Source organism: Phocoena phocoena, chromosome 1 (genome assembly GCF_963924675.1).
Source record: "Phocoena phocoena chromosome 1, mPhoPho1.1, whole genome shotgun sequence".
NCBI classification, from domain to species: domain Eukaryota; kingdom Metazoa; phylum Chordata; class Mammalia; order Artiodactyla; family Phocoenidae; genus Phocoena; species Phocoena phocoena.
Window position 1 is genome coordinate 149,771,918 of NC_089219.1, and position 288,358 is coordinate 150,060,275.

The following is a 288,358-nucleotide window of genomic DNA, read 5'->3' on the forward strand; positions in this document are numbered from 1 at the left end:
AAACTTTAGAAACACCTATTCAATATTCAAAAAACCCACAAAACCATTAAAATTTTAATTGGAACTGCTCTAACTCTAAAATCCCTCTATTTTTTTCTGGTTTTCTTTGGTATTGTTCAGTATCTTCTTTTTTTAGTTTTTAAAATGTTTTTTCCTTAGGTTTTATGGATTTCTTAAGGTTTATTTATAATATAGATTTTTCCATGATATATTGCAATTGATTTTTCTGGTATATTGGAAAGTTCGTTGAGTTTTTAATATTTATCTTGGGTCTAGTCATTTTCTTTAACTTGTTTATTAATTCCAGGAGCTTTTTAGCTGATTATTTTTCATTTTTAACAGAAGCTATTGTGTTATTTCTCATAATATGTTGCTTTTCTCCTTCTGTTTATTAGTTATGCCTCTTCTTTCAGTTTCATGTCTTATTGCATTGGTGAACTGTACAGCATGGTGTTAATTTTTAATGATGATAGCAGACCTCCTTGCTTTGTTTCAGTAAATCCAATTTCCTGACAGTAACAATTTCCTGGATGAAGGATAAGATGACAGGAAGAGTGGTATTTACTCATAGGAAAAAAAAAAAGTTTTCTTACAAGGTGGGAATCCATTTAAGGGAACCATATATATGATGTGTGACATGCATAGATTGGAAAGAGCCTGAGCAAATACTGTAGTCTGTAGAGGGCATTAAGTTACTTATTTTGTCCACTCTGACTATTGGTATCTTATTCATGATTATCAGTTGGGTCATTGTGGCTCATAGGTCTTTTAAAATAATACCTAAGAAAATTATTTAACTTAACAATTTTAAAAAACAACACAAATTTTGAAGACATAGGTTCACACAATGGAATAACTAAGTGCAATCTGCAAAACGTACAAGTAACATTCTGTGTGTTTCTGACACTGATTTTCAACGCTAGTCATTTAAAAAAATTCTTTTGCCCAACACTTTGCTAATTATAGCCAAGAAAAATGACCATCTTCTCTCTCTCTTTTTGGATCATCTTGGTTGAGCACTTATTTTCTTGTGCATCACAGTGGTCTGTGCCAGAATGCTAATTCCTTGTACGAACGATTTAGAGCTAACTGCAGAGGATTCATTCTAAATGTCTGTCCACCGCTCTTCAAAGTTCACATTTAAGGAGGGTCATCGTACAAGACAAGTGCCAGAAACTTACTGCTACTCCAGAAATAACTCCTCTTTCTGTGCTGCAGTCTGTTTCTCGCTGAGGTCTTTACTGTCTACTCTATTCTGTGCCACAGCTAAGGTCTGCACTCTACTCAGTTTGGAGAGGATCTGCAAGTAGGATGTGAAAAGATAGCAATTCCTCCAGTATCCTAAAGAAGGCTTCTGCACTGCCCATGATGAATCAGCTCTATGGCAGCACCCGTGTAGTGCTATTGTTTTCCTTTTCCTTCCACCACCGTCGATACCCCTGTCTTCTAAGGGTTCCTCTTCCCCAGCCCCCAAGCAGCATTGCCTCCCAAGGTAATTTTCTTCAGTCAGCAATCCTTGTTCCAGAATTTTGGGCCACAGCTCCTGATTGTGTCCCAGATTCCTTTTCCTTGAGTCCTACTACATGCTTGTCTGATAATCAATCTGTTCCAAAGTGGTGTAGTGTCTCCTAATTTTCCTTAGGCTGCATTTGTACCTTTGGTGTCAGAGAGCCTTACCACACCGGTTCTAATCAAGGGAAACTCAGGCCTAATGAGAAGCATGAAAGACATGGGTTCCTCTAACATCACATCCTTGAGTACTTATGTAATGTTCTTATGCTCTTCCATCTAGTATATTCCCATAACAGAAGTATGCATGCATTGTTCTCAGCTATCCAGACACTCATTTTGCACTGGTACATAGTGAGTATCCTACCTGTTAGCTCTTGCTATGGGGATTATTTAGGCCTGTCTTCTGTACATGCATTCTGTAGACATTTCTATCCCAACTACTCTCCTTTTGCTCCTCATACTTCACCTCTAGGCAGAAATCACCTATTTCAGCCAGAGGGAGGGAAGGCAATCCCACTCTCCTGTCAGGCACCTGTTACCACATCTCAGAATCTTCATTAGCAGAACGTGCCACCCTATGTCTGACTTTCATTCTCTCCACTGCAATATCAGGTTAATTTAGTTTTTGTGGTTGTGGTTTCCCATATAATTTCCAAAACGTGAGATTACTTTATTCTCTTATGCTATAGCTATTGGTCCAGGGGAATCTACCAAGGAATCATTTTAATGGTGGTAAAATACACATCATATAAAAATTTACCATTTTAAGTGTACAGTTCAGTAGTGTTAAGTACATTCACATTGTTGTACGATCAATCTTCAGAACTCTTTTCATCTTCCAGAACTGAAACTCTCCACCCATTAAACAGCTCCCCATTCCACCCCTGCTCCCAGCCCCTGGAAACCATGATTCTACTTTCTGTCTCTATGAATTTGACTACTCTAGGTACCTCATATGAGTAAAATCATATAGTATTTATCTTTTTGTGACTGCCTTGTATCACTTAGCCTAATGTCCTCAAGGTTCATCCATGTTGTAGCATGTGTCAGAATTTTCTTTTTTAAGGCTGAGTAATATTCCATTGTATGTTCATACCCCATTTTGCTTATCCATTCATTCACCTATGGACACCTGGGTTGCTTCCACCTTTTGGCTATTGTTAATAATGCTGCTATGAACATGTCTGTTCAAATAGCTCTTCAACACTCTTATTTCATTTCTTTTGGGTATATACCCAGAAATGGAATTGCTGAATCATATGGTAGCTCTATTTTTAAAATTTTGAGGAATCGCCATACTGTTTTCCACAATAGCTACACCATTTTATACTCCCAGCAACAGGGCACAAGAGTTCCAGTTTCTCCACATGCTCACCAATATTTGTTATTTTCTGCTTTTGTGATAGTAGCCATCTTAATGGGCATGATGTGTGTTTGATTGGCATTTCCTAACGATTAGTGATGTTGAGCATCCTTTCATGTGCTCACTAACCATTTATGTATCTTCTTTGGAGAAATCTCTATTCAAGTCCTTTGCCCTCCAGTTTGTTTTTCAGAACTACCTTTCTTCAGAAACACATATGTTTATATGCAGAAGTTGTATTTTCTCCGCTAGCTCACATCACCCTTGTTCTGTCACATTTACTTCATTGGAGGCAGGTTGCCTCCAGCCTCCAGATAATATCCCCAGCCCTCGCTTTCCTTGCCCTCTGCCCCAACACTAAAGGTCAGTTTCCATGCAGAAAAAATAACTTACAGACGGAGGACTGATGAAGACAGTGTGTCTTCTGGAAAGAGCCTGAGATCTGGGACAGCCTAACTTTTGGTCAGCTGCCCATTTGTGTGACTTGTAACAGGTCCTTTCATTACTCCAGTCTCTATATGCAAATAGGTGTTTTAGCTGCATTGTCAAATTCACACCACAGTCAACACATTTATTGAAAGAGAGGGTGGGAAGGACAGAGAGACGCGATTTAGCCTAGAATCTTAACATTGGGAAATATCTTAACGTTCATTTAGAAAAATACCTGTCCCTCTCTCTCCCAACTCCCATACTTAATATGCTTCTTTAACATGTTAAGAGTCTTTGCAAAGTTTGAGAATGCTACTCTAGAAAGGTTAGGTGGTTTTATTATGATTATTATTTTTACAAAGTAACATGTGCAAGCAGATGTAGTTAGGGGTCCACCAATCTGATTCTCATGAGCAAAATGGCAAGGCTGTGGCTTCCTCCTGCCTACTCTCCCATGGTGTCGGCCCACAGCCTCCCTTGGGGGAGGATGTTTATTTCAAGCATCCGGAGGAGCATTGTGCTTTGTTCAGGATCCACCTGCTCCTCTCCAGGCCCAAACACAATTCACTGATGCTGTTGGCTTGCAGAGTGGGAGGGAGGCTGGGCACTCAATTCCCTTGAATTGAGTCCAAGAAACTAAACAAGGGGTGGAGGGACCCTGTGTAGAAGCCAAACCACTTGGGATGTTAACACGAACAACAATTCACTGAGTTCTTATTTGTTCGGTGTTATGCTCCGTGCAGTCTGGGTTCAAAATTATGTAATGTACACCCGCTCCACCCGCTAAGAAGTCTTATGGTCTAGTCACAGAGAAATGACAGTAGCGGTGAGGCAGAATGTGATTAAACATCGAAGTGTGGACAGTATAGTCTACGAGGTGTTGCTCTTAGTAATAGTAATAGTAACAGCTGCCATTTATCCAGTGCCGATTTGGTTCCAAGCACCTTGCCAGGCACTCTTCATACAGCAGCTCTTCAGTCACCACCCCTACTGAGTCTTCAGCTGAGGAGCCTGACACTCAGACGAGTTGCATGACTTGCAAAGAATCTAGTTAATAGCAGAACAGGGGCTGATACCCAGTCTAAGGGAAGATAGGACTGGCTTCCCTGAGTAGGTGAGTTGGAATTGAGTCTTGAAGGATGGGAATCCAAGGGGGAAAGCCATGTTCTTCATTGCAACCAGGCTTGTGAAGGTCGCAGGCTCACACACTCCTGGGCTTCCTTGTGGTGCTACCCCCACTCCCAAGGCCCTTCCCTGCCAGCTTCTCCTGCATACATGCTACCCATTCTTCAGGATGTTTCTGATAACCCCAAACCAGATGTATGCTCACCCTCCTTTGAATGTCCATAGCAGTTGTCTGTGCCTTTCTTAGGGTTCTTACCACGTAACTAGCTCTGTTGCCTCTTAGTCTCTTTGTGCCTCAGTTTCCTCATCTATAAAATGGGCAGAATAACAGTATCCATCTCATAGGGTTGTGTGAGGCCTAAATGAGTCACCATGCATGAAGCACTTAAAATAAGGCCTGAGACATAGGAAGCATCGTTTATCTTCATGGCCATGCATATAGAGTGAGAGCTCTGATCACGTGGAATTCATTGCCACGCCTGTACCCCCCGCCCCCATACCTGACACACGCGCAGAGGGTTTCACACAGTGTCTCATATTCGGGTCGTGATCACTGTCAGAACAGCTGAATCTGGTTGAGGAATAGCTTCCTAGGACTCAGCAGACTGAGGAGGTGCCGCCTTGTTCGGCCTGTTTAGATTATGCAGGAGCCCTGTCCCTCTGCCTCTCTCAGGAACAAGACCCATTTCAACCAGAGACACTTCAGAAGCCCAGAATCATCCAGGCAGGTGTTTCCCTCCACCTCATCCAGAAGGCGCGGTGCTGGGGAGGGTGAGGTGCTCACGGAGAGGCAAGGCAAGGCTCTCCAAAGGGACACGAGCCCAGAAAGGAAGAAGACTGCTGATCACATCAAATGTAGAGCCCAGACTCCCCACAGCAAATGCTGTTGTGAAGAGCCTCTATCCAAGGACTTCCTTGGACACCTGCATCGTCTATCCTTTTCCTGAGGGGGAAGCAGCCGTGGCCTGAGAATTCATTTCTCTGTAACTTTGGCTCTTGGGGACCTTCTGAGGCTACCATTGGATTCTTCTTTCTGTGATCTGGAGGTTAGGTAGCCCTGATCTCTGGCCTCCCCAAAGCCTCGATTTCCAGCTGGCAGGAGAAAGCTGGATGTGAGGCCAATGTTTTGTTTTGTTTGCAGTACGCGGGCCTCTCACTGTTGTGGCCTCTCCCGTTGCGGAGCTCAGGCTCCGGACGCGCAGGCTCAGCGGCCATGGCTCACGGGCGCAGCTGCTCCGCGGCATGTGGGATCTTCCCAGACCAGGGCACGAACCCGTGTCCCCTGCATTGGCAGGCCGACTCTCAACCACTGCGCCACCAGGGAAGCCCCGTGAGGCCAATCTTGACCTTGTCTTGTGCAGGAGCAAAGGAGCCTGGGTTTTCCTGCCTCGGGCCATAGCAGTAGGAAAATCCCAGGCTGCTTTCCAAGCTGGGAGGGCCCTCTGGCCTTGCCCTGAGGAACAGTCTTGTTCCACAAACAGGAAGCTTTCTTCTCCACGGAGGCTCAGTTCTGATGCCCCCCACACGCCCCAGCAGTTTTCCCCTAACAGGAAAGCTGTCAGAGCCGTTCAGGCATTTCCTCCCCTGCCATCTGCCATCTGGACAGAGGAGAAAGTCTTGGTTTTGATCCCTTTTCTGTGCAGGGGAGGCCACTCCCTTTGGAGGCTATTGAAATAAATCCTGGAGGTCTGAGCACAGGGTGCTGGAGGGGCACGGTCAGTGATTCCAATTCATCCCTTTTCTGGGATTCAACTGTTGAAGAATAATCAAGAGTTTGTCTTCTGAGTCTGAGCGCCCGAGTCCTATGTCAGCAACCTGGAGCAATCTGTCGCCCTCATGTAAAACTGGGTTCCATGTTTCTAATGGGAAAGGGGAATGGAAGACTAGACAAGAACACCACTTGGGTTTGAGCCATGCTCTTTGTGAGACCCCTTGGAGAGTAAGAGGGAAGGGACCGAGGATCCTGCTGCGTCTATAGTCATAAATTTGTTCTCTATTCCTCACCTCCCTTAGCTTTTCCTTCAATATTTGGGGCTGTTGTAACCTTGAAACAGAGGATTTTCCCTTCATTCGTATTGCATTATTAATGTTTTCTGGTTTTGGTAATTTCCTTTGACTTTAATTTGAATAGTATGTTTCCATGGACGATCCTTCAGCAAGGTGATATTTCCTAAATTCATCCTCTGGCTTCTTACAGTACCACCTAAGACCACCTTTTGGTCCTGGAAGATTTTGGAGTTTTTATCTTATTATGTTTTTGCACGTAAGAAGTTTGTGAGATTTTTTTCTTCGGTTGGAATTTTAGAAAAAAAGGATTCTTCTTGTTTTGAGGGTAACAGTGTGACTTTAATCAGACTTACTGCCTGAGACTCCGGATGCAGTTCAGAGTATACTAGTAACCTCCTCTCCTTCTCACCGTTTTTCCCTGTCATCCCAGGAGGAGTTTAAGAAGGACAATGGAGAGGAACTGACCCGAGTCCTGTGTGGGAAGCAGCAGGGTGAGGCCAGGGCCGGGGTGTGCTCCTTGCTCTTGGCCCAGTCTGAGGTGAGGCCTCACTGCTTGCTGCTGGTCTTGGCCAACAGAACAGGTAAGGGGCACATCTGTCTTGAAGTCTAGGGAGGAAGAGGGGCTGAGGTTAGAGGATCCTGGGTAGAAATCAGGCCTCTTCACTCAGAGAGCACAGATGCTAGGGAGCAGGGCTATGCTGACTTTGGGAAAGACCCCCCTGAGATGGACCCTGACCCTCACCATCAGAGCATCTTCTAGAATAGTACAGGATGAGCTGTTCCAGCTTCTAGATCCAGCAACCTCTGTTTCTAATTCTAGAACTTTCCAGCAAGCTCCAACTTCTGAAAAAGCACCAGTCTGACCTGAAAGAGGTAAGCTCTGTGAGATGAGGGGTCTCAGGGGAATTCACTGGAGCAGGGGAGAAAGTAATTACCTTCTCCAGACCTGCCCTGCCTGCCTCTCCACCCTTCTCCAACAGTCCTTTCCCTTCTATGTTTGAAACAAAACGTTACAGCGCAGCTTAATTCAGAGATTCCAGTCTTAAGTCCTGTTTAGAAAATCCCTGAGGTCCATGTCTTCTTGGGTTTATTCACTGTTGAGTCACACACAGGGTCTAGCATGGTCTGGGCTCCTTGTCTAGAACCCACGTTCCACAAATGACAGGCTCTCTTTTTTTGCCTCTTCTCTTCAAGCTGGGCATCCAAGGCTTCACTGAACAAGATGTCGGGAGCCACCAGAGCTATTCCCGAAAGACCTTGATTGCACTGGTCACCTCGGGGATCCTGCTGGCTGTCTTGGGCACCACGGGCTATTTCCTGATGAACCGCCGCAGTTGGAGCCCCGCAGGAGAAAGGCTGGTCAGTTCTAGGGTCCAGGGCAAAGAAAATGGGAAACTAGGTCTCCTGGGGAGGTCCATGAATGCCACGGAGGGGGAGGAGAAATACCAGAAAAGGCACTTCTGTGCCCTCACAAGGGAATATGCGTGTATGCACATTACTGTATCCGTGGACGAGTCAAAACAATATATAGCAGATTGGGGAGGGGGCGCTAACTGGGGCCCTGGTCCCTGTGGTAGCAGATGGTTCGTGTCATCTATTTATTATTTTCCCTGGGATAGTTTAGCTGGATACAAACCAGAACAGGCTGCTAAATCAGCCACTTATTTGCAAGCATGTTAAAAGCCCACGGGCACCAAGTGGCTCACATGGAGGGAAAATCTACTCTTGACGTGTTCCGGATGAGAGAGGACAAGGCCAGGGTTTGACTTTTGGCCTCTGGCCCTTTACCTCCTCTGGGGAGGTTATTGCACCCTGGGGACTGCCTAGTTTCTGGCGGGAGCTGGCTCTTGAACTGCCGTGGCACGGTGTGGTGCCTCTCCTCTGTCCTTTCTCCTCTAGGAGCTGGAACCCTGATCGCTCTTCAGGAAGAAAGGAGTCTGCACGTGCAACCTCCATCCTCCCCTCCCACTCCCTTCCTCTTCCTCCCACCCCCCTTCCTGCTGCCCTGCTTACGAGATAATGCTCCTTTATTTATACACCATCTAGGGCGAAGACCCTTATTACACGGAGAACGGTGGAGGCCAGGGCTATAGCTCAGGCCCTGGGGCCTCCCCCGAGGCTCAGGGAAAGGCCAGTGTGAATCAAGGGGCTCAGGAGAACGGCACCGGCCAGGCCACCTCCAGAAACGGCCATTCAGCGAGACAACACGTGGTGGCTGATACCGAACTGTGACAGGGGGCGAGCGGGCGGGGCGAGACTGGGCAAAGTCTGGGGAAGGAGCCCCTCCCTGCACCTGAGCACGTGCTGTCTCCCTGCTGGGGGAGCCTCCCTTATCCTCCACCCTTTCCCACTGCACACCCCGTCGGAGGACGTTCCTGGGACCCTGCCCTGTTCCAGGCCAAGGGGTTCTCGCCACCTTGGGGAGAGACAGGTAGCTCCTGCCCTTTCCACATTCAGCTCCCTGCACCCAGCCTCTGGGCTGCTCTGCGTAAAGGTGTGATAGGGAAAGCCAAGGTGCAGGGAAACTCCTTGGGGGGGTCGAGGGCTTGCAGCTTCCACACAGGGGCCCCTTCCCTCCCCATCCTCTCTGCCTCATTATAGGAACTCCCAGGGGAAAGCACAGGCTTTTCTGGGTTGTAATTTCCTCCCAGGAGACTTTGCCTTTTACTCTTTCTTCCTTATATTTTCTTTCTCTACTTTAGGGAAACCAAAGCAATCCCTTTCACCTGCTCCTTTGTAATGATATAGCCAGAAAATCATGTTGTCTTAAACCATCTCCCTCATTCCCCCTCTAAGGCACTGTGGATTCTGTCACCAGCTCCCCTCTTGCTCTCCAAGTTCCCTGAGCTCGCTCCACCGGCCCTGCCCGCGCCCCCCCACCCCGCCCAAGTTTTAGAACAATGTCCTGTGTCTGTGTGTTTGGGGTACATGGACACAAATGGGTGAGGGCACATAGCTTGGCCCTTATCTCTGCGGGGCCATGCAGAGCTTCTGCTTGGGCTGCTACTTCTCCTGTAGCTCAGAGTGGACAGGACCGTGGGACCAGATCTCTGAGCTGTGCCTCTTGACCTGTGTGCTTCTGAGGAAGACTCTTGCACGGAGGCTAGGTTCTGACCTTAACCTCTGTCTCAACGGCTTCCTCCCTCCTCTCCCTGACTCCTGGGTTGAGCTGTGGCCTCAGCCTTCCAGCAGACTCCTTTCTGTCTCTGCCTTCCCAACCCTTAATCCTTTTACTGCTCTGCAACCCATGTGGTCAGGGCCCCAGCACGTCTCCAGAGGACCCTCACCACAAGCCACCTTTTCTGTGAGTGACCCAGGTCCTGTTTTTGTTTCTGTTTTATTCCAGAGGGGTGAAAAGGGATCCTGGTTTCAATGACGGTTGGAAATAGAATTTTCCAGAGATAGGAAGATGGGGTGGATTTTTTTTTTTCCTGAATAAAAAATGGTGTGTGTAAATACTGTAATTAAAGTGATACTGAAACATATCTGTTCTGTGGTTCTGTCCCAGCCGGGTGTGCCTGAAGACCAGAGCAGCGGTTTCCCCATGAGACCTGGCCAGACTACGCAGGGACCCAGTAGGGAGGGGCTAGCCAGGGAAGAGGTGGGACCAGCTCAGGGGACACAGGTACCAACCAGGATGCTGCTTTTTGTCTAAGCCTACTAACTACTCCCCTCTCTGGGGGGGGAGACAGGGATGCCCTCAGGGAAGCTGATGTTTCTAGTCGCAGAAAGAAAAGCAGGCAGAATGCAGCGGGGTCTTCAGATTGGAGGGCGCTGAGGACTTAGGAGCTGTACCCTTCATGAACACCTTTCTGAAATAGAGGCACATTTTGGTCACCATATGCAAAAGATGCCAAACAAAGAGAAGGAGCCAGGGCCTGTGCACCCTCTATTATAGTCACACCATCCCCATCCCCAGCTGGGGGCAGAACAGTGAAGGAGAGTATGGGAACTTCTCTTTAGAGATCTGGCTGCCAACTCCTGGAGGGGATGCTTTCCACCTCTGCCTTAAGATAGCAGCCTAACTGCAAAACCATCTGTAAGCCCCCCTACCCGCAGAGCCCAGACACCCCACCCCCAGCCCCTACCATAGGAAGTGGGGGAGGGAGAGCTGTTGGACAATCAGAAGCTTCAGGAAACGATCCTAAGTGGTGGCAGCAGTTGGGGCCAAACAAAGGATCCTCCGATTCTTATCTGGCCAAAGCCAGACCTTTTCCCTCAGCAGCCCTACCCCCATTTCCCCCTCTCTTTTCTCCAACTGCTCTAACCAGAGGTTCCTCCCCAGCACTCGGGAGGCAAAGGGAGGAAATCTTGAGGTTTCCCTAGAAGGTGATGGCTGGGGGTTGGTCAAAGGGAAGATGGTAATCAGAAAGAGAAGTCAGGTTGGCCTCTGTCTGGTCACACATCCGGCCGTGAGAGGGACGGGAGGAGAGTCTGGCCAGGTCAGGCTGGTGGTACAGGGTACAGACTCCCAGGAAACAAGGGAGGAGGAGAAAAGGCAGCTGGGTCTTTGAAACGCTTTCAGCCTCAGGCCCAGAGGCTGGGTATATTGCCCCGAGTTTGTCAGAGTGTGTAGGCTCTGGGAGGAAGGGGTGTGTGTGTGTGTGTGTGTGTGTGTTAGGGGGGAGGGTTGGGTGGCGACTGGTTCTTTTTCATGCTGGACAGCTTGCCCTGAAGGACTCATTGCTTTCTAGAAAAGCAAACTTTCCCACCTTTGGTGTGAGCATCCTAGTGTGGCAATGGCTCCACCTGCTGGCCATGCTGGGGTCCTACCACTCAGCTTCAGTTCAACTGCCTCCATGTTGGGTTTCTCTCCACTACTGCCCTGCCCTTAAGCAGCCCCACACCTGAAGCTCATTTAAATATACACGGTCACTGCTGGAGGAGACTTGAAAGATACTTTCAACTAGACTCCCTATGGTACAGTTAAAGACAAACTAAGGCCCTGAGAGGGGCTGTAGCTGGCCCAAATCATGTAGAATTCAGGTGTCCTGATCCGAAGCTTTTCGCACTCTTCTGCTGGGACCTCAGGGTTCCTCCAGTTGGATGTCCTGAAGCTGGAGAGGACAGTGTCAGGATAGGTCTGGGGCTTCACCTCTGGAGCATTTCATCAATGGGTGCCCTCCCTGGCCTGGGCAGCCAAGCAGGTCCCGGGACCTTAGTTCACTCCGCTGTACCTGAAGTCAGCTCTGGAGAATTGACCCTGGACTCTTAAGTAGTTCATTATGGAAAAGCATACCTAGACGTATCTTCTGCTAGATTTTCATTTAATGGATAAAGAGGAGGATCCCCTAAGCCTGGATAAAAAGGTCGGTGATGGAGTGGCCCTTTTTTTTTTTTTTTTTTTTGCTGAAAATGCTTTATAATAATGCAGAACAGTTATATATAGCAAACACCTTTAAAATTTAAACCTTTGAAACATTTAATTTTCCGGCACGAATACACACAAATGCTACTACGGGGGTGGGCTGAGAGTGGGGACAGGGTGGGAAGGGCAGATTACAGCCTCCATAGGGATCAGAGTTTCAACAGTGTTACTTATAAATTATAGTACATCGATTTTATTTCCTGACCTAGGCAGCCAGAGGATGGAAGGATATGCTATGTGGAGTAAACACATTCATACCGGGGTGAGGAATGCTAGAGGAGACACAGCTTTTTACACAGCTTTTTAGCATTAAAAATGTATAAAGTATTTAGCAAAAGTTACAGAAAACAGACCAAACAAGCAAGTGTCTTTTGGTTAGGAAATTCCACTTCCGTGGGGTTTGCCACTGTGCTCCTGTCTGTGAAAGGTCGGCCCCCACCCCCTCCCCCATCAACTCCTCTAAGGGAACAATCCTGCCTTTCCTCTTCACGTAAACCCAGTAGCAGTTGAGCAATTTAATGCAACGGGATGCTGCTTCTAATTCCTACAGCCCTCACCCAAGAAGCCCACAGCCAGCATTCAGTCATTCAGCAAGTCTGAACACTTAACCATGTGCCAGATACCATTCTAGAGTCTGGGGACAGAGCAGTGAACAAATCCTCAGGGACCTTACAATTCCAGTGCAGGAGAGACAAACACATTTATCTAAGCAAATCTATCCATGTGCTTTCAGGTTGTATTAAGAGCTATGGAAAGTATAAAATAGATTGAGAGTAACGGTTGATATCTACATGTGGTTGTTACCCTCCAGGAGGTAAGAATTGAAAACACAGTTCATTAGAATGAAGTGGGGGAGAGATCAGGCCATGCAGAGGGAAGGGCAAGTGCAGGTGCCTGTGATGCAAACTCCGGCAAGTGCAAGAAGCTCTAGGTGAAGGAGGACGAGAAGACGGCTGAGGCTGTGTCAGAGGGAGTGAGGGGAAGAGTGGTGACAGGCCGGATCGCATCAGGCCTTTGAGGCCTCAGGAGTTTGGGCTTTATTAGCAGATGGGGAAAACCATTGGAGGATTTTGAGCAGAGAGGTAACATGATCTGATTTATATTTTAAAGGGATTGTGCTGGCTGCTAAGTAGAGAATAGAGGTAGACAGGCAAGAGAGGGGAAGCAGGGAGACCAAGTAGACTATAGTGATGGTATCAAGAGGAATGGTCATGGCTGGGAGCAGGGCGATAATAGTGGAAGTGGGGAGATGAAGTGGAATTCAAAAGATGTTTCAAGGTAGAGCCAATAGGACTTGCTCCATCATTTATTGTTTCAAATCTTCATCATCATTATCATGGCTAACCCTTACTGAGTACTGACTGTACCAAGATTGAGATGCTGTATCAAAAATTAAATTAAATCCTATGAAGTAGGTACCATGATCTCAGAAAAAGAAATGGAAACTCAGAGAGTAACAGGGGACTGTGCTCGGGGCTCAGTGGCAGAGGCAAAGACGTACAAAATATGAGTTCACTTGAACCCACAGATTTTTTTTTTTTTTTTGGCTGTGCCGCACGCGAGATCCTAGTTCCCCACCAGGGATCAAACCCACACCTCAGTGGAAGAGGAAAGTCTTAATCACTGGATTGCCAGGGAAGTCCCAACCCCACAGATTTTTGAATCTTGGAGAGAATACTACAAGTGCATTCAAACCAACAAAAATGAATGCAAGGCAGAAAGTGAGAACACAAGAAGAGACTAAATGAGGTGCCTAATATCCAGAGGTGGGCAGGACCCCTTCTAGTGGGGGAGATCAGGGGCTGGGTCATGGAGAGGTGATATCTGAGTGGGGTTGTAAACATGGATAAGAATTTGATGGCAAAAATGGGTGAGGATATTTGAGGCTGACAGAAGTACATACATATGTGTATGTGGAGATAGGGATACAGATATGTAAAAAGTACTTTCAAAACACTGTGTTTTCCAGTGTGGCAGAAAAGTAGGATATATGAAAGCTGGGTACCAGAAAGATATGTATCACTGTTTGTGTAAAGTGTTTAATGCCAGACCACAGAGTTTAGATTTATTCATTAGAAGAGAGAGGGCCACTGCAGAGTTTCCATTTATTCATTGATTTATTCATTTATTCAACAAAAATTTTTTGAGTGCTTATTTTAAGCCAGGTACTATGCAAGGCCTGGGATAAGACACAGTCCCTCTGTCAAGCCTTTAAACTTGGTGGGTGTGGAGGGACAGATGACAGAATAATTAGCGTTGAGTGTGAGTGCTGTGGTGTAGGGAGCCTTGAGGAGGAAGGGCATGGAAGTCATGCAAGGCTACCCAGAGGAGGTGACATCTCAGCTGACCCTGAGGGACAAGAAGGACTTAAAAAGGAGAAGAGGAGATATGGATGCTCCAGGGAGAGGTAGGCGCCTTGGCCCAGGCACAAAGTGAGACTGGTCATTCCAGAAATGTGAGTGGTTCTTTTAAGGCCCAAGCAAAGGATATGATTCTTCTTTGCATCTTTATTTCTATACTGAGACTTTCTATTTGTTCCTTTATTTTAAGCATATTATGATTGCTCATTGAAGCATGTTTATAATGGTTGTTTTTAAATCCTTGTCAGATAATTCCAACATCTCTGTCGTCTCAGTGTTGGCATCTGCTAATTATTTTTCCTCATTCAAGTTGAGATTTTCCTGGTTCTTGGCATTACGGGTGATTTTAAATTGTGTCCTGGACACTTTGGGTATTGTGTTAGGAAACTCTGGATCTGTTTCAGCAGGGCCCCTTTCATACTGCACTGGGCGAGGGGTACCTCCTGGTTACCACCAGGTGCGGGTAAAAGTCCAGGATCCCCATTCAACTGTTGACACTTGTGGAGTGCTGGGTGCCTCATTATTGCTGGACCAGAGTGGAAGTTCAGCATCCCCCCTAGGTCTCTGCTGATACTACCTTGATGACATGTCACTCCTTGAGTCCTGAGGTCCCTAACCTTCTTCTCTTTACCTTTCAGATTTTTATTTTATATATGATGTTCAGTGTTTTTAGAAGTATTTAGCCAGAGGAATAGGGAGAAGTGTGTCTGCTTCATCTTGTCTGGAACTGGACATTCATGCAAGAAATATGAGGGAGGAGAGGAAATCACTAGCCATGAGGCTGGAGAGTTAGGCCTGCTCAAGACCAGTTGTTCTCAAAGCCCTCTTACACCATCGAGAGGTGTAATCAAAAGTTCAAAGACTTTTGATTTTGAGAATTATATCTATCAATAATTACTGTATCAGAAAGTAAAACTGAGACCATTTCAAATTATTCATTAACTCATTTAAAAATAAGAATTACCTCTTTAAGTGAATGTATGTCACCCATTTTAATGAAAAATAATTATATTTTCCAAAAAAAAAAAAATTAGGGGCTTCCCTGGTGGCGCAGTGGTTGAGAGTCCGCCTGCCGATGCAGGGGACACGGGTTTGTGCCCTGGTCCGGGAATATCCCACATGCCGCGGAGCGGCTGCGCCTGTGAGCCATGGCCGCTGAGCCTGCACGTCTGGAGCCTGTGCTCCGCAATGGGAGAGGCCACAACAGTGAGAGGCCTGCGTACCGCAAAAAAAAAAAAAAAAAATTTGGGAGAAATGAGGCATTGTTTCACATTTTGGTAAATTTCTTCAATATCTGGCTTAATAGAAAACTGCTGATACTCTCATATGTTTCTTTATTCAATCTGTTGTCATATTACATGTCTTGTGGCCTCTGGAACACTCCACTGTACTACACTTGTGGGAGAATGAAAGTGAAAGAGGGCAAATAACATTTAATATTATTATGAAAATAATTTTGACCTTAGTTACCCCTCGGGAATGTCTTGGGGACCCCCAGGAGATCCTGGACGACACTGCTGCTTTAGAATTCACTCTTTCAGGAGCCACTAGCCTATGTGGTTACTGAGCACTTGAGATGTGGCCAGTGTGAATGAGGAACAGAACTTCCCACTTTATTTAATTTTAATTAATTCATATTTTAAGACTGGAACAATATAGTTTTTTTTGTTAAATATAATCTTGTTATTTTTGTAGGAATACATTTCACTTTAACTCTTAAAGTAAGACATCTCATTAATAACTTTTTATATTGGGTTTATGATAAGATTTTGAATATATTGGATTAAATCAAATGCATTTTTAAAATTCATTTCACCTTTTTTTTTTAACTTTTTAAAATGTGGCTACTTTTAAAATGTAAATTTGAAGTTACTTATGTAACTCATATTTCTACTGGGCAGTACTGCTCTAAATGAATCTAGATGATGAAAACTCTATATGCCATGTGAGGTCTATTCTTTATTTTGAAGGTAATGTGGAACTATTGACAAGTCTGAAGAAGGGAAGTGACTCAATCAGATTTGTATTTTAGAAAGCTCACTTTGGCAGAAGTATGGGGCATGGATCAGAGGAGGAACTAGTTAGGAGGTGACTGTACTAGTGAAGATAAGGGAAACATGTGGCCTGAAGGAAAGTGGCTAAACTGGAGACAGAATGGGAGGATGTAATCTTAGGTGTAATATTGGCATCGTGGTTATGTAGGGAAATGAATGTCCTTATTCTTAGGAGATGCATGCAGAACTCTTTAGGGATGAAGTGTCATAATATCTGCAACTTTCTTTTATTATCTACACTTTTCTTTCTTTAGTTTAATTTTTAATTTTTATTGGCATATAGTTGATTTATAAAGATGTGTTAGTTTCAGGTGTACAGCAAAGTGATTCAGTTATACATATACATATATACACTCTTTTTCAGATTCTTTTCCCTGCAACTTACTTTCAAATCCACTGTATTTACATGGAAACTTTCACACACACACACACACACACACACAGTACATCTGTGAGAGAATAAGAGTGATAGGGTAAATAGCATCTTTGTATTATTATGAAAAAATATATATCTATGGAGAGAGGAGGAGGGGAGAGAAAGCAAATGTGGCATGAAATATTAGCAATTGTGAACCTATATGAAGTAATCTAGTAAATAGGGGATCATTTTACTCTTAAATTTTCTAGAGGGTTGACATTTTTCGAAGCCAAAAGATGGGGAAAATAATGAAAAACAAAGAATGCAGCAATTGGATATGAGAGATAGGGAAAAGGGCAGTGAAGAAAGATTTTCTGTTTCTCTTTTGGCAACAGAGTGGACCACATTGCCATCCTCAAGATGGAAACACGGGAGGAGAAACAGGCTCATGGGGCGAGGATGAGTTCAGTATGGATCTGTGGGCTCAGCAGTGCCTTTGGGATCCAATAGGTAGTGTACAAGCTGAAGTTTCTGAGAGGGAACTTGGCTAGAGATGCAGACTTGGGTGACTTTAAAATCTAGATAGTACTTGAAGGAGAGCACCACGGTGTCAAGGGTGTGTGTGGAGACTGAGAAGAGGGGGGTGTGAGGATAGAACCCTGGGGAGCACTGACTTTTTAGGGTCAGCCAAGAGGGCTACCATGGTAGACAGCCTCCAGGATGGCCCCCAGTGCTGCCTCCTCAGCTTCATGCTGGTGTGTGGTCCTCCCCGACATTGGACTAGTATTGGTCTGTGTGACAAGTGATGGTATGGCAAGCCTGAGATCTTGGCCACGTGTGCTTATTCTTCTTGGATCACTCACTCTGGGGAAGCCATCTCCATGTCACGGGCAACCCTGCGCAGAGGTCCATGCGTGAAGAACTGAAACTTCCTGCCCATAGCCATGCGAGGGAGCTTGGAAGAGCTTGGGAGAGAATCTTCATGAATGAAAGAATGAATGAATGAGACTGCAATCTCATGAGAAATCTTGAGCCAGAACAACTCAGCAAAAGTGCTCCCAAATTCCTGACCCTAAGAAGCTATGTAAGATAATCAATGCTATTTTATGCTGCTAAATTTAGAGGTAATTTGTTACGTAGCAACAGATAACTGATACAGATGTCTCAAATGGAGACTTAGAAGGGTGGTCAAGGAGACATGAAAACTTTGAGACTGGCATCATAAGGAACCGGGGAAGAGAATAGTTCACGGAGGAAGGTCTGTTATACAGTGTCAAATGCTGCCAAGTGGTAGAGAAATGGAATTTTCAACAAAGGGGTGATTGGTAACCTTGGTGAAAGCAATCAGTGGAGTGTGGGAGGGTAGAAACCAGATTATAATAGACTGAAGAATAAGTAAGGATAAAAGCTAGAATTTTTCCATTATCACACTTAATTGGGGGGAAAATCCCTTGTGATAAACACCAAATCCCCACTTTGGGGATGAGAAAGCCAGGGTCACATTGCTGCTACGTGGTAAAATCTGTACGCCCCCGCCTGCAGTGGCTTGTTAGAGAATTCTAACTACATTCATTACTCTTTCTGGGAAGAGTTCCGATAAATCCATTTTGTAACCTCACCCCACTTCCAGCGATGTTCTTGCAACATTACAATTTTGGTGTCTCAGCCCGCTGCCCAGCTGGGATTGATGCTCCTTCCTCTGGTTCTGCCTGACTCACCCCTCCTGCCTTGGGAAGAGAACTGACAAATTAAAGTTAGTGAAGAGCCATTCTTGCATTCATTTCAAAGCTATTTATTGAACTCTTTGTAAGAGCCTCAGCTACTGGCCAGACTTCTCAGACAAGAATGGGCTACCAACGTGATGTTTTACATATGGAGTCAGCACTCCACAAGCAGAAGAAAATCTTCTTTATCTTCCTGGAGTGAGAGCCCCTACCCAAGGTTGAATAAAGCACAGCAAAATTCAGCAAATGCAGCATCAACAAATTGAAGCAATCATAGTAATCATTCAGCGGTGATTAATAGCAACAACTCCTCCTGGGTCTCATACATGAACCTATAGATAGGTAGCTATTTCTAGCTCTAAATCTGTTTTCATGTCTTTGGCCTCCAGTCAATCAATTCACCTTCCCATGACACACACGGCCTCCCTCACAGAAAGATTTCCTGAGAAAGCTTTGCCCTAGGAGTAGAACCACTTCAAGACCTGCTTGAGCTACATTAAGTGACCACATGGTGTCGTGGTCCACCTCCTGGCTTTAGAATCAGATAGGCCTGACCTGGGAGTCCAGCCCTGATACAAGGTATGTGACTTTGAGTGGTTTTTTTTTTTTTTTTTTTTAACCTCTTTCATTCCTAGGCTCCTTATCTGGAAAAAAAAAAAAAGGGGTTTAGTCATATCTACCTCATAGCATGACCACAAGTTTAACAGGAAGAAACAATTTTTATGTAAAAATATTACTGCCGTATTTCTTCATTCTAAGTGAGGCAGGATTCACCTCAGAGGCGCTCGGCTCATTTGCTGGGGAGAACACTGGGATAAACTTTTGCGGCTGAGAAAACCAGCTGAGCAACTCTATACACACCCATCTCCTTAGCTCCTCCTTTGACCCCAGATTGAGAATAGCCCAGATTGGAGACATTTGTTCACAAAGAGCTAAATTTCTTCGTGTGATAAAGTTATAGAAAGCTGACATTTTCAGAGGAAGGTGGGGAACGGTACAGAAATGGAGGAGAATACTCTCAGGAAGGAAAAATGGCTGCAGGCAGGGTTCTGGGTAGCAAAACAGCCAGGACGGAGGGCGGGGCAACAGGGAGGGCGGGGCAGTTGAGGAGCTTTACAGTGGTGTTTCCCAGCTATTGCTTGCTCTAAGTGGTGCTATAACTGTCCTATCGTGCCTCTGACCTGCAGTAAAAGTCTTCCACACAAAATGATCCTGTGTTCTGGGACCTTTAAGGACAGAAGGAAGGAAAGAGTTTAACTTGCTGTGAGAATAATAGGACGAGAGGATGCACTATCACGAGGCAGGAAAATGACCTTGAATTCAGCTGGAGCAGGAATTCATAAGAAAAAGGGAACATGAAAATGTCAGCCCATCCCCCAAGAATCCTTGCGGGGAACAGGGACATCCCACAGAATTTGGTACGGGGACTTGGGCTGTTTAAGGAAAACATGTTCTAAGAAGGCTGGTAAAAATCAGGTTACATAAGGATTTTTTTTTTCTTTTTTTTCCCGCGGTACGTGGGCCTCTCACTGCTGTGGCCTCTCCCGTCGCGGAGCACAGGCTCCGGACGCGCAGGCTCAGCGGCCATGGTTCACGGGCCCAGCCGCTCCGCGGCACGTGTGATCTTCCGGGATCGGGGCAAGAACCCGTGTCCCCTGCATCGGCAGGTGGACTCTCAACCACTGCACCACCAGGGAAGCCCTACATAAGGATTAAATGAGAGAATGTACAGAAAGCAATTAGCTCAGAGCCCAAGCTGTGATCAGCACTCTAAACTAAAGGTAGCTTCTTATTACGGTTTAATGGACAATTTCCTCTTTTCTTCACCCTTTTGAACTTCAAGGACTCACAATCTATTTGAAAATTATGATATAGTCATTCATTTATTCTACAAACATTGATCACATTCCTTCTATGTAGCAGGTAATTTGAATAATTTCAGGCAGTAGGAGTGATGATCATATTTCACGTATGCGGGCTTAGCGTGTGCCAGGTAGTGGGCTAAGTGCTTTACCCGGCTTGTTTCATTTAATCCTTGTGACAATCCTAGGGAGGAACGATTATCTTCCCACTTTATAAACGAGGAGGCTGAGGCACAGTGAGGTTAAGCGACTTGCCTAGACCACATAGCTAGCCAGTGGGAGAGCCAAGGTTTGAAACCAGGCAGTCGGATTTCAGAACATTCTCTAAAAAATCCATACTGCACTGTTTTTGAATGCAACTGACAGGTGTGTGAGTTATGGCCTATGAGGGGGAGGGGTCATGAGGGAGGGGTCATGGGGAGGTAAACCTACAAGTATGGCTAGGATTTTCTTGCCTTCTTTTTCCTCCTACCTCCCATTCCCATTCTAGCTTGCACTGTCAAGATGAGGGTGGCACTAGCATGCCAACACTTACATCTGTTCAGAGCTGCTCATCACCTGGTTTGAGGTCTCCCGTTCTACCTGTGCCCACCATTAGCAAGGGGAGACACAAAAAGGGAGAGAAGGAAAAGACCTGTTGAACTAACCGATAGATACTTAGAAGCTGACTATTTTGCCATAATGCAGCACAAGGGCAATAAATAAATCAATCACTTGGGGGGGTGGGGAACGACTTTCCTATAATCAGCATTTAAAGGCTTATACCACTTAATTAGTCTGTTAATTAAAACTGTTCTCCTCCTTCCACATGTTATCAGCCTGCAAGGCAGAGAAAACTCAAGCCCCTGGGGGGCAGGAGATAAGAGAAGAAAGACTGAAGTGCAGAGCAGATTCAAATAGCTGGGCATGTGTGTGTTTTAAAAGCACAACGCTTAGTGCCCGGGGCAAATCTACCTGCTAGTAGGAAGGGAACGTTTATCAAAAACCCAAAGGCTGTTGTCTTTGTTGAACAGAAAGGGGAAAAATATGATTTAATCTTTAAAGAGAAAAACCCCCATAACCACACACACGGATCTGTGAAGGGCAGATGCACTGCGTGTTCCCTGGGGCACTGGATACAGTGAGAAACAAACATGCTCAGTGCAGACACTGCCTTATCAGAAGACTGGAGCACGGGGACTAAGCCCTGATGCTGACGTGTGTACTTCTTAGGGAACTAACACACATGGAGTCCCTACTATGTGCCAGGCACCACCTCCATTCTTTATGTCTGTAACATCGTGTTTGGTGATTTCGTCGACATTCTTAGAGTGCACTCGAGTTATTTCTGGGAATTCCCACAAAAGGAGCCTCATACGAGCCTTCACAGCTGTGGTCACCAAAGAATGGCTGCTCTGCTCTTCTCCTTCTATTCTGGCTTTCAGTGGTCCTTGCCTCCTGCCCACCAAGAGCTGGGGAAAGCCTCTCATCGCTGTGGCTGACTGTGTCATGCAAATTCATAGGGCCATGAAACTCACAAGTCATTCTTGAGCAGTTCAAATACACTCCGGGCCCCACAGCTCTCTCCGTGCTCCTGGGAGGACTGTGGCCTTCATACTGCTTTCCTCTCTTTTCCAGCCCCTCCGCTGGCCTCTGTCCTCCCCACCCTGGTTACCAAATACACACTCTGGTGCACTCGAATGAAGACGAGCAGACACAGAGTCTTCACCAGCATCAGACCACCAGCAGCGGTTAGGTTACCTTGTTAATACAACCCTCACAACAGCCGTGTGACAGACCACTAGCAATCCCATTTTACAAAATAGGGAAACCGTGGCTCAGAGAGGGTAAATCATTTGTCTAGGACTCCACAGGTAGTGACAAAACATTTAAATGAGCTCAGTAAATATATGCTGACAGACAGAATTGGAAATATGGAGGCAAGAGAAGATCTCCAGCTTCTGGGAACTATGGGGCCTGCAGGGGTCCGACTATGTGGTAAAAGGGAAGTGTCTGTTGAGGCCACCCTTCTACGGTGAGAGAAGGGGCAGAGATGGGGAGTATAGGGTCAGCTCCAAGGTCAACTGCTCGTGAACCCAATTCCCCTGCTGGACACCTGTTGTTATATAATCTACTTTCTACCAACAACCCATCACATTCCAACCCCCCCGCTAGCCCCCCCCAAAAAAAAACCCTTTAGAAATAGTAAGTGGTGACATTTGTTAGCTGCATGAGCCTCTGTATGTCAACATGTACAAACATTCCCACTTGGGGATGGAATGGAGGGGCAGTGGTAATGTGATGGAGAGAGCCTGGGCTTGGAACCCAGTGACAAGCTTCTGTTCCCCGGTAACTAGCTAGGTGACCTTAGGCAAATTACTTCCATTGTCCACCTTCAGTTTCCTCATATGCAAGATGGGAAATGTCAGCCACCTTCCTCAAAATGTTACTGTGGGGATTAAGCGAAGTTAATACAATACTATTATTATATAGAGAGAACTTCAAAATTACAAAGTGCTTCCACATATACCTCTGGCAACCCTCAGAGCACCCTGAGTATTATTATCCCCATTTTTCAGTTGAGGAAATCGAAGACCCAGAAAGATTGGAATTCACTAGAGAACAGTGAGTGGTGCTATTATTCAAAAGCAGTGGGCCTGGCCCCAGCACATCTGACCTTCAGACCCTGCAGCACCACAGTATCTGTCCCAGAGTCCCTGTGTGTGTCATGTTCAAAGCTTTCATTCCTCTCGTAAGCAGTAAACATTTGTGTTCCTATCAGGTATCGTGCCCGGCATTGAGGATACTACTGCAGCGCTCCTATTGTGGCGGGGTAAGTGGACATCATCTAAGTGAGGAACAATCTCCGTGATGAATGTTACAGCTGGGGAAGGGCAAGGTGACATACGCGGAGACAGAGACAGAAGGGAAACCAGAAGAATGAGTAGGGCATAGCCTCACAAATCAGGGAAGGGGGTTCTCACCTCATAGCGGGAAAGAGCTTGTTGTTTGGTACAAGTGAAGCACAAAGGGTGAGAGCGAAGGGGCAAGAGAGGAGGCCAGAGGGTTAGCTGAGGGCCAGAGCTTGGAGGCTGAGAGAACTGGGTGAAGGAGTTGGGACCTCATTCTTAGTAAAAGCAGAGCTGCCTACACATTTTCAGCAGAGAAGTGGTTGATATTTTTGGAAGATCCTTCTGGCTGGGATGTGGAGACTGGATCAGAGCCTGGTGAGACTGGAGGCAGGTAGGCCAGCTAGGATGGAGACAGATGCAGAAATTCAAGCAAGAAATAATGGTGGTCTGAGCTTGGGATGGGGCCATGGGGATGGAGAGAAGGGCAATCTCTGAAATAAATTTAGGTCATGATGATGGATGGGGAATGTGTATGGAGGAAAGGAAGGGAGGGGGGAGGAGTCAAGGATGACGCTAGCTTGTTTCTGGCATGTGCAACTGGTGGGTGGTGATGTCCCTTATTCAACAAGGGGACACTTGGGGTAGAATGTCTGCTATTTGTCAGGGGTATCCTGTATGAGCTTGTAACCCAATTTCACCTAGGGACCTCTAAATTATGTTTGCCTTGCCCAGAGGAGAAGAAATGGATGAAAAGATCCTGCCAACTTGAGAATTCTGCTTGCCAGGTGCCAAGGTGCGGATGTGTGTTGATGGTGAAACATCTAGTATGAGGGGCATCTGGTTCCTCTGGAGCAAGGGCATTCATCTTCCTGGGTCTCCAGTGGGCCTCCTGTTCCCTCATCCCAGCTTCCCTTTGATTATTTAAGAGCTATTTGTCAAGGGCATACCATGTAAGCCACCTCAGCTTTGTAGTTGCAGAGCAGAAACTCTTCTTAAAAGAGTTTATAATCTAGAAGCAGCGATAGGACAACCAACCACAAAAATAACTACAGGTCCACATGAATAGTGTTAATAGCCATAAATGGCATAAAGAACATGCTCCCAGAAGACCAAGGTCACTTCTGAATGGGAAAACCAGGGAGGAAGTGGTATTCAAGCTGGTCTTAAAGGAGATGTGGAACTTCTATAGGCATAAATGTGGGACTGTGGTAGGAGTAGGTATTCCTGAAGGAAGAAACAGCATGAGCAAAGATGGCAGCGGGCACAGGGAATCACCAGCTCCATCTCTTGCTATCTTGGGTACGGCAGAGAGGGATTCCTTAAGCTGGGGTCCATGGAGCTTTGAGAAGTCTGAGAATTCCCTGACCGTGCAAAATTATGTTTATGCATGAATGTGCACTTTTCTGGAGAGGGGCCCAGCTCTCTTTCAATTCTCTGAAGGATCTAGGGCCGAGAAAATGTTAAAAAACAGTACTCCAAATCTCCCGAATTAGAATTTACAGGTGGGTTGAGGCATCTGTCGTTTATTTTATTTATTTTATTTTTTTATTTCTTTCAAGAACTGTCCGGTGCACACACCTCGGATCTCTAGACAGGCCCAAGGAGACCTTGAAATGCTAGCTAGCTCACAGGGCTTCCCTCCCTTTGCCCACCCTTGATCCCACCACCTCCATTTTATGAGTAGTCACCACCCTCACCAGTCTCCACTGCCCTGAGAGAAATAAGGGAGGCAAGGTCAGAGAAGCAGAGGGGAAACTCAGGGACTTATGCAAAGACTCTGGAATCTCCCTCAGAGATGGGGTGGGTGGGAGCCTTTCCGCCCTAAGGCCGGAGGTCAGAACGGCCTGCGGGGTCCTCCGCCCCACTGCAAACCCACGGTCAAATTCTGGGAATTTCCAAACCAGTCGGCGGTGCTGCGGCAGATCTTCCCGGACGTCAGCGTGCGGTGCCGGCCGCGGCCGCTGGGTGGCGCGGCGCCGGGCGCCGAGCGTGGGAAGCGCGGGCGCGCGGGCGGGCTGAGCTCACACACCCGGGAAGCGGCCACGGCAGAGCCGGAGTCAGCAGCGGCTGCGCATCTCGCGCCTCCCGTGGGGCGCTCAGGGGGCGCCGAGGAGGTTGTGCGGTCCCCTGGGAGGGATGCGGACGCCGGAGGTAAGAGCGGGGCCCCGGGCGGGTGTGTGTGTGTGTGGTGGGGGGCGCCGCGGCCGGGCCTGCGGGAAGTCTCCGAGAGCCCCGGGCAGGGGTGGGCCCCCTGGGGACGATGCCCGGGGCCCGCCGGGCTCGGGTCGTCCCCCACCCCCGCTGCGGCGCGGCCTTCCCGCGCAGCTGCCCTCGCCGCGTGGGTGGGAGCGGATCCGGGCCGGGAGCAGCCCGGGCCGGTCCCTGGGCTCTGGGGCCGGGGCCAGCAGGGCGGGGGAGGTGGATTAGCAGCCCCCTGGGCCCGGCCCAGGAGCCCCTGCCCGCTCCTCACCTTCCGTTTCACAGCTCCGCAGTGGGCGTGGTGCCCCTCTGCTGCAGAGGGGGTGCCCGGAGTTGAGGAAGGCAGTGGGGGAGGAGAGCGCAGAGACAGGTGGTTGAGGGGGCGAGCGATGGTGCGCGGAGGCTCGTGATATTAATGCGTATTTCTTTCTCCCCCCTTCTTCAGGGGGCGCGGAGGTGCGCGTGGAGGAGGAGGCGGGAAGGCCAGAGGCTTAGCTCGGGCGAGGCAGGCGCAGCCGGAGATGCCACTGGGCAATGTCTCTGTTCAGTCACCCCCCCACCCAAAATTAATAAAGTGGGTGTGGAGGTGCGGGTGGGGGAGTTTGTTGAACTGCCCCAGGCCTGCCGCCTGGCTCTCTCGTGCATATCTGGGAGCCGCTTGCATTGAGCGCTCTGCAGAGGTTGGGGGTGGGGGCTGCCGTCGAATTGCAGAAGCTTCAGCAGCAGAGACAGTTGCAGAGATAGGGGCTGGGAGAAGGTCTTGGGGGTGGAGGGTCGGTGTCCGGAGGTGAAAGGGAGTCTCCAGGCCTGCAGACTAAGTTCATAGGTGCTGGGTTGGACAGGATACGGTGGGAGGTGGGAGCGGTAGGGAAAGAGGGTGATGTCCTTAGGACCCCCTCCTTCCAGCTTTGTTTGTAGCCATAGACCAAAATGTGGGATTCGGCATTTGCCAAATGTGCTTAATTTTTTTTTTTCTTTCCCTTTCTGTTTGTTTTGTTTTTTAGAGGAACGGCAAATGACAGAGCAGAGGCAAGGCTGGCCCAGCCAATCCTGGAGCCGCTGCAGCACTGGTTCCCCAAACAAACACATTCTGGTGCAAGGACAGAGAGCAGGGGGCTGCTGGCCCACACCCCTCCCCTGCCCTTGGCCCCCTTGCTGCTCCCCTGTGAGAAGGGCAGCTGGACAGAGGCTGCCTTGGGCCAGGGTGGTGATGGTGCTGTGGCCCCTCCCTGCTGCCCGGCGTGGGAAGAAGAATGCAGAGCCAGGCAAGTCTCCCTCTGTGTCCTCTGGGGTGGAAAGAGCAGGTAGAGACAGGGCTGGGGCAGCCAGGGCCTGGCTGGCATTGCTTTGGCATCGGTGGCGAGAGGGCTGTACCTCCGGCCCCTTGGGTTTGGTTCTCTCGGCCTGTCCCTGGCACTCAACAACTGCGTCTATGTGCTCATTGGTGCCACCATGTTATATAACGCTTATATAATCTCCCAGGGCGAGTGCTGTGTCTCCACTCTCAGGTCACACAGACACTGTGTCCGTGCGGAAGTCAGGATCTGTGGACGCTTCTACGCCCTCAGCTTCAACCTGGCTCCTTCTCCTGATTCCGACTGCAGGAGGGGGAAATGGGAGAGCAGGGGCCCACTCTACCCCAGCTGTCTGGGGCTGAGAAAGAGGGGTTGGCTGGGCAGCCTTCCTCATGTTCTTGCCCAGTGCACCTTCTGGTGGAGTGGATGCCATTCTTGTGCTCTGAGGCCAGTTTTTTGTTCTTGAGGTCCCCTGGCGCGGCAAATGGGTGTGGTGAGATGACCCCCAGAACGTTGCAGTGGAAGGATACATGGTACATAGGGTTGGATAAAGAGAGTGAGAAATTAACTCTGCCTTTGAGGTTTTGGGCAAGAGTGGCTGGAAGGATGGGATGGCGGTGGCATTCTAAGAAATTTGGAGCAGGCCTAAGGGCTAGAGGATGGTCAGGGAAGGGTGTACAGGGAAGTGGATCAGACAGCAAAGATAAACATGGTGTTCTTTTACTGTACTCTCCACTGGGCTGTCCCTGGTTGCCAGGGCAACAGAAGCAGTGATGAAAATCATGCCTTTCCTTCAGTGGAAAAATCTGGCTCCTCCTCCCGCCTCTTCCTTCTCTAATTGTCTGCAACCTATTGGGAGGGTGATGGCTCTAGGGATCAGAGACCCCAGCGTGTTCATATCAGGCACCCCCCTTCCCCATTTTTTGTCATCTTCCGCCTTCCTGCATCCCCTGTCTCCCCCAGAGCTCAGTAATTGGCAGTTGCGTAGGAGTTGGACTGGATGGAGGGGGAAGGGCATGGACGTCACTGCAGGGCAGGGTGAGCAGAGCGTGGGCAGAGCTGTGGATACAGGAATGACTGGCACACGAGGAGGGTCAGGCATTGATTAGCTGGGTGGAGGCTTGTTCCTGGGATGGTAAGACCTGGGGTGGGAAGGGTGGGTGAGATGATGGAAGGCCTGCAGAACCCGGCAGTCTGGGCTTGCAGTGGTGGTAGGAAATAGGAAGGCCCTGAGGTTTCTGGTGTGGCCGTGGGTCCTGAGGAAAGTTAGAACTCATTCATTCAGCACTTTTTGGGTGCCTACCATGTTAGGTAAGGTTCTGGGAGCTGGGAAGACACAAGTAAGTAGGACTGGGCTTTGACCTTGAAGAGATCATGGTAGATGAGAGGAGGATGGGTATATGGGGGAAGATCAGCTGGCATTGTTACAAGCCCAGAATCTGGGACTCCAGGCAGGAGATTGGCAATATTCCAGACTGGAGGTGATGGATTAGGGTGGAGCGTGTGAGAATGGAGAATGCAGAGGAAGAAGTAGTTCAGAGAGCCCCTTTGGCTTGGGGACAGAACATGGCGAAGAGAAGGCGCTGACGTTTTGAGCCTTAATGACTGACAGAAATAGAAGAATCAGGGTTCATACTTATTTGGGGTAGTCATGTTTGATTTGCTTTTAGACATATTGCCCAAGACAGTGGCAGAGTGTCTTGATGGAAATGTTTATGCTCAGGCAAATAAAATTTGCGATGGAAGTCAGTTCTGGGAAGAGGTTTGGAGGAAATTGTATTATGAAGCCTTGAAGGTATGAGGTTGTTGAGAAGGTAGTGTAGAGAGAGATCCCAGGGCCTGGGGCATAGGCCTAGAATTGGGTGAGGCTGTATGCCTTGTACTTGTTTATTACCCCAGGGCCCGCCCAGACTGCTGGACCAGTTTCTGCTGATGAGCGCCCACGTCCTCTACCAAACCACACCCCATTCTGAAGTTCAGGTTTCTGTTTAAGTTTTCTTCTCGCTAGTGGCTATGTCCAGGAGGATATGTACTGGAAAGACAGATATATACATTTACCTCTCCAAGCTCTCTCCTTGACCTTTGCTATACCATTCACTTATAAATTACTGAGAGGCCCTGGGATGTGCTAAAGAGATGTGCCATAGGTCCTTAGCCTCCGCCAGCAAGGCTGTTTGTTCTGGTTCCTTTCCAGTCATCACTCTAGAGGAATAAGAGCCCTGGACAGAGTCAGGAGGCCTTTGCCAACTACCTGATCTTGGACAAGTCACTTCCTTTTCCAGGCCTTAGCGTCTAGTCTAAGGGTCTAGTTTCTTCCAGATCTAAAGCCTTCACATATGATTTCCAAAGTTTTTTCCACTTTTGCTCAGGTTTCCGATGCAGGTGGGGCTTTTGAAACCAGCAGCCCAGATTTCTTTGGAGTCTTGTGGGAGGGAGTAGGGGGAATGGAGGCCTGGTTCCTAGAGCAGGCCCCTGTCTCCAGAGGGGGCGGGAGCCCTCCAAGTAGAGGGTGGCCCCTGTTCCTTTTGGGAGCTTGGGAGTGCTAGAAGAGCTGGTTTTCCCAGTGACCAGGAGTTGGAAAACTACAGCCCATGGGCTGATGCCTGCTTTTGTAAATAAAGTTTTATTGGAACACAGACATGCTCACTGTTTACATCTATGGCTGCTTTCATGCTACATTGATATAGTTGGGTAGTTGCAACAGAGACTGTATGACTACAAGGCTAAAGTCTTTACTGTCTTGCCCTTCAGGGAAAAAAATTGCTAATCTCTGTCCTAGACCACCAGAAAAGTGCTTGGATCACCACTGGGGATGCTTACTATGGCCAGATTCCTAGGGTTCTTGAAGATTCTGCCTTGGGCCTTCCTTTGTGATCCTATGACAGGATGATGTGGCAATTGAGATGGTAGATTGTTAGAGTCAGCCCGAAGATAGTGATCCTGGATCTGGGAAACCCCTTTCATTTTCATCTGTTTTCCTGAAGCCTGGAGGGTGCCTGTCCCCGCAGTCCCTCACACGTATACTTCTTTGAGCCCGGAGACCTACATTCCTCATCAGGGAAGGCTTGTGGCCTTGGTGTGACAAGCCACCCTCCCTCTCATTTCCCAGGCCTATGCAGAGGAGAACGGACCAACCCAAACCCAGTGTCTGGTGAGGAGAAGGAGAGGCTCATTGGTTCTGCCAAGTCCTGCAGCATATTTCCCCTTGATACCTTTGCCTTGTCACCTCCGGCCTCACTATGCCCTTTAGTTCCAAGGCCCTGGAGATGCATCTGCAGAGAGAGCCTGCAACCCAGCCTGGTTTGTCTGCCTGAACTTGGCACTCATCCGCTGTCGGAATAAGGCCCCGCAGCCTGGGGTTTGTGGGGTGTGTGTCTGCGTTGGCTTGAGGCTGGAATCAGTACTCAGGATTCTTGCAGCCAACCTTACAGAGTCCCCTTGTGTCCTAGTCTCCACCTTTTTTGACTCGGGCCTCATGCTGGAGTCTCGGTGAAACTCCTGGGTAGGAACAGGATGAATTTCAAGCTCTCGCTTTTATAAAACAGTAGCAGAAGAGCAGTTGGGCCACTTCTGCTGAGGGCTGAGGTAGGAAGTAGCAAGAGGAAACCGTGTGCTCAGAGCCATGCAGGAGGGGGGCAGGGGGTTGGTAACTGAGGTTTATTCCCATTGCAGCTGGAAGGGAGGAGGCTGGCAGCGAGAGGAGGGAGCAGACGACCCCGAATAGCAAAGGAGACGGAAGCTAAGCACACCCAGAGCTGCTTTTAGCTGGTAATGGTAAGCCTGGCTCTAGGGGCCTTACTTCTCACCTCCCCTACACACATTCCCCCCAGAGGCCGGGCCTGTGACTGTCCTCATCAAAGAAAAAAGTAAAAAGGTCTTCATCAGAAATCCTTTCTAAATACCTTTCAGTTTAGGGTGACCCCAGACTGCACGGGTTTACACGAATGTTTAGACAAGTACACTGACTTGGAGAAACATTCATTTACTACAGACTTATTGCGGATCTCTTCTGGGTTGGGCATTGTGTGAAGCTTGGAGGATACAGAGGTAAATAAAGGATTCACAGTGTGGTCTGGAAGGTGTATGGGCAGTTGAACCAATTTTAGTAGAACCTGTGCTAGATCATAAGCTTCGGGTGAGCACATCTGTGTGTGTCGTGTTCACCGCTGTGGCCCCGTGTGGGGTCCTGTGCTCGGCACATGGCAGGCACACACATGTTTAACTGGCTGACGCATCCCTGTTTGGTGCGTGTCCTGGAAATGTGCAGGAGGGATCTGAGGAGGTAAGTGGAGCAAGAGAGGAGCTCACGGCAGCCTGTGTGACAAATCTGGGCAAAGGATGGACATACCCGGACGGACTGGTTATGCGAGTGCTGTTAAGGAGAAAGGATGTAGAACGGTTGACCGTGTGGGAATGAGAGACACCGTTGGCCTTAGGACAATGAGAAAGGAGGAGAATGACCTGGTACAAAGAGGTGGGTAACCAGCCCCACATCACTGGATAAAGCCAGGGGCTGGGGAAGAAAGAAGCCAGCCAGTAGCAGGGAAGGTAAGATTGAGTCGGGAGAGCAGAAACCAGCATGAGAGGAAGCCTGGAGGCGTCTCAGGCCCAGGGTGGAAGCAGAGCTGAAGCAGGTGAGTCCCAGGTGAAGGTGATGACAGTGACTGTCAGCTCTGTCCTGCAGGTCTCCTCCGAAATGACCATGTCCAGGTATGACCCAGAATACCACATTTCCCCGCACTGGGGCAGACACAAGGAAATTAAGTGGAGTTTGAGATTATGGTTATTCTCCTTTCTAAAATTCTTACTATGGAACTTTTCACATATCTATGACGGTAGAGAGAGTAGAAGAAACTTCAGTGTTCCCGTCACTCAGTTTTATCTTGTAATCAACACATGGCCCCTTTTGTTTCATTTGTACATTCATCGACCTTATTCCTTACTCCCTTCTTGGATTATTTTACAGCAGATCCAAGACATCATATTTCATCCCTAAATACTTCATGATGAATCGCTAAAAACGTAATACATTTTAAAAAACATAATCCCAGTAGTAGTATCACCCCCTGCAAAAGCACCGTTATTCTTCATGTCACCAATCATCCATTCAGTTACGTTTCCCTTGCTTGTTGCCATTTTTTTTTTTTAAAGAGTTGGTTTTGTTTGAATCAGCCTCCAAACAAGATCCCCATGTTTCATTTAGTTCATGATTGATCTCAACGTCTCTGTTCATAAAGGTTATGTTCATCCTGAAAAGAATGATGCTTTGCAATTCTACCTTTTAGATTGACTTAGCTGCCGCTGCTCTGTCTCCACTCAGCTGCCATCGAAAGCTTTCCTGAGTTTTGTTGAACCATTTGGTGATTTTTGAGCATTCTTCATTATTCCTCATCTTTGTGGTTTAACGTAACTAGTCGTTTTTACCTTCCTTCAATAAATACTTCTCGGGAGCCTCCCATGTGTCAGGCACTGTACCAGGCACTGGGCATACTTCTGTGAAAAGACAGGCTGGGCCCTGCTCTCAAGGAGCTTACAGTCGGACCACGGGAGAGCTGTTGTGGGTCTGCTTGTTGTCCCCCACCCCATGTTCATCCCAGCCAAGTCGGGTGACCATGACCATCACTTCTGTGCTGACACGTTTGCCACGTCCTAGGGCTCAGTATTCATGTTCTCATGCTGTCCTTTCATGTGGTTGATAAGTGGTGTCCCCAGTACTGACGGCGAAGCCAGGTGTGGTTTCTGTGGCATGTCCCTGTTTCATAGCCGTGCCCATGGATTCTAGCAGTGTCACCAAGTGACTGCGTGTGTCCATGTGACACTCTTGGGCTTGAGCCTTTATAACTAGGCGAGTTCACGTGGAGAGCTTGCTTAACTGGCAGACTGTAGAGGGGTTGAGTAAAAACATCTGGAAGGTGCTCAGAACTGTTAAAGAGCTCAGCGCATGCCATGGTGCTGGCATGTGCTTTGAGCAGGTCGGATGTTTCTGTGTCTTTGTGGACTTCCGGTTGCTTTGGGGCTTTGGCCCATAATGATTAGGCTACCTGCCTAATTAGGCCTGCTTTCTCGACCTGCTGTATTTTTGCCAAGCAGTACGGTATTGGGTGACTGCCGCCTCAGTAGCAGAATCTAATGGTACAATTCAGGCCTGTCTTGTTAATAAGGCATTTCACTGATTTGCATTTCTCTGTGAATAAATAATCAGACTTGTTTGGACACTGTGACTTTTGATTTTGAGAGTGGTCTGTGATGCTTCTTGTATTTTTCCAGTTCAAATGCAGCTATATTGCAGTTCCTGGATTATAGTGTCTGAGCCTTTTAACAGAAAATCTTAGTTAATAAAAATGAGTATATTCCCAGATACAAAGACTAGTATTCTTTCACCTTTCCTAGGTCTTTTATTCTATAGTTAAGATAATAATACAGAATATATGAATATGCCATGATATACATGTCCTGTTACTGAAGGCTACATAGTTTAGAGTTTGGTGTTATGTTTTTATTTTCTTCTAATTACGTAATCTTTAATTATTTTGATTATGCACCGGTGTTGGTTAAAACTTTCGAACAAGTTTCCTTGCGTGTTTGTGTGCGCGCGTGTATGTATACAGCATCGCCGTGCTAATACATTATATACGTTACAAAACACAAAAAGTTAAAAATGGCTGGATATATTGTATTTCTGTCTGCACTACTTATGGTCCTGTGGGAGCCCCTCTTGTTTGCACTAAATTTCACCCTGAGATGTATTCAGGATGTCGCTCCAGCACCTCCCTCTCCTTCTTGCATCACCATTTCTCCCCTCTCTCCTGGATCATTTCCATATGCTGCTGTTTTTCTCATCTTAAAAAAGGCCTTCTTTGACCTCACCTCTTCTAGCTGCTGCCCGTTTCTCTGCCCCAAAGAGTTTCCAGTCCTTGCTCCCTTCACTTCCTCTGTCAGACCCCTCCAGTCAGGCTAGTCCCAGCCACTCAGGACAGCAGCGCTCTTGCCAAGGCCAGCGGTGACCTCCATATTACTAAGTCTAGTGGCCCCTCCCTGGTCTTCATCGAAGTAGCTTCAGCGATATTGGCACAGCTGGTCATACCCTTTTTCTTGAAGCTCTTTCTTCACTTGACTTCCAGGATATATATTTCTGGTTTTCCACCTGTCTCATTGGCCATCCCTCCTCAGCATCTCGTCTCCCTGACTTCTGAATGTTAGAAGGCCTGGAGCACCTGCTGTCTACCTTCTTTGTCTTCGTGATCCTCTCCCAACTCATGACTTTACATACCACCTGTACGGATGTTGTCTAGAATTCACTTCAGAGTAATCCCGCGAGATAAACAAGACTGACCATGAGTTGATAATGGTTGAAGCTGGCTGGTGGGTACCTGGGGGTTTATTCTGCTGTTCTCTCTAGTTGTGTTTATGTTTGAAATTTTCCATAATGGAAAGTTAGAAAAAAATCTACATGCTGATGACCCCCAATTATTTTTCTCAAGCCCAGCTCAAGCTCCTGAAGTACAGTCCTATGTGTCTGTCTGCCTACTTAACATTTCAACTTGAATGTTAATAGACGTTTCATACTTAACATGCCCAAAACTGAACTTCTGATTTTTCGATGCAAATATATTCTTCCTTCCGTCTCCCATCTTGGTTATGAGAATACCAGCCTTCCCGTTGCTCATCCAAAATGCCTATGGTCATGTTTCACTTCTCTCTTTTATGTCCTTCATTCAGTCCATCAAAGAAATCTTGTTGACTCTACCTGCAAAATATACGTAGACTATGACCAGTCAGAACTGCTTCCACTGCCATCACCACGGTCCAAGCCACCATCATCTCTCGCCTGCTTCTCCTTTGCCCCTTACAGGCTGTGGTCCTCACAGTAGTCAGAAGGATCCCACGAGACATAAGTCACATCATGCCTGCCACGCTCAAAACCCTGCTGTGGCTTCTTTCCGCACTCAGTGAAAGCCATGGTTGGAGTGGTCTGCAAAGACCCTGCAGCTTATGAACACTGTCCAATAGAAATATAATGAATTACACAGGACCACCACATGTGTAATTTAACAATTTCTGGTAGCTAAATTTAAGAGGAAAAGGAAGTAGGTGAAATTAATTTTAATAATCTAACCCAGTACGTCAAAACTGTTTTCATTTTTGATGTGTATTTTGTTGTTCTTTTTGTACTACGTCACACCCATAGCACGTGGCAGTTGGGACCAGCTACATTTCATGTGCTCAGCAACCTCATGTGCCCAGTGGCTGCCTTATTGGGATTGCAGGCCTACCTAGTCTGGCCCCACTTGGCTTCTGTGTCCTTCCCTCCTACTACTCTTCCCTTCCTTCACTCTGCTCCAGCCACACTGGCCTCCTTGCTGTTCCTCAGATAAACCAGGCATTTCCTGTGTTAGGGCCTTTACACCTCCTGTTCCCTCTGTTTGGAATACTTTCCCCCAGGGAGACCCGTAGCTGACTCTCGCTTCCTTTGGGTCTGTGCTCAGATACTACCTTCTCAGTGTCCTGCCTACCCACACACGCTTGCTAGCATTTCCTGCGTCTCTTCCCTGCAATGTTTTTTTCTCCATAGCACCATCACCGTTTAACGTAACTGTGCACTTCTGTTACTTCATAGATTTTCTCTCTCTCCCCACTGGAATGTGAGCTCCATGAGGCCAGGGGTTTTTGTCTGTGTTCCCTGCTGTATTTCCAGAGCATGGAACAGCGCCTGGCACATATAAGAGGTGGATTGATGTTGCTGAGGAATTAAATGAAACGTATTATTAAGAATGATTCTTTTTTAGTAAGAACCATGCAATTGAGTGTATTTTATTGTTTCAGAATATCATGGGTCATATTTTGCAATGTGGCAGTTTGAAGGTCTGGTTCATGTCACGGTGTTTTGAAAGAGTCCTCTCTATAAAGATGTTATTGTGGCTTCAACTTATAATTTAAATGGGTTTAAGACCCCTGAAATACTGTATTTCGTTCACTTCATTGAGAGATTTGAAAACAAGTTAGTGTATCCTGTCTTATGGGCGTCCACGGATACAAGGTTTTAGAGACAACGTCTTTCTGTCAAATTTGGTAATATCATCATGTAATGGTGGAAATGATTTCCAAATGCCAGTTTTTGAAATGCTCTTTCCGTGACATAAGTCTCTTTCAAAAAGTAAAGGCTTTCTTACCCATTTTTAAAATGTCACTTTACCTTAAAGGGACAGATTAAATACTTATTTGTTTGTTTAAAAAATAGTCATTAATCGGCATTCTCCTGATAGGCACTCATTACAGAAGAAGTCAGCAAATTTTGCAACCTTGTTTTCCAGTTTAAAAAGAAATATAATTTCTGTTTAAGTTGAGCCACTCTTTCAGGTCTTCCACCATGAGATGATCATGACAGTGTGGTCCAGTGCTTTGCAGATCCCACCCTCTCATTGCAAAGGAGTCATTTATTGTATTGAAGAGGATATCCTTAAAGTTGCTTGTCTGGGCACGTGTAAACCGCACTCAGGTACGCAGACAGCTGGGCTGCCCTTGTCCCTCCTTTGGCGTTTTGTGTCTCCTACCTGGACCCAGGATGCGAAGGTGGTGGCACCAGCGTGTTGTGAGTTAGGAGGTAGGTGGTTGTGCTCAGAAGCTGCTCTGGAGGTGAGCATAGCAGGGATTGCTGGAAGAGATGGCCAAGGTAGCTAGGGCAGCCAGCTGTCTTCTTCTTCTTTTTTTTTTTTTAAATTGAAGTATAGTTGATTTACAGTGTTGTGTTAATTTCTGCTGTACAGCAAAGTGATTCAGTTATACATACATTCTTTTTTATATTCTTTTCCATTATGGTTCATCTCAGGATATTGAATATAGTTCCCTGTGCTATACAGGAGGACCTTGTTGTTTATCCATTCTATATGTAATAGTTTGCATCTGCTAGTCCCAAACTCCCAGTCCATCCCTCCCACACCCCCTTTCCCCATTGGCAACCACAAGTCTGTTCTCTATGTCTGTGAGTCTGTTTCTCTTTTATAGATAGGTTCATTTGCATCATATTTTAGATTCCATGTATAAGTAATATTATATGGTATTTGTCTTTCTCTTTCTGACTTAACTTCCCTTAGTATGATAATCTCTAGTTGCATCCATGTGGCTGCAAATGGCATTATTTCCTTCTTTTTTGTGGCTGAGTAGTATTCCATTGTACATATGTACCACATCTTCATTATCCATTCATCTGTTGAGCACATTTAGGTTGTTTCCATACCTGGGCTATTGTGAATGGGGCCAGCTCTCTTCTTGGAGAGAGAGGTGGTATGCCCTTGAAGCGTTGTGCCATGTCTTCCGTCTATTCACCTATATATGGAAAATGCTTGTGCAGTACGCTTTCCTTCCATTTTGACAGTCCAGGAGGTATGTCAGCTGGATATGTGCACGTGGACTTGTTTTTCCAACTGCCGTGACCAGAAGTGTGATTTAAAAGATGAGCAGCTGGATTGAGAACTGCAGCTCCGGCTGGGAACAGAGGCCCTGATTACTTTCTGCTGCAGTAGAGATCATCTCCTGCGTGCCCTGGACCCGGCATCGATGAGCAAGGCTTGTCTCCAGTGGGCCAGTCTTTGCTACTTAGACCACCGGCCAACCCGTCAGCTTCTCTTCTTGCCACACATTTGTACAGGGCCTCCTGTGGAAAAGCCTCTGTGTTTCTGGATGGAGTGGGGTGGGCACAGGAAAGGAAGGAATGTGCCAGTGTGAATGGGACCTGGTCTCTGTCCTCAGGGAGTTAATGCTTAATGAGGGAGACAGACACCCATGCTAAATACAAGACAAAGCGTAAAAGGGACACGGATGGAGTGTGATAAAGTGTTATATTAGCCAGAAGTGGGAATTGGAGAGGTGGTGAACACGAGCAAGGAGATCTCATCCATCTGTTCATGGCTGAATCCTCAGAGCCTAGCACAGTACTCCATCCCTCTCGGGTGCTCAGTAAATGTGTATTTGTTAATAGCTGGGTGTTGAAGGAATGGGGCTTCACCCCCAGGGACGAAGGAGGAAATGTCTTGTTGGGAGGAGGTGGTCATGTGCCCTGAGTGGGTGTGTGTGGCAGGAGAGGGGCTGTGTTCTGGGAGGGCCAGCCTCAGGGCAGGGCACCCTGACCAGCTTTTTCCAAGAATTTGATTTTGGTGATTCTTAACCTCTTTTTGTGCCAGTTCTCATTAGGAATTGCATGGAAACTGTAGTCTCTTGCTTGAAGAAAAAAAATAAAATCATGACGGCACATGATTTGACATATACCATCAGAGGACTCACAGATCCCAAGGTATAAAACCCTGCCATAGGCTGGGGAGCCGTCAGTGCTTATGGAGCTCTTTAAACAGGGATAAGACACTTGTTTTTCCTGGAGTCTTTGGGAATTGACTCAGATGAGTATATACTGTGTAGGCATTCTGGGTTTTAAGGTCATTGGTAAGTGACAACCACAATAGTGGCCCTGATGAGCTTAAGGAAGCAGTGGAGAATTGGAGGGGGGTGGCCGTTGGTGGGCTCTGTGCACTGTTACGGAAAGATCCAGTGTTTGCTCCACTGAGCAGGGGATGAAAAAATTTACCTGAGAGAAGATAGAAAAAAATTGACTTTCAAAACGTACTAATTCAGGGACTTCTTTGGTGGTCCAGTGGTTAAGACTCTGTGCTTCCAGTGCAGGGGGCATGGGTTCTATCCCGGGTCCGGGAACTAAGATCCCATATGCCGCTGCATGGTGTGGCAAAAAAGAAAAAAAAAAGAAAAAAAGAAAAAATTTAAGATTAAAAAAGAAAATTAAACGTACTAATTCAGAATATGGAATGCTTATGCTAGCTTTTTTCTGTGACATGTTTCCCAGCTCAGATACCCAGCCAAGCAGTAATTACAGACACAGAGAGGCCAGTGTGTTGCATTTCTGGGAACAGGGAGAGTGGAAGGGAGTTATTAGAGTTTTATATCACCGAGGTATTGGGTTCAGAGAACACTAGCAATTCTGACCCATCAGGGAAGGCTGCTTGGAGGAGGAATGTGGCAGGATTTCATGGGCCACTTGGAAAAGCAGAAAGACTGGGCTTATTTTTAAATTATATGGTTTTTGTTTCTGTTGTCATAAAAATTCCTATAGAGTATCTGTATACCTTCAGTTAAAAAATAAATTAAAAGAACAAACTTTCTGTCCTCTAGGAGTTTGTCGTGTATCTGCTGTACAGATAGGCTGTCTGGAGAGTTAAAAAACCCAGTATGGGCAGTACAGTGTTGTCATTTCTGCCTTTGTGTGTCATAGGTAAGTTCATTCATGGAGGGGTGAGGTTGCGGGGTGGTGAGGCCATGCCTTGTCCCAGGGGACAATGTTGATTGAACATTGGCCCTGTGCCAGGCCGGGTTAGATGCTGGCCAGCACCGGAAGGCACCGCTGGAGTGGGAGGGGAGAGCCCTTGCGCTCCTGCACCCGAGTGTAGCAGGGGACAGACTCGGGGGTCTTGGGAGTAGCATTGTCCGAAGCATATGGCGGGGAAGGGCTTGGTGGTTGCTGTGCAGGCTCTTCCACCCCTCTGCTGACGTCCCCCACTCATGGGATTTGGCTTTGTGGGAAGGTTAGTCTGTGACTGAGTTTTAAAAGGTCTTTCGAAAAGAAGAACCCCTCCTGTTTTCCCCAGAGAGGTGTTCAGACTGCAAGACCAGACACCTTAATGGGTGGTGAAATCAATCAATTTAGTGGGTTGGGACCAATGTGGAAAAAAAAAAAAAGACTGTAACAGAAAATATTAGATTGCATAGTATGTAGTAAAGATGAGTATGATTTCCTGAAAGTCTCAGTCATATATATATATCTACAGATATATGTATCTGTATACACACAAGTGCACATGTATGTAAGTACCAGGCCACCAGGCCACCTTGTAAACTTTTTTTTTTCCTTAAATTTTATTTATTTATTTTTGGCTGTGTTGGGTCTTCGTTTCTGTGCGAGCGCTTTCTCTAGTTGTGGCGAGCGGGGGCCATTCTTCATCGCGGTGCGCGGGCCTCTCACTGTCGCGGCCTCTCTTGTTGCAGAGCACAGGCTCCGGACGCGCAGGCTCAGTAGTTGCGGCTCACGGGCCTAGTTGCTCTGCGGCATGTGGGATCTTTACAGACCAGGGCTCGAACCCGTGTCCCCTGCACTGGCAGGCAGATTCTCAACCACTGCGCCACCAGGGAAGCCCCTAAACTTTCTTTCTTACTGTGGGTTAGGGTCCAGAAAGTTTGAGAAACAAGCACTGGAAGGATTTGTTTGCTCTAAGTGTAGAGCATGGGTTCCAGCCGCTTCCCCAGAGGCCATCTCTATGGAGACTTTTTTTTTAAGAGCAGCAGAGTCAGGCTGTCACAGCATGATCTGAGGTTTGTCTGTGGCTGCTTACCCACTCCTGCCCGCACTTCCCTGTGCCTGGTGTTTCCTGCTGTGGCGAGCTGGGGAGAGAGGCCAGGCAGACCTCACCAGGGGTGGGAGCAGAGGTCGCCTCCCCTCCCAAGTCACCAGGTGTGACCCCCTGGAGTGCAGCATCTCCAGCCCCTTGCCTCTTCTCTGGCTTCTTGACTTGATTAGCTATTTCCATACCAAGGGCAGGGAGAGGAAGGCCATCCTGACTTATTACTTTGCCCCGTTGTTCTCTGTTTCTCAGGGGCATTGGGTGGGGAGGTTAAGAGTTCACACTGTCTGGGGGCGTGGATCCCTGGTAGGCTGAAGTGAGCCAGCTCCCCCCTCAGAATGACCACTTAGCTCGGTAATTCTCTGGCTCCGTCTTTCCCACAGAGGAGAGGAGCCTTTCTCGGATCGTAGTTGCTTCTTCCATCAACTGTGCTGACCGGCCTGCAGAGCGCTGACCCACTTGTGGTACCTCAAATAGAGGTTTAAATTAGGACCTTTAATCTGTAAGAGGCTTACAGCCTGTTGGGTGGCCAGCTGCCCTGGACTTCTCTGTGGGCAGAGCTGAGCTTGGCCAGGCTGTTGTTGGGTTGAGGGAATCATGGGGGTCGGTGGCTTCCTTGGAGGAGTGACCATACGTGTGGCCTCACTCATGGAGGCCTGGGAACAGCAGGAGTCCCAGGGAAGCAGAGTTGTTTGCCCAACACTCCTTTCGCTGTTGGCACTTACACACACAGTCCCTGGGAGTGGGTGGCTACCACCTCTGGCTATGGGATAGGGTGGTGGTCTGTCCTTGTAGTGATGGAGTGGAAAGCCCAGAATTCCATGGGCCTTGGGTGCTGGTGCTGCTTCTTCTGGGCACTGAGCCTGGCTCCTTGCCGATGTGCAGTTAGCTCTGCTGGCTTGGTGTGTGTTTCCATCCCACAGATGCCTATTAACCAAGAGCTGTGTGTCCAATATGGTGCTGGGTGCCATAGGGGCACACAGAAACATGAGACTTGGGGCCTCCCCCAAATCGCTCCTTGTCTTTTTGAGGAGACCCGACTAGTACATAGCAAAGCATTCATTTGTCCCACAGACACATACTTACTTGGCTGGTAGCTGTTCACAGTAGCAAATTATAAAGTTCCAAAGTAATAGGCATGGGGGGGAAGTTCTTTGGGAGGCCTGGGAAGGGAGAGAGCTATGGGGTAGTGAGAGCTGGGCCTGAGCGGTGGGATTTAGCAGGATGGGGAGAGGGGAGGTCGTTGAAGGTGGAACAGTGTGCGCAGAGGCCAGGAGAGTGCGTGGTCTTCCTCTAAGTGCAGGTTGCTGGAGCCTCTTCCTCCCCTCCCGCTTCTTGAAATAGTCCCAGTTTCAGTCCTAGAAACGTACTCCTTCAATAAAGTAGAGACAGATCTCAGGTTCCCTCTTTTTTCTCCTGTTTATCATTATAACAACAGTAATGACTCCTGACTTTTATTGAGCGCTTACTGCATACCACTGTTCTGTGTGCTTTAGGTGGATTGTCTCGTTAAGTCTTCCCAGCAATGCTGATATCACTGTTACATATTATTATGTGCATTTTACAGTTGATGAAACTGAGGCGTAGAAAGGCTAAATGACTTGCCCACGGTCACATAGCAAGTTGGGTCAGAAGTCCACCTGAGGCAACCTGAAAGCAGAGGCCATGCTCTTAACCCTCTGGTTCCCAAACTTGTCTGAACATTGAAATCACCAGGGAATCTTATAAAATTTCCAAAGCCCCAACCAATTACGTTACATGCAGACCAGTTACATCACGGTCTGGGGGGCGGGGGGGGGGTGGGATGGGGAACTCTGATATGAGTAGGTTTTGAAGTTTCCCAGGTGATTGCAATGTGCCGGGTTTAGAAACCACTGTCTTAACCTCTGAGTTTTAGGGCCTGTGAGTATTTGATTGAATACATTTTTATACTCAAGGCAGAGGGGCCTTCCCCCAGGCCTGTATCACCCACCATTTCATAGGGAGTAACTCCAGCTTCTCGTCTGAGGGAGCAGGACCCCTGTCACCCCACAGCATCTGGGACTCCCCAAGAGTGAAGCCTGGGTGGGCTGGAGTGGGCAGAGGGAGGATGGGTCGCTTGGCATCAGTGCCCCCTTCCCCCTCTGAGTGCCGCCTTGGGGCAGAGACTGCTTTCAGAGCCCTGGAGACCTCCGACCGTGGTTTCTCACGCCTTCTGCTCCCCTGGGCCCCTGAGTTCATTGGGGAAGGGAGAGGGTCACATGAGGGCACATCGCTTCTCGACAAGTCTCGCTCCTCTCTGCCTGTCCCCGGGTGAACCTGAAATGGACACGAAGTGCAGAGTCCTTTGGGTGACTGGGAACAGCACTAAATTTAGCAAAACTAGCTGGTGGGTGGCCGGCCTGTAGTGAGCCAAACCCAGCCCCAAGTGGACTAGATTTTATAGTCGGCAACGCAGCCAGTGTAGTCTGTGCTTGGGCAAGTCTGTGGTTAACACGGGGGGATCTTTCCGTTTCTAAGGCCCGGCAGCTTGTCTGCCATCCTGCAGGATCCCAGGCTCTGTCTCTGCGAGACTTGGGTCCACCCCCACCCCCACTTGGGACTGGTCTTCCATCCTTCCCTCCCTCATGTGTCTGGAAGCTCCACTCCAGTACCTTGGCCTTGGCCCACACGCTCTTCTAGGCCTCTTGGTCTGCGTTGCCAGCCTTCATTCCCAAGGCCCTGGAGACCAAGACCTGAGCTTCGGTCAATTTTTCATAGGGTATCTGGCATCTTAGGACACTTTTCGGTCATGGTTGTTGAGTGGAGGTAAGGAAAGAGCTGGGCTGGTTCGTTGAACAAGGTTGCGAGGGACTGAGATGTATGTTCCTTCCTCCCAGAAGCTAAGTCAAGTACGTGACACCAGAGTGAATCACGATGTGGAGTGACTGTGGGTGGGCTTTGATGCTCTTTGATGCTTGGGGCTCTCTTTGCTGGGCTCAGTCTTCTGCCCTGTTGTGGAGTACATCTGGGAGGACGTGGGTTTTGCGGAATTGGGGAGTGGAGGTCTGCTGGTGACAGAACATCTTCCCCTTCTGGGCCTCCTCCTCCCCCGTCTCAGATCTGACAGTGGCAGCTTGCCTGGCGGTGCCTCTGTTGCCTTAATGTCCTGAGAAATAATGAGCAGGCTACATTTTCTCAGCCCTTTCCAAGGCGGACCATTACACTTTGGCCAGGGCTGGGGTCTTGTCTTTGTGACATGATTCGTTAGTATAAGGCGGCGGTTCTCAGCCAGGGGCAGTCTTGCCTCCAGAGGACATTTGGCAGCGTCCAGAGGCCAGGGATACAGCGAAATACTGTATAACGTACAGGGCAGCCCTCCCCTCCCACAGCAAAGAATTATCCGGTCCTAAATGTTGATAGGGCCGAGGTTGAAAAACCCTGGTGTAGGGGGACAGTCTTTTACAAATGGCCCTAAGAGGTCATATCATCCAGATCCCTGCTTCCATTGGAAATGACTTGAGACCAGGAGCTATGTAGAATTGCCTTCCCCCTTTGCCCCCGTCTGCCTCCCTCCTCAGCATGTACAGTGCCCTCTAACAATCGTGTTCAGGAGGTTGTTTCCAGGGAGTCGCTTAAACCGCGTAATGGCCCAGTTTCCCATAGAATCCCACCGTGAAGCACCCACGTGCTGCAGGTGGTCATCTGGGAGGCTTGGTGCAGCTGTATCCTTGGTGCGCTTGCACGAGCTCTGAGATGAACTTCAAGCACACCAGGGAAGCCGTTCCCTGCAGACGTCCCGTGTGAGTGGTAGGAGTCTATCCTGGAGCTGTTTTCCTTCGCTCTTCTATCGCTCTCCTTCGCTCTCTGCCTTGCAGAACCGAGTTCCACTTGCTAAAGTTCTCTTAAATGCAAGAAACACATACTCATTGCCCCGGAGAACGTGATGTCGCTTCCCAGATAAAACATCCAATCTGTTGCCAGATACCTCAGCAGCCCAGTGATGGCTCATCTGCCAACACCATCCTCCTGTAGCTGGCAAGGCTGCCTTAAGGCCAGAACGGGGAAATGAGACATCCCCCAACGTGAGGACCTTAGCTCACTCTACAGGATGCGGAGAGGGCAGCTGTGGGCGTATTCTAGAATACGCTGGCTTTTTTACATTTCAGGACAAGCCTCAAGGTTCTTCCCATGTGACTTCACTGCTTGGACTCTTTAGTTGTGACGCCAGAGAGTGAAGGTATGATGTGGGGGAAGAAGTGGCGGAGGAGATGGGAAGGGCAGAAGCCAAGGTAAGGCCAAGCAACCAGGGAGATGTACAGATGCTCTCCTGAGTGCATTTGACATTCTTGCCCCAGGTCGCTTCTCAGTGTTGTTCCCCTGCCCCTGACACAGTCCCTCAGTTTCCATGAGTTCGAGGGAGACCAGCATATTTTTGGATGGGCTCAAGCCAAACGGTGAGGAAAGTAATGCTACTTAGTGGACTAAATACCAGTGATGTTGGAGTTACCTGCTTTTGGTTGTTGTTTTTTTGTTTGTTTAGAGTTTTCTGTCTCCTTTTGTTCATAGAAGTCACTTGGGGGATGGATTATCTGATAAATCCTGGTGTTCTCGGAGTTCACGTTCACTGCTTCCCTTATCCTCATGTGAAGGACTAAGATGATGATTGTGGGCTCCGGAACCATGTTTTAGATTATTGCTGTCTGATCCAGCAGCCAGGACAGCCGAAACCAAAAGCCTCTGAAGTCCTGTTCAGCGATGGTAAACATTTGAAGTGGATTGAACGGATGACTGTGTGTATATTTAGAGGGTCACACCCCGTAGAGAAAGAACCTCTGGGTAAGCCCGGCTTGCTCATCCCAGCTGCAGGTCTGAGCACACCCAGGGTCACATCCTTTTATTCCATGATGGGCTGAGGTCACTTCCTTATGTACTCAGGGCTGCCCACACCCAGCCACCGTTTCCTGCACTGGGTCAGGGCGTGCACTTCATTCTCTTCATAACCTCTTTGGTGGCTTATCGTCACCTACCAGCCTCCTTTGGCCTCAGTCCTGAGTGTCCTTTCAGCTTAGTTACCATCTTGCTCTAGGTCCCGAGCATGGCTTTGAGTCTCTGGCTTCTGTGTGGACTTCCTGGCTCCTGGGCCCAGAGCTACCTCAGTGCTCTGGCAGCCACTGGACACATAAGCCGTGGGTTGCTGATTTGGAGCCCAGCTCCAAAAATCAGTCTCAAAATCAAAATCCTCAGTCGTCTTGGTCTTCACTCCGTCAGCCCTGGGCTCCACCACTTCTGTCTCATTAAAAATTCTTGTTTCTCATAAAAATTACTCCATATTTCAATATGCATCTGAAAAACCCAAATGCATTTTCAGACTCAAGTCTCAGAACATGAAGCCTGACAAATTAGTTTGGAGTTTTGAAAACGTGTTTATTTAGTATGGCTTTGAAGTGCTGTAATGTTTCTGCCGTTTATTAAAAGGCACTCGGAAAGTGATCAGAAACGTATATGTGTCTTTTAGATTTCATGAGCAGAGACGGCAGGCACTGAAATCTGTTGGTGTTGGGGTGACCACCCATTTGGATAAAAGTCCATTGTTCTTAATTTTTTTTCTCATTAGCTGTTTTTTAAGGAGATTTTTAATTGACATGTAACACACATACAGAAAAGTGAGCGCATCCTAAGTATTCGGTACAAAGCGCCCCCAGCCTGTAACCAGCACCCACGTCAAGCAAAGGAGCAGAACGTACCACACCCCATTCCAGAATATGCCTTGTGCTCCTTTCCAGCTGCTGACCATGCTTCTGAGGGTAACCACTATTTTGACTGCTAAAATTACAGATGAGTTTTGCCTGCTTTTCAGCTTTATATATATATGGAATCACAGTGTGTTCTCTCTTGTATTTGGCCTCTTTCACTCGTCATTTTATCTGTGACGTTCATCCTTGCAGTGTGCCGTTTTAGTTTCCTATTCTTGTGGCTGTATAGTATTCCGTTTTATTAATAGAACACAGTTTATTATATGTTGTATGGTTGGTGCATGTTTGGGCTGTGTGCAGAGTTTGGCTGTTTCAAACAGCGCTACTATGAATATGTTCGAATATGTCTTTTGGTGAATGAATGTGTGCACGGACGCACATATGTCTGAGTGTATGTATGCATAATTTATGTGTGTGTGTTTCTGTTGGGTATGTACCTAGGAGTGGAACTGCTAGATCATAGTTTTAGCAGATAGTGCCAAACATTGATGCCAGTTATACTTCCACTAGCAAAGTTCTGGTTGCTCCATGCCCTTGCCAGTATTTGGCATTATCTCCTTTCTTCATTGTACTCATTCTAGTGGGTATGAAGTAATATTGTACCGGGGTCTGAATTTGCCCTTCCACGATGCTGACCATTTGGGTATGCTCTTCTGTGAAGTGCCTGTTCAGGTCTTTTACTCGTTTTTCTATTGAATTGCCTCTCTTTTTCTTACTGGTTTGCAGGAAGCTGTTCATACATTGTTGAATATATGCATTGCACATATTTTCTCCCTTCCATAGCTTTTGATGTCCATACCTTTAGTGATATCCCCGAGGTTAATCCACATGAAAGCAGTAGGATTATATGTAATACTTTGCATGGGGATCTTCTATTCTTTGTCAGTGATATTGAAGTTGGGGCTGCATTCTTTCAGTACTTGTCTACAAAGGCACTATTGCGATATTGGCTGTGTAGAATGGGACAGGGACTCTTGAAGTTCTCGGTGTATGTAGGTGTTGGCACCTTTGAGATCACATAAAAATTGTTCATATCCAAGTGCTTGCTGTGCTCCATATACTGTTCTAAGCTTTTACGTGGACAATCTCACGTATTCCTCATACATGCTTATCAGTTGTCTCTCTTATTAGCCCCATTTTCAAGTGAGGAAACTGAGGCTCAGAGAGGTTTTGTAATTCCTGAAGGTCACATAACTGGGATTTTGGCTGCAAAACTCATGCTCTGTAATCAATTGTATTGCATAGAAAATTGCGGTTCCTAAAATTGGTGTTTTATTAGAATGCCTGGCATAGTGCCTGGCACATAATAAGTGCTCAGTAAATACCTGTTGAGTGAAAGGATTTGACAGTGGTGAGTTGGATGGTGTCTTCATTGAGTAGGGAAGTTTGTTCTGGCAGTGGGATATGTTGGTATGAGAAGCGGTTGTTTTCCATCCTGATGTGTCATCTCGTGATGATGTCACAAGGAGACATCATAGTGGACATCTGTGGAGTGAATGACTCAATCTCAGACAGGTTGTAAACCCTGCTTAGCGGAAGGGGTACATTCAGAGGACGCTGCAGGGAGGGCCCAGGGCCAAGACAGGCATATGAGTAGGGGCCATGGTCACGGACCAGGGAGAATGCAGAGTCCAGCTCGCAGCATCCTGGTTGTACAGCCACAGGGTAGCCCAGTTTGTGGAAGCAGAACAGGGTCCAGCATCAGCAGGCAAGGCTGTCCCAGTTACAGGCCGTCGGGTCAGAAGAGGTCCCAGCAGCAGTGCAGGGCTGGCAGGCTCCAAAATCAGGTAATCCAGAGTCACAAGGTGGCAAGCAGTAGAAGTTCAGGCAGGCAGGAAAGAGAGCCAAGGAGCGCTTGCAGGGAGCCATTTCCCCGGTCGACAGGTATTTATTGCAGGGAGCCATTTCCTCCTGAATGAGGCCTTTCTTCTCAGGCCACTGAAGGCCTGTGAGGAATACATCAGACCTCAGGCCGGGCCGGGTGGGGTGACCCAGAGACCAGCCTGTGCTGGAGCCAGAAGGAGCTGTCCTGAACGTCTTGTCAAACTCTTCATTTAACGGGCGAGGACATGAAAGCCTAAGCGTGAGATTACTCAGAGCCAGGGGGAGAGCCAGCCTTGGAACCAGGCACTGCAGAGTGTTTCCTGCTTCCTCATGTTTTCCATCAAAAATTAAGAGGTGGAAGGAAGAAGGACCATGGTGAAAGCCTTAAAGAAGAAAGATGGAGAGTCCTTGGATATGGGGGGAGAAGGAGGAATCAAGTGACTACAGCACAGAGCCTGGGCGAATGGCAGTTCCAGTGATGGGAAAGTGGGAAGGAAGCTGGCTGGATGATGATTGGGATCTCAAGTCTAGAATGTAAGTTCCAGGAAGACAGAGGTTTTTGCATTGTTATTGAAGGGTAACATACAGAAAAGTACACAGAGAGCAAGGACCTTTTTTTTTCTGTTTTTTTTTGTTGTGGAAAACACATATAAAATTTACCATCATAACCATCTTTTTTTTTTTTCATCATAACCATTTTTAAGTGTACAGTTCATTGGTATTAAGTACATTCATATTCTTGTGCAACCGTCACCACCATCAGAATTCTTTTCATCTTGCAAAATTGAAACTGTACCCGATAAAGAGTAACTCTCTATTCCCCCTCCCCCCAACCCCTGGCAGACACCCATCTACTTTCTACTACTCTAGGCACCTTATAAAGTGAAATCATACAGTATTTGCCTTTTTGTGACTGGCGTATTTCACTTAACATAATGTCTTTAGGTTTATCCGTGCTATGGCATGTGTCAGAATTTCCTTCCTTTTAAAGGCTGAATAATATCCCATTGTATGGGTATACCACATTTCATTTATCCATTCATCTGTTGATGGACACCTGGGGCAAGAACTTTTATATGGGCTGCTTACCAGTGAATGGAGTAGATCCTGGCCTTAGTATGTGCTCAACAAATAATTGCTGAATGAATTTTAGTTATGTTGAACGTGAACTGACAGTGGGATACCCAGGTGGGCTGTCCAGCAGGTGTTCCAAGATGACTCCGGACCAAAGGTGAGGTGAGAGATGAGGCCAGCGGTGAGAAGGTGCTCCCAGGGCACCGGGGCCGAGATGGGAGCAGGGGCCTGGGCTCAGCACAGGAGCACAGGGAGCAGAGCAATGAAAGATGCAGGCAAGGTGGTCTCAGAGAAATGCCAGGTACTTTAAAACAGGAGAGAGGTTTTAAGAAGGGGCTGCTGAGCACCGTCCGAGTCAAGAAGGATGGGGTCTGAGGAAGGAACGTTAGAGCTGGCAAATAGTGATGGAGCCAAGATGAACTCGGCTCCTTGTTGGCCTTGGAACGAAGTTTCTGTAGCGTGGCGGTGGAGGTACAGGCCAGAACATGAGGTAGGGGGAAACACATGTGAAATAGCCAGAGCTATTAAATGCTGGGCACTAGGAAAGGCACCAGGACTAGCGGCAGGTGAAGCAGCAGCAGAGAAAGATGCATGAAGCACACACCGTTCTTAGGCTTCATGGAAGTCTTGAACTTGAGTGTGCCCTTGGAGTTGGCCTCTCTGCAATAAAGAGGAGAGAGGAGGGCATGCCAAGTAGATAAGCAATGAGAAAAAGAGCTTGGTGGAAAGAATGGGGACGTGCATGGGGACAACAAGGAAGCCGGATCGATGAGGCAGAGGATATGTGGGGGAACGTGGGAAATACGGTTGGCACTTCTATCCTTTCCTCCCTTTTAAAGTTAATTAAGAGATGGCCATTGGAAGCTTGAGTAATCTACATCTAAACACTACATCTAGCGTAATTTAGCAGTCACACTTATAATTACTGGACACCAATCCCCAGGGCAACCCCGTTACCCTGTAAACGTAATGGAAGATTTTATCATGGACACTGGTAGTTGTAAAGAATTGGTTGCATGTGACAGATACACCTGGCTCAGGTATGAGTGTAGCTGTTTCTGAGTTGTGTACTGGAGAATCAGAGCCTCCATTCAGTGTAACTACTATTCACTAAGCTCCAGCTGACAGCCGTGCCTGATACTAGATGCTCAGATGTAAAGACAAAAAGGTCGAGATCTAAAAAGTAAGACTTGAGCCTGAACTGTTGCTAGACTTAACCTGAGTCCTAAAGGCTTTCCTTTCCACAGAGCCTGGGGAGATGTTGAGCTGAAGACTGAGAAAGTAGATGCCGCGTCTGCCGCCATCTCACTCTTCAGCAGCTCCACACAAACGCTGAGCTGCCACTGCTCTACCCTGGGGCCGGGCAAAAGCCTGTACTCTCATACAGAGCCCCCTCTGAAAATGCAGTTTGGTAAATTCTTAGGTACACCCAAAAGGTTGCCCCAGATCTCAAGGAAACATTTAGAAATGCTTTTTAAAGGTAATATCCAGCTAACTCCCCCAAATCCAGGATCCCTGGAAGGTATTTATCTCAAGGAAAATGCCTAGAGCATTCCCATAGGATATAAATGAAGGATCCAAGTGTGGGGCAACACCTATCATCCGTACAGGGTACCAGTCAGATGCCACCCCCGCCCCCCGCCCCCAGCGCAGGAGCCAAGGCAGAAGGCTTGAGGCAGGAGAGGCCAGAGTCCTTACCTCTTTCTGAGTACCAGAGTTTTCCTGGCAGAGCTGGGAAGCACGAAGTATTCTCCCTACCTGCCTCCAGCTCTGAGTTGCTGAAAGGGAAACCAGGACCCTAAAGGAGGTTTTCGGATCTCTGCACGCTTGGCCTGCATTATCTGTGGCACCACGGCTTACTCCAGCCCCATAGCAGGTTCCCTCAGCACCCAGCCTAGTCTGGCCTGACATGGGTTTTAGGGAGCCTTATGTACAAACAATAAAATAATAATGATAGCTAAATTTACTGTGCCCAGATGTGGTTCTCTTTTCTATGTATTAGCTCATTTAAACCTTATAGTGACTCTGTGGGACAATTGCTATGTTTGACAGATGAGGAAACTGAGTCACAGAGAGGCATGGTCTCTTTCCTGAAATCACTCAGCTAGTAACAGGTGGAGGTCTAAATTGAACCCGTGTGCCTCCAGAGCCTGTGCTCCTCAGGGAAGATGGCCCCTGTGGGATGTGTAGGAGCCACCGGAGGTCAGAGCAGAGAGGTCAGCTGCTGACCAGTCAGACTCCGAGATCCGGTTTCTCCCTGTTGGAGCCGGCTGCCCCCGCTGCTTCAGGGACGGGACTGCCCTGTTGTATTACCCAAGTTTGCCAGGAGGATTAGCCTCTTCCTCGTGTCAAAACAAGCCAAGCAGGAAAAAAATCAACAAACAACTCATGACTTCCAGCAGAAAAAGCTCTGCAGCTTCTCCAGCAGGAGAGAGATCTCTGCTGCGGAGGCTCAAACGTCCCAGGTTACGTCCTAGCTGTAGGCGTGTGCCGAGAGGGACTGAGACCCTTGGTTTTACAGGTCGGTGCCCCGAGGCCCGGCCCACTTGGTGCTCAGTCCCTGCCAGCAGCTCTCCTCCTTGGCTCCCCGTCACGCTGCGTGAGATTTGCTGGTGTCCTGTCGCTGAGCCTGACTGGTTCTGTTTCCATGCTTTTCTGCACATCATTCCTTGCCCCTTGGGTTGCCTTTGTTCCTTCCATTTTTATTGGAAGTTTTGGATTCTTCAGAGCCCCCTTTAGCTTCTGTCACCTCCGTGGAGCCTCTTTGCCTCCAGTGAATCCTGCCCCCTCCAGGTTCCTGTTGCATTTATTAACTCTTTTAATCACTGGGCTCCCCAATACTGCCTAGCGGTGGCTTCAAAAAATTTATGTGTTATGACATTTGCATATTTGTGTATGCACACATCATATATTTGCATATACACATTTGCATGTATGTATATATATGCATATTTCTTATTTATAAGGTGGGGGATGGTAATGCATGCCTTCCACAAGTAATATTTATTGAATGCCTGCTATACTGCAGGCACTATTCTAGGCTCCAGGGATTTAGCAGTTTACAAAGCAGACAGAAGTCCCCTGTTCTTGTGGAGCTGACACTCCAGCCAGTTTCAGGAAGAGCCCCCGCCCCCTCCAGAGTTGCTGGGAGAAGAGGAGGAGGCAGAGGGTCCCTGCTGATTGATCAGAGGTGGAACCACAACCTGGGTGGGACTGCAGCAGGATGGAGGCTGCTCTGGTGGCCTGCATGGGGCACAGGGACTCCCAGGGTGAGATTTCTGCCGTGAAAGAGGAGGAGGAGGAAAGGCCACCTGGGTTGCCCTGAAGGGGCAGCATATCTCTTTCCCCCTCCCCAGTCATAACCCGTGCCTGACCCTGAGGCTAAACCCACCCCCAGCCCCTCACACAACCCCAGTGGGCAGGAGGGGCAGCACCAGGTGGAGGCACCCCGGTCTCGGCTGCAGCCCCAGAGCCCTGTGCCTCACAGCTGCGCCACCTCCCCCGCCCCAGCCCTCCCATGTGCTGGTGAAGGCTTACCTGGCACAGAGGCAGCCTGGCTGGCAGGGGCACATGGAGTCTTCCTGGCCACGCAAGGCCACTGAAAGAAGAGGTCATTCGACAGACCCCAGAGATCCCCCTCCCCAGCTTGTACCAGAGGCAGGACTCTGGAGTCACTGAGCCCCCAGCAGATCTGGGGTCAAGTTCCCCCACCTAGTGGCCTGGGTTAAATGTAGATGTTGAGTGGATTTGCCGTGCATTTGGGCTTCTCATCACCTCACGCTGTGACCATGGGCTATTGCTCATACATAACATCCCTTCCTGCTTTCTGCTTTCTTCCTAGGATGAGGGAGGGCAACCTTGAGTGATGTTTTATCCCTCCATGCATCTCTTTTCCATGTGGGAAGTACCCGTTTCCAAGGTATCTCTTTGGGAAGTAGAGAGAGGGGGCCATGGCTGTGGCCATCCCTGCATTTGGCTCTACCCGTGGCTCTGGTCACCTCTGACTGCCCTGCTGGGCCTCAGAGCCCACACTAGCCTCTCTGCGAGGGGCAGGGTGATTTTGAGTAAGTTTTACTTGACCTTTGCTTTGATTCAATTCCCTCATCTATGATATGGGACTGGTAATAATTACACCTACCTCATGGAGATATCGAAAGGATTAAATGAGCCTATAAATGAGCTTAAAATAGAGCCTGGCTCACGGTAAGTGCTCTCTATGTCTGTTAATCCTAGATTACTCGCCACGTTTGTGAAGTGGTGGTGGGCTTGTTTGCTTAGCTCTGTGACCACGAGCTCACTGTGGGCAGGACATGTCTTATGTGTTCCTGTAGTCTCAGTGCCTAGCCCACCCAGTGCCTGGCACATGGTAGGCATTCAGCAAACGTGTTAAGAGAACAGTGACCTCTGGATTTGGGCCAAGGTGAAGGGCAGACTCAGCATATGTGGAGGCATACAGGAGGGAGGCCTATGGAAGGGCAATTAAGCAGGATCAGAGATTGCAGAATGGGAGAGTGTGGAAACAGGTTGGAGGGGTGGATTGGGACCAGATGCGAGGGGGCCTGGAACGCTAGCAGAAAGCCCCGGCAAGGCACTGGGGAACTGTGGAAGGTTTCAGAACAGGAGAGGGACATGCAGGTCCAGGATTTCAGGGAAGATCCTGGTAGAAGAATCTAGACTACACTGGAGAAGAGAGAGCCTGGAGCTAGCAGGGCGACCAGTTAGGAGGTGCTGGGGACACACGGCTGAGAGTCAACAAGCCATGTGGGCAGGCGGCATGCTATCTGCTCCCCTGCCCCGCCTGGCCCCCGGCGCCACGAGGAACCAGGCCAGCCTGTTGTGACCTTCGCCATCCAGCCCTGACTGTTCCAGCCCTGGTGCTTGTCTATTTGCAGCCTCCTCTCTCTGACACCTTGCGCAGGTTGCCAGGTTACGGCAGCCCGTGCTGCGCAAGTCCTTGTGCCCCAGCTCCGATGCCACTTGCTTCCCCCTCACTCTCCAGCCTCTGGATGTCGGTGTTTATTGTTTTAATCTTAAAGTGAGAAACAGTGAGGTTGCTGGAAATAGGCCATGTGCTTTTATTTGTTCTTCTAACCAAGGACAGGCATGTCTCCCAATCCCAGGAGCAGGACCTGGAGCCCAGGATGGAGATGCAGGCAGGGTGCAGAGGATTCACCAGGGAGGGCCGAGTGCTCTGGGGGTCTGGACCAGAAAGTGACTGTTTGATCCTGTGGCGGGAGCCTGTGTCTGCCTGCTTGCTGGTCCCGGAACAGGTCCATCAGGGCAGATACTGCTGTTCAGAGCCACCATGGCAGGGCTGGGTCCCAGCCTGGCCGGCGGGAGGGCGCAGGTCTTGGCCATTAAGGACACTGGCTTATCCTTGCGACCTGTGCCCTTGAATCTGGGCCACACTCTTATGAGGTGCTGGCTTGTGTAAGGAAGTTGCTTGTAGCCAACCTGTCTTAATAAGCATGTGCTGCATATCTGGTCTCCGCTGTAACAGCCACCTGGGAAGCCAGGGGACACCGCAGGCCTGCCTGGGCAGTGGAGTGCGGCGACAGTCCCCGCCATTTAATGAGCGTTTGCTATGTGTTGGCCATTGCGCTGAGCACTCCGCATACGTTATCTCATTTAATCCTGAGGATAACCACATGTCGCAGTTGTTATTAGCACTGTTTTTTGGATGAAGCAACTGAGACAAGAGGAGGTTAATTAACTTGCCCTGGGTCACACAGCCAGTAAATTCAAGTTTCCCTGAGTCAGAGCCCCTGCGGTCAGTCCTGATGCTCACGCGATGGGCACCTAGAACTCGGGACTTGTCGTTGGGAAGACCTAGGGTCAGTTTTTTGCTCTGCCTCGCCGTTACTGGCTGGACGATCTTGGCCAGCTCCCCTCACTTTTCTCATTTGCCCATCTGTAAGATGGGAATAACTATGTATACTTCACAAGGCTTCGAGGGGGGATAAAATGGCACAGTTTGTCATAAAACTTGTTTGTGCACAAGAAGGAGTTATACATACATTACACCTCACTTAAATGAGTCGATAGTAAAAACTTAAAACTACTTACAGAAAAAGGTACATGTTCACGTGCCTTTTTTTTTTTTTTTTTTTTTTTTTAAGGAAATGTGGTTGGTCCCACCTTTGTCCCTGGAGTTGTCAAGCATGAAAATGGGGAGGAGTTCATCAGGGAAGGACAGAGTTCGGAGGAAGTCTCCTAAGAGGAGGATGTCACTAGCTTGCCTAGCACAGTGGTTGGGAGTCTGGTACTGGCTGCATACCCTGCACAGGCTCCTCAGCCCCTAACCTGTAAAGTGGAGGTGATGGCCATCCCAGCTTCCAAGTGCCGTGGTGAGGACCGACTGAGCTGTGATACACGCATGGGGCCGGCACCAGGCCTGATGCGTGGTGAGTGATTAGTGGATATTGAGGTCCACGTTCATGATGAGGCGGATGCTGTTTGGACAGGTAAGGGGGAAGGGACGTCCTGGTTTGGGGGCTTAGCCTTATTTGAAGGCTCTCTCGAAGGGGCATGGGGAGCACACATGTCTGGTGGGAATGAGGACCTAGGCCCCAGAGCAACCTTGGGAGGAGGCCAGACCCTTGATAAGGGCTCTAAGCCAAATGGAGGCTCTACTTCTCCTACCCTTCATGGCCCAAAGCTGGGGTCAGTGGGGGTCAGAGCTGTGGGGGAGGAGGTCGCAGTCCTCCTGCAGGTGGTGGGGAGATGGCCATGTCCTAGAGGTCCGCTGGCCGGGTTCCAGCTTGGGCCTGAGCAGGTTACAAATCAGTGGGAGGAGGGATGCATTCCGCGGTGTAGCTTGGCTTTGTCATCTTGGCCGAGGAACAAAGTTTATTCACAAAGGGTTCCTGCCATTTTTAAACTTGTTACTTGGTTCTGTGTGTGAGAGAGTGAAAGGAGACGGGAGGGTAAGAGTTGGGGTCGGGGTGAGAGGGAGGTTAACGTTGGAAGTGACCCGCTGAGGCCCCTTTATCTCTGTCTTGCATGAAGGTGATGTAGTAACTTTGGGTATAGCCTGAAGGTACGTAGTGGTCAGTCAGTATCTGGGCATTTTATGATTTAGAAAATGAGAGGTAAACACGGATATTTCAGGTATTTAGAAGTAGGCCCCAAAGAAGTTGTACTGTGTTTCCACTCTTGCGTTCACTTGTTTGTTCGGCCGGCAGACGGTTACTGGAAGTGGGTGTGCCATCCATGGTGGCGTGAAGAGCTGTGAGAGGCAGTCCAGGTCCACAAGAAGCTTCCTTGCAGTCAGGCTGTTTTATAACTGTTCCCAAATCATGTTAGCTCTGGAATCTATTTTAGGAACTCCTTTGGTTATGAACCATATCTTATATTTAATTTTGATTCTCTTTCTCCTCCTGTCCTGGATTCAGTAGCCTCATCCACAAACACTGTGTGCCTGGCGTTATCATAGGTATTGGAAGTATTTAGAAGAATCAGAGATACTTGGTAGGAACGTGTTAACTAACTAGAGCTGCTGCCTAGAACGGCCTCCCAAGAACTTTAGGCCTTCTCTGTGCAGTCACCACTTCCGTGTCGCAGAGGACCCTGGAGCCCACCGGTATCTGTGAGATGCCTGGAGCTGGGCATCAAGGCAGAGGGCGTTGCTCCCCTTTTCTTTGGTTGGTGAGTGTTCATGATAATAGTAGGAATTCCAGCCCACCCCAGGGGGTGCCTGAAGGTAGGTGAGGCTCTTGAGATCTTTCTGCCTACCTCTGAGGGCTGTGATGGCACGCCTTTGCTTCTTTCTCTTCATTTGTTCCTGTATCTGGTGAGGATGGCGTTCTGCTCAGATCTACAGTGAGTAGCCATGGGGAGCTGTTAGAGTCTCTGGTCTTTGATTCTCTGGGAGAGGGTGGGTTTGACAGTGCCTTCCCACCTCTGAGATGAGGACAGCTGGATTCTGTCTCCTCAGTCCTCAGCATCGCGTGGGGCCACACCGAAAAGAAAACCTCATGACTGATCCCAAGGTCCAGGGTTGACACTGCACTGATTTCAGCCCAGGGCAAGCCACCGTTAGCATCTTCCGGCCAGAGGGTGTTTGTGAAAGCACAGGTCGGGTGTCCCTTTGACATTTGCTTGGGGATCCTTTCCAGAAGCTGGAGGAAGAGGAGTAGGTTCATGTTTGACAAGTCTAGATCAAGGGAAGGACAGAGAAGCAGGAGCCTCGCAGGACCAGTGTGTGCAGGGAAGGGACTCGGACCAAGTGAACCCGTTTCTGGTGTGTTTGTCAGGGACTTAGGGTGGTAATGTTGACAGGGAGCAAGCATGATCAGCCAGTCAACAAGCGTAGATTGGGTGCCTCTGGGAGTTTCACATTGGAGAGAATGAAAGAGAATTCTAAACCTGGCACAGGCCTTTGAAAAGTTCAGACTCTAGTGAGAGGCATAGATGAGCACACGTGACAAGACATGACAGTGTATTATGAGGCCCCGGACTGTAACACAGGGTTACACGTGCTGTTGGCATTTGGAGAAGGGAGGACCATCATGGCCATCTATCCTGCCTGGGAAAGACTGGAGAATGACCACATCAGCAGTGTCAGCACGCAGGGAGCAGTCAGGACAGGGGCAGGGAGCTCCGGGGTCAGAGAACAGGGTTCTGTTCCCAGCTAAGGAAAGTTGAGCAGATGAGCGGACATAATATACGTGAAAGCATCTGGCTGAGTGTTTTTCGTGTAGAAATAATTCAGCAGAGGTTTGTTGCTATACTCCTAAGATCACGACTGAGAGAGTCCCAAGGAAGATACCACAGCAAGGTTTAAAAACAGTGTAGGGGGTGAGGGTGGGAGTGGAGGGGCGGGGCAGCTGCACTGGTGGAGAAAGCAGGAGGGAGGGAGGGAGAGCTCCTGGGGGAAGAAGGTTCTGCTGGAGGTCAGTCTGCTGTCCCTCCTCCTCAGGCCACTTTTGGAGGGTTGTTCAGATCCCAATGAGAAGGAAAATGTCAAAGTAGAATGAGTGCAGAGGAGGGCTGCTGGCATATGAGGAATGGTTAAAGCACGGGCAGATATACCCCAGAGAGGGGAAGGTTTCAGCAGAACGAGTTTGCTGGGCAGAGTTTTGTGTATTGAAAGGACTGTGATGTGATGTGGGTGTCGGGCTTATTACTCTGCGGCAGTGACAGGGCGGCCGCTGTTGGTGCAGGGAGCTGGGTCATTGTCCCTCCCTTTGAGCTGCGAAGGACTCGAGGGAGGAAAGATGGGTGGCCCTCTGAGATAGTGAGCCCCTTCAGCGGTGCTCTTGGTGTTCACAGGTAAGCTGAATGGCCATGACGCAGGGAATGCTAATAATAAAAAGTCATAATAGTTGCCACTTCCTGAATGCTTGTTGTGTAGCAGGCAGTGTGACCCAGGGCTTTACTTGTATGGACTCACTTAATCTCCTACAACACTGGGCAGGGGTATGAGTAGCTCCTTGGCCCTACTTTATAGATGAGAAAACTTAGCCTGAGAAATGAAGTAACCCACCCAAGGTCCCATACATTGGCCTCCAGCCCAAGGCCAGTCTCCTTGTATTGGTGAAAGGTGAGGCCGGATGACCTGTAGGGTGTCTTACAACACCAGGTTTCTAAGTCTCTATCTGGTGGGTCATCCCAGCCATTTGGATGGGGTTGGGCAGCTCTCTTGGGTCCAGGGCAGGAGTGGCGGTTACTGCTCTCCTGGTGACCTCACTGGGACTGGGAAGTCAGCAGGGGTATTCCGTTGGCTGTTAGGAACTGGCCTTGCCGGGGAAGTGGCTGGGGAGCCCCCAGGCTTATCTGAGCATCCCAGATCCTTGCATCCGATGTCCTCTAACCCTCTGGTGACTCTGGGGTCTTGGAAGCACCAGTGGTCCTTTTTTGTGTCAGCTTCCACAGAAGCTTCTTGACTGTGTCGTCAGCGCACTCAGCCTGCAGGTGTCCCCCCACCCCCTTGGCTCTGTCACTGCAGAAGGGCACAGAGTGATGTCCAGGGGCCACGACCTGCCTTGTTTTGGGGGGCCAGAGTGGGATTAAGGAGCCAGCTGTCCTCCTACTGTCCTAGTTCTCCAGGCTCTGGCAACCGGGAAAGTCCTTGCTTCCATGGGCAGAGTTCCCCGAAGAGGGCCTAACACCAAGCCTGACACATAGTCAGCCCCAGGCATGTTTTCTTGGAATAACAAATGTGTAGGACTCACCTGCCTTCTCAGTGCTCACCCTAGGCCCTGAGGACTCTGGAGATTTTAGAGGGAGGGCATTGGAGGGTGGGCCGCTCCTGTCACTCCACATTCAGTGGCACTGGGAGAAGCTTCTCAGCATCCTCCTTTGTGTTTTAAGGCTGTTACTGTTTCTCTGCTTCGGGGGCAAGAACACTGACCTTCCAGGCCTGAACCAGATCCTAACCTGAGAATAACGGCTGCCCGCCAGTCCCAGAGGCCTTCAGAGAGCTGAACCTTCATGTGTTGTTCCAACACCTTCCCTCCGTAAATGAAACACTCACAGGACTGCCCTTTATCCCACGGTTCTGGTCATCATCCCCTCCCTACTCTTGAGCTCTCTGTGTGCGTAGGAGGTACTCACATCATCAAACATTTTGTGGGACCTTACTTTTGTTAAGGCTTAATATTATGAAAATAATGTACAATGCATCCCCAATATCGCCCCCAAATATGACATTAAATATTATGTTTTAGACTGCCCCAAGCCCTCGCCCACCCAAGGCTCGTCAGATGAGAGCCTTGTCCCCCCTCCAGCTCCTGACAAGGCCGGCGCTTTGCTGAAAGTCCAGACCTGTGCCCTGGTGTGCATGATGGCTCTGAGGTCTTTCCTGTCCCTCTCAGGCTGTGGGCAAGGTCATGGGCGTGGGCATGCCCCCTGTGTGGGGGAGAAGGCAGTATGGAAGTTAAAGTGCAAGTCAGAGTTGTTTGGGGAACCCCCATCCTACTTGTGTTTGTGACAACTGCTCTCTAGTTCTGACTCAGCTGAGTGAAGCAATAGCTGGTACCGGGGCAGGAAAGAAACGCCATTTTTGAGACACATGGCACTCATGTGGTCATACAGAGGTCAGTACAGCCCCGTGAATCATCAGTTGCCCAGGTTCTCCATACCCTAGATATGTCTGGTCCTGCTCAGCACTTCCCTCTTTGATCAAGAACCCCAGGGGCAGCAGTAACATCTAAGGGTCCTAGCCTGTGCCTGGAGGGCATCTGGCCAAGACCCCTCATTTCCCCAGCCGCATCTGGCCGGTGGCACAGACGGCAGGGTCCGCCGTGTAGGGATGGGGTAGAGCTCCTTTCAGTCCGACTCATGTGGCCCGGCCACACTCCCATCTCTCTGGAAATTATTTCCATCCGTTGACGGCCAGGATTTCAAGAACAGCCAGCCAAGAGTTGCGTTGGGTTACTCCCCGAGTCCCAAGAAGACTTTGCCTCCTGCATTTCAGGCAACCCTAGAAGCCCCTCGTTCAGGGGCTTTGGCTAGTGGAATGACCATGTTTACTGAGCCCCAGCCCACTGTCAGAATAGTAGGTGCCCGTCCCATTGCCAGCCTGGGTTTTGCCTGAGGCTGAGCCATGAGCCCTCTGGGGCAGTAGCTTAGACTTAACGTTCAGTGGCCTAGGGTAAGGCAGACATTTCGGCCTTTTCCATTTTCCCAGGAGGTGGCGGGAGCCAGCTTGGGCAGGACAGTTTGGAGCCTGGATTTTTGGCCTGAGAGGCAGACTGACTCAGTCTGCCCAGAAGAAAGCGTCAACTTATGAATAGAGCATACTGGCCACGATATCTGCCACCCTAGGCCTGACCTTCCCCCTAAACAAACGTGCCCCGTCACTACACTGCCCTTTGCGTATTCCACACGGGAGTCTCTGTTGGTGCTGGGGCTCACTTCTGTTTGTTAAGGAGCTGACTTGGCCCTCACTCATCTTCTTTCACCCTGTAGTCAGGGGAGTCCTGTGTTCTCAGGGCCAGCGTCTGGCAGGCCACTTACTGCCTGCTGCCTGGTTCCAGCTCCCCGCCCGTGGCGGCATTCCGTGTCTGCATCTGCATCTCACCTCTGCCAGGACCTACCCTCCAGCACAGGCTGTCCCTAGCCCTTGTCTCTCGGATTTTCACTTGGCACGTGGTGCAGCATTGTGTCCTTGGAGTGTTTGTTTTCACTGCTGGGGCCTTGTTTCACTTCAGCTCAGCAACCTGGGCAGAAGTGCCATGGTCCTTTGGGTTGGGAATTTGATGGGAAAAACTCCTCAGTGGTTCTGGGGTAGTTGTTTCTGGAGACTGACGAGATGCGGTCTTTAAGGCTGTTAGACGGACCACATCATGGTCGTTATTGTTGATCGAAGCTATTAACGGCACGGTTCTTTCAGGAACCCTTTTCCCCATGGATAACATCAGACGTCTAATCTACAAGTACCGTTTCTGACAACCCCCCCCCGACTCAGCACGTTTTCAGACTTTTTCTAATTATATATACTTATAGATTCTGTGTTTTTATTTCTTCTTAGAGTTCCCTGAGATTAGAATTTCCTTACCAGGTAGTTAACTGTCCCAGCAATTTGGCTTTTATTTGGCACTCAAGCTTTTTCCTCGGCACTCAAGCTTTTTCCTCGAAGGCCCTCCTCTGTCTTCAGCCTATCACCTCAACTTACTCCACCTTGTCTACTTGGTCTTGTCAGTACGAAGCGAGGTGTGGTTGTGCCTGATTGCTACTTGGTTGAAAGACTGAGATTGCCAGGTACTACAGGTCTCTTGAGGTGTTACTAGGCCTTTTCTTCCAGTGCCTGGTATGGTACCAACCACAAAAGCATCATGGTCCATCATCACCATCATCATCATAGTGATACTGGTACCAGCTGAACATTAACTCTGTGTTGGGCATTGTGCTGAATGCTCCTGTATCTCATACCATCCTCACCAGGAAAACCCCTAGGAAGTATGGATGAAGCTGAAAATAGGAACTTAGGAAGGTCAAATAAGTCGTTCAAGTCTGTATAACTAGTAGAGGCTGTATTAGGATGCACGTTCAGACCTGTCTCACTTTAGAGTCTGAGTTTTTCACCACTGTCTGCATTATCCTTGTTTAGTCGTATGTCCTCACGAAGTGTTTGTTGAATGGCAAGATTGTTCCCACAGTCTGGCTGGCCTCTTGAGGTATCACTAACCATGATGAGGATAGCACCCAATATTTTTGAATACTCAGATTGCTAGGCTCTGTAATAACGTGATGTAAGTGACATGCGTCAGGTTAATCTATGTAATCTGCAGAGCTCAATGAGGACGATTTCCCCCGTTCTGCAGATTAGGAAACCGAGGCTCAGAAAGGCTGAGTTAAGTTGCTCAAGATCACACAGCTAAAGAGTGTATAAGTTGGGATTTAGCTGCCAGTTATCTCTTGAACAGTGCGAGCCTGTTCTCTTGATCACTATGTTATTGTCTACAAGGAAAAAAAAGATTAATTTCTTCCTCTGTCCCTTTCTTCTCGCTGCCCCCTTCCTTAGTTTGGGATGCTTTTTCTGTGTCTGTTTCTTTTCATCCTACTCTTTCTGAGAGGCCCAGGCTGCGCTCAGACTATGTCTGTCCACATTGAACGTTGCAAAATTAGTTACTCGATTTATATTTTCTTAAACTTTACTTGTAGACATATCCTCACGTTAAAGCATCACCTGATTTAAGATTGGTGCTCCATACTGTAAGAGTAGACCTATTTGTCTATCTTATTTCTGACCAAAGGAATGGAACAGAGAGCCTAGTTATAGACCCGTGTATATCTGGACACCTGATTTATGACAAAGGGGGCACTGCTGGGCAGTAGGAAATGAACGGTCATTTTAATAATAAACAGTGCTGGGTCAGTTGGATGTCCACAAGGAAAGAAATAATCTTGACCACTACCTCACGTCATGCACAAAAATAAATTCCGGAGAGATCATCCATCTCAATGTGAAAGTTAAGACAAAATAAAACTTCATTTACAAGGTCACATAGAGTATCTTCATAACCTTGAGGTAGCCATACATTTTTTTAAAGAAGACACCAAGAGCACCAAAAATAAAGGAAAAGATTGATAAGTTGGATGACATTAAAGTGAGGAACTTCTCATCATCAAAGACATCAATAAAAGAGAGAAAAGGCAGGCAGAGTGGAAAGGATACACACAATACCTACAACCGGCAAGTGGATTCGTATCCAGAGTATGTAAATAATCCAACAGACACGTAAGAAAAAGAGCCCCTCTCCCCCCCCCAAAAATGGGCAAAAGAATATTCCATACTTATAAACTGAGTTGTATACAGTTTTCTTCTCCCAATTCCAGGTTTTAACCAATTTGTCCTGGGTCATTGGCACAGCCTGGTGGCTGGCCTTGGGAACTGTCTGATCCCCTGGCTCATCTTGACATTTTCTTTTATGTCTGGACTGTGGACCCTTCATTTTGCATGTCCTGTGTCACTCAGCTGTTTTTCTGCCACAAGTGCCTCCTTTCTCGTGAATACACAATACATAGGTCTCTTCCTCTTTTCCTTTGGCTTGTTAACTTTTGACCATCTATTTTAAGACTCTTTCTCTCCGGCTTCTTCTCCCTTACCATCCCTCCTGCCTCCACCCCCACCCCTTTTTCGTTTCCCTTTTTGTACCTCCTTGTTTAGCCTAAAGACTTTTCGTTGCAATGGTTATCCTAAAATATCTGAAAGCCTTTGGCGGGGGGGTAGGCTCGTACCGCGGGCTCCAGAGGCAGAGCGAAGACTTAAGGCGGGTGGTTAGCTACCTTGAGAGTGATGTCATCTCAGTTATGTTCCATTGTCTGAGACCTCCAAAGGTGGGCCGGGGTGGGGGTGGGGGGTGGTTACTGAACGAAGTAGAGGCTGGGCAGTGCCTTGGTCTTAGTGTTGTTTACGGAGGGCCCTGTGCCTTGGATGGGCAGCTGGATTATGATAATCCTTTCCAATCTTATCAACAAAGCCCCAAATGGAGCCTTTGAGGATGCCCAGAGCAGCAACTCTCATCTGGGAGAGAGGGCCTGTGTATTGGAATGATTCTTTTGTCCTTCTGGTGGGTCAGGATGGGGCACAAATACTAGCACTCTAATGGTTTCATTCATAGTTAAAAATAATTCCGAGGTACCCCTCCACCTGCAGCCCTCAACATGGGGCTGGTTGACAACCACTGACCTGAAGGGCAGGATTTCCCTTATTTCCTTCTGTGCCATTCTTTTCCTCCATTAGCAGCATCTGCGAGGTGAATCCTTTCGGTTATCTTCTTCTTTGTTTCTTTATTTTATTTAAATCCCCACTCGGGCAGTGCTTGTTCCTATAGCATATTTTGGACACATTACCACAGAGAAAACACAATGGAAACTCTGCAGGTATGTTTGGACTTCAAAAATTGGGGGACAGTGTTTAAAATTCAAGAGTTTAATGTAGTAAATGTAGATTTTTGCCTTCTCCTGAAAAATTGGACGATCTGGGTCTCTACTCCCAGATGGCCCCAAGCAGGCAGAGCAGGGGAGGGGCTTGTCCCTGCTCCTGACACACTCCCTCCCCGTGGCTTGCATCCTTTGCTACCTGCCGAGTCCCCCAAGGCATTGGGGTTTGTCTCTTCCTGAAGTGGGTGAAATAGGCTCTTGTGGGCTAGCCTGGGAACCCAACCAGTACGTTTAATATCGTTTCAGTGAGAAAATGAGTTCCGGCTTTTAAAGAGCAGACTTTGGAAACATCAGAGATGCTAATTTGGGAATGCTTGTAGGGTCCTCTCACAGAACCTGTACGTCTTGAGGTGATGGCCTGTGTCTTATACTTCTTCTGCGCTGAATGTGGCCTTAGCATCTAGTAGGTACTTAATCAGTGATTTACCTCCTGGGGTTACTGAGTGCCCTTTGTCTGCTCCTCCCTTCCAGGCGGTAAACAGAAACACCTTCTCCCTGTGGACCTGAACCTGTCAGTGCTGCCCGAGACCAGACCGCTGCCTGATTTATCTAGAACACCCACTCGAGCCCTTGATACTCGTGTGGAGTTTGAGATCAGTCCCCTGTACAGAGCTCCCTGTCTTGAGAGAAATGACTTCTTTCCTGATGAAAGATCCAGCCCGTGTTCAGGAGGCCCTAATGAGGAAATGGGAGGACAGAGAGGCTGCACTAAGCCTGCGCTGTTGGCTGATGCCCGCCGAACTGGAGTTCGTGGCAATTCCAGAGTGCTTGCATTCCAAACCCAGGGCGAGGGCTGGGTAAAAGTCCAGCTCATCCCCTTTAAAGAAAAAAATTCTTCCTCTCTGACATTTCGAGGTTTTGACCCAGATCAGTCAGAGGCCACGGAGAGCTCGCAATGTCTGGAGAGTGTGTTTAGTTCCCGAGGCCTGGAGCTGCAGAGAAGCCGGAGCGAGCCAGTGACCTGCTGGGCTTGAGTTGAAGCCCTGCCTTTTCAAGTGTGCCCTGGCCCAGCCTCCCCAGACCTCACAGGGTGGACGGAAGGAGCCAGCACCTTCCCCTCACTCCAAAGTTATCTTTACCCCCTGAAATCAAACATCGCATGCAGCACCCTGTAAAACTGCTTCCTTGTAGGCTTGAGCGTGCTTGCTGAGTAAACATCCTCCCATGTTTTTGGAACTGAATCCATTTCTGCTTCCTGGTCATCCCATGCGGGTTTTTTCTGTTCTGGGTGCCATGCAGAATCAGGTTAATAGAAGGCAGACCTAGCGTTGGGCAGGGGCACCTAAAATGACAGTTTCAACCTTAGTAAATTGTAAGGAGAGTAACAGCGTCGTGGGAAGAAAGAGAAAAGACTTAGACGAAAAATGAAATGAAACAGAGCCTCCCAAACATAGTGCTGCCATCATGCTTTGCAAGTCAGAGTTGGTTCCTGCCGAGCCCTGAGACGGGGACCTTCCTTTGCATGGGCTCAAGCTCAGTTGTGCGGTGGCTGAACCACAGTCAGCCTCCGTCTGTAGGTTGTGTGGCTGCGTCTGGCCCTCCTGACCCTAACTTGCTCTTGCCCCGTCTCTCGTGACTTATTTGCCTCTTCTCTCTCACTTCCACCCACCCGTGACATCTCCATCGCCATGGCATTGAGCAGCCACGTCATCCACCAAGTTCACGGGGTGATGGGCCAACTCTGTGCTGAGCCCTACTTCCTTCTCGTTCTCCCTCCTGAAGCAGGAGGCTCCCTGGCAGAGCTCAAAGCCCTTTGTTTATTTGATCCTGGGCGTCTTGGATAAATCAGGAATGTCCTGACATGAACTTAGGCATGTTTTTCTTCCATGGAAAAGGAAACTACGGCAAATGGTATTTAAGTAGGCAGAGGACCATTCCGGGGGACTTGCGTTGGTGCCATCAAGGCCACATTCCTTTGGTCATCAGACCAGTAGGTGACTTCTTTATTGGCATGCTCTACCCTGGAGCCCAGAAGGTGTGAATTTGAAGCACTTTCTCCCCTGCTGAGAGCTTGGCACAGATGCTCTGGACTTCTTTTAAAGCCATGGAGTACCATGGTTGTCTTCCAGGTGGTCTTCTTTCTGCTGGGTGAAACCTTGGCCCAGAGTAGTTGCTTGAAGAAGGCTGCTTGGGAGTTGGGGTACAGGATAAGGTTGCTGCCTGGCCTCTCATTCTCAAGCCGTCTTGAAGTTGCAATGATCTCGATGTGTGATCTACTTTGAGTCAGCTGCCCCAGGACCTGAACACTTCCGATCAGGGCTAGGCTCTTGTGGTACAACCGGTCGCCAGAAACCTTTGCGGGTCTGCTTTCTTTGGATGTGGCGTTGTGGGAACCCAAGAATTCCTGAGTCTGTCTAGGTATATGGAGTCCAGTGAGTTTAGCATCTGAGTTGTTCTGGAACTATTTCTGGGTCTGGGGGCAGGAAAATGTTGGGAGCTATGTGCTTTGCTGCAGTGGAGACCTGTCAGTAACCAAAAAACAAGCCCAGTCAGTCTCCAGAGCATTGGTGGGAACCACCCCCCCCCAGCTCCCTGTGAGAGTTTCCAGGTGTGAATGCCCATGTATTACCATGGCAGGGGCAGTGCGGGGTGGGCTGGTGGGTGCTCATCTCATTTGGCCACCTGCCCTGGAGAGAAGAAGCCAGTCGTTGGCCACTGCAGGTCCAGGCTTGGCTGCCGCTCTGTTTTGCTGCTTTTCATGTTGTCAGAGGATCTTCTTGGGAACAAATGACTCAGCAACCTGAATCTCTGGGACTGAGTAGCCTAAGTGCCTTTTGAGAAGTGATTGGACCTATCTGCACAGGCCCTAAAATTCTGAGCCCCGGAAGAGTGGAGATCCGGACTGGTTTTACTATAGATTCTTCAGGCCGCCGCTCAATTTGGTTTCTCCAATTCCTGCCCCAGTAGAAGGAGCTCACTCATGGGGTAAGCAGGCAATGTTTTAATTATGCTTTTTGTCCTTAGAAAATTCCAGGAAGAAAAAAGATCCTGGTCTGTGGCCAAAAAAGCAGAAAACAACGAAAATCAGCGACGGCTGTAATTCTGGACTTGTCTGTGGCAGAAAGAGTTAATAGGACGGTGGTCTCAGGGTGGGGGCCGTTATATTCTCGGGTCCAGGAGAAGCTCACGTGGTTCAAGAAAAGATGACGCCACATTTAGTGTGGGACAGCCCTGTCTGGGTTCTGGGCGCTGTCACTCAAAGAGTTAAGCTAGTCTTATGGCTGGGGAGCCCTCAGGGAAGGCCTGAGCCTGCAGGGACCAGGCCCTCTACGCCCCAGAGCAGTGAGGTCTGGGGTAAAAGAGGGGCTGAGAAGTGTGGCCAGGAAAGCCGAGTGTAGGCCCAACTTTTTTTTTTTGCCTTGTTTGACCAGCCTTGGCACTGCCCTCTGGCTCTCCAGGGGAAAAGCTGCAGTTCTGCTCTTGCAACACAAGGAGCAGACTGGAGAATTTAGATCTGCGTCACAGAGCTCAGAGAGAGAGAGAGGAGAGAGGGGAGAGAGAGAGGGAGAGAGAGAGAGAGCGCGAGCGCTCCGTCGATAGGTCTGCTAGCAACAGCCGTGCTGCAGCAGAGAGAGAGAGAGAAATCAAGAAACAAGTCATAGCAACACCGGGCACCAGGTTCTGCCAGCTCACTTGCCAAGCGTTCAGAAATCTGTCAGGGGCCGGAGGCCTCTGGGTAGCCTAGGCTAAGGAGATGACACGCAAGGTGGCACGGGCGGTTCCCGCGGGGAGGAGGTAGGGTGGCGGTGGGGGGCAGGGGTGGGAGCAAGAGGTTTCGGGGCGATGGTGGAAGGTTTAATGGGACCAGTTTCTGGAACATTCGGGACTGCGGCACCTTACGGCCGACCGAGATTTGGGTCTGCGCAGGCGACGATGGGTGGTCCGATGGGCTTCAGGACTTGATGGCGTAACCCCCGTCTTCCCCCACGTACGTATTTGCTGGGATCGGGGGCGATGTCTCTGCGTATGTGGGTGCTCTGTCTTTCTCACCTTCTTTCTTGCTTTTTGCTATTTTTTTTTTTTTTTTCTGAGGGAGGGGTTTTTTTCCACTTTAATTTCTTTTCCCTTAGTGTCAGCTGCTCAAGCCTGACCGAGGTAGAGGAAAGAGGAGCAAGCCGTCCCTGGCGTCCCACCTGACCTCCCAGCCTCTACCCCCATTTCCTTCTATCGGGCAGACAGACAGACACACAGGCTGGTTTTCCAAGTTGTTTGGGTATCAGTGTCTGTCCGTCCATATGGTTCTCAGGTAGAAGGTACGGAGTGAGGAGGAGAAGTGTTGAGAGGAAGGCGAGAGGGGCAGCTTTCTAGGGGTTGCCTTGTTGAAACATTCGGCCCTGGGAATCCGGGGCTGTTGGGGAGCAGGTGGGCAGGATGGGGCGTGGGCTGCGAGAAGTGGGGTAAAGCTGGTAGGTTTGTCACTGCGTAGTTGGGGAAAGTGGGGAATGGTGACGCAGTCACTGTTGGATCTTGTTAGGGGCTCTGGGGGGACAGGTAGTGAGGGTCCCAGGATCTGTAGGGCCAGCTGAGAGGGGTTGAGGATGAGCTGAGAAGGGAAGCTAGCATTTAGAGATTAAATGTCATCCTTTTGGCGTTGGAAAGTTGTTTACCTTGTGCTCTCTGTGTCTCCATGTTGGCACCCTTCCAGTTCACATGTGATGGCCTTCCTTGTACTGCTGCATCATTAACTAAGTGACTGAGCTGGCCTTCCATTGGCCAGGGGAGGGCTCTCACTCCAGACACTTCCTCTGATTGGTGGGTGGACCAATGGCAGGTGAAAACCTTTTTTTGATTGGCTGAGGGAAGGGTATCAAATCTGAATTTGCATTTCACTTGCTTAAAGGGGAGGGGGGGGGGAAGCCCAGCAGCTTTCTAAAATCTGTTTAGGGGTGTGCGTATGCTCCTGTGTCTGTGCCTGCTTCTGACTGACCGGTTGAAGCCTCTTCCTGTGCCTTTTTAACTTCATGCACTGTAAGGGAGAGGAGCTGAGGGCTCCCCAAACTTTTGTTTCGGAGGGGCAGGGGTTGGGAAGATGGGCACGCAGAGGGTTGACCAAACTGGAAGAAAATACTCGTTCTTTAGTGGGAATTTTCCGATCAGCCACACCTCAGCGTTGCGGCAAAATAAATCTTGGCTCCCCTGGAAACGCATGGGCAAGGTAGGGCAGAGCTGCTACTGCTGCTGCCACCCTGGGCTTCCTGCTGACTCCGGGCTCCTCCCCGGGGACAGGAGATTTGCATTGACGTCCCAGGCTGTCCAGAGCTGAGCCCATTATGGGAAGGACCTGCCTTCTGGAAGCTGCTGCTCCCCGGTGCTTGGAAAGGTGAGGACGGGAACCGACCCCAGGACGCTGCTCAGAAACTGCGTATTTGGTGGGATTTCCGGAAAGCCACGGGGCCGCAAGAGGCTTGGAGGTCCCAGGTTAGAAGGGTTTGTCATCCTGGGGAGTGAGGAGAGTAAGAGCAAAACTAGGGCAGCAGGCTGCTCGCCTCTGGTTGGGGGAGGAGGACTTGGAAAAATCAGGGTCCCAGCTCCCCGTCTGGTCCTTGTTGCAGCCCCCGTGTCTGTGGGGAGGGGGTTTCCGAGCCCTGCACCTTGCGCAGTGGCCCCCGCCCATGACTGCGCATCTGGGAGCGCAATGCGCCCTGGGTCTCTGGCCTAGGACAGCACCGCCCTTCTTATTACATAACGGAGGGCACGGCTGTGCCTTCTCGGCCCTTTCCTGCAACCCTATCTCCTGGCTCCCCAGGGCCCACAGAGCTGGGGAGGGTCTGGTGGGTGAGCGGTGAAAGGCTCCACTCCCTTGGAGGGCTAGCTCTCGTCTAGTCAGCGATAGGGGCTGGGTTTGAAGACAGAAATGGATTGCTGACCCCCATCTTGGGATATGAAACGCAGAGTGTCCTTCTGAATGCCCTATGTCACCTATGGCCCCCAGGACCTCTCAGGAGGATGGGACGATGCCCTTCTTTCCCTCTTATGCTTTCTGCTTTTTGAGAGGAAGTTTCTGAAGGGAAAGATGTGACAACTGTGAGAGTAAGGGTTTGGGGGGGGGCAGTTGGGAGGTGGTTGACAGTTCCCTCCCTTTGTCTCTGGCTTTCCCTTTCCCTGGGTGGGTTGATAATATTTTTGGACTCCTTTTTATCATAAGGCTGCCATTTTGGAGGCATTTCTGCTCGTCTCCGACATGGTGGCGTTGGTTTTTCTGGTCCTGCTGTGCCAGTTCCGCAGAGTGGGCGGGGGGCGGGGGCTATGACGGAGGCGGCGGCGGCGAGGGGGGTGCGGGGGGGGCAGAAGCGCAGCAGAGGCGGGCACAGCGGTGGCTGCCGCAGTGAAGGTGGCCCCAGGGGCAGGACCGCCCAGTCCCACCCTCGGACACAGCCCTGGCTTTGCCAGAGCGTGGGCATTGCTCCCCGAAGGCCTGGGTCTCCCATGCCATCATCGGCCTGAGGCTTAGAGCAGTCCGGGGAAAAGCCTTGTTTGGGGCGGGAGGGTGGAGGCAGAGATACGGCAGCTCATCTCAGACGTGTCGGACCTGTGGTTTGTGTTCCCCAAATAGGTTCTGTCTCTGGCAGTCTCCCCGTGGAGACTGGGGGTGGGGTCCATGGCAGCTTTGAGGATTTGTTTGGATGGCCCTGCCTTTTTCCCGTTTCTTCCTCTCTGTTCCTTCGCACGCCCCCTGCCAGTGCCATGGATCCAGCTGTAGTCCTCCAGTGAGGCTCCCTGCTGCCCGTCCCTCTCCTCTCCAGGCCCTTCTGCGTGCAGTGGCCATCTTGTCTTTCTTGCTCAGAAATTTAAAATGGTTTCTCATGGTTTCCAGAAGGAGATTCCTTCCCTTCAGCAGTGTGCTGGAGGCTGTCTGAAACTCATCTTGTCTTAGCTCTCCTAAACCCAGTCTCACCTCTCTGAGTTTCCCTAGGTGGACCACGTATTCCAGAGAAACCAGACGACTTACTTTTTCTTGCTTTTTCTCTCTCTCTGTCCTCACTAGTGATACTCTCCACGCCTCCTCTCCACTGCACCCACCTGCGGCAGTCCCACCGTCTTCCGTGGACCTCTCCTGATTACCTTCACAAGAAGCAGCCCTCCTCCCATCCGGCCAGACTCCCATACGCTTCATGCCTCTTTTGTGCTACTGTAGATGTGCTGTGGTTCTTCGTGTATAAGTCTTATGTCACCTATTAGATTGTGAGCCCCAGGAAGCTAGGGGAAAGAAGGGAAACATGTACCTGCGTGGTGCTTTCTGTTTGCCAGGTACCACATCCGTCTGGTTCACGGCGGTTATTTCATTTATTTCTCACCTCAACCCTGCGAGGAGAGTCCCATGGCCGGTAAGTGTGTTGATCGTGATTAGAACCCTGGTCTGTCAAAGCCTTTGCATTTTTCTTCTCTGTCTTCAGTGTCTGCAAAATGCCGCATACGAGGTAGATCCCCAAAATGTGTCTATTTAAGGAGTTTTGTGAGTCCCTGATGTTCTGTGAGAGTTTGGGTGGCTCATCTTCCTGCACCCAAGGTCTGGGTCACTTGGCTCTTCCATGCCACCCTTCCTGCTGCCTCATTAACTTTCTCCTCTTTCTTTGAGGCTAGGTTCACCCAAGACAATGGGGATTTTTTGTAGCTGAAATTGATGGACTAACAAACTTCAGTTTTCCTGGTCTCCTTCCTCTCGAAACAGGAGGCAGAGGTGAGATAGGTTGTAGCCTCTTCAGAGCAGGATAAGTTCCGGAATCCAGAGATCAGTGGAGACCGTAGAAGCAGAGACATGGCGCTTGGGCAGACCTAGGTTTGCATCTTGACTCTGCCTCATCTTAGCTGGGTGGTTTTAGACAAGTTACTTGATTTTTCTAAGTCTTAGTGTTCTCGGTCAGTGAGATGGAGCCTCTATACCTACTACACAGAAATGCCTAATATATTGCCAAGCAAATAGGTTCCCAAGAGAAAGTGATGCAGCTCCATTCCCCCTGCCCAGTTGTCTAGTGGGGATTTAAGAAAGGAACATAGCAGGTGGCTCGAGAAGAACTGGGGGAGAAGGAAGCTTACGTGCGTTCAGTGGTATCATAAGCAGGGGCAGGGGAGGAGGTAACCCGGCAGTATGCACCTGAAGCCTGTGAGGTAGTGCCTTTCCCCCCACCTGGAGTAAATACCCTCTTTTGCATTAGGAGCTTTTGCATCAGGAAAACACCATGGAAACGCCATGAGCATTGGTGGTGGCGGAGTGAGGGTTAAACAGTGAGCCTTCCTGGGATCCTTTTGATGCCAGGTTAGTTTCCCTTCTTTCCAAACGCAGCAGTGGCTGCCTGCTTCCTGATGCTGTTGCATCCCATGGGAGGGGAGTTGGGCACCCTGAAGCCCCCTGTCACCAGTTCCGGGGCTGCAGAGCAGAGAGTGACGACAGCCCGTGAGTCGTCAGCCGACGGCAGCGGGGACCCTGGTGACGGCTGCTTTGTTGTTTTTTTCCTCTTCGGATGATGACTCAGTGTGTCGGGAGCCTGGAGATGGAGCGCTCAGCCGAGTGGCCAGGACGTTCTGTCAACATGAAAGCAGCAAAAACAGTTTGTCGGGGCTCAGCGCTGACCCCGGGCTGGTGTCATTTTCAGGAAGGGCTTGGCACAAGAAAGACCACCGCCAGGCACGGGATTGGGGGTGACGTCGGATAACTCAGTAGGCCCCTATAGACCCTTGAATTTTAGAATCTGAAAAGAAAATCAGCTGTTTGTCTTTTATTAGATGAGCTTGGCAAACAGGATCACTTCTTGAACTCCTCTCACTGGTCCCCAACAAGAGACATCTTCCCAGGTTCAGAAAACCCTTTGGGATTTCTCGGTTGTGGCTTATTGCCTTGGATGGAGGGCAGGTCCCTTCTAGGGGGCAGGGGTGGGCCTGGCAGTCCTAGTGCCCGTTATGGGGATATGGAGTTGTAGGTTTCCTCTGCTGGCATCACGTGAAGACGGTGGATCCACATCACAGGCCTTGAGCTGAAGACCAGCTCTTTGGCAGCCCACTTCAGCCTCTCCTTTCCTTATTATCTCAAATCAAAGTCTTATCTTCTCCCCTTCATCTTCCTCATTTCCTTCTTAGGCGCAGTAGTGGGCCTGAAGTCCTTGACCTTTGCGTCTGTGTGTGTGTCATCATGGCGGCTCAGGGTTCTAGACTTTTCTTGAATCTGCAGCATTGCGCTTTGTGCGCGTGACACCCCCTGCTCCGCCCCGCCCACCCGGCCCCGCCCCACCAGGCCTTCTTCGGAGCAAGAGAGAACATGGGCCTCCATCGCCACTGAATCTCAGCCAAACCGTCATCCCCAGCATCTGGCCTCCCTTCTCTCCTCCCCCGCTTTCGGCCAGTGTCTGGGGTGGAGGAGCAAACAACTTGTGGGAGGAGATGGAGGGACAGCCTGGCCTGGAGCTCTCTGCCTCCTTTCCTCGTGTGCCATTTTTCAGCCTCACGCTTCCTGTGGATGGATGATGCCAGCACTGACATTTGTCGCCGAGCGCCTCCTCTCCCCAAGGACTTCCCCGCGTGACTCTTTTGGGGTCTGGAAAGAGTGGCTCTGGGGCCTTGGGAGCCAGAGGGGACAGGGGGACCCGGCCCAGGTCACAGCAGACTGTGAGACGGGCGAGGGGTGGGAGCTGGCCGAACCCACCCAAGCGCAAAGGCAGCCCCGGCCCCTTTGCGTCATGTCTTTTTCAGCCTGAGGAGAGAGCAACTTGACCTAAAAAAATTGTATATATGTGGGTGTTGGATCCTTTGTGTCTCTTTGTCCAGAAGCTGTGCATGTGATGAGAGCCCAGGTCTCTGTACTGTACAGAGAACTGTTGTCCTTCAGGTTTGTTTTCAGAAAGATGTGATGGATGGGCCGTCCTTGATGAGACCGCGTGCCCGCTGGGACTGGCCTTCCTCCAGGATGCTGGGCCCGGCGTGGTGTTTCTTCTGTCAGTGGACGGTGAGCCGCAGCAGAGGGCCACGTCCGGGGGCCCAGAAGGGACCCTGATTGGGGCCTGCATGTGCATTGCTTGGTTGGCCCTGGGAACTGAGCCCACCTTTCGCTTCTTCCCCACAGAGAACTCAGAGGAGTTCAGCTCCATGAGTAGGTGACAAACTCCTGGAGACTCAGCTGACGATGGTGCCGGTGTGCAGAAGACAGTTGTCATCCTGTGGGATAAGCGTGTGCCCGTTTGCATTTATTTGGAACAAAAAAAGGAGCTGCCTGGCAGCCTGGCTCTCTGCAGTAAGTATTTTTTTGCATTCTTTTATCCCTTCAAACGTCGGAAGTGGATAGATGGTTATTGAACCTAGCCCGCTGCTGTGCCTTCTCCATTCTTTCCTGCACACTGCTGCCCCTGGTCCTCCAGAAGAGAGGACTGGATCGATTTCCTCACGCTGCTGGAGAGCTGCAGAGAGGCTAGAACTCAGTGTTCAGCCCCCGCGCATCCCCCTCACATTCAGGAGGTGTCGATGCTCCCTAAAACAGAGAGCCAAAAGTCCAGGTCCCTCAGAGCAGAGCGTTCACGGGCTGAATGGAAGGGCCCTGCCTGCGCTCACTGCCCCCAGCAGGGAGGTGAGGCTCTCCGTTGGCTGGCTGGAGGAGCTGGGGGAGGGGGGTGGGCCTTGCCAGCATCTAGCATGGTTCTCTGCCAAGTTCTAGCTCCAGATCTCTAGGCCGCTAGGAACCTAGACTATATATAGCGTTGTGCTAAGCAATGCTTATCAGACGTGTCTGCCCTCCCCTGCGGGAGAGGAGCGCTTCTGTCAGAGAACCAGAACCTGGAAAGTGTGAGCCATCTCCATGGGGCCTTTTATACTGGGGAGGGTGTGTGTGTGTGCGCGCGTGCAAACACGCGTGCATATGTGTATCTGTGTATACGTGTCTGTGTCTGGTGCAGGGCTGCCAAGCTTTCTCTCCTTCCCCCTATTTCACATGCTAGTAGATTGAGAATCTTGTGGAGGAGGGCGCTGATGTAGGCTGAGGGCCAGGAGGGGCTGGTGCTTCTCGAAGGATCCTGGATCCTGGGTTTGGAGGAGAGGCTGGGCACATGATGTGGCTGAAAGCACAGTGCGGCCTCCGGTGTGTCTTCCTGGTTTCCGGTTTGCCCTGCTTTGCTCGAGGATGTCCTTTGACCTCTCTCTTCCTTCTTTTGAACCTGCTGCCTTCCCTGCCTTCCTCCAGCCCTCCCCCGTCCTTTCTTGGATTTTCTTTGGGACATGTGAGGCAGACCCAGCTATGGGCATCCGGGAGCTTGTCTGTTCCCCGCCCTCACCCTCGTTTGGGGCTTCCGGAAGTCTGGCGTGACCGGCACGAGGGGCCAGCTGTCCTCAGAGGAGCTGGTGGTGAACGAGCAGGTCATGCTGGGAGGTATAGGGCAGAGTGGGCTGGGTCTTTGCCTCCTCCCTTTCAGAGGTGCTGTTGAGCCCCCGGTTTGTGTGGTTCTGTGACCACAAGTGCTGATGGATGTGGCGCCATCCCAGTCTTGTCGGTGAACCATCACCAGCCTGCTTATTGGAAACCAGGCGCAGCAAGGAAGCTAGGATTCAACGCCCTCCTTCCCTGCCTCCCAGGTAAGTCAGGTGTAGGCCACCCGTTCCAGGCCCTCCCCTACCCCCTGCTCTTCCCGTGAGGGCGTTTTCCTTATTCAGTGGAGAAGCCTCAAACTTCTCCATTCAGAATCTCCCAGACAATTGCTCCCTTCTTTCCGTTCTCCTCTTCCTGGCTTTTCTGTGAATGGGGTTAGTAACCAGCAAAGGCTCGGGGGCAGGGCGGCCAGCCTCAGCGATCAGGCACTGGCCATGTGGGAGATGGCGGGATGTGGTCGTTGGCAAAACAGTTGGGCCTCCCGCAGTAACTGACCAGCCGCTCTCCCTGACCCCCTACGAATAGCACGAGATTCTGAATGCTGATCCCTCAGAGGGGCTGCGAGCCTGCCTGGGGACTGGGCCTTCTCTTCCTGTGTCGTCTGGACACCTTTAGCCTCGCTTAGTGGTCTGGAGCTTATAGACTGTGGGCTGGGCAGTGGACTTTGGGGCTCTTTCCGCCTACTTTGGGTTTTTCTTTTTTTTGTTTGTTTTTTTGTTTTGTTTTCTTGAATGAATAACTTCTTTCCTCTAGGCCCTCATTACCTTTACTTAAAAAAAAAAAATCCTGGCTCAGTAAACCATTGCAAAGATCTCCAGGCAGTTTGACGTAGAAATGTTTTTTTCTCTGCGTCACCTGTTGCCGGTCACAGTAATAGCGATCGTGATTAAAAACGGTGAGGGCCTGCAGAACTGGGGAGGTCCGTCACATTACAGAGATGGTTCAGAAGGCAGACCGGAGGCACTTGCCACATTACCAGGAAATCTTTCTCCTATCAAGTAGATTCCTGCCACATTCTGGGCCAATAGGCCTGGTTGGAATGAGCTGACAGCAGATTGTCTGGGGTCTAAAGATAAAAGGGGTGGTGCTGGGTAATTTTATGACGCTCTCGGCTAATGTCAGGGGGCACCTGTGGGATGCCAGCTCTCTGCCGTTGCCTCGTGGACGTGGCTGTTGTTTCCTCCCCACTCCCCCCGCCCACCCCTACCCAGGGAAGTCTGATGTACCCTGCCTCCCAGTGTTTCATCTTCTCCTCTTCCCATCTGAGATGAGCCTCTGAGTTGGCTGTGAGCAGCCTGAGATCCTCGCTGAATGAGGAATCCAGGGCCGTTTGGAAGAGTCCGATGTCTCTTCCTTCAAGGAATTTGACAAGTCTCAGCCCCTCCAGCAGTAACGAAGGGAGGGATGGCTAGGGGTGTTGGACCTGGAACATGAATAAAGCAGGCAGATCAGCCTTGGTGCAGCTGGGGAGATGAAGAGGAGCTGGCCAAGTCGCTCAAGATGTGTCAGCTAGAGTCTGGCCAGCACTGGCTGTCAGGCTGGAGCCAGATGGAGCTGCTGGCCATGCTCGGGAGCCTTCGCTGTCCTGTGTGCAGTGCGTCCCCGGGCCTGGCTCCGGGTGACCGCTGCCTCCATTCACAGCCCTGCCCTCGGCTAGGTTGATGTCACCAGGGTGGGGAAGTTGGTTTTGCTCCTTGAGATGTAGTAGCCTCTGTGGCCTCTGGTGTTCCCAGAATTGGGGTTGGTGCTCGCCGGCTGATTTTCCTACTTTTGTCCCTCACCTAGTTCTTACCTTCCTGTTCACCAGCCTGGCTTCTCTAGACCTGGAACGGTATGTGGCAGAAGCCAGGCTAGCAGAATAGCTGGCATCCGCTGAGAGGGAGGCCAGGCGTGGCTGGCACTTCTTTTCGACCTTTGAACCCCTGCAGTCTGGGAGCCAGGAGGCAGCGTGGGGCCTTTCCAGCTGGGGTCCGGCAGCGGTTAACAGAGCTGGTGGCACTGGAGCCGTGGTGGTGTGGCTTGGCCAGGAGGCGTGGGGGAGGGGCCCTGCCAGGGGACCCGATTGGTCAGCACCTTTCTATTCCATTGAATCCTGGTCTGGTCAGGGCTGTGAATTGTTTAATGCATATCTTAGCTCTATCCCCTGGCACGAGTGCCCCGGAGGCTGCAGCTGCAGCTTTAGAGAGCATCTGTATCTCATGCTGGTCACTTTTTTGGGCATGTTGCCTCCCTCTGAAATATGCGAGAGAGAGTGCCTTTTCCACTAGCCGGCTGTCTGTGGGAGGCCCTCATCTTGCGTTGCTTTTCTGGGACTTGGAGTGTCTGTGAGGAAAGCAGAGACTGGGTTTGGTTCCTTGGTAGCTCCTTCCGCAGGAGCTGCTCGTGGGCTGATAAGGCCAGAGAACGCCTCCAGGCCCCGGGCCTTTGCGGAGCCTGATGCAATAGTGTGGAGCCTGGGCAGGGGAGTAGCAGGGGGACAAGGATGGAGAGAGCCATGCGGGGAGATGGTTGTACAGTGTCTGACCACAGGATCAAGGCCAGGAGGGGGTTGGAGGAGGTGTCCAGCATTCAGCCAGGGCTGCCTGCTGTGGCCTGAGTGAACACGTGTGTGCATGGAGCCCAGAGACAGGCATCAGAGTTCTTGGTCTCAGCATGCAGGCCAAGGAAAGGGAAACTGACCTTTGTCAGGGCCCCCTTTTGCTTATTTAATTTCATGCTCAGAACAACCATATGCAGTAGGTGTTACTTCCCTTTTATGGTTAAAGAACTGTGATTGTTCAGTGACTTAACCAAGGTCACACACTTGGTAGGTGGCACTACTGAGATTTAAACTCGGGCACTTCTGAGTCCGAAGCCTGTACTTTTTCTTCATCCTCTTAGGCTGAAGCCAGACATTTTTGGAAGGAGCTAAGACCTTCAGAGGATAGGCAAATGATGTAACCCAGAGTGAAAGGCCAGATACCCAGGGGACTCTGCTGTCACAGGGAGGGCTGCATTACATCCCTTTTGAGGGAGGCAGGGCAGGGGCAGATACCCTTTAGTATCCGTGGATAGGCAGGCAAATAATATTCCTTCTACAAATGTGTCTTCAGCCTCTGCTGTATATATGCCAGGCACTGTGCTAGGTGCTAGGGATGCAGAATTCAACAAAACCAAGTTTATGCTCTTACGGAGTGTATATTCTAACGTGGGGAGAGATCATTAATAATAATAAATAGAATTTAAAAATAAAGTAGACATATATGGAAAAGAAGGACACTCCTACATAAGAAGAGGCATCCAGATGTTGGTCGAGGGAATTTGAGAGACAGAAGGACCTCGGCCACCTGGGGAAGCCATATTGATTGAGCCTCTAAAGAGAACTGATACACAGACTAACCCCTCTCTTTTCCTAACAGCTGGGAAAATCCATCCAAGGTCCACAGAGCTCACAGGAACTTGGAGTGAGTCAGGAATCAAGGTGGCCGTAGCCTGTAGTTTGGTCACCAGCAGACTAGGATTTTCTCCATTAGCCGTGGCTGCTCCTGACCTTCCGTCTCCCACCGTCACCAGGCGCCAGCTGGCATCTCCACCTCAGCCTGGTCACCGTGGCCACCTCTGGTCCACGCAGCACTGGGGGCCACTCGGGTTCAGTCTCTGCCGAGTCACTGGTAAAACACGTGTCTGCAGGAGGCAGACTTCAGCTGAGCCTCTCCTGCCAGAACACACGGTTGCGAGATTTTGCAGTAGGGAAGGGACAGGCAGAGGCTGAGGGGGGGGAGTCCCCTTGTATCAGATGCTTGGACGAGCTCTGCGTCTTGAGAGGTCGGTGGCTGGGGACGGGGTAGGGGACATTTCCTGTGTGCAACCTCTGGGCTCAGGACTTGTTTACACAGTAGGAGTGCAGTGGCTGCTGGGCCCAGGGTGAGTCGGGCCACGAGATTCTCCCTCTTCGGTGCCATGGTCCTTGCCGCCTGGCCCACCCTGACCGTGGAGACTGCCACCTGCTGCCAGGGGGCCGCGTGGGTCTTGGTGGCGTGTGGTTGTGGGGGCCCAGGGAGCCTGTAGATGAGTCACCAGGCCTGGGTTCTGGCTCCCTTGGTAAAAACTCACTCACCCCCTTCACCTCTTTGGGCCTCGGTTTCATTATCTGTAAAATGAGAGGGTTGAATCAGAATCTTTTTGGAGGTTCCTGCCAACTCCCATATGGGGGCTCCCTGGATGTTCATGGAGGTATTTCTTAGCCCGAAACTCAGGATCTGTATCACAAGAGAGGGGTGGGACCTTGAAGACCCGTCTGAGAGCAGCTGTAATCGTGTTTTCTGAAGGGACACTGTCGGCATGAATTAGGGCGGGTGGGTGGAGACAGTTTTTGAAAGACCTTCAAAAGCAAGTGCGAAGGGTGAAGACTGCACGAAGGTGGCTGATGAGGACCCTCCAGGTGACCAAGGACGTGGACTCTGGCTCCCACCAAGAGGCTTGTCGAGATGGGCCGTGTGGGAGCTGCTGGGGGCTTGCTGTGCTGCAGGGGGTGACTTGACATGCCGTGCCCCAGGAAAGATGTGCCATGCTTTCTGGCCCTAAATCCTGGAGAGAAAATAGGACTGCAGGGCCCTTGTGTCCTGTGCATTCCCTGAGACTTATCCTCAGGGTCTGTGCCCCTTCGCTGTCAGGAAGTTTCCCTTTATATTTAGCCTTCTTTTCTCATGTGGTTGTTTAAGCCCTTCTATTTAAAAAAAAAAAAAAACGATAAAAAGACAAGAGAAAAGAAAACAAAAACAGAAATATCTCAGAGCTACCAGTTCCATTTTGACTCTTTAGTCTTGAGTCATTCTTTAAAAGACAGCAAAAATGAAACACATACAGCAAAACCCAGGGTCCCAGGCCCTTCCGGGCTTTTGTGCAAAGCCAGGCTGTGGCCAGGAGTGGCCAGGTCCTGGCCTCACTTCTCTTCTCCATGGCAGCCTCAGTCCCTGACGTCCACCATGTTTCCTGGGCTGCGTGGGTAGGAGCCCTGAGGCGGAGGCACACATTGTGCAACCCGCCAGACAGAATGCAGAGCATTAAAAATAACTGCATTTCTCCAAGATGCTGTCTGCTTGCCATTCTGCAGGACACTTACCTGGGATTCGTAACTCTGAGCCCAGCCTCCCCAGCTCCCAGGAGAGTGGTGGTGTGAAGAGGGATTTGGGCTAGGATGCAGGCAGGAGAGGAATTGACTAGTAACCGTTGTCTCACATGTGCCGTGTGATGTTTCACGGTTCTTTTCACGTTTGCGAGCTCTTTTGGCCTCACACAGCCCTGTGAGGGCAAGTGGGTGGTATTAGCCCTGTAGTTGATGACACTGAACCAGAGAGAATCCTGCCAGGGTCTAACTGCTTGTATCTGCTTAATTTGGGACACCCACCCAGGCCCCTGACTCCGGTTGTCATTTCCTCGGGTTCTAGTTGTGGGACCCATGGAGCAGGGCAGGGATCGGGGTGGGTCTTGGGCAGTTGACTTGATCTCTCTAGGTTTGGGGTCGCTTCTCTATATATTGAAGGGGCAGGAAACCTCAGAATATCTGGGTTCTCCCGTTCTCCATTCTTTCAGCTTCTTGGAGCTCTTGTGAAGACTGGCTTGCACTCCTTGGCTGGGAAGCCAGCCATGCGTCATGTGTTTCTGGTGAGGCTTCTTACATTTGGAAGCTTCTGGAATATGCAGTGCTTCAGACAGTTCTGACATGTCTGTAATGACATCTCCTGTGTGTGCCTGGGGTCATGCTTCAGCTAAGTAGCTCTCTTAGAAATGAGGCCTCACTGTGGGGTCTTTGAGATTTTCCCATCGGATTTATAAGGTACACACGGAGCTCTGCCCAGTATGCACGTGCGTTACCTGTTCGTTAGCTACTTTTAGCGCACAGCACCTGCTGGAAGAATTGGCTGAGGTACAAAGGTGAAGTAAGACACCGGAAACGCTGGCTTCAGCTCGGATTGTTTGAATCACTATTGACTTGAAGAAGTAGCCCTTTCCCACGGAGAAGGTGGTCAGAGAATTCTTGGTGTCAGTGTTTTCTGAACATTGAGCACAGCCCTCACCCTTTAGAAGGGTGCTGAGGCAGAGTGAGAGCTGCGCATCTTCTTGGCCATGAGACCCCTCTGTGTGATCTTCATTCAAATAGGCCACAACCTCTTTGAAGGGGAAAGAAGTGTTAATTTACAACACATTTAGCCACGGTGGCTTAGGCTTTATCCCGGGGTGTTCCCTGAAGAAGGATTGGGATTGGACGTTTGTCCGTTTGTATCCCCTGAAGGCAGCCTCGGCTTGTAGAGAGACCCCGTGACGGGGAAGCTACCGGGGGATTGTTTCGGTGGATGCAGGCTTCAGTAACTTTACCTATGAAGATTTGTCATGCCAGACCCTGTTTGCCTGGAGGTTGGGAAAGAGGATGGCTGAACCTGTAGCAGGGAGGGTGGCTTAGGCTAGACTTTGGGAAGGACTGTGGCATCCCCTTTGCTGAGGGTTCCCAAGGAAAGATGAGGCTTCTTTATCTGAGAGGGGGAGACTGGAGGTCCTGGACAGGGGCCTTTGGGCCTGAGTCTGTGAACTCTGAGGCCACCCCAGAACAGCATGAGTGTGGGTGTCAGGATCCGGCGCAGGCTTCATCTTTCCTTTCTGCCTCTGAGGCACGCCTGAGCCTGGGGTGGGGTCGGGGGGTTGGGGGGGGGATGGACACATGAGCATTGTTTCTCCTTGCAGAGAGAACTCCTGCCACTGACCGTATAGGACTGATAATATTGGAAAATAAAAAAAGGGAGAAAGGCACGTTGCCCCTTATCCCTGGCAGGAAAGAGCCCTGAGCTGCTCTAATCCTGATTTGTATCACTCCCCCTGCCCCCCCCCCCACCCAGTTCCTCCTAGCCCTAGGGATCTTTGATAGGCATCAGAGACGTGAAGAAGCACGCGCGTGTGTGTGTGTGTGTGTGTACACGTGTGTGTGTGTGTGTGTGAAAGAGAGAGAGGGGTGCGTGAGGCAGGGCCATGCATAGTTGGTGGAGAAAGGCAGGAGATGGAAGAGGAATATTTCAGGGCAGGTCCACAGCTCTGGGACCACCAGCATTGCCTGCTGTTCTAAAGGCATGGGTGTGTGTTGAAGTGAGCATACTACTTCGAGGTGACCAGAGTCCAGAGTCAACCAGTTAATGTCTAAATGAGGGTTGTATTGAATACGGAGAATCACGTATCCTTTTGTATTGTTAGTGCCTGCAGATTTAGCATCGAAAGGCCTGCCAGGTTAGGAACCTTTCACTGGTTCCCCCTCTTTATAAGATCATGCTTATTTTATATCAGCTTTTTATCTCCCTTCTTTTCTGTTTCTCATCCTCACTCACTCCTTAGGTATACGGGAATATTTGTCCACGCGTTAGTGTTACCGCTTCCTTGGGGTCCAGTTCTTCCGGTGTCCCTGACATCATAGAATGTATTACTTTTATTTCACATGTGAACGCGGCACAGGCTCACTGCAGAGATGAACCGTTTCTGAAATGGGGCAGCTCCCCATCTGGTCCTGGAGAAGGTCATCCAAAGCCCTGAGGAGATGGGAATCCAGGGTCTCCTTGCCAGGACCAGCTCGGACCCATGTCGTGCTTCCTATCTGGGGTGGGAGTTGCTCAGGCATGAATCCCCCACCCCCCAGCCCTATTAGCTGTTTCTTCTTTTCAGCTTGAACCCTGAGTAGTGGCCTGGAAAGTCTGAGACCACATGTCACCTTGCTAGGTGAGGAGGGGGCAGAGAGAGAAGAGAGCGACAGGGACAGAGAGGAAGGGAACGTGGGCTCCTGGCCACTGGCCTCTCTCCAAGACAGGTGAAGTCTGTGTTCAGAAAGGAACTCATTTAATCTTTTGGCCCTAATAGCAGTTATTTGTGTTTTCTCTCCCTCTCTCTTTTCCCTTCCTCTCCCTAACCTCCCCGCCCCCCCCCCCCCCGCCCCCGCCAGCCCGCCTCCAAAAGAATTTAATCTGCTGGACAACAAACAATACTGTTATAAAACTTTGAAAACAAGAGGGCGCGGCCTCCCTGACAAGGAGAAGGGCATGCCGGGTAATGGGCGAGGGAGCCTGCCAGGCCCGAGATGGAGCCAGGCAAGAGCCCAGTTGGCTGGGCACCTGGGTGCCCGCCCCTGCCCAGCCCACCAGCCGTGCCATCCCCAGTCCAGAGGAGAAGGAACCGAAACAAAAGTGGGGGCAGCGGAGCTCTTGAAAAGGGGAAGTTGTACGTGTTCCCCTCTCCGATCTGATGGGAATGCACTAGACTGTGAAACTACCCCCTCCTCCCCCTCCTCTTCTTCCCTCCCTCCTCCCCCTCCTCCTCCTCCTTCCTCCCCCTCGCTCCCTCCTCTCCCTCCTCTCTCCCTCCTCCCCCTCCTCCTCCTCCCTCCCTTCTCCCCCCTCCTCCCTCCCTCCTCCCTCTCCTCCTCCCTCCCTCCTCCCCCCCTCCTCCCTCCTCCCCCCCTCCTCCCTCCTCCCCCCCTCCTCCTCCCTCCTCCTCCCCTCCTCCTCCCTCCCTCCCCTCCCTCCTCTTCCTGCCTCCTCCCACTACTCACTGTTCCAGGTCCTGAGACTGGCAGACAGAGGTCCTGATAACAGAATGAGGCTGGCATAGCCGTGAAGGTACAGCCACCAGCCTGGCCAGCTGCAGGGGAAGCAGGAGAGAAAGGTGCTCCAAGCTGGCTTTGGACTCCAGACCTACCCTCTGTCTGCCCAGCCTCCCACCCCCCACCTAGGGAAGTGGAACCAGGTCATGGGCATGACCCGGTCCATGTGCTCTGCCAGGTGTGTGCCCAGGTACTGGGTAGAACCGCCACTCGGAGGTTAGTGGGTGCGCCCCGGGCTTCCTGGTGCCTGCCGGGGCTGTGCTCCTGGGAGGATGTCTGACTTGGGGAGGTGCTCTGCTCTCCTTCCAGGAGGAGTGGGGGCAGTACTGCAGAGGCTGGGCACGCCTCTGGAAAGGTTCCTGGGGCCAGAAACGTGCGTCACCCGGCGGGCGGGCACGCGGTCCTCTGAATGGGGCTCCTGGCGGCATACTGTGCCCGCTAGTCACTCCTGGCGGCTGCAGGAGGGGGTGACCCAGCTCCTCCTTGGGAGGTGGGGAAGCTGGGCTCTGGGTGTCTCTCCCCCAACCTCCAGAGTTAGATTTCACCTAAGCCTGAAGTTTCACTTCTGAGTCCATCTTCACTGGGTCAAGTAGATGATTTGGGAATGACAAGGGAGCAGTGTTGGTGGTTTTTCTTCAGATCTGCGTTGGCTTGGACCTGTGAACTGTGGTGGGCATTGCGTGTGTGTAGTAGACCAAAGGCACACTTACGTTTCCTCTTGTGGAAAGCACCAGCTTCCCTGAAAGCAGTTCAGGGCTGTGCCCATCCTCTGCCCAGCCTAAGTCACTCTCTGGGAAACAGGGAGGCGTCCTTGATCCCATCTTCACTCCACCCCTCCTCCTCCCCTTCACTGCCCACTGTCTCTTGCTATCCCCCAGGCCCCATGGCATCCCCAGGGCAGGATAGCCATGTGCATCCTCCCGGCCAGCCAGTCATCCCGATTAGGGCCTCCATGCCCTGTCCTGAGTCTGGGAGGTTGGGAGATTTCCAGACCCAAGTGGTGTTGAGGAAGGGACAGAGGCCTAGGAACATAGGCCTCCATACCCCTGCCCCAAGAGAGACCAGAGCTGCTGTTGCTGGGCCCACACAAGCTGAGAACGTGGTGATTTTTTTTTACCTCAGGGGTCATCTTGGGGGGTTTAGTGGGTCTGGAGTATGTCATCCCACCTTGGGATCTAGGGCCTGTGAAGTGTGGTGGTTCCTGGATGCTGAGTCCTCATGGAAGCCAAGCTGCCAGAGAGAGAGAGAGGAAGAGAGAGAGAGCCAGTTCCACATTCCCCTCCTCCGCGGCCCCCTGTATATATACCTTTCATTTTATCACCCTTTTCTCTGATTCATTAACCACAGCTAGTTGGCAACAGGTCCCACCCTGACAGCTTAAGACAAAATGTCCAGGACACTGGGCCAGGGCTAGAGCCGAGAGTGACAGGAAGCTGGGCTGGGCCTCTCTGTTCAGACGTACAATGGTCTGGGACTAACTCAAGGGCAGACTGTTCCCCTTTTTCAAAAGGGCCTTTTCTAGGCCCCTCTCTCACCAACATGACTCTTCCTCACTCCCAGGAGCCCTGAAACCAGCATTCCCAGCGGCAGGAAGATGGATGATCTGGGCTCCACTTCCGGCGCTCCTCCCCCACTCTGGCTGGAACTTGCGTCAGTCATGTAAGTAGCTGTGACTCAGCACCCAGCTGGGTTGGGAGGGAGGGAGAAGCTGCTGCCTCGCAGGAACCTTCCCAAGCGTTCTGGATTTGAACACGCTGTGGTAGCGCGGAACAAGCCAGCAGCATTTGGTTCCTGGAGGCAAATATCTGTTTGTTCCGTGGGTTTGCTTACGGATTTCATAAACAAGGATTCCTCTCCTTCCTGTTTTCCTCCCATATTATTTTTTGGGCACTGTGCTGGGCATAGGATTTTTGGCACTTTAAATGACACAGCATCATTTATAGAATGCAGTAGAAGCTCTCTTTGCAATCTCCAGGCTATTCTTTAAGCAACGGCCCCCATGAATTGTATTTCACACTCAGATGTGTCTGTTTGGCCTGTGCAGAGTTTCTGTTTCTTTTTTTTTTTTTTTTTCAGCTGTATCGGATTCTGCATGCCTTTAGACTAAACACGGCCCCTCCGGGTCCCCACACTTCTGCTGAACACTGTCTCTGCTTCTCTGTCTTAAGTTTCCTGCCTGACCCCTCCATACATTTGAATGGGCAGTGACCAGTCTGCACCAGCCCCTCTGTTTTCGGATGAACATTCCGAGGCCTATTCCAGGAAAGTGCAGGCCCCAGTTCTCAGAGCCTGGCCGAGCAGGAATTAAAGCCACTGTGTTCTGATTCACTGTATGGTGACCTTTCCTGCACCCTCGGGTCCCTGCCCAGGCAGAGGAGGTTCGTAGGCACGAGGGGGTGGAAAAACCGCCAGCTAGAATGTGGGCACAGACTGGACTGGTGCGGCATTGTGGCCCCCAAACCCTCTTCCTGTGCTGTGGCACCTCCCAGGGCTGACATTCCCACTCCTCAGGGGCTGATTCTCCTTCCCGACAGCCCTCTAAGCCCTTCTCCACTGGTCAGCTTGCGTGGGGCCGCTAGGCTGAGGTGGGAGGATCCAGCGTCCCGCCTTTGATGACACAGCCCTTAGCAGGCTGGGGTTTTACCAGGCTGCCTTCTTCCAGATCAAGGAGGCCCTCGGGTTGGGTGCCAGGGAGAGCAAGCTGCTTCCAGCCGCATGAAATCACCTGGCTACTTGCAACTAGGGGACAAAATCAGCATCTGGTTTCAGGTAAGTGAGTCATTCATTGCTCGGCCGACTTCAAGAGAGAAGCCTGGTTCTGTTGGGAGGTCTGAGACCTCAGCAGACCCTTTTATCTGGTGGGCTTGGAAGGGTGAAAGGTTTGGATACTAAGATGACTTTTACCCCCTCTACTCTTAGAGTGTTTACAGCAATGCATTGCTAATGATTTCTTGTCTCTTCTTCCAGAGAACCGAGAGTATTTTAGAACTCGAGAGCTGGAGCCCAAACTCAGGTTCGTGTCCCTTAGTTCCCTCGGTGACAGTCGCTCCTCTGCTATGTGCATCCCCTCCTCTGCACTCAGAGCTGACGCTTCCTGGGTAGCAGGAGAGACATGGATTAATCACCCTCACGACTAGATGACCTGAGTGTGTTCTGAAGGACCAGGAGCATGATGGTGTGAGAGGGGAGCTTAACCCAAAGCCAGGCTAGACTGGGGAGCTTTCCTGCGGACGGGGTGGCCCAGCTGAGACCTGAAGGAGGACTTACTTGGCGGGGAGGGCAGTGACTGACGGTTGGTAGTTACGAGAGAGTAGGTGCAGATTGTTCCAGAAAGAAGGAGTAGCCTGTGCAGAGGCCTTCTGATGGAGAAAGAGGCAGTCTGGATCTCACCGAAGGACTCCTGTGACGACACCTTAGGAACGGGTTTGTGGAGAGTGGCAGTTGGAAGTTACAAAGGAAGACGAGTTTGGCTGAAGTACAGAGCAGCAAAGCTGAGAATTAGCGAGTGTAGGTCTCCAAACCCCACGTTTTATAGGGTTCGTATTCTACGGGAATGACTATCATTAACGCTCAGTCGTGACCTTAAAGCCTTAGATTCACCCCCCTGCCCCCCGCACACCGGCCTCTCCTCCGCTGTTGACTGCAGGTGTCCTTACTTAGAGCCCTGGCAGGCAGTACTGATCCCCAGCCCTGGCTCTCCCACCTGTGGCCGAGGCCACGCAGAGCCCCACGGGCTGCAGAGCCTACTGCTGCCTGCTGTCAGGATCGCTCAGGCGTCCAGCGCAGGTACTGCGGGGCAGTTCATCCCCAGCGTCTTCCCCTCCCACAGCCGTGCAGTGGAGACCACAGAGGCACCAGGGTGCTGGAGAACAAAGCAAGTATCGAAGCACCGGCTCCTTGCAGAACCAGGCGTGCTCTCATCTCCACCCAAGTTTAATGTGTTGTACAGTCAGTAATACCCACCCCCATCTATGCAGAAATATTGCCTAGGACTACCCTCACCCTCAATCTTCCTCATAATTAAGTTCAAGAACAGAATGAGACGGTAGTCCAGCTACAGAACAGGAGGCAGTGGGCAGAAGAGTAGGAGCACAGACTTTGGAGTCAGACCTGGAATCGACACCATTCACTAGTCATGGGACTGTGGACAAGTTTTTGAACCACACTGAGGATCAGTTTCTTCTCCTGCCAAAAAGGGAATACTACCTACTCCGCAAGACTGTTGTGAGAATTCAAGAGCACAGCTTGGTGTTCAAATTTTATTTCCTTCTCTTCCCTAGAGCAGCACATGATGTTATGTCCAGGAGGCATAAAAAGTAGAAGGGTTTATCTAGAGTCCTGAAGAATTGGTAGGGAACCGGAGAGATGCAGATTCTTCTTTCTCCTGGTTATGGTATCAGAGGAAATACAGACATATTTTCTTAGCTTCAAACAACCAAAAAAGATGGTGCAAGTAGGAGATGGGAAATCTAATTTGAACACCATTTGCAAACCTAATTTTCGGGCAGAATTTGAAAACAACACAAAACAAAACTCCATTCTTTTATTAGAGGATTATCTACTTAGTACAATTATAAGACACTAATCTTTTTGTGTCACAGTAGAGAATAAATAAGATTGGCAATTAACGGGGTCATATTTGAATGTCCTGACTGCTCATGTATGGCTGGGAAGGCGGAGCCCGTGATCTACGTGACTAGGACACATGGAAGAGTTGCCCTGGCTCAGGTGAAACCCACCTTTGTGTAGTGTCTAGAGCCTCACAGGCAGAAAGGGTGCTTGTTTCCTGATGACGTGAGAAAATATGGGAAAATGCTTTGCACACTGTGAAATAGTTTACAAAGCAGGGCAATACTAATGTACATATTAACCCAGTTTAGTAACAGCTTTGGCTATTTTATTTCGTCATATATATAATAATATGTAGGGACTGGTTATGGAATTAAGTAACTTAGAATTCATGAGTTTTGTATTGCGATTGTCTGTGTAAATTATCAGCTCTGACTTTCATGTTCTTTGAGCATCACTTTGTAACTCTTCTCTGTGCCTTTCTAATGGATCCATATATCATGTCCCGTCACAAGTGGAACTGCAAGAAGACACCTCTGCTCGGGGCAGAGGCTGGGTCTTCCGATCGCATCTCCCTTCTTTCTTCAGTGAGATCCTCTTCTTCTGGAAGCTGGTTTCACATGGTGGCTTAGATTTTTCCATCTTTGTATCTAGCACCATTTGAAATCAGTGTTTTAGGAGTAAGAATTGCACCACAGCAAAAGGCCAACCGCAGAGGAGCTGCTGCTCGTGGGATCAGCTTCCCTCCTTCTGCCACCTGAGCCGGTTCAAGAAAAGGAAGAACTTGAGAATCAAAGTACACTCTTGAGTGTGTTGGGTTGTGGAAGGGGACAGTGCAGGGATGGGGTCGTGTTCAATAGAAACTCAGAGGCTTGAGCAGAGCCAGAGGTTGTGATTGTCTTTCTGTTGACAGGGAGCGGTAACCCCTAGCAGTAGCCTGTTGGTAAGGCCTTTGAGCACACGCTAGGGCAATGCCGGGTTGGGTACTTGATTGCAATAGGCAAGGGGAGGGGTGTGGACCAGAAGGACTATCTCATCACATCAGCACTGTCCACCTGCTCCTAGATGCCGTGAAACATTCAGCTGCAGTTGCCGAGCAGCTGAAATCAGACTTGCCACCTGCACTGTCAAGGTGCCGGACCCCACCGAGCACCACTGGACCCATCTCTTACACAGGCTGACCGATTTCTCCTGGTGTTCAGAGTCTGTTTTTGTCTAGCACCATTTGAAATCGGTTATGATGTAGGGGGAAAAGCAGCAGCCTCGAGGCCTCATGCCAAGTCTGGTCAGCAACAGCCTGGGGCTTCCTGGAAGATGGATGCGCAGAGAGAGGGGGAGGAAGGTTATGCTTTTTCCTGCTAGCTTCTTTAACTACATCTACAATACTTTATGCACGGGTAATAGATCAGTTAATGGATTTTTCAGAAGCAAATCACTAAAATTTATCTGATGTCCTCGGTTTGCCGAAATGTGGTAGTGATGTAAACTATAAATTGGTTGCTGTTGAATTATCTTTCAGTCATGCATCCTGACCTTAATAAATGCTTTACTGTACACAATTTATCATGTCTTCGTTTTTCATAGATTATTTTTCATTCCTAATTGTATGATGATGATTAGTGGGGTTCTGACAAGTTCATTTGCTGTACAGATCTTACCTGTTTCGTAAAGAACCTGAAGTCGGTTACAGCAAACATATTAAAAATGTAGCCTATGAAGACAGGAATGAAATTCTATGAGCCAAGAAATAAAATGAGAAAAAAGGATTACAGGAGAGAGACACGTTGCAGACCTGGGCTGAAGGATGCTGCTTATTGAACGGGAAACTGACCTCGGCTCCCAGTGGGCTGCAGCCCTGGAGCCTCTGCAGTCAGTGTTCCCTCAGAAACATTGGCATACCTGAGCCTGTACTCACATGGCCCGTGGAGGAGCACTGATGAATTCAGCTGCATTATAAGAGATGCAGGAGTATTGCTACTTTGGTTCTTTCTATCAACCTTTGTAGACAGAGTGCGCCAGTTCTGTAAAGGTATTCAGCGATGAGCCAGACTTGATTTCACGGGATTCTTCAGGTAGGAGGGCTGTGTCCCCCTGATTGACCATTTTGCACAGGAGATGCAAGGCCAGCCCTGACCTACCTGCAGGACTTCTGTTTCACGCCAGTGGTTCTCCGTAAGTGGTGGCATCTCAGCCACCTGGGAAGGCTTTCTAAGTCCACCTCCTGCCAGTCTTCCCCCAGCTGGCTGCCCTGCCCAATCGGGTGGAGGTGGGACAGGTGAAGCATCTGTCGGGAAAACTTCCAGGTGAATGGGATGCATCTTTTCACTGCAACTGCAGTGCTGTTTCAGGCTGTTGACTGGCGAATTCATGTTTTAATCCCCAGGATGTGGTGGTGGGAACAGTTAAGACCCTGAATTGTTTTACTCACCTTTCTGCTGAGGTAGCTACAATAGACCTGTGGGCATACCAGCTTTGGGTCAGTTGTAACAAACTGAACAACTTTTGATTCACCTACTGTGTCCCTAGCTCCAGCCTAGGTATCACCAATAAAGCAAGTAACTCACGGATTCTGCCAGCAGGTTGCTGTGATTCCAGTCCCCAAATAAGAAAGTGCCAAAAGATGGAGTTTAGCATCAAAGCACAAGAACGATGACTTGAGACATCTTTTACATAAAAGTACTTCCTGGTGCTCCCATGAATGCTTAAATAGTGCTCATGGCTGAGTCATGAGATGCACAATGCACACCCCAAGTAATTAACATGCCCCTCATTTAGGATTATTTTGCTTTATTCATCTGGAGGCTGACAGGTCTTTACCTAAAGCTGGCATTCCAGGGTGGTCTTTCTTTAGAAATCGCTAAGCAGAATGTTTCTTTTGGAGACATCTTGAGTCTGGTTTTTGAGGCCTTGCTTTCCACCCAGATATAGAAAATGCTTTGTCGGGCATGGAGCGCTCTTCCCTGAGTTTTGCTACACATTTTCTGTAAGCGTGTCAGTGGAGAGCGAGTTGGACTGAAGGCACCTCCAGCCTCATGCAAGTTGTACTGGCAAAGAATTCCCGCCTGTGGAACCAAGTGCTGGTGAGTCTTAGTAACTATGAGACAAGTCTTTTTCCAGCTTAGGGTAAACAATGTGTTAAATCTCTAACCTGGTAAGTCTTCATGTAAGATGCTGGCTCAGCCCTGCACTTTGAGAAGCTGGTATATAGTTTCATGGAGCTGCCTAGCAGACTGGTGTGCCTACATTTGAGGGCAGTTTAAGAGTTTTCCTTGAACACAAGGAAAGCTATGTTTTGTGTTTATTCTCATGTGATACTGCTCCACCCACCTTCTGATTGCATTCACCCAAGGAGCCATTAGAATAGTGATTTTCAGATCCCACCCCTATAGGTTCTGGTTATACTGCTGTAGAAATGGGGTCTGGACATGTGTTTTCTGAAAGTTTCCCAGGGGATTCCACTGTGCAGTCAGGGTTGAGAGCGCCTCCTCTGGGTCTTGCTTCTACACAAAACGTGACCTGAGGACTCATGGTGTCGGTGTGTTAGTTTCTTGTGGCCACTTTCACAAGTTACAACAAACTTGGTGTCGTAGTCTCTTCGGGCTGCTATAACAAAACACTACGGACAAGGCAGCTTATAAAGAACGGATTTACTTCTCATGGTTTGGAGGCTGGGAAGGCCAAGATCGAGGTGCTGGCAGATTCAGTGCCTGGTGAGAGCCAGCTCTCTGGTTTTGTAGACAGTGCCATGTAACTTCCTGGGGCAGGGGGGGTGAAGGGATTTGGGGTCTCTTTTTATCAGGACACTAATCTCATTCATGAAGGCTTCATGACCTAATCACTTCCCAGTGGCCCCACCTCCTAATACGGTCACCTTCAGGTTAGGATTTTAAGGTAGGAATTTTGGTGGGACACAAACATTTACACAATAGCTTATCTAAAACAACACACCTGTATTTTAGTTCTGGAGGTCAGAATCTGAAATTAAGTTATAGGCAGGGCCACACTCCCTCCGGATGCACTGTCAGAGAATCAGTTTCCTTGCCTTTTCCAGCTTCCAGAGCTGCATTCTCTGTCTTGTGGCCCCTTCTTCCATTCTCAAAGCCAGCACCATAGCACGCTGCATCAGTGGTCACATTGACTACAGCCTTCTGCTGTAGTCAAGGCTTCCTCTGCCTTCTTCTCCTGAGGATTAAATGTGATTACATTTAGGGCCCCACCTGGGGGGGATAATCTCCCCACCCAAAATCTCATCTGCAAAGACCCTTTGCGGACAAAGCCACAGTCACAGGTTCCATTTCCCCTGGTATCTGAAAGTAGAATGTTCCTATGCAACCTTTCATAAGCAGATCTGGCATAAAGCGCTGAAGCAAATGCCTGAGGGCATACCTTGCAAAGGGATGCACAAAATAAATGGAGATAAAGCACAGATACTTCTAGACCTATGGCAGCTTGATGCTGAGTGTAGTTCCCAGGAAGGAGCGTGGGGGTGCCACTCTCACCTCCTGTGTCGGCTGCCTGTGTAACAGCTCGCTGCAAAATAAATGCTGAACGATATTTTCGCTTTTCCCTTTTTTTTTTTTTCATAAAAGCAAAAATCCTCTTTGGATTTCTTTTGATTAATGAAAACAGGTACCAATGTAGGTCTTTTGTAAAAGCACTAAGTGGCATAAAGTGGATTTTAAAAAGTAGGGTGATACTTGTATTATGACTCCCGTATCTCTGGAGGCCCTTATACAGCCTCCACAAACCGCAGTATGTGGAACACATACGAATGCAGAACCAGGGGCCCCAGCCGAGGCCTACTGCTTCAAGAATCTGCATTTTAGCAAGATCATCGTGTGATCCACCTGCACACAAAAATTTGAGGAGCGTGGTTGTATGGGATCCTACCCAAGGATTCTCCAATAATTGAGTCCACGTCAAGGACAGATTGAAAGGAATATTTTCCCTTGGGTCCTTTTCAGGTGGCAGTGGGTGATCAGAAGGCCAACCATTTTCCTGAACACCACGAATAGTGCTCATCTAAATGATAGCAGTCTCCAGAATCCTCAGTGAAGCCACAAGCCCTAAGCGCCAGGATGCCAGATGTCCTGATTCTTTCTGCTAGTTCTGCACAAGGCCTGCCACTGGGTCATACGTACGTACCATAGTTGTTTCTAAAAGCTACATAAAGGTGGTGAACAATAGAAACTTAAGTGACTGCCTGGCAAATATGAGTTTTACTATCCCAAACAAGTTTTCTTGGGCTGGTAAGTCAGGAATCAGGGTGGGTAGCTTTCTCAATGTGATGCATACTTAAGGCAATTTTGGTCACTTTCTGCTGGTATTTAAGCCGGAGGGAAGGAAAAATAGTTACTGACCGCAGACCCCAATATTACACTCCTCCATATGTAAGCCATAAGGGACAGAGGTTAGCTCTTTTTCAAAAGTTAATTTCCTAGAAGGCAAGCAGAAAAGAGCTAGTTAATTAAAATGAAATTAAAAACGGTTTCTGGGACTCAGCAATGACTAAAATCTCTGAATAATGACAAAGTTTGAAAAACTAAGAAAGGCATGGTCAAATGCCCTAACTATCCACAGGAGGGCAGCAGTGCTAATACTATAAAGGCACACCACTTCGGTCTAGGGTAACCTTTTCTGGATGGATGATCCTGGAAATGATGAAAGCAATGCAGCTTAGGAAAAAAAATAAATATATGTATACGCTCTCTCAATTTTGCATTGTTTCTGAGAGTCAATAGACCATGTTAAATCCTGCTCTTGAGTACAAATATATAAAATTTTTAATATGCAAAAATATTCATTCTTGGTTACAATATTGTCAGCAATTACTAAGTTTTAGAATACCAGAGTTGCCTATTTTCCTTAAACCTAGAACATTCTTAAACAATTTAAATTCAAATTCCTGCCTACCTCAGCGGTCTTCAGAAGTCTTGTAGAGGACTTTTATTGTTAGTCACCTTAAAAGCTCTTCCTGTTTATTTTATGCCAATTTAAAAAATATACTATTGTCTCAAGTTAAAGACAAAATTTGATAAAATACATTCTTTAGTTATAGTCAAACTAATTTTCATCCAGTGTTGATATTAGAAAGATTGCTTTTTTGTTGTTTGTTTTTGTTTTGTTTTTAAACCACAGATAGCCTCTTTTGGTTAGGCAGGCAATAAGACCTTAATTCAAGTTTTAGATATTTTCTGATTTCTTTATAGGCTGAATTAAAAAACCATGTAAGTATAAGCATTCACCTTATGTCTTTATAAGTTCATGTGTAGAAGTGGACTCTAAGACTGGAGGACCACTAATGCAGAGGTTCTCACGCTTAGCTGCATATGAGAATTACTTGCCCAGGCCCCGCCCCAGGTCAATGACATGACAAATTTTGGGGGCGTGGGACCCAGGCATCAGTAAAAGTCTCCAGGGGATTCCAGTGTGCAGCCATGGTTCAGAAACATGTTATGTTTTCATGGTTGGGACTTGGGCTTTTAATTAGCCACACCCATGCATTAAAGTGATGTGGAAGATATGCCTTCTCCCACACACATAGATACAGATACTTGAATGTGGTGAACTCAAGGCCAGGAAATAATGAAGGCTGAGAGCTGGGCAGAATCAGGAAGTACTGCACAGAATGGGCTCTGTGAGCTGGGCCTTGGAAGAGGCCCAGGATCGGGTGGACGGGACCACAGGCGCTTCAGCCAATAGTGAACCAGGAATACAGCAGACAGCACAGGACGGATGGTCTGGCTTGACTGAGAGCAGGTTATCTGAAGTCCTCCAGAAAGAGAGGGCTTGGGAAGAAAAGTTGGGAATTAACTGTAGAAAGCTTTCAAGTATCTTTCATGAAATGGACTTTATGCTGTGGCTAACGGAGGTAGGACTGAGCACCTTTGAGCAGGGGAGGCACGTGACCCCTGGGGAGGGGAAAAGCTTGGACAGGCTTAAGTTAAGGCTCTGAGATGGGAGGGGCAGGAGTGGTGATTGTTGGAGGGCAATGCTTACAGAAGGTGGGCCCCATTAGAAGCGTACTCCGATTTGAGATAAAACACACTGGAAATAAATGCATTATCACAAATGAAACTTCTCCATAATGACATTTTATTTTATTTAATTTTATTTATTTTTTGTTTTTTGCGGTACGCGGGCTTCTCACTGTTGTGGCCTCTCCCGTTGCGGAGCACAGGCTCCGGACACTCAGGCTGAACGGCCATGGCTCACAGGCCCAGCCGCTCGGCGGCACGTGGGATCTTCCCGGACCGGGGCACGAACCCGCGCCCCCTGCACCGGCAGGCGGACTCTCAACCACTGTGCCACCAGGGAAGCCCACATTTAATTTTTTTAATAGATCTGAAGGTCCAATGCTCAAAATGCAGTTTTAAGAAAGCTTTAAATTAAAATACACTTTTCCCTCTCTCATTTAAATAAACATTTCTAGAGAAAAATGGTGTCCCCATATATTTGACAAATTATTTGACAAACAGAACATAATTTATATGTACACACATATTTCAATCTTACATATAAATAAATTAGAAAAACTAATTTTGAAGTGGAAACTATACTATGAAAGTCAATTTATTTTGGTAAGCATAATAATCCTTCGTTGAAAACACTTCTTTGAGGGTTTTAAAAATATGTACTATAGCCACCCCCTTGCTTCTAAGCAAGTGCTAGATTCTCAAAAATTATGTGGAAAAGGGTACAGCAAAACTTCAACTCTATTATTTACCTCAGAATTCCTGAATTTATTCTCCTCAAATTTATCTTCCTAAAGTGCCTCACCAGAGACTACAAAGGGAAGGACCACTTACACGGCCTTACAAACATGTCCTTAGGGAGTAAAACAATATTTACTCCGGTTCACTCTTGATTCTTTATTCATATATTTCTAAGGCAACGTTTCTTTGGCCCAGTTTGTGCTACTAACTATAAAAGTGTGGAACAAAACATGTAAAAATGTAATTGGAGCTAGAGAGACAGTCCCTCCTCTTTGGCCGCTGGCTTATTTGAAGGAGGCCCTGCCTGGTGTGAGGACAGAGAAGAGGGCTGGGATCTGTCCCACCTGAGCGTCAAGAGCTACCTGAGCTCTTTCTTCTTTCCATCCCTTTGCATGACCTACAGCAAATCTACAAAGTTAAGTTTGCTTTTCTGAAATATGGGGCTTCATTTTTACTCTGCCCTTTACAGATGAGGTGAGACTCAGATTCTAATGCAACTTGAGGTTATCTGATGAATTTATTCCCTACAAAACTGCCTACATTCAGATGACATGTTTAAAGTAAGACATCTCTTTATTCAGGTGGGGAGAGAAAAACAGAATTTAGAATGGATTCTAATTCTCTTAAAGAGTGGAATTCTTTTGAAGAAAACTACAAGTCCACAGTGTTCACTTTGTCCTGAGCTGGCATTCCTGCTATGGGTGTTAGAAGCCCTCTAACTTTGTACAGAAGCATGCAACTGATGCTGAATTCTTCTTGATTTCTTAGACTGGTTTATTGTTATTAAAAGGGGTGAAGAACAAATGCCAGAAATAAACTTTATAGCATCTTTAAATCACCAAGAGGTTACAAATTTTTTAAAATAGTATTTTAACCTATGAACTGTAAGAGTATTTTCCGGTAATATTCTTAGTTAAGGAAATCAAACTTTTATAATAAACAATATATAATGCATATTTTGGGATTGTTGAAGAATGAATTTTAAGAGTTGGCAATCATCTTTGAACAGAAAAGATTTCAAAATCACTTTCTTTACAAATGAAATGTAATGTCATTTTGAATTATAGTTCTCTGAGTTTGGAGATTTTATAGAAAAAATATTTCCCCACCTTAACACTAGTCGTGATACTGTGTTAACTTGCCCTATAAATACAAGCGTTATTTAAGGAAAAACAAGCAAGATATTCAAACACAAATTCATACACATTTCAAAGAAGCATTAAATGATGGTGACTGTACTTCAGCCACATTAAAATGTTAGCACTATAGCTTAACAGTTCCATTCCTGACAGTGTAAGAAACTAGCAAATAATTTTTATAGATTTTTTTTCAGTACTGAAATATAACTGACATATAACACTGCATAAGTTTAAGGTGTACAGCATGATTTGATCATGTATATATTGCAAAATGATTACACGATAAATTTAGTTAACATCCATCACTTCATGTACCTACAAAAAATTTTTTTTCTTCCATGTGATTAGAAGTTTTAAGATCGGGAGGGAGACGCAGGAGGGAAGACACATGGGGGCATGTGTGTATGTATAGCTGATTCACTTTGTTGTAAGGCAGAAGCTGACACACCATTGTAAAGCAATTATACCCCAATAAAGATGTTAAAAAAAAAAGAAGTTTTAAGATCCACTTTCTCATTAGCAACTTGCCAAAATACAATACAGTGTTACTAACTGTAGTCACTATGCTGTACATTACATCCCAGTACGTTTTTATCTTATAATCGGAAGTTTATATTTTCTGACTGCCTTTACTCAACTGCCACCCCCAGCCCACCACCTCTGATAAAGGTAAATCTGATTTCTTTTTCTATAAGCTTGTTTTATTGGATTCCACATATAAGTGAGATCACACAGTACTTGCCTTTCTTCATATGACTTATTCACCCAGCATAATGCCCTCAAGGTCCATCTGTATTGTCTCAAATGGTAGGATTTCCTTCATTTTCATAGCTGAATGATACATGGGTTTGTGGAAACCATTTAGTTCATCTACTCTGCTGGAGTGGTCGCCTTATCCTGGTATGCGCTGTATGTAGCAATACCTTCTTTCCTACGAAGCAAGGTTAGAAAATAGGGTCAGAGATGAACATAATTAAGTACATAAATCAAGTTCCAGAAGCCCATTTAGAACATGGACAATTAAAAAAAAACCCTATATACTAGTAAGAGTCACTGAACTAGGAATTAAATGATTCTTTTAAAATAATTCCAATGTTCAACCAGTCTCACTCTAGAAACCCTTCTTCTATTGCTGTATTATAGTTTTGATTCCCTCCATGACAAGAAATAGAGCAGTTGCATATACTTAGTAAATATTCCCTTATCTTAATTTAGAGCTAATGGGGAAGACTACAGAGAAACACACATTTTCCTAATATTGCAATTTAAAATCTAACTCTGAGATGAAACCTTTAAACAGCTAATGATTCCAGCAGCGTTCAAGATCAGTGAGGAATGCCTCATTTACCCCTCACAGTCAAGGAAAATCACGTGTTCTGGTTGGAGAGTCTCCTAAGTAACTAAAACTCACATAACACTTTTTTTTTGGTAACAACAGACATCTTTCTAAACTCTGTTATTTAAGTCCAGTGTTTTCCAAAGAAATATAATGCAAGTCACACAAGGTAATTTTGAATTTTCTAGAAGCCACATCAAAAAAAGGATAAGCAGGAAAATTAGTTTTAACATATTTTACTTAACCCAATATCCATGGATTGTACATTTCTTCGCACTAAGTCTTTGAATCTGGTGTGTAGTGCGCACTGAAGCTCACCTTAAGTAGGATGAGCCACTTCTGACGTCCTCGGCAGCCACTCAGGGCTACTGACTCTGGAGCTGGAAAACGCAGTTCCAGTCCCTGCTTAGGAAACTGACTACAATAGACAGACTACAACCAAATGGGGACCAGTTGGTTATTTACAGTACGCCTGCCCCAGCTAACACTTCGGGGTACCTACCCCATGTAGGAGCTAACGGTGTTAATTCTGGAGACGTTCATATTTCTCTTGGTGGGGGAGGCATCACGATGAACAAGCACAATACCTGTTATAAAGCAGTTCCCGCAGGACTATTCTGGAGGGTGATTCAATACTTAGGCCTATCCTGAATCCTCTAAGACCACTATATTTTACTATTTTGTGAGGTCAATACTTTTTCTTTTTCTGTAGTAGTGAAATGCTGTTCTTTAAGTAGAATTTTAAATAGAAATCCAATATATGAGAAGGATAAATAAGCATTAATATAAAATTTTTCTTTTTTTTTTTTCAGCAACACCCCTCAGGTTTCGGGATCTTGGTTACCCGACGAGGGACTGAACCCATGCCCCTTGCAATGGAAGCACGGAGTCCTAACTACTGGACCACCAGGGAAGTCCCTGCATTAATATAAACTTAAAGAAACATTAATTTGAAATAACAACAAAGCTATCTGAAGATTAAAATGTGAAAGTGAATTATTAATTACATCTATGTGATATTACCTTCAGCATTCATTAAGTTAACTTCAAGTGTTTACAGACAACTTGAAGCTCACGGCCCATCTGAAAACTACTTTCCTGGTTGGCTTTAGCCTCAAAGGAATCCTAAGAGAACCAAGCAGATACATAGGGCTGGGTAGGCCCACAGTGCCATTCTAGTTGGTATGTTTGTCTTCCCCTTTGCCCTGTGATCAAAGTCACCACTTTGCTTTTACTAAGAAATTGCCCTTCTTATTGGCCATTGTAGAATCTGCTCCCAAACTCATGACTGTAACCTAGGGTAGCGCCTCACAATATAAGTGGTGGGAAACATAACTCCTCTTTTCCTGGCCGTGCAGACACACATTCTGGCACAAAAGGAGGAACTTCCAATTCATTTCATTCAGAGACAGAAGGTAGAGGGGGTTAAATGGCTTAAAGCAATGCATTTCATAATTTTCCAAAATCTGAGGGTTTTTTGTTGGTGGTGGTTTCTCTTTTATATGTTAAAAATATCCTGGCCAAGGGAAACAGATAAATGCCTTTAAAGAATTAATATTTACAAGTGGAAATTGAATATCTTTACAAAATTAAGTGAAATGTATTTTGGTTTCTGTCGAAAAACCAAAATGAACTTAAAATGAACACATTCTGTGATTATTTCCCACTGGGCTAAAAAATTCCCCCAGCTTTGGATTCATAGCTGCTAGAAGGTAGAGGAGCTAGACAGTCTGATCAAAGGACGTGGGGGACGTTACTCTGTTGGCGCCTGTTATCAAAGCAAGAGCCTGTCAATGCACATTATTTTACATTAAAACAGGGAAGGTAGGAGAAAACATCAATAATCTAGCAAAGGGAACAGGAATCCAGGTGTCCTCTTGGATGTCTACTGCCCACTTATCTTAGTTCAGTTTATCAATATCTAAATATTCATTGAATATTTTTCAGAAGAAAGGACATCTCTGAAAAGAAACGCAACAGAAAGCAGATACCTTTTAATGATAAAAGCAAACCTTTCTCTCATCTTTTCTCAGAGAGAAATAAAATTTACTTGTCTGTGGCTTTCACCAGTTAGGTATGTGCTGAACAAAGGAAGGGAACAGGGATGAATAAAATAGTGACGTCAAACCAAAAGGAAGCAAGAGTGGCATAAAAATGGGATAAAATCAATGATGGAGGAGAAGGGAAGTAAAGCTGACAATTAGGTTCATAAATTATGGCTCTCCTGATTCTCATTAGGAACTTGAAACAGGAATTTGGTGCAAGAAGCTACTTTACCTTTGAAGTCTTACAGGTCATCCAGCAGATATACAGATTCTAAATTTGTGTGCAATCTGTCTACCTCTGAAACCTCTTAGCCTGAAGTGAATAATGTAAACTCTCTTTCACAGAATAAGATTGTATGAGGAGAAATGGTCCTGGTCTCTAGCACCCTGGAATTTGAGGCTATACACAGAGCATGTATTAATTCCATGTAATACTGTCTCAGAAATCGATTTTATGACATACATTTTCAGATGGATCTTTTGCATCGAGGACAGTTTCTTCCTGTGGCACAATTGTTTTCACCTGAGGGAAGATCCCTGTAAAACTTATTATGACTTCTCATTTTTCTAGGATGGATCTAAATTTTATAAATATGCTCTCTCAACTGTTACAACATCTTTGTTATTTACTAGTTTTTGTCTAAAATTTTTTAAAGCCTTTGTTCAATGCTCAAGAATTTGAGAACCAGGTAGAAAAATGTTCAAGTTAATTTGACCATTCAAGTTTTTACCCATGTCATTATACTCCCCGCCACCTGAACTGGATTCACCATTTATATTATATCCAAAAAAGCTTCAGTAATATTAATTTAAGCAGACAGCTTAAAAATTACAGTTACTGGATCAGTCATTATTAATATAACATTAAAATATTTTAAAACTACAACAAATAATAAATATCCTTAATGGAAAAAAGAAAAAGTACTCAGTCACTGTTACTAAAATACATAAATTATTGCAATAATTCTAATGAACTTAAAAAACTCTCACTTATCCAGTGATGATTTAACCCGAGTAGACAAAATCATGCATTTATGAAAAAAATATTCACAACAAATAATTGAAAACATTAATGTAAACAAAAGGTATCTGTTTTTTGGAACCACACAATCAGAACATGCAAGACAGGACTCAAGCAATAGCAAAGGAGAGGGCAAGGGCTGTGGATTCCAAGGCTGGAAAGTTTGGTGGAAGAGTTAGTTAAGAAAGGAGACTGAAAGGGAAAAGGAAGGAGGGTGTAGATGGAGCCTATCAGACCAACTGGGATCCTATTCTATTCTTAGTTGAGAGCTAAGAAACAGGAAACTGTAACAGAGTACTTTAACCCTGTGGCCATATTTCATCAAAATTTAATCGTCTTAAAAATGACTACTTATACTATTTTCATGCTTTGGTATAAATATTGTAGCAGGGTAATTGTGTTCCCAAAATATCATAAATACAAGTTTATAGCAAATCCATTTTGTATCAAGTTTTAACAGCAAATTTGTGTTTTTTTGTTTTTGTTTTGGCCACGCCACGAAGCTTGCAGGTTCTTAGTTCCCCATCCAGGGATTGAACTCCAGCCCACGGCAGTGAAAGTGCTGAGTCCTATCCACTGGACTGCCAGGGAACTCCCATAAACAGCAATTCTGGATTATTGTGCCTGGTATCCTGCTTCCAGAGTTATCCCTAGGAATGGAGAAGCAACTGCCTACACTTTACAGTCTTGTAAAGTAGTTTCTAAAGCAACAAAAGCAATTGGGGTGGGGGGAAATACGGACATTAAGCAATGCAAAGGATATAATAAAAATATTTACCTTTTTAAAGGAAAGGCAAACTAAAGCTAGGTATCACTTCACATTCTTTTAAAAAAGCATACACATAAATGAGGAGTCTTTAAAAAATCCAATAATCTTAAACAGGTAAAACATTTCCCAATAAGTTTGATGGTGTTTCTTCAAGTTAAAGAGCACAGGCACATCAGTAATGGTCTACACCCTGGTTTCTCAAAGTGTAGTCCAGGCCCAGCAGCATCATCACTTGGGAACACATTAGAAATGGGATCTCAGATCTCTAATGCTACTGAAACTTTAACCTGGGGGATACGATGCTCAGATAATTGTTTGGCTTTCATTAACTGATAGCTAGAGAGAGTTTTTGGTTGATACTTGTTAGGGAACCTTATTTTGGTGTAGTGATGTTTTAAACAAAGAAGGGGAGTGAGGAGCAGAAAGCTATTTTGTTTTGCTTTCTTGAGAGGTTATTTCTAGATAAACCTTTTAGACTTGTCAAATATTTCACTGATAGTACTTCCTTCTCAGATTGCTGTGTACATGTAATTTTTAAAATATACTGCTGATAGAGAAATCAAATATGTATACTATGTGTTCTACAAATGTAAGATTTAAGACTCAAATGAAGGCACTGTGGATATTTTTAAAACCAAGAATTTTTTATAACCAAGAAATATAAAAAAAGTTTTAGCTCTTTATGAGTGACGAATGTACTTTTATTATGTAGTCCAAACCCAGTGATTAATATAAAAGGAATATATATCATAAAGCCATGAATACCAATTATTGTTAATTATTAGTTTCATTTCAAAGCTATTTAAAGAAGCAATAGGGGGGAAAAATTCACTAAAAGTAAGAAATATCAAAGCACCTAATCTTGGTCTATGCTCCAGTTTTATTCTAAGTCTTTCATTAGATTTTAAATTATTTCATTAAAATTTAAGATGATGTTTAAAAATTCTATTCACCTTAGAAGATATGTATTTGTACCTTTTTTTTCAATTTTAAGTCCCCCCCATTTCATTTTTATAGATAAAAAGACAGAGTTCATGAAGTGCCTTATAAATCTTACCCTCTCAGCAACTTTTAGTTTAACCCCATCAGTTTTACTGCAACCTAGTAAATTAAGAGAACATAAGAGGGAAATCAAATAGTGTTGCTTTAAATTCCCCAGTTTAACTTGTATGAATAACAAATCTAAAAGAAAGCAAAGTGGGTATCTGAATGAGCCATCTATGTAGCTTCTTACTGCTACCTAAGTTATACAGACAACTGAAAACTTTCACCATAAAAATTACAGTGACTACAGCTGTCAAAGTCTCCACAGTGAACCATTTTATAATATTTAATCTTGGCCATTAGTCCAATCTAGGAAGTTGGGTACACCTAGGATAGAGAAAGCCCCAAAATGGTCCATGATTTACTACAGCACTTAAACCTCAAATCCCACAGAAATTTTTCTTACATCATAATTAGCTGAAGCAACGTGCACAGATTACTCTTGTTGCAATGATATTGAAAGCAGCTGAAAACATTTTTAGTAAAGAAATGTAATTCAGACAACACACTCATGCAAGTGCATTTTTGAAAAAACAACATGCAATACAGACTACAAACAAAACCTGCACAAAACTATGTCAACTGTGAGAAGGACCAATAAATTAAAAAACATGCTTCAATTTACCTTTTCTTCTTTTTGTGAAAACAGAAGCGGATGCTGCAGACAACTACTACAACACCAAAAACTACAAGAAATCAGGAAACAAATGATATGTAACTGTGAAAAATCATTGCCAAGATTCAAAATCTAGCAGAAGAAATAAATGATGGTCAGATTTCCATGGCCAGAAAATGTTATCTTATTTAAGCACATATACATTTACGTTCCATCTGGACTCTTCAGTATCAATCCAATTCTTTGCATTAAACAGTACAGAGTAAGTCAGAGAAGAGTCCTTGATTAATTGAGAAAATTACTCAAAGCATATTTGGGATGCAAACTCATATGAGTAATGATCTTGAAACAACTTGTATTATTTAGGGTTTGTTAGTTACTGGACATGTAGAATACAAAGGAATAGACAATAATACAAGGTAGTGTATTATATAAAAGGTCAGGTTTTTCCTGTTTTACTTAATTTCAAGCTATAAAGCCACAGAAATTGAAAAATCTTTTAAAAAACTATTGCACTTTTCAGAGTAATGTCTTGATTTAGTTGGTATCAAAGTTTGGGATACGTACGTGCACCAATGACAATTCCAACAATGATTCCTGCACCTGAGAAAAAATGAAAACAGTTTGGGAGATAATTAAGTACCTAGGGGTTTCCAGGTAGCAGCTACATTTTAATGTGATCAGATCATCTATAACTACAAAGAAAAAATTATCAATCTAGTTTTAGCATGATTGCTAGTGCTTTCAGGTTATTTTGATCACGGAACCCTTCTAATCACATTCCAGGGTTAGGACACACCTTGTGAAACTCCTAACAGGAACCTCACTTTTCATTGTTGCATGCTGTAGCTACCACACCAGGTTGTTTAGTAAAGGTAACTAGGACAATTAGAATTTACTAGTTTAGAGGAAAATCATTTTAGAAATGTAGCAGCCCACTATAGTTTGTTTAGTTCAACATTCAGTCTTTTGTTACTTATGATTTTGTTGGAAATTTAACATATATTTTTTTCCCTAAGTGGGTCTGTAGAATAAGTCATAGAGTGCTATTAATCTATCATATAGATATTATTTGCAGAGTCTTCACAAACAATACATCATTGTATCATCACAGCTCCTATTCCACTTTCCCCCCAGATTAAGACATAGTCCTACAAGGAGATTTGATCTAAGAATGTAAAGGGAACACCAGGGAACATGGATACAAACTATGCACAGAAACGTAAACATGCATTTTTGACTATCCAGAGAGCAATAAATAATACTACCAAATCTTAATTCTTAGAAATGTTTGTCAGTACATCTGCTTCTTAACTGCCATTACTTTTGTTATCTATAACTCATAGCATAAAATGTCATGTTCAGCTCTGCTCTTTTTATTTCATAAATATTATCAAGTGTAAGCATCTTGAGATGGCACTGGATTCACTTGACACCGTGGCAAGTTTTCAGAGGGAAAACATAACAAGCCTAAAGTACATTTTATAAATAGATTAACTTTACTAGTCTAAAGTAAAGTAATAGCTATTTTTCTTCATTTCCTTATCAGTAAATCTTTATATTTCATTTAACTGTCACAACTATACTTCATCAAGTTCTTTAACACATATGTGTGAACTATGTGAGCCAACATTAAGTGTGCTACCCCAGCTTGATATAGAAAAACTAACCCAACTAGTAGTACTTAAAGGCTTGTATATACAAGGTACCAGTAGAAAGAAAATTTATCTAAAAATTGCCATTACAAAGTAACACTATCACATGGAAAACAAGCTATGTTTTATATATATTAAACTACATGTAACCATATTATTTAAGAAAGTAAACTTATCATGCTAGGAAGCCTAAATTGGGGAACCTCTTAAAAACTGTATTACCCACATGTGCCTATACATAGTACCACTTATATTTGTCATGGTATCTTCACCTTTAAAATTACTTAAAATGTACAATTACACATTGAACAATTATCACCAATTTGTGACATGTTGTCTCTTTTCTAACTACAGATAACGGTAATATTTCCATGTTGAAAACTAGGGCCTCATGATGCAGGGTTATTAACAACCAAAATAATACCTAAACTCTCAGCATCTTTAGGTGGTGGTTCATCACTGGGACTGGGATATCCTAGAAAAAAGGGAAAAAATGGAAGTAAATAAAAGAAGAAGAAAAAACAATAAAGCTTAAAGTCCTCTAAATTCATAGGTTTTGATTTTTTGACTTTGTACAAAAACCCTTATAATTTTATTTTCCTTATATAAACTATATTAATGTTTCTCATTAAAATTAGTATCAAAATATTATAAATTTATATTCAGTATCAAAGCATTCTTCTTCCTGTCCAGTAACATTTCCTGGGACAATATTCTGTGGTACAGCAAACAAATTTATCATTAGTGTATTGTCAGAATTATCCTATGGATTCAATGTGATTATACTTAAAACTAAAATTAAGAAAACAATCCCATTTACAATCAAATCAAAAAGAACAAAATACCAAGAAATAAGTAGGTAAAAGACCTATATTCAGAAAACTATAAGACACTGATGAAAGAAATTGAAGACAACACAGATGGAAAGATACACTGTGCTTGGATTGGAAGAATTAATATTGTTAAAATGACCATACACCTCAAGGTAATCTACAGATCCAATGCAATCCCTATCAAAATACTAGAAAAAAAAATTCTAAAATTTGTATGGAAACAAAAAGACCCCGAATAGCCAAAACAATCTTAAGAAAGAATAACAAAGCTAGAGGTATCACACATCCTGACTTAAAACTATGCTACAAAGCTAAAATAATCAAAACAGTATGGTCCTAGCACAAAAACAGACACATAGAACAATGGAACAGAAGAGAGAGCACAGAAGTAAACCCACAGCTATATGGAAAATTATCTACAACAAAGGAGATAAGAAAACATAATGGGGAAGAGACAGCCTCTTCAATAAATGGTGTTGGGAAAATTGTACAGCAACATGAAAAAGAATCAAAATGAACTACTTGCTCATAAAATATACAAAAATAATCTCGGATTAAAGACTTAAATGTAAGACCTGAAAACATAAAACTTGTAGAAGAAAACATAGCAGATACATTTTTTTTACTTTAGCCTTAGCAGTATTTTTTTGGATGTCTCCTCAGGCAAGGGAAACGAAAGTAAAAAACCAAATGGGACTACATCAAGCTAAAAAACTTTTGCACAGCAAAGAAAACTATCAACAAAATGAAAAGACCACCTATGAATAGAAGAAGATATTTGCAAACAATATATCTGACAAGGGGTTAATATCCAAAATATACAAAGAACACATACAACTCAACAACAAAACTAAACAAAGAACCCAATTTAAAATTAGGTAGAAGACCTGAATAGACATTTTTCCAAAGAAGTCATACAAATTGCCAACAGGCACATGAAAGATGCTCAACATCACTACTCATCAGGAAGTACAAATCAGAAGCACAATGATATATCACCTCACACCTGTCAGAATGGCTATCATCAAAAACACAACAAATAACAAATACTGGTAGGGACGTAGAGAAAAGGGAGCCTCTGTGTACTGTTAGTGGGAATGTAAATTGGTGCGGCCACTATTGAATACAGTATGGAGATTCCTCAAAAACTTAAAAATGGAACTACCATACAAACCAAACAAACACTGGGTATTTACCCTAAGAAAATGAAAACACTTATTTGAAAAGTATATGCACCCCTATGTTCACTGGAACATTATTTACAATAGCCAAGATATGGAAGCAAACTAAGTGCCCATCCATAGATGAATGTTACTTTGTTAAAGTTTCCTTCTATTACAAATTGGATCCTAAATTGGTTTTAAGCCCTCCTGTACACACGCACTACATCTTCTTTATCCATATATATACACACACACACACACACACACACGCATTCACACATACAATGGAATAAAAAAAGAATGAAATCTTGCCAATTGCGACAACATGGATAGACCTAGAGGGTATTATAATAAGTGAAGCAAGTCAGACAGAGAAAGACAAATACTATATGATTTCACTCATACGTGGAATCTAACAAAACAAGTAAACATAACTAAACAGAAACAGAGTCATACATAGAACAAACAGGTGGCTGCCAGGAGGAGAGGATTCGAGGTATGGGGAGGAGAGAAATAGATGAGGGAGATTAGGAAGTAAAAACTTTCAGTTACTAAATAAATGAGTCATGGGTATGAAATGTAAGGTATGGGGAATATAGTCAATAGTTATGTAATATCTTTGTATGGTGACAGATGGTAACTAGACTTACCATGGTGATCATTTTGAAATGTATGAAAATATTAACTATGTTGTATACCAGGAACTAACATAGTGCTGTAGATCAATTATACTTCAAAAACAAACAAACAAACAAACTCATAGAAAGAGATCAGATTTGTGGTTAACAGAGTCAGAGGGTGGGAGGAAAGGGGAATTGCATGAAGGCAGTCAAAAGGTGCAATCTTCCAGTTATAAGATAAATAAGTACTAGGGATGTAATGTACAACATGATAAATATAACTAACACTGCTGTATGTTATGTAAGAAGGTTGTTAAGAGAGTAAACTCTACGAGCTCTCATCACAAGGAAAAAAAATTGTTTCTATTTCCTCAATTTTGTATTATACAAGATGACGGATGTTCACTGAACTTACTGTGGTAATCATTTCATGATGTATGTAAGCCAAATCATTATGATGTACAATGTAAACTTTATACAGTGCCATATGTCAATTATATCTCAACAGAACAAAAAAACTAAAAGGTACAGGAGGGCTTAAAAACAATTTAGAATCTGATTTGTAATAGAAGGAAACTTTAAAATAATAAAGACAATTTATAAAAAATCCATAGCTAACATCATATTCAATGGTGAAAAACGGAAAGTTTTTCCCTTAAGATAAGAAGCAACCCAGGATGCCTGCATTTGCCGTTTCTATTCAACATAACACTGGAAGTTCTAGACAGAGCAATTAGGCAAGTAAAAGAAATAAAAAGCGCCCAAATTGGGTAAGAAGAAATAAATGATCTCTGTTCCAGATGACATGACCTTATAAAAGGACAACTCTAAAGATCACACACACACACACACACCCCTGATATAACAAATAATTCAGCAAAGGTGGCTGCAGGCTACAAAATCAACAAACAAAAATCAGTTGCATTTCTATACATGAGCAATGAACAATACAAAAAGGAAATTAAGGAAACAATTCCATTTACAACAGTATCAAAAAGAATAAAATACTTGGGAATAAACTAACCAAGGAAGTGCAACATTCATCCAGTGAAAACTACAAAACATTGCTGAAAAAAAATTAAAGACATAAATAAATGGAAAGACATCCTGTGTTCATAGATTGGAAGACTTAATATTATTAAGATGCTAATACTACACAAAGCAATCTACATATTAAATGCAACCCCTATCACCATCTTGAAAATCCATTTTGCAGAAATTGAAAAATCAAACCTATAATTCATATGGAATCAAGGGACTAGCAATAGCCAAGAAAAATCTTGAAAAAGAAGAGCAAAGTTGAGAGGGCTCATACTTCCTGGTTCCAAAACATACTAAAAAGCTACAATAATCAAAACAGAGTGGTACTGGCATAGAAAAAAACACACACACTAATGGAATAGAGTAGAAAGCCCAGAAATAAACCCTTGCTTATATGGTTAAATGACTGTCAACAGGGTGCTAAGAACATTCAATGGGGAAAAATGGGGAAAGGATAATCTCTTCAACAAATGTTTCTTGGAAAACAGATATCCACATGCAAAATAGTGAAGTTGGACACTTACATCATATACAAAAATTAATTCAAAAAGGATCATAGAACTAAACTTAAGAGCTAAAACTATAAGACGCTTAGAAGAAAACGAGGACAATCTTCATGATATTGGATCTGGCAATGATTTCTTAGATGTCACACCCAAAACACAGGCAACAAAAGAACAAATAGATTAACTGGACTTTACCAAAATTACAAACCTTTGTGCTTCAAATGACACTACCAACAGAGTGAAAAGGCAATACACAGAATGGGAGAAAACATCTTCAAGTAATGTATCTGATAAGAGATTAATATCCAAAATACAGAATGAACTCCTAAAACTCAACAACAAAAAATTCAAAAATAGGAAATATGAGTAGACATTTCTCCAAAGATCTATGAGACCAATAAGCACATGAAAAGATGATCAATTACTAATCATTAGGGAAATTAAAAAATAGAAAAGCACAATGAGATACTACTTTACATGTATAAGGATGGCTATTATCAAAAAACAGAAAAATAAGTGTTGACAAAGAGGTAGAGAAATTAGAACCTATGTGTATCACTGGTGAGAATGTAAAATGGTGCAGCCACTGAGGGAGACACTAAGTTTGTTCCTCAAAAAGGGAAACACAGAATTACCATACACCCCAATGTGTTATTCAGAATAGCCAAAAGGTGGAAACAACCCAAGTGGCTATCAACAAATTAATGGATAAACAAAATATGGTATATACAAATAATGCAATATTATTCAGCCATAAAAGGGAATACAGTTCTGCTACATGTTACAAGAGGGACAAACCTTGAAAACATCATGCTAAGTGAAATAAGTCAGAAGTGATTCTACTTCTTGACCTAGAATAGTCAAATTCATAGAGATAGAAAGTAGAATATTGGTTACCAGGGCTGAGGGGAGGGAGAATGGAGGGTTATTATTAAATGGATATAATCTTTCATTTTGAGATGATGAAAAAGTTGTGATGATAGCTAGTAGTGATGTACTTAATGCCACTGAAATGTACACTTAAAATGGTTGAAATAGTCAAAAAAATTTTATCTAGAAAAATTAACATAGAAAATAGCCTGAACATTTCTGAAAAGGATGTTTTCTGCCAGATATTAAAACATATTATGGTACTGCCGTCAAAAAATCGACTTAGTGGGGGCACAGGAATGGACAGAGATCAAGGGAACAGAGAGAAGATTAGAACACCTATGACTTTATTTAATGTACGATAAAAATTGGCACTTCAAAACAGCTGTAGAGAAGACAACTTATTCAACAAATAGTTCTACTTAGCCCTTAGATGGGGTGGGTGGAATGGAGATGAACCTAATCTCATTCCACATACCATAATGAATTTCAGATAAAACAACGATTTAATGCAAATAATGCAATCAGGATGTATGGTTAAGATGTTTATATAATTTCAGCATGGGGAAGTCCTGAAGCTTTTATAAGAAGGATACACAGTCATAGCCATTAGGGAAAAGATCAGTACACCCAGCTACCTATAAATGTAAAATGCACATGTAAATGACCACTGATAGGAGAATAGTTAAATATGGTATATATTAAAGTCATCATTAAAAAGGATGGGAGTAAATCTAAAAAGAACCCCAATTCAAGACATTAAATGGAAAAAGTGAAAGCTTCAGAAAAATATGAGCAGCATAATGCCATTTTTGGTTAAGAAAAAAGAAAAAATGCCAAAATATGTATAAGTACACATATAAAGATGTTGATGTACAGAAATAAAAAGATACCCTAAACTATTAAGTGATGATTCAGGAAATGGACTAGAGAAAGAGGAGGAGAAGTAATCTTTTACTCTGTATGCTTTCATAATGTTTGAAAATTTACAAACTCATATTCATATACTATTTATGTAATTAGAAGTTATAAAAAGCAATATATATACCCAATAATATAAAATTTTAAAAGAAAACTGACTAGTAAATATAAGGCAAAAAAAAACAACCTAGAAAAAAAAGTTCATTTTAAACAGGCTTTGATGAATTCTGACAAATCAACAAGAAATATTTTAGAAACCAAATAGAAAAATGAAAAAAGGACATAAACAAATAACTGTAGAGGAAAAAAGCTCAGCTTCATTGATAATTAAATACATGCAAATTAATATGTGACATCATTTTTCACCCATCACCCTAAAAAGTTCTAAGCAATATATGTAGAATAAAGAACTCCTGAACCTGGATGACTTGACCCCAGAGTCGTAGTTGGATGAGTAGGCTTGGAATCTGGAAAAATATATTTGATTCAATTCTCCAGACTTATCAATACAAAATTACGGATTTACTTTTGATTTTTTAAAAAGATTATTTCTCAAATTGAATTATTTCCCAAAATGAAAAATACACATACTTCCTAAACTTTGCAATTCTACTTCTGTGAAGTTAACCTAAAATATATATTTACACAAGTACATATGAATGTATCCATAAGAATGTTCACTATGGGATGTTCACTATGGCTTTGTATTATATAATGGAAATCCTAGAAGTTAACTAATAATAAACCATAAAAATATGTGTTCAGAATAAAGACATGAAACTTAAAAAAAATACCATCCACATAGTACCCTATTACATAATTTGTATCCTTTTCTTTTCCACTTAGTATTTTGCCCACATTTTTTTATATTTGCATAATTAGATCTACCTTATCACTATTATATGTCACTAATGATCCTTTTCATGCTCTCTAACTGATGATAAAAAATGACTGACAGTCTCATGAGGAATTTTGATTTTTGATATTTAAAAACAAATCCCTGTAGTTTACCTTCTTTATAAATTTGTCCTCACAATTCTCTCTTCTTCAAACACTAAACTGTATCAGTGTTTTATAAATCCTTTATAAAATGCTTATGGTCAACTCTTTCAAAAGAGCCTATCAACAAACATAGTATACCACAGTGCACAGTCCCAGTAGGACCATGTGAGTAAACATGGATGAGTCAATATCATCCACCAAAAAAAACATCTTTTTCCCCCCAAAACTTCACAGCCCTCACCAAGGTACTCAAGGAGATTACTGGATACCAGGTTTATGGGAATTATAAAAAGGTGTTCTAATTACCATGTTAACATGAAAAATTCCCCTCAGTCCTTAAAATATTAGGACAATAAGAAGTAAACAAATTAAAAGCCAGTAGATGACATTTGTTTGAGTCATTAAACAATGGGACACTGGAACCTATAGAAATGTTGTTACTTTAGTGAGCAGAGCCACACTGGGACCCTGAGTGCAGTGTGCCCAGGCTAATGCTCTTCCTCTCTTCCTCTTGTCTCTTGCTTCTGCTGCAACCAAAGAGAAGAAGCCAGAGATAGCAGCCCTGCAATCAGGAAGATAATTCCTTCCACCATATCAAAATAGTCTCTCAAGTCTTAGGCAGAGCAGCTAATCAGTAGTCCCTGCAGAACCAAACTGGTCACGGTCTGGGAAAAGAAACATAGTCCTAGACCCAGGAGATACCCTGTAAAGGTGTCAACAGATCACTTTTAAAATGAATAAATTATCAATGTCGATGATACAGAAAACACACATGTTAAAAAACAGACGCCATGGACCTTCCTCTGCATTAATATTGAGTTATGCTGTAATGCATACAAGCTAGGTTTAAGAGCTTTCTAGATACTAGGCACTGTGCTAAGTGCTTTAAATGGATCCCATTTTAAATTTACTACCACTCAGTAAGAAAGGTTTTAAATCATCCACCAAAAAACCCATCTTTTAATTATTTTACATGTAAGTAAACATGCTTAAAGTTTACTTAACTTGCCACCTGCTTATATCTGCAGACTACTGCAAATAATTTTAAAGTCACTAAATGTAACAACTAAAATGGCTGTTAATATGTTCCTTCTCCCTTTCATTCCTAAAATTGATGAATGAGTGTAAATCATAGGAATTTAAAAGATTTTGAAAAAAATCACAAGGAATGTAAAGGATTTTGAAATATATAAGCAGGAAGTTACTAGACCTGAGACACTGGAAATTGGAGGTTGGGAACTGGGAGGAGTTGACACTGGAAAACAAAAAAAAATGTAGATTGGATCAAACACTTGGGAGTTACTGCTAGTATTTTCACCAAGAATCTAAAAGACTTTTGAAAAAATATATGCAGGTAGTTACTAGACCTGAGGCACTGGAAATTGGAGGTTGGGAACTGGGAGGAGTTGACACTGGAAAACAAAAAAAAAATGGAGATTGGATCAAACACTTGGGAGTTACTGCTAGTATTTTCACCAAGAATCTAAAAGACTTTTGAAAAAATATATGCAGGTAGTTACTAGACCTGAGGCACTGGAAATTGGAGGTTGGGAACTGGGAGGAGTTGACACTGGAAAACAAAAAAAAATGGAGATTGGATCAAACACTTGGGAGTTACTGCTAGTATTTTCACCAAGAATCTAAAAGACTTTTGAAAAAATATATGCAGGTAGTTACTAAACCTGAGGCACTGGAAATTGGAGGTTGGGTACTAGGAGTAGTTGACTCTGGAAAACAAAATAATGTAGACTGAATAAAAAACTTGGGCATTATTATTTTCTTTTCATTAATATGAATTATGCCTTTCACTCTTATTTAGGTAAAACTTCCTATGCTTCAATTTACTCTGAAAAATGATTGCTATTCATTTTTACATGTAAAAAATGTCAAACAAGAGAAATTTATATACATGTGTGATGTACATGAAATGCTAAGACCCTATAATGACATCCAAAATCGCAACAGCAGATTTCTTTGTAAATTTGAAGTCATACAACTATCATAGGAATGAATACAAGACAGTTAAATATGAAAATTGTTTCTTTTCTATTATTCTGTATCATTGATATTTAATGTCAAAGAAAAAAAAAAACAAAGGAAAACGACAATATTTATACCTTTAATACATGTTGGTATCTCAGGGTCCCACGTACTGTTTGCACTACAGACAATTGTGTTGCTGCCATTAAGCTTAAAACCCTCATTGCATCTATATACAACCGTTGCTTTGTAGTAAAATTTTGGTCCATGTCCTGAGACCATCATTCCATTTTCAACATGTGGATATACACATTTGACCACTGAAAAATGGAGAAATTCCAGAGTTAATGGAAAGCTGCTTTCACATAGGACCAGAAAAACTAGTGCAAAGTAATAATTTCCAGTGGAAAGAAAGAGGAAAGGAATGAAAAGATGTTAATTGGAAAAAAAAAAAAAAAAGACTTTGTGCATTTGAATTCCAGGGAACAGATCTGGAGAAGTCTAATAACCTTTTCCCACCTAAAACAGACTGTCATTATAGTTTATTTGCTTCCCTACATTTTCTTTCCATTATTGACAAGTTTTGAGAAAGGTCTGAGTACCAGACACAAATTCAGGGTAAGTTCAAAAGAAACTTTCAATGCTCTTTAGCTCTAGGATTTTTTTAAGATCATGCTGACACTAACTGCGGTACCCTGCTTTTTAAGAAAGGCAGCAAAATCTTTTCTTAGAAGGTAATATCTGAGCTCAAATTTAAAAGTTGAAAAGAAGCTAGCCATGCCAAGATATGAAAAAGAAAATTCTCAGGTGACAACAACCAGAGGAACTGAGATGTTCAAGAAGTACAAAGGCCAGCGGAGTTAGGGGAGTGTTTTCCAAACATTCTGGACTGTAACCCAGAGATCAAGAAATACATTTTACATTGTAAACCAGTATATAAACAAACAGGCCTGAGATAATGTTAAAAGTTAATACTTAGCCCTCACACCAGTGTACTCTGGTATTTCCCATTCTACTCTACTTCTTAAAAAGTAAAATACTCATCCTGACCCTCTAGGATTCACGATCCATTAATGGGTTTGGCAGAATTTGGGAAAAAACAAATCAAGAAACACTGGGCTGGGCAGTGAGTTCAAGAGAACATCTTATGAGATTAAATCTGAGTAATAGATGAGGGCCAGATAATACACTGCCTTTTAAACCAGAAGAGTGTCCTTTCTCCTTTCTTTTGGGTCTGAATTTCCATCAGTTATTATTTCTCTTCAGCCAGGAGAACTTCCTTATCAATTCTTATAGTCCAGGTTGGCTAATGACAAATTCTCTTAGCTTTTGTTTATCTGAAACTGTTTTTATTTCACCTTCAGTTCTGAAAGATTCCTCTTTGACAGAGAATTCTAGGCTAACTGTTTTTTCTTTCAGCACATTAGCAGAAATTATTGTCTTGTAGTTTCAACAGTTCCTTAACAAAAGTCAGCTGTCATGTCATTCTTACTTTGGGGTGAGGAGAGAGAGGATGTAATATGTTTGTGTTTTGTTTTTTGTTTTTCCCTCTCACTGGCTACTTTTTCTTTTGTTTTCAGTAGTTTTACCATGTTGTGTTTAGTTTAGTAGCAGTTTCTTGGTAAATTTTTGAAATTTATTCTGCTACGGTCAGTGAATTTCCCAGACCTGTGGGGTTGTTGTTTTGGATCAAATTTAGATAACTTTTGGCCAGTATTTATTGAAATGATTTTCTACATTTTTCTTTCTCCTCTCTTCTGAAACTCCAGTTACATGTATGTTTGACTCTTTGCTTTTTCTCCCAAATGTCTTTCTCTCTGTTTCTTATTTTAATCTTTTTTTTCAAATCATGGTGGATTTCTATTGCTCTGTCACTGATAATTTTCACTGTTGGGCCAATATGCTCTTAATTGTACCTAATGATTTTCTTCTAAGTTAGGTTTACTACTAGATAACAAAGTACATAGAGTAAATCTCACTCTTTTAAGTGTACAGCTGTATTAGTTTTGATCAATTCAAATAACCATGTAATTACCTGCACAATAACAAAAGTTCCATTATCTCCAAATACTTCCTTATGCCACTTTGTAATCAACCCTCCCGAACTTTCAGCCACCTTATCCAACCAGCCAACCACTAATCTGTTTTCTGTCCCTATAATGTTGCTTTTCCAGCATGTCATAATGGGATCACAGCCTCTGAGTATGGCTTATTTCACTCAGCATAATGCATTTGAGATTCATTCCTGCTGTTGCATGATTCAGGAGTTCATTTCTTTTTATTGCAGAGTATTACCCCATTGTATGGATGTGGTATAGGCTGTTCATCCATTACCAGATGAAGGACATGTGGGCTAATACCAGTGTGGAATGATTATGACTAATGCTGCTGTGAATATTCTCATGCAGGTTTCTATATAAACATACCTTTTTACTTATGTTGCTGAGTTGTATGGTAAATGTATATTTAACCTTATAAGGAATTGCCAAATTGTGTTCCATAATGTTCATGCCACTTTGCATTCTTACCAGCAATGTATTAGAGCTCCAATTGCTCCATATACTTGCCAGTTAATGGTATTGTTAGTTTTTAGGTTTTTTTTTTTTTTAATTTCAGCCATTCTAATAGCTGTTTAGTGATACCTCACTATGGTATTAAATTCCATTCTGTAATTACTAATGATATCAAGCAACTTTTCATGTACTTTTTTGGCATACATATGTCTTCTTTGGTGAAACGAATCTATTCAAATATGTTGCCCATCTTAAAAAAAAATTGGGTTCTTTTCTTATTGTGTTTTGAGAGTTACTTATATATTGTATACAAGTCCATTAGCAGATATGTATAAAGAAGAGGTGGTACATATATACAGTGGAATATTAGCAGATATGTAGTCCATATATATTGTATACAAGTCCATTAGCAGATATGTATTTTGCAAATATTTTCTCCCAGTCTGTGGCTCATTTTATTCATTCTTTGAACAGTGTAGTTGAAGCAGAAGTTTTGAGTTTTTAATAAGTCCAATTAATATTTTTTCTTTAAAGAAGAAGGATCATGCTTTTAGCATTGATTTAAGAAATCTTTGGCTAAGGCAGAAATATTTTCTACGTTTTCTAGTAAAAGCCTTATGGTTTTAGGTTTTACATTTAAGTCTTTGGTTCATTGTAAGTAAATGTTTGTCTATGGTGCTAACATAGGTTGAGGTGCTTTCTTTTTTCTGTGCATAATGTATATCGAATTGAGCCTGTACATTTACCATTTTTCCAATGAATTGTTTGTATATCTGTGATGAAATCAAGTGGACATATTTGAAAGGGTCTATTTCTGGACACTTATTCTGTTCCACTGCTCTACATGGCTATCCTTTCACCAATACCACACTGTCTTGATTATATTCCTTACAGCATGGTTTATAAGAAGTCTTGACATCAGGTAGAACAAGACGTCTATAATTTTTTTTCAAATTTATATTGACTATTCTAGTTCTTTTATCTTTCTAAATAAATTGTAGAGCCTGTTTGTCAAGTTCTGCTGGGATTCTACGGGATTGTGTTGAATTTAAAGATCAATTACTGACATCTTTATTATATTGTGTCTTCTAATCCATGACCACTGGATTTTCTCTATTTATTAAGGTCTTCTTTAATTTCTTCTATAAGTGTTTAGTTGTTTTTACCATTTAAATATTTCACATACATTGCTAGATTTATATGCAAGTATTTCATGTTTTGGAGCTGGTATAAACAGTACTTGAAAATTTTCAATTTCTAATGGTGTTTTACTAGTTTATAGATATACCGTCGATTTCTGTATGTTGATCGTGTATCTTGCAACCTTGCTAAGACTTCAGCCATTCAAGTTTTCTACAAAAGCAATCGTCATAAGTGAATGAAGTCTATTTTATTTCTTACTCTCCAATATGTATGCCTTATTGTACTCTCTAGGAACTCCAATGCAATGCCGAACAGACATCCTTATCTTGTTCCACTTTAAGTAAAAATAAACTACTCTTTTACTATTAAGTATAATGTTAGCTGGGGAATTTTTTTTTTTTTTTTTTTTTTTTGCGGAGCACAGGCTCTGGACGCGCAGGCTCGGTGACCATGGCTCACGGGCCCAGCTGCTCCGCGGCATGTGGGATCTTCCTGTACCGGGGCACGAACCCGTGCCCCCTGCATCGGCAGGCGGACCCTCAACCACTGTGCCACCAGGGAAGCCCCAGCTGGGGAACTTTTATAGGTGCCTTTTGTCAGCTTCAGGTAGTTCCTTTATATCCTTATTTGCTGAGTTTTATAATGAAAAGATGATAAATTCTGTCATATACTCTTTTTTCTTTTACATCTATTAAGGTGATCATGTGTGGTTTTATTTTGTTTTTGTTTTTTGGCACATGCTAGAAGATTTAATCTTTAAAATAAACATTAAGTTAGGCATTCTATTTGCAGGAGAAACTGACATTCAAATAAGTTAAATAACTTACAGAGCTAATGGGAAGTGGAGACAGAATTGTCCAATATATTCAAGGGAAGGTTTGTCTAAGCAAATGGCTCTGGGCTCAAATAAGGGAGGATATGCAGCATACTCTAAGCTCTCATTAGTTCTCTTTTTTTTTTTTGAATTTTATTTATTCTTTTTTTATACAGCAGGTTCTAATTACTTATCTATTTTATACATATTAGTGTACACATGTCAATCCCAATCTCCCAATTCATCACACCACACCGCCCTCCTCCCCCCAACTTTTCCCCCTTTGTGTCCATACTTTTGTTTTTTACATCTGTGTCTCTATTTCTGCCTTGCAAACCAGTCCATCTGTACCATTTTTCTAGATTCCACATATATGCGTTAGTATATGATATTTGTTTTTCTCTTTCTGACTTACTTCACTCTGTATGACAGTCTCTAGGTCCATCCACGTCTCTACAAATGACCCAACTTCGCCCCTTTTTATGGCTGAGTAATATTCCACTGTATATATGTACCACCTCTTCTTTATCCATTCATCTGTTGACGGACATTTAGGTTGCTTCCATGACCTGGCTATTGTAAACAGTGCTGCAATGAACATTGGGGTGCATGTGTCTTTTTGTTTTTGTTTGAATTTTATTTTATTTTGTTTTTATACAGCAGGTTCTTATTAGTCATCAATTTTATACACATCAGTGTATACATGTCAATCCCAATCGCCCAATTCATCATACCTCCACCCCCACCCCCTGCTGCTTTCCTCTCTTGGTGTCCATACGTTTGTTCTCTAAATCTGTGTCTCAATTTCTGCCCTGCAAACCAGTTCATTACCATTTTTCCAGGTTCCACATATATGCGTTAATATGTGATATCTGTTTTTCTCTTTCTGACTTACTTCACTCTGTATAACAGTCTCTAGATTCATCCACGTCTCTACAAATGACCCAATTTCGTTCCTTTTTATGGCTGAGTAATATTCCATTGTATATATGTACCACATCTTCTTTATCCATTCATCTGTCAATGGACATTTAGGTTGCTTCCATGACCTGGCTATTGTAAATAGTGCTGCAATGAACATTGCAGTGCATATGTCTTTTTGAATTATGGTTTTCTCTGGGTATATGCCCAGTAGTGGGATTGCTGGATCATATGGTAATTCTATTTTTAGTTTTTTAAGGAACCTCCATACTGTTCTCCATAGTGGCTGTATCAATTTACATTCCCACCAACAGTGCAAGAGGGTTCCCTTTTCTCCACACCCTCTCCAGCATTTGTTGTTTGTAGATTTTGTGATGATGACCATTCTAACTGGTGTGAGGTGATACCTCACTGCAGTTTTGATTTGCATTTCTCTAATAATTAGTGATGTTGAGCAGCTTTTCATGTGCCTTTTGTCCATCTGTATGTCTTCTTTGGAGAAATGTCTATTTAGGTCTCCTACCCATTTTTTGATTGGGTTGTTTTTTTAATATTGAGCTGCATGAGCTGTTTATATATTTTGGGGATTAATACTTTGTCCATTGATTCATCTGCAACTATTTCCTCCATTCTGAGGGTTGTCTTTTTGTCTTTTTTATAGTTTCCTTTGTTGTGCAAAAGCTTTTAACTTTCATTAGGTCCCATTTGTTTATTTTTGGTCTTATTTCCATTTCTCTAGGAGGTGGTCAAAAAAGATCTTGCTATGATTTATGTCAGAGTGTTCTTCCTATGTTTTCCTCTAAGAGTTTTATAGTGCCTGGTCATACATTTAGGCCTTTAATCCATTTTGAGTTGATTTTGTGTACGTTAGGGAGTGTTCTAATTTCATTCTTTTACATGTAGGTGGCCAGTTTTCCTAGCATCACTTATGGAAGAGACTGTCTTTTCTCCATTGTATATCCTTGCCTCCTTTGTCATAGATTAGCTGACCATAGATGTGTGAGTTTATCTCAGGGCTTTCTATCCTGTTCCATTGATCTATACTTCTGTTTTTGTGCCAGTACCATATTGTCTTGATTACTATAACTTTGTAGTATACTCTCAAGTCAGGGAGTCTGATTCCTCCAGGTCCATTTTTTTCCCTCAAGATTGCTTCGGCTATTCAGGGACTTTTGTTTCTCCATACAAATTTTAAGATTTTTTGTTCTAGTTCTCTAAAAAATGTCATTGGTAATTTGATAGGGATTGCATTGAATCTGTAGATGGCTTTCAGTAGTATAGTCATTTTCACAATTTGATTCTTCCAATCCAAGAACTTGGTGTATCTCTCCATCTGTGTCACCTTTGATTTCTTTCATCAGTGTCTTATAGTTTTCTAAGTACAGGTCTTTTACCTCCTTAGGTAGGTTTATTCCTAGTTATTTTATTCTTTTTGTTGCACTTGTGAATGGGATTGTTTCCTTAATTTCTCTTTCTGATCTTTTGTTGTTAGTGTATAGGAATGCAAGAGTGTTTTTTTTTTCTTCTTCAAAGTTTCTTGATATGGTAAATTGCACTGATTAATTTTCAAATTTGAATCATCCATGAACTCATGGAATAAATCCTACTTAATTACGATGTATTATTTTTTATAGGCAAGGATTTGATTTATTAATATTTTAAGAAGTTTTAGTTCTATGCCCATTTTGGATATTGTCTGTAATTTTCTTGCAATGTTTCTGTCTGGTTTTGGTATCAGAGCAATGCTGTCCTCATGAAATGAGTTAAGAAGTATTCCTATCTCTTTTAGTTTTCTTGAAAACTTTGTGTAGGGCGACTACTATTTATTCCTTAAATGTTTGGTATAATTCCCCAGTGAGGACATGGGCCTGCAGTACACGTCATGAGAAGGTTTTTTATAATTTTTTATTGAAGTATAGGTGATTTACAATATTGCGTTAGTTTCAGGTATACAGCATAGTGATTTGTTGTTTGGTTATTCTTTAGATTATATTCCATTACGGGTTATTACAAGATATTGGATATAATTCCCTGTGCTATATAGCAAATACTTGTTGCTTTTTTATTTTACATATAGTAGTTTGTATCTGTTAATCCCATGCCCCTAATTTGTTGCCCCCCTCCTTTTTCCCTTTGGTAATCATAAGTTTGTTTTCTACATCTGTGAGTCTGTTTCTGTTTTGTATATAGAATCATTTGTATTATTTTTTTGATTCCACATACAGCTGATATCATATAGTATTTGTCTTTCTGTCTTACTTACTTCACTAAGCATAAAATTCTCTATGTCCATCCATGTTGCTAAAATGTAACTATTTTATTCTTTTTTAACGCTAAGCAATATGCCAATACACACACATACAGACACACAGACACACACACAGACACACAGACACACACACACACACACACAAAACATCTTCTTAATTCAATCACCTGTTGATGGGTACCTGGGTTACTTCTATGTCTTGGCTATTGTAAACAGTGTTGCTATGAACATTGGGAGTGCATGTACCTTTTTGAATTAGAGTTTTCGCTTTTTCCAGACATATACCCAGGAGTGGGATTACTGGATCATAGCTCTATTTTTAGTCTTTTAAGTAACCTCCAGACTGTCTTCTTTACTGGCTGCATCACTTTACATTCCCACCAACAGTGCAAGAGGGTGCCCTTTTCTCCACACCCTCTCCAACATTTATTATTTATAGACTTTTTGATGACAGCCATTCTGACCAGTGGTAACACCTTGTGGTTTTGATTTGCATTTCTCTAATAATTAGTGATGTTGAGCATCTTTTCTTATACACGTAGGCAATCTTATGTCTTCTTTAGAGAAACGTCTATTTAGGTTTTCTACCCATTTTTTGATTGTGTTGTTTGTTTTTTTAATATTGAGTTGTATGAGCTGTTTGTGTACTCTGGATATTAACCTCTTGTCATTTGCATCATTTGCAAATATTTTCTCTTATTCCATAGGTTGTCTTTTGGTTTTGCTGATGGTTTCCTTCGCTGTGCAGAAGCTTTTAAGTTTGATTAGGTCCCATTTGTTTACTTTTGCTTTTGTTTCTTTTGCCTTGGGACACTGACCTAAGAAAATATTGCTACAACTTTTGTCAGAGTGTTTTGCCTATGTTTTATGGTGTCATGTCTTACATTTAGGCCTTTACACAATTTGAGTTTATTTTTGTATATGGTGTGAGGGAATGTTCTAATTTCATTGTATTACATGTAGCTGTCCAGCTTTCATAAGACCATTTGTTGAAGAGACTGTCTTTTCTCCATTGTATATTCTTGCCTCCTTTGTTGTAGATTAATTGACCATAGGTGCATGGGTTTATTTCTGTGTTCTCTACTCTGTTCCATTGAACTGCAATGGAGTAGGTTCTCTACTCCATTGATCTACATGTCTGTTTTTGTGCCAATACCATGCTGCTTTGATTACTGTACCTCTGTAGTATAGTCTAAAGTCAAGGAAGGGTTATATCTTGAGCTTTCTTCTGTTTTCTCAGTATTGCTTTGGCAATTCTGGGTCTTTTATGGTTCCATATAAATTTTAGGATTATTTGTTCTAGTTCTGTGAACAATGTCACAGGTATTTTTATAAGGATTGCATTAAATCTGTAGATTGGTTGGGGTAGTATGGCCATTTTAGCAATATTAATTCTTCCAATCTAAGAGCACAGTATATTTTTTCCATTTCTCTGAATCATGTTCATATTCCTTTATCAATGTTTTATAGTTTTCAGTGTGTAGGTCTTTCACTTCATTGGTTAAGTCTATTCCTAGGTTTTCTTTTGTTTGTTTTTAGATGCAATTTTCAATGGAATTTTTTTTTAACTTACTCTTTCTGACATTTAATTATTAGGGTAAAGAAACACAACAGATTTCTGTATATTCATTGTGTATTCTCTTACCTTGCTGAATTCATATATTAGTTCCAATAGTTTTTTATAGAGTAGCATTCTCTATATAGAGTATTATGTCATCTGTAAATAGTGACAGTTTTACTTATTCCTTTCTATTTTGGATAGCTTTTATTTCTTTTTATTTTCTGACTTCCAACACTATGTTGAATAGAAGTCATGAGAGTGGGCATACTTGTCTTGTTCCTGAATTTCAGGAAGGCTTTCAGCTTCTGACCTTTGAGTATTATGTTGGCTGTGCGTTTGTCATAAATCACCTTTATTATGTTGAGGTATGTTCCTGCTATACCCACCTCCATGAGGGTTTTTATCATGAATGGATGTTGAATTTTGTCAAATGCTATTTATGCATTTGACAAAATTTCCTTCTGCACAAGGATGGTTCAACATACAGAAAGCAATCAATGTGATATACCACAATAACAAAAGGAAAGACAAAATCTACATGCAAGAAGGTTTAAGTTGTCAAATTTACAGGCATAAAGTTGTTTGTTTTATTCCCTTACTGTTCTTTAAATGTCTGCAGTATATGTAGTGACCTCCTCTTTTTCACTCTTGATACTGGTTATTTGTATCTTCTGTTTTCCTGTCAAACTACCTATAGGTTTATCCATTTTATCAATCTTCTCCAAGAAGCAGGTATTGATTTGATTCTCTCTATATTATTTCTCTTTTCAATACCATTGATTTTTTCTCTGTCTTTATTATTTCCTATTGGAGTTTAAGTTGCTCTTTTTTTTTAGTTCCTTATGGTAGAAGTTCAGATTATTGATTTGAGACTTTTCTTTTTCCAATATAAGTATTTCATGGTTTAAATATCCTTCTAAGCAATGCTTTTGCTGTATCCCACAAGTTCTGATATTTTGATATGCTGTGTTTCATTTTTATTATATTCGAAGCACTTTCTAATTTCCCTTGTTAGTACTTTGTCTTTGATTCATTTATTAGTTGTAAGTGTCTGCATAATTTTCAAATATTTGGGGATATTCTAGATTTATGTTTTGATTTCTACATTCATCCCAGTTTGATCAGATACTGTACTCTGAATGATTACAATTATTTGAAATTTGTTAAAAATTATCTTATTGCCTAGAATATGGTATTAGAGAATGTTCCATGTTCACTTGAGAAGAGTAAATATTTTGCTATTATTCAGTGGACCCTTTCTTTCAAGAGTAAAAATCCCTCCAGTGTCTCCCTGCTTCTGATCATGCTCTAATGCCTTAAACATTGTTTTTAAGCAAGATTTGCCCAGAGTTTATAAATCATATCTGTGAGACAATTAATATTTTACAATTTACACTATGATTTCCTGTAGCCAAAACTATCAGACTTCTTGTAATACAAGATAACACTTTCTTATGTTTAAGAAAGTGTGTGTTGAATTTTTTGATGCTTTTTATGGAAAAAAGTCCTAACTCATGCATATACACAGTAGTTTACAATGTATAAATTGGAATGCCAAGAACCTGTGGGGTGAGAGGGGGGAAGCTCTACAAGTAGAAGTATTTTATACTTGATTTGACCGATATTAAATTAAATTAGAAACCAATTAAATAGGAGGATGAAGCACATATGGCTGTTTTTACTGTAAGTAAAACAATTTACAAAGCGTTTCTACAGTATTTACAAATTAAGAAGGAAATAAATGGAAATATTATTACCTTTACACTGAGGAGGGTCACTACTCCATTTGTCATTTCCAATACAAACAAGTTTGCTCTCTCCAACAAGTGAATATTGATCTGTTCCATTTGAAGCATCACAACTATAAGTTACTACTTCACTGTATTCAAATATATCTTTGTGGCTATTTGTGTATTTTCCATTTAGAATTTTTTCAGGTGGTTTACACAAAATCTCTTAGAAAGGGAAAAAAAGAAAACATAAAAGGCAAAAGGAAAGGTAAAAGATTAAACAGCAATTAGTAAAGATATATGAATTGCCTTCAATAAATTAACATATGATTTCTACAAGCTAGTTGTGAATCCAATATCCATTTAGAAGGTTTCTATGAGAAAATGTATTATCCTAAATTCAAACTATTAATTTAGAAGTGAATTATTTAAAATAAAACTAATTTTCTTAAATAACTACATTAAAAATCTATATGAAACATATTTATTTATCTGCAAGGCCATACTAAGTTTTGTTCTCATCATAAGAGATGTTGACAATTTAATGATATGATATAATTATGATTAAAAACAGAACTCAGTGCTGGTTCAGAAACACTTCATAATTTGTAAATATATCTATTCACTAAATCAGTTCTTCACATTGATACCAAGTATTATCGTCATTTTTCACTTTCATCCTTACAAGTGTATGGTGAAATTTTCCAGAGGCAATAAATTGTGTGATTTTTAAGACACTGAATCCAGATGTCTTCCTTTAAGCCAGATATTGAAGAAATTTGCAAAAATGTAAAACAATGCCACTATTTTGTTTTGGAAATTTTTGATTTTTCATAGAAGTATGTTGTATATACTAACAGGTATTGTGCTTACTCTTCTTAAAAATGAATAATAATTATTTTAAAAACTTTTCAGTTTTAATTCCAATATAATAATAGCAAAAGATATAACCCACATAAAGAAAAGTTCATTGGTATCTATGTTAATTTAAAAGCATAAAGGGGTCCTGAGGCCCAAAGTTTGAGAACTGCTCCTCTATATTCTAAAGAGAGAATATACTTACTTTCACATACTGGAGGATTATCACTCCAGTCCACAGTACTTCCAGAAATGTCACAGTATAGAATACTTGGTCCAATTAAGAAATAACTAAATGAGAAAAGAAAAGTTACTATGTTCTTTAGTAGTTACAAGATGGACATAATAATGAAAACAATTTTATATGGTTGTCTTCCTGCACTATAGTAATTTGAGGGAGAAGTTCCTTAAACAAAATATAATGTAAGTGCTAACTAAATATGCAACTTAATTAAATAGAGTTTCTGCATGTGAACACACATTGGCCCACAGAAAAATGTCTAAATTACTCTGTCATGTTTTCAGTGTAGCCCCTCCGCTATCTCTGGCAAATGCATCACACGTTCACTTCTCTACCCTTTTGCTCACACCATTCTGCTCAGTAAGGACTGAGCAGACAGATCAGGCCCTAGAGCTTGCCTGCCTGGATTCAAGTTCCAGCTCTAAGACTGACTTATTTGAGCTTGGGCAAGGCCCTTAGACAAGGTTCTCTTGCTCAGTTTCCTCATCTGTGAAAAGGGGGGTAACACTACATACCTCATAGGACTGTTCTGAGGATTGGATGAGTTAGCATCTGGCATGTAGTGTGTACTAGGTAAGTTTAGCTTTTTTAAACATTCTTTAGATAATATTCTTTAGATTCTTTATTAATATTCAGAATACAGGCATACCTCATCTTACTGCTCTTCACTTTATTAAGTTTTTAACAAATTGAAGGTGTATGGCAACCCTGCATCAAACAAGTCTATTTGTGCCATTTTCCCCAAAACGTTTGCTCACTTCATGTCTCTGTGTCACATTTTGGTAAATCTCACATATTTCAAACTTTATTACTATTATTATACTTGTTATAGTGATCTGTGATCAATGTCTTTAATGTTACTACTATGCCTCTGAGGCTCAGATTATGGTTAGCATTTTTCTGGTAATATAGTATTTTTAAATTAAGGTATATACATTTTTTTAGACATAATTCTATTGCACACTTACCAGACTACAGTATAGTATAAATGTACGTAAAAAACTCATTTGATTTGCTTTATTGCAGTGGTGTGGAAAGGAACCTGCGATATCTCCAAGATATGCCTGTATCTTTCTAGTAGTAGTTCAGGAATACTACTCAATGAAGTATTCTCCAATTATTTAAATTCATAATACACTCTTCTCCTTCTGGACTGTCACTGTAATGATCATGAATGATTCTATCTATTTGGTACTTTTCATTTACTATTTTGCTCTGATGCCTCTCTATATATTCTGTTTCTCAAGAGGGCTACAACTTCCTTGATTCTACATCTTAAACTTTTGGTGCCTAGTAGCCTCTTCTAAATGTTCCAGCGGAACATTCACTGGATATTCTGCTATTTTTACTTAATCAAGTTAAAAATACTCAGTGTAGCTGCCTGTACCCACTTCCAGAGGACTTTTCCCTAAAGGCTAATTCATTGATTCTCGATTATAATGCATTAGGAGAGGATTCTGGGGTGATGGCAAAATAAGTGGCAACAGAAATCTGTCTCCACACCTTGATGATGACACTGACAGAATCTGCCTGATATCACTATTTTGGAAGTCTAGAATCTGTTCATGGCTTGCAATTACTAGGAGAAGACTTAGGTAAATTAACTTGATTTGAGTCAATTTTAGCTCTTAGCACGGTGGCAGCTACCTATCCCCCCCCACCCAGCTGGCATCTGTACATGTGTTGCTAGAGCAGCTTATAAGTAGCCTGTGGGAGCTAGGGTGGGCAAAAAGGAATCTGCCCTCCAAGTATCAGGGATTTGTGTTCTTATCACTGCCGCTTCTGATCACAGAGAAGCAGAAAAAGAGGTGGGCAGCCTTTGTTGTCACACCTCCCCCAACTTTTTCAAGCTCCTTCAACACTGGACAAATGATATCCAAGGGATTTAAAATCCAGCATCCTTTGCCCCTCCCCTTCACTTTTACTTTTTTTCCACTAACAGGAGCCAGACATTAAACACTAGGACATTCAAAAATAACTGCCATGTGGAAAAAAATTAGAAAATGATTCCGCCTGCCCAGAGAAAGGCTCAGAAAAAACCTGAGATGACCTTCAAGTTTATATGTCAGGCTGCTCCTCAGCACAGAGACACCATACAACAATCAAAAAACCAAACCAAACCAAAACAAAAAAACCCATAAAACAGTAAGCTCTAGGTAGTGGGCAGAATCTGATTTCCAGAGTTACCACATTATTAGATTCAAATATTGATTCAACAAAAAAGTTGTAAGGCATACAAAGAAACGGGAAAGGAAAAGTGTGGCTCGTACAGTGGAAAAATACATGAACAGAATTTTTTTCTGAAGGAGACCTCATGACAAATCTATCAAAGACTTTAAATGTCTTGTGAAGGCACTCTCAATGGAAATTAACGGATGCCAGTTCTGCCACCCCATTTTCCTTCAGTGAAGCAACCAAACAGCAGACACAGAGAAGCCAATGAAGAAGCCAAACAGCAGATCTTTGTGAAGACCCTGACGGGCAAGACCATCACTCTTGAGGTCAAACTCAGTGTCACCACTAAGAATGTCAAAGCCAAAATCAAAGACACTGAGGACATCCTGCCTCACTAACAGAGTCTGATTTTTGCAGACAAACAGCTGAGGATGGCCGTACTCTCTCAGACTATAATATCCAGAAAGAATCCACCCTACACTTGGTGCTTCACCTGCAGGGTGGTATCATCAAGTCTTCCCTCTGCCAGCTTTCCCAGAAGTACAACTGCAACAAAATGATCTGCTGCAGGTGTTATGCTCACCTGCACACCAGTGCTGTCAACTGCCACAAGAAGAAGTGTGGCCAAACCAACAACCTGTGCCCCAAGAAGGTCAGGTACATCCTCTCCACTGGCTCTCCTTTTGCCCACAGGGTTGCCCCCTGCCTAAGCCCTGCCCTGGAGCCTCAGTAAAATTTGAAAGAAATAACTGGGATAAAGATGCACAAAGAACTAAAGGAAGAAATGTAGAAAGTCAAGAGAACAATATGTGAACAAAATGGAAATATCAATAGGAGCTAGAAAACCTAAAAAGAATCCAAAAGTAAATTCTGGAGTTGAAAAGTACATTAATGGAAATGAAAAAGTCACTGGAAGAATTAAAGGCATATTTGAGAAGAAAAAAGAATTAGTGAAATTGAGATAGGGTAGTGGAAATTATTGACTCTAAGAAACAGAAAGAAAAAAGATTGAAGAAAAGTGAGCAAAGCCTAAGGGATCTGTGGGACACCAACAAATACACTGTGGGACTCTCAGAAGGAGAAGATAGAGCAAAAGGGACAGAGAGAATACTTGAAGAAATAATGGCTGAAAACTTCCCAAATTTGATAAAAGAAACAAATATGCCAAAAGCTTAAAATTCTCCAAAAGCTTAAAATTCTGAGTGCAGGTCTCTTTGTATTCATCTTACTAAGATACATGATAATCAGACTTTCAAAAGCAAAGAATGCTGAAAGCTGCATGAGAGAAGTGAATCATCACATACAAGGGATACTAATTAAGATTTGTCATTAGAAACTCAGAGACCAGAAGACGGTGGATTGATACAAAGTGCTAAAAGAAAAAAAGTCCTCTGTTTCCTTATTTATCTTCTGTCTAGTTGTTCTATCCATTATTGTGAGCGAGGTATCGCAGTCTCCAACTATTATGTCGAAATGCTTATTATGTAGAAATGCATATTTCTCCCTTCAATTCTGTCATTGTTTGTTTTGTTTTGGTTTGGTTTTTTTGGCCGCCCTGTGAGGCTTGTGGGATCTTAGTTCCCCAACCAGGGATTGAACTCGTGCCCCCTACAGTAGAAGTGCAGAGTCCTAACCACTGGACCGCCAGGGAATTCCCATGTACAATGTTCAATGTAAAATAATTCCCATGGTAACCACAAACAATATAACTATAGAATATACACAAAAGGAAATGAGAAAGGAATTTAAACATTTCACTACAAAAATCAACTACACACAAAAGAAAACAGTAATGCAGGAAATGAGGGACTAGAAAAAAGCTATAAAGCATATAGAAAACAAGTAGCACAATGATAGAAATAAATCCCTCCTCGTCAATAATTATATTAAGTGTAGACGGAATAAACTCTCCAATCAAAAGACAGAGATTGGCAGAATGGATAAAAACACATGATCCAACTATATGTTGTCTACAAGAGACTCACTTGACATTCAAAGACACAAATGCGGTGAAAATGAAAGGCTGGAAAAAGATATTTCTCACAAATAGTAACCAAAAGACAGTAGAGTAGCTATACTAAAATCTGACAAAATAGACTTTAAATGAAGAAGGTTACAAGAAACAAAGAAGCAAATTTTATATTAATAAGGATTCAGTACTGAAGATATAACAATTATAAACATTTATGTACCTAATGACAGGCTATCAAAATATATGAAGCAAAAAATGACAGAATTGAAAGGAGAAATATGCATTTCTACATAATAAGCATTTCTACATAATAGTTGGAGACTGCAATACCTCGCTCACAATAATGGATAGAACAACTAGACAGAAGATAAATAAGGAAACAGAGGACTTCAACAGCACAGTAAAACAACCTGATCTCACAGATATATACAAAGCATTCTACCCAACAACAACATAATACACAGCCTTTTCAAGAGCATGTGGGACTTTTTCCAGGATAGACCATATGTTAGGTGACAAATTAATGTTATTCAAAACATAATTAATTATTTAATAAATAATTAATAATATAATTGTTTTATGCCACAAATTAATATTAATAATAGATTTTAAAAGACAGATATCATAAAAAGTATATTCTCTGACCACAATAGGATGAATTTAAAAATCAACATCAAAAGGAAAACTGGAAAATTCATAAAATTGTGAAAATTAAACAATATGCTTTTGAACAACCAATGGCTCAAAGAAGAAATCAGAGCAATTAGAACATACTTTGACATGAATGGAAATGAAAACGTAACATACTAAAACTTATGGGATTCGGCAAGAGCAGTGCTAAGGGGGAAATTTATAGCTATAAATGTTTACGTTAAGGAATGATAGCTCTGAAAAAACAAACTAAGTGTACAATTTAAGGAACCAGAAAAAGATAAACCCAAAGTTAGCAGAAGGAAGCAAATAATAAAGATTAGAACAGACATAAACAACAACAACAAAAAGAGCAAAACAAGAGAGAATATCAATGAAACTAAAAGTTGGTTCTTCAAAAAATGCGACAAAAGTGACAAACCCTTAGATTGACTAAAACAAAGAGATTAGACTCAAATTACTAAAATCAGAAATGAAAGCAGGAACATCACTATAGATTTGACAGAAAAAAACTATTATGAGAGTACTATGAACAATTTTATGTCACAAATGGATAAACTAGATATAATGGACAAATTCCTAGAAACACAAAACCTACCAAGAGTTAATTACAAAAACAGATAATCTGAATAGATCTGTAACTAGTAAGGAGACTGAATCAGTAATCAAAATTCTCCCAATTAAGAAAAATCCTGGATCTGATGGTTTCATTGGTGATTTCTACCAAACATTTAAAGAAGTAATACCAATCCTTCTCAAACTTTTCCAAAAAACTGAAAAGGAGGGAAGTCTTCCAAACCCATTCTGAGACAAGCATTACGGTGATAGCAAAATTCAATAAAGGTACTACAAGAAAAGAAAGCTAGAGACCACTATCCCTTAAGAACACTGATGCAAACAACCTCAACACAATACTAGCAAACAATTTAGCAGCATTTTAAAAGGATTAAACATCATGACCAAGTGGGAATTATTCCTAGAATGCAAGAGATGGCTCAACACATAAAAATCAATCAATGTAATATGCAACATCAAAAGAATGAAAGGAGAGATATATAGGGAAGATGGCGGAAGAGTAAGACGTGGAGATCGCCTTCCTCCTCACGGATACACCAGAAATACATCTACACGTGGAACAACTCCTACAGAACACCTACTGAAGGCTGGCAGAAGACCTCAGAGCTCCCAAAAGGCAAGAAACTCCCCACGTACCTGGGTAGGGCAAAAGAAAAAAAGAAAAAACAGTGACAAAAGAATAAGGACGGCACCTGCACCAGTGGGAGGGAGCTGTGAAGGAGGAAAAGTTTCCACACACTAGGAAGCCCCTCCGTGGGCGGAGACTGTGGGAGGCGGAGGGGGGAGCTTCGGGACCGCGGAGTAGTGCACAGCGACGGGTGCGGAGGGCAAAGCAGGGAGATTCCTGCACAGACGATCGATGCCGACCGGCACTCACCAACCCGAGGCTTGTCTGCTCACCCGCCGGGGCGGGCGGGGCTGCGAGCTGAGGCTCGGGTTTCGGTTTTGGACGGAGCGCAGGGAGAGGACTGGGGTTGGCGGCTTGAACATAGCCTGAAGGGGTTGGTGCGCCATGACTAGCCGGGAGGGAGTTCGGGGAAAAGCCTGCACCTGCCGAAGAGGCAAGAGACTTTTTCTTCCCTCTTTGTTTCCTGGTGCGCGAGGAGAGGGGTTTAAGAGCGCTGCTTAAAGGAACTCCAGAGACGGGCGCGAGCCTCAGAGACGGGCGCGAGCCGCGGCTGGAAGCGCGAACTCCAGAGACGGGCGCGAGCCGTGGCTAGAACCGCAGACCCCAGAGACGGGCGGGAGACGCTGGGGCTGCTGCTGCCGCCACCAGGGGTGCTGTGTGCGAGCACAGGTCACTCTCCGCGCCCCTCTTCCGTGGAGCCTGTGCAGGCCACCACTGCCAGGTTCCCGGGATCCAGGGACGACTTCCCTGGGAGTACGCACGGTGGGTCTCAGGCTGGTGCAACGTCACGCCGGCCTCTGCCGCAGCGTCATGGCGCCTCTGCCGCCGCAGGCCCGCCCCGCACGCAGTGCCCCTCCTTCCCCCACCCCCCAACCCCCGGCCCGAGTGAGCCGGAGCCCCCGAATCAGCGGCTCCTTTAACCCCGTCCTGTCTGAGCAAAAAACAGACGCCCTCCAGCGACCTGCGCGCAGGGGCAGGACCGGGTACAAAGCTGAGCTCCTGTGAGCTGTGAGAGCAGGGAGGAGAGGGGGAGGTCTCTCCCGGCAGCCGCGGAGGCGGCGGATTGAAGCTCCACAATCAACTTGATGTGCCCTGCATCTGTGGAATACCTGAATAGACAGGGAGTGATCCCAAATTGAAGAGGTGGAATTTAGGAGCGAGATCTGTGATTTTTTTTCCCTTTTCCTCTTTTTGTGAATGTGTGCGTGTATGCTTCTGTGTGAGATCTTGTCTGTATACTCTTGCTTCCACCATTTGTCCTAGGGCTCTATCCGTCCATGGTTTTTTTAAAAAAATTTTTTTTTCTTAATTAATTTTAATTGTAATAACTTTATTGTACTTTACCTTCGTTCTTTCTTTCTTTCTTTCCTTCCTTCCTTCCCTCCTTTAGACAGCGAATCACCCCAGGTTGAGGAGGTGGTCTCTGGGAGCAGGATTTATGATTTTTCCCCCTTTGCCTCTTTTTGTGAACGTGTATGTGTATGCTTCTGTGTAAGATTTTCTCTGTATAGCTTTGCTTCCAACATTTGTCCTAGGGTTCTATCCGTCCCCCCCCCTTTTTTTTTTTTCTAAATATTTTTTAGTTCAATAACTATATTATACTTTATTTTATTTTTACTGTATCTTCTTTCTTTGTCTTTTTTCCCTCCTTCCCTCCTTCCTTCCTCCCTCCCTCCCTCCCTCCCTCCTTTCTTTCCTTCTTTGCTTCTTTCTTCCTTCTTTCCTTTCCTCCTTTCCTTCTTTCTTTCCTCATACTTCTACTAATTCTCTCTACATTTTCTCCTTCTTTCCCTCCTTCCTTCCTTCCTCCCTCCCTCCCTTCTTTCTTTCCTTCTTTGCTTCTTTCTTCCTTCCTTCCTTTCCTCCTTTCCTTCTTTCTTTCCTAATACTTCTACTAATTCTCTCTACTTTTTCTCCCTTTTATTCTGAGCCGTGTGGATGAAAGGCTCTTGGTGCTCCAGCCCAGGAGTCAGGGCTCTGCCTCTGAGGTAGGAGAGCCAACTTCAGGACACTGGTCAACAAGAGACCTCCCAGCTCCACATAATATTAAACGGTGGAAATCTCCCAGAGACCTCCATCTTAACACCAGCACCCAGCTTCACTCAACGACCAGCAAGCCACAGTGCTGGACACCCTATGCCAAACAACTAGCAAAACAGGAACACAACCCCACCCATTAGCAGGGAGGCTGCCTAAAATCATAATAAGGCCACAGACACCCCAAAACACACCACCAGACGTGAACCTGCCCACTAGAGAGACAAGATCCAGCCTCATCCACCACAACACAGGCACTAGTCCCCTCCACCAGGAAGCCTAAACAACCCACGGAAACAACCTTAGCCACTGGAGACAGACATCAAAAACAACGGGAACTACGAACGTGCAGCCTGCAAAAAGGAGACCCCAAACACAATAAGATAAGCAAAATGAGAAGACAGAAAAACACACAGCAGATGAAGGAGCAAGATAAAAACCCACCAGACCTAACAAATGAAGAGGAAATAGGCAATCTACCTGAAAAAGAATTCAGAATAATGATAGTAAGGATGATCCGAAATCTTGGAAGTAGAATGGACAAAATGCAAGAAACAGTTAACAAGGACCTAGAAGACATAAAGATGAAACAAGCAACGATGAACAACACAATAAATGAAATAAAAAGTACTCTAGATAGGATCAATAGCAGAATAACTGAGGCAGAAGAACGGATAAGTGACCTGGAAGATAACGTAGTGGAAATAACTACTGCAGAGCAGAATAAAGAAAAAAGAATGAAAAGAACTGAGGACAGTCTCAGAGACCTCTGGGACAACATTAAATGCACCAACATTCGAATTATAGGGGTTCCAGAAGAAGAAAAAAAGAAAGGGACTGAGAAAATATTTGAAGAGATTATAGTTGAAAACTTCCCTAATATGGGAAAGGAAATAGTTAATCAAGTCCAGGAAGCACAGAGAGTCCCATACAGGATAAATACAAGGAGAAATACGCCAAGACATATATTAATCAAACTATCAAAAATTAAATACAAAGAAAGCATATTAAAAGCAGCAAGGGAAAAACAACAAATAACACACAAGGGAATCCCCATAAGGTTAACAGCTGATTCTCAGCAGAAACCCTACAAGCCAGAAGGGAGTGGCAGGACATACTGAAAGTGATGAAGGAGAAAAGCCTGCAACCAAGACTACTCTACCCAGCAAGGATCTCATTCAGATTTGATGGAGAAATTAAAACCTTTACAGACAAGCAAAAGCTGAGAGAGTTCAGCACCACCAAACCAGCTTTACAACAAATGCTAAAGGAACTTCTCTAGACAAGAAACGCAAGAGAAGGAAACGACCTATAATAACGAACCCAAAACAATATAGAAAATGGGAATAGGAACATACATATCGATAATTACCTTAAATGTAAATGGACTAAATGCTCCCACCAAAAGACACAGATTGGCTGAATGGATACAAAAACAAGACCCTTATATATGCTGTCTACAAGAGACCCACTTCAGACCTAGAGACACATACAGACTGAAAGTAAGGGGATGGAAAAAGATATTCCATGCAAATGGAAACCAAAAGAAAGCTGGAGTAGCAATTCTCATATCAGACAAAATAGACTTTAAAATAAGGACTATTAAAAGGGATAAAGAAGGACACTACATAATGATCAAGGGATCGATCCAAGAAGAAGATATAACAATTGTAAATATTTATGCACCCAACATAGGAGCACCTCAATACATAAGGCAAATACTAACAGCCATAAAAGGGGAGATCGACAGTAACACAGTCATAGTAGGGGACTTTAACACCCCACTTTCACCCATGGACAGATCATCCAAAATGAAAATAAATAAGGAAACACAAGCTTTAAATGATACATTAAACAAGATGGACTTAATTGATATTTATAGGACACTCCATCCAAAAACAACAGAATACACATTTTACTCAAGTGCTCATGGAACATTCTCCAGGATAGATCATATCTTGGGTCACAAATCAAGCCTTGGTAAATTTAAGAAAACTGAAATTGTATCAAGTATCTTTTCTGACCACAACGCCATGAGACTAGATATCAATTACAGGAAAAGATCTGTAAAAAATACAAACATATGGAGGCTAAACAATACACTACTTAATAATGAAGTGATCACTGAAGAAATCAAAGAGGAAATAAAAAAATACCTAGAAACAAATGACAATGGAGACACAACGACCCAAAACCTGTGGGATGCAGCAAAAGCAGTTCTAAGGGGGAAGTTTATAGCAATACAAGCCCACCTTAAGAAGCAGGAAACATCTCGAATAAACAACCTAACCTTGCACCTCAAGCAATTAGAGAAAGAAGACAAAAAAACCCCAAAGCTAGCAGAAGGAAAGAAATCATAAAAATCAGATGAGAAATAAATGAAAAAGAAATGAAGGAAACAATAGCAAAGATCAATAAAACTAAAAGCTGGTTCTTTGAGAAGATAAACAAAATAGATAAACCACTAGCCAGACTCATCAAGAAAAAAAAGGAGAAGACTCAAATCGATAGAATTAGAAATGAAAAAGGAGAAGTAACAACTGACACTGCAGAAATAAAAAAAATCATGAGAGATTACTACAAGCAACTCTATGCCAATAAAATGGACAATCTGGAAGAAATGGACAAATTCTTAGAGATGCACAACCTGCCAAGACTGAATCAGGAAGAAATGGAAAATATGAACAGACCAATCACAAGCACTGAAATTGAAACTGTGATTAAAACTCTTCCAACAAACAAAAGCCCAGGACCAGATGGCTTCACAGGTGAATTCTATCAAACGTTTAGAGAAGAGCTAACACCTATCCTTCTCGAACTCTTCCAAAATATAGCAGAGGGAGGAACACTCCCAAATTCCTTCTACGAGGCCACCATCACCTTGATACCAAAACCAGACAAGGATGTCACAAAGAAAGAAAACTACAGGCCAATATCACTAATGAACATAGATGCAAAAATCCTCAACAAAATACTAGCAAACAGAATCCAACAGCACATTAAAAGGATCATACACCATGATCAAGTGGGGTTTATTCCAGGAATGCAAGGATTCTTCAATATATGCAAATCTATCAATGTGATAAACCATATTAACAAACTGAAGGAGAAAAACCATATGATCATCTCAATAGATGCAGAGAAAGCTTTCGACAAAATTCAACACCCATTTATGATAAAAACCCTCCAGAAAGTAGGCATAGGGGGAACTTTCCTCAACATAATAAAGGCCATATATGACAAGCCCACAGCAAACATCATCCTCAATGGTGAAAAACTGAAAGCATTTCCACTAAGATCAGGAACAAGACAAGGTTGCCCACTCTCACCACTCTTATTCAACATAGTTTTGGAAGTTTTAGCCACAGCAATCAGAGAAGAAAAGGAAATAAAAGGAATCCAAATCGGAAAAGAAGAAGTAAAGATGTCACTGTTTGCAGATGACATGATACTATACATAGAGAATCCTAAAGATGCTACCAGAAAACTACTAGAGCTAATCAATGAATTTGGTAAAGTAGCAGGATACAAAATTAATGCACAGAAATCTCTGGCATTCCTATACACTAATGATAAAAAATCTGAAAGTGAAATCAAGAAAACACTCCCATTTACCATTGCAACAAAAAGAATAAAATATCTAGGAATAAACCTACCTAAGGAGACGAAAGACCTGTATGCAGAAAATTATAAGACACTGATGAAAGAAATTAAAGATGATACAAATAGATGGAGAGAAATACCATGTTCTTGGATGGGAAGAATCAATATTGTGAAAATGACTCTACTACCCAAAGCAATCTACAGATTCAATGCAATCCCTATCAAACTACCACTGGCATTTTTCACAGAACTAGAACAAAAAATTTCGCCATTTGTATGGAAACACAAAAGACCCCGAATAGCCAAAGCAATCTTGAGAACGAAAAAGGGAGCTGGAGGAATCAGGCTCCCTGACTTCAGACTATACTACAAAGCTACAGTAATCAAGACAGTATGGTACTGGCACAAAAACAGAAAGATCGATCAGTGCAACAGGATAGAAAGCCCAGAGATAAACCCATGCACATATGGACACCTTATCTTTGATAAAGGAGGCAGGAATGTACAGTGGAGAAAGGACAGCCTCTTCAATAAATGGTGCTGGGAAAACTGGACAGGTACATGTAAAAGTATGAGATTAGATCACTCCCTAACACCATACACAAAAATAAGCTCAAAATGGATTAAAGACCTAAATGTAAGGCCAGAAACTATCAAACTCTTAAAGGAAAACATAGGAAGAACACTCTATGACATAAATCACAGCAAGATCCTTTCTGACCCACCTCCTAGAGTAATGGAAATAAAAACAAAAATAAACAAATGGGACTTAATGAAACTTCAAAGCTTTTGCACAGCAAAGGAAACTATAATCAAGACCAAAAGACAACCCTCAGAATGGGAGAAAACATTTGCAAATGAAGCAACTGACAAAGGATTAATCTCCAAAATTTACAAGCAGCTCATGCAGCTCAATAACAAAAAAACAAACAACCCCATCCAAAAATGGGCAGAAGACCTAAATAGACATTTCTCCAAAGAAGATATACAGAATGCCAACAAACACATGAAAGAATGCTCAACATCATTAATCATTAGAGAAATGCAAATCAAAACTACAATGAGATATCATCTCACAGCAGTCAGAATGGCCATCATCAAAAAATCTAGAAACAATAAATGCTGGAGAGGGTGTGGAGAAAAGGGGACACTCTTGCACTGCTGGTGGGAATGTGAATTGGTTCAGCCACTGTGGAGAACAGTATGGAGGTTCCTTAAAAAACTACAAATAGAATTACCATATGACCCAGCAATCCCACTACTGGGCATATACCCTGAGAAAACCAAAATTCAAAAAGAGTCATGTACCAAAATGTTCATTGCAGCTCTATTTACAATAGCCCGGAGATGGAAACAACCTAAGTGCCCATCATCGGATGAATGGATAAAGAAGATGTGGCACATATACACAATGGAATATTACTCAGCCTTAAAAAGAAATGAAATTGAGCTATTTGTAATGAGATGGATAAACCTAGAGTCTGTCATACAGAGTGAAGTAAGTCAGAAAGAAAAAGACAAATACTGTATGCTAACACATATATATGGAATTTAAGGGAAAAAAATGTCATGAAGAACCTAGGGGTAAGACAGGAATAAAGACGCAGACCTACTGGAGAATGGACTTGAGGATATGGGGAGGGGGAAGGGTGAGTTTTGACAGGGCGAGAGAGAGTCATGGACATATACACACTAACAAACGTAGTAAGGTAGATAGCTAGGGGGAAGCAGCCGCAAGGCACAGGGATATTAGCTCGGGGCTTTGTGACAGCCTGGAGGGGTGGGATGGGGAGAGTGGGAGGGAGGGAGACGCAAGAGGGAAGACACATGGGAACATATGTATATGTATAGCTGATTCACTTTGTTATAAAGCAGAAACTAACACACCATTGTAAAGCAATTATACCCCAATAAAGATGTTTAAAAAAAAAAAAAAAGAATGAAAGGAAAAAAAACCACATGGTCACCTCAATTGAGGCAGAAAAAGCATTTGATAAAATTCAATATTTTTCATAAGAAAAATACTTAACAAACTAGAAACAGAAGGAAACTGCCTTAAGATAATAAACTCCATACATGAAAATCCAACAGCAAACATCATGCTCAGTGGTTAAAATCTAGAAGTTTTCCTCTAAGATCAGAACAGGCATGAACAACTGCTTTTACCACTTTTATTCAACGTGGTACTAGAAGTTCTAGTCAGAGCAATTAAGCAAGAAAAAGAAATATAGTTCTAACTTGGAAAGAAAGAAGAAAAATTATCACGGTTTGCAGAGGATATGATCTTCTACATAAAAAACCCTGAAGATTACACACAAACACACACACACACACACACACACACTGTAAAAACTAATAAATAAACTCAGTAAATTACCAGGATACATAGACAATATTTAAAAACCAGTTGTGTTTCCATAGCATATTACATTTACCTTTTAAATTCACATTTTTTATAAATGTTCAGTATCCCTAACATATGCTATTAAAAGAGCCCTGTAAAACAAAGGCTATTATTAAATCCTCAGTACCACTTTTTGAGATGCTTCACTCCTTTGTAGTAGTTTTAAAAATAAGGTTTTCCAATTAAGAGATCTTGATCAACATTATTGTCTAAGCTTACCAGGTCACTTTTGGTCTTGTGACATCTTACAGATTACTTTGATATAAGAACATCTTCAGTTGGCAACTCTACCCCTCAGTTCCATAAACCTATTTCACCTTGAGAACTGACCATTTTAAATAGGGTGCATTGTGTTGTCAAGGATAAAGTCACCATGATTAACACATTTTTAATGCTTATGAGAGGTTTATTAATACACATACTAAGTATTACACAATTTTACTTTCCTTCAATTTAAATTTCTTTCTACTAGTTACACATCTTTTCAGTCTCCATAAAAAGCCCAAGAGTTATTTGGCTACAGTACAACTTGTCACACAGAAAGCAAAATTAAATCAACTTTGTGGGAATGTTTAAGAAGAGAGGCAAAATGAAAATGGATTTAGTAACATATAACATTATTTCCTCTAAGGAGCATCCTACTTACCCAACATTACAAACATAATGAGCCTCTGAGCCAAACAGAATACTTCCATTTGGGTAGTGTACTTGGCCATTTGGGGGATCCCCTAGGTTAGGACACTGTTTTCCTAAAAGGAAAATTTCAAATTTGTTGTTTTATACCAGTTTCAAAACAGATTTGAATCAAATTCAATATTCTACATTGCTCACTTGAATTCATGGGAATATTAATATCTTTTGTTATTTACTTTCTTTAACTATTATAACGTCAAAGAAGATTCACATTTACCCAGGCAACCAATTGTGGAAAAAAAGGTTCCCTGGAGATTTTTCAAAGTCTGAATGCACTGCTGTCTAAAACCTATATTCACATGAGAAAACCATTTCAGTCATAAAATATGAACTCTAAAATGTGTGAAAAATCTCTAGAGCAATAAAAAAGTTTTTTGAATTAAAAAAAAAAAGTTTTGTTTACTTACTTGTACAGGCCTCCTGGAGAAGTGACCACATACTATCAGGCTGACAAACAGCAGTAGTAGGAAGAGAAGGACGCTTGGGCTGGTAACCTGGGCGACATTCATACTGTATACTGTCCCCAGGGCTATAACTGGGTTTAGGGACACCCTGGAGCCGCATAGATTCATACCTTGGTGGCTCACCACAGGCATCTAGGTATAAGAGAATAAGAGCATAAAAATATTTTATCTCATTCACCAGCCAGGGACTGTGGCCTGGCATCAGGTAGGTAGTACAGAATAAATGGAAAAGTTCTCAGCAAGATTTTAAATGACCGTCCCATGCTTTTACCCAACTGGTGGTGTATGTGCCTTACTTACATTAAATAACAACCTATTAACTTTTGGTTTGTTAGGGAATAAGATGAATTTTTATTCAAGAGTAAATTAAAGAGATAGCATCAATGTTTTTAGTTCTGAAATATAAATACATTTTAGGTATGTATCCTTCCCCACTTTTTTCTAAATTCATTTCAAAACTCATCTCTCCTCTAAGAAGTCTCCTACAGTATACAGCACTCCGTTCAGATTACTCTTCCATAGTTTGAAACACAAGCATATGATCACTTGTCATTTCAGGCTCAGTTTCCTCTCAGAAGGCAAGGTCCTAGAGGGCAGTGATCATATGCCTTCCTTCTCTACTACACTCTGTACTCAGTTGGTACTCAAGATATGCTATGGTAAGAGATGAATATAAAATATGCCTTGTGAGATTCATAAATCAAAATAATTATGGACCGAAGTATTTCAAAAAATAATACTCAGTTTCATTTGTTTCCTATTAGTGAATTGAGCATTTTAAAAGTGGTGAATAGACACCATGTAAATATCAAAATGTACTATATGAAAAGCATTACATGGAAAAACAACTTGCTCTCTTCGACATTACTTTAAATATAATTTAACTTTCCTTCACAGATCAATGGATTGCTCATATCTCAGAAGCTCCCCGAGGTAGCTGTTTGGGTTGTTTATCCAATATATCCCAACAGTAAAGCTATTATATTGTTATGCTTGTATAATTTTGTACTTCTGGGATTTTTTGGGGGGGTGTTGAGGGAAGGAGTTTTTTACTCCCTAGAATAATGTCATTTCTACCTCAGCAAGCCCTCTTGCTTTATTTTTTTTGCTTTTTTTTTTTTTTTTTTTTTTGCGGTACGTGGGCCTCTCACTGTTGTGGCCTCTCCCGTTGCGGAGCACAGGCTCCAAACACAAAGGCTCAGCGGCCATGGCTCACGGGCCCAGCTGCTCCACGGCATGTGGGATCCTCCTGGCCCGGGGCACGAACCCGTGTCCCCCGCATTGGCAGGCGGACTCTCAACAGCTGCGCCACCAGGGAAGCCCCCTCTTGCTTTTCACTATCTGAGCACTTGATAACCTAACAAATCTGTTAGAAAAATTATGTAAAACAATGTGATGGAGACATATTAAGTCCTAAAGGACTAAAGGAATTCGGAGGCCTCTCTTATAAAGTTAAGAACCTAAGGAGGAGATGGGTACGAGCCACGGTTATCAGCGCGGACTCCAGAGACGGGCATGAGACGCTAAGGCTGCTGCTGCCGCCACCAAGAAGCCTGTGTGCAAGCACAGGTCACTATCTACACCTCCCCTCCCGGGAGCCTGTGCAGCCCGCCACTGCCAGGGTCCCAGGATCCAGGGACAACTTCCCCGGGAGAACGCACTGCGCGCCTCAGGCTGGTGCAATGTCACGCTAGCCTCTGCTGCCGCAGGCTCACCTCATGTTCCATACCCCTTCCTCCCCCACGCCAGCCTGAATGAGCCAGAGCCCCCGAATCAGCTGCTACTTTAACCCCGTCCTGGCTGAGCAAAGAACAGACGCCCTCAGGCGACCTACATGCAGAGGTGGGGCCAAATCCAAAGCTAAACCCCAGGAGCTGTGCGAACAAAGAAGAGAAAGGGAAATTTCTCCCAGCAGCCTCAGGAACAGCGGATTAAATCTCCACAATCAGCTTGATGTACCCTGCACCTCTGAAATACCTGAATTAAGGCGGTGGACTTTGGGAGCAACTGTAGACTTGGGGTTTGCTTTCTGCATCTAATTTGTTTCTGGTTTTATGTTTATCTTAGTTTAGTATTTAGAGTTTATTATCATTGGTAGATTTGTTTATACATTTGGTTGCTCTCTTCCCTTTATAAAAATATATAGATATATATTTTTTCTTCATTTTTATCTTTTTCTGAGTGTGTATGTGTATGCTTCTTTGTGTGATTTTGTCTATGTAGCTTTACTTTTACAATTTGTCCTAGGGGTGTGTTTGTCCATTTTTTTTTTTTTAGTATAGTTTCTAGAACTTGTTATCATTGGTGGATTAGTTTTTTAATTTGGTTGCTCTCTTCTTTCTTTCTTTCTTTTATTACTTTAACAATTCTTTAAATTTTTAATAATTTTATTTTCTATTTTAATAACTTTATTTTACTTATTTATTTCTTTTTTTCTCCCTTTTCTTCTGAGTTGTGTGGCTGACAGGGTCTTGGTGCTCCAGGCGGGTGTCAGGCCTGTGCCTCTGAGGTGAGAGAGCCGAGTTCAGGACACTGATCCACCAGAGACCTCTGGCGCAAAGTAATATCAAACAGTGAAAGATCTCCCAGAGATGTCCAACTCAACCCTAAGACCCAGCTCCACTCAATCACCAGCAAGCTACAGTGCTGGACACCATATGCCAACCAACTAACAAGACAGCAACACAACCCCACCCTTAGCACAGAGGCTGCCTAAAATCATAATAAGGTGACAGACACCCCAAATCACACCACTGGAGGTGGTCCTACCCACCAGAAAGACAAGATCCAGCCTCATCGACCAGAACACAGGCACTAGCCCCCTCCACGAGGAAGCGTACACAACCCACTGAATCAACCTCACCCACTGGGGTCAGACACCAAAAACAATGGGAACTACGAACCTGCAGCCTGTGAAAAGGAGACCCCAAACACAGTAAGTTAAGCAAAATGAGAAAACAGAGAAACACAGCAGATGAAGGAGCAAGGTAAAAACCCACCAGACCAAACAAATGAAGAGGAAATAGGCAGTCTACCTGGAAAAGAATTCAGAGTAACGATAGTAAAGATGACCCAAAATCTTGGAAATAGAATGGAGAAAATCCAAGAAACGTTTAACAAGGACCTAGAAGAACTAAAGAGCAAACAGACAATAATGAAAAACACAATGAAATTAAAAATTCTCTAGAATGAATCAATAGCAGAATAACTGAGGCAGAAGAACGGATAATTGACCTGGAAGATAAAATAGTGGAAATAACTACTACAGAGGAGAATAAAGAAAAAAGAATGAAAAGAATTGAGGACAGTCTTAAAGACCTCTGGGACAACTTTAAATGCACCAACATTCGAATTATAGGGGTCCCAGAAGAAGAAGAGAGAAAGAAAGGGACTGAGAAAATATTTGAAGAGATTATAGTTAAAAACTTCCCTAATATGGGAAAGGAAATGGTCAATCAAGCCCAGGAAGTGCAGAGAGTCCCATACAGGATAAATCCAAGGAGAAGCATGCCAAGACACGTATTAATCAAACTATTAAAAATTACATACAAAGAAAAAATATTAAAAGCAGCAAGGGAAAAATAACAAATAACATACAAGGGAATCCCCATAAGGTTAACAGCTGATCTTCCAGCAGAAACTCTGTAAGCCAGAAGGGAGTGGCAGGACACATCTAAAGTGATGAAAGGGAAGAACCTACAACCACGATTACTCTATCCAGCAAGGATCTCATTCAGGTTCAATGTAGAAATGAAAACCTTTACAGACAAGCAAAAGCTATGAGAATTCAGCACCATAAACCAGCTTTACAACAAATGCTAAAGGAACTTCTCTAGGCAGGAAACACAAGAGAAGGAAAAGAACTACAATAACAAACGAAAACAATTAAAATGGTAATAGGAACAGACATATGGATAATTACCTTAAATGTAAATGGATTAAATGCTCCAACCAAAACAAAGGCTGGCTGAATGGATACAAAAACAAGACCCATATATATGTTGTCTACAAGAGACCCACTTCAGACCTAGGGACACATACAGACTGAAAGTGAGGGGATGGAAAAAGATATTTCATGCAAATGGATATCCAAAGAAAGCTGTAGTAGCAATTCTCATGTCATACAAAATAGACTTTAAAATATAGAATGTTATAAAACACAAGGAAGAACACTACATAAAGATCAAGGGATCAATCCAAGAAGATATAACAACTGTAAATATTTATGCACCCAACATAGGAGCACCTCAGTATATAAGGCAAATGCTAATAGCCATAAATGGGGAAATCGAGAGTAACACAATCATAGTAGGGGACTTTAACACCCCACTTTCACCAATGGACAGATCATACAAAATGAAAATGAATAATGAAACACAGGCTTTAAATGATACATTACACAAGATGGGTTTCATTGATATTTTTTGGACATTCCAACCAAAAACAACAAAATACACTTTCTTCTCAAGTGTTCCTGGAACATTCTCCAGGATAGATCATACCTTGGGTCACAAATCAAGCCCTGGTAAATTTAAGAAAATTGAAATCATATCAAGTATATTTTCTGACCACAACGTTATGAGACTAGATATCAATTTTAGGAAAAAAAATCTGTAAAAAATACAAACACATGGAGACTAAACAATATACTACTAACTAACCAATCACTGAAGAAATCGAAGAGGAAATCAAAAAATAGTTAGAAAAAAATCTCAATGAAAACACGACGACCCAAAACCTATGGGATGCAGCAAAAGCAGCGCTAAGAAGGAAGTTTATAGCAATACAATCCGACCTCAAGAAACATCTCAAATAAACAACCTAACTTTACACATAAAGCAATTAGAGAAAGAAGAACAAAAATCCCCCAAAGTTAGCAGAAGGAAAGAAATCATAAAGATCAGATCAGAAATAAATGAAAAAGAAATGAAGGAAACAATAGCAAACATCAATAAAACTAAAGGCTGGTTCTCTGAGAAGATAAACAAAATTGATAAACCATTAGAGAGACTCACCAAAAAAAAAAAGGGAGAAGTCTCAAATCAATATAATTAGAAATGAAACAGGAGAAGTAACAACTGACATGGCAGAAATACAAAGGATCATGAGAGATTACTACAAGCAACTATATGCCAATAAAATGGACAACCTGGAAGAAATGGACAAATTCTTAGATAAGCACAACCTTCCCAGACTGAACCAGGAAGAAACAGAAAATATAAACAGACCAATCACAAGCACTGAAATTGAGAAGGTGAATAAAAATCTTCCAATAAACAAAAGCCCAGGAACTGGGCTTCCCTGGTGGCACAGTGGTTGAGAGTCCGCCTGCCGATGCAGGGGACACGGGTTCATGACCCAGTCCAGGAAGATCCCACATGCCACAGAGCAGCTGGGCCCGTGAGCCATGGCCTCTGAGCCTGCGCATCCGGAGCCTGTGCTCCACAACTGGAGAGGCCACAACAGTGAGAGGCCCATGTACTGCAAAAAGAAAAAACAAAAACAAACAAACAAAAAAGCCCAGGACCAGATGGCTTCACAGGCAAATTCTATCAAACATTTAGAGAGGAGCTAACATCTATCCTTCTAAAACTCTTCTAAAATGTAGCAGAGGGAGGAACACTCCCAAACTCATTCTATCAAGCCACCATCACCCTGATACCAAAACCAGACAAACATGTCACAAAGAAAGAAAACTACAGGCCAATATCACTGATGAACATAGATGAAAATATCCTCAACAAAATACTAGCAAACAGAATCCAACAGCACATTAAAAGGATCCTACACCATTATCAACTGGGGTTGATCCCAAGAATGCAAGGATTCTTCAATATACGCCAATCAATCAATGTGATAAACCATATTAACAAATTGAAGAAGAAAAACCATATGATCATGTCAATAGATGCAGAGAAAGCTTTCAACAAAATTCAACACCCATTTATGATAAAAACCCTGCAGAAAGTAGGCATAGAGGGAACTTACCTCAACATAATGAAGGTCATATAGGACACACCCACAGCCAACATCGTTCTCAATGGTGAAAAACTGAAACCATTTCCACTAAGATCAGGAACAAGACAAGGTTGCCCATTCTCACCACTATTATTCAACATAGTTTTGGAAGTTTTAGCCACAGCAATCAGAGACGAAAAAGAAATATAAGGAATTCAAATCAGAAAGAAGAAGTAAAGCTGTCACTGTTCTCAGATAACACTATACATAGAGAATCCTAAAGATGCCACGACAAAATTACTAGAGCTAATCAATGAATTTGGTAAAGTAGCAGGATACAAAATTAATGCACAGAAATAGCTGGCATTTCTATACATTAGTGATGAAAAATCTGGAAGAGAAATTAAGTAAACACTCCCATTTACCATTGCAACATAAAGAATAAAATACCTAGGAATAAACCTACCTAAGGAGACAAAAGACCTGTATGCAGAAAACTACAAGACACTGATGAAAGAAATTAAAGATGATACAAACAGATGAAGAGATATACAATATTCTTGGATTGGAAGAATCAACATTGTGAAAATGACTATACTACCCAAAGCAATCTACAGATTCAATGCAACCCCTATCAAACTACCAATGGCATTTTTCACAGAAGTAGAACAAAAGATTACACAATTTGGAGGGAAACACAAAAGACCCCAAATAGCCAAAGCAATCTTGAGAAAGAAAAACGGAGCTGGAGGAATCTGGCTTCTGGACTTCAGACTATACTACAAAGCTACAGTAATCAAGACAGTATGGTACTAGCACAAAAACAGAAATATAGATCAATGGAACAGGATAGAAAGCCCAGAGGTAAACCCATGCACATATGGTCACCTTAGCTTTGATAAAGGAGGCAAGGCTATTCAATGGAGAAAAAACACCCTCTTCAATAAGTGGTGCTGGGAAAACTGGACAGCTACATGGAGAAGAATGAAATTAGATCACTTCCTAACACCATACACAAAAATAAACACAAAATGGATTAAAGTTCTAAATGTAAGGCCACACACTATAAAACTCTTAAAGGAAAACATAGGCAGAACACTCTATGACATAAATCACAGCAAGATCCTTTTTGACCCACCTCCTACAGTAATGGAAATAAAAACAAAAATAGACAAATGGGACCTAATTAAACTTAAAAGCTTTTCCACAGCAAAGGAAAATATAAACAAGATGAAAAGACAACCATAAGAATGGGAGAAAATATTTGCAAACGAAGCAACTGGCAAAGGTTTAATCTCCAAAATTTACAAGCAGCTCATGCAGCTCAATATCAAAAAAACAAACAACCCAATCCAAAAATGGGCAGAAGACCTAAATAGACATTTCTCCAACGAAGATATACAGATCGCCAACAAACACATGATAGGATGCTCAATGTCACTAATCATTAGAGAAATGCAAACCAAAACTACAATGAGGTATCACCTCACACCAGTCAGAATGGCCATCATCAAAAAATCTACAAACAATAAATGCTGGAGAGGGTGTGGGAAAAAGGGAATCCTCTTGCACTGTTGATGGGAATGTAAATTGATACAGCCACTATGGAGAACAGTATGGAGTTTCCTTAAAAAACTAAAATTAGAACTACCATACGACCCAGCAATCCCACTACTAGGCATATACCCTGAGCAAACCATAATTCAAAAAGAGTCATGTACCACATGTTCATTGCAGCTCTATTTACAGTAGCCAGGACATGGAAGCAACTTAAGTGCCCATCAACATATGAATGGATAAAGAAGATGTGGCACATACATACAATGGAATTTTACTCAGCCATAAAAAGAAACGAAATTGAGTTACTTGTAGTGAGCTGGATGGACCTAGAGACTGTCATACAGAGTGAAGTAAGTCAGAAAGAGAAAAACAAATACCGTATGCTAACACATATATATGGAATGTGAAGAAAAAAAAATGGTTCTGAAGAACCTAGGGACAGGACAGGAATAAAGACGCAGATGTGGAGAATGGCTTTGAGGACACAGGGAGGGGGAAGGGTAAGCTGGGACAAAGTGAGAGTGCTACATGGACATATATACACTACCAAATGTAAAACAGATAGCTAGTGGGAAGCAGCCGCATAGTACAGGGCGATCAGCTTGGTGCTTTGTGACCATCTAGAGGGGTGGGATAGGGAGGGTGGGAGGGAGACACAAGAGGGAGGAGATATGGGGATATATGTATATGTACAGCTGATTCACTTTGTTATAAAGCAGAAATTATACTCTAATAAAGGTGTTTAAAAAATAAAAAGAACCTAAGGAGAAAGAAGAGAGACCTCTTCTGGTCCCTGAGGAACTTTTTCTTTCTTACTCCCTGGATCTTGGTCTTCAGATTGAGACTGGTCAAGAGAGAAGTCTAAACAAGTGAAATATTTTACATCTTATTCTAAATTCTAAACTCCTCTCTCAATACACTGTCCAACATTTCATTTACGTCATGTGCTGAAATTGTTTCAGCATTTAGCAAATGTTTTGAACATTTCCACTATGCTGATCTTGTTAATGAATGCTCCTCAATCAACTGCCCAAAACAAGGCAAAAGCAAAAAACAAAGAGCCATAGTTATTAAAAGCATTTTTTTAAAAGATTAGTAAAGAGTTGAATTTTATTAATAACATTAAATTTACTGAATACCCTGAGCCATACATTCTCATTTTACAATAGGAAATAATGGGCTAGAAATGCTATATAATTCCATTTTAGATAAAAACACGTATCATTCTAGAATATCCTGGAAGCACCAAGAAAAAAAATCAAGTAACAGCATGCATGTGATTAAATTATACAAGTGTTCTTTGTTTTATGTATTCAATTTCAGTAACTATCTTTTTTTAAAATAAATTTATTTACTTTATTTATTATTTTTATTTTTGGCTGTTTTTGGTGTTCAGGGCTGTGCGCAGGCTTTCTCTAGTTGCGGCGAGTAGGGGCTACTCTTCGTTGCAGTGGGCAGGCTTCTCACTGCGGTGACTTCTCTTGTCACAGAGCACAGGCTCTAAGTGCACTGGCTTCAGTAGTTGTGGCACGTGGGCTCAGTAGCTGTGGGTCACGGGCTCTAGGCTCAGTAGTTGTGGCGCAGGGGCTTAGTTGCTCCGCGGCACGTGGGATCTTCCTGGACCAGGGCTCAAACACATGTCCCCTGCAGTATTAGGCGGATTCTTAACCACTGCGCCAACAGGGAAGCCCTCAGTAACTATCTTGAAGGCATAAAAGAAGAGAGAATTCCTAATATGACTCTCACATACAGTGCTGTGTATGGAAAAAGAAATGTCAACTGGATGGTTCAATCTATTCAACTAACTTGAAGTATTTCTTCCCAATAACACGCATCGCGAAAGACATGCCTTCAACAATGTGCAGTTTAGAACATTGGCTTTGGCCATCAGTCGACTATAAGCTTTATATACGGTAATAACTGGGTCTAATATCATACTTGTTTTATAATCAGATAGCTTCTTCTCTTGCTCAGAATACTGAATTCTTTTTTCCTATGAGGATTTTCAAACTAAACATTCCCAGCATCAGAAAAATAGTATATGGACTGAGTTTTTTTCTAGAGAATTTACAATGTAATTGTTATTGGGCTGCAATGCTATACTTTAATAACAGATGCCATTATATCATATAATAGACTGCATTCAGAAAATTCCCCAATTTTCCAGATGAGTTTCAGGAAGGTGAAATAGTCCCTAATGTGGATCAAGAAAACTGTTCACCTTCTGTACACTTACAAAAATTATGCAAGCACTCTCTATCTGCTTGCAAAAAATAAAAATAACTCTCTGACACAAGCACACACCCACACCCCTGCCCAGGTGGTACCTTTAGAAAATCATGGTCTCTGACCCAAACCGGAACCTCAATGAAACCTGACGAAACTTCCCCTTTTCTCACTCTATGCAACCTATTTTCAAATTTTCTTTGCTTCCTCAAAATGGAGGCTCTAACATTTATACCTGTCAATTTTATTTCTCATGTTCCACTCATTTCTAGGCCTATAAAAAAATCACATAAATCATGTTCGAAGTAATTAAGTAGCCTTCTTCTAAGTAAATTCATCCTAGCACTCTCTCCCTCAGTAATTTTAATTACCCTGTCTATAACACCTGGAGCTATTGTTCATTCTCTCTTTGCTCTCCTGTGCCTAAAAAGCTCTTTTCCTTGGTTTCCAGGTAGCAAACCAGCCTGGTTTTCAGCCTGTCCTCTGGCTGCTCTTCCTTCTCTGTCTGATTGCATAATGTGACGTTCCTCATGGGTTATTCTATGAGCTCTCCTTATTTTCATTCTGCAAATCCCCCCGGGTCAGAATGTATACTCTCATGACATCATTACAACTGATGAGAGCTGCCTCCCAAATCCCTCTCTCCATCCTAGATCTTAGCTGGGGTGCCAAGTCTATGTGTTCAACTGCCTCCCCACAGCTCCACTTGGAATGTGTCACACTATCTCAAATAACATAATGAAGCCAGCAAACAAGATACATGGTTTCCACAACTGAAATGCCTGTTCCCTCTCCCTGTTTCCACCTTTACTTCTAATTCAAGCCACTATCATTTCTTATCTGGATTGCTACAAGAGTTTCTGAATAGGTCTCCTTACTGGTCTTGCCACCTTTCATTCAGTTCATTTTCACACTGCCACCAGAGTAATACTGATATGATACTAGGACCAAGGCCCTTCCAAGTCAGATATGTTTCAACGGCTCCCTGCTTCCCTCATGATAATGTCTAAGGCTCCTTGACATGGCTAACAGAGCTTTAATATCTGCTCACTCTTTCACAGTCTTCTAAGCCACATTCAATTCCACTAGTAGTGCCCATTAAATTACTCAACTTACTTTAGCACTCTAGATCTCCTTGCATCATATTACTTCAGCTTTGACCAGAGACCCTGCCATTCCTCCCACCTACTCATCCTTCAGTTTCATCTTAGATGCCACTCCTTCCTGGAGGCTCCTAACATCTCTCACCCAAAAAATTCAGTTAAGTGTCCTCATGAGCCCCAATTTATTTCTTTCATAGCAATTTTCATACTGTAATTGTTCATTGTTTGTACTCCCTAGGAGACTGTAACCTTCTTGAGGACCATGTCTCATTCTTCACTGCATTTCTAGTTCCTGATGCCAGAGCTGAAGGGGCACTGTTATCAGTTCTATAAACTCTTGGATCAAAATTCAAATACTTTATACTGTTCAGCCAACCTGTTCCAGAGATATCTGCAAATCATCATTTTTCTTTGCTTTTGTATGCCTTTCCTCAAATTTTTTCCATTGGTTTAGTTACAGATGTTTCCCTTTATCAGAGTTTTTTTTTAATGTCAAAATACTTGTGCTTTATTTATTTGAACCCATTCTCCATTACTGCTATGACTAGAAATGGCATTTTAACATTCTCAAAGGAGAACTCCAAATCCTGTTGGTTACATTTTTTTCCTAAAGTATGGTATGAAAGATCCCAGAACTTGTTTCTAACAACAAAATAAATGATATTAATTATCTTGGAAATAGCACATTTAAGCACTACCCGTACTAACTATATTTTAAGTCCTTTTAAACTAACTTACTCTTCATAAACATCCTATGAGTTAGGTATTATTTCACCCTCTTTAAGATGAGCAATCTGAGCCATGAAGTAACTTGCTTAAGAATACATTCCCAGAAGGTACCAGACCCAGGAGTGAAGCCAGGCAGCCTAGTTCTACTGCCAACACCATTTCCCATCACTGTCTCTAACCTGGAACCCTTGCATGGTTACACCAATACACTCTGTCTGCAATTTAGTCCTCAAGAAATGGTCTTATACTGAGCTTAGGGAAATTAAAGCAACCTTAGTTTAGATTTGCATTCTGCTAAGTCAAGGTGCCCAAAAACAACAGGTGATTTTTATTACGATGGTTGTTCATTGCTACCTATCCTGTTCTTTTCACAATTATTCACTCTGTGATCTACACCGCTGCCTTCCTCTTGCCTCCTTTGCTCTACTGCTGCCACACAGGGTAACTAGGCAGTCCATGACTGCCCTGAGCCATGCCACATCTCTGAGCCTTTGCTCACAATGCTCCCTCTGCTCTGAATACCCTTCCTCCTGCTCAGAAGCAGCTCCTGTTCAACACTTGTCTTCTTTAACTTAATCCACTCAACATCTCCTCTGGGAAGTACTTTCTGCTTCTCCTGGGGAGGCAGTGACCAGTCCCCTTCTCTTGGACTCTCCTCTACATGGATCTCTCAGCTCACCAGTGGACTCCATCCATCCATGTGGCCACAACACCTCACACAGTATGTCCCTCATAGCTGCTATTCAAAAAACTTTGGTCCTCAAAGAACCACTGCTGTTAAACAGAAACCAATGGTAAAGAATATAGTATAATGAATCTAATATTGAAAATAATCATCTTAAAGCATTATGCACTGGAGGAATATTTGACCACCTAATTTCTTTTGTCTCATATCTCCCAGTATATGTAACCTAGCAACTGACCAGATAAGGACTGTTCTCCCTACACTGTAATATGTAGAGTAAGAAACTAAGAAACTACTGTGTAAGCACTTATTGACCTTGGCTTCTTTCATTAGGAAGAAAGAAAAGACCTAAAACAGGCAGAAGAAACCATCCATAAAAGGAAATTGTAGGTTTTGTTCCAAAAAGTAGATCCATTCTGGAGGAATGAGACTGGTCCCTTCTGTGATCCCCTACCATTTGGCAACTACCTCTGAGATGGCAAGCCTCCCAAGCACACACTGCCCACTTACAAAACCTTCTCCTCATGAGCTGCTTCAGTGAAATATTTATTTTATCCACATACTTTCCCTGCCAGTATAGTAAGTTCTCATTTGTACCTCATCTATGTTTCCCACCTATCCTGATTTTACCTTTCAGCCTTAAACTTCACCTTGTTTTTCCTCCATTTCTAGTTTTGTTACCTTCCACATATGTGCTATTCATTTTATTTATCTATTTTCCTCTATTTTATTTTTAAAATTTTTATTTTATTTTCATTTATTTTTGGCTGCATTGGGTCTTTGTTGCTGCGAGCGGACTTTCTCTAGTTGCAGAGAGAAGCTACTCTTCGTAGTGGTGGGCGGGCTTCTCATTGCGTTGGTTTCTCTTGCTGAGGAGCATAGGCTCTAGGTGCACGGGCTTCCGTAGTTGTGGCACGCGGGCTCAGTAGTTGTAGCTCGCGGGCTCTAGAGCGCAGGCTCAGTAGTTGTGGCACACGGGCTTAGTTGCTCCGTGGCATGTGGGATCTTCCCAGACCAGGGATTGAACCCGTGTCCCAGATTCTTAACCACTGCGCCACCAGGGAAGTCCCTCTATTTTCCTCTATTTTAATTTTTTTTTTTTTTTTTTGGTACATGGGCCTCTCACTGTTGTGGCCTCTCCCGTTGCGGAGCACAGGCTCCGTATGCGCAGGCTCAGCGGCCATGGCTCACAGGCCCAGCTGCTCGGCGGCATGTGGGATCTTCCCGGACCAGGGCACGAACCCGCGTCCCCTGCATCGGCAGGTGGACTCTCAACCACTGCGCCACCAGGGAAGCCCTCCTCTATTTTAAATAGTTCTCATCATATCCTTCAACTTCTAGCTTTAAGCCTATTCTAAACATTATTATTCTTTAAAAATTTCCTTTTAATTTCTTGTTAGCACTGCTGTTCCATCCCCCACACCTCTCCGGCATAGAAATAAACTTTTTAAATGATCCATAATAAGCAAGACGAGTATGGTGAGACCTGAGGATTCTACTATCAGGAGAAGATAGATTGACCCCCCAGTTGCTCCTTCCTTAGCTTTTTAGGCACCAAAGAAAGGCCATCCTAAGCATGGCTCTCTTGCTTCCTCCTGGATGCAAGAGACGTTTTTCCTGGGCTCTAAGCCCCAGCCGAATGTTACCTTTAATTTTCTGGTACTTGAGAGTTATACAAGAGTGTTGACACTTAGGCAACCACAAGTGTGACAAGACAGCCAAGATCTCTGCATTCTAGTGAGGAAAGAACAGAAAACAGTTTGGGAGAGTGACTACCAGTTAGGGGGGTAATTGAGCTGGAACATGTGTGTCTACCGGAAATAGTGGGTCAGAGACGGTCCCTCTGAGAAGGTAATATCACAAGTGAATTTGAAGAATAAGAAGGCGCCAAACTATGCTAGAGGCAGGAGAATGTCCCAAGGCCAAGGGAACAGCAAGTACAGAAGGCAAAGTGGCAGAGTTTGGCTTATTCAGTGAACAGAAAAGTCTTCCCTTCCACCAGTCATTTGTTAAATGCTGTCAGAGAATCATGCTCCTTTCCTCCTGGGTACTTCTCTTGGGTTATAACATATTCATTAGTATTATGTTTTGGCTACTGCCTACCACTCCCAATAAATTGTAGCAAATATTTGATTTCCTAATGTGTGCCTGGCACTTGGGGGTAGAGCAGTGAGCAAAACACAGTCCCTGCATATATTCATGTGTGTAGGCAGACAGACAAATAGTGAAATAAGGATCATGAAAATAGGAATGGTGTGTTATTGCTCACCAGTGCGTCCTCAGGACCAGTACAGGACCTGGCATATAGAAGGCAAGTATTTGTTGAATGAATGCTGCTAATGAAACCGTATATGTAATAGGATCCTAAAAATAACTTGGGCATGAAAACATATGTACATATAAAGACAAAAGGAAATCTACCAAAGTATTAAAAATGGTTGTCCTAAGTTTTACACAATAAGCATGCCTTTTTTTAGAATATATGTACTTCAAAGTGCTTTCTGTGGGGCTTCCCTGGTGGCGCAGTGGTTGAGAGTCCGCCTGCCGATGCAGGGGACACGGGTTCGTGCCCCGGTCCGGGAAGATCTCACATGCCGGGCCGCGCCCGTGAGCCATGGCCGCTGAGCCTGCGCGTCCGGAGCCTGTTGCTCCACAACGGGAGAGGCCACAGCAGTGAGAGGCCCGCGCACGGCAAAAAAAAAAAAAAAAAAAAAAGTGCTTTCTGTGAAACATGAAACAAACCTAGTGGTTGGGCCTTCAGGTTTAGTTTATGAGCTATAGGAGAAAACCAGACTACCACCATTTCTGGTTCACTTCTTAGGATACTCATTTTTCGGTAGATTTGGCTACCAGTGTTTTTTAGGTTGCTTCGGATAGCCCCTCAAACATGACCCAACCTTCAGAAAGAAGGAAAGCAATGCCAAAAAGCCATTCGGTAATAGAACTGAATACTGTCTATTGGATGAGAACAGGAAGATAACTCTATTGCAAAGGAAAAAAAAAAAAAAAAAAGAAGAACCTGCAAATCAATATCAATACGATCTCGAGTACCAAGTTTCCTGTTAATTTTTTTACAAAAATCACCTTGCCCGCTTTCAAACCCTCTAAATCCCAGGCTCCGAGAGCCTGCTCTCACCGGAGTGCTACAGGCACAACATCTGCTCCGCAGGCCCACTTAAGCAAGCAGTAAGCTTCCCTGTCCCACACTCGGCTCGGCTGCGCTGGCCACACATTTGCGTACACCTGGCCTGGGCTCCCCTAACCACGTCCAGCAGGGCACAAGGCGTCATCCCGCCCAGGGAACACAGGGCAAACTCTCCCCACGAGCACAGCACCAGCCTAGCAACATCCCCAGGCACCTGGGCAACCCAAGAGCAAGCCGTCACCACCTGCCCCGGGTTGGCGCTCCCTTATCCACCTGATCAGTCCCGGAAACACCCTGCAAGCTTTTGCTAGAGACCCAGCTTGGCCCCGGGTAACCCCAGCCACGCCACCAAGCAAGCCTTCTCTTCGGCCACTACGTGGTCCCCACCCCCCGGGGTCCCCACACGGTACGAGCCGGGGACAGTCTGGCCACGCCTTCTACCCTAACTCCTTACGACCCTGGGTAGACTCAGCCCCGCGCCTCCGCCCCGAGCCACCAAGCAAAGCTCTCCCGACCCTCGCGACCCGGCCTGACCCACCCCCAACCCGCTCCAGTTCGCCGCCTGGGCGGACACCTACTCCAGACTCCTACCGGAGGATATGGGAAGCAGGAGCAGTAGCGCCACCAAAAGAATCCCAACGAAGCACCTAGAAGAAAAGGGACTCTCGGAGCGGTAGGGGGGTGCCTTGCGAGAGGAGCAAGACGCCGTCATTTTCGGGAGATCAGCGAGAAACCTGAAACAGCTCAGCAGAGATCTTTCTGAGTCCAGTTACCAGAGACAAGAATCCGCGCACTCACAAACCGTCAACCTTGGTCTCGCAGCTGGGCGTGGCCTGGGCCGTACCCAGGGCGGAAGTGACTCTATGGACGGGGCCTGCCGGGCCAATAGGCGGGCTGTAAGGCGAGGCTTCAGTGTTGGGGGTGGCCCTTAGGCCTGGAGAGGCGGGGCGTGGCGCTTGCCGGAGTCTTAACAGTCCTTGCGCGCGGTCCGCTTTACGCCTCACTCTTGGACCCTGGCTGCACCTGGCTCCTCCTTCTTCAGACCTACACGGAAGCACAGCTGCGGTTTGCGAGAAATGGCTTGTTCACCGCCTGTTCGTAAAGACTGTTACCACCCTAAGCAGGAAGGGCGGAAAGGAAGCAAGCGTTGGCGAGGTCAGCATTGTCAGTTTTCCGGAACGCTAGATTAAAGAATAAAACACATCAAGCTGAAGACAGAAACCTAGAGCCCAGGCAGTGAGTCACTGTGGGGCAGACACCCCTCAGGACTCCAGTCTGGACCTGGGGCATTCCAGACTGTCCGGATACCTGGGTCCTTGCTCAATCTTTGGCATTAGTCAGGCATAATTCGGGACAATAGTTGAGATTTCCGTGGTTGAGCCTCTGCTACTGAAGCCTCTCATGGCCTGATAGATTTGAAAAACATGGAAGGTTTGGCTGTTGCTCTCTCAACTGCTAAAGTCAATTAGTCTCACCAGTATTCCAGGAGAGCACCCCGGGAAGGTAAATTATTAAACAACACCGGGCCATTAGCATATTGGGGCTCAACTCTACGGCCTTGCCTTCGAACGACTAAATGTTTTATTGGAGATGACATATACATGCATGAAAATGGTAAGGACAAGGGTGCATTAAGCGCCATATTTCTGGAAGCAATGAATGTCGTTAGAGTTGGGATGGGTAGGAATTGATGAGTGACAACTTTTCTGGTGAATCAATCTCTCAATGCTGGAAAATTTAAGAATGAGTAAGATTTATTTGTAGAGTTGTGAGTAAACCTGTATGACTAGTAAAAGGAAAGGAAAGTAACGTGACCAGTATTAAACAGCAAACAAAGGAGCTGACATTCTCTTCGTATTAGCTGGCAAAGAATAAAAAAGTCAACCAGTGTGTAAACATATTGGGGATGGGGTGGGGTGGGGGGAAGCACCCTCAAAGTTTTAGTTTACATAACTTTCTCATGCGTTACAATTTTAAATGGACATGACTTTTAAACTGCTAGTTACATTTAGAGTTTATCCCAAAGATATCATCAGAGCTGGGAGCAAAGATGTATAATTTTGAACAAAATATAAACTCTTAAATGTCTAGCAGAATATAAGAGTTTTTGATAGGCAGCTTTATGGAATGAATTTCTATGCAGCAAGCAGTGTAAAAAAAAATATGAGAAACAATGGTATATTCGTAAGTAGAAAAAGCAAACTCCAAATCGGTGTGTGCCTTTTGTCATTACTTTTATTAAAACAAAATAGTATATTGATACACTTAAAAAGAGATTAGTTGGAAATAGTCAAAATTAACTAACAGTTCATAGGCTTATCTATATTTCATTTTTGTGTGGTTTTTTTCTGTATTGACCTTTGTTACATTTGGAATCAGATAAAGAAATGTTTTTTTAAAAAGCCAGCCTGTATATCACCTGCTCTTTTGTTCATAGAATGGTGGGAATAGAACCTGTGTCACATAGGGTTAAGGTATGAGAGGATGGTAAGGAAATGGAAGCTCTTTGTGTAAACCTCAAATGCATCTTCTGCAATTATAGAACTTTATATATATTTAAACAACTTTATATCTGAGATGCACTAAAGGTTTTCTGGGTTCAACAAACTATGGAATTTCCATTTCCTCCCAGACCAGCACAATGTTTGGATTCTTGTATCTAGCATACAAGATACTAAGTGTGGAGGTGATGTATAAAATAAACACCTTAGTGTCTTGGATTATAAAATCCAGACACTCCATGATGACAATTAAAGGAGTTACAATTAAGGAGACAGTGAATAGAAAACAATGAGGGGGACTTATCATTTCTGTTATTTCTTATAGTTATAAAACAGTGATATAACAGAAATGTTCTGTGGTTCAATGTTGGCACTTAAAATGAATCTATTTATGTTCTCTGTAACTATTGGTACGTAATGTTATATGTCACTTATATCTGAATAAAGTTCAAAAAAACTTTCCCATCTATTTCTAGTCTTGGAAGTAAGTTTTTATTTCTCATGAGAAAATTTAAAAGGGAAAAAAATATGACTAGCGTTTGGTTTACTAGTTACAAATGCTAGATTAGATTCAAGAACTGGGGCTTTACTGGAATTTTATTTCAACCAGTGAAATTTCTATACCTGTGTTTCATCAAGCCATTCTTAATATAATTGAAGACTTTCACATAGATTTCTTTAACTTACTTTGATTCGACCCAACTGAGGCTCCATTTGAAAGGCTTTGAGCCTTATTCCCTATTTTTCTGGACTAGCTCCATGGGGCAGGGATAGTTTTCTTGCTGTATCTCCAGTGCTGAGACAGTTCTAGACCTATACCAGGTACGTAACAAATACCCGTTAAATACTGAATGAAATAAATGGGCATATCTGTCAAGTGCATTTAACATGTCTCTGCCAATCCTCCCCAGCATGGATTTACCAAATGCTGGAAAAGTTCTGAGAAGTTTTGATTTTAATAATGTTAGGTACTGGGAACAAGCAGAATTTGTCTCTGAAAGGATTTGTCTACAACTGTCTGCAGAGAAAACTTTCCTAAATCAGGCATGGCAAGCTGACCTATGAAGTGGATCTACTGTCTAACCCTTAGCCTTGAGACCATTTTAGTGACTGAGTTCAAAGGGAGAATAGGGACTGTGAACTTCCTAAGGTGCTGAGAGGAATAGAACTCAAGAGTCGAGGCTTTGAGTGAAGTAGGGGCTTAAACACTAGTGGTTCCTCCAACTCCCCCTAAAGATTTTGTAAAACTGCCAACAGGAAAATAAGAAGAGAATGGAGAATATGACTGTAGACCAGGTTTTGAGCTATGTAGTAGCTCTCCTGTAAGCTTTAGGAATGGCGGTAAGATGGAGGGAGGTGTCTGTGGATGTCATTAACCCGAGGGGGACTTCATTAAATAAAACAATGCTAGATGATCCTTTGCCTCCTAAATTGGTATATTTACATTTTGCTTTTCAGAGGTGAGGGTAGCAGCATGAAGGGGCCTGTGAATGCTCTCAGAAGAGGCTTTCACTTGTCATGGTGCTTTACAGGTTAGGTGTTTGTGAAAACCTGAGAGAATGGCTAAACAGAGGATAGTTAAGCCACCTTTTTGAGGCTGGTCCTGGGAGCTCTGCCACCTCTACTCGCACCTGGTAGGCACCTGCCAGCAAATTGACCTTCTTACTTGGCTGTTACCTCAAGAGCATTACTGTGGTGCCAAACCCAACACAGGGATTCTGAATCCAGTCAAGTACAGAAAGGAGGGTATTTCTCATAAGGATCACATATTCATTTTGTTTCCTCTTGGCTTTTCAAGGCTATAAAAAGTAAATATATTACAAACCATATTCCATAAGTACATTTGCAAAGATAAATTTTTTTATTCCTTTCATTATAATGGTGGAGACAGTACATTTAAACATCACAGACTTAAACTAACTTACATCTCACACTGAACTGTACAAAAAGTCAAACAAAACAAAACGAAATTAGAATGTTAGCACTAGGAATAGCTTTGGAGACCGGTTGTTCCAGTCCCTGCTTTTCAGATGAAAAATGTAAGGCCAGGGGTGAAAAGAATTGCTCAATAATACAAGTTAGCTATATAATATTTTAGACATCATTAACATATACACTATTTCCCATAGATAACTGATGTGATAGGAAAAAATCTCACAGATTTCTTGTAATTAAAAAGTCACAGGCATCAGATATTTGTTAATTATATTGTTCAGTGACCTACCTACTCCATTACCGGAAAAAACAAAACACATTTTTTCTTGTGATGGAGAATTTTAATTCTAAGAAAGGCCTATTTCCAAGCATTTAATTGCTACTTCCTTTTTTTTTTTTTAATTGGGGTATAGTTGCTTTACAATGTTGTGTTAGTTTCTGCTGTACAACGAAGTGAATCTGCTATATGTATACATATATCGCCTCCCTCTCGGGCCTCCCTCCACCCCGCACCATCCCACCCATCTAGGTCACCCCAGAGCACCGAGCTGAGCTCCCTGCACTATACAGCACGTTCCCACTAGCTATCTGTTTTACATATGGTAGTGTATATGTGTCAATCCCAATCTCCCAATTCATCCCACCCTTCCTTCCGCCAACTGTGTCCACACATCCCTTCTCTATGACTGCATTTCTATTCCTGCCCTGCAAATAGGTTCATCTGTACCATTTTTCTAGATTCCACATATATGTGTTAATATATGATATTTGTTTTTCTGTTTCTAACTTACTTCACTCTGTATGACTAGGTCCATCCACATCTCTACAAATGACCCAATTTTGTTCCTTTTTATGTCTGAGTAATATTCTACTGTATATATTTACCACACCCTCTTTTTCTATTCATCTGCCGATGGGCATTTAGGTTGCTTCCATGTCCTGGCTATTGTAAATAGTGCTGCAGTGAACATTGTGGTGCATGTCTATTTTTGAATCATGGTTTTCTCTGGGTATATGCCCAGTAGTGGGATTGCTGGGTCATATGGTAGTTCTATTTTTAGTTTTTTAAGGAACCTCCATACTGTTCTCCATAGTGGCTGTATCAATTTACATTCCCACCAGCAGTGCAGGAGGGTTCCCTTTTCTCCACACCCTCTCCAGCATTTATTGTTTGTAGATTTTCTGATGATGGCCACTCTGATGGGTGTGAGGTGATACCTTATTGCAGTTTTGACTTGCATTTCTCTAATAATTAGTGATGTTGAGCATCTTTTCATGTGCTCTTGGCCATCTGTATCTCTTCTTTGGAGAAATGTCAATTTAAGTCTCCTGCCCAGTTTTTGATGGGGTTGTTTGTTTTTTTGATATTGAGTTGCATGAGCTGTTTGTATGTTTTGGAGATTAATCACTTGTAAGTTGCTTCATTTGCAAATATTTTCTCCCATTCTGAGGGTTGTCTTTTCATCTTGTTTATGGTTTTCTTTGCTGTGCAAAGGCTTTTAAGTTTCATTAGGTCCCATTTGTTTATTTTTGTTTTTATTTTCATTACTCTAGGAGGTGGGTCAAAAAAAAATCTTGCTGTGATTTATGTCAAAGGGTGTTCTGCCTATGTTTTCCTCTAAGAGTTTTATAGTGTCTGGTCTTACATTTAGATCTTTAATCCGTTTTGAGTTTATTTTTGAGTATGGTGTTAGGGAGTGTTCTGATTTCATTCTTTTACATGTAGCTTTTCAGTTTTCCCAGCACCACTTATTGAAGAGACTGTCTTTTCCCCATTGTATATTTTTGCCTCCTTTGTCATGGATTAGGTGACCATAAGTGCATCAGTTTATCTCTGGGCTTTCTATCCTGTTCCACTGAGCTATATTTCTATTTTTGTGCCAGTACCATACTGCCTTGATTATTGTAGCTTTGTAGTATAGTCTGAAGTCAGGGAACCTGATTCCTCCAGCTCCCTTTTTCTTTCTCAAGATTGCTTTGACTATTCGGGGTCTTTTCCTTTAAAAATTTCTTCTCCAGAAACCCAAGAAATAATGCAGATAATAATAGAGGTTCAACTAAACAAAACCATTGAGCATCTTTTCATATATTCATAGGCTATTTGCTTTTCTTTCTTGAGTGACCTGGGTGTGTGCCCTTTACCCATACTTTGGGAAGTTGGGGGAGGGTTGGTCTTTGAATTTTTAACTCTCTAAAGAAGCCAGTTACCCTTCATTTGTGATAGAGGTTGCAATTTTTTTGTCACAGTTTGTCAGTTGACTTTGCTTATGCTGTTTTTTGTTTTTCTGTATTGAGTAATTTAAAATTGAATTTCAGGTTGATGTCCAGCTCACTCTTTATATTTATCAAAGTATATATGGCAGAATACACTCTAAAAGCAACTATTAAAACCCAGAATTACACAGAAGTTAGCAGTAGTCATATACGAATCTATTGTTAAATATTCAGAAATATCCCGATATTTTCTAGAGATCATTAGCAAGGCTCATAATATCATAAATTTTTTAAAGATTTATTTATTTATTTAGTTTGGCTGCGTCGGGTCTTAGTTGCGGTACACAGCATTTCTCTAGCTGTGGCGTGCAGGTTTTCTCTTCTCTAGTTGTGTGCACAGGCTCCAGGGCCTGTGAGCTCTGTAGTTGTGGCATGCAGTCTCTCTAGTTGAGGCGCATGAGCTCAGTAGTTGTGGTGTGTAGGCTTAGTTGCCCTGCAGCGTGTGGGATCTTAGTTCCCTGACCAGGGATCGAACCCACATCCCCTGCATTGTAAGGTGGATTCTTTACCACTGGACCACCAGGGAAGTCCCCCAAATAAATTTTTGATCTATAAAGATGTGAACCAGTTGAGACTCCAGGGCCACTTACTTAGAAAGTATCAATACATGTTTATTAATTTGATAAATTCTTAAAAGTCATGCTTTCTTAGTTAATTAAGTTTATTCTGAATCCATAAAAAATAATCTAGCTACTTTTGTAATAAAAATTATTCTCTTATTTAAATTTTAGTGTTTTTTATATAGAACATAGTACAAAGTACTTTTGAACTAGAGCTTAGGAAATATTAATTTCCTTATTTTGTTCCAGATATTTCCCTTGACCCCTCTCTCTGTAATCATTTAATGCCTTTTACTAAACAGAAATTATTTTTTTTCTGGAGAAAGTGAAAACTATTATAGCATACATTTTACCACAGTCTATCTATAAGGATTGGGTTCTGGTCTATAAAAGCAAAAGAAGGTATTTTAAAAAGAAAGATATCTGTGTGTATAAAGAAATATACTTGAAGAAAGATTAGCAGAAAATGAATTGAAATATTAACAGTGGTTATCACTAGGTTTTATATATATACATATATATATATATATATATATATGTATATATATATTTTTTTGTGGTACGCGGGCCTCTCACTCTTGTGGCCTCTCCCATTGTGGAGCAGAGGCTCCAGATGCACAGGCTAAGCGGCCATGGCTCACGGGCCCAGCCGCCCTGCGGCATGTGGGATCCCGGACTGGGGCACGAACCCGTGTCCCCTGCATCGGCAGGCGGACTCTCAACCACTGCACCACCAGGGAAGCCCTAGGTAATATATTTTTATGTGACTGATCAGTTTTTCATATCTTCCACCTGCATTTTCCAAATTCTCCTCAATGAGCCCATTCCATATTATATATATTTGACAATAAGAACGAAAAATGACAAACATGTAAGCAGAAATCCTGGGTGACACTTCTTTAAGTAATTGAGACTACTTGTAAATCCTAAGTGTAGTTTTCCCCTGACTAGGTAATGTGTGTTTTCAGCACAAGAGAGGAGAGTGAAGGGGTGACCGTAATCCAAGCTAAGAAGAGGGTGCTTCAGTAGGTACTAGGAGAGCTTCAGCATCTTCAAGTGCACATGTGTGCATCTCTGTGAAGTCACTTAAAAGATTTTATGAGTCTCAGATCTTATTCTGTTGAAATGAATTGGCTCTTTTCCCATCAACATTTAATTCGAGATGTTCTCTAGCTTTATAGTACTTTGTCAAGGAAGGACACTGAAATAACAAAATATTTTTATTTAGATGACAGCATGGTCGACAACTGGACTACCCAGAATTTATATGCTGATAATCATGATGCTAGCATTGCACATAAATGACAAGTTCAAAAGAAGTGCTTATTGCCTTCTGTGGTGGTTGCTATTTTGGGCACAAGAAAGTATGGCATAAATTGAGGCACTGAGTAGATAAGAGAGGGTAATGAGTAACTTGACATTTTCACATTGCTTCTTTTGTTCTCAGAGTTGAGCAACTAACTAAAAAGCCCCATTCCAGAACACATACAGGTCCCTCTTAATACAAAAAATATTTCCTGAGTCTCTTTTTTCTGAATGATGATTTTGTTAGAGGAAATAAACAGGAGCTGGTAGTTTGGAGGAGGGTCAGCTTCAGATAGCACGTCCTCCTCCCCTACTCATAGTCAGGACTGAAAGAAGTTATTGCATAATACAAGATATCAGAATGTTCCCTTGGCCATGCTGAAGCCTCTCCTGTTTCATAAGGCCAGGAACACTGTCCTTCCACCAGTGGACAAACCCCTAATGAGGCCTGTCAGTTTACCTGACACCCCTAGTTACTACTGATTCCTCATCATTGTTCTCCTTCTACCTCACAAGATTTCCCAACATCATGTGTTACCTGCATCATATTTGAACATTGTCATGGCCTTCAAAACACAGCTGTGTCTTTGGAGTCTGCTTCTTTAATTTTATTGCCCTCTCTGCTCCTGCACCTGGCCTGAGTTCACAGGTGTTAAGCTTGGTACAGACTGTGACTCCTTGTCTACCATATGTTGCCACAAGTGATTAACCTTGATCCTTTGGTAGTCAGTGATCAAAACTGCAAGCTTAGGGACTTCCCTGGTGGCACAGTGGTTAAGAATCTGCCTGCCAGATTCTTAGCAGGAGACATGGGTTCGATCCCTGGTCCGGGAAGATCCCACATGCTGCAGAGCAACTAAGCCCGTGCGCCACAACTACTGAGCCTGTGCTCTAGAGCCTGCAAGCCACAACTACTGAGCCCACGTGCCACAACTACTGAAGCCTGCGTGCCTAGAGCCCATGCTCCACAGCAAGAGAAGCCACCACAATGAGAAGCCCGCGCACCACAACACAGAGTAGCCCCGGCTCAGTGCAACTAGAGAAAGCGTGCATGCAGCGACAAAGACCCAACGCAGCCAAAAATAAATAAATAAATTTATTTTTAAAAAAATTGCAAGCTTAAAAGGAAACATTTGAGACAATTCATTAAGGACTTCCTACCTTTTTATTAAAAGGTGGTCAGTAGTCAACATGCACAGTTTGAGATGCACCTTGATGTAAAAGAATGTTTCCAAAAACTTGAGGATGAATGAAATTTTGGTAAGCTCGTTCTCAAATACTTACTGTATGCTTCTCATTTGATTAAATCTATACTCAGAAATGTGGGGACAGTTTAAAAAGTGGTCATTACCCATAAGTTAATTTAGTATGGGAGAGAAAACATGTAAGCACAAAGTTTGGTACATTATAGTTGACTACTGAGTGTTACATGAATGAATGCATTAGCAAGTGAATGACTGTAATAGTTAATAGGTAAAAAACAAGACATGAAATGTCAAATACTATGGGATGTGTTTAGATAGAGCTTGGGGGAAATGATGGGAGAAATGGTTGTCATTTGGTGAAAAAAAAAAGTATATCATCAATATAATCTCAAGGTATAACATTGCAAATGTAAAATATTCTGAAAGAAGCTTAAAAACACTAACCACTGGGTGGAGGCTCTTATAGGCAATTTTAATATTCTTTATATTTTTCTGTGTTTTATATGTTTTCAATAGTGAACACACATTACTTTTAAAGAAACTAGATTATTTTAAAATGGTATAGAGAGGAAGTGCTGTGAGTTCCAAAGAAAAACATCACTTTGGATTGGAGTTGTTTGGGAGAGCTTCTTGGGTGAGTGAATTCTGAGCTGGGTTAATGCAACTTAGATGGGAAGAAAGGTGAAACGTGTTTTAGACAGGTAACCTGGCAGGAATGAAACCAAATAAAATGATATTTTAAGCACTCTTATGGACTATTTTTTAAATGAACTCTTGAAAAGACAACCATTGTGTCTGCTGTTTATATTTGGAGGCAACATGGCTGGCCATGGAACAGTTTTGCACAACTTTTCCATCCCAGTACCCCAACAGCAAAGAAAAGGTACACATCACCCATGAGCCTTGGAGGCCTTAAAGCAGCCCTGAAAGTACAATATTCTCTGTCTTATTCATCTTAAAATATCCTGCCTTATTTGTCTTCTGTTCTCTTACATATGTATTTGTGTTAATATAATGCTATTTTCCATTTGAACTATTGGAATAACATTAGGAAAAATGTTCTCCTAGGAAGCCTTGCCATTTTTATCTCATGACTTCTATATCCTATTGGTATACCAGCCAAGCAGCCCCAGGGCATATGCAAATGCCCATTGGAGGAGCATCAGGCTAGATGATCATTAAACCTTCAAAAAATAAATTACCAATTCTGAATTTTTTAAAAGCAATACACATTTCATTTACTTACATTAACAGTCATGAAAAACAAGCTGTTTGACAGAAGCAAAGTGAGTAGAAGCAAGATAATAAACATAGGGCTTTGCAAATTCATTTCTATTTAGGAGAAAATTGACCTTATCCTGTATATTTTTGTTTAGAAAAATTTGAATTGCATATAACTTAATTAACTATAAAATGCCTCTCCCACTTCCTTACTTTTTCCTGTGGCCCCTTCCACTGTTCTCTATAAAATTTATAACTTCTGACATGTATGTAGATATAAAATGCCAGATTTAGATTAATGCACATGGATAAGGGAAAGAAGTAGGTCAGAAACAAAAGAAATTTACTAAAAAATGTGATGATTTTGCTTCTGCTTCTACAGGAATGGCCTAATACCTTTCTAGTGCTTTTGGTGGTGGTGTTTCTGAAAATGCCCTAAGGATATTATGGATAGGAAATTTTAGGACTCCTGGCCATAGCCGGAGTAAGCAAGGACCAAGTGAATGACTCTGTATGAAAAACTGAAGTTTTGAATTTACAAGCAAACCTTGAGTTGAAATGAGTCACCCTGAGATTGCAGTAAAGATTTGAAGGGATGAGTGTCTAATGGGAGAGAGGCATGAGAAAAGGGTGGAAAGCAAAACTTAAAGGCGGACCAGCCTGTGAGAAAATCCTCACAGTCTGATGTAGTTCAGGGGTCAGCAAACTCGTCCTTTAACGGGCCAGTAGTAAATATTTGGCTTTGTGTGCCATGCAGTCTCTGGGTCTCTGTGGCATGCACTCAAGTGTGCTGTTGTAATATGAAAGAGTCATAGACATTAAGTAAGGAATGGGTGTGCCTGTGTTCCAGTATAACTATTTACGAAACAGCTATGTTTCATTCAGTGACTTCTACTATTCAGTCTAGGTTGTGTGCCACTTCTGGCTGTAGCATAATTTTCCTTTTCACCCTAAACCTTATGCAAACAGCTACACGTTTATTACACAACAGCTTGGGTAAGACTACTTTATTTATTTATTTTGACCAATGGCAACTGTATTAGGGTTCTCCAGAGAAAACTGAAGCAATAGGATATCTACCTATAGAGAGAGAGATTTCTTTTAAGCAATTGGCTCATGAGGTTGTTGGGCAGACAAGTGTGAAATCTGCGGGGCAGAACAGAAGGCTGGGGATTCAGGTTAGAGATGATATTGCAGTCTTGAGTCTGAACTCCACCAGGCAAGACACGCAGGCTGGAAACTAGGTGAGGTTTCTATGTTGCTGTCTTGGGGCTCAATTCCTTCTTCTGGGAGAAGCCTTAGTCTTTGCTTTGAAAAAGACAGTGCCTGTACACAGCCCAGACAGAGTCACCACCCCAAATCACTAGAAGAAACAATAATCCAAAAACAACAGCAACAACAAAGGCAATTCCACCTCCTGAAGTACATTCCAACTTCTTTGATACCAGTGATCCAACTAGTGAAGTACCATATTCAAATTCTGTTTCCAACATTTGAGTTGTTGAAAAAAATTTTAATTCAGTACATGTATTAGGTACTTGCTATTTTCTTGATTTGTTTGCTAATTTTGAGGATGAACACCATTGCCTTCTTGGGAACATAAATGGATAATCACTTTTTTAGATTTTTCATCTGTATTATTGCTAATTGGCCATGGGGAAAAAAAATAGGAAAAGTATCTCAGTTATATGTTTCATTATTGAAAGAAATTAGTTGCTTTATTTTGAAATTTAGAGCATAATTTGCCTCAAGTTTTTGAAATATTTGCAAGGTATCTAAAAGGAAAAACATAACTAAATCCCAACTTTCAAGACTAAGTAAAAACTTATTAGGAAATAATAATAAAACCATCCTATCCATCATGTTGGAAGAATCAAAATTGCCTATTAGACAAGGGCCCATGCCTTAAAACAACACATTTCACCATTCCCAAAGTAATTTTGATTACTGAATATTGTTCACCACAACATTGTGACATTTAGGCTTCACCGTGCGAATGTCTTTGCACTGCAGTCTTACACAAGATTTCCTTCTTCCCCTGTAGTGAAGATATAAGTTCTGTTTTCTATACAATTGTTACCCACAGTTAGGAGAGCAGCAGTAGTTGTCATGAAGGTATATGAGAACTGACAGTAAATAGAAGTATTTAATGACTTTTAAATGTCAGTAATCATAATCATGCACATATAACAATAGTTAAAATTTTCTGGCATTCATCATAAGTGAGAACCTGTGTTAAGTGAGGTAGAAATTCTTATTTTCCCTATTTTACAGGGAAGGAAAGTAGAGTTTAGACAGGATATGTATCTTGTTGAGGGTCTCATAGTAGTAAGTGAGTGTGAACACAGGTCTTACCGATTGCAAAGCCCAGGGTCTTACCGGGTATGCTCCTCTGCCTTTGTGGGTCATTTAATCAGCACTTCACTTTACATAAATGAAATGATGAATCATATGATACCAGTACCTTTAGACTTCAAGTCTAGGTTGGTATTAGGGATTTAAGAATGGAAGCACAAAGAGTTCACTCACTCCACCACTTCCCAGTACTTCCTCATTATTCCTCTTTACACTCTCATGGAGGTTAGATGGTGGCACCACTTGAGACAAAGAGGAGACTGTGAGTCAGGAGCAAAGTGTCCACAGGATGAGGAAGGGCAACTTGAGATTCATGCATGAGGAAGCGTAGAGGGCGGGACAGCCACATTGGATGGGTGTCCAAGGAGCAGTGACTAGGTGGTTAGGTGAGTAATGGCCTGAAAGTGGTCTTGGATGATGAGTGGTACATGGGGTGTGAGAGGATACAATCTTAGTGAGTATGTGTTCAAAGAATGGCTGTGCAGGTGGTTGATGGTGGCTAATGTCAACTTTCAGTTCCTTCTTCTGGAAGAAGCCTTAGTCTTTGCTTTGAAAAAGACAGTGCCTGTACACAGCCCTGACAGAGTCACCACCTCAAATCACTAGAAGAAACAATAATCCAAAAACAACAACAAAAGGCAATTCCACCTCCTGAAGTACATTCCAACTTCTTTGATACCAGTGATCCAACTAGTGAAGTACCATATTCAAATTCTGTTTCCACTTTCAACATTTGAGTTGTTGAAAAAAATTTTAATTCAGTACGTGTATTAGGTACTTGCTATTTTCTTGATTTGTTTGCTGATTTTGAGGATGAACACCATTGCCTTCTTGGGTAATGCAGCGAGCCTTTCCAGAGAGCGGCCTTAATAGTTTTGAACTACGCATAAAACTAATGAAAACTTAAGGCTTTATCTGACTGTGGACAAGGTTTTTTGTATAGAAATGGGAGTGGATTAGAGGCAGAAACAAAGAGGCAGGGATAAATGGGCTCTGTGGAACAGTCTAACAATATTGTTTCTCAGTGATCAGTGCATGACTTATCTTGTTTAACATTTGTCACAAATTATTGATGTAGTAAATACACAGTAAAATATCAAATGTGCTGATAATAGTATTTTTTCACTAGTGAAATGTCAAGCCAGTGAGGTTAAATCACAAAGAATTTGCAAGTCTGTGCAAACAAACGGGAAAGTTTTCACAAAACCTTAATATGGACAGATACCCTTACAGAAATACTGTAATTTTCTTATAGGCTAATAACTCAGAATGGAGTGAAAGAGGAGAGATTGCATACTGTTCTCCAGACAGATACTGGTTCAGTCTACCAGAAAGCTAATACAAATCCAATGAAATAGAGGGAAGAAAAAAAGGAGTATTGAAAGAAAAAAAGGAATTATTTCAGCTTTGTAATATACAGTTCTGGATACGGCATTTCAATGACACAAAATCAGATTCAGAAATGGGCAAGGAAAATCATAGCCTTTATCCCCTGTAATTCATTGAGTGTCTGGTTTATTGTTGTCTCTTCCTCCACTAGAATGCAAGTTCCTTCCAGGCAGAGAAGGGACTTCTGCATTCTGATTATTTAAGCTTAGAACTTCCTTTTCTAATTATAGTTACACATTATTTCTAAGATGAAAATAAATGGCATTTTGTTATCCCAAGGTGTGAATCAGGCCAAAAATGAAAGTTTTTTAAATGTTTTGAAATTTCATAAATTACACCTAATAGGTTTCATTGTGAGTTGCTTGTCATCCCAAGAAGTGAATCAAGCGAGAAATAAACGTTTTTAAAATGTTTTGAAATTTTGATAAATTACACACAATAGGTTTTATTATGAGTTGCTTACATGTCTGGGAGGTTTGCTCCCTGATCTTTAAGATTAAAGGGACCATGATCTTTTCCCCTGCCACCATCTGGTTTGCCATTCGTCAGAGAGAGAATGCTCCTGCCATGGACATTACACATTTATGGAACGTGGAAGAAAAACAACAGGCAGGCTTTAAGAGATGGAATACGTGAAGAAATGGTGTGTGACTAAGATTGTTTAGATAAGACAAGGTAATGATTTCTAAAGAAATATATTTTTATGAAATGGTTATTGAATCTTATTTATGCTTGTGGATGACTAATATGAGCATATGATCTTAAATTACCTGGGTGAAATAAATCAATAGTTAGACTTGGGAATTTGACCCTCCAGTTGATGAGCAAGGTATAGGGATGAGGAATGAAGTAGTTGGAAGGGAGGAGGTGAGAGGATCATTTATCTCTAAGAGAAAGAGAGAATCATTTGCCCTAGATTGTATTAACTTCAGACTGGTACAGAAATAGAAAGTTAAAATCTTAACTACTTTAATTCAGCCTTAATTTTTCTAAAGCCTAAAATTTTAAAAGCCTCATTCATTATAGTGGTATTAAATGAGGAACTTTAAGGGGAAAAGCTTATTGGCACAAGGACTTTTGCTAACGTAAAGCATCGGGCTACTTTCATTTTCTTTTTGTAGTGAAGAAGAGCAAAGTATATTTACATGTCAAGCCAGAATATAGAGGACGTTAGTTAGGAAGGATAAAGATTTAACTTAAATTTAAATCTCTACCAATTATTCTATCTTGAAATTGAGTTCCTGACTAGATTGTTTGTAAGAAGTTCTGCTGTGATATTCTTTATTAAAAGTTTATATTGGCATCCTCTGTGAACTATCAAAACTTCAATTTCTGTAAAGCTTCCCTAGGAGACTGCATGTGCTGAGCATGTTTGCTATAGAAAACTGTTAATTTGAAGTTAAAAATTTTCTCATGGTTATAGAGTTTGCCCATCAAGCTTATAAAATTGGTCTCATTGACTTTGACCTCACTGATTTTGTTATAATTAAATCAACTAGTGCAAAAGCTTATATATGTTCTCTTCCCAGTGAAAATGTTTATTTAGTAAATGGTGTTTATAAAAGGTTTATTATTTATTTAATACCCAAAGCAAAACATCAACTATTTCACACTGGCAGCCTGGGTATATATGCCAGTGAGACACACTATCTAACTTTTAGTGCCCTGATAGGGTCTTTGTACAGAGGTCAGAATCTGAAGTGTCTCAGTAAGACTGAGATACCAACGTTCTCATCAACACCTTTGGAAAAATCCCTTACACCTACTTTTTCTTTTGTAAAACTCGAGTCCTTAAAATTCTAAACTTTTTTAAAAGTACTTTTAATGTCATATATATTTATTTTAATGTAAATACTTCTCTATCCACAATGTGTGTCAAGGGTCTTTATAAGAATGACTGCGTCTGTTTATGTAGGTTTTTGTTTTTGTTCTTTTGAGGCTTTCTCTTACCTCTTTGGCTCACAAGAAGAGGCAAGTACAGTTTTAAACATTTTCTAGGAGACTTACCCTTTTTTTTGTGCTGTAGAATTATCCAACAGGAAACAATGATGGGCAAAATAAAGAATATCATAACAAAGAACATGTCTAGGCAGCAAAAGAGGTAACTGAATGCATGGAAAATATAACCCGCAGGTTGTTTTTTTTTTAATTGAAGTATAGTTGATTTACAATGTTGTATTTCTTTCTGGTGTACAGCAAAGGGATTCAGTTTTATATATATATATATATATATATATATATATATATATATATATATATACATACATACACACACACACATATATATTTTTTCTTATTCTTTTCTGTTATGGTATATTATAGGATATTGAATATAGTTCCCTGTGCTACACAGTAGGACCTTGTTGTTTCTCCATTCTCTATATAATAGTTTGTGTCTGCTAGTCTCAAACTCCCAATCCAACATTCCCCCACCCCCACTCCCCCTTGGCAACCACAAGTCTGTTCTCTATGTCTGTGATTCTGTTTCTGGTTCATAGATAAGTTCATTTATGTCATATTTTAAATGATATAAGTGATATCATATAGTATTTGCTTTTTTTCTTTCTGACTTACTTCACTTAGTATGATAATCTCTAGTTGCATTCATGTTGCTGCAAATGGCATTATTCTTTTTTATGGCTGAGTAATATTCCATTGTGTATGTATACCACATCTTTTTTTTTTTTTTTTAACATCTTTATTGGGGTATAATTGCTTTAAAATGGTGTGTTAGTTTCTGCTTTATAACAAAGTGAATCAGTTATACATATACATATGTTCCCATATCTCTTCCCTCTTGCATCTCCCTCTCTCCCACCCTCCCTATCCCACCCCTCCAGGCAGTCACAAAACACCAAGCTGATATCCCTGTGCTATGCGGCTGCTTCCCACTAGCTATCTACCTTACGTTTGTTAGTGTATATATGTCCATGCCTCTCTCTCGCTTTGTCACAGCTCACCCTTCCCTCTCCCCATATCCTCAAGTCCGTTCTCCAGTAGGTCTGTGTCTTTATTCCTGTCTTACCCCTATGTTCTTCATGACTGTTTTTTTTTCTTAAATTCCATATATATGTGTTAGCATACAGTATTTGTCTTTCTCTTTCTGACTTACTTCACTCTGTATGACAGACTCTAGGTCTATCCACCTCATTACAAATAGCTCAATTTCGTTTCTTTTTATGGCTGAGTAATATTCCATTGTATATATGTGCCACATCTTCTTTATCCATTCATCTGTCAATGACATTTAGGTTGTTTCCATGTCTTGGCTATTGTAAATAGTGCTGCTATGAACATAGGGCATGCGTGTATCTTTTTGAATTATGGTTTCGTCTGGGTATATGTCCAGGATTGGGATGGTTGGATCATATAGTAACTCTATTTTTAGTTTTTTGAGGAATCTCCATACTGTTCTCCATAGTGGCTGCACCAATATACATTCCCATTAACAGTGTAGGAGGGTTCCCTTTTCTCCACACCCTCGCCAGCATTTGTTATTTGTAGACTTTTTAATGGTGGCCATCCTGACTGGTGTGAGGTGGTACCTCACTGGAGTTTTGATTTGCCTTTCTCTAATGATTAGCAATGCTTGAGGATCTTTTCATGTGCCTATTGGCCATCTGTATGTCTTCTTTGGAGAAATGTCTATTTAGGTCTTCTGCCCATTTTTCGGTTGAGTTGTTTGTTTTTTTGATGTTGAGTTGTATGAGCTGTTTGTATATTTTGGAAATTAAGCCCTTGTTGGTCGCATCATTTGCAAATATTTTCTCCTAGTCCATAGGTTGTCTTTTTATTTTGTTTATGGTTTCGTTTGCTGTACAAAAGCTTATAAGTTTGATTAGGTCCCATTTGTTTATTTTGGCTTTTATTTCCATTGCCTTAGGAGCTGGCCTAAGAAAACATTAGTGTGATTTATGTCAGAGAATGCTTTGCCGACGTTCTCCTATAGGAGTTTTAGGGGGTCATGGCTTATATTTTAACCTGCAGGGGATTTTTTTGTTTTTGTTTTTTTTTTGCTGCGTTGGGTCTACGTCGCTGCGTGTAGGCTCCCTCTAGTTGCAGCAAGTGGGGGCCAGTCCCCATCGCAGTGCACGGGCCCCTCATTGCAGTGGCCTCTCTTGCTGCAGAGCACGGGCTCCAGGCGCATGGGCCTTAGCAGTTGCAGCGCACAGGCTCAGCAGTTGTGGCCCGAGGGCTCCAGAGCACAGGCCCAGTAGTTGTGGCTCCTGGGCTTAGTTGCTCCAGGGCATGTGGGGCCTTCCTGGACCAGGGCTTGAACCCACATTCCCTGCATTGGCAGGTGGGCTTTCAACCACTGCGCCACCAGGGAAGTCCCTAACCTGCAGGCTTTAAATTCTATCTTAATATATAGTCCCACTAGAGATTGCCAATGAGTTTTTAAAATTTAACTACATAACACATCATTGTAAAGCAATTACACTCCAATAGAGATGTTAAAAAATGTAACTACAAATTCTGCTACTAAAAACACCCCCCACAGTCTTATCTTTAAGAACTCCCCTCTGCTCCTGGTTTAATCTAGCATATTAGTCTTATTACCACAGGGTTACAGATAAGCTGTGAGAGAGCAGTTTGTGACCTTTGTCCAACAGCAGCCTTTCAACAGGTGGGTGGGAACAAGCACTGGAGCTCCTCTGCTCAGCTTGCCATGACCCTGCATGTCTCTTGTGTGAGGCGCAAGGCATGAGCTACTCTATGCAGCAGACTCTACTGATTCTCTTAGAAACTCTACCACAAAACTATTCCTCTCACATAGGCAGATCACAGAAATGGGCTTAGAAAACTGGTCTTTGTGGCTTTCAATTTGTGCAAACGGGCACAATTACCATCCTGAAGGCCATTCCTAGGTTATAAAACAAAGAGCAAGTTGTCTTCTCCAAACACATTAAAATAGGAAGAACGATTCAGTTTTTATAATGGTTCAAAGATAGTATAGAAACTTTGATAAAAGGCACTCACTCTATATGCATATAAGGATACCAGTTTGATAAAAGGCACCCACTCTACATGCACATAAGGATACCAGTTTGATAAAAGGCACCCACTCTACATGCACATAAGGATACCAGTTTGATAAAAGGCACCCACTCTACATGCACATAAGGATATCAGTTTTGCTACACTATGGCCTGAATTCATTATTCTTTTCTTTCTAATTGAAATTGCAGTCTAGGATATTTTGATCTCTCTTTTTACATTTCATTTATTATAAGTGGATACTTACTATTAAAGATGCTAGGTTTCCTTGGCAAACTCTTCATAAAACTTACCAGCTATGAGATTATCACTTGTGTCTAAAAGGAAGCAAAAGCCATAAAAAAAAGTCAGTCTGGCACACAATATGATCAAACAGGAACTCTCAGTCAGTTATAATTCATCCTGATTTTTTTTCAATACATAGTCTTATTTTTTTCTGATATAAAAAGCTTTTTATGATATAAAAAGCCTTTGGTTTTACTCACACAATCTCATTTTGTGTACTCAGAGAAGTCTGTTTTTTTCTTTTTAATGTAATATTTTTTGTCATAAAAATAATATAACTACAGCAGAAGATTTATAAAACAGAGCAAAAGAAAAATATCATCCATAATCCTACTACCCTGAAATGTTGTGGTACATTCCTTTCCGGTAAATTGTTCCATGGATTTAAAGTTTACACAGTGATACAATAGGAATGAATATCATGACAGAGGCAAAGTAATATAAACTTTTCTAGTGAACGTATCATAGTGTAGTCCAAGATTTCTATTGTAGAGTTAAGCTGTTTCAAGTTTTATTTGTAATGAAATCCTTGATAAAAATGCACGAAATGTTTTTGTATTTTACATTATTTCATTAGATTGGATTTCTAGGAGGGCTAATTGGCATGAGTATTTGTGTTACTGTCTACATACATTGCATACCTGTTTTTCATAGGGTTTTTGCCAATTATAATTGTACCTTCAACATATGAGGATATCAGTTTCATCACATTTTGCTTTTTATTGGGGGTCACATAAGAACCTTCTGTTGCTGATAATTTAATGGGCAAAGAAATGGTACCTTGTTCTTTTCTTCTGCAGTTCTTTCAGTTTTAGTGAGGTTAAACAATTTCCCCATATTTATGTGCCAGCATAAACATATATGTGCACCCTTTCTCCCAACCCCACATTCTAAGATATTTTCTGCACTTCCCTGTGCCCCTTTCAGTGTTGTGTTTTGTTGATCTGTAGAGAAGAAACACCATTTACCTTAGAAATGTCATGGAGACTTTGATGAACTAGACGATTCAGATGGTAAGGGCGTAGTAGAAGACAGATAGGCCAGCTTTAGCTGGAGCTTTTGAGAGAGAGTCTGAGAGGGAGAGAGAGAAGCAAGGTTTTAGGAAAGCAGTTGCCTTAAGGAATGGAACCCTGGGGGACATAAATGGGTAAAGTGGATATTAGGACATTTTTATGAGCATCACATAGTGTAATCTTTCTTTGAGCCTCTTTGAGAGATTCCAATAAAGTTGTCTCTTAGTTTTTACATTATTTCTGGAGTTGAATTTATTTAGCTGTCAAGCAGTACTATGCTGTTAGTTTTGGAGCCAGCACAGTTAAATGTTCGGTAGAATTTACATGTGAAGCCATCTGGTCCTGGCCTTTGTTTGTTGGGAGTTTTTTTATTTAAATTACTGATTCAATTTCATCACTGGTAATTGGTCTGTTCATATTTTGTATTTCTTCAAGGTTCAGTCTTGGGATATTGTACATTTCTAGGAATTTGTCCATTTCTTCTAGGTTGTCTACCTTATTGGCATGTAGTAGTCTCTTATTATCCTTTGTATTTCTGTGATGTCAGTTGTAACTTCTCCTTTTTCATTTCTGATTTTATTGATTTGGGCCCTCTCCCTTTTTCTCTTGATGAGTCTGGGTAAAGGTTTATCCATTTTGTTTATCTTTTCAGAGGACCAGCTCTTTGTTTCATTGATGTTTTCTGTTGTCTTTTTAGTTTTTATTTCATTTATTTCTCCTCTGATCTTTATGATTTCTTTCCTTCTCCTAACTTTGGGTTTTGTTCTGTTCTTTTTCTTGCTATTTAGGTGTAAGATTCGGTTGTTTATTTGAAATTTTTCATGCTTCCTGAGGTAAGCTCATATTGCTATACTTCCCTCCTTCAGCTACTTTTGCTGTGTCCCACAAATTTTAGATTGTTGTATTTTTATTTTCATTTGTCCCCACATATTTTTTAAATTTCTTCTTTGATTTCTTCAGTGATCCATTGGCTGTTTAGTGGCATATTGTTTAGCCTCCTTTTGTTTGTGTTTCTGCAGTTTTTCTGTTGTAGTTGATTTCTGGTCTCATAGCATTATTGTTGGAAATGATGCTTGATTTGATTTCAATTTTCTTAAATTTACCATGGTTTGTTTTGCAGTCTAGCATGTGATCTATCCTGGAGAATGTTCCATGTGCACTTGAAAAGAATGTGTATTATGCTTTTTGGATGGAATATTCTGTATATATTATTAAGTCCACCTGGTATAATGGGTCACTTAGGCCAGTGTTTCCTTATTGATTTTCTGTCTGGATGATCTGTCCATTGATGTAAGTGGGGTGTTAATGTCCCCTATTATTATTGTGTTGCTGTTGATTTCTCCTCTTATGTCTGTTAATATTTGCTTTATGTATTTAGGTGCTCCTAAATCTATGTTGGATGCATATATATTTACAGTTGTTATATCTTCTTAGATTGACCCCTTGATCTTTATGTAAAGTCCTTCTTTATCTCTTTGTTTTAAAGTCTATTCTGTCTGATATAAGCATTGCTACCCTGACTTTCTTTTGATTTCCATTTGGACGGAATACTTTTTTCCATATCTTAAGTTTCAGTCTTTGTGAATCTTTAGATCTGAAGTGAGTCTTTTGTAGGCAATATATATATGGGTCTTGCTTTTGTATCCATTCAACCAGTCTATAACATGTGACTGGAGCATTTAAGCCATTTACATTTAAAGTAGTTATGGGTAGGTATGTACTTATTGTCATTTTATTAATTGTTTGGGGGTTGTTATTGTAGTTCTTTTTCATTCCTTTCTTTTTCTTTGATCTCTTCTCTTGTGATTTGATGACTGTCTTTGGTGTTATGTTTGGATTCCTTTCTCTTTTCTGTATCTATTTTTGGTTTGTGGTTACCATATGATTCATATATAGCAATCTGTATATATTTACATGATTATTTAAAGTTGCTGATGCATTTTAACAACCCTGCATTTGTATTTTCCTCCTCTTATCATTACTGGTTTTGACCTTGTATTTTACATCTACTTGTTTTGCGTAGCTCTTAACTGATTATTGTGGATACAGATAATTTTACTCCTTTTTGTCTTTCAACTTTCTTACTAGCTTTGTATGTGGTTAATTTACTTCCTTTACTGTATATTCGCCTTTACCAATGAGCTTTTTCCTTTCACAATTTTCATGTTTCTAGTAGTGGCCTCTTCTTTTTCACTTGGAGAAGTTTCTTTAATATTTTTGTAAAGCAGGTTTGGTGGTACTAAAGCTTTAACTTACCTGTAAAACTTTTGATCTCTCCATCAAATCTCAATGAATCCCTTCCCAGGTTGAGTATTCTTGGTTGTAGGTTTTTCCCTTTCATCACTCTAAATATATCATGGTTCTCCCTTCTGGCCTGCAGAGTTTCTGCTGAGAAGCCAGCTGATAGTCTTATGGGAGTTCCTTGTACTCAATGTGTTGCTTTTTCCTTGCTGCTTTTAATCTCTCTTTACCTCTAATTTTTGCCATTTTAATTACAGTGCTTCTTGGTGTGGTCCTCTTTGGGTCAATCCTGCTTCAGACTCCCTATGATTCCTGGATTTGGATGTCTATTTCTGTTCCCAGGTTAGGGAAGTTTTCAGCTATTATGCCTTCAAATATGTTTACTGCCCCTTTCTCTCTCTCTTCTCTTTTTTGGGACTTCTCTAAGTGAATGTTAGTATGTTTTATGTTGTCCCAGAGGTGTCCTAAACTGTCCTCATTTCTTTTTATTCTTTTTCCCTTTTTCTGTTCAGCATTAGTGATTTCTGCTAGTCTGTCTTTCATTTCACTGGTCTGTTCCTCTGTATCATTTAATCTACTATTGATTCCTTCTAGTGTAATTTTCAGTTCAGTTATTGTGTTTTTCATGTCTGGTTCTTCCTCTTTTATACCTCTTTGTTGAAAGCATCTAACTTCTTGTGCTGTTTATCCATTCTTCTCTGGAGTTCTTTGATCATTGTTACAGTCATTACTTTGAACTCTTTCTTGAGTAGATTGCCTATCTCCACTTCATTTAGTTCTTTTCCTGGGGTTTTATCTTGTTTCTTTGTGTGGGATACATGGCTCTCTAGCCTCATTTTTGCCTAATTTGCTGACTTTATTTCTATGTATCTGGTAGGTTGTTTAAGTTTCCTAATATTGGAGAAATGGCCTTTTATTGGAGACATCCTATGTGTTCCTGTAGCACACTCCTCTCTGGTCACCAGAGGTTATATGCTCTAGGGCTGCCCCCTATGTGAGCTGCATGAGTCCTTCTTTTGTGGTGGACTGACTACTGTGGGTGGCCTGGTAGTCATGGCTGGCCCCCAGTTCAGTTTGTTGCCAGGCCCTGCCTTGTGTGGAGGCTGTTAGCCACTGGTTTATGGGGCTAGGTTATGACTTGGCTGGCTTTGCAGTGGGTCCCAGGTCTAGTGCTGGCTCACTGGTAGAACTGGCAGAGCTGGTTGGGTTCCAGGGTGGGTGGTTGCAGGGTTGGGGTTCCCGGATCTACTGTTGGGCTTCGGGTGGGTGGGACTGATTCCTGACATGGCTGGCTGCAGGTCCTGTGGTGTCCCAAAGCTAGTGCTGGCCCACTGGTAAATGGGGCTGGATCCTGGGGTGGCTGGCTAAAGTGACTAAGGTGTCTCATAACTGCTGATGCCATGATGGTTGGTGGGTCCAGGGCCCATGGGTTCCCAGGACTAGTGCTGGCTCACTGGTGAGTGGACCCATTTCCTGGGGACTCTGGCTAGAGCACCCTGGGAATCCCGAAGCTTGTTATAGCTCGCTGGTGCATAGGGCTGGAATCCAGGGCCATTGGCTGAGGGTCACATAGTGTCCCAGAGATGTAGCTGGCCTGTTGCTGGGCTGAGCCAGAGCCTGGGCAGTTTTGGGACTGTTGCCAGCCTGCTGGTACATTGGCTGGGTCCTTACAAGGAAGGCTGTGGGCTGTGGTGGACCTGGGACCAGTGGCTGGTGGGTGGGGTGGGGCCCAGGAGATCCTGGAACTGGTACCTGCCCATCAGTAGGTCCAGTAGGTGAAACCAAGTCCTGGGGTTAGTGCCAGCCTACTGGTGTGCAGAACTGGGATCTGTGGTCTCTGACTGTGGTCCCAGAGCTGGTGTTGAACTGCTGGTAGGTGGGGCCAGGTCCTTACACAGCTGCCTGTGGGGTCTGGGTTGTCCTGAAGCTTGTGTTGACTAGCTGGTGAGTGGGGCCAGATCCACTGAGGTTGGCTGAGAGGCTCAAAGTGTTTCAGAGCTGATGCTGGCCTGCTGGTGGGTGGGGCTAGAGCCCAGTGGTTCCTGGAGCTGGTGCCAGCTTGTTGATGGGTAGGCTGTGTCCTGACATGGCAGGCTGTGGACCTGCAGTTGTTATAGGGCTGGTGTCCACCCACTGGTGGGTGAGGCTGGGTCCTAGGGTCTCTGGCCACAAGGACCCTGGGAGTCCCAAGTCTAGTGACTACACCATGTGTGGTGCTGGGTCCTGGGCCCTCTGCCGTACAGGGCTGTGTCCAGGGTTATCTTTGGATTTAGGAGGTCTTAAGGCAGCCTGCTGGTGGGTAGAGCTGTGCTCAGTACTGGTGCCTACAGGCTGGTGAGTAGGTGCAGACTTGGGTCCTGAGGCTAAAAAGCTAATGGGGGGAATTCCAAAATGGCACTTGCCAGCACCAATGTGCACATGATAGAAGGAGCTCCCCAAAATGGCTGCCGCCAGTGTCTTTGTCCTCAGGATGAGCTCCAGTTGCTTCCTTCCTCTCTGGGAGACTCTCCAAGATCAGTACGTGGGTCACCCAGGCTCCTTTCAAATTACTGCTTCTGCTCTGGGTCCTGGAGCATGTGAGACTTTGTGTGCACCCTTTAAGAGTGGAGTCTCTACTTCCTAGAGTCCCACTGGCCTTCAAAGCCAAACATTCTGGGTACTCACTCTCCTGGCACAGGACCCCCAGGCTGGGGAGCTCAATGTGGGGCTCAGACCCCTCACTCCTTGGAGAGAACCTGTGCAATTGTAGTTACTCTTCCATTTGTGGGAGTCACCACGCAGGGGTAAGGGTCTTCAATTTACCTTGACTCTGCCCCTCCTAGCCATCTTGTTGTGATTCCTTCTTTATATCTTTAGTTGTAGAAGCTCTTTTCTAGTAGGTCCTGGTCATCCTCATCGATTAGTTTCTCCGTAAATAGTTATAATTTTGATGTCCCGTGAGAAGAGGTAAGCTCAGGATCTTCCTACTCTGCCATCTCCTATACTCAGTAACATCATCAGTTCTGAAGTAAATTACTGACATCAACATGCACTTTTTGCTCTGTGCACCCATCTATCTAGTATAAGGAAAACTCAGTAGAGATGGCATGACAGACTATTTCTTTGGCATTTGTTTTCAGTGCTTTGAAAATATTCCCTGTAAAACCTGGCCTTTACTTATTCTCTCTGCTCCCACCTCTCCTCACCATCCCACCCTCCTCACTCCAGAGGGAAGGGTCATCAGAATACCACCAACTGGGACAGATTGTAGCACATCTAAAACATCTGTTATCCATCCTGCAGGTAATTTTGCCTCTGACATTCATAACAAAGCTATATCACAAGCAAAAACGATTGTCACTGTAGAAACATGGAGGTTTCATCTAGATACACTGATCCTTCTGGATCGTGGGGAAATGTGCACTGACCAGTAGGACCAGAAAGTTAACAGTGAGGGGCGGCGCTGCTCCAAACCCCATCCCTTGACTGTCACTTGTGCAGTGGGTGGTGCTGTCCCCAGTGAGGCTGAAGGTCATCTCTCTGTCTTGGAGGAGGAAGTCACATTTGTAAGATAAAGTTGCCCTCAGTATCCACATGGGATTGGTTCCAGAATCCCCATGGATTCCAAAGTCCATGGATGCTCAAGTCCCTTATATAAAGTGGCTTAACGTAGTATTTGCGTATAACCTAAGTACCCCCTCCTCTATACTTTAAGTCATCTCTAGATTACTTATAATAGCTAATACAATGTAAATACCATGTAAATAGTTGCTAGCATGGGGAAAATTTAAGTTTTACTTTTCAGTAAAAAAAGTTAGTTGAATCCTCAGTTGATTAAATCCACGGATGCAGACCTGTAGATACAGTTGGTCCACAGTACTTCTTTTCCATAGGGAACGTCTCCAGATGAGGGCCTCAGTACATCAAACAATGATTGACTCCTCGTATCTGGACTCTTAACTGTGTGTTTATGTTTCTCCAAAGTTTACCTAACTTATTTTCAGCTCTTTGTGTTTCAGGAAGGTTAAGTTTACTGTATATATGAATTTTATATGTATCGAGTGTTCTTAAAAGTTCCATCATAATCCCATAAGATGTCCAAATAGATTTCCAGCAAAGTACTTTAATGAAATCCAAAATAAAACATTTTCTAATCATCAGGAAGGGATTTTAAAAATCTTGCCTTGCTTTAGTAAACAGAGTAGGATACATCAGTAATGTCTTCGTATATAAAATATTTTAACTATATTAATTTCTGAGTCTTTGGTATGTTTTGTTTAAACAGGTCATTTGGATTTAAGGCACTTCACCTCAACATTTCAAATATTGACTCACCTCCCTGAACCATACTAATTTATCATATAAATCTGTTTTTGTTCTCTATAGCACATCCCTTTTTTTTTTTGGCTGTGTTGGGTCTTCGTTGCTTCATGCAGGCTTTCTCTAGTTGTGGTGAATGGGGGGCTACTCTTCGTTGTGGTGCACAGGCTTCTCGTTGCGGTGGCTTCTCTTGTTGCAGAGGAAGGGGTCTAGTTGCACGGGCTTCAGTAGTTGCGGCTTGTGGGCTCAGTAGTTGTGACTTGTGGGCTCTAGAGCACAGGCTCAGTAGTTGTGGCGCATGGCTTAGTTGCTCTGCAGCACGTGGGATCTTCCCGGACCAGGGCTCGAACCTGTGTCCCCTGCATTGGCAGGCAGATTGTTAACCACTGCGCCACCTGGGAAGTCCCATAGCACATCACTTTTTTTTTTGTTTTTTTTTGTTTTTTGTTTTTTTTTTGCTGTACGCGGGCCCCTCACCGTTGCGGCCTCTCCCGCTGCGGAGCACAGGCTCCGGATGCGCAGGCTCAGCGGCCATGGCTCACGGGCCCAGCCGCTCTGCGGCATGTGGGATCTTCCCGGACCGGGGCACGAACCCATGTCCCCTGCATCGGCAGGCGGACTCTCAACCGCTGCGCCACCAGGGAAGCCCCACATCACTTTTTAACATACTATTTTATATATTCTATTTTTAATTTGTTTACTGACTTATTTTCCTGTTTATTGTCTGCCTCCCCAAATAGAAAATGAAGTCCATGAGAGCAGGGATAAAACTTTCCTATTCAGCACACCCCCTACATAGAAAGTCCTGGCACATGGGAAGCCTTCCTCATAAATACTGTGAACTAAATGAGAGGCTGAAAAAATAGTTCACCTATGTGAGGGATAAAAGGACATAAAAATTTAAGAGAGATTAGTCCTCAGTGATGAAACTTTAAGTGAATAAATAAATTTTGGCATACCTTTATGTCATCTACTTTCTCCCCACATATTCCCCACAAAATTCAACACCAACATTAAACTAGTTACCTACAGATTAGTAACATGAACACATGATGTATAAGACCTGCCAGACCTTGTAAAAATTCTTACAACAAAGAAGTATTTTACCAGTAATTTAGCTAAATAAAGATCCAGACAACAAGTGATTCCATGAGGTGAAAAACACTAGGAAAAAAATAAGAGCATATATCCAGGCTGCAGAATTATTTGTACTCACGTTCACACACAGTAATACTGCTCTTCAAGGGGTTTTCATTCCAACTAAGACACAATGGCTGGCAGAGCTGTCTTTTAATCAGAACCTAAGGAAAAAAAGCGTAGCAAATAGGTGAGCAATTCCCATTTCTCCCTTCATCTCTTCACTGATAGATGCTCAGCTTTTTCACTTCAGCCTAAATACCATTTGTTTCTTAGGTTCAGAACAAGCCAGAAGTCTCAGTTCATTAAGGACTTGCATTCAGTAGCTGGCAGAAATTCAGAAGCCAAATTATTCTAAAGTATCGCGGTGTCCTGTGACAGACAAAGTAATCAGAACTTGTACGCTTAATAGTCAAACAGACATAGCCCAGTGTCACCTCAGAAGTCCCTGAACACAGAGCTGGACTCTCCCCAGTGCCCTAGACCCACTCTGCATTTCTCACTGACAGTCCTCTGACATTCCTCTTATCCTCATTAGTAGGTCATGAGCAAGATTGGCTCCTGACTTGGGGAAGCAAAGCAGGGAACATTGGGAAAGAGAACCGACATTGTTCTTCTTGCCACCAGAGCTGTAATGGCCAGAAGGGGCTCACAGAGGTCTCTGCCACTGAAATGCCCAGATTATTATTAGATCCTATGGTCCTTATGAAATCTGCTCATCATTATTGGGTGGCAGACTTTGTAAATATCAAAGATTCCTTGGAAATTGTTTAGAGTAACTACTATATTACCCAGTCTTGTTATCTCTCACAGACATTGCATTCTACTGAGAGTACTAGATCCACATGAACAGTTAATAATACTTCCTGAAACAATAACATTGGCCATTATGATCCCAAAGACCAAGACATTACAGATGCAAAGATATATGATTGAATTAATTCTTATCCATACAGTATTACAAATTCCACTCTTGATTGGTTTTTATTTTCCTGAAACAACCTTTGCCTGATCTATCACAATGCAAACAATTTTTGTTTTATATGTCAAGCCTTTTACTAGCAGATTTTCCTAGAAAGTTACATTTTCCTGCCTCCAAACAACTGTTTCCCCATTTACTTCAAGTTCTAACCATGAATTCAAGATCACTGTCTATATTTATGTTTGTATTTGACACTGAATTACATATGCCATTTTCTTCATCTCCTTCATAGTGATGCTCCCGAGTCATGACACTTATTTCAAAACTGCCCAGCAGTTAGTCCTCTGGGTACTTCTATTCCATAGGTCAGCTTCCCTTTGTGGATTAACCCCTGAACCCAAGAGAGTCACTATGCATCACAGAGTCCCTGGTCTCTCTTCTAGGGTCCCTCAGTCCCTCATCACAAAAAAGCATGCTTTTATCACAAGTTGGAAATTAAGTGGAAAGAGCACACGTCCATTAGGGAGGGGGTTCAGGAAGTCAGCACAAGATTTCACTAGGAAAAAAAACACAGGAGTGAGATGTCCATGTGAGGGACAAAGAAATTGATCCTCAGACCAGATAGGAATATAGGCACCTGTACACCTGGGAGCTGCCAGGCTCCAGTCTCCCTGGGGTGTACAGGGCAGGGAAACAAGCCCCTCTGAGATCATATCTGGGCTCACAGCTGTAGAACACTTCCTGCCCAGTAGAAAAGTCATCCTTGTGGCTTGGGGCGTGCTTACCATGCAGGATTTCTGGTGGTGGTTGACAAACTGAGGAAAGAACAGCAAAGTACCTGTCAGTTACGAGGAAATATCTTCTGCTATATCCTGTGCTTGCCAGGGAGCTTAAAAATCCTACTCAGAGAGTGTAGATTTTAAAAGATGTGCTAGTTCAGTACCCACTTTTTACTGGTAAGCAAACTAAGGCCACAGGGCAGAGCTGTGAGTAGAATAAATGTTTCTTCAACACCTTGTCTGTGTTTTTTCTACTAAAACATTCCTAAGACTACAAGCAGAATGTTCCTTTGCTTTCCAGGACTGGCCATCCAGTACAGAGCTGTGAGTGCCGGTGGCTAGTTCCATTTTTACACTTCCTAGAAAGCTCTCCTTTCTGGCCTCAACAAGGGATGCCTTTGCCCAAGTGTCATCCAACAGACCCCTCCCCTAGCTTATGGTACAGTTAGTCACCCATCCCCCTGCATCTCTTCTCCCAACTCCTCCTCCAGAACTATAAGCCTCTGCTTGGTCCCTATGTGCCAGCCTGGATTCTTCCCATTCCACTGCTAAGCCAGCCATTTCAGCATAAGAAGACAAGAGAAGCCATCAAGAACAAAATCCCCATAAAAGTAAAAAGCTATAGACTTAGAGAATATATTGTGTAGAGCATATTGTGACTCAGATTTTGGCTGCCTCCATTCACAGCCCAATTGGTGTGTTCTCAGGGCATCAGAACACATTTGAGCCTCAATCCGAACGATATACAATGTATTAAAAATGAATAAGAAGTAGGTTCTGTTTCAAGATGGAAACATACAAAGTCCTGAACTCACCTCTTCCCACGGACACACTTGAGTCTACGGCTACGTATGGAACAATTTCCTCTTTAAACCTTTGAAGGCCTGGCTGAGTGAGAACTACACATTGTCCAAACAAGATGTAAATGACATCGAGGTGGGTAGCAACACCTGGGAAACTATCTCACCATAAACCCTATCCCACCATGATGTCCCACAACCAGGAGGGAACTCTGAACCCAGAGATTCTCCCTGAAGAGCAAGGGTTTCAGACCCCACACCAGACATTCTAACTTTGGGGACATACACTTGAGAGAGAAACCTCTAAACATCTGGCCTTGAAAACCAATGGGATCACTACCCAAGACCCACAAGATGCTAACGATCCGAGAGACCACTCTTAAAGGGCTCCTGCCCAGACTTGCCCACCCCAGGGCCCAGCTCAGAGGCAGCCAATAGTGCTCAGACACAAAGTGAAAGAGGCTCATCTGCTTAGATTAAAGCCTTGGCCTGAGGGGAAGCATCCTATTTAACACACATTTGGAGCCTGCTCAAACACTTGGGGACATGCACTGGTGCACATGCCATTTTCACGCTCTTCTATTGTCATGCTTCAGACCACTGTTGTCTCCTGGAGGGGAACTTCTGCATGTGTCTAGTGCCCCAACTTTTTGTGGCTTCTTCCTAGCGGACACCTCTTTATCCATGGCTCTGGGTACCAGGGGATCTTGTATTCCTGTTGCCATGATTCTTTAATAATTGGTGTCACCCAGAAAGGATCTCATACCACTCTCTGGTGCCCCAATTTTTTAGACTGCTGCCAGGGGGCACTTCTACATCACCTGGCTCTGGGGGGCAGTGGGTATCACAGGACTGTAACCGATGGAGAGAGAGTTTTTAAACAGCTATCATCCCCTGGGCATGGCAAGAGGAAACACGCTCAGGAGCTTGGTTTTCCTGTGAAGGTTTTTTAACTGATCATCCTGACTGCAGCCCGATGGGTGGGCTTCTGATTAGGCAGGATCTTGGGGCTTATTGTAATCCTTTCCAGAGAACTTAGAGGGTGGGCACTATCTTTATGGTCACGCTCTGCCACGCTCCAGTGCACCAGTGTCTCCTGGAGGGTAGCTTTATGTGTGACTGGTGCCGTGGTTTTTGTCTAGAGCCCCAGTTTTTGTTGCTGCTTCCCAGGGGATGCCCCTTGATAGCATGGCTCTGATGGCTGGGGGTCTTGCATCCTGGGTCCCACAGCACTGTGGCAACTGGAGAGATGATTCTGGCAGGCTACCACTCCCAAGGCACTGCACAGATAGTGGATTGGGGCACACTCCCCAGGCTTTCTGTGAAGAGGCCCTCTGTGCCTGTCCTGGAGCTCTGGTCTGAGGAACAGTCTTCAGGTTCGGCACACATTTAGTGGCCTATGGAGCTGCTCTCAGGTAATATAGGCTGTATACATCATCTTGGCGCTCCCCTTCTGCCTTGCTTCAGCTTGCCGGTATCACCCAGAACAGAGCTTATACATTCATCTGGAGCACCAATTTCTGTGACAGCTACTCAGGGGACACCTCCAGTTGGCCTGGCACTGGTGAACAGTGGAACTTATGCTTGTGGTACCACAGGACTGTATGTATTTGCATACTCTTAAAAGCTGATGCCTGACAGTCTGGCTTCCAGTCAGCCTGAATCTAGGTGCTGAGATCCTTCCCTTTGGGTCACTTGACATGTCTTGGTACATCCTTAACTACTGAGAACTATTCAAAATATAATAGATATTCTGGCCAAGCACAGAGGTTTGACAGACAATGAGGGGCTGAGGCAGAGTTGAACAAGGTTTATTTCCTACATGAAACTACTCCTTCAATACTGAGAGAGGTGGTTGTTTCATCTGCTGTAAAGAATCAAAACCGAGAGTCAAACAAAATGAAGAAACAGAGGAATATATTCAAATGAAAGAACAAGAGGAAACCTCAGGAAATAATGAAATTGAGGTAATTTATTTACCTGATGAAGAATTCAAAGTAATGGTCATAAAGATGCTTACCAAACTGGGGAGAAGAATGGATGAACCTATTGAGAACACCAACAAAGAGATGGAAAATACAAGAAAGTACAAAATAGAAGCCCCAGAGCTAAAGAATACAATAACTGATCTGAAAACTACAATAGAAGGACTCAACCACAGACTGGATGAAGCAAAGAAAGAATCAGTGTGTTGGAAGACAAGGCAGTGGAACTCACTCAAACAGTGCAACAAAAAGAAAAAAGCATTTTAAAATGCTTTTCTTTTAGTCTTGCAAGAAATGTTAAAAGGAATTCTTCAAGCTGAAAGAAAGGGAGCTAATTAGTAATAAGAACATGCATGAAAGGATAAATCTCATTGGAAAGGTAAATAAATAGTAAAGGTAGTGAGTTAATCACTTATAAATCTTGTATGAAGTTTAAGAGATAAAATTAGTAAAAACAACTATGATTACAACAATTACTCAAAGAATACTCAAGATAAGAAGACGTAAAATGTGCCATCAAAAACATAAATTGCGGGAGGAGAGAGTAAAAATGCTGAGTTTAACAATGGGATCAAACTTAAGTTGTTATCAGCTTATAATAAACTATTACAGAAATAAGTTGTTATACATAAGCTTCATGATAACCACAAAACAAACACCTATAGTAAATACACAAAAGATAGAGAGGAAATTTAAGGATACCACTAAAGAAAGTCATCAAACCACAAAGAAAGATATACCTGAGATAAAAGAGAGAGTGGTAAACAATAAATTAATTAAAAAAAAATTTTTAAGATAAGTTTTTTAGAGCAGTTTAGGCTCAGAGCAAAATTGGGGAGAATGTTCAGAGATTCCTCATATACCTGCTGCCCCTCTAAAATAGTCTCCCCGATTATCAATATCCCTTACCAGGGAGTTACATTTGTTATAATTGATGAACCTACAATGACACATCATAATCACTCAAAGTTATAGTTTACATGAGGGTTCACTCTTGGTTTGCATACTTTATGGGTTTTGACAAATATATAATGACATGTACCCATCATTATGGTATCATGCAGAGTACTTTCATTTCCCTAAAATTTCTCAGTGGTCTGCATATTAATCCCACCTCCTACCCAACCCCCAGCAATCACTGATGTTTTTATTGTCTCCATAGTTTTGCCTTTTCTAGAATTATTTTTTTTAACTATGAATGATTTTACTATGAATTTAAATAACAAAAAGAATCAAATGACTTCCTAAAATACAGCTAATTAAAATACTATTCTTGTAATATTGGATAGTAATCAGACATGTTGTTTACATAGTTGAAACTTAGTTGTGTGTGATTGGGTTCTGTACATAATAATTATTTTGTGTAAAAACATCTATGTATTACTATGGTTTACATATTTATGATTTTAAGTGGATGCTCTCTGAGATTTTACCATAGATTATTATTACTGCTGGACTATGTTTTTCTATTGATTATTTAATAACAGCAGGATAAATATACTACCTCTGGCACTACTCAAAAGAAAACAGAAAAAAATATAAAAGAGAAGCCATAAGAAATGAAATAATCAGAATCAGGGGTAATAAAATTATAATGAAAACTTTTCTATCATAACATAATAAATTTAAAATATTGGTATAACTTACTACATGTATGTTCACCTGAACATATGTAACCAAGGAGATGGGTTTAAGATGGCAGAGTAGAAGGACGTGAAGTCACTCCCTCTTGTGAAAGCACTGAAATCACAACTAACTGCTGAACAATCATCAACAGGAAGACACTGGAACTCACCAAAAAAGATACCCCACACCCAAAGACAAAGGAGAAGGCAAAATGAGATGGTAGGAGGGGTGTAATCACAATAAAATCAAATCCCATAACCACTGGGTTGGTGACTCACAAACTGGAGAACAATTATACCCCAGAAGTCTGATGACTGGAGTGAAGTTTCTGAGCCCCATGTAAGACTTCACAACTTGGGGGTCCGGCAACAAGGGGAGGAATCCCCAGAGAATAAGAGTTTGAATGCTAGTGGGATTTGATTGCAGGACTTTGACAGGACTGGGGGAAACAGAGACTCCACTCTTGGAGGGCACACACAAAGTCATATGCTCATCAGGACCCAGGGGGAAGGAGCAGTGACCCCATAGGAGACTGAACGAGACGTACCTACTAGCGGTGGAGGGTCTCCTGCAGAGACAGGGGGTGGCTGTGACTCACTGCAGGGACAAGGACACGGGCAGCAGAAGTTCTGCGAAGTACACCTGGTCATGAGCCCTCCCAGAGTCAGCAATTAGCCTGACCAGAGAGCCTGTAGGCTCCAGTGCTGGGTCGCCTCAGGACAAACAACCAACAGGAAGGGAACTCAGCCCAATCCATCAGCAGACAAGCAGATTAAAGTTTTACTGAGCTCTTCCCAACAGAGCAACACCCAGCTCTACCAACCACCAGTCCCTCCCAAGAGGAAGCTTGCACAGGATAGGATAACCTAATCCACCAGAGGGAAGAGAGCTGAAGCAAGAAGAACTACAATTCTGCAGCCTGTGGAACAAAAACCACATTCACAGAAAGATAGACAAAATGAAAATGCAGAGGGCTATTCACCAGATGAAGTAACAAGATAAAACCCCAGAAGAACAACTAAATGAACTGGAGATAGGCAACCATCCAGAAAAACAATTCAGAATAATGATAGTGGAGATGATCCAGGACCTCGGAAAAAGAATGGAGGCAAAGAGTGAGAACATGCAAGAAATGTTTAACAAAGACCTAAAAGAATTAAGGAAAAAACAAATGGATGAACAATACAATAACGGAAATGAAAAATGTATGAGAAGGAATCAATACCAGAATAACTGAAGCAGAAGTATGGATAAGTGACCTGGAAGACAGAACGGTGGAATTCACTGCTGCAGAACAGAAAAAGAAAAAGAATGAAAAGAAATGAAGACAGCCTAAGAGACCTCTGGGACAACATTAAGTGCAACAACATTCACATAACAGGGGTCCCAGAAGGAGAAGAGAGAGAGAAAGGACCCAAGAGAATATTTGAAGAGATTATAGTCAAAAACTTCCATAACATGGGAAAGGAAATAGCCACCCAAGTCCAGGAAGTGCAGAGAGTCCCAGGCAGGATCCCAAGAAGAAACACACCAAGACACATAGTAATCAAATTAACAAAAATTAAAGACAAAGAAAAATTATTAAAAGCAACAAGAGAAAAATGACAAATAACATACAAGGGAACTCCCATAAGGTTAACATGTGATTTCTCAGCAGAACATCTACAAGACAGAAGGAAATGGCATGATATATTTAAAGTGAGGAAAGGGAAGAACAGCCAAGATTACTCTACCTGCCAAGGGTCTCATTCAGATTCGACAGAGAAATCAAAAGCTTTACGGACAAGCAAAAGCTAAGAGAATTCAGCACTACCAAACCAGCTTTACCACAAATACTAAAGGAAATTCTCTAGGCAGGAAACACAAGAGAAGGAAAAGACCTACAATAATAAACCCAAAACAATTAAGAAAATGGTAATAGAAACATACATATCGATAATTACCTTAAATGTAAATGGATTAAATGCTCCAACCTAAAGACATAGACTGGCTGAATGGATACAAAAGCAAGACCTGTATATATGCTGTGTACAAGAGACCCACTTCAGACCTAGGGACACATACAGACTGAAAGTGAGGGGATGGAAAAAGATATTCCATGCAAATGGAAATCAAAATAAAGCTGGAGTAGCAATACTCGTATCAGATAAAATAGACTTTAAAATAAAGAATGTTACAAGAGACAAGGAAGGACATTACATAACGATGAAGGGATCAATCCAAGAAGAAGATAGAACAACTATAAATATATATGCACCCAACATAGGAGGACCACAATACATAAGGCAACTGCTAACAGCTCTAAAATGGGAAATAGACAGTAACACAATAACAATGGGGGACTTTAACACCTTGCTAACACCAATGGACAGATCATCCAGACAGAAAATTAATAAGGAAACACAATCTATAAATGACACACTAGACCAGATAGATTTAATTGATATTTATAGGACATTCCATCCAAAAACAGCAGATTACACTTTCTTCTCAAGTGTGCACAGAACATTCTCCAGGATAGATCACATCTTGGGTCACAGATCAAGCCTTGGTAAATTTAAGAAAATTGAAATCGTATCAAGTATCTTTTCGGACCACAACGCTATGAGACTAGATATCAATTACAAGAAAAAATCTGTAAGAAATGCAAACACATGGAGGCTAAACAACACACTACTTAATAACCAAGAGATCAATGAATAAATCAAATAGGAAATCAAAAAATGCCTAGAAACAAATGACAATGAAAACACGATAACCCAAAACCTATGGAATGAAGCAAAAGCAGTTCTAAGACGGAAGTTTATAGCTATATAAGCATACCCTAAGAAACAAGGAACATCTCAAATAAACAACCTAACCTTACACCTAAAGCAATTAGAGAAAGAAGAACAAAAAAACTCCAAAGTTAGCAGAAGGAAAGAAATCGTAAAGATCAGATCAGAAATAAATGAAAGATTCAACCCCCATTTATGATAAAAAATCTACAGAAAGTGGGCATAGAGGGAACCTACCTCAACATAATAAGGGCCATATACGACAAACTCAGAGGAAACATCCTTCTCAATGGTGAAAAACTGAAAGCATTTCCTCTAAGATCAGGAAGAAGACAAGGATGTCCACTCTCACCACTATTATTCAACACAGTTTTGGAAGTCCTGGCCATGGCAATCAGAGAAGAAAAAGAAAAAAAAGGAATACAATTTGGAACAGTAGAAGTAAAACTGTCACTGTTTGCAGATGACATACTATACATAGAGAATCCTAAAGATGCCACCAGAAAACTACTAGAGCTAATCAATGAAGTTGGTAAAGTTCCAGGTTACAAAATTAAAGCACAGAAGTCTCTTGCATTCCTATACACTAATGATGAAATATCTGAAAGGAAAATTAAGGAAGCACTCCCATTTACCACTGCAACAAAAAGAATAAAATACCTAGGAATAAATCTACCTAAGGATGTAAAAGACTTGTACTCAGAAAACTATAAGACACTGATGAAAGAAATCAAAGATGATACAAACAGATGGAGAGATATACCATGTTCTAGGACTGGAAAAATCAATATTGTGAAAATGACTATACTAACCAAAGGAATCTACAGATTCAATGCAATACCTATCAAATTACCAATGGAATTTTTTAAAGAACTAAAACAAAAAATCTTAAAATTTGTATGGAGACACAAAAGCTAAAGCGGTCTTGAGGGACTAAGCAGAGCTGGAAGAATCAGACTCCCTGACTTCAATCTATACTACAAAGCTACAGTAATCAAGACAATATGGTTCTGGCACAAAAACAGAAATATAGATCAATGGAACAGGATGGAAAGCCCGGAGATAAACCCATGCACCTATGGTCAACTAATCTATGACAAAGGAGGCAAGGGTATACAATGTAGTAAAGACAGTCTCTTCAATAAGTGGTGCTAGGAAAACTGGACAGCTACATGTCAAAGAATGAAATTAGAACACTCCCTAACACCATACACAAAAATAAACTCAAAATGGGTTAGAGACCTAAATGTAAGACCAGACACTATAAAACTCTTAGAGGGAAACATAGGAAGAAGACACTTTGGCATGAATCATGGCAAGATCTTTTTTGATCTACCTCCTAGAGTAATGGAAATAAAAACTAAGATAAACAAATGGGACCTAATGAAACTTAAAAGCTTTTGCAAAGCAAAGGAAACTACAAACAAGACAAAAAGACAGCCCTCAGAATGGGAGAAAATATTTGCAGATGAAACAACTGACAAAGGATTAATCTCCTCAATATATAAACTGCTCATGCAGCTCAATATTAAAAAAACAGACAACCGAATTCAAGAATGGGCAGAAGATCGAAATAGACATTTCTCCAAAGAAGACACACAGATGGCCACGAAGCACATGAAAAGCTGCTCAACATCACTAAGTATTTGAGAAATGCAAATCAAAACTACAGTGAGGTATCACCTCACACCAGTTAGAATGGGCATCATCACAAAATCTACAAACATCAAATGCTGGAGAGAGTGTGGAGAAAAGGGAATCCTCTTGCACAGTTGGTGGGAATGTAAATTGGTACAGCCACTATGGAGAACAGTATGGAGGTTCCTTTCAAAACTAAAAATAGAATTACCATATGACACAGCAATCTCACTACTGGGCATATACCCAGAGCAAACCCTAATTCAAAAAGACACATGCACCCCAATGTTCATTGCAGCACCATTTACAATACCCAGGTCATGGAAGCAACCTAAATTTCCATCAACAGATGAATGGATAAAGACATGGTACATATATACAATGGAATATTACTCAGCCATGAAAAGGAATGAAATTGGGTCATTTGTAGAGACGTGGATGGACCTAGAGACTTTCATACAGAGTGAAGTATGTCAGAAAGAGAAAAACAAGTATCGAATATTAATGCATATATGTGGAATCTAGAAAATTTTTACAGATGAACTGGTTTGCAAGGCAGAAATAGAGACATAGTTGTGGAGAACAAACTCATGGACATCAGCAGGGAAAGTGGGGGTGGGGTGGTGGTGGTGGTGGTATGAACTGGGATTTTGGGATTGACATATATACACTAATATATATTATAAAGGTAAGTAATAAGAACTTGCTGTATATAAAAAATAAAATGCAAAAAGAGAAAAGATGTAACCAATATTGACTCAATTTAATGTTTATTGACCTATAAATATAATAGAGGTAGAAACAGTTTTCTTTGAAGATAACTGCTTACAAAAGTTGCCAGACCGAGACATTTTTTTTTTATAGTAAACTGATAATACCTTCCTAATTTGATTTTTTTTCAGACAATTTTAAATCTCTGGCAGATAAGAGCAACACCTTTTATGACTTCTCCTTCATTTTTTTAATCTTTAATGTCAGCATTATTTTCTTTTTGTGAGTACTTGTGAACACAATTAACACTTATGTTAGAATATTTATAAAATATGGACAAACAAAAAGAGGGAAATGATAATGGTCCCAAAATAATGATTCTTAACAATTTAATGTATATTTTTTCAAATATGTATGTGTGTACATGCATGTATGTCTATGGATATATTTTCTAGGAAATCATATTTTGTGGCATGTAGATATCTAGATATACTATCTCTTTCCACTAAGACGAGGCATCTCAATCTCTAATACCTCATGGTACATGTTATATCTTCCTTAAAAGCTCATCATAGCCATTTTTAATAAACCTCATTTCTTCCATTATCTATTTATAAACCATACTGAACATTTAGATTTTTAAGATTTTCTGCCATCCTAAATACTGTTGCATTGAGTGTCTTTGAACCAAAATCATAGGATAATTCCATGGTTTTTTTCTTGGGATAAATTCTGAAAAATGGCATTGCCACATCAAAGGGTATTTGCATTAAGGCTTTTGTAAATATTGTTTATTAGCCTTCCAGTAGTTTGTGCCCACTTTTACTTCCATCAGCTCTGTGTGACACTGATTTCTTCACAATCTTAATTAATACTTTACAAAATTGCAGTGAGTCATTCTTCCATGTTTCTTAAAGTTCTGGAGGTTAACTTTAAAATATCCAATTGAAAATCTAGTCTGCAAAAATCCTCAACTAAATATTAGCAAATCAAATCCAACAATACATTAAAAGAATCACACACCATGATCAAGTGGACCTTATTTCAGGGATTCAGGGACAGTTTCAGATCTGCAAATCAATCAACATCATATACCACATTAACAAGAAAAAGGAGAAAACTCATATGATCATCTCAATATGCAGAAAAATCATTTGACAAAATTCAACACCAATTTATGATTAAAAACTCTCAGCAAAGTGAGTATAGAGGAAACGTACTGCTACATAATAAAGGCCTATATGACAAACCCACATTTAACATCATACTCAATGATGAAAACCTGAAAGCTTTTTCCTCTAAGATCAGGAACAAGACAAGGATACCTCCTGTCCTCACTTTCAGTCAATGTAGAATTGGAGGTTGTAGCCACAGCAATTAAAAAAGAAAAAGAAATAAGGGGCATCCATATTGGAAAGGAAGAAGTAAAACTGTTACTATTTGCAGATCACAAGATACAATAAACTGTAAAGAATCCACTGAAAAACTATTAGAACTAATAAATGAATTCAATGAAGTTGCATGATACAAAATTAATATAAAGAAATCCATTGCATTTTATATGCTAATTAATGAACTATCAGAAAAAGAATTTAAGAGAACAATCCCATTTACAATTGCATCAAAAAGAATGAAATACCTAGAAATAAACTTAACCAAGGGAGATGAAAGACCTGTACTCAAAAAGCTACAAGACACTGATGAATAAATTGAAGATGACATGAATAAGTGGAAAGATATAATGTGCTCATGTATTGGAAAAATGAATATTGTTAAAATATCCCTATTACCCAAAGCAATATACAGATTTAATACAGTTCCCATGGCATTTTTCACAGAACTAGAACAAATAATCCTAAAATTGGTATGGAACCACAAAGGACCCCCCAAAAACCAAAACATTCTGAAAGAGAAGGACAAAGCTGGAGGTATCACACTCCCTGATTACAAAACATACTACAAAGCTATAGTCATCAAAGCAGTAGGGCACTGGCACAAAAACAGACACATTGATCAAAAGACCAGAATAGAGAGCCCACAAACAATACCACACTTATATGGTAAATTAATCTACAACAGAGGAGACAAGAATATACAATGGGGAAAATACAGCCTCTTCAATAAGTGGTGCTGGGGAAACTGGACAGCCACATGTAGAAGAATGAAACTAGACCACTTTTTAACACCATATTAAAAAAAAAAGCTCAAAATGGATTAAAGATTTAAAGGTAAGAACTGAAATCATAAATCTCCTAGATTCAAGCACTATGCTCTTTGACATCAGTCTTAGCAATATATTTTTTGATATCTCCTCAGGCAAAGGCAACAGAAACAGCAGTCAACAAATGGTACTACATCAAACTAAAAAAGCTTTTATGCAGTGAAGGAAACCAGCAATAAAATGAAAAGGCAACCTACTGAATGCAAGAAGATATTTGCAAATCATATATATCCAATAAGGGCTTAATATCCAGACTATATAAAGAACACATACAACTTAATATCAAAAGAACAATCTGATTTAAAAATGGGCAGAGAACTTGAACATTCTTCCAAAGAAGATAAACATCCAACATGAAAAAATGGTCAACATCACTAATAATCAGGAAAATGCAAATCAAAATCACTACAAGATATACTTCACACTTGTCAGAATGGCTATTATCAAAAAGACAAAAAATATGGTTGGTGAGAATGTGGAGAAAAAGGATACCTCATGCACTGTTGGTGGGAATGTAAATTGGTGTAGCTACCGTGGAAAACAGTATGGATGATCCTCAAAAAATAAAAAAATATAACTACCATATGATCCAGGAATTCTACTTATGGATATTTACTGGAAAAATCTAAGAACACTAGAAAAGATATATGCACCCTACGTTCATTGCAGCATTATTTACATTAGCCAAGATATGGAAGTGACTTAAGTGTCCATCAATAGATGAATGGGTAAAGAGGAAGTGTTATAGGTACACAATGGAATATTACTCAGCCATAAAAAATGAAATCTTGCCCATTTGTGACATGGATGGACCTAAAAGGGATAATGCTAAGTGAAATGTTAGTCAGAGAAAGACACATACCATATGATTTCACTTATGTGTGGAATCTAAAAAATAAAACAAAACAGAAACAGACTCATAGATACAGAGAAACCTCAGGGTTGCCAGAGGAGAGAGGGTGGAGGGGATGAGCAAAATATGTGAAGGGGATTAGGAGGTACAAACTTTCAGTAATAAAAGAAGTCACAGTGATATAATGTACAAGATAGGGAATATAGTCAGTAATATAGTAAATATTTGTATGGTGACAGATGATAACTAGACATCATGTTGATCATTTCATAATGTATATAATTTATAAAAATAATGTATAAAATAGAATTACTATGTTGTACACCCGAAAGTAGTAATATTGTAAATTAGTATACTTCAATAAAAAATAAAAGGACAAGAGGGACTGTCTACTAGTCAACAACAAATGCAGCTAAGGGAAGGAGCCCTCAGAAGTCCAAATAAGAATATGAAGGATGAAGAAAAGTGCGGAATGACCAGAGGTTTGGGGAAGTTCTTCATTGTTTAGAGAAGAATAATGAGGAAGGGAGACATATACTTCCTGGAATTGTAATGTTATTTTAAGAAGTAGCACAGACAGATTTAATTTTCTCTAATGTCTTTTAATTTTAGTCACTAAGGAGAAGGATCTTTATACTGGAAAGAGTTTACTATCAAAGTAGGAAAGTAGGGCAATTTTACCTGAGCTTAAGCCCACAGTTTCAGATAAATTTCCTCCTAAAGTAAAGAAAAACTAGGAGGACCACACAGCACATGACTCCAATTTTCAAATATCTTAGAGACTACTCCATACAAGAAGGATTAGAGTTTTTCTTTGCAACTCTGGAAACAAATCAAGATCATGTGGAGGGAATTATGGGAAAAAATTTAATGACTCACAGATAGGTGTCTCCTTATCCCAAGTGACATCATTGCCTAAGAGGAGACAAGTAGCAGAAGGGGAACCAATCATTCAATACCTAGAAGCAAAGAATGAAAAATGATTATACTCTACACATAATAGCAGGAGGATGTTACAAATTACTAATTATGCACGGGAGACCTCAAAGAAGAAAGATCATCTCCATCTGCAAATTAGTCCTTTATTTCTAAGGAGAAGCTTAAATTCTTACCTCTTTAATTTATCTTCACTCCTGGTCTCCTCACAACTTAATGCAGTATTTTCCTTGCTCATCATGGGACATTTTTGTGCTTGTCTTTAGGGAACTTCACAGAGTTATTTTATTCGTGTGTACTTCCATCCAGGGAATTATAAGCTCCTTGATGACAGGGAAGATGCCTTATTGAAATATGTGCACACTCCAACACCTAGCCTAAAGACTGTTAAGCTTAGGGTGCTCAAAAATATTTGTTGAAGTAAAGAGCGGTGTCTTTACCCTGAAGACTCACTAAGTGAGAGCCAGAGGAAATAGCTAACCATCTTAACACTTTACATGTAAAAGACAGGGGTAGGGGCTTCCCTGGTGGCGCAGTGGTTGGGAGTCCGCCTGCTGATGTAGGGGACACGGATTCGTGCCCTGGTCGGGGAAGATCCCACGTGTCGCGCGCGGAGCGGCTGGACCCGTGAGGCATGGCCGCTGAGCCTGCACGTCCGGAGCCTGTGCTTCGCAATGGGAGAGGCCGCAACAGTGAGAGGCCCGCGTACAGAAAAAAAAAAAAAAAAAAAAAAAAAAGAAAGACAGGGGTACTTACTCACTGTGTCATAAAATCATTTAGAGCAGGTCCCCAAATTTGGAACATTTCATTATATATTTTTCATGTATTAAGTATCTCAGTACTATTACTGTGAGAAATGTCACAAAAGATACTCAGCCAAGCTCTTCATGTGTTCCAGTGTACAGGAGGGCTAAAGTTGATAAAGTAAAAGGCAATGTCATATAACAGTGAGGCAGTTACTGGAACAGCTAAGAACTTTGCCTCTTGATTACCTAAGACGTGGTAAGGGCAGTACCCTTTTGTAGCAGAGCCTGCTGGGATCTCCAGTATCCAATTTCCTCTTCTTCATTAGTAACAGGACCCTGTATTTTTAACTGGGCCATTGGCCACCTTCCTAAAGGCTTCATTTCGCAGCTTCCCTTACTGCCATGTGACCATATTCTGGCTAGAGAGATGTAAGCGGAGTGTCTGGAAAGTGTCTTTACAGGGATAAGTGTCCCCTTGCTCCATTCTTCCTCTGCTGAATGGAGTTTGGATGATGAGCTGAGATGGATTCTCTAATGGAAGGATCCCAGGTTTCTGTGGATAATAAAGCCACCGTTTGAGCCCTGGGCCGACCATGATTCTTAACCTGAGAGAGAAGTCGACTGCTATCTTGTTTAAACTCCTGTTATTTTTTTTCCTGTCTTTTGCAGCTTAATATAATCTTAACAGATATATCAGCACTTCCTGAAACAGTGACATATAAAAATGACGGGAACAATGTGGGTATAGCAATGACAGTGAATATTTCTTTGTATTAACTTGTTTTTTATTGCCTATCTTGTAAAATGTTTTAAGTGTGCCAACAAATATTTAATCTTCAAAATTTCTGCAAACAAACATTTTGAGAACCACTTGAATGAGGAAAGAATAATCCCTCTACTACATGTGTGTTTCCTTCTGTCCATCTCCTATCACACATTTAAAAGTGGCCTTAGAAGCACAGGGTCATGGGTGTCCTCTGACTTTTGACCTAATAAAGGCTGCTCTTAATGTGCTCACTATGACTAAGCTAGAGCCTTGGAGTAAAAATGTGAAGCAAGTTCCAGCCTCTGTATGGCTATAAAAACCAGTGAATATTTTTTAAAGTTTAATTAATTACTTTTTGGCGCATTGGGTCTTCGTTGCTGTGCGTGGGCTTTCTCTAGTTGTGGTGAGCAGGGGCTACTCTTTGTTGCAGTGAGCGGGCTTCTCATTGCAGTGGCTTCTCTTGTTGCGGAGCACAGGCTCTAGGCGCGCGGGCTTCAGTAGTTGTGGCACGCAGGCTCAGTAGTTGTGGCTCACGGGCTCTAGAGCACAGGCCCAGTAGTTGTGGGGCACGGGCTTAGTTGCTCCGCAGCATGTGGGATCTTCCTGGACCAGGGCTCGAACCCATATCCCCTGCATTGGCAGGAGGATTCTTAACCACTGCGCTACCAGGGAAGCCCAAAACCAGTGACTATTTTTGAATGTATTGTAAGACCCAGTAGTGATTATGTTGTAATTTTTCCGGACCTGATTTCCCATATCTGCGAAGTTCTTTTATTGGAGCTCACTTAGCTCCCTTGGGCATTAGAAATTTGTGTAGCCATGAATCTGAATCTAAACTGTTGTTCAAGAGGAGTTATGAGATTCCTTTCCTTGTAAGCATCTTATACGTTGTGGAGAAGCATGCTGAGGCATTGGAGAGCCCAGTAAGTAATGTCAGGGATGGGAGAATCAAGGGCTAGGATGGTGTCATTTTTATCTTTTCCTTTTGTTATGTTGTTTTTTGGGGAGGGTATCATATAGTATATTTATATGAAAGGAACACTATATTTTTCTATACTATTAAGAAATAAATTTATGGATTTCTAGTTTTGAACCATTTATGGAATAGTCCTACTTGTTCACTTTGCATGATTTTTTTTTTTTTTTTTTTTTGCGGTACGCGGGCCTCTCACTGTTGTGGCCTCTCTCGTTGTGGAGCACAGGTTCCGGACGTGCAGGCTCGGTGGCCATGGCTCACGGGTCTAGCCGCTCCACGTCATGTGGGATCTTCCTGGACCGGGGCATGAACCCGTGTCCCCTGCATTGGCAGGCAGACTCTCAACCACTGCGCCACCAGGGAAGCCCTGCATGATTCTTTTTATATTATATTTATTTAATATTTGATTTAAGATTTTAGCATTTATATTAGGAAATGAACCAGAAATGTATTTTCTTTTCATTTGCCATCTTTGGCAAATTTTACTATGGGCACAATTTTATTTCTATACTCTGTAATAGTTTGAATAATATTTTTATTATTTATTTATTGAGGTTTAAAAGAAGTCATAAAACTGGGCCATTTTCTTTATTTGAAGGCACTTTTCTTTGTGGTGGTTTTAAATATGCCCACAAATTCCCTGATGCATCTCCCTTCAAGTGGTGGAGCCTAATTCCTCTCCTCTTAATACAGGCTGGGCTTAGTGATATGATTTTAATGAATAAAAGAAAATCATAAGGGATAGTGAGCAACTTTGGAAACCGGTCAGAAAAGGCACTATGAAGTCTTCCTCTGTCTTTCAGATTGCTCTTTCTAGAAGAAGCCAGCTGCCCTTAGGAGAGGTCCATGAGATGAGGAACTGAAGTCTCCTGCTAATAGCCATGTGAGTGAGCCTTCTTGGAAGTTGATCCTCCAACCCTGTCAAACCTTTAGGTGACTATAGTCTCAGTCAACATGAATGACACTATCAAGAGAGTGAGAAGACAACCCACTGAATGGAAGGAAATATTTGCAAATTAAATATCTGGTCAGAGTTTATTATACAGAATATAGAAAGAACTCCTGCAACTCAGTAGCAAAAAGACAAACAGCCCAATTTTAAAATGGGCAAAAGTCTTGAATAGACATTATCCAAGGAAGTTGCAGGGCAGGAATAAAAAGGTAGACATAGAATATGGACTTGAGGACATGGGGTGGGAGGGCAAAGCTGGGGCAAAGTGAGAGTAGCATCAACATATATACACTACAGAATGTAAAATAGTTGGCTGGTGGGAAGCAGCAGCATAGCACAGGGAAATTGGCTCGGTGCTTTGCGATGACCTAGAGGGGTGGGATAGGGAGGATGGGAGGGAGGCTCAAGAGGGAGGGGATATGGGGACATGTGTATGCATACGGCTGATTCACTTTGTTATGCAACAGAAGCTAACACAGTACTGTGAAGCAATTATACTCCAATAAAGATCTATTTAAAAAAAAACATGAAAAGATACTAAACATCATTAGTTGTTAGGGAAATGCAAATCAGGCCCACTTCACACCATGTAGGATGGCTATAATAATAATTTTTTAATGGAAAATAAAATGTTGGTGAGAACGTAAAGAAAATGGAACCCTTGAACATTGATAGTGAGAATGTAAAAGCCACTGTGGAAAACAGTTAGGTGATTCCTGAAAACTTAAACATAGAATTACCATATTACCCAGCAATTCCAATCCTAACTATATATCAGAAAGGATTGAAAAAAGAGACTCACAGAAATTGATAAATCATCTGATTTATCTGTTTTTACGTACCATCTGATAAATTGTATTTTTCCTACAAAATGACATATTTCATGGACGTTTTCAATTTCATTAGAATACAGAGGATATACTATTTTTAAAAAGTATTGAATCTCTTCAACATCTATAGTGATATCTTCTTTCGAATTCATGGGTATTTGTAGATTTGTTATTTTGTGAAATTACAATTGGCTAAATTCTGTTTGTTTAATTGACCACTTTAGAGAACCTACTCTTAGATTTACTTATCGTTTCTGTTGTTTCTATTTTCTAGTTATTAATTTCTTTTCTTTTAAGATTTATTTATTATTCATTTACTTTATTTTTGGCTGTGTCAGGTCTTAGCTGCAGCACGCAGGATCTTCGTTAAGGCATGCAGGATCTTTTGTTGCGGCTCATGGGTTCTTCTTCGTGGTGGGCTTCTCTCTAGTTGTGGCATGAGGATTTTCTCTCTCCAGTTGTGGTGCACAGGCTCCAGGGCACGTGGGCTCTGTAGTTTGTGGCATGCAGGCTCTCTAGTTGAGGCGTGTGAGCTCTGCAGTTGTGGCACGCGGGTTTAGTTGCCGCGCAGCATGTGGGATCTTAGTTCCCTGACCAGAGATTTAAGCTGTGTCGCCTGCATTGTAAGGTGGATTCTTTACCAAAACTTGAATTTTTATTTATTCTTTTGTCATTAATTCCTAGTGTTATTTTTATTATAATAAGAGTATATAGCTGTTTTAGTTTCTCCTGTGTTCAAATTTATTGAGGTACACCCTGTGGAGTGATATGCTATCAACTCTTATAAATGGTCCCTAGAAAGAGTTTACATTCTCTGTAAGGTACAAAATTCAATACACATGTACCAAAACAGCCTCATCCATCAGTGTCTTATTTTTTCTACCTTTGCTTACCCAATATGAAGTTTTCAACTATTATTATTATTTTAAAATTTATCTTTTTACTTCTTTGTAAAACTTCTCTGATTTTGATCAACAACAGGAATTGAGGAAAAATAATGTTGACAATCCCTTCATCTATCCAGCGGTTGGCAAACTAAGTCCCATGGGCCCCATGTATGCTGCAGCCTGTATTTGTAAATTGGGTCTTATTGGAACTCAACCACACATTCATTCATGTATTGTCTAGGGCTGCTGTCCCACTGCAACTACAGAGGTGAGTGGTTACAACACAGATTGTAAGGCCCACAAAGCTGAAAATATTTACTATCTGGCTCTTCACAGAAAAAGTTTGTCATCCTTTTGTCAAAGCAATCTATGTTTCATTTGTCCAGGTTAGCATCTGCTCCTTGGTTATTCGCTTATTCAAGTTTAATTTATTTCTTTTCAGTAATGTGACAACAAAATTTTACAATATATGTATGTGCTTAGAACAGCATGTATTTTTTTTATCAGTCTCACCCTGTCTCAATAACCCCACTTTTTCAAGAGCATTCAAACACACATACACATATAGAGCATCTCCTCCAAAATTGTCATCATTTTTTCTAAATTGAGAACAAACTCTACATGACTCTCTGCAAATTGTTTTCTCAATTAATATCACAACATGGTCACTGAATACAGGATCTAATGAAGTCTTTTTCATTGATGCGAAATAGTTCATAATATAGATATCTTATAATTTCCACAGTGCCTGCACCATTTTATGTTCCAACCAGCAATGTGTAAGTGTTCCAGTTTCTCCACATTCTCACTAACACTTTTTATTTTCAGTTTAAAACAAATTATTATTAAAGCCATCCTAGGAAGTGTGAAGTGGGTTTATATGCATTTCCCAAATGACTAATGCTGTTTAGTATCTTTTCATGTGTTTATTGCCCATTTGTATATCTTCTCTGGAGAAGTGTCTATTCAAGTTTTTTGCCCATTTCAAAATTGGATTGTTTGTCTTTTTATTGTTGGATTACAGAGTTCTTTATATATTCTGGATATATAACCTTTGTCAGATATATGATTTGAAAATTTTTTTCTCATTCTGTAGGTTGTCTTTCCACTCTCTTGATGGTGTCTTCTATGGTTTCAGTGTTTTTATCTTCCCAAAATTCATATGTTGAAATCCTAACCTACAACGGTGATGGCATTAGTGGGTGGGGCCTTTGGAAGGTTATTAGGACATGAGGATGGAGCCCTCATGAATGGGATTAGTACTCTTATAAAAGGGACCACACAGAGCTCTTAGTTCCTCCACCATGTGAGGACATGACGAGACATGTGCAACCTGGAAGAAGAACCTCACTGATCATGCTGATACCCTGATCTCAGAGTTTTAGCCTCTAAATGGATAAGAAGTAAAGTTCTGTTGTTTATAAGCTGTTTAGCTGATATATTGTCATAGCAGCCCAAACAGACTAGACAGTGTCTTGCACAAAGATTTTTAATTTTAGTAAGGCCCAATTTATCTATGTCTTCTTTTGTTGCTTACGCTTTTGGTGTCATACTTAAGAAACCATTGCCAAATCCAAGATTGGGAAGATTTGCCCCTACAGTTTTCCTCTAAGAATTTTATAATTTTAGATCTTAAATTCAGGTCTGTGATCCATTTTGAGTTAATTTTTGTATATGGTATAAGGTAAAGCTCTAATTTTATTCTCTTGCATGTGGATATCCAGTTTTCCCGTGATGATTTGTTGAATGACTGTTCATTCCTGAGTGAATGGTCTTGGCACTCTTGTTGAAAATCAATTGACCATAAATATACAGGTTTATTTCTAGGCTATCACTCTATTCCCTTGTGCAGTATGTCTAACCTTATGCTAGTTACACAGTGTTTTAATGACTGTAGCTTTGTAGTAAGTTTGAAATCAGGAAGTGTGAGTCCTCCAACTTTGTTCTTTTCAAGACTGACTATTCTGGGTCCCTTGAAATTCCAAATGAATTTTAGGATGTTTATTCCATTCCTCAAAAAGTACTGTTGGGATTTTGAAAGGGAATGAATCAAATCTGTATATCACTTTGGGCAGTATTTTCATCTTGAGAATATTAATGTCTTCCAATCCCTGAATATGGATGTTTTTCTATTTATTTAGATCTTTAATTTCTTTCAGCAACAATTTATAGTTTTCAGTGTATGTCTCTGTCTCCTTGGTGAAATATATGTATAAAAATGTTATTGTTTTTGATGTTATTATAAATGGAATTTTTCTGTGTCATTTTATTTTAGGAATGTGTCTTCAAATATCATGTAGTTTGAAGTTTTCATTGACTGTATTTAGAAAGCATTGTCCTTCAAAAGGGGAATTTAAGCTGTTCACATGTACTGTTGTAACTGACGTGTTTGATCTTGCTTGTAGTGTTCTTTCCCTTTTATTTATTTAACAATTCCAAGGGCTAGAACACAACACTGTACAAGACTAGCTCCATTCTTGCTCTGCTGATGCTGTTTCCAGCAAGAGAGATAGAAAGCTTCTTTGCTCTTCCTTTTCTCATCCCTCTTTTGTTACATGAACCAAGTGGTTTTGCTGTTTTGATTGTCCTTGTGATTTTGAAGTTGCATTTTTCGATTTTATGCTAGTATGGAATACCATTTTCTCTTCATCATGTCAAGAATATGTGTTTTCTACTTATCCCCTATGTATTACAAGTTAAGCATAGTTTTTATCTTTACTTCATCCCAACTTCCTAGTTGTAGTGACAAAATCTATTATTTTATATCAAGTTTATTATTCTTCTTTTCATGGTCCATGAGTTCTCTTTCAAGAATTAGTCCTGCCATTATATCTAGTTTCAGATCCATATTAAAAAACACTATTTAACTAGTTTGGTGCCTCATTACTATTTCTTTGATTTCTTCTTTAAAAATTCCCCATGGGTTTGTAAGAATTATTCTTTTTTTTAAGGAAGTATATCTAATTGGTGGATGTTTTGGATTCTTGCTCAAGTAAGACTATTTATCTGTGCCTTGTAGATAAATGGTAGCTTGCATGAGTACAGAAATTTTATGCCATAATATTTTCTCTCAAAACACTAATTTCTGTTATTTAGTATACGAAAAAAACATTTGATACCAATATGAATTTCTTCTTTTTCTGTATATTTTAAAAATCTCTGGATAGTTACAATATTTTTTAATATCTGAATTTCATAAATTTTCTCCATGCAGGGCAGGGCCTCTTATCATCAAACTTGCATTTGTTTAGTAAGCCTTAAAGATTCAAACAATGTAGTCTTTTTCTTCCTAGTCTGGGAAACTATCTTCATTATTTGCTAATTAATGCTTCACCTCTTCTTTCTTTCTTTTATTTTTCTCATATCTAGATCTGTGTACACATGTGAGTGCATGTGTGTATATGTGTGTGTGTATATATAATTTACAGTTTTGTCCATGGTTAATTATGAAGAATTTAATCCGGTTTTCTCATGATCTCTTTGGGTTTTTTTTCTGTATTTAATAACCTATTGATTATTGCTGTTTTTAGACTTTCTTATGTTTTATTCATATGTAAAATTTCTTTTTTTTTCTTTCTTTTTTTTTTTTGCTGTACGTGGGCCTCTCACTGTTGTGGCCTCTCCCATTGCGGAGCACAGGCTCCGGACGTGCAGGCTCAGCAGCCATGGCTCACGGGCCCAGCCACTCAGCAGCATGTGGGATCTTCCCGGAACGGGGCACGAACCCGTGTCCCCTGCATTGGCAGGCGGAATCTCAACCACTGCGCCACCGGGGAAGCCCTGTAAAATTTCTTGATATCAAGTCATTATATCTTACAAATGCCTCATTGTTTTATGAATTCTATGTTACAAAAACATATGAGAGATTTCTAATATCATGTTTTGGACTTGTTATTCCCTTGTTTATTGCAGTACATTGATTTGTAGAGGAATACTGTCTCTGATTTCTCAGATTGGTCTCTTATTTTCAGTTGCAGTATCTTCCTTTATGTTTAGTGATGTTTTGTTTGCTCACCACAGAGAGAGCGTTAGGCTTATTCAAATGGGGGGTGAGAAGGGATGGATGATGAGATTGTATGGAAAGCTTTAAAATCTCCCAGGCTCAGACCAAATGAGAAGAGGCAAATATTGATTTATCTTAGTTTACACTTGCTGGATCATAGGTACAATATCTTGGGTTGAATAGGATGGGGCTGAAGACTAGGGACACTTTTCTCAGGAAGATTTAATATAGATGTCATTTTTCCTCTGACTTTATTGTGGCAACAGCTGCAGGTTAGCACACATCCTTTAATTGCTCCCTTTAAGTTGAGGGAATGGTTTCTAGCATGTTTCCCCAGCCCAGGGAAAAGTCAAGGGCAAGAACTCCGTTCAGGTCCCCACACTGTGTGCACTTTAGCACTTACCTTTCCTAAAGCTACTGTAACATTTAAGATTACCCTTCTAAACCCTGCCCCAGGATCCTCTAATCAGCTCTACCGCCCCGATCTCAGTTAAAGATGTTTGCATGGTTCAACCAGCATTTTTCCTTTAACTTATTTGGCAGTCTGATTCTTTTTATCCAGTGAATATCTTGCTAGGTTTCTCATGTACTACCTGCAACGGGACCATGGTGCCTTCCCCTAGTTTGTTTATTATACAGGTACGGATTACTCCTTCTTTCTTATATTCCTTGGTCATATGCCTCTGCTCAAGCTACCATCTCGACCCAGAAGTCCTATTGCTTACTTTTTGAAGTACAGATATCTACATTCTGGTTTGCAGATGGGTGGGAGGTTGGCATTTCTGTTCTGGAACTCACATTCCACAGATAATTCTCACAACTCACCCTTCATTACAAGAATTTTTAACTGTTAATCTGAGCTGGGCATCTGTGTTAATTTGCACCATGCCACTGAAGAGTTCTGGAGGTTTTGCACATGATTTTCCTACAGAAAAGCAGCAGAATTTGGGATGAGGTGTACAGTTCAATTTACATTTGTTTTTAAGATTCAGACTGGAGTGTAGCATACTGAATGTCCTGTATACTTCTGATTGTTCCACAGAATTGACCACTTTGAGGAAACCCCATACAACCTCAGAATCAAGCAGATACAGAGCGCTGCTTTGAAAAAGATTACCCTGCATCTTACAGCAAAGGTCATTCATGGCTAAAGAATTGTTTTCTCATCCCACGGGCTGCAGAGCCTAGTGCTGCCTGCTGTCAGGATCGCTCAGGCGTCCAGCACAGGTACTGCGGGGCAGTTCATCCCCAGCGTCTTCCCCTCCCACAGCCATGCAGTGGAGACCACAGAGGCACCAGGGTGCTGGAGAACAAAGCAAGTATCAAAGCACTGGCTCCTTGCAGAACCAGGCGTGCTCTCATCTCTACCCAAGTTTAATGTGTTGTACAGTCAGTAATGCCCCACTTCCATGCAGAAATATTGCCTAGGACTTCCCTTACCCTCAAACTTGCTCATAATTAAGTTCAAGAACAGAATGAGACGATAGTCAAACTACAAAGCAGGCAGCAGTGGGTAGAGGGGTAGGAACACAGGCTTTGGAGTTAGATCTGGGAACAACACCATTCACTAGTCATGGGACTGTGGACAAGTTTTTGAACCACACTGAGGATTAGTTTCTTCTCCTGCCAAAAAGGGAATACTACCTACTCCGCAAAACTGTTGTGAGAATTCAAGAGCACAGCTTGGTGTTCAAATTTTATTTCCTTCTCTTCCCTAGAGCAGCACATGATGTTATGTCCAGGAGGCATAAAAAGTAGAAGGGTTTATCTAGAGTCCTGAAGAATTGGTAGGGAACCGGAGAGATGCAGATTCTTCTTTCTCCTGGTTATGGTATCAGAGGAAATACAGACATATTTTCTTAGCTTCAAACAACCAAAAAAGATAGTGCAAGTAGGAGATGGGAAATCTAATTTGAACACCATTTGCAAACCTAATTTTCAGGCAGAATTTGAAAACAACACAAAACAAAACTCCATTCTTTTATTAGAGGATTATCTACTTAGTACAATTATAAGACACTAATCTTTTTGTGTCACAGTAGAGAATAAATAAGATTGGCAATTAATGGGGTCATATTTGAATGTCCTGACCACTCACCTATGGCTGGGAAGGAGGAGTCCATGATCTACGTGACTAGGACACATGGAAGAGTTGCCCTGTCTCAGGTGAAACCCACCTTTGTGTAGTGTCTAGAGCCTCACAGGCAGAAAGGGTGCTTGTTTCCTGATGACATGAGATAATATCGGAAAATGCTTTGCACACTGTGAAATAGTTTACAAAGCAGGGCAATACTAATGTACATATTAACCCAGTTTAGTAACAGCTTTGGCTATTTTATTTTGTCATATATATAATAATCTGTAGGGACTGGTTATGGAATTAAATAACTTAGAATTCATGAGTTTTGTATTGCAATTGTCTATGTAAATTATCAGCTCTGACTTTCATGTTCTTTGAGCATCACTTTGTAACTCTTCTCTGTGCCTTTCTAATGGATCCATATATCATGTCCCATCACAAGTGGAACTGCAAGAAGACACCTCTGCTCGGGGCAGAGGCTGGGTCTTCCGATCGCATCTCCCTTCTTTCTTCGGTGAGATCCTCTTCTTCTGGAAGCTGGTTTCACATGGTGGCTTAGATTTTTCCATCTTTGTATCTAGCACCATTTGAAATCAGTGTTTTAGGAGTAAGAATTGCAGCACAGCAAAAGGCCAACCGCAGAGGAGCTGCTGCTCGTGGGATCAGCTTCCCTCCTTCTGCCACCTGAGCCGGTTCAAGAAAAGGAAGAACTTGAGAATCAAAGTACACTCTTGAGTGTGTTGGGTTGTGGAAGGGGACAGTGCAGGGATGGGGTTGTGTTCAACAGAAACTCAGAGGCTTGAGCAGAGCCAGAGGTTGTGATTGTCTTTCTGTTGACAGGGAGCGGCAACCCCTAGCAGTAGCCTGTTGGTAAGGCCTTTGAGCACACGCTAGGGCAATGCCGGGTTGGGTACTTGATTGCAATAGGCAAGGGGAGGGGTGTGGACCAGAAGGACTATCTCATCACATCAGCACTGTCCACCTGCTCCTAGATGCCGTGAAACATTCAGTTGCAGTTGCCGAGCAGCTGAAATCAGACTTGCCACCTGCACTGTCAAGGTGCCGGGCCCCACCGAGCACCACTGGACCCATCTCTTACACAGGCTGACCGATTTCTCCTGGTGTTCAGAGTCTGTTTTTGTCTAGCACCATTTGAAATCGGTTATGATGTAGGGGGAAAAGCAGCAGCCTCGAGGCCTCATGCCAAGTCTGGTCAGCAACAGCCTGGGGCTTCCTGGAAGATGGATGCGCAGAGAGAGGGGGAGGAAGGTTATGCTTTTTCCTGCTAGCTTCTTTAACTACATCTACAATACTTTATGCACGGGTAATAGATCAGTTAATGGATTTTTAGAAGCAAATCACTGAAGTTTATCTGATGTCTTCAGTTTGCCGAAATATGGTAGTTCTATAAACTCTATAAATTGGTTGCTGTTGAATTATCTTTCTGTTCATGTGTCCTGACCTTAGTAAATGTTTTACTATATTCAATTTATCATGTCTTTGTTTTCTATCTTTTATTTTTCATTCCTAATTGTATGATGATGATTAGTGGGGTCCTGAAAAGTTCATTTGCTGTGCAGATCTTACCTACTTCATAAAGAATTTGAAGTCAGTTACAGCAGACAGATATTAAAAATGTAGCCTATGAAGACAGGAATGAAATTCTATGAGCCAAGAAATAAAATGAGAAAAAAGATTACAGAAGAGAGACACGTTGCAGACCTGGGCTGAAGGATGCTGCTTATTGAATGGGAAACTGACCTCTGTTCCCAGTGGGCTGCAGCCCTGGAGCCTCTGCAGTCAGTGTTCCCTCAGAAACATTGGCATACCTGAGCCTGTACTCACATGGCCCGTGGAGGAGCACTGATGAATTCAGCTGCATTATAAGAGATGCAGGAGTATTGCTACTTTGGTTCTTTGTTTCTATCAACCTTTGTAGACAGAGTGAACCAGTTCTGTAAAGGTATTCAGAGATGAGCCACATTTGACTTCACAGGGGATTAAACTTGGGGACTCTTTAGGTAGGAGGGCTGTGTCCCTTTCATGGACCTTTTTGCACAGGAGCTGCAATGCCAGCTCTGACCCACTTGCAGGACTTTTATTTCACTCCAGTGGTTCTCCATAAGTGGTGGCATCTCAGCCACCTGGGAAGCCTTTCTAAGTCCACCTCCTACCAGTCTTCCCCCAGCTGGCTGCCCTGCCCAATCGGGTGGGGGTGGGACAGGTGAAGCATCTGTTGGGAGAACTTCCCTGTGAATGGGATGCATCCTTTCACTGCAGCTGCAGTGCTGTTTCAGGCTGTTGACTGGAGAATTCATGTTTTAATCCCCAGGATGCGGTGGCGGGACCGGTTAAGACCCTGAATTGTTTTATTCACCTTTCTGCTGAGGTAGCTACAATAGACCTGTGGGCATAACAGCTTTGGGTCAATTGTAACAAACTGAACAACTTTTGATTCACCTACTGTGTCCCTAGCTCCAGCCTAGGTATCACCAATAAAGCAAGTAACTCACGGATTCTGCCAGCAGGTTGCTGTGATTCCAGTCCCCAAATAAGAAAGTGCCAAAAGATGGAGTTTAGCATCAAAGCACAAAAACAATGGCTTGGGATATCTTTTCCATAAAAGTAGTTTCTGGTATTCCCATGAATGCTTGATTTTAAACAGTGCTCATGGATGTGTCATGAGAAGCAAAATGCATGCCCCTTACTTGTAACTGAAGGGCCACTCAGCAGGATTATTTTTCATTATGCACCTGGAGGTTGACAGCTCTTTACCTAAATTTAGCATTCCAAGGTAGTTTTTGCTAATAAATTGCTAAGCAGAATCTTTCGTTTGGAGACATCTTGAGTCTGGTTTTTTGAGACCATGCTTTCCACTTAGGCAGAAAAGGCTTTGTCTGGCATGGGTCCCGCTTCCCTAAGTTTTACCACCCCATACAGATTTTCTCTGGCTAGCAAGTGAAGAAGCAGGGTGGGTAACTTTCTTAATGTGATCCATACTTAAAGCAATTTTGTCACCTTCTGCTTGTATGTAAGCCAGAGGAAAGGAAAATACTTTATTGACTGCAGATCCCTATATCATGCTTCTCCCATTTGTATGCCATAAAGGACAGAGTTTAGCCGTTTTGAAAAAGTTAATTTCTTGGGCTTCCCTGGTGGCGCAGTGGTTGAGAGTCTGCCTGCCGATGCAGGGGATGCGGGTTCGTGCCCCGGTCCGGGAAGATCCCACATGCCGCGGAGCGGCTGGGCCCGTGAGCCATGGCCGCTGAGCCTGTGCGTCCGGAGTCTGTGCTCCGCAACGGGAGAGGCCACAACAGTGAGAGGCCCGCGTACCGCAAAAAAAAAAAAAAAAAAAAAAAGTTAATTTCTTAGAAGGTAAGTAGAAAAGGGCTAGTTAATTAAAATATAATTGAAAATGACTTCTAGATATCACAGCAATGTCTGGAATGGCAAAGTTTGAACAACTAAGGAAGGGACTGTCAAATGCCCTAACAGTCCACAGGAGGGCAGCAGTGCTAAGATTATAAAAGGCTGACCACTTCATTCTAGGGTAACCTTTTCCAGATGAGCCTGGAAATGATGAAAGCAATGCAGTTTACACATCTTTGTGTAAAGATCAATTTTGTATCATTTCTGGGAGTCAGTAGACTCTTTATGTTAAATGTTGCCCGTGAGTACAAATATGCAAGTCTTAAAAATATGCATAAAATTTCATTTTTCATTAAAATGCTAGCTGTCAGGCACTACTGACTTTTAGAATGCAGCACCAGAGTTGCCTATTTTCCTTAAACCCTAGAATGTACTTTAACAATGAAAATTCAACTTCCTGCCTATCTCATGTCTCTTTAGCATTCTTGCAGAAGACTTTTATTTTCACCTTAAAAGCTCTCCCTGTATATTTTATGACAATTAAAAAAATACAGTAGTCTCAAGTTATAGGCAAATGACATTTGACAAAATGTTTTCTTTATTTATAGGCAACCCTAACTTTCACTCAGTGATGGTATTACAAAGATTGCTTCTTTTTTTTTTTTTTTTAAACTACAGATAGCTTCCATTGCTTAGCCAGGCAACAAGATTTTAATTCAAATCTTAGTCATTTCCTGACTTCTTTAATAGGCTGAATTACAAAACCACAATTTTCTCTTGTAAATATAAGCACTTAACCTTTGTCTTTATAAGTTCACACGTAGAAGTGGACTCTGAGGCTTGAGAACCACTAATGCAGAGGTTCTCACGCTTAGCTGAATATTAGAATCACTTAGGAAGCTTGACAGAAGCCTGATGCCCAGGCCGCACCCCAGGTCAACGACATGACAGATCTCTGGGGCGTGGGACCCCGGCATCAGTAAAAGTCTCCAGGGGATTCCAGTGTGCAGCCATGGTTCAGAAGCATGTTATGCTTTCATGGTTGGGATTTGGGTTTTTAATTACTCAGCCACACCCATGCATTAATGTGATGTGGAAGATATGTCTTCTCCCATACACGGGTATAGATACTTGAACGTGGTTAACTCAAGGTCAGGAAATAACGAAGGCTGAAAGCTGGGCAGAAATCAGGAAGTGCTGCACAGGATGGGCTCTGTGAGCTGGGCCCTGGAAGATGCCCAGGATCAGACAAGACCAGAGGCGCTTCAGCCAATAGTGAACCAGGAATACAGCAGACAGCACAGGACGGATGGTCTGGCTTGACTGAGAGCAGGTTATCTGAAGTCTTGCAGAAAGAGAGGGCTTGGGAAGAAAAGTTGGGAATTAACTGTAGAAAGCTTTCAAGTATCTTTCATGAAATGGACTTTATGCTGTGGGTTATGGCGGTAGGACTGAGCACCTTTGAGCAGCGGAGGTACGTGACCGCTGGGGAGGGGAGAAGCCTGTACAGGCTTAAGTTAAGGCTCTGACTGAGATGGGAGGGGCAGGAGTGGTGATTGTCGGAGGGGAATGCTTACAGAAGGTGGGCCCCATTAGAAGCGTACTCCGATTTGAGATAAAACACACTGGAAATAAATGCATTATCACAAATGAAATTTCTCCATAATGACATTTTATTTTTTTTAATACATTTAAAGGACCAATTCACAAAAAATGAACAATACAGACACGAGACTTCTCATTTCACTGGGGATACAATCTTGAAGTTTTAAGAAAGCTTTAAATTCAAATACACTTGTCCCTCTCTCATTTAAACAAACATTTCTAGAGAAAAAATGGTTTCCCCATATATTTAAGTAATTGGCAAATTAATATTTGACAAAGAGAACATAATTTATATTTCCACACATATTTCAATCTCACATATAAATACATTAAATTGGAAAAACTAAATTTGAAACTACTATGAAAGTCAGTTTATTTTGGTAAGCATAATAATCTTTGGTTGAAAAATACCTCCTTGAGGGTTTCTAAAAATTAAGTACTTACAGCCACCCCTTGTTTCTAAGCAAGTGCTGCATTCTTGAAAAGCGTGTGAAAGTGGGTACAGCAAAACTTCAACTCTATATTTATTTCAGAACTCCTGAATTTATTCTGTTCAGAATTATCTTCCTAAAGTGCCTTGCCTGAGATTACAAAGAGAAAGACCACTTACAGGGCTTTACAAACATGTCCTTAGGGAGTAAAGCAATATTTACTCTGGTCCACCCTTGATTCTTCATTCATATCCTTCTCAAGGCAACGTTTCTTTGGCCCAATTTGTGCTGTAACTGAAAAAAGTAACTAAAAAAGTGTGAAGCAAAACATGTAAAAATGTAAATTTGAGTTAGAGCAGCAGTCCCTCCTCTTTGGCCCCTGGCTCATTTGAAGGAGGCCCTGCCTGGTGTGAGGACAGAGAAGAGGGCTGGGATCTGTCCCACCTGAGCATCAAGAACTATCTGAGCTCTTTCTTCTTTCCATCCCTTTGTATGACCTACAGCAAATCCACAAAGTTAAGTTTGCTTTTCTGAAATAAGGGGCTTCATTTTTACCCTGCCCTTTACAGATGAGGTGACACTCAGATTCTGATGCAACTTGAATAAAGATTCAGGTGGGGAGAGAAAACCACCTATAGCCAGAATTTAGGGTGGACTCGAACGCTCTTAAAGAATGGAATTCTTTTTAAGAAAACTACAAGCCCACAGTGTTAACTTTGTCCTGAGCTGGCATTCCTGCTATGGGTGTTAGAGCCCTCTAACTTTGTACAGAAGCCTGAAATTTATGCTGAGTTCTTCTTGATTTTTCAGACTGGCTAATTTTTATTAAAAGGGGTGAAGAAAAAATGCCAGACATAAACTGTATAGCTTCTCTAGATCACCAAGAGGTTACACATTTTTTAAAAATAGTATTTTAACCTACTAAAGTGTAAGAGTATTTTCCAGTGATATTCTTAGTTAAGGAAGTCAAACTTGTTCAAATTCCCAATATTCAGTGTTCTTGTTTTTAATGCCTAAGGGCTGAAGTAGTGTACACACATTTGTAAAGCTTCTTATAATAAACAATATATAAACACATTTTGTGGCTGTTGAGGAATGAATCTTAAGAGTTGGCTTTAGTCTTTGAATAGAAAAGAGTTCAAAATCACTTTCTTTACAAATGAATTTTAATTAATTAATTAATTTCATTTTGAATTATATTTCTCTGAGTTTGGAGATTTTATTTAAAAACCACATTTTCTCACTTTAATACTACCGGGGATACTGTGTTGACTTGCCCTATAAATACAAGTGTTATTTAAGGGAAAATAGGCAAGATGTTCAATTCCAAATTGTCATTCCTACATAAAGGATGATGACTACATTTAACTGCAGTAAAATGTTAGTATTGTTACTTAACAGTTGCATACATGAGAGTGAGAGAAACCAGAGAATAACTTTTGTAGATCATTTTTTTCCTTCTGGTTTCACTGAGACATAATTGACATACAGGCATACCTCGGAGACATTGTGGGTTTGGTTCTAGAACACTGCATTAAAGCGATTTATCTCAATAAGGTGAGTCAAATGAATTGTTTGTTTTTTCCAGTGCATATAAAAGTTCTGTTTACACTATCCTGTAGTCTATTAAGAGTGCAAGAGCATTATGTCTAAAAAACAATGTACATAGCTTAATTAAAACTTACGTTATTACTAAAATGCCAAACATCACCTGAGCCTTCAGTGAGTCATAGTAGTGACATCAAGGACAACTGAACACAGATCACCATAATGAATGGAATAATAATTTTAAAAGTTTGAATTATTGCAAGAATTACCAAAATGTGACAAAGAGACCTGAAATGAACAAATGCTGTTGGAACAATGGCACCAATAGACTTACTCGATGCAGGGTTGCCACAAACCTTCAATTTGTAAAAAATGCAATATCTGCAAAGTGCAACAAAGTGAGGAGCAAGACAACTAGTTATGCCTGTATAACACTGAATAAGTTTAAGGTGTACAGCATGATTTGATAATGTATACATTGTGAAATGATACATTTTTTTTAACATCTATTACCTCACATAGTCACCAAAAATTTTTTTTTCTTCCTTGTGATCAGAACATTTAAGACCTACTCCCTTAACAAATTGCCAATGCAGTCAGATACCCGAGGAGGATTGGTTCCCAATCCCCACCTCCTTCCCCTGCAATTAAAAATCCAAATGCTCAAGTCTCATATAATATGGCATAACACCGCTGGCCCTCTGTATCCAAGGATGCTGATGCAGAGCCGTTGGATACAGTGTCAACTGTATACAATACAGCATTACTAATTATAGTCACCAAGCTTTACATTATATCCTAGTACTTGTTTATCTTATATCTGGAATTTTGTACCTTTTCACTCCTTTCACCCAATTCCTCCACCACCTCCCAACTCCCACCTCTTGCAACCAAAAATCTGCTTTCTTTTTCTATGAATGTGGATTTTTGGATTCCACATATAAATGAAATCATACAATATTTGTATCTTTCTGGGTGACTTACTCACTTAGCATAATGCCCTCAAGGTCCGTTAGTGTTGTCACAAATGGCAGGATTTCCTTATTTTTCATGGCTGAATAGTATTGCACTGTTTATATAAACCACATCTTCTTTGTCCATTCATCCATCAATGGACACTTAGTTTGTTTCCTTGCCTTGGTGATTTTAAATAATGCTGCAGTACACAGGGAGGTACAGTTATCTCTTCCACATGGTGGTTTCGTTTCCTTCAAATATTTACCCAGATGGAACTGCTGGATCATAAGGTGGATCTATTTTTAATATTTTGAGGAACTTCCATACTGTTTTTCATAGTAGCTGTACAAATTTACTGTAGATCTTAACATTTTAACAGAATCAAAGATAAACAGATACATGGATTTATGGAAACCATTTAGTGTGTCTGCTCTGCTGGAGTGGGTGATTTATTCTGGTAAGTGGTGGATGCAGCGCTAACCTCTGTTTCCCTACAAGGTAAGATAAAAAGATAGCATCAGAGATGAACGTGATTAAGTACATAAATTAAATTCCAGGAGCCCAGTTAGAAAATGGACAATTAAAAAAACTGCATTTATAGTAGTAAGAGTCACTGAACTAGGAAACAAAGGACCCTTTTAAAGTAATTTCAAATGCTCAACCAGTCTCACTCCAGAAACCTTTTTCTATCCTTGTGTTGTATTTATGATAACCTCCAAAACAAGAAATAGAGCAGTCACATATACTTAGTAAATATTCCCTTAATTTAGGGCCAATGAGAAAGACTAGAGAGAAACACACGTCTTCCTAATATTGCAATTTAAAATGTGGCTCTGAGATGAAACCTTTAAAAAGGTAATGATTCCAAGAGTGTTCAAGTTAAGTAATGCCTCATTTACCCCCCACTGTCAAGGAAATCATGTGCTCTGGTTAGAATCTCCTAAGTAACTGAAACTCACATCATACTTTTTTTGTAACAACAGGCAGCTTTCTAAAATCTATTACTCAAGTCCAGCGTTGTCCATAGAAATATAATGCAAGTCACACAGGTAAATTTGAATTTTCTAGAAGCCACATCAAAAAAAGGAAAAGAAGCAGGAAAATTAGTTTTAATATTTTTACTTACTCCAGTATCCATGGATTGTACATTTCTTTGCACTAAGGCATTGAATCTGGTGTGTAGTGTGCACTCAAGCTCATCTTACTTAGCATGATCCACTTTTGATGTCCTTGTCAGCCACTCAGAGCTACTGACTCTGGAGCTGGAAAATGCAGTTCCAGTCCCTGCTTAGGAAACTGATTACAACAGACAGACTACAACCAAATATGGACCCGTCGTTTGTTTACAGTATGCCTGCCCCAGCAAACACTTCGGGGTACCTACCCCATGTAAGAGCTAACCGTGTTAATCTTGGAGATTAATATTTCTCTTGGTAGGGGAGGCATCACTATGAACCAGCACTGTCACAGCACAATACTTGTTATATAGCAGTTTCCTCAAGAATATTGTGGAGAGTGATTCAATATTTAGGCCTGTCACTGAATCCTCCAAGACCACTATACTTTTCTATTTTTTGGAGCAATACTTTTTTTTCTGTAGTAGTGAAACGCTTTTCTTTAAGTAGAATTTTAAATAGAAATCCAATGTTTGACAAAGATAAATAAGCTTTAATATAAACTTAAGGAAACAACTCATTTGATATAAAAACAAAGTTATTTGAAGATGATTAAAATGTGAAAGTGAATTATTAATTACATCTATGTGATATTACCTTCAGCATTCATTAAGTTAACTTCAAGTATTTACAGACAACTTGAAGCTCATGGCCCATCTGAAAGCTACTTTCCTGGTTGGCTTTAGACTCAAAGGAATCCTAAGAGAACCAAGGAGATATATAGGGCTGGGTAGGCCCACACTACCATTCTAGTTGGTATGTTTTGTCTTCCCCTTTGCCCCTGTAATCAAAGTCACCACTTTGCTTTTACTAAGAAATCGCCCTTCTTATTGGCCTTTGTAGAATCTGCTCCCAAACTCGTGACTGTAACCTAGGGCAGCGCCTCACATTATAAGTGGTGGGAAACATATCTCCTCTTCCCAGCTTTGCAGACACACATTCTGACACAAAAGATGAACTTCCAATTCATTTCATTCAGAGACAGAAGGTAGAGGGTGTTAAATGGCTTAAGGCAATGCACTTCATGATTTTCCAAAATCTGAGGATTTTTTGTTGTTGGTGGTTTGTCTTTTATATGCTAAAAATATCCTGGTCAGGGAAACAGATAAATGCCTTTACAGACTTAATATTTACAAGGTGAAAGTGAATTTCTTTAAAATTTTCAGTAAAATGTATTTTGGCTGTATCAAAGAACAATTTTCCTCTCTGAACTTAAAATGAACAGATTCTGTGATTATTTCTCATTGGGCTAAAACATTCTCCCATGTTTTGGATTCATAGCTGCTAGAAGGTAGAGGAGCTAGACAGTCTGATCAAAGGACATGGGGGACGTTACTCTGTTGGCACCTGTATCAAAGCAAGAGCCTGTCAATGCACATTATTTTACATTAAAACAGGGAAGGTAGGAGGAAACATCAATAATCTATCGCAAAGGGAACAGGAATCCAAGTGTCCTCTTGGATGTCTACTGCCCACTTATCTTAGCTCAGATTACTGATATCTAAATATTCATTGAATATTTTTCAGAAGGAAAATATTTCAGAAAAGGACATCTCTGAAGAGAAATGCAACAGAAAGCAGATACCTTTTAATGACAAAAGCAAACTTTTCTCTAATCTCTTCTCAGAGAGAAATAAAATATACTTGCTTGTGGCTCTAACCAGTTAGGTATATTCTGAAGAGAGGAAAGGAAAAGAGTGAATAAAGTAGTGACGTCAAACCAAAAGGAAGCAAGAGTGGCATAAAAATGGGATAAAATCAATAGTAGAGGAGAAGGAAAGTAAGCTGACAATTAGGTTCATAAATTATGGCTCTCCTGATTCTGATTAGGAACTTGAAACAGGAATTTGGTGCAAGGAGCTACTTTACCTTTGAAGTCTTACAGATCATCCAGCAGATAAGCAGATTCTAAATTTGTGTGCAATCTGTTTACGTCTGAAACCTCTTAGCCTGAAGTGAATAATGTAAACTCTCTTTCACAGAATAAGATTGTATGAGGAGAAATTGTCCTGGTCTCTAGCACCCTGGAATTTGAGGCAATACACAGACCATGTATTAATTCCATGTAAGATTGTCTCAGAAATCAATTTTATGACATCATACATTTTCAGATGGATCTTTTGCATTGAGGACAGTTTCTTCTTGTGGCACAATTGCCTTCACCTGAGGGAAGATCTCTGTATAACTTATTATATAACTTTTCATTTTCCTGGAATAGATCTAAATTTTGTACATGTGCTCTCTCAACGAATCAAAAAATCTTTGTTGCTTACTAGTTTCTGTTTAAACTTTTTTTTGAAGAGTTTGTTGAATGCTCAAGAAGAATGTGCCAGGTAGAAAAATGTTCCAATTAATTTGATCCTTCAAGTTTTTGCTGCATGGCTTATACTCCCAGTACCTGAACTGGATTTATTAAATCCAAAACAAATTTTAAAAGATTTATTACAACAGACAGCTTAAAAATTACAAGGTTTCTGGATCAGTCATTATTAATATAACATTAAAGTAGTTTTAAGTTATAACAAATAAGGGGTTCCAATCAAGACGGTGGAATAGAAGGATGTGGAGCTCACCTCCTCCCTCAAATACATCAGATACATCTACATGTGGAACAATTTTCCCAGAATGCCTACTTAAAACGCTGGAAGAAAATCTCAGACACTTAAAAGTGCAAAGAAGATCTCCACATAACTATGTAGAATGAAAGAAAAAAAAGGAAGCGGAAGGGGACCTGCATCCCTGGGAGGGAGCTTTGAAAGAAGAAAGGTTTCTGCTCCCTGGGAAGCTCCCTCACTGGTGGGGAGATTGGCTGGGACAGAAAGGGAGTTTCAAACACTTGGAGGAGAGGGCACCAACCAGTTTGCAGCAGGCAGAACAGAGAGAGACCTGCACAGATGGTCCATGCCACCACCCTGCACTCCCCAGCCTGAGATGTGCATCCACTGGTTCGCATGGGACCTGGGTGCTGAAACTCGGCTTTAGAGGACAGAGCCAGGGGGAGGACTGAGGTTGGTTGTGCAGAGACAGTCTGAAGGGGCTGAAGTGTGGTATGGCCACAACCTGCGGGTGTATACAGAAGAAACCCATGCCTGCCATAGAAGCTAAGTGCCATTGTTAAAAGTCACATGAAGGGAGGGGAAGGGTCCGCATAACAGCCTGAATCTTGTTATGCTCAGAGTGGGTGTTCTGCCGGCATTGAAACCTCAATGCTAATGAGTGCAAGCGAAGGGAAGGGCAGGGCCCACCATAGCAACCTCTTTCTCAGTGAGCTCTTAGCTGGCTGGGTACCACATCTTTGAACTTTCAGGTGCTCAAGCAGCAGTGAGTTGCCTACATGCAGAGGTGGGGCTGAAATCAGAGTTGATCCTCAGGGGCTGCATGACTTTGGAAGCAGAGCTGAAATCTGAGCCCTCTCTCAATGGCTGTGTGATCTGCTGATCTATGCCACCACCTCCGGCTTTGTAAACTCAGCACCTGTAGGACATCTGAGTGAACAACAGGTACTTTCACAGCTGGGACAGGTCTAGCCTTACCAGCTGTGGGCTTTGAGTGTGTGCATGTGGAGACTGGGCCAGGCCAGAGTCTGGGTTGTTTCTTTAGCTCCCATGATGGGTCCAGTTTCATGACTACTGTGGTACTGGTACCTGACTTCAGTGGATTTGTGCCTACTGATCTGCGCTGGTGGCTTTGTGAAAACAGCACCTGAGGGATGCCAGGGCTGATTGCCGGCATGCCCATGGTTAATGCAGGGTTTAGGGCAGTGTCAATGACAGTGTACTTTGTAAGCCCACACAACAGGTGACAGGTGGCAACACAGAGCACACTCCTCAGTGGACAGCCCTGGTGGAAGAATACTCAGTGGCTTCTCTCCCAGTGGGAGCTCCCCAATCCCACCTACTGTACACCACAGCTCAGAAACAGATCTGGGGACTTCTAGTCCAACAACTAGGGAGCAGACCCTGCCCCTGACAGGGCTGTGACAACCACAGAACAAGGACAAGGCCCTGCTCAATATCCAGTACAGGCTCTGGTCACCACAACACCAGTCACACCCCCTATCAAGGGGATAATGGCCAGCACACACTGAGAAAAGAGGCAGCAATTATCCATAATAAAAACAGCCCTTGCACCAAAAATATTAAACACATGCAGGCTACACAGGGATGTTCCCACATAAAAATAGCCCTCCAAGACCATAGTAGATAATTGTTTCTGCCAAACTCATAGAGTAAGAGAAGTTTAAGTAAAATGAAGCAGAGGAACTACTCCCAATTAAATGAACAAGAAATTTCACCTGAAAGAACAAACAATGAAACAGACTTCTTCAGTCTAACAGACACTGAGTTGAAAAAGAAATAATGAAAATACTGAAGGAATTAAGAAAGGCTATTAAAGAAATGTACATTACTGTAAAAAGAACTAGAAACTATAAAGAAGAGCCAAGAAAAATTAGAAAACTCCTTTGCTGAGATGACAGCTGAGCTAAAGGCAATAAACAGGAGATTGAATAATGCAGAAGAATGAATAAGTGATCTGGAAGATAGAATAATGGAAATCACCCAATCAGAATGACAGACAGAAAGCCAAATGAAAAAAATGAAAGCAATATAAGAGAACTATGCAGTAATATAAAGCTTCCAATGTATGCATAATAAGGATTCCAGAAGGAGAAGAAAGAGAAAAGGGGGATTGAAAATGTATTTGAAGAAATTATGGTTGAAAACTTCCTGAACCTAAATAAGCAAACAGATGTCCAGGTATAGGAAGCATGAAGTGTCCCAAACAAGATGAACCCAAACAAACCTACACCAAGACATGTTATAATTAAAATGGCAAAAGTTAAAGACAAAGAGAGGCTTTTAAGGCAGCAAGAGTTAATTAAGTTAAAGAGTTAATTTTAAGGGAACCCTCATAAGGGTATCAGCTGATTTCTCTACAGAAATGTTGCAGGCCAGAAGGGAGTGACAAGATATATTCAAAGCCCTGAAAGGGAAAAATCTACAACCTAGGATACTCTACCCAGCAAGATTACCATTTAGAATAGGAGAGATAAAGAATTTCTTAGACAAGCAAAAAATAAAAGAATACAGCAATATTAAACCTATCCTAAAAGAAATATTTACAGGTCTTCCCCAAATAGAAAAGAAGCAAGAATCTATAGAAAAAAAATCACAATTGGAAAGTAAATCACTTAAATAAGCCAGTAATCACTTAAATAAGCCAGTATTTTAAAAAGAAATTTTTGTGAAAACGATGACAACCACAATGAACAGCAAAAACATAAATATGAAGATGTAAAAGAGGACATCAAAATCAGAAAATGTGGGGAAGGAGAGTAAGAAAATGTAGGGGTTTTTTTCAGAATGTGTTTGAGTCTATATGACTACCAGTCTAAAGCAAGTAGATATAGGAAGGGGTTAACATACTTGAAAAATAGGGTAACCACAAACCAAAAATATACAATAGATTCACAAGACCCAAAAAGAAGAGTACGCAAGCATAATACAAAAGAAAATCATCAAACCACAAGAGGAAAAACAAAAAGAAAAAGAAAGGAACAAAGAAGAAATAAAAAATCAACTTGAAAATCCATAGAGTGGGAGGTTGGTTGAAAAAATGAGAGCTTACCATAGGTTGCCTACAACAGACCCACTTTAGGGCAAAGGACACACATAGATTGAAAGTGATGGGATGAAAAAAGATATTTTATGCAAATGGAAATGACAAGAAAGTGGGGATCACAATATGCATATCAGACAAAATAGACATTAAAACAAAGGCCATAAGGAAAGATAAAGAAAGGCACTATATAATGATAAAATGAACAATGCAAGAAGAGGATATTACACTCATCAGTGTATACACACCCAGTATAGGAGCACCCAAATACATAAAACAAATACTAACAGACATAAAGGGAAAAATTGATAGGAATACAATAATAATGGGAGACTTTATCACCCCACTCACATCAATGGGCAGATCTTCTAGACAGAAAATCAATAAGGCAACAGAGATCCTAAATGATATAATAAACAGTTAGATTTAATTGATAATATTAAGACCAGAAAAATTTTAAGACCAAAAAACCCAGAACACCCAGTCTTTTCAAGTGTACATGGAACATTCTCTAGGATTGACCACATCCTAGGGCACAAAACAAGCCTCAACAAATTTAAGAATCTAGAAATTATTTCAAGCCCATCTTCTAAGCACAGTGGCATGAAACTAGAAATCAACCACAGAAAAAGAAATGAGAAAAAAATGATTACATGGAGACTAAATAACATTCTACTAAAAAACAAATGGGTCAATGATGAAATCAAAGAGGAAATTAAAAAATACCTTGAGACAAATGAGAATGAAAACACAAGCACACAAAATCTATGGAATATAGCAAAAGAAATTCCTAGAGGGAAGTTCACAGCAATACAGGTCTTCCTCAAAAAACAAGAAAAACCTCAAATAAACAATCTAATCTACCACCTAAAAGTATTAGAAAAAGAACAAACAAAACATAAAATCAGCAGAAGGAAGGAAATAATAAAGATCAAAAAGGAAATAAATAAAATAGAGATTAAAAAAATAGATAAAAACCAACAAAGAGCTGGTTCTTTGAAAGGGTAAACAAAATCCACAAACCTCTGGCCAGGCTCACCAAGAAGGAAAGAGAAGACCCCCCCCCAAAAAAAAAAAATAAGAAGAAATGAAATAGGAGAAATAACAACTGATACCACAGAAATACAAAAAACCATAAGAGAATACTATGAATAATTATATGCCAACTAACTTGACAACCTAGAAGAAATGGACAAGTTTCTAGAAATATAGAGTCCAACAAAATGGAATTAAGAAGAAATAGGTAGGGCTTCCCTGGTGGCACAGTGGTTGAGAGTCCACCTGCCATTGCAGGGGACATGGGTTCATGCCCCGGTCTGGGAAGATCCCACATGCCATGGAGCAGCTGGGCCCGTGAGCCATGGCCACTGAGCCTGTGCGTCCAGAGCCTGTGCTCTGCAATGGGAGAGGCCACAACAGTGAAAGGCCCGTGTACCACAAAAAAAAAAAAAAAAAAAAAAAAAAAGAAGAAATAGGTAACTTGAACAGGCCGATCACTAGAAATCAAATAGAATATGTTAAAAAAAAACAAAAAAATACAACTGCCTACAAACAAAAGTCCAGGACCAAATGCTTCACAGGGAAATTCTACCAAACATACAAAGAAGAACTTATATCAATCCTTCTCAAACTCTTTCAGAAGATTGAAGAGGAGCGAATACTTCCAAAGACATTCTATGAAGCCACCATCACCCTGATACCAAAACCAGACAAAGACACTACCAAAAAAGAAAATTACAGGTCAATATCTTTGATGACTATAGATGTAAAAATTCTCAACAAAATATTAGCAAACTGAATCCAACAACACATAAAAAGGATGATACAGTACAACCAAGTTGGATTCATCCCAGGGTCGCAAGGATGGTTCAACATATGCAAATCAATCAATGTGATATACCACATCAACAAAAGAAAAGACAAAATACACATGATCATCTCAATAGATGCAGAAAAAGCATTTAATAAAATTCAACATCGACTCATGATAAAAACTCTTACCAAAGTGGGTATAGAGGGAACATATATTAATGTAATAAAAGCTATTTATGACAAAGCCACAGCCAATATAATACTTAATGATGAAAAGCTGAAAGGCTTGCTGCCCAAATCTGGAACAAGACAAGGATGCCCACTCACACTACTTCTATTCAACATAGTATTGGAAGATTTAGCCACAGCAATCAGACAAGAAAAAGGAATAAAATGTATCCAAATTGGAAAGGAAGAGGTAAAATTGTCATTATATGAAGATGACATGATATTACATATAGAAAATCCTAAAGACTCCACACAAAAACTACTAGAACTGATAAACAATTCAGCAAGGTAGCAGGATACAAGATTAACATACAGAAATCAGTTGCATTCTTTACACTAACAATGAAATACCAGAAAGGGAATGTAAAAAGCAGTCCCTTTTAAAATCACATCAACATATAGAATAAAATACTGAGGAATGAACCAGACCAAGGAGGTGAAAGACTTATATGCTGAGAACTATAAAACATTAATAAAGGAAACTGAAGATGATTCACAGAAATGGAAAGATATCCCATGCCCTTGGATTGGAAGAATTATTATTGTTAAAATGCTCATACTAGCCAAAGCAATCTACAGATTTAATATGATCCCTATCATATTACCCATGACATTTTTCACAGAACTAGAACAAATAATCCTAAAATTTGTATGGAAACATAAAAGACCCAGAATTTCCAAAGCAATCCTGAGGAAAAAGAACAAAGCTGCAGGCATAACCCTCTCATACTTCAGACAATACTACAAAGTTATAGTAATCAAAACAGCATCGTATTAACACAAAAACAGACATATGGATCAATAGAACAGACCAGAGCCCAGAAATAAATCCACATATCTACGGTCAATTAATTTTCAATGAACGAGACAAAAATATACAATGGAGAGAAGGCAGTCTCTTCTGCAAGTGGTTTTGGGAAAGTTGGACAGCTGCATTTAAATCAATGAAGTTAGAACACACCCTCACACCATACACAAAAATAAACTCAAAAATGGCTTAACGACTTAACCATAAGACATGACATCTAAAACTCCTAGAGGAGAATATAGGCAAAAACGTTCTCTGACATAAATTGTACAAATGTTTTCTTAGGCCAGTCTCCCAAGGCAATAGAAATAAAAACAAAAATAAACAAATGGGACCTAATCAAAATTACAAGCTTTTGCACAACAAAGGAACCATAAACAAAACAAAAAGACAACCTACAGACTGGGAGGAAATATTTGCAAATGATGTGACCAACAAGGGCTTAATTTCCAATATATACAAACAGCTCATACAAGTCAATAACAAAAAGAAAAAAGAAAACACAATCGATAAATGGGCAGAAGACCTAAATAGACATTTCTTCAAAGAAGACATAAATATGACCAGCAAGCACATGAAAAGATGCTCAACATTGCTAATTATCAGAGAAATGCAAATAAAAACTCCAGTGAGGTACTACCACACACCAGTCAGAATGGTCACCATTAAAAAGTCTACAAATAACAAATGCTGGAGAGAGGGTGTGGAGAAAAGGGAACCCTGCTACACTGTGGTGGGAATGTAAATTGGGCAGCCACTATGGAAGACAGTATGGAGGTTCCTCAAAAAACTAGAAATAGAGTTATCCTATGATCCAGTAATCCCACTCTTGGGCATATATCCGGATAAAACAATAAATCAAAAAGATACATGCACCACTATGTTCGTAGCAGCACTATTCACAATAGCCAGGACATGTTAGCAACTGAAATATCCATTGACAGATGAATGGATAAAGAAGATACTGTATATGTATACAATGGAATACTACTCAGACATAAAAAAACCATGAAATAATGTCATTTCCAACAACATGGATGGACCTAGAGATTATCATGCTAATTTAAGTCAGTCAGAAAGAGAAAGACAAATATCATATGATATCACTTATATGTGGAATCTAAAATATGACACAAATGAGCTTATTTATGAAACAGAAACTGACTCAGAGACATTGAGAACAGACTTGTGGTTGCCAAGAGGGAGGGAGGTGGAGGTGGGATGGATTGGGAATTTGGGATTAGCAGATGTAAACTATTATATATAGGATGGATAAACAAAAAGGTTCTACTGTATAGCACAGGTAACTATACTCAATATCCTGCAATAAACCATACTGGAAAAGAATATGAAAAAGAATGTATATATGTGTATAACTGAATCACTTTGCTGTACAGCAGAAATTAATGAAACATTGTAAATCAGCTATATTTCAATAAAATAAATTTTAATATTTAAAAATTTTTTATAACAAATAAATATCCTTAATGGAAAAAAGAAAAAATAGTTTGTCCCAGTTTATAAAATATATAAATTATGGAATAATTCTAATGAATTTAGCAAACTCTCACTTATCCAGCGATAATTTAACTGGAGTAAAGAAAATCATTCATTTGTGAAAGAAAATCACTGCAAGTAAGTGAAAACATTATGTAAACAAAGGGCATCTGGTTTTTGGAACCACACAGTCAGGATATGCAAAACAGTACTCATGCAATAGCAAAAGAAAGGGCAAAGGCTATGGATTCCAAGTCTGGAAAGTATTGTAGAAGAGTTAGTTAAGAAAGGAGATTGAAAGGAAAAAGGAAGGAGGGTGTAGATGGAGCCATCAGACCAACTGGGATCCTATTCTATTCTTAGTTGAGACCTAAGAAACAGGAAACTATAGTAGAGTACTTTAAACTTGTGACCATTTTACATCATAATTTAAATGAACAACAAAAGCAATTTGGGGGGGAAACATGGACATTAAACAGTGCAAAGAATATAATAAAAATATTTGCCTTTTTAAAAGAAAAGCAAACTAAAGCTAGGTTATTACCCCACATTCTTTTGAAGAGTTTACACATAGATGAGCAGTCTTTTAAAAATCCAATTATCTTAAACAGGTGAAACATTTCCCAATAAGCTTGATGGTGTTTCTTCAAAATTAAAGAGCATGGGCATATCAGTAATAGTCTACACCCCGGTTTCTGAAAGTGTAGTCCAGGCCCAACAGCATCATCTCTTGGGAACTCATTAGAAATGGGATCTCATATCTCTAACGCTACTGAAACTTTAACCTGTGGTGCGATGCTCAGATAATTGTTTGGCTTTAAAAGACTCATTAACTGGTATGTAGAGACAGTTTGGTTAATATTTGTTCGAGAACCTTTGAGTATTTTGGTGTACGGATGTTTTAAGCAAAGAAGGAGAGTGAGGATCAGAAAGCTATTTTGTTTCGCTTCTTTAGAGGTTATTTCTACACAAGGCTTTTGAACCTTTAAAAATATTTCACCGATAGAATTTTCTATTCAGACTGTTGTGTATACATAATTTTAAAAAATGTACTGCTGATAGAGAAGTCAAATGTGTATATTATATGTTCTATAAATATAAAATTTAAGATTCAAATGAATGCATTGTGGGTATTTTAAAAAGATAACCAAGTAACATTTAAAAAGTTTGAGCTCTATATGAGTGAAGAAGGTATTTTTACTACATAGTCCAAGCCCAGTCTTTAATATAAAAATTAGATATTAAAACCACAAATAAACCAGGAATTCCAAAAGTCTTAAAAGTATTAGTTTGATTTCAAAACTATTTCCAAAGAATTAAAGGGGGGAAAAATCACTAAAAATCAGAAATTTCAAAGTACCTAATCTTAGTCTATGCTCCATGATTTATTCTAAGTCTTTTATTAAGTTGTAAATTATTTCATTAAAATTTAAGCTTGATTAGAAAACCCTATTCTCCTTAGAAGATAAATACTTAAAAAAAATCTAAGCCCCCTTCCTTTTTTCCATTTATATAAATACAAAGACAAAATTAATGAGGTGGCTTGTAAATCTTACCCCTCTCAGCAACTTAGTTTAACCCCATCAGTTTTACTGCCACGTAGTAAATTAAGAGAACATAAAAGAGAAATCAAATAGCATTGCTTTTAATTCCCCAGTTTTACTTGTGTAAATAACAACTCTAAATGAAAAGAAATCAAACTGGGTACTTGAAGTAGACACCTATGCAGCTTCTTACAAGTACCTAAGCTATTCAGACAAATGAAACTTTCACCATAAAAATGTCAGTGACTACAGCTTTCAAAGTTAAAAGTGAACGGTTTTAAATTTAATCTCAGCTATTAGTTCAAGCTAGGCAGTAGGGTACATCTAGGGTAGGGAAGGCCCCATAACAGTCCATGATTTGCTGCAGCACTTAAACTTCAAATCCCACAGAAATTTTTCTTACATCATAATATATGAAGCAACCTGCACAGATTACTCTTGTTGAGTTGATATTAAAAGAAGCTGAAAATATTTTTAGTAAAGAAATGCAATCCAAATGGCATACACATGCAGGCACATTTTTTAAAACGTTGGCATGTAATATAGAGTACAAACAAAACTGCATAAAACTATGTTAAGAGTGAGAAGGACCAATAAATTAAAGAAACACGCCTTAATGTACCCTCTCTCTCCACCTCGTGGAAAATTTGCACAGGTAGGCACCAACTATTGCAACGGCAGCAACTACAAGAAACCAGGAAGAAAATGACATGTAACTGAAAAATCAATGCCAAGATTCAAAATCTAGCAGAAGAAATAAGTGTTGGTTAGATTTCCAAGGTCAGAAAATGTTATTTTATTTAAGCACATACAGATTTTTATTCTATCTGGTCTCTTCACTGTCTAAATCCAATTCCCTGGAATCACTTAAACAGTTCACAGTAAGGCAGAGGAGTCCTTGATTAATTTAAAAAATTATCCAAAACATACTTGGGATGCAAACTCGTATGGCTAAGCATCTTGAAACAACATGTATTATTTAGGGTTTTTTAGTAAGTGGACATATAGAATATAAGAGAATATACAATCACCAACACAGGGTAGTATATTATATAAAAGCTCATGTTTTCCTAAACTGGTTTTCTTAAATTCACACTATAAAACCTAAAGAAACTGAAAAATCACTAAAAAAAATTAATGCACTTCTTCAGAGTAATACCTTGATTTAAGTGGTATCAAAGTTTGCAATACTTACATACAGAAAGAACAATTGCAACAATGAGTGCTCCATCTGTGAAAGATGAAAAGTTTGAAGATAATTGAGCACATAGGAGTCTCCAAGTAGCTGCTGCATTTTAATTTGATCAGATCAGCTATAATTACAGCAAAGAAAAAGAATTATCAATCTAGTTTTAGCTTGACTGCTAGTGCATCCAGGTCATTTTGACTAAAGAACCCTTCAAAATAGATTCCAGAGTTAGGATCCACCTTGTGAAATTCTTAACATGAAGCTTACTTACTATCATTGTGTGCTGTAGCTACCATACCAGGTTATTTAGTAAAGGTAGTTAGGACAATGAGAATTCACTAGATTAGAAGAGAATTTTTAAAAAACATATTGTCCCATTATAGCTCAGTATTCAGTCTATTTCTTATGATTTTGTTAGGAATTTAACTTATACTTTTCCCCCAAAAGTGTGATTGTTGAATAAATTATAATAAAGTTCTATTAATTTATCACACAAATGTTATTTTCAGTCTTCACAAACAATGCTTTATCTATCATCACCCCTCCTTATTTCCCTGTCCCCCAAATTAAGACACGGTCCTAATTACAAGGAGATTTTCTCTAATACTATAAATGAAACACCAGGGCACATTGATGAAAACTATGCACAGAAACGTAAACATGCATTTTTGACTATCCAGAGAGCAATAAATAATACTACCAAATTACTGGATTCACTTGACACAGTGGCAATTTGACCAGTTTTCAGAGGGAAAACATAAGCCTAAAGTACATTTTATAAAAAGATTAACTTTACTAGTCTAAAGTAATAACAATTTTTCTTCATTTTCTTATCAAGAAATAATTATATTTCATTTAAATGTCACAACTATACTTCACCAAGTTTTTTTTAACATATATTGTGTGAACAATGCAAGTCAACATAAAGTGTGCTACCCCCGCCTGTTATAAAAAAAATCTAACCCGGGCCTCCCTGGTGGCACAGTGGTTGAGAGTCCGCCTGCCGATGCAGGGGACAAAGGTTCGTGCCCCGGTCCGGGAAGATCCCACGTGCCGCGGAGCGGCTGGGCCCGTGAGCCATGGCCGCTGGGCCTGCGCGTCCGGAGCCTGTGCTTGCAACGGGAGAGGCCACAACAGTGAGAGGCCCGTGTACCGCAAAAAAAACCCCAAAAAACTAACCCAACTAATTGCATGTAAGGCTTGTGTATACAAGGTATACACAAGAAGGAAAATTTATCTACAAATCTCCATCACAAAATAACACTATCACATGGGAAGCAGGTTACATTTTATATATTTTAACCTACACATGACTATAGCATTTAAGAAAATTACCTCACCCCACTATGAATCCTAAGTTGGGGCAGTTCTTGAAAACTGTGTTATCTCCATGTTTACATACACTACCACTTATATTTGTCATGGGATCTGCACTATTAAAAAAACTACAAATGTCAGTTATCACCAATTTGTGACATGTTTTTTCTTCTATAATTACAGATAATTGAAATAGTTCCATGTAGAACTCTAGGGTTTCATAATGCAGTGTTGTTTATAACCAAAATAATACCTAAATCCTCAAAATGTTCAGGCTGTAACTTATCACTTGGACTGGGATATGCTGAAAAAAGAAAAAAAATGGAAACAAGACAAAAAGGTAGAAGAAGAAAATAATAAAGCTTAAAGACCTATAACTTTATAGGTTTTGAGCTTTTGCCTTTGTGCAAAATCCCTGATAATTTAATTTTTCCTACATGAATTATATTAATGCTTAAAAAGTAGTGTCATAAAAATCATAAATTTATATTCAATGTCAAAATATTCTTCTTCCTGTCCATTAACATTTCTTGGGACAATATTCTGTGGTACAGCAAACAAATTTATCATCAGTATAATGTCAAAATTAGCCTATGGATTCAATGTGATTTTACTTAAAATTAAAAGGCATAAGATGGCTTAAATATCATGTAAAAGTTGATCTGCAATAGAATGAAATTCAACATCATAAAGGTCATTTATGAAAAACCAATAGCTAACATCACACTCAATAGTGAAAAACTGAATTTTTTTTGAAGTCAGGAACAATTCAGGATGCTCCCATTTGCCACTTCTATCAACATAAAAAAATTTTTAATTTCTTTTTCTTGCCTAGTCAGAGCAATTAGACAAGAAAAAGAAATAAAAAGCATCCAAACTGGGAAAGAAGAAATAAAATGATCTCTGTTCCAGATCACATAATCTTTTAAGTGGAAAACTAAAGATTATATACACACGCACATACATACACACAGAAACCTGTTAGAAGTAATAAATTAATTCAACAAAGTTGGAGGCTACAAAATCAACAAAGAAAAATCAGTTGCATTTCTATACACTACCAATGAACAGTCTAAAAAGAAAATTAATTAAAAAAAAGCAACTCCACTTACAGTAGCATCAAAGAGAATAAAATACTTAGGAATAAACATAACGAAGGAGGTGAAAGACTTGTACACTGAAAACTACAAAGCATTGCTTAAAGAAATTGAAGACATTAAAAAGTGAAAGCACATCCTGTGTTCATGGATTGGAAGACTTAATATTGTTAAGTTGTTAATACCACACAAAGCAATCTACAGATTAAATGCAACCCTTTGACCATATAAAAATGCATTTTGCATAAATAGACAAATTAAACCTAAACTTCATATGGAGTCTCAAGGGAGTAGAAGTAGACAGGAAAATCTTGATAAAGAAATGCAAAGTTGGGAGGACTCACATTTCCCAATTCCAAAACCTACTAAAAAGCTACAATAATCAAAACATAGTGGTATTAGCATAGAGACAGACACAGAGACCAATAGAATAGAATAGAGAGCCCAGAAGCAACAAGGATATATTGTGCAGCACAGGGAAATATAGCTATTATTTTGTAATAACTTTAAATTGGGTATAATCTTTAAAAATATCAAATCACTATGTTGTACACCTGAAACCAATATAATATTGAAAAACAACTATACTTCAATTAAAACAAAAACCAGAGAGCTCAGAAATAAGCTTTCACTTATATGGTCAAATGATTGTTCACAAGGGTGCCAAGAACATTTAATGGGGAAAGGGCAATCTTTTCAACACATGATTCTTGGATAACTGGATATCCACATGCAAAAGAATGAGTTTTGACATCTACCTTACAATATATACAAAAATTAATTTAAAAAGATCAAAGAACTAAACTTAAGAGCTAGGGAAGTTGCCAAGACAGTGGAGTAGGAAGACTCTGAGTTCCCCTCCTTCCTCGGGCAAATGAGAATTACAACTGTTTACAGAACAACTATGGATGAGAATGACCTGAAGACTAGCAGAAATGATCTTCTACAACTAAGGATATAAAGAAGAAACCAACATGAGACAGGAAAGAGGATCAAAGACATGGTATAAACAAGACCCCTACCTCTGGGTAGGTGACCCACAAACTGGGAGGATCATTACAATTGCAGAGGTTGTCTCCAAGGAAGGAGGGGTCTGAGCTTCACATCAGATTCCCCAGCCTAGGGGTCCTGCACCAGGAAGACAAGCCCCCAGAATGTCCACTCTTAAAGGACGAAAACAAAATGTCTCACACTTTTGAGACCCAGGGCAGAAGCAATAATTTGAAAGGACCTTGGGTCAGATCCCCTGCTGATCTTGGAGAGGCAGAAGGCAACTGGAACTCACCCTGGGGACACAGATGGTGGCAGCAGCCATTGTTGGGAGCTCATACCACAAAGACTCTGGTGCTGGCAAACGCCATTTTGGAATCCTCCCTCTAGCTTATTAGAACCATGATATGACCCTGCCCCCCAGCAGGTGGGCACAAGTTCTGGGACACTCCAGGCCAAGCAGTTATTGGAGTGAAGACATAGCCCCACCCACAAGGAGGCTAGCTGCCTTAGGACCCCTGATCCTTCAGCTGCCTGGGACCCATCCCTTCCCAGCAGAGGGCCCAGAACCTGGCTCAATATACTGCAACGAGACCCTGGCACCTGGCTCTGCTCACTAGTGGGCCAGCACCATCCCCAGAAGCCCATGGGCCCTAGCCTCACCCACCAGCAGTCTGATTTCAGCTTCAGGAACATTGGGCTCCTAAGCCAGCTTCCCCAAGGTCAGACCCCACACACCAGTGGGCCAACACCAGCTCCGGGACACCCTGGACACTACAGTTAGCCAAGTTAGGAAAAAATCCTGCCCACCTGTTGGGGAAGCTAGTAAAGTAGTCTTGTTCACGCTTCAGAGGTGGAACAAGGCCTCTCTCTGACCAGACAATGACGCTAAAGTTGGCTGCATGCCAAACTGCTGAGCTACACCCAGGCCAGCAGGGGTGGTGCCTGCACACATTGTAAACCACTAGATAAGATAGAGAGTAAGTCATGGGGCTTCTTGCACCTTGAGGGTCTGGCCAGCCCCTGGGGATCAAGAACATTCCAAGACTTACAAGTTAAGACCAAGGCATTTATGACAAGAACCAGAGCTGCAAACTTGCATGTAGGCTGATTGCTATCAGCCTGCAGCCTGGTGCTAAAAGCTGGGCTCCTTCAAGTGGCAAACTGAAGTCTCACCCGTGGAGTGGACGCACCGCCTGGGACCTTCCCAATTTGGACTCCAGATTGCTGTTCAAGGGACTTCCCAGTGCTGCTTGGATCTGGATATAGGTGTCTCCCCAGTTCAGTGATGTATAAACCTCGGTATTTATGATTTTTTCTTAGTTATACTATTATTTTCTTAATTAGTATACTGTAATATTTGTTAATTCAATAAACTCTCTCTAAATTCTTGTTTACTGAGTGTAGAGTGGTTATTTTGCCAGCGAATCCTATGAACTTTGAAACTGAAAGTAAGGCTTTTGGCAAAACAACACCAGCAGGCTTACACCAGCCCCAGGATCTCCCAAGCCATGGCCCCACGTACCAGTAGGCCAACACTTGCCCTGAGACCCACAGCCTGCTTCCTCAGATCCCAGCTCTACCAAATAGTACTAGCCCTACTAGTAGTAAAACCATCTATAACCACAATAAGTAGTTAAAGGATGAACAAAACAAAAAAGATGTAAAATATGATGGTTAAAAACATTAAATGTGGTGGGATGGAATAAAAATACAGGGTTGTTAGAATGCGTTCAAACTTAAGAGATTAGCAACTTAAAATAATCATGCATATGTATAGATTGCTATATATAAACCTCATGAGAACCACAAAACTCTGTAATAGATACATATATGAGAAAGAGAAAGGAATCCAACATAACACTAAAGCTAATCATCAAGTCATAAGGGAAGAGAGCAAAAGAAGAAAGGAACAAAAATGAACTAGAAACTTAAGAGCTAAAACTATAAAACTCTTAGAAGAAAACATGGAGGACAGCTTCATGAATTTGGATCTGGCAATGATTTCTTGGATGTGACACCAAAAGCACATGCAACAAAAAACAAATAGATACACTGGATTTCATCAATATTAAAAACTTTTGTTTCACAAGGGATACTGTCATCAGAGTGAAGAGGCAATACACAGAATGGGAGGAAGCATCTGCAAATTATATATCTGATAAGGGATTAATATTCAAGATATATTATGAACAAAAAATTTTTTAAAAATTCAAAAATGGGCAAAGGACTTGAATTGTTATTTCTCCAAAGAAGATATACAAAAGACCAATAAGCACATGAAAAGATGATCAATCATTAATAATTTTAGATATTCAAATAAAAACCACAATGAGGTACTACTTCATATATATTGGTATGGATTTTATCAAAAATCAGAAAACAACAAGTGCTGGCAAAAAGGTTGAGAATTTGGAATCTTTGTGCAGCACTGGAGGGGATGTAAAATGGTGCACCTGCTGTGGAAGACACTATGGTTGTTCCTCAAAAACATAAACATAGAGCTACTCTATAACCCAGCAATTCTATTCCTATGTATATAACCACCAAAATTGAAGATAGGGACTCAGATACTTGAATGCCAATTTCAGAGCAGCATTATTCAGAATAGCCAAAAGGTGGAACCAAACCAAGAAACTTTCAACAAATGGATGAATAAAGGAAATGTGGTATATAGAATGGAATATTTTTAAGCCATAAAAGGAATAAAGTTCTGATACATGTTACAAGGTGGATGAACCTTGAAAACATTATGCTAAGTGAAATAAGCCAGAACACATTATGCTAAGTGAAATAAGCCAGTAGTGAATCCTAGTCTATGAGGTACTTGGAATAGTCAAATTCATAGACATAGAAAATAGATAGTGGCTAACAGGGCTGAGGGGAGGGAGACTGAAGAGCTATTGTTTAATAGGTATAATGTTTCATTTTGAGATGCTGAAAAAATTTTGGAGCTAGATAGTAGTAATGGTTGCACAAAAATGTGAATACACTTAATGCCAATGAAATATACAATTAAAATAGTTAAAACTGTCAGTAAAATAAAATAGAAGTTGATCTAGAAAAATTAACATAGAGAGTAGCCTGAGCAAATGAAAAGGAAGTGTTCTGCCAGATACTAAAACATATAATAGTACTGCAATCAAAACATCAACTTGGTGCTGGCACAGGAATGGACAGAATTCAAGGGAACAGAAAGAAGACTAGAACACCTATGAATTTAATGTGTAATAAAAACTGGCACTTCAACACAGTTGGAGAGAAGACAACTTATTCAACATATGGTGCTACTTCGCCATTGGATGAAGGTAGGTGGAGTGGCGAGGAACCCAATCTCATTTCATATACCATAAAGAATGTGAGATGAATCAGTGATTTAATGCAATCACACAATCACATGGTAGAAATGTTTATATAATTTCAAAATGGAGACATGGTGGAAATGTTTATATGATTTCAGCATAGAGAACTCCTGAAGCTTTTATAAGAAAGACACAACACTCATAGCCATTAGGAAAAAGATCAACACATTCAACTACCTATTAATGTAAAAATTCTGCACATATAAATGACCACTGAGAGAATGGTTAAATGAAATATAGTACATATTAAAACCATCATTTAAAAAGATGGGAATAACTTTAACTACAGCTCCAGTTCAAGGCAATAAGTGGAAAAAGTGCAAGTTTCAGAAAAATATGAACAGCATGATGCCATTTTTGGCTAAGAAAAAGCCAAAATATGTATACCTACACAAATAAGAATGTTGATGTGTAGAAATAGATTAAAAAGACACCTTAAACTATAAAGAGATTAATTTAGGTAATAGAGCAGAGAAAGAGGTGGAAAACTAATCTTTTACTCTGTATGCTTTTGTAATGTTTGAAATTTTACAAATTTATATTAGTATACTACTTATATAATTAAAAGTTATAAAAAGCAATCTATATTCAATAGCATAAAATCTTAAAAGAAACCTGACTAGTAAAATAAGGCAAAGAAAAACCTTAGAAGAAAATTCCACTTCATGTTTAAAGGGCTTTAACTTATCTTGAGTTCTGATAAGTCAACAAGAAAAATATTTCAGAAACCACATAGGAGAATGAACAACGGACCAAAATAAGTGAAAGGAGACCAAAAAAATTCAGCTTCATTGATAATTTAAAAATGCAAATAAGTACATGACATCATTTTTCACCCATCACTTTATTAAGTTTGAAACAATGTAAGTAGGATAAAGAGGTACTGAACCTGTATGACTTGACTCTGGAGTTGTAGTTGGATGAGGACCTGGAAAAATAAATTTGATTCAATTCACCAGTCTCATCAATACAAAATTATAGAATTAATTTTGATTTTTTTATTTTTGAAAAAAGATTGTTTCTCAAAATGAATTACTTCTCAAAATGAAAAATATATATACTTTCCAAATTTGCTATTCTACTACTGGGAAGTTAACTTAAATACATATTTACACAAGTACATAAGAATGTATGCAAAAGAATGTTCACTATAGCTTTGTATTATATAATGGAAATCCTAGAAGTTAACAAATAATAAATCATACAAATCATGTGTTCAGAATAAATATACAGATCTTAAAAAAATACCATTCACATAGTATCATATTACAAAATTTGTACCCTTTCTTATCCACTTAGTATTTTGCCCACATTTTTTCCTACTTGCATAATCAGATCTACCTTATCACTATTATATGTTGCTAATGATTTTTTTCATAGTCCTTCTCTAATTGATGATAAAAAAGACAGTCTCATGAGGAATTTTGATTTTTGATATGTAAAAAATGATCCATGTAATTTATCTTCTTTATAAACTTGTCCTCACAATTCTCTCTTCTTTAAAACACCAGACTGTATCAGTGTTTTATAAATCCTTTATGAAATGCCTATGATCATATCAACATAGTATATCACAGAGCATAGTCCCACTAGGACCATGTGAGAAAACATGGATGGGTCAATGAGTATAGATTTCATATGCAATCTTTATATGTTATCCACCAAAAAATATCTCTTTCCCCACAGAACTTTATAGCACTCACCAAGGTACTCAAGGAGGCTACTGGGTACCAGGTTTACAAGAATTATAAAAATGTGTTCTAATTACCATGTTAACATGAATAATTCCTGCTCAATATTTTAAAATATTAGGACAATAAGAAACAAACAATTTAGAAGCCAGTAACTGACATTTGTTTGAGTCAGTAAACAATGGGAAACTGGAACCTATAGAAATGATGTTACTTGAGTAAGCAGAGCCACACTGGGACCCTGAGTGCAGTCTGCCCAGGCTAATGTTCTCCCCTCTCTTTCTCTTGTCTCTTGCTTCTGCTGTAACTAAAGAGAAGAAGCCAGAGATAGGAGCTCTGAAATCAGGAAGATAATTCCTTCCACCATAACAAAATAGTCTCTCAAGAGCAGATGATCAGAGCAGATAATCAGAAGTCTCTGCCAGAAATCCTCCATTTCATTTCAATAAGTAAGGACTTTTCCTGCCTTTCAGTTATTATAAAACTTATTTTCTGTTGCCTAAAAACAAAAACAAAACACACAGTAAAGAGAAAAATAATAACTGTATGAGGTGGTGGGGTTGGATGTGGGGAGTAGAAATACCAGTCTCATTCTGGAGCTACCAGAAATTTTTCAGTTAAAAGTGTACTATATAGAGGGGACCTCCAAGATGGTGGAGGACTAAGACATGGAGATCACTTTCCTCCCCACAAATAAATAAAAAATACATCTGCATGTGGAACAACTCCTACACCTACTGAATGCTGGCAGAAGACCTCAGACTTCCCAAAGGGAACAGATGCCCTCAGGTGACCTACACACAGAGGTGGGGCCAAATACAAAGCTGAACCACAGGACCTGTGAGAACAAAGAAGAGAAAGGGAAATTTCTCCCAGCAGCCTTAGGAGCAGTGGATTAAATCTCCACAATCAACTTGATGTACCCTGCATCTCTGGAAAACCTGAATAGACAACGAATCATCCCAAAATTGAGGCAGTGGATTTGGGAGCAACTATAGACTTGGGGTTTGCTTTCTGCATCTAATTTGTTTCTGGTTCCATGGTTATTTTAGTTTAGTATTTAGAGCTTATTATCATTGGTAGATTTGTCTATTGATTTGGTTGCTCTCTTCCTTCTTTCTCTCTCTCTCTCTCTCTCTCTCTCTCTCTCTCTCTCTCTATATATATATATATATATATATATATATATATATATATATAAGTATATATATGTTCTTTTCTTTTTTCCTTTTTCTCTTTTTTGAGTGTGTATGTGTATGCTTCTTTGTGTGATTTTGTCTGTATAGCTTTTTTTTAATCATTTGTCCTAGGGTTCTCTCTGTTCATTTTTTTTTTTAAGTATAGTTTTTAGCACTTGTTATCATTGGTGGATTTCCTTTTTGGTTTGGTTGCCCTCTACTTTCTTTCTTTTTCTTTTCTAAATTACTTTTTTTTTTGCAGTACGCAGGCCTCTCACTGTTGTGGCCTCTCCTGTTGTGGAGCACAGGCTCCGGATGCGCAGGCTCAGCGGCCATGGCTCATGGGCCTAGCCGCTCCGCGGCATGCGGGATCTTCCTGGACCGGGTCACGAACCCATGTCCCCTGCATCGGCAGGCAGACTCTCAACCACTGCGCCACCAGGGAAGCCCTTTTTTTAATTTTTAATAATATTTTAATTTCAATACTTTATTAATTTAATTAAATTTTATTTTTTAACTTTCTTTCTTTTTCTTTATTCTCCCTTTTCTTCTGAGCCATGTGGCTGAAAGGGTGGTGGTGCTCCAGCCAGGTGTCACGCCTGAGCCTCTGAAATGGGGGAGACAAGTTCCAGACATTGGTCCACCAGAGATCTCCCAGCCCCATGTAATATCAAACAGCAAAAGCTCTCCCAGAGATCTCCACCTCAATGCTAAGACCCAGCTCTACTCAACGACTAGCAAGCTAAAGTGCTGGACACCCTATGCCAAACAACTACCAAGACAGGAGCACAACCCCACCCATTAGCAGAGAGGCTGCCTAAAATCATAAGGTCACAGACCCCCCAAAACACACAAGGGGACGTGGTCCTGCCCATCTGAAAGACAAGATCCAGCCTCACTGACCAGAACATGGGCACCAGTTCCCTACACCAGGAAGCCTACACAACCTACTGAACCAGCCTTAGCCACTGAGGGCAGACACCAAAAACAACGGAAACTATGAACCTGCAGTGTGCAAAAACGAGACCCCAAACACAGTAAGTTAAGGAAAATGAGAAGACAGAGAAACACACAGCACATGAAGGAGCAAGGTAAAAACCCACCAGACCAAACAAATGGAGAGGAAATAGGCAGTCTACCTGGAAAAGAATTCAGAGTATTGATAGTAAAGATGATCCAAAATCTTGGAAATAGAATGGAGAAAATATAAGAAACATTAAACAAGGACCTGGAAGAACTAAAGAGCAAAAAAACAATGATGAACAACACAATAAATGAAATTAAAAATTCTCTAGAAGGAATCAATAGCAGAATAACTGAGGCAGAAGAACAGATAATTGACCTGGAAGATAAAATAGTGGAAATAACTACTGCAGAGCCGAATAAAGAAAAAAAGAATGAAAAGAATTGAGGATAGTCTCAGAGACCTCTGGGACAACATTAAATGCACCAACATTCATATTATAGGGGTCCCAGAAGAAGAAGAGGAGAAACAAAAAAAGGGACTGAGAAAATATTTGAAGAGATTATAGTTGAAAACTTCCCTAATATGGGAAAGGAAATAGTCAATCAAGTCCAGGAAGCACAGAGTGTCCCAAGGAGAAACATGCCAAGACACATATTAATCAAAATATCAAATATTAGGGCTTCCCTGGTGGCGCAGTGGTTGAGAGTCTGCCTGCCGATGCAGGGGACACGGGTTCATGCCCCAGTCTGGGAAGATCCCACATGCCACAGAGCAGCTAGGCCTGTGAGCCATGGCCGCTGAGCCTGCACTTCTGGAGCCTGGGCTCCACAATGGGAGAGGCAACAACAGTGAGAGGCCCGCATACCGCAAAAAAAAAAATCAAATATTAAATACAAAGAAAAAATATTAAAAGCAGCAGGGAAAAGCAACAAATAACATACAAGGGAATCCCCATAAGGTTAACAGTTGATCTTTCAGCAGAAACTCTACAAGCCAGAAGGGGGAGGCAGGATATATATAAAGTGATGAAAGGGAAAAACCTACAACCAAGATTACTCTACCCAGCAAGGATCTCATTCAGATTCGACAGAGAAATTAAAACTTTTTCAGGCAAGCAAAAGCTAAGAGAATTCAGCTCCACCAAACCAGCTTTACAACAAATGCTAAAGGAACTTCTCTAGGCAGCAAACACAAGAGATTAAAAGACCCACAATAACAAACCCAAAACAATTAAGAAAATGGTAATAGGAACAACATATCAATAATTACCTTAAATGTAAATGGATTAAAGGCTCCAACCAAAAGACATAGACTGGCTGAATGGATACAAAAATAAGACCCATACATATGCCGTCTACAAGAGACCCACTTCACACCTAGGACACATACAGACTGAAAGTGAGGGGATGGAAACAGATATTCCATGCAAATGGAAATCACAAGAAAGCTGGAGTAGCAATACTCATATCAGACAAAATAGACTTTAAAATAAAGACTATTACAAGAGACAAAGAAGGACACTACATAACGATTAAGGGACTGATCCAAGAAGAAGATATCACAATTCTAAATATTTATGCACCCAACATAGGAGCACCTCAATACATAAGGCAAATGCTAACAGCCATAAAAGGGAAATCGACAGTACCACAATCATAGTAGGGGACATTACCAGCCCACTTTTACTAATGGAGAGATATCTGAAATGAAAATAAATAAGGAAATACAGCTTTAAATGAGACATTAAAGAAGATGGACATAATTGATATTTACAGGACATTCCATCCAAAAATAACAGAATACACATTCTTCTCAAGTGCTCTTGGAACATTCTCCAAGATAGATCATATCTTGGGTCACAAATCAAGCCTTGGTAAAGTTAAGAAAATTGAAATTTTATCAAATATCTTTTCTGACCACAACACTATGAGACTAGATGTCAATTACAGAAAAAATTCTGTAAAAAATACAAACACATGGAGGCTAAACAATATACTACTAAATAACCAAGAGATCACTGAAGAATTCAAAGAGGAAATCAAAAAATACTTAGAAACAAAGGACAATGAATAAACGATGACCCAAAACATATGGGATGCAGCTAAAGCAATTCTAAGAGGGAAGTTTATAGCAATGCAATCCTAACTCAAGAAAGGAGGAACTTCTCAAATAAATAACCTAACCTTACACCTAAAGCAATTAGAGAAAGAAGAACAAAAAACCCTGAAGTTAGCAGAAGGAAATAAATCATAAAGATCAGATAAGAAATAAATGAAAAAGAAATGAAGGAAATGATAGCAAAGATCAATAAAACTAAAAGCTGGTTCTTTGAGAAGATAAACAAAATTGATAAACCATTAGCCAGACTCATCAAGAAAAAAGAGAGAAGACTCAAATTACTAGAATTAGAAATGAAAAAGGTGAAGTAATAACTGGCACTGCAGAAATACAAAGGATCACAAGAGATTATTACAAGCAACTATATGCCAATAAAAAGGACAACCTGGAAGAAATGGACGAATTCTTAGAAAAGCACAACCTCCCAAGACTGAACTGTGAAGAAATAGAAAATATAAACAGACCAATCATAAACCCTGAAATTGAAATTGTGATTAAAAATCTTCCAACAAACAAAAGCCCAGGGCCAGATGGCTTCAAAGACGAATTCTATCAAACATTTAGACAAGAGCTAACACCTATCCTTCTCAAACACTTCCAAACTATAGCAGAGGGAGGAACATTCCCAAACTCATTCTACGTGGCCACCATCACCCGGATAACAAAACCAGACAAAGATGTCACAAAAAAGGAAAACTACAGACCAATATCACTGATGAACATAGATGCAAATATACTCAACAAAATACTGGCAAACAGAATCTAACAGCACATTAAAAGCATCATACACCATGATCAAGTGGGGTTTATCCCAGGAATGCAAGGATTCTTCAATATACACAAATCTATCAATGTGATAAACCATATTAACAAATTGAAGGAGAAAAACCATAAGATCATCTCAATAAATGCAGAAAAAGCTTTCTACAAAGTACAATTCAACACCCATTTATGATAACCCCCCCAGAAAGTAGGCATAGAGGGAACTTACCTCAACATCATAAAGGCCATATATGACAAACCCACAGTCAACATCATTTTCAATGGTGAAAAACTGAAACCATTTCCACTAAGATCAGAAGAAAGACAGTGTTGCCCACTGTTGCCACTCTTATTCAACATAGTTTTGGAAGTTTTAGCCACAGCAGTCAGAGAAAAAAAGAAATAACAGGAATCCAAATTGGAAAAGAAGAAATAAAACTCTCACTGTTTGCAGATGACATGATACTATACATAGAGATGTGTAAAGATGCCACCAGAAAATTACTAGAGCTAATCAATGAATTTGGTAAAGTTGCAGGATACAAAATTAATGCACAGAAATCTCTGGCATTCCTATACACTAATGATAAAATATCTGAATGAGTAAATAAGGAAACACTCCCATTTACCACTGAAACAAAAAGAATAAAATACCTAGGAATAAACCTACCTAAGGAGACAAAAGACGTATATGCAGAAAACTATAAGAACTGATGAATGAAATTAAAGATGATACAAACAGATGGAGAGATATGCCATGTTCTTGGATTGGAAGAATCAATATTGTGAAAATGACTATACTACCCAAAGCAATCTACAGATTCAATGCAATCCCTATCAAATGACCAATGTCATTTTTCACAGAGCTAGAACAAAAAATTTCACAATTTCTATGGAAACACAAAAGACCTATCAAAGATAGGCCAAAGCAATATTGAGAAAGAAAAATGGAGCTGAAGGAATCAGGCTCCCTGACTTCAGACTATACTACAAAGCTACAGTAATCAAGATAGTATGGTACTGGCACAAAAACAGAAATATAGATCAATGGAACAGGATAGAAAGCCCAGAGATAAACCCATGCACATATGGTCACCTTATCTTTGATAATGAAGGCAAGTCTATACAATGGAGAATAGAAAGCCTCTTCAATTAGTGGTGCTAGGAAAAATGGACAGCTACATGTAAAAGAATGAAATCAGAACACTCCCTAACACCATACACAAAAATAAGTTCAAAATGGATTAAAGACCTAAATGTAGGACCGTACACTATAAAACTCTTAGAGGAAAACATAGGCAGAACAGTCTTTGACATAAATCACAGCAAGGTTTTTCTTGACCCACTACCTAGGGTATTGAAAATAAAGCCAAAAATAAACAAATGGGACCTAATGAAACTTCAAAGCTTTTGCACAACAAAGGAAACCATAAACAAGATGAAAAGACAACCCTCACAATGGGAGAAAATATTTGCAAATGCAGCAACTTACAAGGGATTAATCTCCAAAACACACATACAGCTCATGCAACTCAATATCAAAAAAACAAACAACCCCATCAAAAACTGGGCAGGAGGGCTTCCCTGGTGGCACAGTGGTTGAGAGTCCACCTGCCGATGCAGGGGACATGGGTTCGTGCCCTGGTCCAGGAAGATCCCACATGCCGTGAAGTGGCTGGGCCCATGAGCCATGGCCACTGAGTCTGTGCATCTGGAGCCTGTGCTCCACAATGGGAGAAGCTACAACAGTGAGAGGCCCACGTACCACAAAAAAAAAAAAAAAAAAAAAAAAATGGGCTGGAGACTTAAATAGACATTTCTTCAAAGAAGAGATACAGAGGCACATGAAAAGATGCTCAACATCGCTAATTATTAGAGAAATGCAAATCAAAACTACAATGAGATATCACCTCACACCCATCAGAGTGGCCATCATCAGAAAATCTACAAACAATAAATGCTGGAGAGGGTGTGGAGAAAAGGGAACCCCCTTGCACTGTTGGTGGGAATGTAAATTGATATAGCCACTATGGAGAACAGTATGGAGCTTCCTTAAAAAACTAAAATTAGAACTACCATATGACCCAGCAATCCCACTACTTGGGCATATACCCTGAGAAAACCATAATTCAAAAAGAGTCATGTACCACAATGTTCACTGCAGCACTATTTATAATAGCCAGGACATCAAAGCAACCTAAATGCCCTTCGGCAGGTGAACAGATAAAGAAGATGTGGTAAATATATACAACAGAATATTACTCAGCCATAAAAAGGAACAAAATTGGGTCATTTGTAGAGACGTGGTTGGACCTAGAGTCTGTCATACAGAAGTAAGTCAGAAAGAGAAAAACAAATACCGTGTGCTTACACATATATATGGAATAAAAAAAAAAAGGTTCTGAAGAACCTAGGGGTAGGACAGGAATAAAGACCAGATGTAGAGAATGGACTTGAGGACACGGGGAGGGGGAAGAGTAAGCTGCGACAAAGTGAGAGAGTGGCATGGACATATATACACTACCAAACGTAAAATAGATAGCTAGTGGGAAGCAGCCGCATAGCACAGGGAGATCAGCTTGGTGCTTTGTGACCACCTAGAGGGGTGGGATAAGGAGGGTGGGAGGGAGATGTAAGAGGGAGGTGATATGGGGATACATGTATATGTATAGGTGATTCACTTTGTTGTAAAGCAGAAACTAACACACTATTGTAAAGCAATTATACTGCAAGAAAGATGCTAAAAGAAAAGAAACGAAATTGAGTTATTTGTAGTGAGGTGGATGGACCTAGATTCTGTCATACAGAGTGAAGTAAGTCAGAAAGAGAAAAACAAATACCATATGCTAACACATATATATGGAAGCTAAAACAACAAAAATAATGTTCTGAAGAACTTTGGGGCAGGACAGGAATAAAGACGCAGATGTAGAGAATGGACTTGAGGACACGGGTAAGGGGAAGGGTACGCTGGGACGAAGTGAGAGTGTGGCATGGACATATATACACTACAAAATGTAAAATAGATAGCTAGTGGGAAGCAGCCACGTAGCACAGGGAGATCAGCTCGGTGCTTTGTGACCACCTAGAGGGGTGGGATAGGGAGGTTCTCAGGGAGACGCAAGAGGTAGGAGATATGGGGATATATGTATACATATATCTGATTCACTTTGTTATAGAACAGCAGCTAATACAACATTGTAAAGCAATTATACTCCAATAAGATGTTTAAAAAAAAAGTGCAGTATATAAAAAGAATCAAACTGGTTGTTGTCAGGAAAATGAAACATAGTCCTGGACCTGGATTATACCCTGTAAATGTGTCAACAGTTCTCTTTAAATTGAATAAAAATAGCAATGTTGATGACTCAGAAAACATACATGTTAAAAAACGGAAGCCATGGACCTTCTTCTACACTAATATTAATTCCATTGAAACTGTAAATCAGATGAACTACTTTTAAGGGCTTTCTAGATGGCAAGCACTGTACTGAGTGCTTTAAACGTATTTCAGTGTAACTACTATCGCACAGTGAGGGAGGCATTAAATCATTATACATGTAAGTAAGCAAGTTTATATAACTTGACCAAGTTTACACACCTGTTTATCTCTGTGAACTTTGGCAAATAATTTTAGACTCACTAAGTATGACAACTACAATGGCTATAAATGTGTTCTTCCTCCTTTTTTTTAACTAAAAATGATAGTGAGTGTAAATCACCAGACATTTAAAGGAGTATGAAAAATCGCAAGGAATTTAAAGGATATTGAAATATATAAGCAGGACTTTATGAAACCTGAGGCACTGGAAGTTAGAGGCTTCGTAGTGGCAGTAGTTGGCTCTGGAAAACAAAAAATATAAACTCATTTAATTACTTGGGATTTATAGCTTTCTATTCATTTATATGGATTACGCTTTTTGTACTTATTTAGGTAAAAATTTACATGCTTTAATTTACACTGAAAAATGTTTGCTATCCATTTTACATGTAAGAATGCTATACAAGAGAAATTTATACACCTGTGTGATGTACATAACATGCTAACATCCTATAAAAGGAGAAAAATCAAAACAGCACATTTGTTTGTGAATTAGAAGTCATGCATCTATCATGGAAATGAATCCAAGACAGATATAAGTACTAAAATTGTTTCAATTTTTCTGTAAATTGAAATTTATTGTCAAAGAAATATTTTTAAAAACCCCAAAAGGAGAAAGACACAATTTGTACCTTTAGTACACATTGGGATCTTGGGCTCCCAAGTACTGTTTGCACCACAGACAATTGTGTTGCTGCCATGAAGGTAAAAACCTTGGTTACATTCAAACGCAACTTGAGATTTGTAGTAAAATTTTTTTCTAAATCCTGATACCATCTTTCCATGTTCGACAACTGGATATTCACATTTGACCACTGAAAAGTGGAGAAATTCCAGAATTAATGGAAAGCTGCTTTCACAGAGGAACATAAATCTAGTGCAAAGTAATAATTTCCAGTGGGAAGAAAGAAGCAAAAGGTGAAAGGCAAGATGTTAATTGCAAAAAAAAAAAAAAAAAAAGACTGTATTTGTTCATTTGAATTCCAGAAAAACAGATTTAGAGAAATCTAATAATGTTTTTCTACCAATAACAGACTATTATTATACTTTATTGGCTTTTCTACATTTTTTCCCAGTACTGACAAGTTTTGTGAAAGGTCTCACTATCAGATACAAATTCAGGGTAAGTTCAAAAGTGACTTTTGATACTCTTTAGCTCTAGGACTTTTTTTAAGGTCATGCTGACACTAATTACAGGACCTTGCTCTTTTAGAAAGATAGCATAGACTTTTTTGAGAAGGTAATACTTGAGCTAATATTTAAAAGTTGTAAAGAAGCAAGCCATGAAAATATATGAAAAAGAAAGTTCTCAGGTGGCAACAACACACAGGAACTTGGATGTTCAAGAAATACAAAGGTCAGTGGAGTTAGGGGAGTGTTTTCCAAACATTTTGGACTGCAACCCAGAGATCAAGAAACACATTTTAAGTTGTAAACCAGTATACAAGCACACAGGCCTGAGATAATGTTAAAAGTTAATACTTAGCCCTCACACCAGTGTACTCTGGTATTTCCCATTCTACTCTACATCTTCAGAAATAAATTACATGACAGACCCTCTAGATTGACTTCAGGATCTACTCATGGGTTTTGCAGAATTTGGAAAAAACAAAAGAAAACAAAATACGCTGGGCTGGGCAGTGAGTTCAAGAGAACATCTTATGAGATTAAATCTGAGCAATAATTGAGGGCCAGGTAATATATAGCTTTTTAAACCAGAAGGAGGGTTTCTCTTTTCCTGTGGATCTGAATTTCCATCAGATATCATTTTTGTTCAGTCAGGAGAACTTATCAATTCTTGTAGTTCACGTTGGCTAATGACAAATTCTCTTAGCTTTTGTTTATCTGAAACTGTTTTTGTTTACTTGACCTTCAGTTTTGAAAGATTTCTCCTTGACAGGGAATTCTAGGATAAGTGCTTTATTTTTCTTCCAGCACATTAGCAGAAATTATTGTCTTCTCATCTCCACAATTCCTTAAGAGAAGTCAGCTGTCATTCTTCCTTTGGGGTGAGGAAGAAAGAATGCAATATGTTCTTTTCCCCTCTCACTGGCTGCTTTTTCTTTTGTTTTTAGTTTAGTGGGGGTTTCATGGTAAATTTTCAAATTTATTTATCCTGCTAGGGTCACTGAATTTCCTGGACCTCTGGGGTTGCTGTTTTAGATCAAATTCAAATGATTGTCCAGATGAACTTATTTGCAAAGCAGAAATAGAGTCACAGATGTAGAGAACAAACTTGTGGTTACCAAGGGGGGAAGCAGTGGGTGGGATGAATTAGGAGACTGGAACTGACATATATGCACTACTATGTATAAAATAGGTCACCTGCTGTATAGCACACGGAACTCTACTCAGTGATCTGTGGAGACCTAAATGTGATGGAAATCTAAAAAAGAGTGGATATATGTATAACTGATTCACTTTGCTGTACAGCAGAAACTATCACAACATGGAAAAGCAAAAATACTCAACAACAACAAAAAAACCCCAAATAATTGTCTATACTGTTCTTTCTTTCTGAAACTCCAATTACATGTATGTTTACTGGTTGCTATTCTTCCACAGGTGTATAAGTTTCTCTCCTCTCTCTCATTTAATATTTCTTTTAAAATCATGTTGGGTTTGTATTGTCTTGACTTCAGGTTCACTGTTATTTTCTCTGTTGTGCTAAACTGCTGATAATTGCACTAATGACTTTCTTTAATTTAGGTTTGCTTGATAATATTTACATATAGTTAAACACTTTTAAGTGTACAGGTGTATGATGTTTAACACATACAAATAATTTTTGTATCACAATAAAAACATAGAATGTTTCCATAACCTCCCCAAATTTCCTCATGCTACTTTGCAATCAACCCTCCCCATACCTCTGTCTTCCTCACCCAGCCTACCACTGATCAATTTTCTATCCGTACAGTGTTGCTTTTCCAGAATGTCATACTGAGATCACTTCCTCTGAGTATGGCTTATTTCACTGAGTACAATGCATTCATTCCTGAGATTCATTTCTGTTTTTGCATGGATTAGAAGCATACTCCCTTTTTTTGTAGAGTATTATTATATTGTATGGACGTACCAAGGTTGTTCCTCCATTCACCAGTTCAAGGACATATGGGTTGCTTCCAGTATGGGATGATTACAACTAAGCATGCTATGAATATTCTCATGCAGGTTTCTATGTGTACATGTTTCCATTTTACTTGGATTGCAGAGTTGTACATTAAGTCTATGCTTAACTGTATAAGAAATTGCCAAATTGTGTTCCAAAATGGTCATACCACTTTGCATTCTTATCAGCAGTGTATCAGAGTTCCAAATACTTCATATCTGCCTCAAAACATGGTATTGCTCATTTTTCTTTTTAATTTCAGTCATTCTAATAGTTGTTTAGTGATATCGTATTGTGTTGTTAAATTACATTTCTGTTATTACTAATGATATTGATCAACATTTCATGTGCTTTTTGGCATCCACATATCTTCTTTGGTGAAACAAGTCTATTCAAATATGTTGCCCCCTTTTTTGTAAATTGGGTTGTTTTCTTCTTATTGTGTTTTGAGAGTTCTTTATATATCATAGGTAGAAATCCATTCAGAATGTCCTTGGCAAATATTTTCTCCCAGTCTATGGCTCTTTCTTCTTTCTTAAAACAGTGTGTTTGTGAGCAGAAGTTCTTAGTTTTTAAGAAGTCTAGTTAATTTTTTTTTCTTTAAAGCATAATGCTTTTAAGGTTTTTGAAGAAATCTTTGCTAAGTCACAGATATTTTCTATGTCTTCTATTAAGTCTTATAGTTTAGGTTTTACATTTAAAGCTATGATCAAGCATCTTTTCCAATCACAATGGTATGAAACTACAAATCAGCTACGAGAAGAAAACTGGAAAAAAACCAACACATGAAGACTAAACAGCATGCTACTAAACAATCATTGGGTCAATGAAAAAACAAAAGGAAATAAAAAATATCTTAATACTAATGAAAATGGAAACAGTGCATTCCAAATCTATGCAATGCAGGAAAAAACATTCTAAGAGATAAGTTTATAGCAATACAGGCCTACCACAAGAACAAGAAAAATCTCAAGTAAACAACTAAATCTACACCTATAGAAAAAAAAAAGGGAACAAAAAACTCCCCAAAAGTTTGTAGAAGGAAGAAAATAATAAAGAACAAAGTTAAAATAAATGAAATTGAGACTAAAAACAATAGAAAAGAACAATGAAACTAAGAGTTGATTCTTTGAAAAGATTAAAAAAAGATTGACAAACCTATAGCCACACTCATCAGGAAAGAAAAGAAAGTATCAAAATAAATAAAATTGGAAATAATAGAGAAGTTACAACCAATATCACAGAAATACAAAGGATCATAAGAGAATACTATGAACAATTATACACCTAAAATTGGAAAACCTGGAAGAAATGGATAAATTCCTAGAAACATACAATCTCCTAATACTGAGTCAAGAAGAAATAGAAAATCTGAATAGACAAATTACCAGTAATGAAATTGAATCAGTAATCAAATAACTCCCCAAAAACAAAATCCAGGACCACACGGGTCCACAGGTGAATTTTACCAAACATTTAAACAACAGTTAACTTTTGCTTCAAAAGACACTATATAGGAATGAATAAAATGAGCCATAGACTGGGAGAAAATAGAACTACCATATGACCTAGAAATTTTACCTCTGGGTATTGAATTAAAGAAAACAAAACACTAATTCAAAAAGATTTATGCAGCCCTTTTTTCATTACAGCATTTTTTACAATAGTTAAGATATGGAAGCAACCTAAGTGTCTACTGATAGAATAATGGATAAAGAAGATGTGGTATATATACAATGGAATATTACCCAGCCATAAAAAGAATGAAATTTTGCCATTTGAGACATCAATGGACCTAGAGGGTATTATGCAAAGTAAAATAAATCAGTCAGAGAAACACAAATACCATATGACTTCACTTATATGTGGGATCTACAAAACAAAACAAATGAACTAATAAAACAAGACAGAAACAGATTCATGGATACAGAGAAGAAACTGGTGATTGGCAGAGAAGAGGTGGCTGGGAGGATGGGCAAAATAAGTGAAGTGGATTAAAAGGCACAAACTTCTAGTTATAAAATAAATAAGTCATGAAGTTATGATATACAGAATAGAGAATATAGTTAATAATTCTGTAATAACTTTAAATGTGACAAATGGGAACTAGACATCATGGTGATCATCTTTTTATGTATGTAAATGCTGAATCACTATGTTGTACATCTGTCTGGTTTTGGCATCAGAGCAATGCTGTCCTCATGAAATGAGTTGAGAAGTATTCCCTCCTGTTGTGTTTAATTAAGGCTTGGTATAGAGCTGCTATTATTTATTCCTTAAATATTTGGTAGAATTCCCCATTGAGGACATGGGGTCTGCAGTACTCTTTGTGAGAACGATTAATTTGTCAAATTTATAGGCATAGAGTGGCTCATTTTATTCCCTCATTATCTTTCAAATGTCCGCAGGATATTTCATGATGTCCCCTTTCTCACTCTCTGTATTGGTAATTTGTATCTTCTTTTTTCCTGTCAGACTGTCTATAGGTTTATTTATTTTATCAATTTTCTCAAGAACCACGTGCTGATTTCTTTTATTATCTCTGTTTATTTTCTCTTTTCAGTTTCATGGATTGCTAAGTTTATTATTTCCTTGTGTTTTCTTGTTTTGGGTTTAATTTGCTCTTCTTTTTTAGTTTCTTATGGTAGAAACTTAGATGATTGAGTTGAGACTTTTCTGTTTTTCTAACATAAGTATCTCATACTATAAATATCCTTCTGAACAATACTTTTTCAGTATCCCACAACTTTTGATATATTGATATGCTGTTTTTTCATTTTTATTCAGTTCAAAACACTTTCTAATTTCCCTTGTGACTGCTTCTTTGACTCATGGGTTACTTAGAAGTGTCTTTCATAGTTTTCAAATATTTGGGGATTTTACATATACCTTGTTTTGATTTCTATGAATACATTCATTCCATTGTGATCAGGTAATATACTGGTAATAGTTTCAGTTTTTTGGAAATGTGTTAAAAATTATTGCCTAAAATATGATATTAGAGAATGTCCCATGTACACTTGAAAAGAAGAAATATTTTGCTATTATTCAGTGGATCCTTCTTGAAGAGTCACATCCCCTCCAGTGTCTCCCTGCTTCTGTAGTCATTAAACATTGTTAGTTAAATAAGTTTTGGCCATAGTTTAACAATCTTATTGGTAAGAGGGTTAGTCTTTTACCATTTCCTGCAGCCAGAACTCTCAGATGTCATATAATACAAGTAAAACTTTCTTATTTTTTAAGCCAGTGTGTGTTGAGTTTTCTGATGCTTACAAACAAGCAAACAAATAAACAGTCCTAACTCATGTATATACACAGTAGTTCATGATGTATAAATTGGAATGCCAAGGACATGTGGACTGACGTATGGGGAACTGTACAACTAGAACTATCTTTTAATTTGGTTTGACCAATATTAAACTAATTAGAAGTCAGTTTAGTAGGAGGAGCAAGTACATATGGCTGTTTTGTTTACTTGTAGGCAAAAGTATTCATGAAGTGTTTCCACAGTATTTACAAATGCAGGAGGAAGTAAATGGAAATATTACCTTTACACTGAGGAGAGTCACTACTCCATCTGTCACTATCAACACAAACAAGCACACTCTCTCCAACAAGTGAATATTCATCTGGTCCATCTGAAGGATTACAACTATAAGTTACTATTTCATTATATTCATATTCGTCCTTGTAATTGGTGATTCTTCCATTTGTTATGTTTCTAGGTGTTGCACACAAAATCCCTTAAAAAGGGGGAAAAAAGGACATGAAGTAAAGGTAAAAGATTAGGACAGCATTAGCAAAGTCCTATGAACTGCCTTCAAAGAATTCATTAACATATGATTAATATAAGATAGTTGTGAATCCAATACCCATTTAGAAGAAAGTCTCTATGTGAAAATGTATTTTCCCAAATTCAAACCATTAATGTAGAAATTAACTTTTAGAATAAAACTTGTTTTCTGAAATATCTATATAAGATATGAAATACATATTATTTATCTGCTAAGTTTTGTTCTCATCGTCATGAAAGAGGCTGACAATTTAATGCTAAAATATACTTGTGATTAAAAATATAACTCAGTGCTAGTTGAGAAATGCTTTATGATTTATAAATATCTCCATTCACAAACTGGTTGTTCACATTAATACTGAGTATTACTGTCAGTTTTCACTTTCATCCTTATGAGTTTACAGTGAAATTTTCCAGAGGCTTCAAATGGTGTGATTTTGCAACTGACTGAATCCAGATCTCTTCCTTTAAGTCAGATATTAAAGTAATTTTCAAAAGTGTAAAACAATGCCACTATTCTCACTATGTTTTGGAAACTTGATTTTTCATAAAAATATGTTGCATATATTAACATGCATTGAGGTTACGCTTCTTAAAAATGAATTACTAATTACTTTTAAAACGTTTCTGTTTTAATTCCAATATAATAAATATTAAGACATAACCCATATAAAGAGAAGCTCTTCAGTGTCTGTGTTAATTTAAAAGCATAAAGGGGTCCCCAGGCCAAAAAGTTTGAGAACTGCTGCTCTATGTTCTAAAGAGAGAATATACTTACTTTCACATAATGGGGGATTATCATCCCATATCACATTATTTCCAGAAATTTCACAATATAGAATTCTTGATCCAATCATGTAAAAACTAAATGAGAAAAGAAAAGTTATTATGTTCTTTAGCAATTACAAGATGTGCATAATAATGGAAAAAAATTATATGGCTGTTTTTCTGTACTATAGTAATTTGAGAGAGAAGTTTCTTAAAATATAATGGATGTGCTAAATCTGCAACACAATCAAATAAAGAGTTTCTGCATGTGGACATACATTGACATTGGCCTACAGCAAAATGTCTAAATTACTATCATGCCTGTCAGTGTAACCCCTTTGCTATCTCTGGCAAATGTATCACACATTCACTTCTACACTTTTGCTCACACCATTCTCCTCAGTAAGGACTGAGAAGAGAGATCAGGCCCTAGAGCTTGTGACTGCTTTTTTGACTCATGGGTTACTTAGAAGTGTCTTTCATAGTTTTCAAATATTTGGGGATTTTACATATACCTTGTTTTGATTTCTATGAATACATTCATTCCATTGTGATCAGGTAATATACTGGTAATAGTTTCAGTTTTTTGGAAATGTGTTAAAAATTATTGCCTAAAATATGATATTAGAGAATGTCCCATGTACACTTGAAAAGAAGAAATATTTTGCTATTATTCAGTGGATCCTTCTTAAAGAGTCACATCTCCTACAGTGTCTCCCTGCTTTTGCCTGGCTTCAAGTTCCAGCTCTAAGACTGACTTCTTATTTGAGCTTGGGCAATCCCCTTAAGCAAGTTTCTCTTGCTCAGTTTCCTCATCTATGAAAAGGGGGATAATAGGGGATAATCCCTCATGGGATTGTTTTGAGGACTGGATGAGCTAGCATCTGGCACAAGGTACTAGGTAAGTTGTAACTCTTATTAGTATTCTAGGTACTACGTAAGTCGTAACTCTTATTAATATTCTTCAGATCAAAATACAGGCATATCTCAGCTTATTGCTTTTCACTTTACTGAGTTTTTAACAAATTGAAGGTGTATGACAACCTTGAATCGAGCAAGTCTATTTGTGTCATTTTTCCAACAGTGTTTGTTCACTTTGTATCTCTTGTCACATCTCGGTAAATATCACATATTTCAACTTTATTACTATTATTATATTTGTTACAGTCATCTGTGATCAATGATTTTTAATGTTACTACTATGACTCGCTGAAGGTTCAGATTATGGTTAACATTTTTTGGCAATATGGTATTTTAAAATTAACGTATGTACATTTTTTAGACATAATTCTATTGCACACTTAGTAGACTATGGTATAGTGTAAACATATTTTAAAAATTCATTTGACTTGCTTTATTGCAGTGGTCTGGAACTGAACCTGCAGTATGTCCAAGGTATGCCTATACCTTCCTAGGAGTAGCTCAGGAATACTCCTACTTGATGAAATTTTCTCTGATGATTTAAATTCACAATACACTCTCCTCCTTCTGAACTCTCATTGTAATGATTGTGAGTGACTCTAACTATTTGATACTTCTTCTCATTTACTATTTTGCTTTGATGCCTCTCTTGTATTTCTCAAGAAGGATACAACTTCTTTAAGAAGAGTCTGTGTCTTGAACTTTTGGTATCTCTCAAAGTACCTAGCAGGCTCTCTCTATATAAATATTCACTGAATGTTCCATTATTTTTAATTGATCAAGTTAAAAAATACTGTACCTGCTTCCAGCTGACTTTTCCCCCAAGGCTCACTCATTGATTCTAGATTATAATGTGTGTTTCTGGGATGATGGCAAGTTAAGAGGCACAGGAATCTGTCTCCCCACCTTGACAACAATTGCACTGGTACAGTCTGCCTGATGTTACTATTTTGGAATTCTGCATTCTGTTGATGATTTGCAATTTCCAGGTGAAGACTTGAACAGGTTAAATTGACTTATTATGGTCAACTTCTGTTCTTAGCACAGTGGCAACTACTCACCCCCATTCACAGCAATATGGCAAGGATCTCTGCATGTGTTCCCAGAGCAGCCTACAAGTAGCCTGTGGGAGCCTGGGTGGTCAAAAAGGAACCTGTCCTCCAAATATGAAGATCTATGTTCTTATCACTGATTGCTGCTTCTGATCACAGAATCAGTCAAAGAGGTGGCAAGCCATTGTTGTCACACCTACCCTCACTCTTGCAAGCCCCTTCCACCCTGGCTGAAGTAACTTTCAGGGGACTTAAATAACCAGTGTGCTTTGTTCCCCAATTCATTTTTGGCTTTTTCCCCTTTCAGAAGCTAGACATTAAACACTAGAACATTCAAAAGCAACCGCAAATTTAGGAGAAATCAGAAAGTGGTTGTGCATGCCCAGGGAAAGGCTCAGGAAAGACCTGAGATAATCTTCAGTTTATACATCAGGCTGATCTTCAACACAGAGACGCCATACAACAATAAAAAATAACGTAAAAGAGCAAGCTCTAGGGAAGCGGGAAATCTAATTTCCAGGGTTACCAAATTATTAGATTCAAATGTTCAGTTCAGTAAAAAAAAAAAAAAAGTCACAAGGCATACAAAGAAACAGGAGAGTATGGGCCATTCAAAGGAAGAAATAAATCAACAGAAATTGTCCTTGAAAGAGAACTGATGGCAGATCTACTAGACAAAGACTTTAAAATAACTGTCTCGTGAAGGTACTCTTAGTGGTAAATTGATGAATGCCCGTTCTGCTGCCTGATCTTTTTTCAGTGAGGGGGCTGAGGGAAAGGCATAGAGATGAAGATCTTTATGAAGACCCTGCAAGCAAGAACATCACTCTCAAGGTCAGGCCCAGTGTCATCACTGAAAACATCAAAGCTAAAATCCAAGACAAGGAGGACATCTTGCTTCCCCAACATCATTGAATTTTTGCAGGCAAATAGCTGGGGGATGACCATACTCTCTCAGACTACAATATCCAGAAAGAATCCACCTTGCACTTGGTACTTTGACTGTGGGGTGGCATCATTGAGCCTTCCCTCCACAAGCTTGCCCCAAAATACATTGCTACAAAATGATCTGCCACAAGAGTTATGCTCACCTGCATCTCCATGCTGCCAACTGCCACAAGAAGAAATGTGGCTACACCAACAACCTGTGCCTCCAGAAAATGTCAAATAATGCCTCTCCACTGGCTTCTCCTTTGCCTGCAGGGAGGCTTCCTGCCTAAGCCCCATAGGCCTTGGGCCTCAATAAAATTTGAAAGAAAAAATGACTGCCTTAAAGATGTTTAAAGAACTAAAGGAAGAAATCTAGAAAGTCAAGAAAATATGTGTAAAACATGTAAATCTCAATTAGGAGAAAGAAAACCTAGAAAAAACCCTAAAGGAAATTCTGGAGTTGAAAAGTACAATAATGGAAATTAAAAATTCCCTGGAGGAAATAAAGGCACATTTGAGCAGAAAGAAGAAAGAATCAGAGAACTTGAATACAGGACAATGGAAATTATTGACTCTGAGGAACAAAAAGAAAAAAGAAGAAAAATGAACAGAGCCTATGGGATCTGTGGGACACCAACAGGCATACCAACATATACACTGTGGGACTCTTGGAAGGAGAAGATATAGAGAAATGAGCAGAGAGAATATTTGAAAAAATAATGGCTGAAAACTACCAAATTTCATGAACTATGTGAAATAAATAAGCCAAAAGCTCAATGAACTCTAAGATGAACTCAAAGAGACCCACACTAAGACACATAATAATCAAACTTTCAAAAGACAAAGAGAGAATACTGAAAGCCACGAGAGAGAGAGAGAAAATCATCACATACAGGGGATCCTAAATAAGATTATGAGATTTATCATTAGGAACTCAGAGTCCCCAAGACAGTGGGCAGATATACTCAAAGTGCTAAAATAAAAAAACACCCTATCAAACAAAATCCTCTATCCAGCAAAACTGTGCTTCAAAAGTGAGGGGAAATTAGGACCTTTTCAGAAATAAAAGCCAAGAGAGTTTGGGACCACTAGACCTCAACTGCAAGAAATACTCAAAGGAGTCCTGCAAGGTGAAATAAAAGGACACTAGACAGTAACTCAACTCTGTGTGGAAAAATAAAGATCTCACTAAAAGTAAATGTGTGGACAATTATGAAAGCTAGCATCACTGTAAAGGTGGTTTGCAGCTACAGTTTTTGTAGTTAATTTGGTATAAGTTCAAATTGGAGTTTTATAACTATAGAATGTTAAATGTAATCCCCATGGTAACCACAAACAAAATAGCTACAGAATGTAATGATACAAAAGGAAATGATACAGGAATTTATACATATCACTATAAAAATCAACTAAACACAAAAGAAAACAGTAATACAGGAAATGAGGGGGAAAAAAGCTCTAAGGCATAGAGAAAACAAATGGCACAATGACAGAAATAAGTACCTCCTGTCAGTAGTTATATTAATTGTAAATGGATTAAATTCTTAATCAAAAGACAGAAATTGACATAATGCATAAAAACACATGATCCCACTATATGCTGTTTACAAGAGACTGACATGACATCCACAGACACAAGTGGGTTGAAAGTGAAAGGGTGGAAAAAGATACTCCATGCTAATAGTAACCAAAAGAGAGCAGGAATGACTATACTAATTCAGACAAAATAGACTTTAAACCAAAAGTGTACAAGAGACAAAGAAGGACATTATACATTAAAAAGGGTTAAGTACTGGAAAAAGATATAACAATTATAAACATTTATGCATCTAATGAGAGGCCACCTGAATATATGAAGAAAAAATGACAGAATTGAAGAGAAAAGCACACATTTCTACATAATAGGCATTTATACAATAATAGTTGGAGATTTCAATACCCCACTCATCATAATGGGTTGAACAACTAGATAGAAGATAAGTAAGGAAGTAGAGGATTTCAACAATACAATACCAACTAGATCTCACAGATATATACAGAGCATTCTACCTAACAACAGAATACAGTCTTCTCAAGTGCACATGGGACATTTTCCAGGTGAGACCATATGTTAGTCACAGATGAAAAACACAAATTAATATTCTTCATAACATAATGACATAATAAATAATACATAATTATTATGTATTAATATGCTAGATTAATTAATTTGGTCAGTCTAAAAATTAAGTATTAATTAATCAATAGATTTAAAAAGAGAGATATACAAAATATATTCTTTGACCACAACAGGACAAACTTAAAAATCAAAATCAAAAGGGAAATTGGAAAATTCTCAAAATAGTGAAAATTAAAATTGAAAATTAAATTGCTTTTAAGCAACCAATGAGTCAAAGAAGAAATCAAAACGGCACTTAGAAAACATTTTGACATGAATGGAAATGAAAATTTAACATACCAAAACTTATGGAATTCAGCAAAAGCAGTGCTGAGGGGGAACTTTAAAGCCATAGATGCTTACAATAAAAAATGCAAAACATTACACACTCTGAAACCCAAGCCAGAGGCAGTAATTTGAAAGGAGCCTGGGTCAGACCCACTCGTTGATCTTGGAGAGCCTCCCAAAGAGGAAGGAGGCAACTGGTCTCCTCCTGGGAACACAGAGACTAGTGACAGTCATTTGGGAGGGCATTCTACCATGAGGACAGTGGTGCTTGCAAAACTGCCATTTTGGGAATGTCTCCCTAGCTTATTAGGGTTGGGGGCTTATCCACTCACCAGTTAGCTGGCATCAGCCCTAGGATGCACTGGGCTGAGGAGCCAGACACCCTGGGACCTAGTCTTGCCCACTAGCAGGTCGATACCAGCCCTAGGACACCCTTAGTCATGCAGATAGCTGCACCAAGATGCAGCCCCACCCATTAGTGGTCCATCAGTTTCTGCATGAGGCATGGCCTGGCAGCCAACCAGCCTTGGAGCCAGCACTGCCTATCAGTGTTCCCCAGTAGTTGACCCTGCCACAACAAAAGAGCCTATGCAACCCACATAAGGGACAACACTAGAGCATACAGGTATAGTAAACAGAGGGGAATATGTTGCTGGGCCATGTAAGACATTTCCTATATAAGACCACTTCTCCAATATTGAGAAACATAACTGAACTAGCTAGTATATAGAAATAAACACAGAGAATTAGGTAAATGGAAATCAGAAGAAAGCCAGGATACAAATACTTATATCAGACAAAATAATTTAAAACAAAGACTGCTACAAAAGGCAAAGAAGTACACTACATAAAGATCAAGGGATCAGTCCAAGAAGAAGATATAGCAATTTAAAATATATATGCACCCAATATACGACCACCTAAATATATAAGGAAAATTTAACGGATATAAAGGGAGAAATTGACAGCAACACAATAATAGTAGGGGACTTTAACACCCCACTTACATCAATGGACAGATCATACAGACAGGAAATCAATAAGGAAACACTGGCTTTAAATGATACATTAGATTGGATGGACATAATAGATATGTATGGAACATTACAGCCAAAGCAGAAGAATGTATTATACATTTTTTTCAAAGGCACATGGAACTTTCTCCAAGATATATCACATTCTAGGCCACAAAGCAAGCCTTGGTAAATTTAAGAAAATTGAAATCATATCAAGCATGTTTTCTGACCACAAAGACATGAGACTAGAAGTCAAGTATTAACAGTAACATGTGAAGGTTAAATGTTATGCTACTAAATAACCAATGGATCACTGATGTAATCAAAGAAGAATTAAAAAAAAAAAACACTGCAAATGAAAATGAAAACACAATGATCCAAAATCTATGGGATGCAGCAAAAGCAGTTCTAAGAGGGTAGTTTATAACAATACAAACTTACCTCAGTAAACAAGAAAAATCTCTATTAAACAACCTAAACTTACACCTAAAGGAAGTAGGAAAAGAAGAACAAACAAAACCCAAAGCTAGTAGAAGGAAAGAAATCATAAAGATCAAGGCAGAAATAAATGAAATGGAGAGAAAAAAATTAGAAAAGATCAGTGAAATGAAGACCTGATACTTTGAAAGATAAACAAGTTATAACCAGACTCATCAAGAAAAAAAGAGGGCCTAAATCAATAAAATCAAAATGAAGAACATACAACCAACACCACAGAAACACAAAGGATGATAAAAGTTTACTATGAACAACTATAAGGCAATAAAATGAACAACCCAGAAGAAATGCACAAATTCCTAAAAATGCACAATCTCCTAAGACTGAACAAGGAAGAAATAGAAAATATTAACTGACCAATTACCAGTAATGAAATTAAATCACTAATACAAAAACTCTCAACAAACTAAAGTCACACAGGTGAGTTCTAGCAAACATTTAGAGAAGAGTTGATACTTATCTTTCTCAAAATACATTGTACAGCACAGGGAATATTGCCAATATTTTATGATAACTATAAATGGATTATAATCTATAAAAGTTTTGAATCACTATGTTGTACACCTGAAACTAATATAATATTGTAAATCAATTATACCTCATTAAAAATGTTAACACCTATCCTTCTCAAGCTATTTCAAAAAATATAAATGGAAGGAACACTTTCAAATGCATTCTAAAAGGCCAGGATCACCCTGATACTAAAACTAGACAAAGACACCACAACAAAAGAAAATTATAGACCAATATCTTTGATGAACATAGCTGCAAAAGTGCTTAATAAAATATTAGCAAACAAATTCAAAACTACTTTAAAAGGATCATACACCATGATCAAGTGGGATTTATCTCAGGGATGTATGGATGGTTCAATATCATCAGTCAGTGTGATATAACACATTAACACATTGAAGAATAAAAATCATAGATTATCTCACAGATGCAGAAAGCTTTTTAACAAATTTAACATCCATTTATGATAAAAAAAAAAACCTCTCAACATAGTGCATATAGAGGGAACATACCTCAATATAATATAGGCCATATATGACAAGCCCACAAATAACATACTCAGTGGTAACAAGCAGAAAGCATTTCCTCTGAGATCAGGAACAGGACAAGGATGCCCACTCTCACCACTTTTATTCAACATGGTATTGGAAGCCCTAGCCACAGGCATCAAACAAGAAAAATACATGTTAGGAATCCAAATTGGAAAGGAGGAAGTAAAACTGTTACTGTCTGCTGATGATTTGCTACTATATACAGAAAATCCTAAAGATGCCACCAAAAACTATTAGAACTAAGTAATCAATTAAGTAAAGTTGAAGGATAAAAAGTTAATGTACAGGGCTTCCCTGGTGGCACAGTGGTTGAGAATCTGCCTGCCGATGCAGGGGACACGGGTTTGAGCCCTGGTCTGGGAAGATCCCACATGCCGCAGAGCAACTGGGCCCATGAGCCACAACTACTGAGCCCGTGAGCCACAACTACTGAGCCTACGCATATGGAGCCTGTGCTCCGCAACAAGAGAGGCCGCGATAGTGAGAGGCCCACGCACCATGATGAAGAGTGGCCCCCGTGGGCTTCCCTGGTGGCGCAGTGGTTGAGAGTCCGCCTGTTGATGCAGGGGACACGGGTTCATGCCCCGGTCCGGGAAGATCCCAAATGCCGCAGAGTGGCTGGGCCCGTGAGCCATGGCCGCTGACCCTGCGCGTCCGGAGCTTGTGCTCTGCAACGGGAGAGGCCGCAACAGTGAGAGGCCCGCATACCACAAAAAAAAAAACAAAAGAGTGGCCCCCACTTGCCACAACTAGAGAAAGCCCTCGCACAGAAACAAAGACCCAACACAGCCATAAATAAATAAATAAATAAATAAATTTTAAAAAAAGAATAACAACCCAAGCCAAGCTGTAGGATGTTATTTGAAATTCAAAATAGATTAAAAAAGAAAAAGTTAATGTACAGAAATCTGTTGTGTTTCTATACACTAAAAACAAACTAGCAGTCAGATAAATTAATAAAACAATCCCATTTGTAACTGCATCAAAAGAATAAAGTACCTAGGAATAAACTTAACCAAGGAGGTAAAAGACCTCTACTTGGAAAACTGTAAGATGCAATGAAAGAAATTGAAGGTGACAGAAGAAAATGGAAAGATATACCATGCTCATGGATTGGAAGAGTTAATATTGTTAAAACAACCATATTCCACAAGACAATCTTCAGGTTCAATGCAATCCCTATCAAAATACCAATGGCATTTTTCACAGAACTAGAACAAATAATTCTAAAATTTGTATGGAAACACAACAGACCCCATATAACCAAACAATCTTGAGGAACAACAAAGCTGGAGTTATCACATCCCCTTATTTCAAAGTGTACTACAAAGCTACGGTAACCAAAACAATGTGATACATAAACAGACACATGGATTAATGAAACAGAATAGATTGACCAGAAATATACCCATGCTTATATGGTCAATTAATCTATGGCAAAGGAGACAAGAATATGCAATGGGGAAGAGACAGTCTCTTGAATAAATGGTGTTGGGAAAAATGGATACATGCAAAAGAATCAAACTAGACTACTTTCTCAAACCGCATACAAAAATAAAGTAAAAATGGATTAAAGACTTAAATGTAGGACCTGAAACCATAAAACTTCTAGAAGAAAGCATAGCTAGTATGCTCTTTGATATCAGTCTTAAAAATATTTTTTCAGATCTGTCCCCTCTGTAAGGGAAACAAAAACAAAAAATAAACAAATGGAACTACATCAAACTAAACACTGTTCACACAGCAAAGAAAACTATCAACAAAATGAAATGTGAGAAGATATTTGCAAATGATATATCTGATAGAATGTTAATACTCAAAATACACAAAGAACTCATACAACTCAAAATTTTAAAAAAATTAAAAATGGGCAGAGGACTTGAACAGACATTTTTCCAAGGAAGACATACAGGTGGCCACTAGACATGTAAAAAGATGCTTAACATCTAATCATCAAGGAAATGCAAGTCAAAAGCATGATGAGTAATCACCCCACACTTATCAGAATGACTGTGATCAAAAGACAACAAATAACAAGTGTTGGTGAGGAAATGGAGAAAAAGGAACATCATGTAAATTGGTATAGCCATTTTGGAAAACAGTGTGGAGGCTCCTCAAGAAGATAAAAATATAACTACGATATGATCCATCAATTCCACTTCTGAGTATTTTTATGAAGATAAGAAAATCATTAATTCGAAAAAGTATATGCACCCCTATGTTCATTGCAGTATTATTGAAAATAGCCAAGATATGGTAGCAAACTATCTGCCCTTAAATAGAATGACTGTGTTAAATATATACATAATTAATATATGAATTTCATGTATATATGAATTCATGTATATATGAATATATATATATTCATGTATATATTCATGATATATCTTCATATATTATATATATGAATTATATATAATATATATTCACGTATATATTCATATTCATGTATATGTATATATTCATATACATATATATGTATACATGTATATATGTATATATGAAGTTTTAAGTTGTCAAATTAGATGTATGTATGTACACACAAAAAAAAAATGGAATAGAATTCAGCCATGAAAACAGGGAAATCATGCCATTAGCAACAATGTGGATGGGCCTAGAGAGTATCATGCTAAGTGAGATAAGTCAGACAGAGAAATACAAATATTGCATGATTTCACCTATATGTGCAATTTAAACATAAAGCAAATGAAGAAACATAACAAAACAGAAACAGACTCCAGTTACAGAGAACAAAAAGGTGGTTGCCAGAGGGAGGAGAAGTGAAATAGGTGAAGGAGATTAAGAGGTACAAACCTCCAGTTACAAAAGAAATGTTACAAGGATGAAATGTACAGCGTGGAGAAAATAGTCAATAAATTGTAATAACTTTGTATGGTGAGGATGGTAACTAGACTTACCATGGTAATCATCTTGAAATGTATGGGAATATCAAATCCCTATGTGATGCACTTGGAACTAATTTAATTTGTAGGTAAATTATTCTTCCATTAGAAGTTAGAAGAGAGCTCTAAAATAAACAACCTAATGTTACCACTTAAGGATCTAGAGAAAGAAGAACTAAACCCAAAACCAGCAGAAGGAAGTAAGTAGTAAAGATTAAAGCAGAAATAAAAAATAGAGAAGAGAAATTCATAGAGAACATCAATGAAACCAAAAGTTCATTTTCAAAAAGAGCAAGAGCCGGGGAGGGGTGTGGTGAATTGCAAGATTGGGATTGACATATATACACTACTATGTATAAAACAGATAACTAGTGAGGACCTACTGTATAGAACAGCGAACTCTACTCAATGCTCTATGGTGACCTAAATGGGAAGGAAATGCAAAGAAGAGGGGATATATGTATACGTATAGCTGATTCACTTTGCGTATAGCAGAAACTAACACAACATTGTGAAGCAACTATACTCCAATAAAAATTAATTTTAAATAAAAGGAGCAAGAAAATTAACAAACCCTTAGCTAGATGGACTAAGAAAAAAGAAAGATCCAAATTACTAAAATCAGAAATGAAAGTGGGGATATTATCACTTAGTTCTACAGGAAAAAGAATATTATGAGAGTTCTATGAATAATTTTATGCCAACAAATGGATAGCCTAGATATAATGGACAAATTCCTATAAATACAAAACCTACCAAGACTTAATTATTAAAAAAATAGAATATCTGAATTGACTGACTACTAAAGAGATTGAATCAGTAGTCAAAAATCTCCCAATAAAGGAGAGTCCTAGACCTGATGTTTTCACTTGTTAATTCTGCCAAACATTTAAAAGAGAAGTAATACCAATCCTTCTCAACCTTTTCCAAAAAATTGAAGAGGAAGGAAGTCTTCTGAACTTATGCTATGAGACCAGTGTAACCGTGACACCAAAGCTAGATAAAAACATTACAAGAAAGGAAGCTACAGAACAATATCCTTTATAAACACTGAGCAAAAATCCTCAACATTATACTAGCAAACAATTCATCAGCATATAAAAAGGATTGAAAACCATGACCAAATGGAAATTATTCCTAGAATGCTAGGATGGCTCAACACATGAAAATCAATCAATGTAACATGCCACGTCAACAGAATGAAGGGAAAAAGCCACATGATCATCTCAATTGGAGAAGAAAAAGCATTTGACAAAATTCAACATCTTTCATGATAAAAAATACTCAACAAACAAGGAGCAGATGGAAACTGCCTCGAGATAATAAATGCCATACATGAAAAACACAATGCAAACATCATACTCAATGGAGAAAATATGAAAGATTTTCCTCTAAGATGAGAAAAGGCAAGGAGGCTCACTTTTACCATTTCAATTCAATATAGTACTGGAAGTTCTAGGCAGAGCAATTAAGCAAGAAAAATAAATAAAAGGCATCCAAATTGGAAAGAAAGAAGTAAACTTATCCCTGTTTGCAGATGATATGATTGTATATGTATAACACCCTAAATATTCCACCCATACACAAAAATATTAGAACTATTAAATGAATTCAGCAAAATATGATTAAAGTTAATATTAAGAAAACCTATTGCATTTCCACAGTGTATAATATTTACCCTATAAATTCATATTTTAAAATAAATGCCCAGTATCCCCAATATATACTTTTAAAGGAGCTCTGTAGAACAAAAGTTACTATTAAAGGCTCAGTACCTCTTTTTGAGATGCTTCACTCCCTTGCAGCAGTCTTAAAAATAAGTTTTTCTAACTAAGAGATCATGATCAACATTATCGTCCAGGTTAGGCAGATCAACTTGGATCTTGTAAAACTACAGGTTATCTCAAGATGAGTAACTTTGGTTGGCAATTCTACCTCCTATTTCCATAAGCCCTACTTAAACTCTGAGAACTGACAATTTTAAACAGGGTACTCTTTATTTTCAAGAATAAAGTTACCATGATTACTACATCTTAAATACATACAATAGGCGTATTATTACATATAGTAAGTTATACAGTTTTACTTTGCTTCAATTTAAACTTCTTTCTAATTACACATCTTTTAAGTCTTCATAAAAACAAGAGTTGCTTGGCTATAAGTACAACTTGTCACATAGAAAGCAAAATGAAATCAAATTTATAGGAATGCTTAAGAAGAGGAGCAAGACAAAAATGGAATTAGTAACATTTAACCTTATTTCCTCTAAGGAGCATCTTACTTACCCCTCATTACAAACATAGTGAGCTTGTGAACCAAACATAGTACTTCCATTTACATAGTTAACTTGGCCATTTACAGGATCTCCTAGATTAGGACACAATTTTCCTAAAAGAAAACATTCAAATATGTTGGTTTATACCAATTTCAAAAATAGACTTAAATCAAATTCAAAATTCTACATTTCTTGTTAGAATTCACGGGAATCTTATTGTTCATCTGTTATTTTTTCCTTATTATATGGCCAAATATGATTCATATTTACCCAGGCAACCAATTGCCAAGAAAAAGATTCCTTGGGGATTTCTCAAAGCCTGCAAAAATGCATTGCAATCTAAAACCTATATTCACATGAGAAAACCATCATCGCACTAGTGGAATATGCATGCTAAAATGTGTGAAAATTTCCAGAAACATAAAACAATTTTTTTTTGTTTACTTACTTGTACAGGCCTCCTGTAGAGGTGACCATGTATTATCATCCTGACAAACAGCAGAGGTGGGAAGAGGAGGAGCCATGGGCCGGAAACCTAGGCGACATTTATAGTGTATAGTTTCCCCAGGACTATAATTGGGTTTTGGGGCATGCTGGAGCCTCATAGTTTCAAATCTCGGTGGATCACCACAGGCATCTAAGTAGGAGAGAATAAGAACATGAAAATAAAGTACTTTATCTCCTTCATCAGCCAGGGACTGTGGCCTGACATCAGGTAAGTAATACGGAATAAATAGATTCTTGGCAAGATTTTAAATGACTGTCCCATGCTTTTACCCAAGTGGTAGTAGTAGCAAAGGATGTTCCTTGCTTACTTTAAATAACAATCTATTAGCTTTTGGTTTGTTGAGAAATAAGGTGAACTTTCATTCAACACTAAATTGAAGAGATAACAGTGCTTTTGGTTTTAAAATATATTTATATGTATGTATCCTTCCCCACTTCTTTCCAAATCCAAAACTCACCTCTCCTCTTTTCTATAGTATATAGCACTCTGCTCAGATTACTCTTCTGCAGTTTGAAACACAAGCACTTGTCACTTCAGGCTCAGTTTCCTCTCAGAATGCAAGGTCATAGAGGGCTGGGATCATATGCCTTCTTTTTGTACTACACTCTCTACACACTGGGTGCTCAAGAAATGCTATGGTAAGAGGTAAATATCAAATAAGCATTGTGGATTTCATAGATAAAAATAAATATGGATTAAAATATTTAAAAATATGACTTCCTTTTATTTGTTTCATATTAGTGAATTGAGCATTTTATAAATAAATGGACACCCTTTAAATACTAAATTTTATTACTTTGAATAGGCTTACATAAAAAATTGGTTTCTTGGACATTACTGTAAACATAATTTAATCTCCCTTCACTGATTCCTGGATCATGCATTCCCTTAGAAGTTCCCTGCAGTAGCCGTTGGGTTGTTTATACAATATATCCTGACAGTAAAGCTGCTATGTTGTTATGTTTTTAAAATTTTTTACTTCTGGCCTTTGTTTGTGGGGGTTCTTCCCTAGGAAATGTCATTCCTGCTTCAGCAAGTTCTCTTCCTTTTAATTGTCTGTGCACTTGAAAATCTTATAAATCTGATAGAAAATTCAATACTATAATGGAGACAAATAAAGTAAAGTCCTAAAGGGCTAAAATAATGCAGAGGCATCTCCTATAAGGTTAAGGACCTAAGGAGAAGGGAGATAGACCTATTTTGATACGTGAGGAGTCTTCTTTCTTACTCCCTGGATCTCAGTCTTCACACTGAGAGAACTCTACATGTAAGATAATAAAATTAGAATGCTCCCTAACACCATACACACAAAAAAAACCTCAAAATGGATTAAAGACCTAAATGTAAGGCCAGAAACTATAAAACTCTCAGAGGAAAACACAGGAAGAACACTCTTTGACAAAAATCACAGTTACATCTTTTTTGACCCACCTCCTAGAGTAATGGAAATAAAAACAAAAATAAACAAATGGGACCTATGAAACTTAAAAGCTTTTGCACAGAAAAGGAAACCATAAGCAAGACGAAAAGACAACCCTCAGAATGGGAGAAAATATTTGCAAACCAATCAACAAAGGATTGATCTCCAAAATATACAAACAGCTCATGCAGCTCAATATTAAAAAAACAAAAAAAACAAATCCAAAAATGAGCAGAAGACCTAAATAGACATTCTCCAAAGAAGACATACAGATGGCCAAGAAGCACATGAAAAACTGCTCAATATCACTAATTATTAGAGGAATGCAAATCAAAACTACAATGAGAAGAAGGAGGCAAGAATATACAATGGAGAAAAGACAGCCTCTTCAATAACTGATGCTGGGAAAACTGGACAGCTACATGTAAAAGAATGAAATTAGAACACTCCCTAACACCATACACAAAAATAAACTCAAAATGGATTAAAGACCTAAATGTAAGGCCAGACACTATCAAACTCTTAGAGGAAAACATAGGCAGAACACTCTATGACATAAATCACAGCAAGATCCTTTTTGACCCACCTGCTAGAGAAATGGAAGCAAAAACAAGAATAAACAAATGTGACCTAATAAAACTTAAAAACTTTTGCACAGCAAAGGAAACCATAAACAAGATGAAAAGACAACCCTCGAATGGGAGAAAATATTTGCAAACAAAGCAACTGACAAAGGGTTAATCTCCAAAATATACAAGCAGCTCATGCAGCTCAATATCAAAAAAACAAACAACCCAATCCAAAAATGGTCAGAAGAGTTAGATAGACATTTCTTCAAAGAAGACATACGGATTGTCAACAAACACATGAAAGGATGCTCAACATCACTAATCATTAGAGAAATGCAAATCAAAACTACAATGAGGTATCACCTCACACCAGTCAGAATGGCCATCATCAAAAAATCTATAAACAATAAATGCTGGAGAGGGTGTGGAGAAAAGGGAACTCTCTTGCACTGTTGGTAGGAATGTAAATTGATACAGCCACTATGGAGAACAGTATGGAGGTTCCTTAAAAAACTAAAAAAAGAATTACCATATGACCCACCAATCCCACTACTGCATATACCCAGAGAGAACCATAATTCAAGAAGACACATGCACCCCAGTGTTCATTGCAGCGCTATATTCAATAGCCCGGTCATGGAAACAACCTAACTGTCCATTGACAGATAAATGGATAAAGAAGATGTGGTACAAAATGTTCATTGCAGCTCTATTTACAATAGCCAGGACATGGAAGTAACCTAAGTGTCCATCAACAGATGAATGGATAAAGAAGATGTGGCACATATATACAATGGAATATTACTCAGCCATAAAAGGGAATGAAACTGAGTTATTTGTAGTGAGGTGGATGGACCTAGAGACTGTCATACAGAGCGAAGTAAGTCAGAAACAGAAAAACAAATATCATATATTAACGCATATATGTGGATTCTAGAAAAAAATGGTACAGATGAACCGGTTTGCAATGCAGAAATAGAGACACCAATGTAGAGAACAAAAGTATGGATACCAAGGGGGGAAGTGGGGGCTGGGATGAATTGGGAAATTGGGATTGACATATATACGCTAATATGTGTAAAATAGATAACTAATAAGAACCCGCCGTATAGCACAAGGAACTCTACTTCACTTTGCTGTACAGCAGAGACTAACACAACATTGTAAAACAAAAAAAAGAGAGAGAGAGAGAACTCTAAACAAGTGAAATGTTACCCCCCTTTTACATCATATTCTAAATTCTAAACTCTCTTGATGCTCTGTCCAACATTTCATTTACACCATGTCCTGATATCCACCTACTGGCAAAATGTTTTCAAAATTTCCTCTATGCTGATCTTGATATATGAATGCTCCTCAATCAACTGCCCAAAACAAAACAAAAGTAAAAGGCAAACAAAAAGATGTAGTTATTAAAAACATCGTTTAAAGGTTTTTATAGAGTTGAATTTTATTAATAACATTAAATTTACTGAACACTCTGAGCCATACATTCTCATTTTACAATAGGAAAAAATTGGGCTAGAAATGCTATATAACTCCATTCTACATACAAATGTATAACATCATTCTAGAATTTCCTGGAACCAAGAAAAAAATCAAGTTAACAGCATGCCCATAATTAAACTATACAAGTGTCCTTTGTCTTATGCATTCGATTTCAGTAACTATCTCGAAAGGGTATCACGCAGAAAGAATTCCTGATATGACTCTCACATACAGTGCTCCATATGGAAATGTCAATCGAATGGTTTAATCCATTCAACTAGCTTGAATTATTTCTTCCCACTAACATGCATCACGAAAGACATGCTTTCAACTATGTGCAGTTTAGAATGTTTGCTTTGGCAACCAGTTGATTACAAGCTCTATACACTGTAATAAATCAGGTCCAATATCATATGTTTTTTTTTTTTTTTTTTTTTGCGGTATGCGGGCCTCTCACTGCTGTGGCCTCTCGCGTTGCGGAGCACAGGCTCTGGACGCGCAGGCTCAGCGGCCATGGCTCACGGGCCCAGCCGCTCCAAGACATGTGGGATCTTCCCAGTCCGGGGCACGAACCCGCGTCCCCTGCATCGGCAGGCGGACTCTCAACCACTGCGCCACCAGGGAAGCCCATCATATGTTTTTAATCAAAGAATTTCTTCTCTTACTCAGATTACTGAAGTCTTTTTTCCTGTGTAGATTTTCAAACTAAACATTCCCAGCTTCAGAAAAATAGTATTTTGACTAAGTTTTTTCTAGATATTTTACAATATAATTATTATTAGGCTGCAATGCTATACTTTAACAATAGATGCCATTATATAATATGACAGGCTGAATTCAGAAAATTCCCCAATTTTCCAGATGAGTTTCAGGAAAATGAAATAGTCTCTACTATGGACGAAGAGAACTATTCACTTTCTGTACACTTAACAAAAATGACGCAAGCACTCTTGACCTGCTTGCAAAAATTAAAAGTAACTCTCTGAGTCAAGCACGCACCCACATCCCTGACCAGGTGGTACCTTCTGAAAATCATGATCTCTGACCAAAAGTGGAACCTCAATGAAACCTGACCATCCCACCCCCTCTCTCACTGTCTATACAAACTATTTTTTAAATGAATATCAAAACAAAAATTTATTGAAACTAATGTCCACGCTTGTACAAATTAACTTTTTAAAAGGCTGGTACAATGCTTGTAAGCAAGAACATCTGTATCCTACGACACTGAACATCTTTTTATCAGACTTGGAAAATGTGCCGCGTAAACACAGTTCTAGTTGGTGGGGAAGATGAAACTGGATTGCAGATGTAAAGGAACATCAGTTGCAAAGGAAGAATACTAAATGCCAAGCAATACATTGTCTTTAGAAATAATACATTATTATTTTTTACTTTCTCTCAGTTTGCCTTTCTTTGTAGGTAGGCCTAGGCACAGGCTTGGGAGAAAGGCTTCATGTTTACGGAAAATGCCAGATAAGGTACTTTGAATTCACCCCTCTACATGGTTAACTTACTTCCTTGGAACGTTAATATGTATAAAAGTATGATGGTAACTAGGTGAAATGAGGCAGAAAGACAATAAAAATATATACCGAGGAGTTTGAATGCTCAGAGGTGGGTCTGCCATGACAGGGGTCATTCGTGTTACCTATTTTAAAACTTTCTTTCCTTTCTCAAAGGCAGACTCTTGCATCTAACCTATCAGTTTTATTTCTCAATTCCCACTCATTTATAAGCCATATATAAGTTTCTGAGTAGGTCTTCTTACCGGTCTCTCCACCTTTCATTCAGTTCATTTCCACATTGCCACCAGAGTAATACTGACATGATACTTACGACCGAGGCTCTAGGCAGGTACTTTTTTAAAAAAAATTCCAGGGCTTCCCTGGTGGCGCAGTGGTTAAGAGTCCACCTACCGATGCAGGTTCGTGCCCCGGTCCGGGAGGATCCCACATGCCGCGGAGCGGCTACGCCCGTGAGCCGTGGCCGCTGAGCCTGCGCGTCCGGAGCCTGTGCTCCGCAACGGGAGAGGCCACAACAGTGAGAGGCCCTCGTACCGCAAAAGAAAAAAAAAAAAATTCCAGTTTCATTGAGATATAATCGACATACAGCACTGTATAAGTTTAAGTTGTACAGCATAATGATTTGACTTACATATATCATGAAATGATTACCACAATAGGTTTGGTGAACACTCATCACCTTATACAGATACAAAGTTAAATAAATAATTTAAAAAATGTTTTCCTTGTGATGAGAACTCAGGATATACTCTCTTGACTGCTGTTATATATAAGGGACAGATTGCTAATTATATTTATCATGTTGTACACTACACACCTAGTACTTAATTATCTTTTAACTGGAAGCTTGTACTTTATGTCTACCTTCATCTAATTCTCCATCCCCTCACCCTCCATCTCTGATGACCACAAATCTAATCTCTTTTTCTATAGGTTTGTTTGTTTTTAAAGTATAATTGACCTACAACACTATGCTATTTCCTGTTACACAACACAGTGATTTGATATTTCCATACGTTTCAAAATGATCATCACAAAGTGTAGTTACAATTTGTCACCATACAAAGATATTACATAATTTGACTGTATTCTCCACATTGTACATTTTATACCTGTGACTCATTTATTTTGTAACTGCAAGTTTATACCTCTTAATCTCTCTCACCTATTTCTCTCCTACCTCCCGCCCCCCCCCGAAACAAACTGTTTGTTCTCTATGACTCTATTTCTGTTTATTTAAGTTTGTTTATGTTTTACTTTTGTAGACCCACATAGAAGTGAAATCATACATTGTCTTTCTCTGTTTGACTTATTTCACTTAGCATAATATCTTATAGTTCCATTCATGATGTTGCTAATGGCAAGATTTCATTATTTTTTTTATGGCTGAGTAACTTTCCATTTTGTATATAGCCACATATATATTATATAATATTAATATATATTATACATATAATATATTATTATACGTATAATATATTAGCATATTAATATAATAAATATATTATTATATATTAATATAATATATAACATATATTTATTATATATTAATATATATCATAATATAATATATAAGATATATATATATTTTTTTCTTTCTTTCTTTCTTTTTGCGGTACGCGGGCCTCTCACTGTTGTGGCCTCTCCCGCTGCGGGGCACAGGCTCCGGATGCACAGGCTCAGCAGCCATGGCTCACGGGCCCAGCCGCTCCGCGGCACGTGGGATCTTCGCGGACCGGGTCATGAACTCGTATCCCCTGCATCGGCAGGCGGACTCTCAACCACTGTGCCACCAGGGAAGCCCTGTGCCAACCAATATTTTAAATGTTTTGTTAGAAGAGCTCCTTTTAACATTTCTTGTAAGATAGGTCTAGTGTTGATGAACTCCCTCAGCTTTTGTTTGTCTGGGAAAATTTTTATTTTTCCTTCATATCAGAATGATAACTTTTCTGGATAGAGTATTCTTGGGTGACAGTTTTTATCTTTCAATATTTTTGAGAATTCCATTCCACACCTTACTGTCCTGAAGACTTTCTGCTGAGAAACTTGCTAATAGCATAATGGGGGTTCTTTTATAGGCTACCATCCTTTTTCCCTGCCTCCTTTTAAAACTCTTTGTCACTGACTTTTGACAATTTTAATATGTATCTTGGAGAAGGTCCTTTTTCTTGAGATAATTAGGTGTTCTCTTAGCTTCATGAAATTCTATATCCAGTTCCTTCCTAGTTTTGGGAAATTCTGTTATTGTTTCTTTAAGTAAATTCTCTGCCCCCACTATCACTCTGTTCTGGGATACCCATGACCCTAATGTTGCTGTACCTAAGAAAGTTGGAAAGCTTTCGTAGAATTTTCTCATTTTAAAAAATATCTTATTTCTCTTTCCTCTCCTACTTGTATCATTTTAGATTTCTATCTTTGAGCTCACTAATTCTCTCTTCTATATGGTCTCCTCTATCTCCATGCTTTCTAAGGCATTCTTCAACTCATTTATTGAGTTCTTCACCTCCAGAACTTAAATTCGGCTCTTTTTTAGAGTTTTAATCCGTTTGGTTAAGTATTCCTTCTGTTCATCAATTTTATTCCTGAGTTCATTGAACTGCCTTTCTCAGTTTTCTTATGGCTCACTGAGTTTCTTCATGACAGCTATTTTAAATCCTCTATGAGTTAGATCACAATATTCTGGGACTTTAAGTTTGGTTTCTAGGAGTTGTCATTTTCTTCTTGTGGTACAGTGTTAGTGTGGTTCTTCTTGGTGCTTGATGGTGCTTAATGATGCTTCATGGTTCCTCTGCCTGTGCCTCTGAAGTAGTGAACACCTACCTATTTGATTCTAATAATTCAACGTTAGAAATTAGAGGTCTTTCTTTTGTTTTCCAGCAGGTGGCACTATAGCACAAGCCTTTGGTTTCTCTTACCTGTGCTGCCTCTGGCAAGAGTTCTAAGTGGGCTCTTTTCACCCTCCACTGCCTCTTTCGGAGGTGTTGCTCAGTGGCCACCTTATCAATTCTTATGCCTCTGTGGTTGTTGGTGCCTTGCTGCTGTCAGTATCACTGGCATCACCACATGCGGCTCAGGGGTGGTGGGTTCTGCTGCATCCAGGATCCTAAGTCACAGCCTCCATCACTAAAGGGGGACCAAAGGTGGGGCCAGCGCCTTCTCTGACCTGACTGCTACATGCACAACATGAGCTTCCCAGCCGCACACAAAGCAAGCAGTAGCTTACTTGTCCCACACTTGGCAGCACTGGGTGGCCAGTTCTACAAAGCACACACCAGGGAACACCCTGCGCAGGCTCCCCCAGCCCAGTCCAGCCGGGCACAAACACCCCACTTGCAAAGTATCTCCCCGCCCAGAGAACATAGGGGAAATCGTCCCCACAGGCACAGCAACAGCCTAGTAACATCCCCAGGCACCTGGGCGCTCAAGAGCAAGCCGTTACCAGCAGCACCAGGTCAGCACTCCTGTCCCCAAATGGCAGTCAGACCCAGAAACACCCTGCAAGCTTTTGCTAGTGACCCAGCTTGGCCCTTGGTAAGCCCCAGCTGCGCCCACCAACCCCCACTTCTCAGTGCGCACCACCAAGCAAGCCTTCTCCTCAGGCACTATGTGGTCCCCGCTCCCCTAGATCCCCGAACGGCGTGACCCGGGGACACTGTGGCCACGCCTTCTATCCCAACCCCTTATGACCCCGGGTGGACCCAGCACCGCGACTCCGACCCGAGACAAAAAGCAAAGCTCCCCACACACTCGGTTCCAGTCGGCCTGCTTCCCAACCCGCTCTAGTTCGCAGCCAGGACGCACACTCTCTCCAGGCTCCTACCGGAGAATATGGGTAGCAGGAGAACTAAGGCCACGAAAATCATCCCAACGATGATTTTCTCGGGGCGGCCGGGAGGTGCTGTGTGCGATACGTAAGCTGCTATCATTTTCGGGGAGATCAGCGGGAAACGTGAGACCAGCCCAGCCGAGATCTGACTTCAGTTACCAGACGCAACAATCCCCAGTCTCACAAAGCGTCAAGTGCGGTCACGCAGGTGGGCGTGGCCTGAGCTGCACCAGGGACGGAAGTGTGGGCCTGGCGAGGCCAATGGACGGGATGCAAGGCGGGGCTCCCGGACAGGCGGGGCGTGGCCCTGGCTTGAGTCTAACCAGTGTGTGCGCGGGGAGCTTTGAGACTCCCGCTCGGGCCCTGACTGTCTCTGACTCCTCCGTCTGCAGACCTAAAGGAGAGCTCTGGCGGCTTGCGGGAAGTGGCTGGTTCACCGCCTCCTCGTGAACAAACTGTTACCACCCTACGCAGGAACGGTGGAAAGAAATCAGGGCTGGCGCAGTCATCATTGTCCCTTTTCCGGAAAGCTGGATTAAAGAATCAAGCGCATCGACCTGAAAATAGAAACCTAGAGCCCAGGCAGTGGGTCACCGTGGGGCCCACATCCCTCATGACTCCAGTTTGGACCTGGGGCACTCCAAACTGTCCGGACTTCTGGGCCCTTTCTCAGTCTTTAGCATTAGTCAGTCATAACTCGGGATCATAGTTGAGGTTTCCGTGGTTGAGTGTATGCTACTGAAGTTTCTCATGGCCTGATAGATTTCAGAATTAGGAAAGGTTTGGCTATTGCTCTCCCAACTGCTAAAGTCAATTAGTCTCTTCCGTGTTCCCAGGAGAGCACCCCTGGGAAGGTAAATTATTAACACCGGACCATTAGCTTATTGGGCCTCAACTCTATGGAGCCCTTGCCCTTGAGCAACTAAGTGTCTTATTGAAGATGAAATACACGTACATATAAAAGGTAAGGACAAGGGTGCATTAATTGCCATATTCATGGAAGCGATGTATGTCATTAGAGTTGGGATGAGTAAGAATTGGTTAGGTGACGTGCATAAGGGAGAGAGCTTTTCTGTTGAAACAATCTTGCAAACAATGCTGGAAAATTAAGACTGAACACGATTTATTTGTAAAGCTATAAGTAAACCTGTATGACTTGTAGAAGAACACAAAAGTAGTAATTGATACACATAAATAGAGATTAGTTGCAAATATTCCAAAAATTTACTAATAGTTGACAGGAGTATGGATATTTCATTTTCTTTGTGCTTTTCAGCTTTCTATATTTGACCCTATGTTACATTTCAAATCAGGTAAATAAATAAATTATTTACAACCAATCTGTGCTTCAAATGCTTTGTTCCTAGAATGGCTGGGACAGAACCTGTATCACACAGAGTTAAGGTATGAGAGGATGATGAGGAAATGGAGATCCTCCCTGTAAACCTCAAATGCATCAGCTGGAATTACCAAGCTTTATATACATTTAAACAATTTTATATCTGAGAAGTGCTAAAGATATTCTAGGATGAACAAACCATGGAATTTCTTCTTCTTCCGAGACCAACACAGTTTTTTGAATTCTTGGCAGAGCATATAAAACCCAAAGTGTGGGTACAATGTATAAAATGAATACCTAAGTATCTTGGGTTATAAAATCCAGACATTCCACAATAACACAATTATAGGAGATATAATTAAGGAGACAATGAAAGGAAACACAATGAGAGGGACTTGTCATTTAATATTTACAGTTGTGAAAGAGTGATAGAAATGTTCTGTGGCTCAGTGTTGGTAATTATTTGTGAAAGAGAGATTTCATTTATTGTTCTCTGCAACCATCTGTACACAATATTCTATGTAAATTGTATATCAATAAAGCTGAAAAAAAGTTTCCCACCTATTTTTAGTCTTGAAAGTAATTTTTTCTTTTCTTTTCTTTTTCTCATGAGAGTATTTAAAAGGTACAAAATAAACGGTAGTTTTTGCTTTCCTAGTTACAGGTGCTAAATTCAAGGGTTTGATTTTATTGAAACTTTATTACAGTCAATGAAATTTCTACACCTGAGGTTCAGCAAATTATTCTAAGTATAATTGAAGACTTTCACATAGATTTCTTTAACTTCTTTTGATTTGACCCAACTGAGGCTCCATTTGAAAGGCTTTGAGCCTTGTTCCCTATTTTTCTGGACAAGTTCCAGGAAGCAGTGATAGTTTTCTTGCTGTATCTCCAGTGCTGAGACAGTTCTAGACCTATACTAGATGCATAGTAAATACCCATTAAATACTGAGTGAAACAAATGGGCGTTGCTGTCAAGTGCACTTAACGTCTCTGCCAATGCTCTCCCATTGTGGATTTACCAATTGCTGGGAAGGTTCTGAGATATTTTGATTTTAATAATTTTAGGTACTGGGAACAAGCAGGATTTGTCTCTGAAAAGAATGAGCTACAACTGTCTGCAGGGAAAACTTTCCTAAATCAGGCATGGCAAGCTGACCTATGAAGTGGATCTACTGTCTAACCCTTAGTCTTGAGATCATTTTAGTGACTGAGTTCAAAGGGAGAGTATTGACTGTGAACTTCCTAAGGTGCTGAGAGGAATAGAACTCAAGAGTCGAGGCTTTAAGTGAAGTAGGGGCTTAAACACTAGTTGTTCCTATAACTGCCCCTAAAAATTTTGTCAAACAGCCATTAAGAAATAAGGAGAGAATGGAGAATATGACTGTTTGTAGACCAGGTTTTGAGCTAAGTAGTATCTCTCCTGTAAGCTTTAGGAATGGCGGTAAGGTGGAGGGAGGTGTCTGTGGATGTCATTAAACTGAGGGGGACTTCATTAAATAAAACAATGTTAGAAGATCCTTTGCCTCCTAAGTTGGTATATTTACATTTTGCTTTTCAGAGGTGGGGGTAATAGCATGAAGGAGCCTGTGACTGCGCTCAGAAAAGACTCCCCTGTCATGATGGTGTATAGGTTAGGTGTTTGTGAAAACCTGAAAGAGAATGGCTAAACAGAGGATAGTTAAACCACCTTTTTTATGTTGGTCCTGGGAGCTCTGCTACCTCTGCAGGCACCTGCCAGTTAACCTTCTTACTTGGCTGTTACCTCAAGAGCATTACTGTGGTGCCACACCCAACACAAGGATTCTGAACACAGTCAAGTACAGAAAGGAGGTCATTTCTCAGAAGAATCACATATTCATTTTGTTTACTCTTGGCTTTTGAAGGCTTTAAAAAGTAATTATATTTTTGATTTTCATTTCTCTAATGATTAATAATGTTGAGCATTCTTTCATGTGTTTGTTAGCAATCTGTATGTCTTCTTTGGAGAAATGTCTATTTAGGTCTTCTGCCCATTTTTGGATTGGGTTGTTTGTTTTTTTGTTATTGAGCTGCATGAGCTGCTTGTAAATTTTGGAGATTAATCCTTTGTCAGTTGCTTCATTTGCAAATATTTTTTCCCATTCTGAGGGCTGTCTTTTGGTCTTCTTTATGGTTTCTGTTGCTGTGCAAAAGCTTTGAAGTTTCATTAGGTACCATTTGTTTATTTTTGTTTTTATTTCCATTTCTCTAGGAGGTGGGTCAGAAAGGATCTTGCTATGATTTATGTCATAGAGTGTTCAGCCTATGTTTTCTTCTAAGAGTTTGATAGTTTCTGGCCTTACATTTAGGTCTTTAATCCATTTTGAGTTTACTTTTGTATATGGTGTTAGGTAGTGTTCTAATGTAATTCTTTTACATGTACCTGTCCAGTTTTCCTAGCACCACTTATTGCAGAGGCTCTCCTTTCTCCACTGTACATTCCTGACTCCTTCATCAAAGATAAGGTGACCACATGTGCGTGGGTGTATCTCTGGGCTTTCTATCCTGTTCCATTGATCTATATTTCTGTTTTTGTGCCAGTACCATACTGTCTTGATTACTGTAGCTTTGTAGTTTAGTCTGAAGTCAGGGAGCCTGATTCCTCCAGCTCCATTTTTCGTTCTCAAGATTGCTTTGGCTATTCGGAGTCTTTTGTGTTTCCATACAAATTGTGAAATTTTTTGTTCTAGTTCTGTGAAAAATGTTTGATAGGGATTGCATTGAATCTGTAGATTGCTTTGGGTAGTATAGTCATTTTCACAACGTTGATTCTTCCAATCCAAGAACATGGTATATCTCTCCATCTATTTGTATCACCTTTAATTTCTTTCATCAGTGTCTTATAATTTTCTGCATACAGGTCTTTTTTCTCTTTAGGTAGGTTTATTCCTAGATATTTATTCTTTTTGCTGCAGTGGTAAATGGGAGTGTTTTCTTGATTTCACTTTCAGATTTTTTAGCATTAGTGTATAGGATTACCAGAGATTTCTGTGCATTAATTTTGTATTCTGCTACTTTACCAAATTCATTGATTAGCTCCAGTAGTTTTCTGGTAGCATCTTTAGGATTCTCTATGTATAGTATCATGTCATCTGCAAACAGTGACAGCTTTACTTCTTCTTTTCCGATTTGTATTCCTTTTATTTCCTTTTCTTCTCTGATTGCTGTGGCTAAAACTTGCAAAACTATGTTGAATAAGAGTGGTGAGAGTGGGCAACCTTGTCTTGTTCCTGATCTTAGTGGAAATTCTTTCAGTTTTTCACCATTGAGGACAATGTTGGCTGTAGGTTTGTCATATATGGCCTTTATTATGTTGAGGAAAGTTCCCTCTATGCCTACTTTCTGCAGCGTTTTTATCATAAATGGGTGTTGAATTTTGTCGAAAGCTTTCTCTGCATCTGTTGATATGATCATATGGTTTTTTCCTTCGATTTGTTAATATGGTGTATCACGTTGATTGATTTGCATATATTGAAGAATCCTTGCATTCCTGGAATAAACCCCACTTGATCATGGTGTATGATCCTTTTAATGTGCTGTTGGATTCTGTTTGCTAGTATTTTGTTGAGGATTTTTGCATCTATGTTCATCAGTGATATTGGCCAGTAGTTTTCTTTCTTTGTGACATCCTTGTCAGGTTTTCGTATCAAGGTGATGGTGGCCTCGTAGAAGGAATTTGGGAGTGTTCCTCCCTCTGCTATATTTTGGAAGAGTTTGAGAAGGATAGGTGTTAGCTCTTCTCTAAATGTTTGATAGAATTCGTCTTTGAAGCCATCTGGTCCTGGGCTTTTGTTTGTTGGAAGATTTTAATCACAGTTTCAATTTCAGTGCTTGTGATTGGTCTGTTCATATTTTCTATTTCTTCCTGATTCAGTCTTGGCAGGTTGTGCATTTCTAAGAATTTGTCCATTTCTTCCAGGTTGTCCATTTTATTGGCATAGAGTTGCTTGTAGTAATCTCTCATGATCTTTTGTATTTCTGCAGTGTCAGTTGTTACTTCTTTTTCATTTCTAATTCTATTGATTTGAGTCTTCTCCCTTTTTTTCTTGGTGAGTCTGGCTAATGGTTTATCAATTTTGTTTATCTTCTCAAAGAACCAGGTTTTAATTTTATTGATCTTTGCTATCGTTTCCTTCATTTCTTTTTCATTTATTTCTGATCTGATCTTTATGATTTCTTTCCTTCTGCTAACTTTGGGGGTTTTTTGTTCTGCTTTCTCTAATTGCTTTAGGTGCAAGGCTAGGTTGTTTATTTGGTATGTTTCCTGTTTCTCAAGGTAGGATTGTATTGTTATAAACTTCCCTCTTAGAACTGCTTTTGCTGCACCCATAGGTTTTGGATTGTCGTATTTTCATTGTCATTTCTCTCTAAGTAATTTTTGATTTCCTTTTTGATTTCTTCAGTGATCTCTTGGTTATTTAGTAAGGTATTGTTTAGCCTCCATGTGTTAGTGTTTTTTACGTTTTTTCCCTATAATTGATTTCTAATCTCATAGCATCGTGGTCAGAAAAGATGCTTGATATGATTTCAATTTTCTTAAATTTACTGAGGCTTGATTTGTTACCCAAGATGTGATCTTTCCTGGAGAATATTCCATGCACACTTGAGAAGAAAGTATAATCTGCTGTTTTTGGATGGAATGTCCTATAAATATCAATTATCTCTCTGGTCTATTGTGTCATTTAAAGATTGTGTTTCCTTATTTATTTTCTGCTCGGGTGATCTGTCCATTGGTGTAAGTGAGGTGTTAAAGTCGCCCACTATTATTGTGTTACTGTAGATTTCCTCTTTTATAGCTGTTAGGAGTTGCCTTATGTATTGAGGTGCTCCTATGTTGTGTGTATATATATTTATAATTGTTATTTCTTCTTGTTGTATTGATGCCTTGATCATTATGTAGTGTCCTTCCTTGTCTCTTGTAACATTCTTTATTTTAAAGTCTATTTTATCTGATATAAACATTGCTACTCCAGCTTTCTTTTGATTTCCATTTGCATGGAATATCATTTTCCGTCCCCTCACTTTCAGTCTGTATGTGTCCCTAGGTCTCTTGTAGACAGCCTAAATATGGGTCTTGCTTTTGCATCCATTCAGTGAGTCTGTGTCTTTTGGTTGGAACATTTAATCCATTCTCGTTTAAGGTTATTATCGATGTGTATGTTCCTATTACCATTTTCTCAATTGTTTTTGGTTGATTTTTGTAGGTCCTTTTATTCTCTTGTGTTTCCACTTAGAGAAGTTCCTTTAACATTTGTTTTAGAGTTGGTTTGGTGGTGCTGAATTGTCTTAGCTTTTGCTTGTCTGTAAAACTTTTGATTTCTCTATCTAATCTGAATGAGATCCTTGCTGGGTAGAATAATCTTGGTTGTAGGTTCTTCCCTTTCATCACATTAAATATGTTATGCCACTCCCTTCTGGCTTGTAGAGTTTCTGCTGAGAAATCCGCTGTTATCCTTATGAGAGTTCCCTT

General features: G+C 41.5%; 4 protein-coding genes and 1 pseudogene across 5 annotated transcripts in view; 3 read left to right on the forward strand and 2 right to left on the reverse strand.

Moving 5' to 3' along the window:
* CD34 (CD34 molecule) overlaps positions 1–9,668 on the forward strand; it is a 22,285-nt gene extending 12,617 nt beyond the window's left edge. The window contains exons 5-8 of one of the 2 annotated variants that reach the window (XM_065882409.1): positions 6,867–7,017; positions 7,257–7,309; positions 7,631–7,795; positions 8,336–9,668. In XM_065882409.1, the coding sequence (XP_065738481.1) occupies positions 6,867–7,017; positions 7,257–7,309; positions 7,631–7,795; positions 8,336–8,350 (384 nt within the window). In that variant the 3' untranslated portion in view covers positions 8,351–9,668. The remainder of the gene's footprint in view (positions 1–6,866; positions 7,018–7,256; positions 7,310–7,630; positions 7,796–8,335) is intronic. The other variant, XM_065882403.1, reaches the window with a different exon arrangement.
* Positions 9,669–26,701: 17,033 nt separating this feature from the next.
* Positions 26,702–158,054, reverse strand: LOC136118046 (membrane cofactor protein-like). Its single transcript, XM_065871171.1, has 9 exons — positions 157,934–158,054; positions 141,880–142,068; positions 141,426–141,528; positions 126,698–126,783; positions 125,662–125,859; positions 114,821–115,003; positions 112,121–112,168; positions 106,172–106,222; positions 26,702–26,790 (listed from the first exon to the last, which is right to left on the reverse strand). Exons 1-9 carry the CDS (start codon positions 158,052–158,054, stop codon positions 26,702–26,704), a joined length of 1,068 nt encoding a protein of 355 aa, XP_065727243.1.
* LOC136132445 (ubiquitin-ribosomal protein eL40 fusion protein-like) lies at positions 129,109–129,641 on the forward strand. The gene is made up of 2 exons (XM_065889297.1): positions 129,109–129,283; positions 129,370–129,641. The coding sequence occupies exons 1-2, from the start codon at positions 129,109–129,111 to the stop codon at positions 129,639–129,641; spliced, it is 447 nt and encodes a 148-aa protein (XP_065745369.1).
* Positions 158,055–250,423: 92,369 nt separating the features above from the next.
* Positions 250,424–281,628, reverse strand: LOC136118053 (membrane cofactor protein-like; the record flags this gene model as incomplete). Its single annotated transcript, XM_065871184.1, has 7 exons — positions 281,523–281,628; positions 272,640–272,828; positions 272,202–272,304; positions 259,097–259,182; positions 258,074–258,268; positions 252,046–252,228; positions 250,424–250,461 (listed from the first exon to the last, which is right to left on the reverse strand). Coding segments are annotated over exons 1-7 (900 nt in total), but the record flags the coding sequence as incomplete, so codon positions are not given.
* LOC136132453 (ubiquitin-ribosomal protein eL40 fusion protein-like) lies at positions 261,847–262,279 on the forward strand (annotated as a pseudogene).
* Positions 281,629–288,358: the final 6,730 nt, after the last annotated feature.

Excerpts from the sequence above, each read along its gene's own strand:
- LOC136132445 (XM_065889297.1), top strand. The coding sequence starts at position 129,109 with ATGCCAGTTCTGCCACCCCATTTTCCTTCAGTGAAGCAACCAAACAGC. Across the intron at positions 129,284-129,369 it reads CAAAGCCAAAATCAAAGACA|AGAAAGAATCCACCCTACAC; the intron begins CTGAGGACATCC and ends ACTATAATATCC.
- LOC136118046 (XM_065871171.1), bottom strand. The coding sequence starts at position 158,054 with ATGACGGCGTCTTGCTCCTCTCGCAAGGCACCCCCCTACCGCTCCGAG. Across the intron at positions 126,784-141,425 it reads CATTATGTTTGTAATGTTGG|TTATTTCTTAATTGGACCAA; the intron begins GTAAGTAGGATG and ends TTTCTCATTTAG. Across the intron at positions 125,860-126,697 it reads TAATCCTCCAGTATGTGAAA|AGATTTTGTGTAAACCACCT; the intron begins GTAAGTATATTC and ends TCCCTTTCTAAG.